This window comes from Numenius arquata, chromosome W, assembly GCF_964106895.1.
Source record: "Numenius arquata chromosome W, bNumArq3.hap1.1, whole genome shotgun sequence".
Lineage (NCBI taxonomy): Eukaryota > Metazoa > Chordata > Aves > Charadriiformes > Scolopacidae > Numenius > Numenius arquata.
Window position 1 is genome coordinate 18,507,342 of NC_133615.1, and position 288,358 is coordinate 18,795,699.

A 288,358-nucleotide genomic window follows, 5' to 3' on the forward strand; every position below is an offset into this window, starting at 1 on the left:
TTATGTCATTCTGTTTCTATATATTTCATGAGTAAACATCCTTAATGAACTTGTCTAAAGGTACAACACAGAGCAAATGTACAAAAAATGGATCCTAGTCTAGAATATCCATGTTGTCAGTTATGTGAAAGAGAGGTTTGAGAGTTTCTGTTGAATGTTATCTATTTAAATCAAGGTGGATGATGAAATGCATCAGTAACCTGGGAACTAGTTATGGGTACGAGAGAACTGTTGCAGAATACTGTATGTGAGAAGGATTCATGTGTTCCAGATGAAGAAAGAACTGTTTTAAATGTGATCAACTTGAATCACTGAAGAATATTGAGCAGAAAGTAGAGAAGGCACAATCAGAGGAAGATAACATTGCTCAACTTCAATAGTAGGAATTGCATTACCAACAATGGTTTGTTGGTAATTTATATAGTTAAAATAAAGTTAGTTAATATTTTTGATAGAGTGAGTAGAAAGAAGTAACAGAATTTAGTGAGTGCTTACATAGAGAGGTGGTAAAAACAGAAGTTGAAGTGGTATCAAAATTGTGTGACAGGAAGATACAAAGAGATGTCATGAAAGTGGTGGAGTCTTGTTAGTAAGACTGTAAGACTTTTTGAAGAAACAAGGGAGATGAGTAATTAAAGGAGCAGATCATATTGTATTTCAGAAGATTAGAAATTAATGTGTTTTACATGGGAAGTTGAAAGGTGATGATGAGTTTCCTTACTCGTCTGTTACTTAACTGTTTTTTCTGTGTTTTGGTTTGTTTGGGGGTTTTTTCTTCTTGTTTTTTTCTTTTTTTTTTTTTTTTTCCCTGAGAGATGACTTGCAAAAATTTACATAGCTTTATCCTTTTTTCCTGAATCTTGTACTTGCTTATATGAAATATTCTTTTGTTGCAGGTTTGTGAAGTAAAGAAAAACAGTCTTGAAAATGTTGTCCAGACTCTTTCGAATGCATGGCCTTTTGGTAGCCTCTCATCCATGGGAAGTCATTGTGGGAACAGTGACTCTCACCATCTGTATGATGTCCATGAAGATGTTCACTGGGAATGATAAGATATGTGGCTGGAATTATGAGTGCCCCAAACTTGAAGATGTAAGGATTTAAATTCATGTTGTAGTACTTACTGTTAATCTTTATATGCAGGGTTTTCTGTAGAATAAGATCAGGTTGTGATGTATTAGGAGGAAAGTAGCTATACAGAAAGTTCTTTAATATACAGCATGGGAAAAGAAGGCAATAAAGCTGAATGCAAGCAGTGATGCACCTACAGAAGGTTTTTATTAAACCTATCTTTCAGTGGCATGCTAGCTAGTGAGCAAGCATTTGATATTCATATTGTTTACAATATTTTAATCTTTTTAAGACAGACTAGCAGTGATACTTATTTTATTCCAAAGCTTCATTTTTAGTGCTGCTTCACAATGGATTATTTTTTTTTTGTTACTGAAACTTCGCAAAAGATTACTGCTTAACGTAAAAGCTAACTAAATCACTTTGTATTTCAAATAGGATGTTCTGAGCAGTGACATCATCATCCTGACAATCACGCGCTGTATAGCAATCCTTTACATATATTTCCAGTTCCAGAACCTAAGGCAGCTTGGGTCAAAATACATTTTAGGTACTGTATCTGATGCTTTTATTTATTTATTTGCTGTATGCATTTCAATTGTTTTTTTTTTTAATATAAACTAGTAATAAATATGAGAGTTTTAATACTTATGTACAGAACAGAATTATTTTAATTTTTTGCTAGACAGCAGAATAAATAAATGTTCTGCATAAATCAAAGTGCAATTCTTTGAGAGATTGTGTAGGATTATATAAACACTGGAAATGTGATTATTGAAATAACTGTGAAACTAAAAATATAGAGCTGTTTAAGCCAGTTTTCAGTTTTGCTGATAAAAAGAAGATTTGTGGCTTTTACTTCTCACAGTCTTACTTTGCAGTACAAATTGTAGATTTAAATATCTGTATAAAAATAGCACCCTCATCAGTTTGTATCTCATCTGCTGTTTATGCAGTCTTAGATTAGAATTGCCAAATTGCCATTTGTTGGCTTCAGAATTGATCTAAAGGCATAGTGTTTCTTTCTTCCTTTTTTTTTTCTTCTCTCCCACTATATAAAAAAGAATTTTCCTTGTGTGTTTGTTTGGTTTTGGGGTTTTTTTGTGGTTTGTTTTTTTTTTTTTTTTTAAGGTATTGCTGGCCTCTTCACAATCTTCTCAAGTTTTGTTTTTAGTACAGTGGTAATTCACTTCTTGGATAAAGAATTGACAGGTTTAAAGTAAGTAATGAATTGTTATTCTGGATTTCTTGCTTGAATTTTTTTTCCTGTACAATAAACCTTGAATTTTACGCTTAATATATGCCTCTCTCTTTCAGTGAAGCTTTACCATTTTTCCTGCTTCTGATTGATCTTTCAAGAGCAAGTGCATTAGCCAAATTTGCACTCAGTTCCAACTCGCAGGTGAGGGCTTTTTTTGTTGTTTGTTTTTTTTTTTTGGTTGGTTAGGTTTTTTGTGTTTGCTTTTTGCAATGGAGCTTTTGAATTTAATATTCAAAGATTAATAATCCAGGTGGAGAGACATACAGGTGAATACTGTATTGGCGATACATAAAAAGGATCAGATTTAATCCATATTCCGTTCTGTATTGTTTTTTATTCAGATCAGTGTTCAATTGAATAATAACACTGTACAACTAGTGTACATAATCTTGTGAGCCAAGTTAATTGTATGTATGAGTACTTTATAGGTTCAGAACTTTAAGCAGCAATGCTTATAGCTCTATTAAGGAGCCTAGAGTTCCTAGATTGAAGCCTTCCATGTATTGATGAAAAAAGTTAATTTGTAGGGCTCAGGAGCAGTATATCACGGAACTGTCAGAGTTGGAAGGGACCTCTAGAGATCATCTAGTCCAACTCCCCCGCTAAAGCAGGATTGCCTAGAGCACATGACTCAGGACTGCGTCCAGGCGGGTCTTGAAAATCTCCAGAGAAGGGGACTCTACAACCTCCCTGGGCAGCCTGTTCCAGTGCTCTGTCACCCTCACTGTAAAGTTCTTCCTCATATTTGAATGGAACTTCCTATGTTGCAGCTTGTGCCCGTTGCCCCTCGTCCTGTCACTGGGAACCACTGAAAAGAGTCTGGCTCCATCCTCCTTGAACCCACCCTTTAGGTACTTGTAAACATAGATAAGGTCTCCCCTCAGCCTTCTCTTCTCCAGGCTAAAGAGTCCCAGCTCTCTCAGCCTTTTCTCATAAGGGAGATGCTCCAATCCCTTAAACATCTTTGATGCCCTATGCTGGACTCTCTCCAGTAGTTCCCTGTCTCTCTTGAACTGGGGAGCTCAGAACCGGACGCGGTATTCCAGTTGTGGCCTCACCAGTGCAGAGTAGAGGGGGAGGATGACCTCCCTCGACCTACTGGCCACACTCTTCCCTATGCAGCCCAGGATTCCATTGGCCCTCTTGGCAACAAGGGCACGTTGCTGGCTCATGGATAGTTTACTATCCACCAGGGCTCCCAGATCCTTCTCCTCAGAAGTGCTTTCCAGCAGGTCCACCCCTAACCTATATTGGTGCCTGGGGTTCTTCCTCCCCAGGTGCAGGACCCTACACTTGCCCTTGTTGGACCTCGTTAGGTTCTTCTCTGCCCAGCTCTCCAGCCTGTCCAGGTCATGCTGGATGGCAGCACGGCCCTCCGGGGTGTCAGCCACCCCTCTCAGTTTGGTATCATCAGCGAACTTGCTGAGGATACACTCGGTCCCCTCGTCCAGGTCATTGATGAATATGTTGAACAAGACTGGACCCAGTACTGACCCCTGGGGGACACCACTGGTTACAGGCCTGCAACTCGACCCTGCTCCATTAATCACAACCCTCCGAGTTCTGTCACACAGCCAGCTCTCAATCCACCTCACTGCCCTCTCGTCTAGCCCACACTTCCTCAGTTTCCTAATGAGGATGTTATGGGAGACAGTGTCAAAAGCCTTGCTGAAGTCAAGGTAGATGACATCTGCTGCTCTCCCCTCATCCAGCCATCCAGTTATAACATCATAGAAGGCTATCAGATTGGTCAAGCATGATTTACCCTTGGTAAATCCATGTTGACCACTTCCAATAACTTCCTGTTCTTCAACATGTTTGGAGATGACATCCAGAATGAATCGTTCCATTACCTTCCCAGGGACAGAGGTGAGACTAACTGGCCTGTAGTTTCCCAGGTCCTCCTCCTTGCCCTTTTTGAAGACTGGAGTGATATTTGCCTTCCTCCAGTCCTCAGGTACCTCTCCTGTTCTCCATGACCTTTCAAAGATGATGGAGAGTGGCCCAGCAATAACATCTGTTAGTTCTCTCAGCACTCGTGGGTGTATCCCATCAGGGCCCATGGACTTATGGATGTCCAGTTTGGCCAAGTGGTCTCTAACCCAGTCCTCCTCTACTGAGGGAAAATCTTCTTCTCTCCAGACCTTCCCCCTTGTCTCCAGGGTCTGAGATTCATATAAATAGACATTTAATGTTATAATGCCAATACAGAAAAAAACATATTTTCTAGACAAAAATTTTAGCAGAACAAACATGGCATATGTGTAGATAAATACATATTCACGCTCTAATGCAATTAACACAGCACAACATGAAGGTTCGACAATATATCTTGCCCATTGTACATTGGAATGGTCATTTCCTAATATTCTAAGTTCTGAAATAAAAGTATTTTTAATGAAATTCATTTATACCTACAAAATACTGTACATGGTAATTGAGCATAATAATTGGGACAAAAATACAGTATAACATACAGTAATATACTATAACATACTGTATATATGAGTATATTGTACATTCTTTATATATGCAATATTATAGTGTGTTGTATATTATCATATAATAATTACGAGTATAGAATTTTTTATTCATTTTCAAAAAAGTATTTCGCAAATAGGTTTTCACCACAGCTTCTCTCCCTCTCCCCTCATACCACCACCACCACTAACAACAAAACAGCAGCAGACCTCTAGAGTTTTCCATGCCTGGCTTCTGGAGGAAATCCCTTTCTCCCCAGGGCAGTCTTAGTGTCTTTTATGTCCTCTTTTTTTGACAACTGAGTCTAGAGAGTTAAATAATTTTTTTTAAAAAAGGATACGGATATGTGGTTGCAAGAACTTTTGAGATGCCATGACATAAGTGGCTTCTATTTTATGTCTTGAAGTGTAGAAGTCCTGTTCTTCTGCATGTACTTTAATTAAAGTCTGTGCCCATCAGTGTTGTAGGAGCTTAGAATACTGATGAGCCAAAGGTGGAGACTTTTAAAATTAAATAATCTTGTTGTGTAAATAAAGACTGTCAAAGTACAATAGTTTATGGGAAATGAAGCAATTAAAGAATGTATTCTCTCATAATAATTCATTTTCAATGTCTGTTTTATAAGGCCTTATCACCATAATACTACTCAATTTACTAATCATGTTATGTGCACTCCCTTACTTTGGTGGTTTTGGTTTTTTTTTGTCTTTATGCTAATGTAATTTTTAGGATGAAGTAAGAGAAAATATTTCACATGGAATGGCAATTTTAGGCCCTACGTTTACACTGGATGCACTTGTGGAGTGCCTTGTGATTGGTGTTGGTACTATGTCAGGTGAGACCTTGTATTGTTCCCATCATTCCTGTTAACACCTTGAAGCTGCTAAAACTTTATCTTGGGCATTCTTAAAAATGAATAACACTTTCAGTACATGCACACCTATTTCATATTCTTGCAAAAACTAATGCTCCAAAAAATGACTCCAGGTGAAAAAAAGTTATTCTAGTTCAATAAAAATTAACCAATTCACTTTGTTGTTTCCCCCCTCAATCTTTTGATCTTCATCAGTTCTGTGTGCAGCAGCAGTTGTCTTTCCTTAAAAAGAAAACATTGAATGTAATAAGCAAAGGATTTTTGTGTGCAAATGACCAATTTCTTTGTAAAATAAATTGCAGTTCCATAGTAAGTACTAAAGTGGGGGTTTTTTTGTTTGTCTGTTTTGTGAGTGTTTGGGGTTTTTGTTTGTGTTTTTTTTTTTTAAACTATCTTGCATGCCTTAAAGGCATCTTTCAAAGCACGCACTTTTGAAATTCTTTTGGACCTTGGGGGGGGGGGTGGGGGGGTGGGGAGGGAAATATGTGTTAATAAGCTGTTTCCCTGTTTACATCTAGGGGAAAACCACTTCGTTTTGGTATAGCATGTAATTGATTTTTTTTTTTTTTTTTAAATTATTTATACTGTTAGCTCTGTCTAACACAGGGGGTTCTGTAATGCATGTGTGACATGGCATATTGACTTTTTATAGATACCAGACTTGTGAAAGAGTAGGTGGGGTATATACTGTTTTAGTCCCTGAACACTTAATTGGCCGTCTTTTGCAAGGGATTTCAATACATAATGTTGGCTAATTGTTCTTTGCTTGGATGAGGGAGGAGTTTCATGCTTTCATTGTCAATCTGTAATATCTCAGTAAACTGTAATTATTTTTATATTTATTTAGATTTACACTTTAAAAATTTTCTGTATACCATACCATAAATACATATTATGCTGGAATAAGCTAATACAAAATGACTAGGGCGTAACATGCTTGTTTTTCATTAATCTAGACAGTTTCCTCTCTAGTCTGCAGTGTCAGTTTAATGGTTTCTTTCTTGCTTCTGTAACACTTCAAGTATATAGAAAGCCTGATGCGTACTCAGATGTTAAAAACTTTTTTTTTTTTTATGTAGGTGTACGACAACTTGAAATTATGTGCTGCTTTGGCTGTATGTCTGTTCTTGCCAACTACTTTGTCTTTATGACCTTCTTTCCAGCTTGTGTGTCCTTGGTATTAGAGGTAAGACCAACTTCGGCACAACATCAAGCTTAGTATTCAGACCCTGTGCTTCTTGTAGGCTATGCATTTCATCACTGAGGTATACACCAGCACATTTGTCTTCCTTTAGAGGTGAACAGGAAATGCATGGAAAAAGTTATGGTGGTTCAGCTGATGGATGTAACTTGTTAATGCCATTGTAAATGAGTCACACTTAATAGCATGAGTACTGATCTAAAGCAGAGTAAACAAATTCTATTTTAAATTAATGGCTGTCCAGGTTTTTTCACTAGTTAAAAGCTAACATAGCCTACAGTCTACTGTTTAGCCTAACTCTTTTGTTGGTAACTTATTAATGATCAAATAAAAATATAGTGGTGAAACTCATTTGTTGGTTCTTCTAATACATACTAAATAGGACCTGTTTTTTAAATTTTGTTATTTTTGCAGCTTTCGAGAGAGTCTCGTGAAGGGCGTCCCATATGGCAACTTAGCCATTTTACTCGTGTTCTGGAAGAAGAAGAAAATAAACCAAATCCTGTAACACAGAGGGTCAAAATGATTATGGTTTGTGGCTTTTCACCTGTAGTTATACAATCAGTAAGATGTCCTGGTGCAATGAATAAAACTTTTGTTTTCTATAGACGTGTTCTCTATCCCATTAGTCTGGTTTACCATGGTAAATTTTAATAACGTCCCCTGTATCTACACCTAAAGTCTTCCTGCATATGCCACTTCTGTGCAAAACACTCATGGCTTTTTCATGTGTTATTGAGCCAAGACGAAGGATGTGGTAGAACAGCTTCAAAGCTATGAGTGTTATGATAGGCCAAAAATGTTGATGAGAGGTGTGGAAAATCAGCCTTTAGCTTTAGACTTTGGAGGCATGGGAAACAAAACAAACAAACAAAAAAATCCCCAAAAGTTTAATCTTAGTAGGTTAGATACCTCATTACAGTTGAAAAATTAATGTTTGTTTTGTGTTTTTAATACAGTCGCTGGGTTTGGTTCTTGTTCATGCCCACAGTCGCTGGATAGTGGAACCAGTTGCTCAAAACAGTACTGTAGAAAATGCAGTGGGATTGGATGAGAATGCACCGAAGAGAATTGAACCTAATGTTTCACTATGGCAGTTCTACCTTTCTCGGTAGGTGACTTCACAGAAGAGAAGTGTATTTCCTCGATTAGGGTCTATTCTCCAGTGCTGCCAAGCTATGGTCCTAGGGTACAACACTTGTAAACTTTCAGATCTGACCACTGTAGGATTTCTTGGAATTGGAGATGTCATTTCATAAGAAATATTTCAATATTATGCTGTTTGTTCAATCATCTCCTTGAAGTAATAAGGACATGATCAGGAACCAGCTGTCCTGTATGCATCATAACGCTATCTTTTCCCACTAGCACTGACACCTTTCAGAGCACACTGGAAAATAAATTTTCTGACTGCACTAGAGTAATTATTTATGCAGAGCTTCTGACCATTCACATACAAGTGCAAAAGCATGCTTGAATGACCTGATAGAAATGTTTTTTGACAGGAATTTCAGTAACTGTATAAATGATGATCAAACTACTACCCTTTCTAAAGCAAAGGGATGTTAGAATGTTGTTATAAACAAACAAATTGTATATACCATGTATTTAGTTCTTGATTTGTCGTTTTTAGAATGGCCAGTATGGATATTGAACAAGTAATCACCCTTGGATTAGCCCTTCTCCTTGCTGTGAAATATATTTTCTTTGAGCAAGCAGAGACTGAATCCACACTCTCACTGAAGAATCCCATAACATCTCCAATGATGGTCCGGAAAAAGGTCCCTGAGAACTGTTACAGGAAGGAATCTGGATTTCTGAAAAACAATTGGATATATAACACAGTAGAAGAAATTTTAGCTCCCAAAGATGGAAATGGTAATTTTGGGCATTTTAAAGTCTGAACCTATTCCTGACTATTTGGAACAAATAGTGAAACCATAGAATTGTCTAGATTGGAAGGGACCTTTCAGGTCATCGAGTCCAACCATAAAATGGAGCCTGTGAGCTGTGGTACTGCCAGGCAAAATCTGTGTTAGCATGTTGTATTTGGGATCAAAATTTAAGATTTTTGTAAACCAAAGTTTGTTTTAATTGTCTTTATGCAGCTGAAGTCATAAAACCTGTATTAGCAGAGTCATCAGCCAAGGATACGTTTGTAGTTCGCAGTTGCAACCCTGTGGAAACTTCATTTCTTAATAGAAAAGAAGAAGAAGTTGAGTTACCTAAAGAAACACGTTCTATTGCAGAATGTGTTTGTATACTTGGAAATGCAGAGGTATGGAAAAATAATGTATTTTTTTAACCTCTACTGTAACATCTGATTTAAAAATTCTTACAGTTCATTTTCCAGCTTTAAAATCACAGAATGGTAGGGATTGGAAGGGACCTTTGGAGATCATTTAGTCCAACGCCCCTGCCAAAGCAGGTTCACCTAGAGCAGGTTCGACAGGAAAGCATCCAGGTGGGTTTTGAAGGTCTCCAGAGAAGGAGACTCTACAACCTCTCTGGGCAGCCTGTTCCAGTGCTGTTACCCTCAAAGTAAAGAAGTTTTTCTTCATGTTCAGATGGAATTTCCTGTGTTCCAGCTTGTGCCCATTGCCCCTTGTCCTGTCACCAGGCACCACTGAAAAGAGCCTGACCCCATCCTCTTAACACCTGCCCTTTAGATATTTATAAGCATAAGGTCCCCTCTCAGTCTTCTCTTCTCCAGGTCAAACAGACCCAGGCCTCTCAGCTTTTCCTCATAAGAGAGGTGCTCCAGTCCCTTGATCATCTTTGTAGCCCTCTGCTGGACTCTTTCCAGTAGTTCCCTGTCTTTCTTGAAGTGAGGAGCCCAGAACTGGACACAGTACTCCAGATGTGGCCTCCCCAGGGCAGAGTAGAGGGGGAGGATGACCTCCCTCGACCTGCTGGTCACACTCTTTTTAATGCACCCCAGGAGACCATTGGTCTTCTTGGCCACAAGGGCACATGCTGCCTCGTGGTCAACTTCTTGTCTGCCAGGATTCCCAGGTCCCTCTCTGCAGAGCTGCTTTCCAGCAGGTCAGCCCCACCTGTACTGGTGTATGGGGTTATTCCTCCCTAGATGCAGCACCCTACACTTGCCCTTGTTGAATTTCATCAGGTTTTCTTCCGCCCAGCTCTCTAGCCTGTCACGGTCTCGCTGTATGGTGGCACAGCCTTCTAGTGTGTCAGCCACCCCTCCCAGTTTTGTGTCATCAGCAAACTTGCTGAGGGTACACTCTATCCCCTCATCCAGGTCATTGACGAATATGTTGAACAAGACTGGACCCAGTACTGACCCCTGGGGAACACCTATCGACCATAATGTCGTTCTTCAGAGAATTATATTGCTTTAGTAACTTCGGAGGGGAACACCAAAAACAAGGGGGAGAAACAAAACAACACCCTTTCATTAGTCACTTCTTCTCCAGACAGTTTCTTTTGTGTTTTTTTTTTTTCTTCGATACAGATAAGAAAAACAAGTGTATGTTTTTGAAGTTGTAAAGAAGTAATCTTTTATTATGAGTCTCCCTCTATCCCTAAAATTTGGAGGGGAGCAGCTTCATCATTCATGCCATACCAAGTAACTGAAGCTTCATCATGTATGCATATAAGTTGGTGTCTGAGAAAATATTTTCTATTATATCCTATTACAGAGTAGTAGGGGTTGGAAGGGACCTTTGGAGATCATCTTGTCCAACTCCCCTGTCAAAGCAAGTTCATCTAGAGCAACTTGGACAGGAACACATCCAGGCGGGTTTTGAAACGCTCCAGAGAAGGAGATTCCACTATACTTGTCCTACTATAAAACCTGACATTGGTAGTTGGTTCCTTTAGATGTTCTCTGATATTGTCAAAGTAAAGTTGTTACCCTTTTTCATTTGGAAACATTTAAAAGGATTTTCACCAAGAGAATCTATACTTTACCTCCCCACCTTTTACTTTTCCAGAAGGGAGCAAAATTCCTTACTGATGCTGAGGTCATCAGCTTAGTTAATGCTAAGCATATTCCTGCATACAAATTGGAAACCGTAATGGAAACTCAAGAGCGAGGTGTGTCCATTCGCAGACAGATGTTATCGAAGAAACTTCCTGAACCTTCATCTTTGCAATATCTTCCTTATAGGAATTACAATTATTCTTTGGTACGTAAAAGGCATACAAGCAAAACCATTTTCCAAATCTATGAAATATCTGCTCCATGTGATGTATATGAATTAACAATGAGCTTGGTCAAAACTGATGGGGGGGGCGCAAACATAAGGCACTACCCTTTAATGTTTTTGATGTTTTTAAACCTAGGGAGCTGTGGTAAGTTTTGTAGCTTACCAAAAAAATATTTCCTACCTAGGTACACAGTTGCCTTATCTCCTAAATGCAGAATTCTACTCATACTGAGCCTGAGTTCAGCTGAATGAAAATAGTACCTTAAACTTCCATTTTAACTTGAGCTCATATAAAATTAATTTAACAGTATTAAATTAACTTTTTTAATAGTATTTAAGACTTAATAAGATTCAATAGATCTGCCAAATACTAGACTCTAACAGTATTAGCTGTTGATAGCTGTAACTTTCTGAGGTAGTAGTTGGTTGCTTTATTGGTAGGGTTGTGGGCTTTTTGCTAAGATGCCTTGTAGTCACATGCATAGTATGTAGCATGCTGTACTGTATCAGTGTATGTGTAACCTTAATGATACCTTTCTATTATTTTTGTAAGGTTATGGGAGCTTGCTGTGAAAATGTGATTGGATATATGCCTATTCCTGTAGGCGTAGCAGGACCACTATTTTTGGATAACAAAGAGTTTCACGTTCCAATGGCAACAACGGAAGGATGTCTTGTAGCAAGCACAAACAGAGGATGTAGAGCAATATGTGTAAATATTGTTTGACTAGCTTGAAAAATTTTCTATATTATAAAACATATTTGGGGGTGATACAAAGTGTTGGGGTTTTTTTGACTTCCTAAAAACTAAAATTTACTTTCAGTAATCTTATTTTGTGTCATGGTTTAACCCCAGTCAGCAACTAGGACCACACAGCCGCTCACTCACTTCTCACACCCCCCCAGTGGGATGGGGAGAAGAATTGGAAAAACAAGGAAAACTTGTGGGTTGAGATACAGACAGTTTAATAGGTAAAGCAAAAGCCCTGCATGCAAGCAAAGCAAAACAAGGAATTAATTCACTACTTCCCATCGGCAGGCAGATGTTCAGCCATCTCCAGGAAAGCAGGGCTCCATCGCACGTAACAGTTACTTGGGAAGACAAAATGCCATAACTCTGAACATCCCCCCTTCCATCTTCCCCTAGCTTTTTATATACTGAGCATGACGTCATATGGTATGGAATATCCCTTTGGTCAGTTGGGGTCAGCTGTCCTGGCTGTGTCTCCTCCCAACTTTTTGTGTACTCCCAGCCTACTTGCTAGTGGGGTGGTACAAGGAGTAGAAAAGGCCTTGACTGCTTAGTGAAAACCAAAACTATCAGTGCGTTATCGACATCATTCCCATCCCAAATCCAAAACACAGCACCACACCAGCTGCCATCAAGAAAGTCAACTCCATCCCAGCCGAAACCATGACACTTTGTTTCCCTTCTGCTTTGATTTTTTTAGCTTGGTGGAGGAGCAAGTAGCTGCATTCTGGCAGATGGGATGACTCGAGGACCTGTTGTAAGGCTGCCTACTGCTTGCCAGGCTGCAGAAGTGAAAGTTTGGCTTGAAAGCCCTGAAGGCTTTAAAATAATGAAGGAAGCTTTTGACAGCACAAGTAGGTTAGTACAATGGCTATTCCAGCCTTATTTCCTGATATAAGACCCGTGTGGGTGGTAGAAAGCTCCTAATTGTGTTTCTGTGTAATGCAGTATGGGAAATTACTTATTTGAGCTATCCCATGTAGTGTCAATATAAGAAAACAAAAGTCACTCTGGCTATATACCAAGGCTAGTAATAAACATTTTCTGATAATAAGTGGTAAAGAACTAGATCATAGCAACAAATACATTTGCATTGTGTAATACTCAATACATAATTTTGTCTAAGCATTTAAAAATTGATTATTTGAAGTTTTAGTAGTTATTATGCAAAAAGTAATTATTAACACTAGTAATATCATCTGAAAGGCTAGATTCCAAACTTTGAATTAATTTGTGAAGTTCCAGAGACTACAGGATAAACTAATGCTAGAACTGAAATGCTTAAAAAATGTAAAATGGTATTAAGAGTAAGTTTATTTCAAGCCCTAGAGTTTATTCTAAGACTTAAGATTACCTGCTTTCTTGAGGAAGATTTGGAAAGATTTCCTTATCAGTTCTGTTTCTTACTAATCTTAAAAGTGTTGCCCAAGGACATATGTATATTTTGGTGAGAATAACTCATGCTGCTGTTTAAATGCAGTGTTTCCTGGGTTTTGTTTGACTCTTACTCTGTATGAATAAAGCTTTGACTTGTGGAGCTTGCACTGTTGTTGATGATAGTTTTACAGCAAGGCAAAACCCATGCTGACTTAAGAATTTCCAAAGGCCTCATTTTTAGTTTATACCTGGTAGTCAGATGTTTTAGGGAATACAAAGGAGTTAGTTAAATTTATGTTAGCACATGTTTTATTTCATGAAGTCTAGGGATAGAAAGCATAAAAAGGCAGTGAACACTTTAAAAGTGAACATTTTAAAGTATTTACTTGAGAGAACTACATGCATGGTAGCCGTGATGGTTTTTTCCTGCACTGAGGGAGGAGTACAGATAGCACAGTGTAGTTAAATGCTATCTGCAAAGATTTACTGTCATTTTGCCAGTTAAAACTAATTTAATCTTTTTCCTTGAGGATTGTAAGTAATTAAATTTTCTTGCAGGTTTGCCCGCCTACAAAAACTCATCATCAGTTTGGCTGGTCGTAACCTTTATATCCGTTTTCAGTCTGGAACAGGGGATGCAATGGGAATGAATATGATTTCAAAAGTAAGGTCCAGTCCCCTTAAGTCTCTCATAAACATGTATTTCTTTTAAAAATAAATAAATGTATCCTACCAGTCTGTGACTACCTGGCATGTAAAGACAGAAAGATAAGACATACCATTGTTTGCAGTACTGTAAAATAATAAGTGTTTGACCTTGTCAAGCGTAAACAAAATAGGATGAGAACGATGAAAGAAAAAGGTTTAAAGTAACTTTGTATTATAGTTTATTATTTTTTAAACAAAGTATTCTTGATAATATGGAAGTTTAAGCTGTTTGCTCTATTGCTTTGAGCCAAAGGTTTTTATACAGCAGTAATTTAATCTGTTACTGTGTTATCACCCCTTGTGAATAAGGGATTAGAAATCTGGTGAGTGGCAGCGGGGGTTGTTCTCTTTGTTTGATTGGTTTTGGGTTTTATGCAAACAGGTGGAAGAACCTGAGACGTGACCCATAGATTGGGAGGGGGCTTGTACTGTTTGAGACTATATAGATTAGGCAATCAGTATTACAATTTAAATTTATCAGAACCATTACATAAATGGATCTGGCCATAGACAGGTACTAAATATAGCAGACCTTTTGTCTGACTTCCTAGTGTAGAGAAGCTCTTTCCGCTATGTCCAAAGTGAATTCATTTCATGCTTGTACTGTCTGCCTTGGTTCATGTTGCATCTTCAGTATGGTAAACATATGCCCGTTCACCTAGAATGCATCCAGAGAGTCCATATGTACTGGGAAGAACCAATTATTCCCCATATAATTCCCAAAGTAGTTAGAAAAAGGATAGTGATAGTTTTTTTTTTTAATCTTTTTTTTTCTCTCTCTCTCCTGTTTCAGGTTCCTTCCTGAAATCATGTTCTTTTCTTCAGCTGTAACTGATGATCTGATTAGACTTAATCTAATCTTGCTGTTCCGCTGTCCTTGAGTAGCTTGTTTTGCAACCGTAATGATATACTAGCCCTATATCTGTTTCGCTTTTAACAGGGTACTGAAAAAGCACTGGCAAGGTTGAATGAAGAGTTTCCTGATCTCCAGGTTATAGCTATTAGTGGTAACTATTGTACAGACAAAAAACCTGCTGCTATAAATTGGATAGAAGGAAGAGGGAAGTCTGTTGTCTGCGAAGCAGTCATTCCAGCCAAGGTTGTTAGAGAAGTAAGTGTCTGCTTTATTTCATTTGTTTATAAAAATGAATATCTTTTACAAAACTGATACATATTTTACAGTACAGATATAACTGTAAGTTGTGTTCCATGTAAGGATGATCCATATGTGTATTTTTAGATGACTGCTGTAGGTCATTTTTCCTGAGAACCTCTTACAATAAATATAAGAGAGTGAAAGGAAAAAAATAAGATAATGTGCTACATATTTAATGATGGTTATCTAGTTGAAGGCATTAGGATTTTCACTTTTTACCTTTGAAAAAAATTATGCCACAGTTTGATAGTGGTGTGTTGTTTTTTGGGTTTGGTTTTTTTGGTTGTTTTGGGGTTGGTGTGTTTTTTTGTTTTTTTTTTTATACACATGGAATTTTGCCTGACATTGTACCCAGTCATTTTGATCAGTTCACTCACTTATTGTCTCTTGCACAAACCTGGCATTCTCTTCAAAGTTTATATGCCCCCCCACTACAATGAAAACAGATAATCAGGTGCTTCACTTGATTCTAAAGCTGCCTTAGCTTCTTGCATGTTAAAGGTTACCCTTCATAACCAGTGCCAGTCCTAGCCCCTGGGAAACTTGTCCTACATCATAAGAGCTATCTTAGATTCTCTTCCACCTGAGCTCAGAAGATTGGCTATATGTGTCAGACCAAATCCATTGCCTATTACCTGGTTGCCAGCACTGGCCATGACAGACGGTATCTAGGGAGGAGTTTACTACACCATACTCAGAATAGACTTCCACCAACATGTTCAAGATTGTATGAATTGGTGCTTTAGTATTTGATAGATTTATTTTTATCCCCCCCCCCCATTTGTCCAGTCCCTTCTGTGAAAATAAGTAAACTTTTAGTACTAATATACAGCGCAGAATTCCACAGTGCAGCAACACCTTGCGTGAAGAACTATCTCCTTTTTGTTGTTGATATCATTTGACAATGCTCCAGTTTGTACTGGAAGAAATACTTAAGACTTTTGTCTTCTTTCTACTGCTCAAGACTTTATAGCTCTAACAAAGCTCTTCTACCTTCCCAGCTATTCTAATTTTCAGACTGAAAAGTACTAGTTTCTCTATGAGGAATGAATAAAAAGACTGTCCTAGTGTGTCTTTGAACATCCTTATCTCTGGATCTTTTTCAATTCTAAAACTTCTAAAATTCTGGGTATGGAGTTGGACACAGTATTCAAAGTGTGTGTGTGCAAGCTGGATTTATACATTGGCATAAGTATGTGTTTTGGTTTTGCTTCCTAGTAGTTTCCTAACTTTCAAATTGTTTGCATGTTTGCATTTTTACTGTCAATTCAGTGGCAATATCTACTATAACCACAAGATTTCATTCCAGAGTAATAATGGGGAGCCCATCCTTTGGTAATTGGTATCGATAGTTTTTAAGTAATTTTGGGATGGTTTTTCCCACCCCTCAACTATGTACATCACTAAACTTACTTACATTGAACTCTAATATATTAAACATCATATTTTTGTCAGTATTGTAGACTTAGCACAGATCTCTGTCATCAGTCGCTATTCCTACTACACTGGAATATATTAAATTTTATTCACAATGCTATCTATCTTGTTTGTTCTCTTTTGATCATTTTTATACTAAATTCTGTGTAAATATCTGAAGGTTTCAAAATGCAGTCAATATAGTACAAATATGTCACTTAATTTGATATTACTGTGCACAATGTTTATTTAGCAGTGTAGCACGGTGTTGTGTTTAAACTCTTCAGTTTAGCTCTGTATTCTTATGTGGAGCAACTTGGGAGGAAAATCGCTATCACGTCAAGGTGAATTAATAGGATATTTCTGCCAAGTTGATTTTGTTTGTTTTATACTGAAGAATGAGAATTTGAAATGGAGAAGGTAGCTGATGAATTTTTCTTAAAGGCATGTGCAAGTCCAAACCCTTTACACTGACTTTTCATTGTTACTTGGACAATGCAGTCTGCATTTGAAAGGGTTCCTTTTGAACAAAAATAAAAGTAGATATCTAGGACAATGATTGAGTCAAGGGGTGGGGGCTTATTAAATATGAAATGAGGTATTTCTACTCCTGCCTAAGGAATGGTGTAGTAAAAGTGTATCTGCCTAGGTACTGAAGACAACTACAGAAGACGTAGTTGAAGTCAATATAAACAAAAATTTGGTGGGTTCTGCGATGGCTGGTAGCATAGGTGGCTACAATGCACATGCAGCAAACATTGTGACAGCTATCTACATTGCCTGTGGTCAGGTAGGTTTGTTTTATACCAACTCAGCTTTTCTTTAATTCAGTAATTCTTAACCAAACACTTAATTGAGTTTTTTGTTTTGTTTCTTCTTCCTGATCTAAAGGATGCTGCACAGAATGTGGGCAGCTCTAATTGTATCACTTTGATGGAGCGAACTGGTTTCACCAATGAAGACCTGTACATCAGCTGCACAATGCCTTCTATAGAAATAGGAACTGTTGGTGGAGGCACCAATTTGCTTCCACAGCAGGCCTGTTTGCAGGTATAAAGCAGAAAGTTTAAAGTAATTTAGCTTCCTAAATCAAAGATCGCTTTCATGTTGTGTCCGAGTAACGTGGGAATGGGGCTTCTTGAAACTTGGTGGATTTTACATTAAAATTTTAGAATTATCTAATTGTTTTCATATATCTTATTCTTAAAGCTCAAGATCTTTAATATTTAATATTAAAGAAACTTAAAGCTAGTTGATTGGATATTGTTTGGAATGGCTTAAAATTTAGCATACATTTACTTAGATTTCATATTTTTTCTCTTCAGATGTTAGGGGTTCAAGGTGCAAGCCAAGATAACCCTGGTGAAAATGCCCGTCAGCTTGCTAAAATTGTATGTGCTACAGTGATGGCAGGGGAATTATCACTAATGGCAGCTCTTGCAGCTGGGCATCTAGTCAAAAGCCACATGATTCACAACAGGTAAGAAATGGAAAAAATTTTTATCTTTCTCTACGGTTCTGCCCTTCTTCCAAGTACACAAGATTCAATAATAATTACATGAATAATAGTTAAAATGATACGCTGCTATTATATGTTACAATCTAATCTTGCTGTTTTTCTTAGGTCAAAAATAAATCTACAAGATCTTCAAGGAACCTGCACTAAGGCAGCAGCTTTGAAATGAAGAATCATTCTATTAACTGACCAGGTACATGGGGGGAGGGGAGAGAATCTGTGAAGTTTAGAATGAAAATCACCTTCAATTCAATGATTTCTGTGGAAGATAAACTGAGAGATCAACGGACTTGTGTGAGACTACTTATGCTTTTGACCTTCTTCAGTGGTTAGAGATGACTTCGCGAAAGAAGTCCTGTCAGGTGTCTTGAATGTGGCTTTGGAATTCTTGCTCTTGCGCATTGTTTTCTGAAGGGTCTGTCTTATGTTTTTACAGGTTGAGATTATTTTGACTAGTAAGCTCCTGGTAACTACCAAGGTGAAAAGTGATATAATGTACTTTCTGTGTTTTAATAAATAAATAAAAAGTTGGTCTAAACTTGGTTTGAATGCATTGGTCCTTGTCATCTTTATTTTCTGGTTAGCCGAGTATGGTTTGGTTTTTTTGGTGTTTTTTTTTTTTTTTTTAAAGTGATGGCAGGCCTAATCACTTTCCATGAACTCCAAATTTTAATTTTGTTTGCATGTAAAACAAGCTTTGAGACAATTTTATTGAATCGTATTAATTTTATAGCAGCCTCTCTATATATATAGTACTTAAATTGCTGCTGCTGCTTCAGCTAAGTAGCATTCAGTGTTTTACCTCCACAATTTAGGTTATTCCTTCATGGAAAATTTGTGACCTATGAAGTGCTGAACTGTTAAATATAATATGTACTGAAGTAGGGAAAAACAGTATCTTCAACTGGGTTGTCATTTTCTTCAGGTAGAAATAATAGATTTTGAAACTAGTACTCCAAAACCAATTACAGGTCAGACAGCTTAGTAACTTCAGCAAATGAAGTTTCTCAAAACTCCTATATTAAAAATAAAAAAATAAAAAAAACCACACAGGAATCAAGGACAGATGTTTACACTTCTATTAAAAGAAGTCTCTTAAGCTACAGTGTGTTTGTATATTCCTAATTAATTAATTTTTTTAACTGTTTGATGCTTATTCCCCAGGAATAGGTGTGTATCCACTGCTTAAGCTGAGATAAAATGAAGCCAGAAAATCACACTGTCCTTTAAAAGGAATTAAAACAAAAAAAAAAACCCTAGTGTTAAACTTTCTTGTTTTGGGGGGGGGGGGCATGTATTTACGTTAAGAAGAAATCTTATCCTTTTTTCAATGATAAGTACTAATTAAGGGAGTTCAGTGAAATGACATGTTACTGCAACAAGCATTTTTTGTATTAAAATACTGTACTTGGACCAGTGAAGCAATCTCAAGTATTCTTAATGTAATACAGAAAACCCAGGTTTATTCTGGTTTGATTCATCTTTGGGAAGATTGCTTAAATGCATCACTCTGCCTAGTTAATCACAGGAGGAAAATTGTTAATATGCTTGATGTTTTTTGGTTTGGTTGGGGGGGAGGGAATCAGTGGATTGGACGGGGTTTCTTACAGGAACACAGCAGCATTCCTAAAGGAGTGACTAGCAGAGGTGTTTTTTCTAATGTGCAAATTTGATATAAACCATGATGGGTTGTTTTGCAGTAGTCGTGAAATGTTAATTTTAGGATCCTGCACAACTTTGAGGTAGCAGCAATTTAAGATTTATTAACACTGGATTAGGTTGTATGATTTTTAACAATGCTTAATCAGCAGCCAATAATGATCAGTGATTTAACAAAATTTGTTATAATCAACACAGCGACTTAAAGATTTGAAAATGGCAAGGTTCACCTGAGACATAGGACAGTTTCCTAAATCAAAGCACACACAAACAGATATAGAGGTTAACCTATATAATTGTTTCCTTTATCTGCAAATTATAGTAAATTTTGGTACCCAATGATTGAAATTGAACTATACTTGCTCTCTTTCCTTCGTCAGTTTCTGTCAGCAGATGGTCTGAAACATATAACTCTTATCCCTGTGTCAGCTTTTATCAGTGGCCAGTCTGAATCATGTTGTGAAATACAGGGTAGCAGGCTGCTGCAATCCCAGAAAGCTCCAAAGAGTCTCATTTTAGGATCGATATTTATAGGGTTGTAAGACGATTGCGTTTGGTCAGTACTTTTCCTTTGTGGTCACAATTCTTGTCAGGTGATCTTGGCAACTTTCAGAATGGGCTTGTGATCTGGGCAGGAGGGGTCTTGGGTACATTTCTCAGGTAATAGGAGTTCTAGGTGCAGTTAGGGAGTAACTAATTGCCCCAATTTTCTGTACTTGCACTGGGCCAAGAAGGTACCAGATTGTCTCAACTCACTGGGCTTGCAATTGAAACGAGAACAATGTTGGCCCCACTGCCCTTGTAACTAAAGCAAGAATAATGTTGGCTGGTATTGATGCTGCAATGCGGGCTGGGGGGCTGCACCACCACAAGTACATCAACACACTAATATCACTGTAATGAGCTCATAAAGCTAATGTGGAAGCATGAAGAAGTACTACATATTGGATATGTTACAATAGCATGTAAATAACACTAACGTTTATCTTCCTGCATTATTGTTGCTAATAGCTACCATTTTATTTAAGGAAAGTTGGAACTACTTTGTTTTTATAGTCATTCAGTGATCTTATTTAAAGTAACACTGTATTAGCAATAAATGGTGGTTTGGTGTTCATTATGGTGGATTTAACTGACATTCTATCTTGCAGAATTAATATTTTGTATTGTTACTAAATTGTGCACATTTTGGTACAGAACTACCTTTTCAGTTTCAGTAAAACAATGGAAAGTATATTGGCTTAATTGTGATACTTTCAGCTTGCTTCATGGCTTAGTGAAATATCTTAACATAAAATAAGAGAGCTAAGGAAAATATAACTAGCATACAGTACTAAATGCAGTGGGGATATGATAACAGAACCTTTCACCTTGTTTGCAGAAGCCTATACACATTTTCCTTGAAGCTGAATTATGCAGTTGGCCCAAATGGGAGAACTAATTCACCTTGCTTCATAAGCAATACCTTCTCTTGAAGCCTATCTGGGTGTTTCGCCTATCTTCCAGAAAATTGTTGAATTATACTTTTGGTAGTTTCTCACACATCCACCAAAAACAAAGTTTCAAAGGTGCTTTTTAATCTGTGAACTTGCTACCTGAATTTTAAACACTGCTTTCACTAGGAAAATGTAATTTTATCAAAATACACAGTACTGTGTATTCTTGCAAGACAGGTTAAGCTGGAAGAGTAAAAGAATCTGTTAATACTGCCCAGGGAAGCTGTGGATGCCCCATCCCTGGAAGTGTTCAAGGCTAGGCTGGATGGGGCTCTGAGCAACCTGGTCTAGTGGAAGGTGTCCCTGCCCATGGCAGGGGGGTTGGAACTCGAAGATCTTTAAGGTCCCTTCCAACCTGAACCATTCTATGATAAAGAACTGTTTGAAATTCTTATCAGAACTTTTAATATCATAGTGTATGTTAGCAGTGAAGTGGTTAAGCTTTTAGTCAGTACCCCACTACAAATTCTGGAAACTCAAAAATTTGTAGCTGTAATCCAGGATAGAGAATTACCAGCCCATGACTGTGCATTTCCTGTAAGACGTTAAAAGAACAGATCTGATTTCTGCCCCACCACCACCCCCCACTTCCTCTTTTTTCCTTTTCTCCTTAACTGTAGTTCAACTCCCATATTTGAGCTTGGTAATGTCCATCAGTCTGTAATTTGACATACAATGCAGTCTGCATTCTTTTTCAGTCTCCTCGGAATCAGAGGTTACTGTTTCATATGTGTTAGAAAGTTTAGGGAACTGAAGGGTTCTTGTCAGAGTGGGAGACGGACCCGGAGTAACGATGAGTCTCAATATGAGTATGATCGTTCTCCCTTTATTCAAGTTCTCACAGAGTATATAAAGACAGACAAGCAGAGCACGCACTAACAACAGTTATATGATTGGCTTACAGTCTCTGTTCACGCGCCTAGAGCGCTCACACAATTAGTGCAGACCTCTTGTCCACGCGCAGCAGATGTTTCTCTATCTCCCGGAGGCAGTACCGCTTATCTCTTGCTTATCATGTAGCTACTTCTTCATACTTCTGTTTTTCAAGGAGCGTTCACAGCCTCCTCCGGGCTTTCATCCCTATCAAAGACTGGGTTGCTCATTGCAATCAAGTCGTGCCCCTTTTCACTCATCCATTCCTCCACAATTCCCCCTTCTTGTTTTTGAGCAATCCAGGCTTGGTTTACTACTTTTAACATAGCTCTCTTAATACAACTAAGCACTAAACATAAGCATAGACCTATGATCATAAGGGTTTTTATAACGTGCAAGCCTTCAACAAGCAAGCCTACTAACCATTGTGGCATATTGCCAAACAAGTCAGCCACCCATCTAAAAAACCATGGTTTGGACGAATTTTGTTTGCATGCTCTTTTAACCACTGCAACTGTTTATGAATTGATTCGCTGTGATCGGACAAATTCATACAGCACATGCCTTCAAAATCCTCGCAACCATGACCTTGAGCTAATAGCAAAAAGTCAATTGCAGCTCTATTCTGCAAAATTGCGTGGCGTAAGCTATTTTGATCTCCTAACAGAGTTTCTATTACCTCAGTGGTGACTTTAGCTTGTTTTTCAGCCCAACAAGCTAACCGTCCTATCTCCTTCAAAGCTCTGCCTGCTGCTGCCCCAGGCACAAACAAGGATAAAAAACACTCTCTCAGTGGGACTGAGTAAGGTAACGTCATCATTGCAATTTGGTGGGAGACCCGTGACCGCCCGTTTTGTACGTGCGGCGTTTTCTCCCTTGGTCACATTTTTCCACCAGTTTTGATTTGGGGCCAACAACGTTAATTTGCCAAGATAACATGGAGCACCTATCACATTTTTCGGAATTCCCTGCCATGCCCTGTCACCACATATCAAAAACACGTCTGGCTGCAAGGCTTTTGGGGTGCCATTGTTCCAAATTTGCTGTTCCCCTTTCGTTCCAACCCCAAGGGCTCCCAGTCCTTGTTTTGATGTGTCATTTGTGCCACAAAATGCGCCTTTATATCTATAGTCATAGTAGTTTGCTTTCGGAGTGACGTTTGTCCACCCCGTCCAATTAAATGATCGATAATAATTTACGCCAGTAAAGGCAGATCCTCCAAAAAATATGCTCTGGGAATTAGTGCAGTTCTGCTCACTATACTTGCTAAAGTCTTCTACCTTAAAACCAGGTACTCCTATCAAACATGTCCGAAAAGGCTCTGTAGCAGAGGCAAGCAATAGACAAAAGGCTTGTTGTCCTGTCTTATTCGCCCAGGTGACCCACATGTTTTCCCTAGGTTCAATCTTGCGGAGGGTCATTACCGCCGGGATCAATATCCCCAGGGTCAGGATCTTGAACATCTTGGTTGTCAGGCGGATCATGTCGAGTCAGAGCAGGTTTTACAGCTCGACTGGGCACCCACACTGGACCGCAATCAGTGGAGACACACATATAACCTCGACCATTAAATATAACAGGAACAGGCCCCATCCAAATTCCAGAGACTGGATCTTTATACATCACTTTGAGTTGCGGGAGTATTGTTGTACTATTGAACTTAAGGTTTTGATGGTGAATCATCACTGGCGGTTCCTCTCGATCACCCATGAGACAGAGAAAGTTCAACGTAAAGAGCACACGATGTAGCCTTTGCTGAGCATCTGTCTCTACTCCCTTTTGTTTACCTAGATAGTCCTTCAGTACTTGATGAGTGCGTTCCACTAATCCTTGTCCCGTAGGCGAATGTGGGATCCCTGTCGTGTGATCGACCCCCCATCTTAGCAAGAACTTTCTAACCTTTTGACTAACATAAGCAGGCCCATTATCAGTTTTAATGCATTCAGGCACTCCTAATACAGCAAAGCAAGCAAGCGTTTACAGACGTGATGTGCCTTTTCTCCGGGCAATGCGGTTGCCCAGATCATTTTTGAAAATGTATCAATGGTCACATGTACATACTTCAAGCGACCAAACTCTGGGATATGTGTGACATCCATCTGCCATAACTCTAACGCCTTTAATCCTTTTGGGTTCACTCCTAACCCTATTCCTGGGCCATGGCTCCCACATTTCGGGCAGGCTTGGATAATCCCTCGAGCCTCATTTTCTGTTAAATTAAATTGTCTTTTTAGCCCTTTTGCATTTTGGTGAAAATTCTCATGACTCTGCCTAGCTTGTTGAAATTTATCCATAGGGGGCACATGACACACTGGACTAACCAGGCTGTCAGCAAGTTGATTGCCCTGGCCTAATCCAAGGTCTAGCTGATGACTACGAATACGGATAACACAACAGGCGGCTGTTCTTTGGTCAAGTATAGATCGCAACCGAATAAATAAACTCCCCAGCCTAGGATTAGCTGTCTCTCTAAGTAGAGCGTCTTCCAGGCGTGGCACTATTCCAGCCACATATAATGAGTCTGTTACTACATTCAAGGGAGTGCTTAGCCAATTGTTCAAGGCCCAAACTACTGCGGTTAGTTCCAATGTTTGAAGGGAATCTCGAGGTTGTCCCTCTATGATATGCTGACACCATTGACCCTTTTCCTGCCAAACACAGGCTGCACGCCGCAAGCGTTTGCCCGCATCTGTATACACAGTGATACCATCTGACAATGGGTCTTTCTGTACCTTGGGTCTTTCTAGCCACTGATTTCTTTTTAGAACTTGCCACAATTTCCCTTGTGGCTGTTGTGAATGCACTCTCCCACTGTAGCCTAACAAGGCCTTTTGCATGGCAGCGTCATTGTGCAGCCACCATTCTAAATCTACAGCGTTAACAGGTATGCTAATATCCTCTGGTTCTTTACCACTGATTTCTATGATTCGTGATCTCCCTTTTCGTATCAATTCACCTACTGCTTCAGTTCGCGTTTGAATGCTCATTTTTGGTTGTACACTTAAGAACACCCATTCTAAGACATTGAACACATCCTCCTTTGTTACCTTCCCTTCGCATTTGTCAGTGGCATCACCAAAGAAGGAGAAGGGAGTAGCAAGTTCCCCCTTTTTGTTTTGCCACTGGCAAATGACTGCATATGGTGAATCTTTCCCATTGCATATTATCAAAGACACTGGCAACATTAAAATGCGTCGAGATGACCACGTCGATTGCAGTTTTTGTGCAATTTGTTGTAGTGCTGCTTGCTGCATCGCCGTCAGAGTAACGCTGTCGGCTGGATGATTGCTTCTCAATAATTCTGTTAAGGGTGCAATGTTGGTATTGGAGATGCCAACACAGTTCCGCACCCATTGAATGTCTCCAAGCAGGGTTTGGACATCAGTCAGTATGTGCAATTGAGTTGCGAGCTCGGTTTTTTGTGGTCGAATTTTGGAGTCTATGATGGACCGTGGTGTTTTGTTTTTGAGCTTCAGTCCTTTCTACTCTCAATAACATTTCTTCAATGCCTGCTCCTTTTGGTAGACTGGCTAGAATTTGCTTGGTGGTCTTATTGGCATTGTCAAAAGCCAGTACTTTGAACATCTGTTGTTTGCTGCTGTCATCTAAATCAGGGTGATTCATGATTGCTTCCCACAGTCGGTCAACAAAGTTACTATATTTTTCTGTAGTTCCTTGCATCATGGTACCAAATGACGGAATAGTAGATCCTGGGAGGCAGAGAAACGCCTCTAGGGCAAGTTGCGCTGATCGCTGTAATAGGTTTGCTGGAAACGTCAACTGTACTTGCAAGTCACTAAATTTTCCGTGCCCTGCGAACATCTCTGCCATGACTCCACGGAGGGGGTCTCCCTCCCCTTGTCTTCGAGCTGCTTCATTCATAGCTCGTTGTTGCCAGGAGGACTCCCACAACAAATATTGTGTTGGATTAAGCAACAGTCTCATTAGGTTACGACAATCATATGGACACATCAGATCAGCAGAAAAAATCCAGCTGACAATTTGTCGGGTAGCCTCAGATTTTACTCCATAAGTTGAGATGGTGGTGCGAGCTTGTTGTAAAATTTTCCAATCATGTGGTTCCCATTTCCCAGTATTGTTTACATGTATGATGGGACACGCGAGAGGTGGAGTTCCGCCCAGACTAGCGGCTGCTCCCCACTGTCCTTCTAATATAGCGTCTCTAATAATGCCACTCCAGCGTGCAGTCCTCGGAGGTGTTGAGGGATTCACTAGCCATGGAGGCATGTTATCATTCTTCCTCGCCACACGTAAATCTAACTCGTCGAGGCGCCTTAAAACTGTCTGTAACATTTTGTCTGTGGACAGTTTATGACTCTTGTCGGGAGGTGGAGTTGGCGGACCAGATGAATCACTGGAGGGGGGTAGCGGTGGATACAAGAGAGGCGGAGTTGCTGGAGGCGGTGCTGTGGGCGGAGGGCGACACGCTGCTCCTCCCAAATCGATGAGATCAGTAGACGTTTCAGGCCCCTCCTCTGCTGGAGTTTTCTGAGGAGGCGCTTCCGCATTTGCATTACTTTTCTGTTTTGGTTTCGCATCACTCATTTCCGCTTTTCCCGAGTTTTGCAAGGGGTTCAGCGGCAAGTCTTTACTTTTCTCAGGAGGGTCAGAGTCCTCATTAGCTCGAATTTCAGCAACAGTTTTACACACAGTCCCGGTCATTCCCTTTACCGCGGGCAGCCCAAAGAACCGCGCAATAGGTCCAGGCTTACTTTGAGGTTTTAAGGCGGCCGCTCCTGGACCTAACATTTGAGCAGCTGCACAGGCTACTTCCCGCTCCGCTTTCATCGCTTCTAAAGTCTCTAGCACAGTATGCCACAACCCACAGACGGTCTTTATATCCTTCTCCTCTTTTTCGTCCCCCTCGATTGTTTTTTGCCACATCGTCCCTCCAAAATCCCACCATTCTGAAACAGAAAACAGCATAGGTGTGTCAGAAAAATGACCCCATCGCTGTCCTAATTTAATTAACTTTATCAACAGTTTCGCCGGTACTTCATTCTCTCTCTTAGAGAGGATTCCAGCGAGTAGCATGGAACTTATCAACAGTTTCGCTGGTACTTCATTCCCTCTCTTAGAGAGGATTCCAGCGAGTAGCGTGGCCGCAGCTTCTACTTGCATCACTGCGCCTGGGGGGCGAGAGGCCACCTCGCACCGTTGTCTGCTCCCGCCTTTGCGCCCGAGCAGCACTTCTCCCAGCCATGGTTTCCCACTCCCCTCCTCTAGCTGCTTACCACAGACTCGGAGAACTCAGTCCCGCTGAGCTACCGATCTCTGTGCATCCTCTGCTACCAGATGTCGGAGTGGGAGACGGACCCGGAGTAACGATGAGTCTCAATATGAGTATGATCGTTCTCCCTTTATTCAAGTTCTCACAGAGTATATAAAGACAGACAAGCAGAGCACGCGCTAGCAACAGCTATACGATGGGCTTACAGTCTCTGTTCACGCATCTAGAGCACTCACACAATTAGTGCAGACCTCTTGTCCACGCGCAGCAGATGTTTCTCTATCTCCCGGAGGCAGTACCGCTTATCTCTTGCTTATCATGTAGCTACTTCTTCATACTTCTGTTTTTCAAGGAGCGTTCACAGCCTCCTCCGGGCTTTCATCCCTATCAAAGACTGGGTTGCTCATTGCAATCAAGTTGTGCCCCTTTTCACTCAGCCATTCCTCCACAGGTTCTTATTTCCTTGCATGTAGAGTATTTCAACATCACTGCAAAATTTGTGTAGCAAGACTTTTTCAGTACAAGAAGTCTTGTTTGTTTGGAGTCCATGGCAAAACCCAACCAGCTGTCTGGAATTAAGTTTCTAGAGCTGCAGCAACCTAAATGCTGTACTATTAAAATTGATATAATTTTTCAAATATTTTAAAACAGTAAAAAAATGGTATATTTGACTCTATTAACTAATTTGCTTCTTTCTTTACCTAGATTATCTCTTTTCTTTGGTGTCCTGAATCTACTTTTCCCCCCCACTACACACTAGTCCTAATATTTATTGCTGTCCGATGTGAAAGTTTCAGAGCTGTGAGGCTTGGAAGCTATGCAGCTCCAGGTGTATCTAATTACACAATTTTTGTCCGCTTTGATTTCTTTTAGCCAGCTTTCTTTATAGCAGAGTTCAAGTATATCCAAGCTCTGGGTGTGTCTGTACACAGCACTGTTTGGACAATTTTCATTCTTGGCATAAACCCTGCTCATAAAGCAAATGCAGCTATCAGAAAATCTGTGGTAGACAGCCCATCCCCCCACTCCTTTCAGCTGCTTTTTGGGGTGGAGTGAGAGCTCATACTATTCATGGTGCTTTTAAGATACATAATCATCTTATCTCTTCTGGGCCATGGCTTACCGTCTTTGAGGTTCTGTCCTTTTCCCTTGCTCTCTTTGATTTTGGTTAGGGAAGGCTTATACTGCACAATGACACCTGCTGAAACAAGGAGATGATGGTTTGGGCTTCAGGTGGTGTCCTTGCTATAGCAACAGTTTCTCTGCTCCATAGATCCTCTATATTGCCTTGGAGGAAGCTTGTATTACTGGCAGATGCATCTTGCCTTACTTACACTGCAAATCCAGTGCTGTGCATCTAGTGAAACTCGTAGTGCTGACAGTTCTGTACCTTGTCTTCCTGCTGGCCCCAGAGTCACCTTGTACCATCCACAGGGAGGAGGCCTGCCTCTGAAGCTAACCTTATCTCTACAGCGCTCTAGGGATTTTGCAGTCTATTATACAATGCAAAATTACCCGCTGTCCCATTTTCACCATTGGTTTATGTTTAGTCAGCTGCTTAATCTACTCAGGGGGACAATAGGGGCTATTTAATCCCAGCTTTTATAGGTTCTTCCCCAATTACAGAACCCAACAGCATTCCCATTAGGACTCTTAGACTATCTAGAAAAATGTGGTGGGTTGATCCAGCTGCTTGCTCACCTCTACCCCAGCAGGATGGGGTAGAGAATTGGAAGGGTAAAAGCAAGAAAACTCATAGATCAAGATAAAGACAGTTAAATAGGTAAAGCAAAGCTGTGCACACAAAGCAAAATAAGGAATTTATTCATGACTTCCCATCAGCAGGCAGGGCCTCAGCACACCAACAATTACTGGGAAAGATAAATGCCATAACCAAAAACGTGCCGTCCCCCCCCCATTCTTTCCCTGAACTTTTAGTGCTGAGCACAACGTCATATGGTGTGGTGGGTTAACCTTGGCTGGATGCCAGGTGCCTATCATGCTGCTATATCACTCCTCCTCAGTTGGACAGGGGAGATAAAATTATGATGAAAGGCTCGTGGGTCGAGATAAGGACAGGGAGAGATTGCTCAGCAATTACTGTCACAGGCAAAACAGACTTGACTCAGGGAAATTAATTTAATTACCAGTCAAATCAGAGTAGGGTAATGAGAAATAAAACAAAATCATAGAATCATAGAACCATTCAGGTTGGAAAAGACCCTTGGGATCATCGAGTCCAACCATCAACCCTACTCTACAAAGTTCTCCCCTACACCATATCCCCCAACACCACATCTAAATGACTCTTAAATACATTCAGGGATGGTGACTCAACCACCTCCCTGGGCAGCCTATTCCAGTGTCTGACCACTCTTTCTGTGAAAAATTTTTTCCTAATGTCCAGTCTAAACCTACCCTGTTGCAGCTTAAAGCCATTCCCTCTTGCTCTAATTACCTGTGCGAAGAGACCAGCACCAACCTCTCTACAATGTCCTTTCAAGTAGTTATAGAGAGTGATGAGGTCTCCCCTCAGCCTCCTCTTCCTCATACTAAACAGTTCCAGCTCCTTCAATCGCTCTTCATAAGATTTATTCTCCAGGCCCTTCACCAGCTTCGTTGCCCTCCTCTGCACTCGCTCCAGCACCTCGATATCTCTCTTGTATTGAGGTGCCCAAAACTGGACACAATACTCAAGGTGTGGCCTCACCAGTGCTGAGTACAGGGGCACAATCACCTCCCTACTTCTGCTGGTCACACTACTTCTAATACAAGCCAGGATGCCATTGGCTTTCTTGGCCACCTGGGCACACTGCTGGCTCATATTCAGCCGCTTGTCAATTAGAACCTCCAGGTCCTTTTCCGCCAGGCAGCTTTCCAGCCACACTTCCCCAAGCCTGTAGCGATGCATGGGGTTGTTGTGGCCCAAGTGCAGGACCTGGCACTTGGCCTTGTTGAAGCTCATACCGTTAACGTTGACCCATTGATCCAATCTATCCAAGTCTCTCTGCAGAGCCTCCCTATCCTCATGCAGATCAACACTCCCGCCCAACTTGGTATTATCTGCGAACTTACTGATGATACCCTCTATGTCCTTATCAAGATCATCAATAAAGGCGTTAAACAGAAATGGTCCCAACACTGAGCCCTGAGGAACACCACTTGTGACCAGCCACCAGCTGGATTTAACTCCGTTGACCACCACTCTTTGGGACTGTCCATCCAGCCAGTGCTTGATCCAGCAGATTGTATGCTCATCCAGGCCATGAGCAGCCAGTTTTTCCATGAGGATTCTATGGGGAACAGTGTCAAATGCTTTTCGAAGGTCTAGGTAGACAATATCCACAGCCTTTCTCTCATCCAAATCTTAAAACATCTTCCCCCCGACCCCTCCCTTCTTCCCAGATTCAACTTCACTCCCTATTTCTCTACCTCCTCCCCCCCAAGTGGTGCAGGGGAGCGGGGAATGGGGGTTGCAGTCAGTTCATCACACATTGTCTCTGCTGCTCCTTCCTCCTCACTCTCTTCCCCTGCTCCAGTGTGAAGTCCCTACCACAGGCTGAAGTTCTTCATGAACTGCTTCAGCATGGGTCTTTTCCACAGGGTGCAGTCCTTCAGGAACAGACTGCTCCAGAGTGCCCATGGGGTCACAGGGCCTGCCAGCAAATGTGCTCCAGTGTGGGCTCTTCTCTCCACAGGTCCACAGCTCCTGCCAGGAGCCTGCTCCAGTGCAGGCTCTCCACGGGGTCACAGCCTTCTTCGGGCACATACACCTGCTCTGGTGTGGGGTTGTCCATGGGCTGCAGAGGAATATCTGCTCCACCATGGACCTTGATGGGCTGCAGGGGGACAACCTGCTTCACCATTGTCTTCACCATGGGCTGCAGGGTCTGCTCCGGCACCTGGAGCACCTCCTCCCCATCCTTCTTCACTGACCTTGGTGTCTGCAGGGTTGTTTCTCCCACATATTCTCACTCCTCTCTCTTCTGGCTGCTGCTGTCCAGCAGTTTTCCCCCCTTCTTAAATATGTTATCACAGAGATTCTACCACTGTCACTGATTGGCTCAGCCTTGGTCAGTGGCAGGTCCATCTTGTTGCTGGCTGGCACTGGCTCTATCAGACATAGGGAAAGCTTCTAGCAGCTTCTCACAGAAGCCACCCCTGTAGACCCACCCAGCACTGATTGCTTGATCAGTGTTTCGCCCATAACCAGTCAAGCCTGTTTATACGTTGTGTACTGGTATAATTATACTGCCAAGGATAAAACTTTTTTTTTTAAAAAGGTACTCAGAACAAGCATCGTAGTGACATGCGGAAAATAGACTCCACAAATTATAAAGTTATAAAGTTGTAAAGTAGGTATGTTTATTCAGCGCCGGGCAGCACAGGGGGGTGATCCCACCAAACTGTGCGCGCCCTCAAAACCCAAAAGCCCCATCTTTATGCTACTAACTTATACATATTCAATATATGTTGCAAGATGCCTATACATATGTATGTCCTGTCCCGCTTCGTATTAAAATCAGTCTCTCAAGTCCATTTCCATACTCTCCGCCCCTTTGCGTCTGTGCAGTGCCTCCTGGTGGTGGTCGCTGGGGGTCCCAATGATGAAGTAAGGAGACTCCTCTTCGTCACCGCTAGTAACCTTTCTTGTTCGCGCAGGCTTAGATCTTCATTGGGATTCAGCCAAACTGCAAACTAGTTTTAGTCGGTTTGGCTGTTCTTGACTTGCAGCACTTACCTCTTGTTTCTTCTCTTGCCCAACATCCTCTTTGTTTCCCTTCTGATATATTGCCATAAGCATTAACCTATTGACCTAATATCCTATTAATATATAACTGCTATTGCTGACCTACTAGCCTGTTTCCTTGGCTCAGTAGTAGTGTAAAAATACTTCTAGCAGTCCAGCTCATTGTCCTTCTTTTATATGTGAAAGCCACCTTGCTCTGAGTGAGCTGGTCCAGTTCAACAGTAGGAAAATAGTTAAAATTAGTGCAATTTTGGGGAATATCAGCTCTAAAAGAGTGCTCCATTAGTGAAAAAAATGGGCAGGCCTATCAGGCACACTGAGAGACATCAATGCTAGCAGAATTTCTGGCTAAACAGAACTTCACATTTTCAGGAATAATCTTGGCTTTCACATATGAGAATTGTTTCTGGGTAAGTCAATAGAATAGAATAGAATAGAATAGAATAGAATAGAATAGAATAGAATAGAATTTCAGTTGGAAGGGACATACAATGATCATCTAGTCCAACTGCTTGAGCAATTCAGGGATGACCAAAAGTTAAAGCATGTTGTTAAGTGAATTGTCCAAATGCCACTTAAATACTGATGAGCTTGGAGTATTGACCACCTCTCTAGGAAGCCTGTTCCAGTGTTTGACCATCCTCTTGGTAAAGAAATGCTTCCTAATGTCCAGTCTAAACCTCCCTGGCACAGCTTTGAACCATTCCCATGTGTCTTGTCACTGGATACCAGGGAGAAGAAGAGATCAGCACCTCCTTCTCCACTTCCCCTCCTCAGAAAGCTGTAGAGGGCAATGAGGTTGCCCCTCAGCCTCTTTTTCTCTACAAACAACCCCAGAGTCCTTAGCTGCTCCTCATAGGACATTCCTTCCAGCCCTTTCACCAGCTTTGTTGCCCTTCTCTGGATGCATTCAAGTACCTGAACATCCTTCTTAAATTGTGGGGCCCAGAACTGCACACAGTACTCAAGGTGAAGCTGCACCAATGCTGAATACAGCAGGATAATCACCTCTTTTCACTGACTGATTATACTGTGTTTGATGCACCCCAGGATGCGTTTTGCCCTCTTGGCTGCCAGGGCACACTGCTGACTCATATTGAGCCTGCTGTCAACCAGCAACCCCAGATTTTTTTCTGCAGGGCTGCTCTCCAGCCACTCCTCTCCCAATTTATACTTGTGCTCAGCATTACTTGCCGAGGCAAGCAGCTCCGATGCCAGCATGATCTGCAGCAGAGCACTCAAGGATGGTGCATGGGGGAGTTTTCTTAACCGGAGAAACCTATGGGGAGTTGAGAGCCACCAGGAACCTGCAGCTTGCACAACAGCAGCTGACAAGACCTGGGCAGGCCAGGAGCAACAGTGGCCAAGCCCTCCCCCAATACATATAAAAGAAGCCCCTAGGGAGCACTGTGAACAGAATGGCCAAACAGGGCATGGCATGGAAGTTTGTGCAGGAAAGGCATGCAGGAAGGGCACTGAAGCGCTGCCAGCTCAACAAAGTATCCACCCGGCAGAAGGCCATGGCCTCTGTAAACTCTGCACTCTGATGCAGCTTCCCAGACAGAGCTCTGGTGGGAACGTGCTGCCACCCAGGTGTCAGGCTGAGGAGTGTGCCCTACTCTTATGGCAGTACCGGATGGGAGTAGTGAGTGCACCTGTGGGAGGTGCGCCCAGGTAAAGGAACTCCTACGCTTAGTGACAGAGCTCCGGGAGAAGGGGAGCATGTTGAGGAGTATTAGGGAGTCTGAGAGAGATAGACTACTGGAATCACACCCTACCTTCCCTGGGACAGACCTGTCAGGCAGACAGGACACATGATATGGATCATTCCCTATCCTTTCTCCACCTGGCTGAACGCAGTGACTTAAGGGATAGGGTAGAATGGCAACAAGTTCCTGCCTGGCACAGCAGGCGCATCTCCTCCGTGACTACCCTACCTTCCCAGGTGCCCTTGCATAATAGGTACAAGGCTCTGCAAGTGGAACTGAACAGTAATGAGGATGATGGTTCATCAAGGTTGGAGAGGTCGCCGAGGTTAAGTCAGCCTATGCCCTGCATCAAAACCGCATCCATAAAGAAAAATAGACAGGTCATTGTCATAGGAGACTCTCTCCTGAGGGGAACAGAAGGCCCAATATGTAGACTGGAACCAATTCTTAGGGAAGTCTGCTGCCTCTCTGGGGCCTGGGTTAAAGATGTGAAGAATATTCCTACCTTGGTACGGCCCTCAGATTATTATCCATTATTGATTTTTCATGTAGGCAGCAATGAAGTTGCAATAAGAAGTCCGAGGGCAATCAAGAGAGACTTCAGGGCCTTGGGATGACTGGTTAAGGGATCAAGAGCACAAGCAGTGTTCTCCTTTGTCCTTCCAGTTGCAGGGAATGATGTTGGAAAAAACAGGAAGAGCCAGCAGATCAATACCTGGCTCTGAGCCTGGTGTCACCAGCAGAATTTTGGGGGTTTTGATCATGGGTCGGTTGTGGGAAAGTAACGGAAGATTGGTGAGGAAGACTGTAAATACGCTCAAGTGACTCGCATGTGGGGTGCTGGAAAACACATCTATCACACTAATTGTTGCTTAGTTTTGTGTGCTCAACAAGTAGAACAGCTGCACTTAGATAACACAGACCTGGGATGGACTCAGGGGCACCTTATCGAACATGCCTGAGATTCCTGCCCTGCTGTTGAGGAGATCAAAGCACAGCGGAAAACTCTGCCTGCCAGAATCCTTGAAATAGAGGCCCAAACAGCAAGTGGGAGCTCTCTCTTGCTCTCTCACTCCCTTGCTAACAAGGACTCTCTTGCTAATAAGGACTCTTGCTCCGCCATGCCTGCGTCCCCTGCTTGCCTGCTTCTGCCCAGGTGCTGCTTCAGAGGTTCCCTGATCCATGAGGTATTGAGATTAAATTTGTTCTTTGCCCTTAATCCATGGTTTTGTGGTTGTTCCTGCGTCCTGCCTGCATCGGCTCACACATCGGTCTACATGACAGCAGGCCTGCTGGTGACAGATGGGGTACACCTGTCTCAAAGGGGGAAAAGGACCTTTGTGCAGGAGTTAGCAGGGCTCATTGAAAGAGCTTTAAACTAGATTTGAAGGGGATAAAACCAGGCTTGCTAGAGAAAAGCCTGGAGGCAGCACGCCAATGTTTGAGGGACGGTGTTCTAGTGAGGTCCTTCGGTCTGCCATCTCAGTGGAGGTAGGGGATGGAGATCCGTGAGGCATGGAAGTGCCTGCAAACAGTCAGGTAGGAATTAGAGCTTCTCCCCCAGAAAAGGTGTCAGAATCAATAACCCAACTGAAGTGTATCTACACCAATGCACATAGCATGGGGAACAAACAGGAGGAGCTGGAAGCCATTGTGCAGGTGGAAAACCATGATAAAGTTGCCATCACAGAAACATGGTGGGATGACTCGCACAACTGGAGTGCTGCAATGGATGGCTACAAACTCTTCAGAAAGGATAGGAAAGGAAGGAGAGGCGGTAAAGGAGCCCTGTATGTTAGGGACTGTTTTGACTGTCTAGAGTTTGAGAATGGTGATGAAAGGGTTGAGTGTTTATGAGTAAGAATCAGGGGGAAGGCCAACAAGGCAGATAGCATGGTGGAAGTCTGTTATAGACCACCCAACCAGGATGAAGGGGCAGATGAAATATTCTATAAGCAGCTGGGAGAAGTCTCACGATTGCTAGCCCTTGTTCTCGTGGGGGACTTCAACTTACCAGATCTCTGCTGGAAATACAATACAGCGGAGAGGAAACAGGTTCCTGGAGTGTGTGGAAGATGATAACTTCCTGACACAGATGGTGAGTGAGCCAACTAGGGAAAGCGTCCCGCTGGACTTGTTGTTTGTGAACAGAGAAGGACTTGTGGGTGATGTGATGGTCAGAGGCCATCTTGGGCATAGTGATCATGAAATGATAAAGTTTTTGATTCTCAGAGAAACAAGGAGGGAGCTTAGCAGAACTGCCACCCTGGACTTCCAGAGGGTGGACTTTGCCCTGTGTAGGAGCCTAGTTGACAGACTCCCTTGGGAGGCAGTCCTGAAGAGCAAAGGAGTCCAGGAAGGCTGGTCATACTTCAAGAAGGAACTCTTAAAAGCACAGGAGAAGGCCATCCCCAGGTCCCAAAAAACAAACCGACGGGGAAGACGACCAGCCTGGTTAAATAGAGAGTTTGGCTGGACCTCAGGAATAAAAGGAAAGTTTACGATCTCTGGAAAAGGGGGTTGGTAACTTATGAGCAATACCAAGATGTAGTGAAGCTATGCTGGGGGAAAATTAGAAGGGCCAAAGCTCAAGCAGAACTTCACTTGGCCACCATAGTTAAAGATAACAAGAAGAGGTTCTTTCAGTATATCAATAGAAAAAGGAAGACTAGGGAAAATGTAGGCCCACTGATGAATGAGGTGGGTGCCTTAGTGGTGGAAGACACAGAGAAGGCAGAGTTACTGAATGGCTTCTTTGCTTTGGTCTTCACTGCTAAAACTGAAAAAAAAGGAGGACGACCCAGGGAACTACAGGCCGATTAGTTCTATATACTTGAAGTGTTACAGAAGCAAGAAAGAAACCATTAAACTGACACTGCAGACTAGAGAGGAAACTGTCTAGATTAATGAAAAACAAGCATGTTACGCCCTAGTCATTTTGTATTAGCTTATTCCAGCATAATATGTATTTATGGTATGGTATACAGAAAATTTTTAAAGTGTAAATCTAAATAAATATAAAAATAATTACAGTTTACTGAGATATTACAGATTGACAATGAAAGCATGAAACTCCTCCCTCATCCAAGCAAAGAACAATTAGCCAACATTATGTATTGAAATCCCTTGCAAAAGACGGCCAATTAAGTGTTCAGGGACTAAAACAGTATATACCCCACCTACTCTTTCACAAGTCTGGTATCTATAAAAAGTCAATATGCCATGTCACACATGCATTACAGAACCCCCTGTGTTAGACAGAGCTAACAGTATAAATAATTTAAAAAAAAAAAAAAAAATCAATTACATGCTATACCAAAACGAAGTGGTTTTCCCCTAGATGTAAACAGGGAAACAGCTTATTAACACATATTTCCCTCCCCACCCCCCCACCCCCCCCCCAAGGTCCAAAAGAATTTCAAAAGTGCGTGCTTTGAAAGATGCCTTTAAGGCATGCAAGATAGTTTAAAAAAAAAAAACACAAACAAAAACCCCAAACACTCACAAAACAGACAAACAAAAAAACCCCCACTTTAGTACTTACTATGGAACTGCAATTTATTTTACAAAGAAATTGGTCATTTGCACACAAAAATCCTTTGCTTATTACATTCAATGTTTTCTTTTTAAGGAAAGACAACTGCTGCTGCACACAGAACTGATGAAGATCAAAAGATTGAGGGGGGAAACAACAAAGTGAATTGGTTAATTTTTATTGAACTAGAATAACTTTTTTTCACCTGGAGTCATTTTTTGGAGCATTAGTTTTTGCAAGAATATGAAATAGGTGTGCATGTACTGAAAGTGTTATTCATTTTTAAGAATGCCCAAGATAAAGTTTTAGCAGCTTCAAGGTGTTAACAGGAATGATGGGAACAATACAAGGTCTCACCTGACATAGTACCAACACCAATCACAAGGCACTCCACAAGTGCATCCAGTGTAAACGTAGGGCCTAAAATTGCCATTCCATGTGAAATATTTTCTCTTACTTCATCCTAAAAATTACATTAGCATAAAGACAAAAAAAAACCAAAACCACCAAAGTAAGGGAGTGCACATAACATGATTAGTAAATTGAGTAGTATTATGGTGATAAGGCCTTATAAAACAGACATTGAAAATGAATTATTATGAGAGAATACATTCTTTAATTGCTTCATTTCCCATAAACTATTGTACTTTGACAGTCTTTATTTACACAACAAGATTATTTAATTTTAAAAGTCTCCACCTTTGGCTCATCAGTATTCTAAGCTCCTACAACACTGATGGGCACAGACTTTAATTAAAGTACATGCAGAAGAACAGGACTTCTACACTTCAAGACATAAAATAGAAGCCACTTATGTCATGGCATCTCAAAAGTTCTTGCAACCACATATCCGTATCCTTTTTTAAAAAAAATTATTTAACTCTCTAGACTCAGTTGTCAAAAAAAGAGGACATAAAAGACACTAAGACTGCCCTGGGGAGAAAGGGATTTCCTCCAGAAGCCAGGCATGGAAAACTCTAGAGGTCTGCTGCTGTTTTGTTGTTAGTGGTGGTGGTGGTATGAGGGGAGAGGGAGAGAAGCTGTGGTGAAAACCTATTTGCGAAATACTTTTTTGAAAATGAATAAAAAATTCTATACTCGTAATTATTATATGATAATATACAACACACTATAATATTGCATATATAAAGAATGTACAATATACTCATATATACAGTATGTTATAGTATATTACTGTATGTTATACTGTATTTTTGTCCCAATTATTATGCTCAATTACCATGTACAGTATTTTGTAGGTATAAATGAATTTCATTAAAAATACTTTTATTTCAGAACTTAGAATATTAGGAAATGACCATTCCAATGTACAATGGGCAAGATATATTGTCGAACCTTCATGTTGTGCTGTGTTAATTGCATTAGAGCGTGAATATGTATTTATCTACACATATGCCATGTTTGTTCTGCTAAAATTTTTGTCTAGAAAATATGTTTTTTTCTGTATTGGCATTATAACATTAAATGTCTATTTATATGAATCTCAGACCCTGGAGACAAGGGGGAAGGTCTGGAGAGAAGATTTTCCCTCAGTAGAGGAGGACTGGGTTAGAGACCACTTGGCCAAACTGGACATCCATAAGTCCATGGGCCCTGATGGGATACACCCACGAGTGCTGAGAGAACTAACAGATGTTATTGCTGGGCCACTCTCCATCATCTTTGAAAGGTCATGGAGAACAGGAGAGGTACCTGAGGACTGGAGGAAGGCAAATATCACTCCAGTCTTCAAAAAGGGCAAGGAGGAGGACCTGGGAAACTACAGGCCAGTTAGTCTCACCTCTGTCCCTGGGAAGGTAATGGAACGATTCATTCTGGATGTCATCTCCAAACATGTTGAAGAACAGGAAGTTATTGGAAGTGGTCAACATGGATTTACCAAGGGTAAATCATGCTTGACCAATCTGATAGCCTTCTATGATGTTATAACTGGATGGCTGGATGAGGGGAGAGCAGCAGATGTCATCTACCTTGACTTCAGCAAGGCTTTTGACACTGTCTCCCATAACATCCTCATTAGGAAACTGAGGAAGTGTGGGCTAGACGAGAGGGCAGTGAGGTGGATTGAGAGCTGGCTGTGTGACAGAACTCGGAGGGTTGTGATTAATGGAGCAGGGTCGAGTTGCAGGCCTGTAACCAGTGGTGTCCCCCAGGGGTCAGTACTGGGTCCAGTCTTGTTCAACATATTCATCAATGACCTGGACGAGGGGACCGAGTGTATCCTCAGCAAGTTCGCTGATGATACCAAACTGAGAGGGGTGGCTGACACCCCGGAGGGCCGTGCTGCCATCCAGCATGACCTGGACAGGCTGGAGAGCTGGGCAGAGAAGAACCTAACGAGGTCCAACAAGGGCAAGTGTAGGGTCCTGCACCTGGGGAGGAAGAACCCCAGGCACCAATATAGGTTAGGGGTGGACCTGCTGGAAAGCACTTCTGAGGAGAAGGATCTGGGAGCCCTGGTGGATAGTAAACTATCCATGAGCCAGCAACGTGCCCTTGTTGCCAAGAGGGCCAATGGAATCCTGGGCTGCATAGGGAAGAGTGTGGCCAGTAGGTCGAGGGAGGTCATCCTCCCCCTCTACTCTGCACTGGTGAGGCCACAACTGGAATACCGCGTCCGGTTCTGAGCTCCCCAGTTCAAGAGAGACAGGGAACTACTGGAGAGAGTCCAGCATAGGGCATCAAAGATGTTTAAGGGATTGGAGCATCTCCCTTATGAGAAAAGGCTGAGAGAGCTGGGACTCTTTAGCCTGGAGAAGAGAAGGCTGAGGGGAGACCTTATCTATGTTTACAAGTACCTAAAGGGTGGGTTCAAGGAGGATGGAGCCAGACTCTTTTCAGTGGTTCCCAGTGACAGGACGAGGGGCAACGGGCACAAGCTGCAACATAGGAAGTTCCACTCAAATATGAGGAAGAACTTTACAGTGAGGGTGACAGAGCACTGGAACAGGCTGCCCAGGGAGGTTGTAGAGTCCCCTTCTCTGGAGATTTTCAAGACCCGCCTGGACGCAGTCCTGAGTCATGTGCTCTAGGCAATCCTGCTTTAGCGGGGGAGTTGGACTAGATGATCTCTAGAGGTCCCTTCCAACTCTGACAGTTCCGTGATTCCGTGGCTATCGATGGCTACAGGCTGTTCAGAAGGGACAGGTGAGGAAGGAAGGGTGGAGGGCTTGCCCTCTACATCAAGAAATGGATAGATTGTGGAGAGCTGTCTCTGAAGAATAGCCACGAGCAGGTTGAAAGCTTATGGGTATGAATAAGAGACAGAGACAACAAAGGGAACCTTGTGGTCAGTGTCTACTACAAGCTGCACAATCAAGGGGAGCCTATTGATGAAGCCTTCTTACTCCAGCTATAGGAGGCATCGCACTTGCAGGCTGTTGCCCTGCTGAGTGACTTCAACCACCCCGACACCTGCTGGAAAAGTAGCATGGTGGGCTGTAGGCAATGCAGGAGACTCCTGGAATGTATCAAAGATGTGGGGGACTACGGTGGGTCCGTGGAACCCTTGATTGAGGGAATGGAGTCAGGAGTTGACCTTGCAGAGATTAAAGTATATCCTTGAGAAAGAAGGGAGTAGAAAACATCCTGAGAAGTAAACAACTTTTAGGTACCAGCTGGAGACTGACAAGATAAGGAGTAGCTTTGATGTTTTGCAAATGACAACCAATGATATATTGTTATGACAATATGTAACCAATAGTAAAAGAACACGTGTTAAGAAAGAATATATAAGAAAGTATGTGTGGCAATAAGGGGTAGACTGTTACTGTTTGAACTTCTGAAGATTGCTGTCCGTGTCGTTTGTCTGTCTCAACAACGACACAAAGATAGCTTCTTAAGCCAGATAATTGACAGCCCTACCAGAGGGGATGCGACACTGGACCTGATGATCACCAACTCAAGTGAGCTAATTGGTGACATCAAGACTGGAGGCAGCCTGGGCTGCAGTGATCATGCACTGGTGGAGTTCACAGGCCTGAGGGATATGGGTCAGGGGAAGAGTAAAGGCAAGACCTTGAATTTTAGGAAAGCAAACTTCCAGCTCTTCAAGGAGTTAGTCAATAGGACCCCCTGAGAACAACTGCCCTCAGGGACAAGGGAGCAGAACAGACCTGGCAGATTTTTAAGGATGCTTTCCATAGAGGGCAAGAGCTCTCAATCCCCAGGTGTAAGAAATCAGGAAAGGAGGGAAAGAGACCAGCATGGATGAGTCGAGACCTGCTGGTCAAACTAATGGGCAAGAAGGAAATGCACAGGCAGTGGATGCAGGGACAGGTATCCTGGAAAGAGTATAGGGACGCTGCCTGGTTGTGCAGGGATGGGGTCAGGAAGGCCAAGGCGCAGCTGGAGCTGAACTTGGCAAGAGATGCAAAGAATAATAAAAAAGGCTTCTACAGGTATGTTAGCCAGAAAAGGAAGGTCAAAGAAAGTGTACCCCTGCTGATGAGCAAGAATGGCAAACTGGTAACAACAGACAAGGAGAAGGCTGAGGTACTCAACAACTTTTTTGCCTCAGTCTTCACTGGCAGCCTCTCTCCCCATGCTTCTCGAGTGGATGGACTGCAAGGCAGGGACTGGGGAAGCAAAGTCCCTCCGACTGTAACAGTATCACAGAATCACAGAATCGTCATGGTGAGAAAAGGCCTCTTAGATCACCAAGTCCAACCATACACACACAAAAAAACCCCCCACAATCTCGGGCACTAGACCATGCCCTGAAGTGCACATCTACACGTTTCTTAAATACCTCCAGGGATGGTGACTCAACCACCTCCCTGGGCAGGCTGTTCCGGTGCCTGACCACCCTCTCAGTAAAGTAATTCTTCCTAATATCTAATCTAAACCCCCCCTGCCACAACTTCAGACCATTTCCTCTGGTCCCATCATTATTCCCTTGGGAGAAAAGGCCAACACCCACCTCTCTACAACCTCCTTTCAGGTAGTTGTAGAGGGCAATGAGGTCTCCCCTCAGCCTCCTCTTCTCCAAACTAAATATGCCCAGTTCCCTCAGCCTCTCTTCTGTAAGGCCTTTGACATTGTCTCCCACAGCATCCTGAGGCATGGAAACAGACTCTACAACTCCCAAAGAGTTATAAAGCAGGCATGTTTATTGTGGCGCCAGGTGCAAGGGGGATCGCTCCTCCAAACTTGCACACCAGGTCGTAAAAAAACCATCTATTTATGATTAAAAGCATACATATTCATTAATGTGGGCTGGGTTATTATAATTAATTCTAAGAAAAGGCATTACTATTCTAATTATTTCTAGGGACTCATTATCATAAGTCTCCTCCCCTTGCCGCATGCGTACTGTCGTCCGGTGGTCATGGGCCGAGGTCTTCTGGAGGAAGGCTCATAGTCTTCTTCACCGTGTACTTTTACCTTTGGCTTAGAATGCTGAGCTGGCTGGACCCCAAACCACGCAACTGGTCCCGACCAGATGGATACTTCACTCAGACAATTGGGTTCCTCCTTAGCGTGCAGGCTGTTCCTACTATCTTATACATTGTGCTTACAACACAAGGCCAGTTCCTTATCTTGGAATGCTGGGCTCCGAGCTCTGTTCTTTGCCAAGCTGTACTAAATCTACACTAACGACGTTTAACCATTCATTCTCTGAATCAAGTCCCCCCTTTTCTTTCACCTTTGCAAATTCTTTTGCTATATCATGCCATTTCCTTTGAGGGTTTTGGCAAAGTATTGGCCACTTTCAACGTTCTCTCTTAGCTTATGCTTTTTCCACTCTTCATATGAGCTCCCAGTTTGTTTGCACATCCACATAAAACATCGTAACATACAACACACTAATAATCCTAATACAATAAACATAATTACTGTGACGAAGAGCTGCTTAAACCATATAAGTATTGTGCTCACTTCTGTTCTTCTCCTGGAGAAGCTTTTGTATAGTTTATTGGCTTGTCAACACTAGTTATGTTCCCTTTGACCAAAGCTATTGTGGTCCAGTTGCCTAAGTCCATACGGCTAAATTGCCTTAATGATGCTCCCGAAGTGTTGTAATTTATGTATGGCACGGAGTGGTTTACTAATGCTAATGTATAGGTTACTTGCTCTAATGTAGAGCTTTTCGTCCAACAGGAATATGGGGTTTTAAGCATTTCATATGGATTTATGTCTGTCCAGTTGCTTACAGGGAATCCAGAAAGTGGAGAATCAAAGTCATCAGCTTGCCTACATATCTAACAGTCACTAACATTGGTATATTTTACAACACTCTTTACAAGGGTTACGTAAGCATTTGTGTTAATGGATGCACCTACTAAGCCACAGCACAGTAAGGCTACAAGAGTCCAAATTACTGTCTTCAGAGACGAAGTTTTAAAGGTCCGGTAGGCGTCGATTCCTATCGTGGTTTAGGTTTAGGGGCTTTCTTCACTCTGGTATGATATATCCACGAGGCTTGTTCTTTAATCAACTGCTGTGTGAGAAGTCAGCAGCACCTGGAATGGACCTTCCCATTTCAGCTTTAAAGGTGAATCTGAAAGAGATCTAACATACACATAATCTCCCAGTTCGATATTGTGCACAGGCCCATTGAGACCTCGGGCTCTAGTTCCTAAGACCAGCTTCTCTATTTCCCGAAGCTGTTTTTGCAGGCTTATTATATAATCAGTTAATACTTCGTTCCCAATTTCAGTTGATGTTCCCACCTGCACAATATAGGATCTCCCATACAATGTTTCAAAAGGACTTAGCCCTTCCTTTGTTCTGGGCTTAGTTCTAACTCTCGGGAGTGCCAGAGGTAATGACTGAGGCCAAGGCAAACTGGCCTCTTGGCCTAGTTTTACAATTTGCAGCTTAATTAGGTGGTTCATCTTTTCCACTTGACCACTTGATTGTGGATTATATGGGGTATGTAGCTGCCAGTCTATTCCTAAAAGCTTACTAACTTATTGAACAACCTTTGCAATGAAGTGTGAACCCCAATCTGATGAGATTACCATGGGAACCCCAAATCTTGGTATTATTTCTTGCAACAGTACCTTGGTTACTTCCCTAGCTTTATTAATTCGGCAAGGGAATGCTTCTGGCCACCCCGAAAAGGTATCCATCAAGACTAACAGGTATCGAAACCCCCCTTTTCTTGTGAGTTCTGAAAAATCAATTTGCCACTGTTGCCCTGGATAATTTCTTTTCCCTGTTTGTCCAGGCTGGGCTTTAGGGCCTGTTTTGGGATTATTCTGCAAACATACCTCACACTGCTGTGTTACTTGCCTAATAGTGGTTTCGGGCGAATATTAGCCGGCTCAAGTATTTATACAGAGCCTCTGTTCCCCAATGGGATTTTCTATGTTCTGCCATGACTACGGCCCACAACAATGCAAATGGTATTATTATTTTTCCCTGTGGAGTTTTAGCCCATTTACCTTTTTCGATTTTCCCACCTAAGTTTCACAATCAATTTGTATTTTACTGTCTGGGACCAGAGACTGCACCTCCAAATCACCTTTCTTTGCCATTCTTCTGGCCTCACAGTCCGCCATGGCGTTGCCCAATTCCTGAGCAGTGCTCCCTTTCTGATGAGCTTTACAATGCATAATAGCCACCTTCTTGGGTAACTGCACTGCTTCCAGAAGCTTAAGAATTTCTTCAGCATGTTTTATATGTTTCCCTTGGGTAGAGGGGAGTCCCCTTTCCCTCCATACAGCTCCATGAGCATGGACTACCCCGAAAGCATATTTGGAGTCCGTCCAAATGTTGATTTTCTTGTCTTTGGCTAGTTCCAATGCCCGAATTAGGGCTATTATTTCCGCTTTCTGTGCTGAGGTGTTTGGGTCAAGGGCTTTGGATTCTATTACCTGGTCTGCAGTGGTTACCACGTATCCTGCCTTGCGGACGCCTTGTCGAACAAAGCTGCTTCCATCAGTATACCAGGAATCTTCAGCGTCTTTCAGCAGCTCCTCTTTTAGATCGGGTCGGCTGGAATAGACTGCTTCGATGTTTCCAGACAGTCAGGCGATACTGGTTCTCCCATAGCCCCGCTAAGAAAAGATGCTGGATTGACAATGTTAGTAACCACTATTTCCACATCATCTTGTTCCATTAAGACAGCTTGGTATTTAAGGAACCTTTGTGGTGAGAGCCAGTGTCCTCCCTTTACCTCTAATACCGCTGATACAGTATGAGACTAATCTTTTGGCCCAGTGTAAACTTACATGCTTCTTGAATATTTAGCACCACTGCTGCTACTGCCCTCAAGCAGCTAGGCCAGCCCCTGCTTGCCTCATAGAATCATAGAATCATAGAATCATCCAGGTTGGAAGAGACCCTTGGGATCATCGAGTCCAACCATCTACCCTACTCTACAAAGTTCTCCCCTACACCATATCCCCCAACACCACATCTAAACATCTCTTAAACACATCCAGGGATGGTGACTCAACCACCTCCCTGGGCAGCCTATTCCAATGCCCGACCACTCTTTCTGTGAAAAATTCTTTCCTAATGTTCAGTCTAAACCTACCCTGCTGGAGCTTGAAGCCATTCCCTCTTGTTCTGTCATTAATTACCTGTGCGAAGAGACCAGCACCAACCTCTCTACAGTGTCCTTTCAAGTAGTTGTAGAGAGTGATGAGGTCTCCCCTCAGCCTCCTCTTCCTCATACTAAACAGTCCCAGCTCCTTCAATCGCTCTTCATATGATTTGTCTTCCAGGCCCTTCACCAGCTTCGTTGCCCTCCTCTGCACTCGCTCCAGCACCTTGATATCTCTCTTGTATTGAGGTGCCCAAAACTGGACACAATACTCAAGGTGTGGCCTCACCAGTGCTGAGTACAGGGGCACAATCACCTCCCTACTTCTGCTGGTCACACTATTTCTAATACAAGCCAGGATGCCGTTGGCTTTCTTGGCCACCTGGGCACACTGCTGGCTCATATTCAGCCGCTTGTCAATTAGAACCCCCAGGTCTCTTTCTTCCAGGCAGCTTTCCAGCCACACTTCCCCAAGCCTGTAGCACTGCTTGGGGTTATTGTGGCCCAAGTGCAGAACCTGGCACTTGCCCTTGTTGAAACTCATACCATTGATTTTGGCCCAATGCTCCAATCTATCTAGGTCTCTCTGTAGAGCTTCCCTATCCTTCTGGGAATCAACACTCCTGCTTAGCTTGGTGTCATCTGCGAACTTGCTGATGATACACCCTATGTCCTTGTCAAGATCATCAATGAAGACATTAAACAGAAATGGTCCTAACACTGAGCCCTGAGGCACACCACTTGTGACCGGCTGCCAGCTGGATTTAAATCCATTGAGCACCACTCTTTGGGACCTTCCAGTCAGCCATTGCTTGACCCAGCGGATCGTATGCTCATCCAGGCTGTGTGAAGCCAGTTTTTCCACAAGAATTGTATGGGGGACAGTATCGAATGCTTTTCTAAAGTCCAGGTATACAATATCAACAGCCTTTCCCTCGTCCAATAATCTGGTTATCTTGTCATAGAAGGAGATCAGGTTCGTCTGGCAGGACCTGCCTTCTATAAACCCATGCTGACTAGGCCTGATCCCCTGGTTGCCCATTATGTGGGTTTTGATGGCACTCAAGATGACCTGCTCCATGACCTTCCCTGGTATCGAGGTTAGACTGACAGGTCTATAGTTTCCTGGATCCTCCTTTTTGCCTTTCTTGTAGATGGGTGTTGCATTTGCCACCCTCCAGTCCATTGGGACCTCCCCAGTTAGCCATGACTTCCTGTAAATGATGGAAAGCGGTTTGGTGAGCACGTCTGCCAACTCTTTCAGCACTCTTGGGTGTAACCCATCCGGTCCCATAGACTTGTGTGCATCCAAACGGCGTAGCAGGTCACTGATCTCTTTCTCTTTAATTGTGATGCCCTCGTTCTGCTTCCCCTCCCTGTCTCCTAGCTCATGAGGCTGGGTGTCCAGGGAACAGCTAGTTCCACTGCTAAAGACTGAGGCAAAGTAGGTGTTGAGCACCTCAGCCTTTTCCTCGTCCTTTGTGACTATGTTTCCCTCTGCATCCAATAAAGGAGGGAGATTTTCCCTAATCCTCCTTTTGTTGTTAATGAAGTTATAGAAACATTTTTTATTATCCTTAACAGCTGCAGCTAGGTTGAGCTCTAGCTGCGCTTTGGCTCTCCTAATTTTCTCCCTGCATAGCTTCACTACCTCTTTATAGTTTTTGTGAGAGGCCTGCCCCCTCTTCCAAAGGTTGTAGATTCTCCTTTTGTTTTTGAGATCCAGCAAGAGATCCCTATTTAGCCAGGCTGGCCTTCTACCCCGCCTACTTGTTTTTCGGCACACGGGGACAGCCTGATCCTGTGCTTTTAAGACTTCTTTCTTGAAGTACATCCATCCTTCCTGGACTCCCGTATCCTTAAGGGCATCCTCCCAAGGGATTTTGTCTAGCAGTCTTCTGAACAGGTCAAAGTTTGCCCTCCGGAAGTCTAAGGTGGCAGTTTTGGTAACCCTTCTCCTTGTTTCTCCAAGGATAGAGAACTCAATCATCTCATGATCACTGTGCCCTAGACGGCCTCCAACCTTTACTTCCCCCACAAGTTCTTCCCTGTTCACAAGGAGCAGGTCTAGGAGGGCACCTTCCCTGGTCGGCTCACTTACCAGCTGCATGAGGAAGTTATCCTCCACACATTCCAGGAACCTCCTGGATTGTTCCCTGTCTGCCGTGTTGTATTCCCAGCAGATATCAGGGAGGTTAAAGTCCCCCACAAGAACAGTGGCAAATGACTGAGATATTTCTCCCAGTTGCTTATAGAAGGCTTCATCCACCACACTGCTTTGGTTGGGAGGTCTATAGCAGACTCCCACAGCGATATCACCTTTATTTGCCCTTATCCTAATCCAAACACTCTCGACCCTGTTATCACTACACTTAATTTCTGAGCTCTCATAGCATTCACTAACATACACAGCCACTCCGCCACCTCTCCTTTCCTGTCTATCCCTCCTGAAGAGCTTGTAGCCTTCGATTGTGGCGCTCCAGTCATGTGAGGCATCCCACCACGTTTCTGTGATAGCCACTATGTCATAGTTTTCCTGGTGCATCATGGATTCAAGCTCCCCCTGTTTGTTGTTCATACTGCGTGCATTGGTATAGATGCACTTCAGACGATCTAATGGTTTCAACATCTTTTTGTGAGTGTGGGCCCCATTTCCTACCAGGCCCCTCTCAGGTGTTTCCATAATTTCTAGGTGTCTATCACTTCTCTGAAATGAATTGGTAGAGTAAGAGTCCTCGCTAGTCCACCATCCCTCAAGCCCTGGCCTGTTTCCCTTGAGTTTAGTCCTAACAGGCCCAGTTATCCCCCCTCCCCCCTCATATCTAGTTTAAAGCCCTGTTAACGAATCCTGCTAATTCCTGTCCCAAAATTCTTTTCCCCCTCTGGGACAGGCACATCCCACCTGCCACCAGCATGCCAGGTGTCTCATATGGCAACCTATGATTAAAAAACCCAAAGCCCTGTCGATAACACCAGTCCCGAAGCCACGAATTGACCTGCTGTCTCTTCCTATTAATTTCCTCACTCATAATAGCCACTGATGGGATAGAGGAGAACACTGCTTGTGTTCCCGATCCCTTAAGCACCCTTCCCAAGGCTTTAAAGTCTCTTTTAATTGATTTTGGGCTCCTTCTTCCCACATCATCACTGCCCACCTGAAATACTAACAGGGGGTAATAATCAGAAGGGTTGACTAGAGTAGGAACTTTGTCCAACTGTCAACTTTGTCCAACAGCTTTGTCAAGCTGTTTAGGGAAGTATGCCACTGCCCTTCGGTATAGTCCCAGGTTTTGGGCTAGGACTCCTAGATCTATTCCCTGCTTCTCATGAGAGAACAGCCAGAAGGGTTTAGCAGTGTCTGGTAACCCCAAAGCAGGGGCGTCCATTAACTTTTTCTTTAGCTGACTGAATGCTCTTTCTGCTTCCCCATTCCAGGTGAGGTCTTTTGGGTTAGATTTTAGCAGTTCATAGAGTGGTTTTACCATGAGTCCGTAGTTATATATCCATAGGCGACACCATCCCATCATTCTTAGGAACGTGCGGAGCTCTTTAGCTGTCTGCGGTCGAGGGGTCTGACAGATAGCCTCCTTTCTCACTGTCCCTAGGGTCCGTTGGCCTGCAGTTATCTCATATCCGAGGTAAGTCACTTGCTGTTGAGCTACTTGGGCTTTCTGTGGAGAGACTCGATAACCATTAAGTCTGAGGAAATTTAGCAGACTAATTGTCCATACTATACACAGTTCTTTTGTCTCGGTGGCTATCAATAGATCATCTACATACTGTAATATTACTCCAGCTCCATGTGGCCGCTCCCATTGTTCCAGGTCTTTGGCTAATTGATTTCCAAAAAGATTGGGGCTATTCTTAAACCCCTGTGGTAACACAGTCCATGTTAGTTGTGTCTTCCTCCCAGAATCTGGGTTTTCCCACTCAAATGCAAACAGCAGCTGGCTTTCTGGGCTCAAAGGTAGGCAAAAGAAGGCATCTCTCAGGTCCAATATGGTAAACCAAGCCAATTCAGGTACTAATTTAGTTAATAATGTGTATGGGTTTGCCACGACAGGGTGCAGATCTTCAACAATTTTATTAATAGCTCTGAGATCCTGTACTATTCAATAACTGCCATCCGGCTTCTTGACCGGTAGGAGTGTTGTATTCCGATTCACACTCCTTTAACAGCCCATACTTAATGAACCGGTCGATTACTGGTCAGATTCCTTCCCTATCCTCCATTCTAAGGGGATATTGTCTAATCCTTACAGGCCGCGCTCCCTGTCTGAGTTTGACTATTATTGGAGAGGCATTTTTCGCCTTTCCAGGCATCTCTGAGGCCCATACTCCCAGATACACTTGGTTCAGAACTTCCTCAGGCACTCCCGAGCCAACAGGAGTATTTATGAGGGCCAAACTCAAAATTTCGATTAGCTGGTCATTTCCCACTCGAAGTTCCACTTTCCCTTTTTCAAATTTTATCTCCACCTTTAACTGTTCTAATAAGTCTTGCCCTAGTAAAGGTCTCAGTGAATTGGGCATATATAAAAAATTTGTGTATCCCCAATTGTTTCCCTAATTTAAATTTAAGAGGTTTTAGAAAGTACGCCTTTTCACTCTGGCCAGTAGCTCCCCTTACCGTTACAAAGTCACCATCTACAGGTGTCAAAGCTTGATTTAAGACTGAAAACGTTGCCCCGGTGTCAACTAGAAACTCTATGCTCCCTTATTATTTTTTTTCTAGCTTTAATGTAACCAGTGGATCCACTAGGGTATGTTCCCCAGGTCCCCATCAGTCTCCCTTTGCCTGGGCCTGTATCCTTCCCTCTCCGTCTCTCTGGACACTCATTTTTCCAATGTCCCTTCTGTCCACACCACGCACATTGGTCCCTTCTCAGAGGCCTCTTAGGTCCCATACCTCCAAATCCTTTACTCTCTTGTAGCACTGCTACCAACTCCCGCTTATCTTTCCTTCCATCTTAACACTCTCCATGCTTCTCTGCTTTCTGCCAGCCTCAACTCTCTCCGGATATCACTTGCTGCAACATCTCTTCAACTTTCCTTTTCCTTCTTTCTTATTACACCATTGGGTCTTGTGGAGCCACTAGTCCACAGTCCTTCTGATATTCGAGGTGGTTTCGAAGGGTGAAAAACATGTCCGCATACGAGACTTCGTCCCATTTCCTCTCTCTCCTTAGGAACAACATTAGTTGTAATAAAGTGTTGTGACTTAAGGTTCCATTAAAGGACCACTTCTCCCCCTCATCCAACTTATACAGGGGCCACCACTGATTACAATATTTTATTAGGGTTTTCTTATCCACACTCCCACCTGGTGGTCCTCCTATGTCCTTCCAATGAGCCAAAATACAGCCTAAAGGGCTCCTCTTCAATACTCTACCACTTTGTCTGTTTCCTATGATGTCTGCCTATCTTTCAGCCAAGAAATATGACCTGATTATCTCGACAATAACAAAACCTAACCCAGGGTCAACCGTATAAGGGTGTGCTTATCCCACAACGGATACACCTAAACCCTAATCAATCACTAAGATTCCTCCAAAAGAAATAATATACTTGCGACAACTTAAACACTTAACGTGAACAAACAGACAATAATGCTTACAGAGCGGACAGACACTAGTCCATGCGCCGTCCGAAGGGCTTTTTTATAACTCCCCTTTCTACACTCCCCTCCCTACAATATTTGGACAACTCTATGGCTACACCCTTGCTGCACAAATTCTACTGATTCTTAACACTCCCTAAATTCCCACAGATTAACCGTTTTAGTTCACTTGAACGCTCAATTTTATCCCAGTCAGACCAGTTCCCTTGGCACTGAGTACACCAAAAATCGTCTCCAAATTGTACCCGAATGTCCTGTTCACAACCAAAGCACTTGAAAACAAAGATTGGATTGCATGAAAAATCCCTATCCCATGTATGGGACACCAGGGGTAAACATAGGGTTTTAGCATTGTCATATGCTTCGTTCGTCTCCGGCTGCTCTCCTCGCGGAGAATACGGAACCACGGATCGGAACTCCACATTCGCTTCACAGCTGCACTGCGTCTCACGTCATACAGTGCAGACACTCACTCACACAGAGGGGCCCGTTACATTCCTCATTCATACCACAGAATGTTTAGATTAGAACACTAATCAACCGTAAGATGTAAATCGTAAACCATTAACTGTTTGCCACAGGTCCACACCAAACAGCATAAATTAGATCATAACACACAGTACTGGATTTTACAACAGATACAACAGATGACAATGATTATGGCAATGCCGCATGCAACTCCTGTCACCAAGACTAGGAGACCCAGGTTACCATTCCACAGGGTGCAGCACTCACCCTGCTACTACTTTATGGGGACTCAAACCCCACCATTCCAGGGGCGAGCACCAATGCTCTTTACCTCACATAGGACGTCTCCTCACGACTTACAGGTATCCCCTTACCCAATTATAACATACCTGGTCCGCTGATGATGGTCCTTGTCTGTCCCCGCGGTGATCTGGGTGAGTGGGGGAGTCCTCCTGAGAAATGTCCTCAGCAGGTCCCTCAGCCAGACAGAGAGTGTCCCATCTGGGGTGCCAAATTGAGGCGTGGAAACAGACCCTACAACTCCCAAAGAGTTATAAAGCAGGCATGTTTATTGTGGTGCCGGGTGCAAAGGGGATCGCTCCTCCAAACTTGCACACCAGGTCGTAAAAAAAAAAAATCTATTTATGATTAAAAGCATACATATTCATTAATATGGGCTGGGTTATTATAATTAATTCTAAGAAAAGGCATTACTATTCTAATTATTTCTAGGGACTCATTATCATAAGTCTCCTCCCCTTGCCGCATGCGTACTGTCATCCAGTGGTCGTGGGCCAGGGTCTTCTGGAGGAAGGCTCATAGTCTTCTTCACCGTGTACTTTTACCTTTGGCTTAGAATGCTGAGCTGGCTGGACCCCAAACCACGCAACTGGTCCCGACCAGATGGATACTTCACTCAGACAATTGGGTTCCTCCTTAGCGTGCAGGCTGTTCCTACTATCTTATACATTGTGCTTACAACACAAGGCCAGTTCCTTATCTTGGAATGCTGGGCTCCGAGCTCTGTTCTTTGTCAAGCTGTACTAAATCTACACTAACGACGTTTAACCATTCATTCTCCAAATCAATCCTTCTCTCTGAATTGGAGAGATATTGATTTGATGGGTGGACTGTTCGGTGGATGAGGTATTCGCTGGATGGTTACATCCAGAGGGTAGTGGTCAATGGCTCAATGTCTGGATGGAGATCAGTGACAAGTGGTGTCCCTCAGGGGTCCGTATTGGGACCAGTACTGTTCAATATCTTCATCAATGACATAGTGGGATTGAGTGCACCCTCAGCAAGTTTACAGACGACACCAAGCTGAGTAGTGTGCTTTACACACCAGAGGGATGGGATGCCATTCAGAGGGACCTGGACAGGCTCAAGAAGTGGGCCCGTATGAACCTCATGAGGGTCAACAAAGCCAAGTGTGCAGGGTCCTGCATCTGTGTCAGGGCAACCCCCAGTATCAATATAGGCTAGGGAAAGAAGGGATTGAGAGCAGCCCTGCTGAGAAGGACTTGGGGGTGCTGGTGGATGAAAAGCTGGACATGTGCACTTGCAGCCCAGAAGGGGCTGCACCAATAGAAGCGTGGCCAGCAGGATGATGGAGGTGATTCTGCTGCTCTACTTGGCTCTGGTGAGACCCCACCTGGAGTACTGCATCCAGCTCTGGAGTCCTCAGCACAGGAAAGACATGGACCTGTTAGAGTAGGTCCAGAGGAGGGCCACAAAAATGATCAGAGGGCTGGAACACCTCCTATAAGGACAGGCTGAGAGAGTTGGGGTTGTTCATCCTGGAGAAGAGAAGGCTCTGGGGAGACCTTACTGTGGCCTTTCAGTACTTAAAAGGGTCTTAAAAGAAAGATGGGGACAAACTTTTTAGCAGGGCCTGTTGTGATTGGACAAGGGGTAATGAATCACAGAATCACAGAACGGTAGGGGTTGGAAGGGACCTTCAGATATCATCTAGTCCAACCCCATCGCCAAAGCAGGTTCACCTAGAGCAGGTTGGTCAGGAAAGCATCCAGGCGGGTTTTTAAATATCTCCTGAGAAGGAGACTCTACACCCTCTCTGGGCAGCCTGTTCCAGTGCTCTGTTACCCTTAAAGTGAGGAAGTTTTTCCTCATGTTGAGATGGAATTTCCTGTGTTTCAGTTTGTGCCCGTTGCCCCTTGTCCTGTCACCAGGCACCACTGAAAAGAGTATGGCCCCATGAAGAGAGTCTGGCCTCAATGGTTTAATGGTTTTAAACTAAAAGAGGGTAGATTCAGACTAGATATAAGGAAGAAATTTTTTACTATGAGGGTGGTGAAACACAGGAACATGTTGCCCATTGAGGTGGTAGATGCCCCATCCCTGGAAACATTTAAGGTCAGGCTGGACGGGGCTCTGAGCAACCGGATTTCATTGAAGATGTCCCTGCTCATTGCAGGGGGTTTGGACTAGATGACCTTTAATGGTCCCTTCCAACCAAAGCTATTCTATGATCAAGTGCACCCTCAGTAAATTTGCAGATGACACCAAGTTGTTTGGGAGTGTCGCTCTGCTTGAGGCTAGAAAGGCTCTGCAGAGGGATCTGGACAGGCTGGATCAATGGGCCAAGGCCAATGGGATGAGGTTCAACAAGGCGAAGTGCCGAGTCCTGCACTTGAGTCACAACAATCCCATGCAGCATTACAGGCTTGTGGAAGAGTGGCTGGAAAGCTGCCTGGGGGAAAAGGACTTGGGAGTGATGGTCAACAGTCAGCTGAATATGAGCCACTGGTGTGCCCAAGCGGCCAAGAAGGCCAATAGCGTTCTGGCTTGTATCAGGAATAGTGTGGCCAGCAGGACTAGGGAAGTGATCGTCCCCCTGTACTCAGCACTGGTGAGGCCCCACCTCAAATACTGGGTTCAGTTCTGGGCCCCTCACTACAAGAAAGACATTGAGGTGCTGGAGCTTGTTCTGAAAAGGGCAACGAAGCTGGTGAGGGGTCTAGAGAACAAGTCATATGAGGAGAGGCTGAGGGAACTGGGCATATTTAGTTTGGAGAAGAGGAGGCTGAGGGGAGACCTCATTGCCCTCTACAACCACCTGAAAGGAGGTTGTAGAGAGGTGGGGGGGTCAGTCTCTTTTCCCAAGTAACAAGCGATAGGATGAGAGGAAACAGCCTCAAGTTGTGCCAGAGAAGGTTTAGATTGGCTATTAGGAAAAAATTTCTTCACTGAAAGGATTATCAAGCATTGGAACCAGCTGCCCAGGGAAGTGGTTAAGTCACCATCCCTGGAGGTATTTAAAAGACACGTAGACTGGCGCTTTAGGGCCATGGCTTAGTGGTGGACTTGGCAGTGTTAGGTTAACAGTTGGACTCGATGATCTTAAAAAAATTCTATGACTCTGTGATTACTCCATCCCAGGTGCAGAATCTGGCATTTGTTCTTGTTAAATTTCATCCCATTAATCATTGCCCATTGCTGCAATCTGTCTAGATCTGTCTGCAAGGCCTCTTGTCCCTCAAGACTCAGGGGACCAGACAGCTCAAGGTCTTTCAGTATTATTAAAGACCGAGGCAAAAAAATTAATTGAATGCCTCCGCTTTTTCTTCATCCCTATTGGTCACATGACCATCATCAACAAGTCCAATATTTTTTTTAGACCTCCTCTTACTATTAACATACTTAAAACAAGCCCCTCTTGTTGTTTGACACAACACTGGTCAGTTTCAACTCTAGTTCAGCTTTGGCCTTTTGTGTCTTCTCCCTCCATATGTGAACCACAGCTCTGTAATCTTCCTGCAAAGCCTGACCTCCCTTCCAGAGATCATTTCCTCTTGAGCTCCACAAGGAGTTCCCTGTTCAGCAGAGCTGCTCTTCTGTCCTGCTTGCTTGACTTTTGACACAGTGGAATCGCCTGCTCCGGCACTTTTAAAAGGTTGTTCTTAAAAGCTGACCAGCACTCGTGAACTCCTAAGCCCTCAAAAGCAGATTCCCAGGGTACTCTGCTAAGTAGCTCCCTGAATAGCTTAAAGTTTGCTCTCCTGAAGTCCAGGGTAGCAACTCTGCTGTCCATTTTTCTCATTATACTGAAAATTTTTAACTCAATCATTTCCTGATCACTGTGACCAAGACAGCCACCTACCATCACATCTCCCACAAGTCCTTCTCTATTCACAAATAAGAAGTCTAGGAGGGCATCTTTCCTAGTTGGCTCCCTGAGTACTTGTGTCAAGAAGTTGTCTCCTACAAACTTCAAAAACTTCCACGACTTGCTCATCACAGCAGTATGATATTCCCAGTTGATGTCTGGGAAGTTGAAATCTCCCATAAAGGACAAGGGCTACCAATCCAGAGATTTCTCCTAATTGTCTATAAAATAACTCATCAATGCTTATATCCTGGCTGGGTGACACCCACTATGACATCTCCTTTGTTTTCCATCCCCCTAATCCTCACTCAGAGGCTCTCAACCACATCATCACTAGCTGTACAATCAAATCTCTCCCTTACATATGGTGGAATTCCTCCACCTCGCCTGCCCTGCCTATCCCTCCTGAACAGCCTGCAGCCCTCCATCCCAGCATTCCAGTCGTGGGAGTCATTCCACCAAGTCTGGGAACTGATCAATGCTTCCAGTTAATCCTGCTTGTTTATCATACTGTGTATGTTGGTGTACAAGCATTTCAGATGTGTTCCTGAGTGTCCAAAGAGTTGGACACTCACTAAAGAAATGTTCTCACAGCAGCTTCTTCTGATATTTAACAAAGCACACAAAAATGATCATGTAAAATTCAGAGGGGACAGTCACACAGTGTAGAAAACTACATGCAACTTTAGTTTTTGCTTTGGTAATACAAGTTTAAGAACAGGGCCAAGTCTGGAAGTCACCAGAAGTGAGGCCGGCCAGCTCATTAAACTATCTCACCTGAAAAATTTTCCTGCTTTACAAGGCAGAGAAGAATAAATCATAATTTGTATTACACTGAGGCTGATAAGTCATCAGTTACCTGATGTTTGCTGTCTTCTCTCTTTATCTTTATGCTGTAAGCTTATGTAGTCCCTTTATTTAAGACAGTCTCTTAGCTACTGACACATCAGCTTGTGGTGAAATAGCTAAGAACAATCCAATGTCCTTGAGTTACCTACTAAGACAGAAAAATCACTTAATGAGTAATCCTAGCATTGAAATTCTGTCAGCAACTTTTAAAAATGTATATTTATGCAATGAACTAATTATATAAATTGCCTGTTATATAACTGGAGCGATTCATTTCAACAAGCTCGCATGGAGATTTGTGGGGTGGAAAGCTTTTTGCTATTAATTCACCACCAATGAATAGAGAGTGCTGTACATTTAGTCTGAAAGCAATTTTTGATAAATAAAGGTGACGAAATGGAATTTGGACCCAAAGCCTGTGAGATGAGTAGAAAAAAAAAATCCAAGCTTCAATAACAAGGAAGAAAAAAATTTACACTGTTTATATCTAACTGACCCTCCCTACTATTCGTGTTATTTCAATATGTAAACATGGCCAGATCGCACATTTCACCAGACATTTCCAATGCAGAAGCTCTGCAGGGAGGGCTCTGCTCTGTGCTCTTGAAATGTTATGATACAGAGCTGAGTTAAAAGGCCTAACCTCACACATGTATCCAGTTTCTCTGACACAGGCAGATGTATAAGAAGGGTTTTAAATGAAGTTGAACAGAACTTAGGTGGCTGGGAAGAATGCGTTTACCTTCCATTTCTATCTCTATTTCTCTCCATCTCCTCCATCTGTCTGATCAAATGTCTTTTGTGTCTGCTGCATCTTATCTCCAACAAGTGCAGAATAAGGTTCTATTTAAGATACCTTTAAGTTATCACAGAATCACAGAATCTTCATGGTTGGAAGGGACCTTTGAGATCATCGAGTCCAACCATACACACAAAAAAACCCCAAACCAAAACACCCAACCCAACAATCTCGGGCACTAGAGCATGCCCTGAAGTGCCATGTCTACACATTTTGTAAATACCTCCAGGGATGGTGACTCAACCACCTCCCTGGGCAGGCTGTTCCAGTGCCTGACCACTCTCTCAGTAAAGTAATTCTTCCTAATATCTAATCTAAACCCCGCCTGCCACAACTTCAGACCATTTCCTCTGGTCCTGTCATTATTCCCTTGGGAGAAGAGGCCAACACCCACCTCTCTACAACCTCCTTTCAGGGAGTTATAGAGGGCAATGAGGTCCCCCCTCAGCCTCCTCTTCTCCAAACTAAACATGCCCAGTTACCTCAGCCTCTCCTCATATGACTTGTTCTCTAGACCCCTCACCAGCTTGGTGGCTCTCCTCTGGACACGCTCCAGCACTTCAATGTCCTTCTTGTAGTGAGGGGCCCAGAAATGAACACAGTACTCAAGGTGAGGCCTCACCAGGGCCGAGTACAGAGGCACGATCATTTCCCAATGCCTGCTGGCCACGTTATTCCTGATACAAGCCAGGATGCTGTTGGCCTTCTTGGCCACCTGGGCACACTGCTGGCTCATGTTAAGCTGGCTGTCCACCAACACCCCCAGGTCCTTTTCTGTTGGGCAGCTTTCCAGCCACTCTTCCCTGAGCCTGTAGCATTGCCTGGGGGTGTTGTGACCAAAATGCAGGACCCGGCACTTGGCCTTATTAAACCTCATCCCATTGGCCTTGGCCCATTGATCCAACCTGTCCAGGTCCCTCTCTAGAGCCTTCCTACCCTCAAGCAGATCAACACTCCCACCTAGTTTGGTGTCATCTGCAAACTTACTGAGGGTGCACTCAATCCCCTTATCCAGATCATCAATAAAGATATTAAACAAGACTGGCCCCAAAACTGAGCCCTGAGGGACACCACTGGTGACCGGCCACCAACTGGATTTCACCCCATTAATCACAACTCTCTGGGCACGGCCATCCAGCCAGTTTTTTACCCAGTGAAGAGTACACTTGTCTATGCCATGATTCGCCAGCTTCTCCAGGAGAACGCTGTGAGGGACGGTGTCAAAGGCCTTACCAAAGTCCAGGTAGACAACGTCCACAGCCTTCTCCACATCGAGAAGGCGGGTCACATGGTCATAGAAAGAGATCAATTGGTTAAACAGGACCTCCCTTTCATAAACCCATGCTGGCTGGCCCTGATCCCTTGACTGCCCTGCACTTGCTGTGAGAGCTCACTCAAGATTATCCTCTCCATGATCTTTCCCGGTACTGAGGTCAGACTGACAGGCCTGTAGTTCCCCGGATCCTCCTTCTGGCCCTTCTTGTAGCTAGGTGTCATGTTGGCCACCCTCCAGTCATCTGGTACCTCCCCTGTTGACCAGGATTGTTGACAGATGATGGAGAGGGGCTTGGTGAGCTCTCCCACCAGAGAGAAGGTGCACTCACTATAGAGCCTCCAAGCCTAAGGTGTCAAGCAGCTCAGTAGCTTCAGGACTGTGTTTTTGCTGCCTTTTACATAACTGGTGAGGGGATTTGGGGATGATCTGTTGGGGGGCGGGGGAGGAAGCCACTTTTGCTCACCTATTTTGTCCAGTCCTACAGGGAGTTTGCCCAGCTTAGGGTAATGTTTGTTTTCTGCCTTGCACTACTGTGTAGCACCTCAGAATACAGGGCAGAACTACTTGAGGTAGCTGCAACTGGGGAATTTCAAATAATTTGCATTTCAAAACAGAAAGGTAGACACCCTCTTCTATCTTTTTTTAAGCACCTGTAGTAATGCTACCATGCACCTCAGCTAAGCAGAAGAGATAATCTGTATCAATACAGAAAGTAGTGAAGCCTTAGAAACTACCCCTTGTGAAATGCTAAAGTGCATTTTTGACTTGTTTTTACTTTTCCTAGCTATCTTTCTCAATATTCTTTCATTCTAACTGCGTTATGATCATGTTAACTAAAGCTGATCTGTATACAAGAGAAAACCTAATTTTTGCTCTTAGAAGCATAAGGAAGCTTTTAAACCATGATCCAAACCTTTTATTGACCATTTTCTTCCTTTATTTCAACATGAGACTCTTCTCTACAATTGGGGAAGCACGTACAATGTGTACATACTATGGCAGCTACCTGGGGTGTGGGTCCAGCTTTAGCAACAGTCAGGTCCCTGCTGGATTGTACTGTGCCCCTTAAGTCATCCCAGCTCAACTGCATGGCTGTACTCCAAGTTAGTTCTGATATATCAGGGCTTTTAAACAAACTATTACTACACTGGGAGAGTACGCTTATGCCATTTCTCATTTGCAGGTGTTTGGCTTATGCTAATATTTATATAATTTATTTGGGGGAGGCAGGGGATACCACCACTGTGTGGGGATACTGATAAAGGAAAGAGAGACATACTGTTTACTTTCTGAGCAGCATGAAGGCTTGTTACAAAAATAGCTAAGGAAAAAAATCAAAATAACTCCGGGTTTGGGAACTGCAATACCGAATTTAACTGGTACATACTGGACATTTCTGCCTCTTTTTCAAAACAGAGGCTTTTCCATCTAGAAACAAGGGTACAAAACCTGCACCATTAAGATGAGAAACCCAACAGGCTGGATTTCTGCCTTTCCTAACTGGTGTAGGATTCCCATTTCACCTCTGCTAACTACTTGTTACCCTACATATAAGGAATAAACCGGGATAAGACAAAAGACTTACACAAAATTTTACACAAGAGGTTGAGAGGGGACACAGCTGGGACAGCTGACCCCAACTGACCAAAGGGATATTCCATACCATATGATGTCATGTTCAGCATATAAAGCTGGGGGAAGAAGAAGGAAGGGGGGGATAGATGTTCAGAGTTATGGTGTTTTGTCTTCCCAGGTAACCATTACGCGTGATGGAGCCCTGCTTTCCTGGAGAGGGCTGAACACCTGCCTTCCAACAGGAAGCAGTGAACAAATTCCTTGTTTTGCTTTGCTTGCATGCATGGCTTTTGCCTTACCTATTAAATTGTCTTTATCTCAACCCGTAAGTTTTCTCACTTTTACCCTTCTGATTCTTTCCCCCATACCACTGGGGAGGAGTGAACAAATAGCTATGTGATGCTTAGTTGCCAGCTGGGGTTAAACCACAATAGGCTTAAAGTTTGCTCTCTTGAAATGCAGGCTAGCAACTCTACTGCCCTTTTTTCTATTTTTTTTTCCTTTTTTTTTTTTTTGTAGTTATACATACAGCTCCAGAAATGCTCAACCTCTTCTTACTGGAAAGTATATATTTTAAAAACACAAGCATAAGAATGTGACTGTATTCTGCTTTTTTTTATTATTATTTTTATTTTTTTATTGTGGGAGAATTTCTTTTTGCCAGCTAAAATATCTAAATTCTTCAAGGGCAGGGCTTGCCTAAGGACTCTGCATTTGTTGCATTTTATTACCTGAGGCCTGATGCAGCTGAGCTCAAGATAAGTTTTCTTTTTGTGCAAGTAATACCTTCTATCATTTCAAGCTGTTCCTCCAGTCTTGCATACTTGTAAGGTTTCTATAACTTTATTCATTACTATATAAAAAGTAGAAATCCCTGCATAACAAATAAAGGTAGAATTGTTATTGATCCATTAGGCACCAGCTATTCCTGCTATTAAGAAAGCCTGCTTTACAGAAACTCATCTCAGTTCTCAGAAATTCTTCATACTTTAGAAAAAACAAGTTTATCCTCTGGCACTCTTCAGTCCTGGATCTCCATTCTTCCCATCAAAATTTCCATCATGTTGTTAATTCTGTACAAACAGACAAAAGCTTAAATACAACTTTGGCAGTGCTCTATATTAAGACTATACTGTACAGGAACATGCTAGCACAAAATGAGCTTTTTGATATATAAACTAATGTGGCATTCAAGTTTTCATCTCTATAACCTCAGTAATACAAGCAAACTGCTTTCCTGTTAGATGTTTTCCATGTATTATAGTATTCTATATAACTTTATACATGATCTAAAAGTTGGTTAAAAGGTAAAATGTTTTAAATAAGTTTCTCCAAAGCACTGAAAGTTAAAAATAACTACAAACCAGGATTTTTCTTCATAATTTTTTAATACTTTTAAATACCGTCTTAAAATTTGTGATTGTAACATGTAAGAGCCAACTTTTAAAAATTTTTTATAACTTATCATTAGGATCATAAAGCTATTATAGAACAAACAGTTACAACTGTATACACTCAAAGTACTCAAAAATATGATTCATGTTTTGAGTCTGTAGATGAACAGTGACAATTCAAATACAGCATTAATTCAAATACAGCGTTATCTGTACAACTTGGCAAAAATACAGGTGGACAACCTGATTAAAGAGAATCTACACAACTTCAGATAAGCCAGCTCAGCCCAATTAAGTAAAAGGTAATTTATTTTTTTTCCCCGAAGCGCATCACATTTTTTCAGATAAATTTGTCAAAATAAGATGTTCAGGTTCTCAGATAGGATAACAATGACCATCTCTGATCCTCATTCCCAATACAAGTTCTACCAAGTCATTTCCTTCAGATCTGGTTCAGCAACATCCAAGTTCTCCAGACAGACACAAATATTCAGAGAACAATATCTGATGGAGAAGATAGCTGTGTTCTCAGCCCTTCACATTGGTCCAGCTTATAAAAATAGCCATTGTAGAGTCATGGGCTGTTTCTGCAAAGACCACAGCTGTATAAATACTACAGATCCATTAACAGGAAGAAGAGAACTCAGAGTACACAGATATGTGGCAGGGACTGTAAAGAGGGGAGATGGGAAATTTTATAAAACCATAAAAGAAAGATCCCTTTTGGAAGAAAAGACCTAATGGTTACTTGCACATGGACAATCTGAGAGGCGATAGAGAGCTGCCTTTTTTTTCCATTTGTTTTAAAGAGGTCAATTAATACCTATTTCTCAATCTTGCTACTCCTTCCGTATTCTTTAAGAAGCCTCTTACAACTCTGATTGGGCAGGGCTAGCTGTAGTGAAGTACCAGTGCCTTTATCTAAAAGTAAAAATATTCTTTACAAATAGTATCTGTAGTCTAATTTTATTTACAGAATAAATTGCAAAAGTACATCACATTTAGTGCAAATGCAACTAATGATATAATATTTATATACTACTTTGTAAACTTTCCATACCTTTGTAAAATAAAGCCATCCAATTAAATTAATAGTTACTTGCCTGTGTTCAACAATTACAAGAAATAATGGCAAACAAGGAGTTAAACTTTTTTTTTTTTCCTTTTTTTTTTTTTTTTTTAAATTCCCATCAGTGGCTATGGTGGAATGAACCATTTCTTGGTTGACTGTAAAATGAAGAAGTACATTTGAGATAAGATTTTTTTAAATTTTAATATCACTATATAAAATGTTCACTAGTGATATAGTAAACGTACAAATTTTCATCTTATTTGCCTTACTAGCATTAACATATAGGCACTTTTCTACATATTCAAATTAACACAATAAATCTATAATAAGGCATATTCCATGCACACCATTAGAAAAAGGCAAATAAAAAGGGAAGAGTTATGGAGCATGAAATCTGTGTGCACGTGTAATCATGTGTTATGTATGATTTCATCTCTATAGAGATGATGAACAGTTAAAGTAGTTTTTTCAACACTGTGCAGATCACATTTAATCATTCACCAAATCTTCATTAAGTTACTATGTTTTATTTATTTTCAGGCACCTACCATACTATAGCAAATAAGACTTTCAGTTTTCTTTTGGAAAAAAAAAACATATATCTGAAACTTTTTTCTTGAGATACACCAGTCTGTAAAACACTCAGCAGTCTTTGAAGAGTTTTGAACTACAGGACACGGATAAAAGACCTCAAAGTCAGTACCAGTCTGCCAGAGTCCTCTCTTAATGAGCATCTCCAGAATCAAAGGCAGGCAAATATCTGACATTTAAATTCTCACAGCAACTAGAGAGAACTTTCCAAAAAGAACTACACATCCTTATAGCTCTGATGGGTTTTTGATCAAGAGGCAAGTATCAGAGCAATTAATTTTCTACATGAGCCTCATAGCATGGCTTTATTAAGATAGGGAAAACACATGCAGGATCTGAAAATAATGTACTCGTCCTCATTCTAGGCTGAGAATGTTGTCCTACGTAGTCCAAATTACTTCAATAAATAATTCAATAATTCAATAAATAACTTCAATAACACTATAATGTGTACCTTCTCACAGCTTTGGGAAAGCCCCAGATACGCAAGAAAGCAGTCCACACATACTTCTAGCTTTCAAGCACTCTATTGCCCTCTCATACAGAATCTTCCTAGAAATTTCTGGATCATGTTTAATAACAAAAATTTTGTAGCACATATTACATAACTAAAAAATACAATAGAAATAAAAAGATATCTGGAAAAAAAAATAAAGCTTTTCACATTCTTACTCCTTCAGAGCCAAAGATCTTCATAAGAGTAAGACAATAGAAAAAGCAAAGTCATAAGGATATTGACAGCCCTCAATTATTAACTGACATTTTATGTAACAAGATGATTCATTAGAAAAACAAGCTGCAATGAACTATGATTATACAAAGCAAAACAAAACCTGCCAATAAGTCACCTAGTCTTTACTGAACTCCCTTCCCTCCCCCCTAAAATACCACATAGATTTTTGTGCATATAAAGCACATATACTGGATGCTATATGTGCATTTGTCTTTTGTGCTTTTTAGACATGCACAAAAACTGCATGAGTATATTAGGAATGTTGATAGTGAAATTCTGCAAGTTGTTTAAAATTAAAACAGCAACTCATGTTGGTGATTCAAAGTTGTACACATTCTTCCTCTTCTAAAGCAAGCAAATAAAATAGCCATATCATGTTATCAATACATCTATTTATAATTACACACTGATTCCACAAGAAAATTTAGGAGAGAGCTAGTGTTAAATATTCAGCCTCATGGTGTCACAACACTTCTTTACTTCAATATACAAAGCCTAGAACTTCAGCCATAAAAAGACTGTAGATCCTTCGTTCCAGCATGGAGTGCTCTATGCATGGTCACTTCTCCAACGTGGAATGCTCACCCAGTCTTGTTCTGATCACTGCAGGTAAGCAAAGACAAAATACAGTACTGAAAATTTTGAACACTAATAGGAAAACAATAACTTCTTAAACCCCTTAAATAGTATCAGCACTGCTATTATCATGTTTGGCTCATGACAGCCATGTTTTATATGGTTCACCTACACTAGTTCTCTAACAATATATAATTAAAAATGTGAATCATTACAGGGCTACCTGTTACAAAAGGATCAAATTACTAAGACTTTTGGAGTCTGATATAATAAATAGAACCTAAAAACAGAGATAGCCTGTCATGCATAGAAGTGATAAAAACTCATTTTCAGATCATGCTCTGTGGGAGAATGGCTAGCTGAGAAGGGTTACGTAGACATGATCCAGCTGGCCGAGCAAAAGCTTGAGAAACATCGGATTCAGCCCCTGTAACTGCTGGGCTGGCAAGGACACCTTGTCCTTGACTATAATTGTTGTAAGATAACAGGGAGGTTGCAGCTGCTCAGGCATGGGAAAAGAGGATGAAAGTAACTGTAAAGAAGGAACCAAGGGCGGAGTTGATCTTTCTAAGAACTAACCAATCATGAGCTTAACTTTTGTAATATGTATGAGCTAATTATGTTAGGACATAAAAGGCAACTGTGTGAATCAATAAACGAAGCTTGCTGATCACTCATATTGAGTGGCCCTGTCTTACCTCCGTCGCGACAAATGGCGCCCGAACAGGGACCCTACAGAGGGCTGAACCTGCGAGCCACGGTCAACGGAGTCTCAGTGCTGGTCCTGTAAGCAGCGCAGGAGGCGAAAGGGATTAAAGGAAAAGGTCCCCGCACCCAAGAGCGAAAGGGATTAAAGGAAAAGGTCCCCGCGCCCAGGAGCACCTATAGAGAGTGTCCTGCCGGCTACGCGCCGCCAAAATCTGGAAGGCTGCAACAGCGCGCTGACGAAGGTATGAATAGACAAGCGGCGTACGATTTGCTCAAATGCTTTTTAGAAAAGCGGAGCGTTCAGGGTATAGATTGTAAAAGGGAGTTGCCTGGGTTATCAGCGTATGGAGTAGCAAGAGGTTGCTTTGATAATCCAGATACGGTTTTTGAACACGAGGAATGGCGTAAATATGAGGATAAATTGTTTGACGAAGTTATATGCGATAATAAATCAGCCAAAAAGTTGATAAAGCCGTGGCAGGCAGTCGCTAACGCCCCGTTGCAACACCGAGCTGGAAGAAAAAAAAAAAAAAAAAAAAAAAAAAAAAAAGAGTCCCTTCATATATGGGTATTAAGCAAGGAAGAGAGGAACCATTTGGCCTATTTATAGATCGAGTAGCAGACGCCATACAGGCGGCCAGGGTGCCCGATTATCTCAGAGGCACTATACTAAAGCAGTGTGCTATACAAAATAGTAATCCGGCCACACGCAACATCTTGGCTACATTGCCAGGGACATGGACTATCGAGGAAGGACTAGAAAGGATGGCTCAGGTACCCGTAGGGCCACAGGCAATGTTAGTTGAGGCAGTAAAGGAACTAGGGAATAGTTTAAAGGAACACGCGCAGGCTACGCAGAGTCAAGTTCTTGCAGCCCTTGCTCCTTTGCAAGCCTCCGTTCAACGATTAAATGCTAGTGAATCATCTCGCCCACGATGCTACCGTTGCGGCGCTGCTGGACACATCAGACGGAACTGCAACGCCGGCTCAGTATGGTGCAGAAACTGCCGGTCGGACAACCACAATGAGACTGCATGTCGCGCTTCTAAACCGGGAAACGGACGATTCAGCGGGAAAAGCTGCCCCGCGCCGACACAAAAAGCGGCTGCATATCCGGCAGCACTCAATCCCTTCAGCTCAGACCAGCCACAAGCGGAAGCCTCGGCTTGGACCTGGCAACAGCAGTAGATTGTACCCTGTTGGACTCAAAGCCTGTCAGCATTGCTACCGGCACACAGGGACCAATCTGTATCAATGGACAAGCTGTCGGAGCACTACTTATAGGCCGTTCATCGGCCACCATGCTGGGACTTAATGTGTTGGTGGGACTGATTGATAAAGATTACCACGGTGAGATCCAGATCATGGCCCACACGTTATTCCCACCGCTCTTCATCGCTAAAGGCACCAAGGTGGCGCAATTAATTCCCCTACCACATCTTGCGGGGGCCCTTCAACCGCTGCAAGAGCGGCCACGAGGGCAAGGAGCCTTTGGATCTACGGGACAAATGGCCTTGCTAACTATCGGCCTGCGCCAACGGCCATGACGATCGGTTACGGTGCAGTACGGTGACCAAACCATCTCACTTGTCGCACTTTTGGATACTGGTGCCAATGTTTCTATAATCAGTACACGGAAATGGCCGGCTCAATGGCCAACATACCCAACCAATGCCACGGTCGCGGGAGTAGGAGGATTGACCCTTGCTCGCAAATCACCCCTTCTACGATGGACCATAGGGGACAAGGTACCATCTGGGTTCCCAGCCGTTGGGTAAGGCCTGCCATCGACCACCCTGAAGTCGCCGCTGAAGGTGACCCGACTAATCACCGTAAACCAACGGACTGAGACCGCTGCGCCTGAGTGTGAACCACGAGGTCGCAAAGACAGAAATTAATTGTACAGTCTGTGGGGTCTGTAACCCCTAGGTATTATGTGCATGCTATTTGCTTAGAAGTTGAAACAGAGAAAATGGTTAATTTAGGTATAGAAAGCTTTATAGTAGTTGCCTTAGTTGTAAGCATAAGAGCCATCCCATATAGCGAGATGTTTGACCCATGAGAAAATGCGTGGATAACTTTAGCTCGATCACTCAACACGACCAGCTTTTGTGCAAGCCTAGCAACACCCCGCTCCCCATTTACTACGTGCCTTATAGGGGTGCTCTTGGAGACTGGTTGGGTCTGTCCGGATGGCTGAGAAACCTTTTACAGACAGGATTGCTAGTCTTAATCATTGTACTAATAGCGTTGCTTTGTGTGAGTTGTATGTTGTCTTGTATGAAAACCCTTGTGTTACGGATGTTTAACCAAGTCTGTGTCATTCAAAATAAAAACGGGGGAATTGTGGGAGAATGGCTAGCTGAGAAGGGTTACGTAGACATGATCCAGCTGGCCGAGCAAAAGCTTGAGAAACATCGGATTCAGCCCCCGTAACTACTGGGCTGGTAAAGACACCTTGTCCTTGACTATAATTGTTGTAAGATAACAGAGAGGTTGCAGCTGCTCAGGCATGGGAAAAGAGGATGAAAGTAACTGTAAAGAAGGAACCAAGGGCGGAGTTGATCTTTCTAAGAACTAACCAATCATGAGCTTAACTTTTGTAATATGTATGAGCTAATTATGTTAGGACATAAAAGGCAACTGTGTGAATCAATAAACGAAGCTTGCTGATCACTCATATTGAGTGGCCCTGTCTTACCTCCGTCGCGACAATGCTCTAATAGTCAAGCTACCAAATGCTACTTTGTAGCTAGAATTCGGTAATTTGAAACTACAGTTATACATAATGAAGCATACAGCAAGTGTCCACACTAACAAAATTTAAATAACTAACAAAAATTAAGCAAAGCCTTACTTAGCGCAAAGGCTTATGTCTGACACATTCAGACATCCCCAAAAGTGATTGAGAAGGTATTTTCTAATGTCACATCATCATTTAAACATTAAAATAATTTTAGATTTGCCCAATGATCTATACCATTAAAATACATCCATTAACTTCAGAAAGCATCTGTAAATCCCTTTTCTTTCTTAGTGTCATCAATAAGACTAAAACTTTAGAATCATAGAATGGTTAGAGTTGGAAGGGACCTTAAAGATCATCGAGTTCCAACCCCCCTGCCATGGGCAGGGACACCTCCACTAGAGCAGGTTGCCCAAAGCCCCATCCAGCCTGGCCTTGAACACTTCCAGGGATGGGGCATCCACAACTTCTCTGGGCAACCTGTTCCAGTGCCTCACCACCCTCACAGTAAAGAATTTCTTCCTAATATCTAATCTAAATCTCCCCTCTTCCAATTTAAAACCATTACCCCTTGTCCTGTCACTACACTTCCTGACAAAGTGTCACAGTCTTTTAAATACTCCAGTAACTGACACTGGTTTGTCAGAAAAGTTCCATTAATAAAAATCCTAGATCTAAACTATTCTATCAATATAAAAGAATACTTTGACCTTCATAATATCCTATCAGATATGCAATTATAACTAGAATTTAAAATATCAGAATCTCATGAGGCTCTAGAGAAACTTCAGTATGTATCCTTTTCAGAACAAGTGTAAAATGCCTGTGATAGCTGAGATAAAAAAACTTTATCCCTTTATGCTTCTACATAAATTAAACGTGCATGCAAAAAATTGCAAGTCAAACTAGAAGTCTACAAAAACTAATGCTTGATAACTTGTGCAGCTCTTATTTTTAATGCTAATAATACACACGAATTACACAAATGTTTTTAAAAGTATATTGCATACATATATTAAAACTAAGCACTGAATGAATGCTAATTATAAGACATTTCTAGATTGCATACTTCTTGCATACTTAAATATTTACAACAGTGAATCAAGAATAAAAAAATGAATGTATACCTGCTAATACTAGAATAAAATAGGCTTTCCTGCCGTTTTCTCTTGCACGTATGATGTAAAACGCTTTAAGAATTTTGGATATTCTCGTTTTGCGACTGCCCGTAACACTGATGCTGGTGCCCATCCTCCTGGGTTCACTAGAAATAGACAGGAAGACAGACATTGAAATACAGCAAATCTGCTAAAAGCTAGAAAAGAAAATTTAAATATGTATTCCTGCAACTCTTTCTGAAGTAACGGGAAAGAATAATCAGCAGAATTTACACCCTTATAGCTTGCATTGCAGCACTTTCTATTCTTAATTCAGTCCAGTTCTATGATGTCACTATTTATAAAACATTAAATATGATGTGTTGTCTTTGGGGAATGCCCAAATGAAAGACAATATTCTTTAAGTACAACAGAAAAAGAGACTCAAGTTACTTCTTATTTCAAGAAAATAGAAGTCAGTCTTAACTTTTCAATAACTGCTGCATTTGCCTGCACAATTGCTACATAGAAATTACAAATTATTTTTAAAGCACTTTAAACAAAATTTGAACTGATTCTAAAATATGCTTAAATTCCCAGGTCAAGTACTTTGCTGAAAAAGCTGCCATATATTTGTCAATGAAAATATATTTTTTAAATAATTGGGAAACTTCTAAACAGGAAAGAAAGCAGTTTACCCCAGAGTTTAACATCATATAGTATTATTTGTACAGGATTTAATACAAGTTTCACCACTCCTATATGGCAAAGATTTACTAAACCCATTTTTCAGACTTTGATTCTTTAGTAAGCTGTGTAATTAGGGGTCAAAAATAATAAGCAAGTGAGATATTCAATGCTTTATAGCTGCAGGAGAGGATCTAATAGGTATGTGGTTCCAATACTATAATACACTGCTAAATACTGAGTACAGTAACAATACAGTTTGGCTTTGCTAACTTTACAGTCAATACCAAAGATTCTATCAGTTAAAAAAAATTAAAAATATGTAGACTAGATTATACAGCTTGCAAACATCCTCATACAAAATTTATTTGTCCTTTCTTAATACTGAGGGTAAGAACTGTATCTTTACTATCAGCAGCTTTTCAGCCTAACAAGATGAATTGGGGAAAAAACCTGACAGCAATACATAAATAAAAAAAACAGACTATTACTGAAACTAAAAGTTTATGCCAAGTCATCCCAGTTGCAGACATTACTTCTGCCCACCTCCCTCCACCCCAAGGTTCTGTACTTATGACTGAGCTACACATTGCTTTCATTTATTCCTCCCAGAATGTCACACAATGAAAGATCCCATTCACTGATTGATATAATACATTAATTTGAGTCTTTTTGACCATGAAGACCACAAGTGTGATCCTATATATAAATTTAACAGAAAACTGTATCAACCTTTTTTTTGCCAGTATTGAGCTCCCCAGAATTAGCATATATTATGAATGTCATACTGAAACATTTTAGACTTACCATTAGCTACATATGTAATCTTGCATAGGATATTGTCCCTGCTTATTTCCTTGTTCCCCTCTGGTGGGCTTACTAATGTCTGACAAATCATAGCAATATTTATTTTGGCACGGACACAGCGATTGTTCAGCTGCCAAAAAAAAAAAAAAAAAAGAAACATTTGTAAGCTTCAAGCTAAGTTTATTTCAGCATACTTGACTGCTAACATTTTAATTTAGTATGAAGTCTAAGACACTCCAAAAGTTCCGTTTCAGGGAGTTTGTGTTCTAGCACTACATGGATGTAACATGAATGTGAATGAAATGAAAGGTACATGGTGAATAAGGAAAGGGTTAAACTGAAATGCCTGAATCTGAGGTTTATGTTTGCTTAATACAGTGAATTATTTCATTATTGTGACAAGTAAGGAAACATCTAAAGAATAACGCATCATCATTTACAAATATCAGTTAGTAACTTTTCCATTGTAAGCAGGCAATGGAATAGCCATCAGCACAGAAACACTCCAAAGAAAGCAATCATTGCTACTATCTGACAGAACCAAGGCAGAACTGCATAAGCCGGAGGTTTAACAGATTCCATATCTACAGTTATACAAGCCTATTCCCATGTCTGACAATACTGAAGAGTCATTGATTTGATTCCATACGAAGTAACCTCAATTCTTTAGAATATTTTATATCTCCAGAAATTTTGCTTTCGTTTTTCTGCAACACCTTAGATCTGCCAACTGTTGAGATAAGGTAAGAAAGCTTTTGGCTCAGAATGCCTTCATCAGGTTATTGTATCATCTGGTTTAAAGAAACTGTATTTCTGCATACCCCCCCTTACACTAGTATTGCAAGACCATCATCACATAATAGAAAAATGGTATCTTAAAAGCAGAACTTGACAGAATGAAAATAACACTTACAGGAGCACTGTCATGTTCCACAGAGAAATTGCACACAATCCATGTTTCAGGATCATTTTCACTGAATGCTGGTATCTTTCTGATGGCAGACAAATACAGCACATCCCTTTGAGAAGCTGGCCACACCCTCTGCAGAGAAACATCTGAATATAAGCTTTTCCAGTTTTGCAAATTAAGTACTTACTATCCTCAGATAAAGGAAAACAAACAAGGCAAAACAGGTCAGTCACGTTATTTAAGTAAAAAAGTTTCTTCAAGTTAGTAATTTCAGGCAATTTTCAAAACTGAAGCAGAACATAGGCGTTGTACAGATGTGTAACAGGTTATATGGCTACACTTAATTTAAAAAAAAAATTAAGGCAAAACTTTAAGGCCTTTGAAAGGCAGGGAGCCAAGCTGCAATGACTTTTTCAGTACACAACAAGGAAGAGGTTCTCTCAACCTCATGTATACATTTTAGTTAATACTTGTAAGCTACAAACTGAACTAGTGGTTAAGTATAAATAGATGCATCTACAGTTATTTATGTCTCCATAAATATGGAGACAGAGAGAGAGTGCGCAAAAAATATTTATAACATATTATTTCAAGAAGTTACTGCTTTAGTGAGATAGATATGGTAAACCTTATCTAAGAGAAAGTTTCAGAAGCAAAGGGTCTGATAAAGTAAAGTAAAACTATACAGAAGCCATTTTTTCCTGACAATAGGGAAAGAGAGTCTAGTTTTTACCACAAAACTATACAGTTCACATAATTCAAAAATCAGAGTGTGCTGTTATAGCAACTTTAAGGTAATCACATTACTAGTAAAATTGAAAAAAATATTGTTTTAATATTTGAGTATACTAATACTTGTAATTATGCAAGATTAAAGATGAATTCATACACTTCATTCCCAATTTTTTTGAACCTGTTAGGTTACAGTTATTTGGTTATAAGTCAAATTAACACTTTTGTAAATCTACATCAGAACTGGTCGGGGTGAAAAACCATAATGAAGTTAAAGAACAAATGTTGTACCAGCAATTATACCACCTCATAATGCAAATGCGTATGTCAACTAATCGTGGTCAACAATAGCTTGCACTATTACAACAAAACATATGATAATAGTGGTATGCGTCTCTTCCTTGTAGTCAGTGTCAATTTATTGCTTTGGTTTGCTTTAGATGACCCTTGCCTTGCTGGCAGTTATCTACTTAAGAGTTTAAAAACAGTTCTCATTTGTTATTACAAGCTCTATCAGACACATACACAACCAATTACGCTATCAATCCAAGTTTGAAAAATTGACAAAGTTGCAGTTTAATAGAGAACTTGTTCTGAACTGTTGTTTTGAATAGTATTTTAAGTTGTTAAGACGTTAAAGTACTTCAGAATAGATTACAACACATATGCCCCAGACTGTCTCACTAAGGTGTGTATATAGATGAAGTGTTATTACCTTATGCATCTGGTAAACGATGATTGCATTATCAGCTAAATTTTCCACAACATGGAAATTTTCAATTGTTGCTAAAAAGGGGGAGGAGGAGGAAAATATATCCATCAGTAAACCAGCACAGATATTAGGTCAATGTTACAGACAATATGCTTTGCTGATAAACATGCAAAGCTTAAGAACCGATTCCTTACTTTCCCAGTCATTACGAACATCAATATTCCAGAAGTAGTGGCAAACTTCATGCCCTGTTACCCCTTTAACAGCATGCGTTGCTTTCAAAGGATCTAAAACTATTCCATTCTCTTCCACCTCTCTTCTGTACACCTATGGCCAAATACCAAAAAAAAGCAGAACAGAAATTGTCAAAACTGTTCATGTTTTAATTGTTTAGCTTCATCAGCTTTGATAAAAACTTACCTAGAAGACTAACACAGTTCTTACATGGCACTTCACATTAAAATACCAGTATTTTGAGAGTCGCTACTCCAAAAATGATTAAGCTACCTTATTTATCACTATGCACAAGAATGCATACAAGCACAGTAGAGTAGCTAACAATAAATTGCTACCATATAACATTTTCATACATTGAATTTACACACCATTTTGATACCAAGTTTTAAGTAGGAGAAAATGGGAAAGGAATCTGCAAAGACAAAGCTATTGCAAAAGTTGCATAAGATTTTATATAAATAAATATATTAGAAGCTGCAGCTCTCGTAGATTCGAGTCCCAAATTAAACAACATTACTCTCAGAGAGAAGTTTTAACAGCATAACTTGCTGAATTATAGTATTCAAAGAGAATAAAAATATCTGTCTTCACAACATATAATCTTATATCAATTAAGCAAAAACCCAAATGTTTACCTTCATTTCTCCTTCTTCTACCACTAGCTGCCAATTAGCATCTCCTCCTACGTCTTGCAAGGAATATGTCATATGGTTTTGTACCATCTCTTCCACCTTTAAAAGAAAAAAAATACACATTTTTAAATCATTCCTTCCATCTTCTTGGGCAGGGGACTGTACAGTACTGGAAGCCACAAGTCAATACTTCAAATCCTGTGCAGGAGCTGAACTTGGACAACAGAGCCTTCTATCACAAGTTAAGAACAAGCAGATACTTCTGGCCTTCAGAAACAAAAGCCAAAATCTTGATTCATCTTCCAACTTCATTCTTTCTGGGGACTTCCCTATCCTTCCTTCGCACCTCCCCTAAACTGTCAAAACTCACTGTTTCTACCTACGACAGTTTTATTTTAGCATGTAGGAAATTACTTCGGGTATCTCCAAATAGAATTACAATGCATTTTAAGACTTGAAAGCCAATATTCACTAAAGACCATTTTAAAAGCTGAACAAAGGAGGGGGGAAGAGACAGACAAGTTCTAAAAAAAGTGAATACATATCAAAAGTCATACTGAAACAGCAGTGAAGGAAACTATCACAGAATCACAGAATAATATGGGGTTGGAAGGGACCTCTGGAGATCATCTAGTCCAACCCCCCTGCCAAAGCAGGTACACCTAGAGCAGGTTGCACAGGAACGGGTCCAGGCGGGTTTTGAATGTCTCCAGAGAAGGAGACTCCACCACCTCCCTGGGCAGCCTGTTCCAGGGCTCTGCCACCCTCAAAGTAAAGAAGTTTCTCCTCATGTTTAGATGGAACTTCCTATGTTCAAGTTTGTGCCCGTTACCTCTTGTCCTGTCACTGGGCACCACTGAAAAAAGACTGGCCCCATCCTCTTGACACCCTCCCTTTAAGTATTTATAAGCATTGATCAGATCCCCCCTCAGTCTTCTCTTCTCCAGACTAAACAGATCCAAGTCCCTCAGCCTCTCCTCGTAAGGAGAATGCTCCAGGCCCCTAATCATCTTTGTGGTCCTCTGCTGTACCCTCTCCAGCAGTTCCCTGTCCTTCTTGAACTGGGGAGCCCAGAACTGGACACAGTACTCCAGATGGGGCCTCACCAGGGCAGAGTAGAGGGGGAGGATGACCTCCCTCAACCTGCTTGCCGCACTCTTCCTGATGCATCCCAGGATGCCATTGGCCTTCTTGGCCACAAGGACACATTGCTGGCTCATGGTCATCCTATTTTCCACCAGGACTCCCAGGTCCTTTTCCTCAGAGCTGCTCTCCAGCAGGTCAGCCCCCAACCTGTACTGGTGCATGGGGTTATTCCTCCCCAGGTGCAGCACCCTACACTTGCCCTTGTTGAAGTACATCAGGTTCCTCTCTGCCCAACTCTCCAGCCTGTCCAGGTCATGAGCAAAGCATGCCCATTTTGTTTCATTGGCATCTTTGCACAGTAGCCAGCTAGAAAATCATAACAGAAATCCTTACATTCAAAAAACTTACAATGATGCAGAAACTCCATTATTATAAAATACTCATTTAAAAATTACTTAGCTAGACAGTTGTGTGCTTTTATTAAAGGCCAAATATTTGATACATTTTTATCAAGCTATGTGAATACCTAATTTTTTTTGTTGTTCCAAATGGGCGGAGGGACAGGAAATGGATTTTTATTTTAAATCTACAGTCTTGTTCTATGTTTCTTTTGTGCCTGTCCACCCCATTTCCAAATCCCCCTCTCCCCACAATAAAAATAGAGACAAAAATATGAAGTATCCATTGCTGTGTAATGTTTACAAGCGCTGGAAACAATTTAATAACTTTTTCCACCTAAAAGGTAGGTGACTACTGAAACTCATCACAGCAAATAATTCCATGTCATTGACACTATTTTCCTGAATTACTAGAAATACCTTTTTTAAAAGAAAAAGCACTGCAAGCAAAGGTTAGTCAACTGACCAACACACAGATTAGTCTAAGAAGCATACAATCACAAGATTATTAGTCTGAACCTATAAGTGGGTTTTGCACAACTTAAAAAAATATTTTATATGCACACTAGGCTTCATAACCTATAAAACATAACCGAGCAAGTAGTACAAGTATAAAGCAAAATTAAAGAATACATAATGATCTTTTTCTGATATGACATGGAACTGAAAGATGTTATTTACTTTTAATTTAAAGCAGTAATTTTGTTTGTACAACATACTCTTTGGGCAATACACTTAAGACCAGGAAGAAAAAAAGTAATTGAATCAAGTAAAAATCCTCAAAGTACAACATAAAAGTAAAATCCTTTCAATAGAAATTCTACTTTATTTTATTTTAACCATAGAATTCTCTACAGAAACACAAGTTATCAGTCCAGTTTTGGAGGTTTTCTTTGATTTTATATATTTTTTTTTAATTATGATGAGCTATAAACACCGACAAGATTTGTGTTTCTGCTTTTAGACAGGCCATCTTTTCCTGCCATTTACTAACAGGTTTCCTACAATATTATTCTAATTATTTTTTTCCAGTGACACAATGACAGTACAATCCAAGCCAGATAAGAATGTGGGGTATTTAAACCTTCAATTTACTAGCTCTAGGTCACACTTTCAGAAAGGAATCCTTGTCATGCTCCCAACCTTTACCTTCAACACCTTCAGGTCCCTATTTCAGGTCCCCCTCTCATTTCCCCTAGCTCCTAATCTATTATGGACAAAGCTGGCTTTAATACGTTTGTTTTGTATTTTGCTGCTTTTTGCTTTATGCTAAATGCAGAGGGAGGAGGGGAATAGCAAAGAAAGAGGAGAATGAGGCATCCATGAGCGTAATCTAAACAGTTTAAGGCCTTTGGAATTGTTCGGCATTTAGGTCACTGACTTCCTCTGAAAACTTGAAAGGCATTTCTAGTTTGGTTCTCTCCCTATAAAGTTTCATTTCTGCTAACACAAGATCTTTCAAACAGCTTCCCCTTAGGGGTTTGGGGAAGGAGAGGTATCATCATTGCAGCTTTCAGAGGAGAGTGAATGCTGTTGTTTGCTAACAAGCAATTACTTCTACTTGACCAAGTAATTGCAGTGCCTACAACTGCCTTGTGCATACTACCTGTCCAAACTGCAATCTACCTGCTGTGCTCACTGTCTGTCAGCCTGAACCTTTTTCAGGTACCACATTAGGCAGAGTCAAGAATCACAGCTTCTTTCCCACTGGGTAGGCCACACTATTACCACTGTGTTCCTGGCAAACCGCAGGAATGGTCTGCAAAAATACTTGCAACCCATGCAGCCATGGCCTGAACATTAAGTGGGCAGTTCTTCACTTAAAAGGCCCTCAGAACAGCTCAATCTATTTTAAAATCTGATAGTCCTTTAAAAGGGGAGAAAGTGATCTGCAGAACATCTGCAGCATTTTAAGCCCACAATCTCCCACTCAACCGGCACACTGAAGAACCAGCTCCCATCAGAATACACTTCTCAATCTTAAAAACAAAGCTGCAAGTTTCTACTTGACCTTTCACTAATACTAAAATTCCCTTGAGTATGAATAAAGTCTAGAAACAAGTCCCATTTATTCAGAATCAAGCTATTAACTTGCCTTTCCAAAAGCCAAATCCTCAGCCTGGGGACAGAGGCCAATTTCCTATTAATAAGGTCCACAGCAGGTTGTTACCAAAAGGTGTACTGCTTTTCTCTTCATGCTCTCAGCTGTCTTTCACCTGCTTGTTCACTAGCAATGAAGCTCCAGAGCAGGTGGACCGATTTACTAATCTGGCAAAAGTTTGTTTTAGGGAAAATATGGGAGGAGAGGGCAGATGGGAATAGGTTTCTTGTAAGTTAGCAAGATCATCCTTTCTGCAGTGAATCAGTTAACTTGAAACCACATCCTAAAACACTGGGTAGTAGCTTCTACATGTTATAATCCCTGTAGCTGCTGAAAAGAGCAACACCTTGATCCCATAATCCAGTCTATTTGACCCTGATCTTTAACTTCAATTTGCATTATTGTGATAAGGACCTGGTAAACCTCAGATTTGTTTTTAAATGGTTAGGTTTTCAGCCACACTAGTACTCTGATACTCAGGTTTACCATATGGATCCACAAATCTTATCACAGGCATAAGAGATGAAAATGAGAAGGTTTGCATATTTTAGTGACTATGGGTTTCCCTTACATTGAACTGGCCACGTACCCATAGCCTGATAGACAACTAATTCTGTCTTTGGAATCAAAGTTGCTTACTATTACTTGATTTCCCCCCTCCTCTCAAACAAAACCAAGCTTGAATTACTAATGTGACTATTGGAGTACCAGTAGATGAGCCTACCAGTGTTGTGCAATATGATCTGCATGCTTTCCCCTTGTGATAAGTTCAAATTCCAGAAATTAACTGACTGCAATAGGTCAAGACAAGTGTTGGGATTTCAGTTCAATAATCAAGTCCTTAAGTGTTAGGGCTCTGCTCACAAAGCTGGTGGCAAGGTCTGCAAGTAGTATGATTCCAGGCTCTGTTAATCAAAAGAAAATCCATGCCTTCCATTTGAAAAAGCAGACTGCTTGCAGTGTTAGTTAATTTAAAAACAAGCAAACAAAACCCAAAACAACAGATCCTAGAAGGAAGCCCCATATTCAAAATCATATATGGACCACAGCAGAAGGAAACTAATGGCATGAATGATATGTCTGAATGAGGTTTTTTGAGAATAAAGACCAAACACATGAACTTACTTATCTAATCCAACTCTAAACTATGATATTCAAAGCAAGCACCTAGAGTAATTTTGTACATTATTGGAATATATCACTATGACTACATTCACATATTCAGGATGTCAGACATTTTTTGAAGGATAATTGAATATATTGGAACTCTTCAGTAAAAATTCTCATACCCACAATCTTGTTTGTTAACATACTTTATGATCTTTCCATAATAAAACTAGTTGTAGAGGTAAAAAATGATAATAGAGAACCTTAACATTTAGAATCTTAATGTCCTGTTATTACAAGTGACAAATTTTAAAGACAAAATTAAACCTTTGATTTAAAAGCAAGAAAAACTATTCAATTTGAAGCAAAGACCATCTCCAGCCCACACAAAACAGGTGTTACTTTATTACTTTTACTATAATCAGAAATGAAAAATTTTCAAGTTGTAGGCATTTTTATTAAAGCTACTGAAATCAATCCAACAGTTTCACAAGATTTGAGCCTTTGCACAAGTGATATGCATGCAAGCAGAATGTAAAAAGATAACCATTTAGTATAGGAATAGAGAACTCCTTTTTTTGTCTCAACATACTAGTTTAAAGCAAGCAGTGATTTATGTAACAAAAACCCCAGGTTCTAGAGAAGAGGATGACATACAGCAAAGATGCAATCCCCACTCTACACATTAATACAGTACCTGAGCGCTGAATCTGTGAACATCAGAGGCACTGACTAGATCAATGGAAGACATGGAGGAAGAGCGACTATAAGGCTACCAGAGACAAAGAAAAAACCAAGTAATCAGAACAAAGGCAGAACAGAGCATTCGGTACCAACTTGCAAGCAAAAGATAATGAAGAAAAGGAAAACAAAAGCACCATAAGCAGCAAGCGCAGCAGTGAATGCTAATTTCATGCACCTATTATGTATTATGCTCCCAGTGTAGCCCTAAGAAAAGCATAGTGTTTCCAGTAACACTAAAAAAAATCAACTGATCCTAATTCAAGAGACTGGAATTTTTAATTATTTTTTTTTTAAATAAATTAAATTAATTTTGGTGAAGGTATCTTAAAAACACTGAGGTTAGCAAGTTGGGATTTTTTTTCCTTTAATATAATCTCTAACTGACAAGCTTGATACAAGCCAAGAGTATCCTAAATAGATACTGAAATCAGTATTTTTTTGAGCCGAGATAGAAAACAGTCCTTCTCCAATTCCAGCTACTACAATTGAAAATGAAAAAAAACATTGAAAGTTATACTAGAAACACCTAAAAAATTAATAAAATAATCAATCTTACCTATCCATATAACATATAATATAGAAATATGTCAGCTCATTATTCAGAGGAAATAATGAGAAATATCTTACCTTTTGGACAAATCTATGAGTCCCCACAGCAGAATATGCATCTCCAGAAGGTAAGGATGCTGGCCAGTGTAATCTGACCTTTTCACTTTGGGACTGTAACAAAATAGATTTAATTATTGGTAGTCAGTTGCTACTGGGTGGACTATGAAACAGTGAGGTATCCTCAATCTATATAGTGGCTACAACAACTAATGCTGTCCACGACAGACATGAAGTTGTCATCCTGCTGGATTTCTCAGGAAGTGAATGGGCCTGGAAACTGAATTACCCATTCATCTACACTTCAAGGTGCATTTCCAGGTTAAGCAAAATAGATTGGCAGCATTAAGGATGTTGCATCCATGTAGTAATACAACAGTCACTCAAAACTTTTACTTTCCGCTAAGAGACCCCAACATAGATAAACTCTGTTGGGTACTATACGTCCACTAGAAAGCCTTATAATTCTTAACCAAGTCATTGTATTCACTATATTCATAAGCCTAAAACCTTTTAAGACAAAGGAGGCACCACTTTGTTATTCCCTCTCATTTTATACACTACTATATGTTCTCATATTCTATATATTTCATTACATGCATCTTATCCCTTTTTGATCCTTGTCACTGAAGTGCATTCAAGAAATAAGTTAGAGAAACAGCCAGAGTCTACACAATTTTTTAATAAAAACAAACATCAACAGAACTATGTCTTGCCTATTTCACATACTGCTATAGTCAAAAGAAACTTCAGAGAAATAATTAGGTTTTGAAAAATAGCTGCAGTATCTGATATTCTTATTTGCACAGGGCATCAGTTACAAATAAAGATAAGTTTTATACAGGACTAATACACTTATTTAGGAATTAGAAACCAGAGACATTCAATTAGCTTAACACTTATACTATCCTTTTCTATGCAAGCTGTGAAGTCACTTTCTCAAAATTAGTGTTAAGCAATGATATTTAACTGTAAAAATATTAAGCAGTGAATTCCACTTATAAGTGTCAGTATAAAATATCTAGTTTCAGGAGATGTGCCCCAGGACTGAGTAAGTCACAGAAGTCTTCCACAAAGTGCCCATCATTAACATATTTTTCAAGTATCAATACCTGTTCTTCCATTTTATCCTGTCTATCAAGAGCAGCTTCAACAGCATCAAAGAATTCTTCTTCATTAATCAGACTATTAGGACCCTCCTAGAGCATAAGAAACAAAACTAGTTCAAAATTTTGGAGACACGAGAGATCTGCTTAAGTTTAATATTAGAAACGGATGTTTATATTATGCATATAACTGACAGAAGGAAATTTCTTCCATAGACCTCAAATATTTTCACCAATATTCTTAGATTACAATTAATCTGAAAACCCTACTTGTCAAAGGAAGTTATTTCCATTAACTACAATTTAGGGGTACTTCTCTAAACAAACAAAAAACCAGGAAACTAAAGACTGAGCAACAGTGTCAATATGCTTTGACATCAGATTTAGGTTTTAATTAACATATATCTTCTCTTAAAAATGTTTACAGTGTGTCAGTAAAGTAAACATAATAATATAATTGTGTATATACTCCTTCCAAGTATTCCAGTGCCTTAGAGTGGATTTCAGATACGTGCTCAAAGCACAACAAGACAAGACAAAATCCTGGGGATCACTATTGAAAATTCTTGGAAAGAACAGTTTAACAATAAACAGCAGGTAGAGTTGAGTCAACTATTAAAAACTTGTGTCCACTAATTAAAGTAAAATGATAATTTAAGAAAACTAGGTTTACTGCTTTTATTGCACTGTAAAACAAACTGGTCCAGCAAATTTCAAAAACCTACTTTACAACAGGGATATCTGGGAAAAGCAGCTGGGTTCGTAACCAGGTAGACAAAGTCCACCTTCTTATCCATCTTTTTCTTTTACAGTGCCTCAGTCACAACGGAAAATCTAAGCTCAAGTATCTTTTAAATATCCCAACATATCACGCTATGATTTGCAAGTAGAAACCTGCTTGATTAATGTAAATGAAAGGGTCAAGGTTCTTAAAAATTATGCAAACTGCATTATAGGTGCATTAGCTTACATTATTATTCAGAAGGCAGTTTAAAAGCCTTAGAATTTGACTAAATAGCCAAACTGAGAAGGAAGCTGCTAAAACATGCAATTTAACAGATGAAGCAGAACCGAAAAATCATTGAATTTATCAACACATTTCAAGTGGCGGTGACAAGCTAAAAATCAATTCAAGTTAAACTTCAGATTCTAGGACTGCCTCTGCAGTCAGTTTTTCATATTTGCATTACTTATCTATACAGCTGACTCATTAAAAAGAGTACAAAACTTGCATATGAGCAGTATCAAATGTACAAGAAAAATAATTAAAAAGTCAGCAGAAATATCTGTAAGCAAAATGCTTAGACAAAAGCAGAATAAGGAAACCTGGGGTGAAGACAGACTTCTATTCTCAAAAAATTAAGGACTTAGATTCTTCGTTCAGTTTCAGAAAAAGAAAAGTGGCATGAACACATTTGCACAGCTAAAGACCTTGATTTACACACACACAATACTTTGTGAAACAAACCAATCTTTAAAAGCCTTAGCATTTTTAAAGATTTCAAAAGCAGAATTTGTACCTCGTAGTCTGGCCCTCCAAAGTGGGATTTTTTCTTCAGTTCTGTCACAGCATTTTTGTACGCTTCTTCTATTCTTCTTCTTTTCTCTATCTCCTGTAAAATTACATGATCATTTGATGCAGCAAGAATGAATCAGCTGATAACAGTCAACATGCCAATAAATGGAAGGACCAGTATAGGGGTTTCTCCCAAGTAACAACTGCAAATCTGCTGATTTTCTGATTTAATATGAATGCATGCATTATATGTGCCCATATACATGCATATATAATACAAAGCTTGGGGAGCTAGCTACCTTGAGCATACCTTCTTTAAGTCATGTGGAAGAAACTAGATCAGCAAGCAAAATCTGGTATCTAGTTTAAGCATAGCTATTCATAGTTTGTTGAGGGTCAGACTTAGTATCTGACAGTTTATATAAACTCCTTGACACAGATGCTTGGGCAGTGATAACAAAGGGTGAAAAGTAAGACTAGTAGAAAGCTAACTTGTTGAATGGGGTGAGATACTAGTGAATCACAGCATGTAAGCTTGTATCTATAATTAGCCGGCATAGGATCCATGTGAATCATTTTGTGAACTCCATGCAGAGACTAACAACTCAACATCATTCTCCCATAATAGGTGTGTGATTGTATTAGAGCCACTAATAATGTCTATGTCATTGCATATTTTGAATAAAGAAGCAGTAATACTGGAATCAGATTAAACCTAGTATTTCCTCTGCAAATTCTACATACTGACAGATATTCCCAGAGAAAAAGCTATAAACACTTCTGAAATTCTTGCAGAATTCAGCTTTAGTACATAGGATGTTTCTCTGTTCCCTTTCGACAACTGGACACTACACACTACTTCTTGCAGATATAATTATTCAGCAACCCAATCTCAACTTTAATGATTCAGTGGAAAACCCTTAACAACACTGAAAGGCTGAGTTTACCAACTGGGAATTTGGTGGTAATGTTCATTCTGGAACACACACTTTCCAGTTTCCAAAGAAAAGTTTGAAAAATAAAGCAACAGTTTTGATGCAAAACAAAGAAGTACAGTTTTCCACAGGAAAATTCTTAGGAAAAAAGCAACACTTAGATGAAGACAGTATTGCCTTTATCTGTGAATGTAGGCTTTTCCCTTCCTGAAACTATCACAAACAGGCAATAACCGCTAACACTTCTGTTTCACAAAACATTGCAAGTTTACCTAGTTTGAAAATAACTGGAGAGTCCTGAAAATGCATAAAGCATGACTTGAGTGTAAGTCATTGTGAGAAAGCATAGAAGATTTACCAGAACACTTGTAATGAAAACCAAAACACAACCCCCCCAAAAAAAACAATCCCCCCCCCACCCCCGCACTTTGTGTACTTCAATCTGCAAATTAGTGATAATTCACACATCTCAAAAGACAACTCTCCAAATTTGCCATCTTCTCTTGGCAAAAACATTAAATAAGGCAGAATGATTGCACAGCAGAAAAAATACTGGTGTATTAAAACTCTGTAAAATTTAATGAGACATTTAAGTTACAATTGTGAAAGGTGAACAAAATAAACTACCCAAACATGTTAATCTTAAAGTAAAATTTAACATTCAGAAGATAAGTTTGCACATTAATACTAATTATTAAGACTAAAGGAAACAAGAACAGAAAAATGTTGCTGTAGTCAAGACAAGAAAAGCATCATCACAAGGATTTTGTTGCAAATAAAACAATGGACAAAATACTAGAGAGTAAATAATTTCCCTGTTTATCCATTTTCTTTTAAAAAGTCTATTTTAAAAATACATTCAAGAGGCTTATACTGAAAAATATACTGCACTGGAAAAATAAAAAGTCAAGCTCAAGATCTTAACAGATAAGAATAAAAGGTCAAAAGCAAAGCTGTAACTACAATTACCTTTAGATAACATTACATGCTTCTGCATTAATTTTATTCTGGCCATTTTACTGTTTTGGTAACAGAATGAAAACTAAATATAGAATTCTAAAATTACAATCACTATGTGCACTATTTTAGCAGTCTCCTTTAAAATTAAAAGATGTTTTTATAATGATTTCTTGCTTTCAAAGGTTTAAAAATAAAGTTTCCAACCTTCAGAATGTAACTTAAAAGTCTTTCATTTATTTAAAAAACAGGGTTTCTAGAGAAAGATACTTACTTCATAACACTGTACTCATCTCAAATCAAATTGTACTCAGCTTCAACAAGTTCTGATGAACTTCAGCTTTTTAATATTAGAAATATTTGAGGACAGCTATAATTTTGAAATATATTTTATTCAAGTTCAGCAGACATAAATCTCTCTCACGTCTTTAGGCTAAACTGGCCCTCTACAAGATGAAGACTGTATAGTTTTGTGAAGTAGCAGGACCTTCACTAATCACATTTGTGTTTTGCTGTCAAGTAAAACATGGTTCTGAAGTTAGTGGAGTGAGGAGGCTGGAGAGGGAAGGAGAGCAAGTTGGATTACAACAGCACTTACACTATTTGTAAAACACTCATTGCTTTTAGCCACTGACAGAGATCCTGTTCTTCCTGTGACAAACCTGCACAGCACAAAGCCTGAGGAGTGAATCTGATATACAAAGGACAAACTTGACGCTGCACCTTTCATTTCTTCTAGCTAGTCTTTTACAGGCACTGGACAGACTTACAAGAGCTTTAAAACCCTCCCAGCTAGAACAAACACAAATGGCTGCCCAATTTCATATATTTTTCCCCTCTAATCTCTCAGAGAAGATATTCCGAACTTTATCATCTCCCAATATTTACTTCCTTTTCAGAACAATATAAGCATCTATCCAAGAAAAAACAAGAGTACAGAGATCAATATCATTCTCCTCCTACATTTACTTATCAGATGACAGAGCAACATTTTTTTTGTGCTCAGGCCCATAGTTATAGAAGAGACTTTTACAGAGCCATGTTTAGCCACTAAAACAACAAGGTAAAAAAACCAAAAGATGCGCTACAACTGAAGTGTAATAAACAGTGTTAGCAAAGGTCTGAATACAGTCAACCGCTGTCTTTAAATTCTTGTGCTGGGTGTAGGTGTCAAGGTGTTGGTTGGGGGGGGCTGCAGGAGTGGCTTGTGGGAAGAGTGAACTGTGTTTGCTCAGCCCAGAGAAGGCTTTTGTAGGACTTAACAGTAGCCTTCCAATACCTCCGAGGAGGTAATCAAGAAACTGAGACAAGCTCTTCACAGCAGTCTATAATAGGAAGATGAAAAACAATATGCAGATACTGGAATAAGAGCTATTCCAACTGGATATAATGAAAGACTTTTTCACTATAAACAGGCAGCCCAGAAAGGCTGTGTGGTCTCCAGCCTTGGAGACTTGAAACTAGACTCCATAAAGCCCTGAGCAACCTGCTCTGATCTCAAACTATACTTCCTTTAAGCAGGAGGTTGGACTAGAGACCTCTTGAGGTCTCTTCCAATCTGAGTTACCTATGATCCTATTAACAAGCTTCAAGTCTTAGGTCTGCTATAATTTCTCCAACTACCTAGATGAAGCAATAATAAATTAAGTGTTGACAGAAGTCACAATACAGTTAGATAGAACCAGGCCTTTGACATACAGACAAAAAAGAGCCAGGAGACAGGATTCAAACGTGGTTGTATTTTGTCTGAATGACTTCATTCTTTGAATTGTGTACCACTAACACATATGGAGTCAGATTCTAAGTGTAATATACACCATATGGAAACATGTTAAATTAAAAATGAGACAACAATGGATAAAGGACTATACAGGACACCAGACAGCGATGGCAGGATTCTAGAAATCAAAGCCTGAAGTACAACCTAGCCATGCTTCTAGCACATCTCATCTGAAGAGAGAAGACACTGCTCCTTTTGAGTTGCTATAGTGGTTGAGTAGGCTTACCATGAACTATCACTGCCATAAGAATAACAAATATTATAATACCACACACTCCCCTAAAAAAATTAGCCAATTGATATAAAACATGACTTAAATTAATCTCTTCAATCTCCTAAAGGTAAGTAAAATAATCTTATCTTAGACCTTTAAGGTTAGAACTGGTTCTTCTCCTCAGTACTGTCACCATCTCTTATCACAAATAAAACATTTCAGAGATTTGCACATCATTTTGCAAGCATGGATAATTAGGTCTCTTTTAGAGGGCTGCAAGCAATACACTTATTACTGTAGAATACTATCAGGTTCTTTATAGATATAAAAAAATATAGCAATACTATCTGAACAAGGGCTGGGAAAAGAAAGAATATGATGAATAATGTTACTGTATCACCAACAGTCAGGATGAGGTTTTAACATTTTATAGGAGTAATAAATAATGAAAGTACCTAAAATTAATAAATGCTGTACATAAAACTAAAAGCAATATCTGGAATAAAAAAAATTAAAACCAGCTAATTTGAAATTTCAATTTCAAGCTAAAAACCACATTTTTCAATAAAAGTAAAAAGGAAATGATCTTACCTTATCTAGTCTTTTTTGCCAGCTTTCTTCACGTTTTACCATGAGTTCAATACAATGAGAGAGTGTAGCAAGGATTCCAGCAGTAGTTGCCTTGAAAGTTATAGCTTCTCCTTTAAAGTCTATGCCGTTAATTCCTTTGGGTGTCACATGTGGAAACACTAAAAACAAACATGAATCATTCACCAATAGCTGTCTTTAACTCAAACAAGCATTTTACCTGTATACTTCATATTACAACTGTTTGAAGAATTAGACTGGCTATAAAGTTAATTTAAAAATAAAAATCAAAAGTGCTAATAACTTTCAGCTATCCACAGGGTAAGGAAAGAGATTCAAAAGGAGGAATGCATCCCTTCAGCTTCATCTTGCTATACTGTATTTCAAGTCTGCTTGTAATGCTGTATTACTCTGCACTCTGCAAATCATGTGGGTGGAGGGAGTGGGAATACTTTGTAACAATAGCAGTTTGACAGCTTGAAGTGGGGCCTAATTAACAGAGAACAGCCTTAAAACATATCTGATACAGCACTAAGAAAGGAACAATTTTAAAATTCAATCAAACCCAGAAGGTAACATTTCAAGGTTGCTTTAAGCAGGTAACTATAGATTTAAAAACCTCAACATAAAAAAGGTATGATAAAAAAGTATCAAATGTGTTGAATTATCCAAGTACTGTGGGGTTTTGCAGTTCCAACAACTACTTCAGGCTCTCAACTAGGCCATCTGTTGCTAAGGCTATTTAAACAAGTCACTTAAAATGTGTGACAAAAAAAGTATCTATTCTATGTCAAACTTGTATGTAGGTTGACAGAATAACAAATCAAACACTACACATTAATGACAGTAAATATTAGAAAGCAGAAGTAACACCCATGTTGAAGCTGACTGAGCTCAACAAGTTAAAGTAACTCCTGCTACGCCACGGGGCAAGCTAATGACTTATCACCTAGTTGGATATTGCTTTCTTTGCCCCTGTGTCAGTTTGTCAATGTGCCACTGTTATGGTTTAAAGAGTACAAATACATATTTGTGTAAGTTTATTCAATATCTGTCTGCAAGGGTAAAGCAGAGCTTTCAAGCAGCTCAGTTCTTGTAGGGAAGAGAAAAGCAATTGCTGTTCTCTAATGGTAGAGCACAATATCTACACTTAAGGAGGAGAAAGCAAGCATCATGTGGTCTTCAGCAATGGTTTAAGTCTCCAAAGGTTTTATACACTCTCCTTTCAGAAGGAATCAAACTTTTTCAAACATATGTTTATACACCACACACTACTTCAAATACCTCAATAAGCATACATACTATTATAGAACACAGATTATTTTTGTTTCATGTTAATCAAGAATACTCCCTAAAAGGTAAAGATGATGGGAGTGAAAGATTGATCTGTTTCAGAGGCAATAATGAGCTCTCCCTCCCCCTAACAGCTGCAGAGGGAACATAGAAGAGGCTAAGACTGAAACTGGTATAATCTGGCAAGGAGGTGATGCAGTGGATTCACTGAATAATGAAAATTAGACAAGAGCTTCACCAATAACACACTTCACTAATGAAAAAAATGCAGTTTATACTAATAATATGTCCTGCTGGTGTAGACCATGTTCACGTGAAGGCACAGCTATGCTGCTTATAGATGTGATTTTTCTCCTAAGTATGCAACATGCTAGACACACTGAAGAAATTACCACTGGCTGCAACAGTATAAAATAATTTCAGAAATCTATGGTAGACTGTAAGGGAGATGCAGCAATGTAGCCTCATTTCCTGGAGGAGAGCCACCAAGCTGGTGAGGGGTCTAGAGAACAAGTCACATGAGGAGAGGCTGAGGCAACTGGGCATGTTTAGTTTGGAGAAGAGGAGGCTGAGGGGGGACCTCATTGCTCTCTACAACTACCTGAAAGGAGGTTGTAGAGAGGTGGGTGTTGGCCTCTTCTCCCAAGTGAATAATGACAGGACCAGAGGAAATGGTATGAAGTTGTGGCAGGGGAGGTTTAGATTAGATATTAGGAAGAATTACTTTACTGAGAGAGTGGTCAGGCACTGGCACAGCCTGCCCAGGGAGGTGGTGGAGTCGCCATCCCTGGAGGTATTTAAGAAACATGTAGACATGGCACTTCAGGGCATGCTCTAGTGCCCAAGATTGTTGGTTTGTGTCTGTTTGTGGGTGGGTGTGGTGTGTGCTTATGGGTGTTTGTTTTGTGTGGTTTTTGTTTTTGGTGTTTGGTTTTTTGTTTGGTTTTGTTGTTGTTGTTTTGGGGTTTTTTTGTGGGTTTTTTTTTGTTTGTTTTGTTTTGTTGTTGTGGGGTTTTTTTGGGTTTTTTGGGGGTTTTTTGTGTGGTTGGACTCGATGATCTCAAATGTCCCTTCCAACCAAGAAGATTCTGTGAAAAAAGCCAGCTTTTGTTCCTGGATATCTTTAGGTCTCAACTACAACTCATTAATACTTCCATAGAGTTTCAGTCATCATATATTCTAAGTCATTCTTTAATGACTAGTCTCAAAGTAGCAGTGATACATACAGAGCTTGCAATTTCAAAGTCAGTGTCCATAATTCCTTTCAGCCATTATAATTCTGGACAAAACCAAACTAGTTTCCGAAAGGCACAAGGCCTATTTCTTTAAAGAGAAGATCACTCAAGATATTCCTTACTGTGGATAGGAGTATTTTAGAATCATAGAATGGTTAGAGTTGGAAGGGACCTTAAAGATCATCGAGTTCCAACCCCCCTGCCATGGGCAGGGACACCTCCACTAGAGCAGGTTGCCCAAAGCCCCATCCAGCCTGGCCTTGAACACTTCCAGGGATGGGGCATCCACAACTTCTCTGGGCAACCTGTTCCCAGTGTCTTGCCACCCTCACAGTAAAGAATTTCTTTCTGGTATGTAATCTAAATCTCCCCTCTTTCAATTTAAAACCATTACCCCTAGTCCTAATGCTACACTCCCTCATAAAGAGTCCCTCCCCATCTCTCCTGTAGGCCCCCTTCAGGTACTGGAAGGCTGCTATAAGGTCTCCCTGGAGCCTTCTCTTCTCCAGGCTGAACAACCCCAGCTCTCTCAGCCTGTCCTCATAGGAGAGGTGCTCCATCCCTCTGATCATCTTCGAGGCCCTCCGCTGAACCTGTTCCAACAGGTCCATGTCTTTCCTGTGTTGAGGACTCCAGAGCTGAACACAGTACTCCAGGTGGGGTCTCACCAGAGCGGAGTAGACGGGTAAAATCACCTCCCTCAACCTGCTGGCCATGCTTCTTTTGATGCAGCCCAGGATGCGGTTGGCTTTCTGGGCTGCCAGTGCACACTGCCTGTGGAGGAATGGCTGAGTGAAAAAGGGCATGACTTGATTACAATGAGCAACCCAGTCTTTGACAGGGATGAAAGCCTGGAGGAGGCTGTGAACTGTCCTTGAGAAACAGAAGTATGAAGAAGTAGCTACATGATAAGTAAGTGATAAGCGGTACTGCCTCCAGGAGATAGAGAAACATCTGCTGCGCATGGACAAGAGGTCTGCACTAATTGTGTGAGCGCTCTAGGCGCGTGAACAGAGACTGTAAGCCAATCGTATAATTGTTGCTAGCGCGTGCTCTGCTTGTCTGTCTTTATATACTCTGTGAGAACTTGAATAAAGGGAGAACGACCATACTCATATTGAGACTCATCGTTACTCCGGGTCCATCTCCCACTCCGACATCTGGTAGCAGAGGATGCACAGAGATCCATAGCTCAGCGGGACTGAGTTCTCCGAGTCTGCGGTAAGCAGCTAGAGGAGGGGAGTGGGAAACCACGGCTGGGAGAAGTGCTGCTCGGGCGCAAAGGTGGGAGCAGACAACGGTGCGAGGTGGCCTCTCGCCTCCCAGGCGCAGTGATGCAAGTAGAAGCTGCGGCCACGCTACTCGCTGGAATCCTCTCTAAGAGAGATAATGAAGTACCGGCGAAACTGTTGATAAAGTTAATTAAATTAGGACAGTGATGGGGTCATTTTTCTGACACACCTATGCTGTTTTCTGTTTCGGAATGGCGAGATTTTGGAGGGACGATGTGGCAAAAAACAATCGAGGGGGATGAAAAAGAGGAGAAAGAGATAAAAGCCGTCCGTGGGTTGTGGCATACTGTGCTAGAGACTTTAAAAGCGATGAAAGCAGAGCGGGAAGTAGCCTGTGCAGCTGCTCAAATGTTAGGTCCAGGAGCGGCCGCCTTAAAACCTGAAAGTAAGCCTGGACCTATTGCGCGGTTCTTTGGGCTGCCCGCGGTAAAGGGAATGACCGGGACTGTGTGTAAAACTGTTGCTGAAATTCGAGCTAATGAGGACTCTGACCCTCCTGAGAAAAGTAAAGACTTGCCGCTGAACCCCTTGCAAAACTCGGGAAAAGCGGAAGCGACCGATGTGAAACCAGAACAGAAAAGTAATGCAAATGCGGAAGCGTCTCCTCAGAAAACTCCGATAGGGGAGGGGCCTGAAACGTCTACTGATCTCATCGATTTGGGAGGAGCAGCGTGTCGCCCTCCGCCCACAGCACCGCCTCCAGCAACTCCGCCTCTCTTGTATCCACCGCTACCCCCCTCCAGTGATTCATCTGGTCCGCCAACTCCACCTCCCGACAAGAGTCGTAAACTGTCCACAGACAAACTGCTACAGACAGTTTTAAGGCGGCTCGACAAGTTAGATTTACGTGTGGCGAGGAAGGATGATAACATGCCTCCATGGCTAGTGAATCCCTCAACACCTCCGAGGACTGCACGCTGGAGTGGCATTATTAGAGACGCTATATTAGAAGGACAGTGGGGAGCAGCCGCTGGTCTGGGCGGAACTCCACCTCTCGCGTGTCCCGTCATACATGTAAACAATACTGGGAAATGGGAACCACATGATTGGAAAATTTTACAACAAGCTCGCACCACCATCTCAACTTATGGAGTAAAATCTGAGGCTACCCGACAAATTGTCAGCTGGATTTTTTCTGCTGATCTGATGTGTCCATATGATTGTCGTAACCTAATGAGACTGTTGCTTACTCCAACACAATATTTGTTGTGGGAATCCTCCTGGCAACAACGAGCTATGAATGAAGCAGCTCGAAGACAAGGGGAGGGAGACCCCCTCCGTGGAGTCACGGCAGAGATGTTCGCAGGGCACGGAAAATTTAGTGACTTGGAAGTACAATTGACGTTTCCAGCAAACCTATTACAGCGATCGGCGCAACTTGCCCTAGAGGTGTTTCTCTGCCTCCCAGGATCTACTATTCCGTCATTTGGTACCATGATGCAAGGAACTACAGAAAAATATAGTAACTTTGTTGACCGACTGTGGGAAGCAATCATGAATCACCCTGATTTAGATGACAGCGGCAAACAACAGATGTTCAAAGTATTGGCTTTTGACAATGCCAATAAGACCACCAAGCAAATTCTAGCCAGTCTACCAAAAGGAGCAGGCGTTGAAGAAATGTTATTGAGAGTAGAAAGGACTGAAGCTCAAAAACAAAGCACCACGGTCTATCATAGACTCCAAGATTCAACCACAAAAAAACGAGCTTGCAACTCAATTGCGCACACTGACTGATGTCCAAACCCTGCTTGGAGACATTCAATGGGTGCGTAACTGTGTTGGCATTTCCAATACTGACATTGCACCCTTAACAGAATTATTGAGAAGCAATCATCCAGCCAACGGCGTTACTCTGACAACGATGCAGCAAGCAGCACTACAACAAATTGCACAAAAACTGCAATCGACGTGGTCATCTCGACGCATTTTAATGTTGCCAGTGTCTTTGATAATATGTAATGGGAAAGATTCACCATATGCAGTCATTTGTCAATGGCAAAACAAAAAGGGGGAACTTGCTACTCTCTTCTCCTTCTTTGGTGATGCCACTGACAAATGCGAAGGGAAGGTAACAAAAGAGAATGTGTTCAATGTCTTAGAATGGGTATTCTTAAGTGTACAACCAAAAACGAGCATTCAAACGCGAACTGAAGCAGTAGGTGAATTGATACGAAAAGGAAGATCACGAATCATAGAAATCAGTGGTAAAGAACCAGAGGATATTAGCATACCTGTTAACGCTGTAGATTTAGAATGGTGGCTGCGTAATGACGCTGCCATGCAAGAAGCCTTGTTAGGCTACAGTGGGAGAGTGCATTCACAACAGCCACAAGGGAAATTATGGCAAGTTCTGAAAAGAAATCAGTGGCTAGAAAGACCCAAGGTACGGAAAGACCCATTGTCAGATGGTATCACTGTGTATACAGATGCAGGCAAACGCTTGCGGCGTGCAGCCTGTGTTTGGCAGGAAAAAGGTCAATGGTGTCAGCATATCATAGAGGGACAACCTCGAGATTCCCTTCAAACATTGGAACTAACTGCAGTAGTTTGGGCCTTGAACAATTGGCTAAGCACTCCCTTGAATGTAGTAACAGACTCATTATATGTGGCTGGAATAGTGCCACGCCTGGAAGACGCTCTACTTAGAGAGACAGCTAATCCTAGGCTGGGGAGTTTATTTATTCGGTTGCGATCTATACTTGACCAAAGAACAGCTGCCTGTTGTGTTATCCATATTCGTAGTCATCAGCTAGACCTTGGATTAGGCCAGGGCAATCAACTTGCTGACAGCCTGGTTAGTTCAGTGTGTCATGTGCCTCCTATGGATAAATTTCAACAAGCTAGGCAGAGTCATGAGAATTTTCACCAAAATGCAAAAGGGCTAAAAAGACAATTTAATTTAACAGAAAATGAAGCTCGAGGCATTATCCAAGCCTGCCCGAAATGTGGGAGCCATGGCCCAGGAATAGGGTTAGGAGTGAACCCAAACGGATTAAAAGCGTTAGAGTTGTGGCAGATGGATGTCACACATATCCCAGAGTTTGGTCGCTTGAAGTATGTACATGTGACCATTGATACATTTTCAAAAATGATCTGGGCAACCGCATTGCCCGGAGAAAAGGCACATCATGTATGTAAACGCTTGCTTGCTTTGCTGTATTAGGAGTGCCTGAATGCATTAAAACTGATAATGGGCCTGCTTATGTTAGTCAAAAGGTTAGAAAGTTCTTGCTAAGATGGGGGGTCGATCACACGACAGGGATCCCACATTCGCCTACGGGACAAGGATTAGTGGAACGCACTCATCAAGTATTGAAGGACTATCTAGGTAAACAAAAGGGAGTAGAGACAGATGCTCAGCAAAGGCTACATCGTGTGCTCTTTACGTTGAACTTTCTCTGTCTCATGGGTGATCGAGAGGAACAGCCAGTGATGATTCACCATCAAAACCTTAAGTTCAATAGTACAACAATACTCCCGCAACTCAAAGTGATGTATAAAGATCCAGTCTCTGGAATTTGGATGGGGCCTGTTCCTGTTATATTTAATGGTCGAGGTTATATGTGTGTCTCCACAGATTGCGGTCCAGTGTGGGTGCCTAGTCGAGCTGTAAAACCTGCTCTGACTCGACATGATCCGCCTGACAACCAAGATGTTCAAGATCCTGACCCTGGGGATATTGATCCCGGCGGTAATGACCCTCCACAAGATTGAACCTAGGGAAAACATGTGGGTCACCTGGGCGAATAAGAAAGGACAACAAGCCTTTTGTCTATCGCTTGCCTCTGCTACAGAGCCTTTTCGGACATGCTTGATAGGAGTGCCTGGTTTTAAGGTAGAAGACTTTAGCAAGTATAGTAAGCAGAACTGTATTAATTCTCAGAGTGTTAGTAATTGTAGTGCCACGCTCCTTAATAGCCTGAATGTTACGCTGCCTTGGGACCCTCAAGAATTAGAACTGTTAGGATCAATGAGAATTGGAAATGCCTCCCAGAACTGGACTCAAACCTGCATATTTTTTGGAGGACCTGCCTTTACTGGCGTAAATTATTATCGATCATTTAATTGGATGGGGTGGACAAACGTCACTCCGAAAGCAAACTACTATGACTATAGATATAAAGGTGCATTTTGTGGCACAAATGACACATCAAAACAAGGACTGGGAGCCCTTGGGGTTGGAACGAAAGGGGAACAGCAAATTTGGAACAATGGCACCCCAAAAGCCTTGCCGCCAGACGTGTTTTTGATATGTGGTGACAGGGCATGGCAGGGAATTCCGAAAAATGCAATAGGTGGTCCATGTTATCTTGGCAAATTAACGTTGTTGGCCCCAAATCAAAACTGGTGGAAAAATGTAACCAAGGGAGAAAATGCCGCACATACAAAACGGGCGGTCACGGGTCTCCCACCAAATTGCAATGATGAAGTTACCTTACTCAATCCCACTGAGAGAGTGTTTTTATCCCTGTTTGTACCTGGGGCAGCAGCAGGCAGAGCTTTGAAGGAGCTAGGACGGTTAGCTTGTTGGGCTGAAAAACAAGCTAAAGTCACCACTGAGGTAATAGAAACTCTGTTAGGAGATCAAAATAGCTTACGCCACGCAATTTTGCAGAATAGAGCCGCAATTGACTTTTTGCTGTTAGCTCAAGGTCATGGTTGCAAGGATTTTGAAGGCATGTGCTATATGAATTTGTCCGATCACAGCGAATCAATTCATAAACAGTTGCAGTGGTTAAAAGAGCATGCAAACAAAATTCGTCAAAACCATGGGTTTTTAGATGGGTGGCTGACTAACTTGTTTGGGAATATGCCACAAGTAGGCTTGCTTGTTGAAGGCTTGCGCATTATAATAACTCTTGTGATTATAGGTCTATGCTTATGTTTAGTGCTTAGTTGTATTAAGAGAGCTATGTTAAAAGTAGTAAACCAAGCCTGGATTGCTCAAAAACAAGAAGGGGGAATTGTGGAGGAATGGCTGAGTGAAAAAGGGCATGACTTGATTACAATGAGCAACCCAGTCTTTGATAGGGATGAAAGCCTGGAGGAGGCTGTGAACTGTCCTTGAGAAACAGAAGTATGAAGAAGTAGCTACATGATAAGTAAGTGATAAGCGGTACTGCCTCCAGGAGATAGAGAAACATCTGCTGCGCGTGGACAAGAGGTCTGCACTAATTGTGTGAGCGCTCTAGGCGCGTGAACAGAGACTGTAAGCCAATCGTATAATTGTTGCTAGCGCGTGCTCTGCTTGTCTGTCTTTATATACTCTGTGAGAACTTGAATAAAGTGAGAACGACCATACTCATATTGAGACTCATCGTTACTCCGGGTCCGTCTCCCACTCCGACAACTGCCGGCTCATGTCGAGCTTCTCATCCATGAGCACTCCCAAGTCGTTCTCCTCGGGGCTGCTCTCCAGCCATTCTCCGCCCAACCTGTATTTGTGCCTAGGATTGCCACGTCCCAGGTGCAGGACCCTGCACTTGGCTTGGCTGAACTTCATGAGGTTTGCACGGGCACACCTCTCAAGCCTGTCCAGGTCCCTCTGGATGGCATCCCTTCCCTCCAGCATGTCGACTGTGCCTCACAGCTCGGTGTCATCAGCAAACTTGCTGAGGGTGCACTCCATCCCCCTGTCCATGTCGCCAACAAAGATGTTAAACAGCACTGGTCCCAGTACCGACCCCTAAGGAACACCACTCATCACTGGCTTCCACTTGGACATTGAGCCATCGACTGCAATCCTTGTGAGTGTGGCCAGCCAGCCAGTTCCTTATCCATCGAGCGGTCCATCCATCAAATCCATGACTTTCCAGTTTAGAGACCAGGATGTCATGTGGGACAGCGTCAAACGCTTTGCATAAGTCCAGGTAGATGATGTCTGTTGCTCTGCCCTTGTCTACCAATGCTGTGGCAATATCATAAAAGGCCACCAAAATTGTCAGGCATGACTTGTCCTTGGTGAAGCCATCTTGGCTGTCACAATCACCTCCTTATTTTCCACGTGCCTTAGCAGAGATTCCAGAAGGATCTGCTCCATGATCTTGTCGGGCACAGAGGTGAGACTGACTGGCCTGTAGTTCCCCGGGTCTTCCTTTTTTCCCTTTTTGAAGATGGGGGTTATGTTTCCCCTTTTCCAGTCATTTTGATTCACTCCTAATCATAGGAGACATTTGTCTTCCTAGAACATGTCAGAAGACAGCCTCAAGCCCTGTCTCAGCAACAGCTGAACTTCAGCACATTAGAAGTATTTGTCAGAAGATTTTTTTCTGTTTGAAGAGCCTGAACATCTGTCCTGGTTTCAGCTAGGACAGAGTTAATTTTCTTTCTAGTAGCTGCTGTGTTTTGGATTTGGCATAAGAACAATGTTGAGGAATGTTGACAACACATATTGTTTAGTTGTTACTAGGTAATGTTTATATTATTTAAGGACTTTTTCAGCTTCCCATAGAAGGTGAGAGGGAGCATAGACAGGACAAGCTGACCAGGGGATATTCCATACCATAGACGTCATGCTCAGTATAAAAATGGGGGTTTGATGGGGGGCAGGAATCTGCGATCACTGCTATGGATCGGCTGGGCAATCAATCATCAGGTGGTGAGTGTGACTTGTATCGTTTTATTTTGTATATCATTTTCCCATTATTATTATCATCATTATTTTCTTTTTCTGTTCTATTAAACTCTCTTTATCTCAACCCACGAGTGTTTTTTTTATTTCCCGTCCTTTTCTCCCTCTTCTCCCTACCCTACAGGGGAGGGGAGGGAGTGAGCGAGCAGCTGCATGGTCCTAGTTGCTGGCTGGGGTTAAACCACAACATCTTTCCTATTTCTTTATTACACCTTTTTTTTTTTTCATGTCAGCTACAAAATTAACACGTGATTAAAAGAAATATGAAGTTACTTTGCATTTAAATGTTGTAAAATGACCAGATGTACTAAAGATACAGATTTTCCTAATGACATTCCACATAACTAATGTGTATACATAGTGGATACACCAGAAGAATGTAGATATGAAGAAATATTCTAAAGGTAAATTAAGCTGAAACTCCTACACCATTCTACAAAATGACTGGAGGGTGGCCAATGTGACGCCCATCTACAAGAAGGGCCGGAAGGAGGATCCCGGAAACTACAGGCCTGTCAGCCTGACCTCGGTACCGGGAAAGATCATGGAGAGGATCATCCTGAGTGAGCTCTCACGGCAAGTGCAGGGCAGCCAAGGGATCAGGGCCAGCCAGCATGGGTTTATGAAAGGGAGGTCCTGCCTGACCAACTTGATCTCTTTCTATGACCATGTGACCCGCTTTCTCGATGTGGAGAAGGCTGTGGACGTTGTCTACCTGGACTTTGGTAAAGCCTTCGACACCGTCCCTCACGGCATTCTCCTGGAGAAACTGGAGAATCATGGCATAGACAAGTGTACCCTCCGCTGGATAAAAAACTGGCTGGATGGCCGTGCCCAGAGAGTTGTGATTAATGGGGTGAAATCCAGTTGGCGGCCGGTCATCAGTGGTGTCCCTCAGGGCTCAGTTTTGGGGCCAGTCTTGTTTAATATCTTTACTGATGATCTAGACAAGGGGATTGAATGCACCCTCAGTAAGTTTGCAGATGACATCAAGCTAGGTGGGAGTGTTGATCTGCTTGAGGGTCGGAAGGCTTTATAGAGGGATCTCGACAGGTTGGATCAATGGGCCAAGGCCAATGGGATGAGGTTTAATAAGGCCAAGTGCCGGGTCCTGCATTTTGGTCACAACAACCCCAAGCAACGCTACAGGCTTGGGGAAGAGTGGCTGGAAAGCTGCCCAACAGAAAAGGACCTGGGAGTGTTAGTGGACAGCCAGCTTAACATGAGCCAGCAGTGTGCCCAGGTGGCCAAGAAGGCCAATAGCATCCTGGCTTGTATCAGGAATAGCGTGGCCAGCAGGAGCAGGGAAGTCATCATGCCTCTGTACTCGTCACTGGTGAGGCCTCACCTCGAGTACTGTGTTCAGTTTTGGGCCCCTCACTACAGGAAAGACATTGAAGTGCTGGAGCGTGTCCAGAGGAGAGCCACCAAGCTGGTGAGGGGTCTGGAGAACAAGTCCTATGAGGAGAGGCTGAGGGAACTGGGCATGTTTAGTTTGGAGAAGAGGAGGCTGAGGGGAGACCTCATTGCCCTCTACAACTACCTGAAAGGAAACTGTAGAGAGGTGGGTGTTGGCCTCTTCTCCCAAGGGAATAACGACAGGACCAGAGGAAATGGTATGAAGCTGCGGCAAGGGAGGTTTAGATTAGATATTAGGAAGAATTCCTTTACTGAGAGAGTGGTCAAGCACTGGAACAGCCTGCCCAGGGAGGTGGTGGAGTCACCATCCCTGGAGGTATTTAAGAAACGTGTAGACATGGCTCTTCAGGGCATGCTCTAGTGCCTGGGATTGTTGGTTTGTGGTGGGGTGTTGTGTGTGAGGTTGTGGGTGTGGGGTTTAGTTGGTGGGTGCTTTTTTTTTTTTTGTGTGTGTGTGTTTTTTTTTTGTTGTTGGTTTTTTTTTTGTTTGCTTGTTTGTTTGTTTTTGTGTGTTGTGGTTTTGTGTTTTTGTTTTTTATTTTTATGTGGTTGGACTCGATGATCTCAAAGGTCCCTTCCAACCACTAAGATTCTGTGATTCTGTGAAAAGTTTGACAAAGACATCTTTTTCAAAATGAATCATGCAGTGAAATTAAATTCTCACTTAACATTTTTTAAAGAAGGCTTTTTCAGTTTTCTGAAGTTTTTTCTGACTTAACAGTCCTCAAAAACGTAGACTTTTATATATAAAATAGGGTTAGTGGAACTGTGGACTTGCTTACTACAGGTGAGTGTTGCAAGCTTGCTTATCTTTGCTGATAAGAGGTAAGAAAGATTTATTCAAAACTTCAGTTATACACTACTTAACCTCTGAAATCAGCACTACAATTAATCCTTAGCAGAGCAAGCACTTTATATCACTGAAAAAAAATCTATTCATATGATTAATTCTCTGGAATTATACTGAAAGCTCCTTCCTTTCCTCATAACAGTTTTGGCAATAATCTAGAAAGAGCACTTAAATACAGCAAGGAAACATGCAACACATGGGGAACTAGGGCCAGTTAAAAAGAAAACAGAAGACAGAAAAGGCTTATTTTGCCCATATATTTTCCAGGTTCTTGAAGTATCTACATTTTTAAAAACGCTTTTGTAAGTACTTCTTTTGGAGATTCTATCAGATTTGAAACTGTATCATTTCAAAGTTTTGTGAACCAAAGTCTAGCAAATACCAAATTGTCAACAACTAGAGAATGCAAATACTGAAATAATTTCAGTCAGGAAACAAGAGAAAGTATATAAGAAGAATGCAAATAGATTTTTAAATGCATACACAACTTCTGGCAGGCCAGAAGTATCAGATTTGTAAAACAACAAGGCTTGCGTGAGTTCTTTATATTTACTGTATGGATACAGTGAGTACAATAACTATAACTAGATCATTTAAGATAAGAATAAAAATTAGAATTCTGTTCATCATAACATTGGAAAATACATTTAAAAGAAGTGCTAAAATTATGATGAGTGAGAATCGGTAACAATGTTGACTTAACCATTACATAGCCATAGAACTTAGAAAAACCATAATGGGGCACACCTAACTGGAAAAGCATTGTGTTCTGCCACACTGCTAAAGCAGATAACACTTGCAAGAAAAACTACAATTGCCTGTTACAAATCTCAGTTCCCAATATCCAAATGATGCAGCTGTTTCAACAGAATTTTGTAGTGGAAATGGCTTTGGACACAAAATAGGAAATTCCAGTTTGACAGGCTTGCATTAATATTTGTGTGAATTAAGAACAATTCAGATTATTATTCCTTAGCTGCTTTTCATTATTATCTTAACACGAATAAGAACTTCCTGTCACATACGTTGAAATAACTATTCTTGTCATTTTCTGCTTAGAAAAGTGCATAAATACCCGTCTTGTATCGGTGAAAAAGTTGACATGCTTACATTTTTCCTTACTGCTGTTACTGTTATGTAAAATATCCCCATCAGAACGCATTGTAGGGAAATCATCTTCATCATCTTCTACCACTAAATGTGTGAGAGAGAGAGAGAGTGAGTGTGTTATGGGAGTGAGAAAGCTTTCCCAATTCTTTACTGTGCAAAAGAAAGAATTAAGAGCACCTTCATGGCTACACAGCATTTAAGAAAACCTCCCCCCCCTTTTTTTTTGACCCGAGACCACTGTCAACATTACTGTCAGAAACCATGAGGAGATTAACATTTGCTCATTGTTGAAATTTAGCACTTGTTTCGATGGTAAGAAGAACATTATCTTGGTGTTACAACTGGATAAGCAGGGAGCCACAATTGAGCAACTACCTACACTAGAAAGTTCTCAAAGAAGTACAATGGTACTTATCTACTGTTTTCTCACCACCAAAAGTTTCAGGCTGCCAGAACAAACACGAGGATGAATATAAACACCTCAGGAGAGTGCATGAATATGACAACAAGCTGTGCTCTGGGAGTAACAATTCAGAGATATGTAGACATCCACACCCAAGTCTACTAGGACCTCAAGTGTGCACTCAGTGCTCTAGCTGTAGCAAATACATCTCAGGAGCATTCATTATGGCAGAACCTTTGCCTTTTTAAAAGAATGTATTGTTCCTATCAAAACTAATATCCAATTGTTTTTTCAAAATAAATGTAAGAAACACAGCAGTAAACTAACAAGGCAGTAAACTAACTCGAATTCATCTTATGGGGGTTCTATAACATCAAATGCTTAAAACAACATTTCTTTTATACAGTTGATAGCTACAGGTTAATATTTAAGTTAAGCAAATTTTTATGGGAATCCAACTTCTGAAGTAATAATAGTTAACAATTTACACAGAAATATCTACGGTTGATCCCATTACTAAAGAATAAATTTAAGATACATATTTTATTTATATGGTATCAAATGCTATAGTAACTATTTCAAGGGCTATTACTGTGTAAAAAGTTAAATTCTATGGAGATAAGAGTTTTCAATTACAGTTTTACCTTTATCCCTCTGGAGTTCATCTTTGGAAACTGCATCTGCACAGGCATCAAAGTATTTCTGTAAAGTATCAACTTGTCTACACAAGATGTCTCTAAAGGTTTCCATTTCTGCAAGCTTCTCACATAAGCTATGGCCCTTCTGAAAATACAAGAGAAAAAAGGCTCAAATGCTTCTACATACTCAGTAATAGTTCAATGCCAAAAAATAAAAACAAAAAAAAAGGATTTCTGCAATTATGAAGAACAAATTTTTCAAGTACACTAAAGACATTTCAGATATCAGTGGCTATGAAATATAGAAGCTGAATATAGATAATAATAATAATAGATAATAATTTCTAAATATAGAAACATAAGAAACTGTATAAAAGTGTTTCTTACTCATTTTGTCCACTGTTTTCAATTTTTCCTCTTGACTGCATCTGCTACTTTAGAGCATTCAATTAAAGCTTATTAAAAACACAATCTTGCATGCTACCAGGTTTACACCTATTTGCCTGAAAACAGTCAGTTCTAGTTTAAGATCTTTGTTCTAATCTTTACTTCCCCCTTTCTTGTGCTGCTCCTCTTCTGCTCTTCCAAAAGTACAGCCCACCCAAGTTCAAATGTTAAATATTAATACACATGAAACAAGGAAAGCTGTCATTTGTCAATCAGTATTAATCAAATTTGTTCAGTCACAGAATCAGCATTTCCTTTCATTTAGAAGCCCTGATAGTCTCAGAAGTATACATATATATATATAAAAAAAGGTTAATAAATCCTCCCACAGATTTGATTTTCTTGCCATTCGAAAATGACACCATAGTTTAAGAGGGACAACTGCACAGAGGCATGAAAAAGCTTCCTATACAATCTGTTCATCATCACATGCAGAATTTATTAACACTTATAATAAACCAAAGATTTGGTGTTTTTTTTCCCTATAATTGTGTGAATAAGTCTTCACATAGCTTATTTCCTTTCCAGTTATGTGTGTTATTTACACATCAATACTAAGAAAATGTTAATTCACTAACCTTGAATGAAGAGGTGGATGTTGCAGAGTATCCACTTGCTCCAGAAACAAGAGACACCATGGAGCCATGGCGTCGTAAACTTGACTCTGATCCATAGCCAGATTCAGTCTAAAAACCAAACCATACACAAAACTAGAGTGTTGAGGCTTTTAATAAAAAAGAAATCATGAAAGCAAGTTTAATGCCATCTCCTCTAAAACCAGCCCATTTGTTTCTTGTCAGGAAGCAGCAGGGGCTTAATAACTCAGATTGTGCCTGCAAGTTTCAGATGTTGATGTAGCATCTGTAAAGTTACTATGAATCTATTTTTTGTTATCATAATGACCTGGGAAAAAGTATTTGCAACTTATTATGTGCCCCCAAAAGAGCAAGACAACATATATTTAAGGGTTCAAAACAGGGATAATGTTTCCATTATTTTGGTATATGTAATCTCTACCGAGCAATTTTCACATAGCATTTGAAAAACCTACAGTACTCTACAATTAATCAAGGGATTAACGTGGTTCAGTTTGAAGACGATCAACAGCCTTAGTTAATCCTTCCAATCATTCAAATAGTGCCATTTTAGTTTTAAAAACATCAAAATAAGTAGAGATCATAGAAAAATCAGATAATTACTGCTATAATTTTTTTGCTTGTTCCACACTTCTTTAGCAATATTCTTTATACTAGACTGAAATTATTTTTGACAAAGAACAGAAGTCTACATAAAACAAGGTGAGATACTGAAAGCAAGAAGACAATAATAGTAACTAATTAAATAATGCAAAAAATGAAAAACATCTCTTGATTAAAATCGCATGAAAAAGATCTAAAAATATTAAGTCTGACAAATGCCCTCACAAGTGAAACAGAAGAAGATACTGAGGAACTGGAAGAAAAATATTTCCCTAAAGGTTAATGTAAAATGGCCCATGCATGGCAAAGAAGATTAACCCTAAAAGAGACCACGCGGACAGCGACAGCGGTGAGTGCTGCAGCTTTAAACTCGAGCTAGAGGGGGCTTCCCGGAGACGGAGAGGCCGAGGGAAGGCAGAGAGGCCCGAAAGGACTCGGGAATCGCGAGAGGGAGCGAGAGGCTGACGTGCCTGGGGGCGGGCCGGGCAAGCCGCGGCAAATTTAAAAGCGGCCATAGCGCGAGCTTCGCCCAGACCACGCGGACAGCGGCAGCGGCAGCCGGCTGCAACAGGGTCAGAGCGCGTGCCGGGTGCGCGTGAGAGCAAGGGCGGGTATATTAGCGCACGAGCGCACAGCGGGTGGGAGCAGCCATCAGTTGTCGATCCCCTCCTGGCTCTAGACAAGAACATGGCCCCGACACGTGCAAAATGCCCCATAAGGAAGAATGTGGAAACTCAGATGGAGCTCCCACAAAAACATGTGTCTGTGCAGGTCTCCGGCTGCAGTGAATGCCTCAGCCTGGCATGTGTTCCTAATGGAGCCAGAGACACCGCATGTGTGCGGTGTGATCAAATAAACCACCTGCTCAGGCAGGTGGTTGAACTGAAGGAAGAGGGGGAGAGGCTTAGAAGTATTAGAGACAGTGAAAGTGAAATAGATTGGTGGAGCCATACACTGAGGCACAGGAGTGGGGCAGAGGCTCTGCAGGATGTGGATGATCTCCCTTCTGCTTGTCACCAGGCAGAAGAAAGGAACCTAAGGGACAATGAGGAATGGAGGCAGGTCCCTCCTCGGAGGGGCAAGCAAAACTCCTGCCAGCCCCCCTCACCTTCCCAGTTGCACTTACAAAATAGGTACGGTGCTTTGGAAATCGAGGGCCAGGCATATGAGGATAAAGACAAAGATCTAGACAGTGAGCTACCCAGAGCCAGCCAGCCACCCCCACCCCTTAGGACTTCAGCAATAAAAAAAAAGAGGAAGGTAATTGTGGTGGGTGACTCCCTTCTGAGGGGAACAGAAGGCCCCATTTGCAGACCAGATCCTTCCCACAGAGAAGTCTGCTGCCTCCCTGGGGCCAGGATTAAGGATATAAAGAAAAATCTCCCTACCCTGGTCCGCCCCTCGGATTACTATCCATTACTGGTATTTCAAGTAGGCAGCGATCAGGTAGCTAACAGTAGTCCAAGGGCCCTGAAGAAAGACTTTAGGGCCCTTGGACAGCTGGTTAAGGGATCAGGAGCACAAATTGTGTTCTCCTCCATCCCACTACTTGCAGGAATTGATGAGGGTATAAACAGGAAGAGCCAGCAGATTAACTCCTGGCTCCAAGGCTGGTGTCACCGTCAGAACTTTGGTTTCTTTCATCATGGGATGATCTATAGGACATCAGACCTGGTGGCAACTGGTAGGGCAAGCCTTACCCAAAGGGGAAGAGGAATACTGGGACAAGAATTAGCAGGGCTCATTGAAAGGGCTTTAAACTAGGGTTGAAGGGGGATGGGGATGAAAGCAGGATTACTAAAGAGGAGCCTGGGAGCAGATTACCAGTGCCGGTGGGTAAAAGTGCTAGCAAGGTCTTGTGGCCTGTTGCCTCAATAGAGGTGGAGGATCGTAACCCATGTGGTGATGACATGAGGGACAGTGATAGGCTGGCAACCACAGAAGGGTCTGAGCATGGTCAGGGAGGTGTTGGGCCTCACCCCCCCATAAAAGTGGCAAGAAAACTAGCCCAGCTAAAGTGCATTTACACAAATGCACGTAGTATGGGCAACAAACAGGAGGAGCTGGAAGCCATTGTGCGGCATGAAAGCTATGATGTAGTTGCCATCACGGAAACGTGGTGGGATGAATCAAATGACTGGAGTGCTGCAATGGATGGCTACAAGCTCTTCAGAAGGGACAGGCAAGGAAGGAGAGGAGAAGGAGTGGCCCTGTATATTAAGGAGGAATATGAATGTGTGGAGATTAATGAGGGTAATAATAGAGTTGAGTGCCTGTGGGTACGAATCAAGGGGAGGACCAGCAAGGCTGATATTGTGGTGGGAGTCTATTACAGACCACCCAACCAGGATGCGGAGGTTGATGAAATGTTCTATAAGCAGCTAGCAGGGGTCTCGAGATCACTTGCACTTGTCCTGGTGGGTGACTTCAACCTACCAGATATCAGCTGGGCACTCCATACAGCTGAGAGGGAACAGTCTAGGAGATTCCTGGAGTGTGTCAGGGATAACTTCCTGACACAGCTGGTTAGTGAGCCAACTAGGGAAGGAGCACTACTAAATCTGCTGTTTGTAAACAGAGAGGAACTTGTGGGGGATGTAACGGTTGGAGGCCGTCTGGGGTACAGTGATCATGAAATGATAGAGTTTCTGATTCTCAGGGAAGCGAGAAGGGGAGCCAGCAGGACTGCCATCATGGACTTCCGGAGGGCAGACTTTGGTCTTTTCAAAAGTCTGCTTGACAGAGTCCCTTGGGAGGCAGCCCTGAAGGGCAAAGGAGTCCAGGAAGGCTGGACATTTTTCAAGGAGGAAGTCTTAAAAGCGCAGGAGCAGGCCATCCCTGTGCGCAGGAAAGCGAGCTGTCGTGGGAAGAGACCGGCCTGGCTGAACAAAGAGATAAGGTCACAGCTCAGGGAAAAAAGGAAAGTTTATGTCCTTTGGAAAAAAGGACAGGCTACTTGGGAAGATTACAAAGGTGTAGTAAAGTTATGCAGGGAAAAGATTAGAAAGGCCAAAGCTCAGCTAGAACTTAACCTGGCCCTGGATGTTAAAAACAATAAAAAGAATTTCTATAAATATATTAATAGCAAGAGGAGGACTCGGGAGAACCTCCACTCTCTCCTGGATATGGGAGGTAACATAGTGACAAAGGATGAAGAGAAGGCTGAGGTACTGAATGCCTTCTTTGCCTCAGTCTTTAGCAGTGGAGTAGGGTGTCCCCCGAGTACCCAGACCCCTGAGCTAGCAGTTAGGGGCGGGGAGCAGGATGAAGCCCCCGTAATTCTAAAGGAGATGGTGAGGGACTTGTTCCATAACCTCGACATAAACAAGTCTATGGGCCCAGATGGGATTCACCCGAGGGTTCTGAGGGAGCTGGCAGAAGTGCTTGCAGAGCCACTTTCCATCATCTACCAACAGTCGTGGCAAACTGGGGAGGTCCCAGCTGACTGGCGCCTAGCAAATGTGACGCCCATCCACAAGAAGGGTCGGAAGGATGATCCAGGGAACTACAGGCCTGTCAGCCTGACCTCGGTGCCTGGGAAGGTGATGGAACAGGTCATCCTGAGTGCCATTATGCAACACATGAAGGATGCCCAGCCAGCACGGGTTCATGAGGGGCAGGTCCTGCTTGACAAACCTGATCTCCTTCTATGACAAAGTGACTCGCTTGGTGGATGAAGGAAAGGCTGTGGATGTTGCTTACCTAGACTTTAGCAAGGCCTTTGATACAGTGTCCCACAGTATTCTCCTGGAGAAACTGGATGCTCATGGCTTAGATGGATATACTCTCTGCTGGGTTAAAAACTGGCTGGAGGGCCGGGCCCAGAGAGTGGTGGTGAATGGAGTGAAGTCCAATTGGCGGCCGGTCACGAGTGGTGTCCCACAGGGCTCGGTACTGGGGCCGGTTCTCTTCAACATCTTTATCAATGACCTGGACGAGGGGATCGAATGCACCCTCAGCAAATTTGCAGATGACACCAAGTTGGGTGGGAGTGTTGATCTGCTTGAGGGTAGAGAGGCTTTGCAGAGGGATCTAGACAGGCTGGCTGGATGGGCTGAGACCAACGGAATGAGGTTCAATAAGGCCAAGTGCCGGGTCCTGCACTTGGGTCACAACAACCCCAGGCAGCGCTACAGGCTTGGGGCAGAGTGGCTGGAGAGCTGCCTGGCAGAAAAGGACCTGGGGGTGTTGGTCGACTGTCGGCTGAACATGAGCCAGCAGTGTGCCCAGGTGGCCAAAAAGGCCAACAGCATCCTGGCCTGTAGCAAGAACAGTGTGGTGAGTAGGACCCGAGAGGTGATCGTCCCCCTGTACTTGGCACTGGTGAGACCCCACCTCGAGTACTGCGTCCAGTTTTGGGCCCCCTACCACAGGAAAGACATTGAGGTGCTGGAGCAGGTCCAGAGAAGGGCAATGAAGCTGGTGAGGGGTCTGGAGCACAAGTCTTACGAAGAGAGGCTGAGGGAGCTGGGGTTGTTCAGTCTGGGGAAGAGGAGACTGAGGGGAGACCTTATCGCTCTCTACAACTACCTGAAAGGAGGCTGTAGAGAGGCGGGGGTCGGTCTCTTCTCCCAAGTTACAGATGATAGGACAAGGGGTAATGGCCTCAAGTTACGCCAGGGGAAGTTCAGGTTAGATATTAGGAAATATTTCTTTGCTGAAAGGGTTATCAGGCATTGGAATGGGCTGCCCAGGGAGGTGGTTGAGGCACCATCCCTGGAGGTATTCAAGAGAGGAGTTGACATGGTGCTCGGGGATATGGATTAGTGTTGGGTGGTGTGGTGGTGTGTGTGTGGGTTGTGTGTGGTGTTTTGTGTGTGTGTGGTGGTTTTTTTTTTTTTTCATTGGTTGGACTAGATGATCTTAAAGGGTCCCTTCCAACCTAGGTGATTCTGTGATTCTGTGATTCTGTAAGAGAGTGTTGGAAAATCTCATTCCCTAACTATAGAACCAATTAGTCTTTATAGTATGAAATTGTATGAACTTTCTTAGGATATATAGTTTACATTGTATACTGTATAGTCATGGTTAAGTAAGCATGACTAAAGGACCCCAGCTTATTGCAAGGAGGACAGCCCTCACCTTGAAGAATAAAGGATAACCCCAGACTAATGAGATAACACCAGCATCCTAGCCCCTCTAACACCTCTGTAAAATCCTCCCATTATCTGGCATCATAGACAAGTCACTGTAGCAACCAGGAACATCTAGATAAAGAAAAAAAAGCAGATGGATGATGATGCCATAGAATTATAGTTGCTTTGCAAAACAGTATTATGTGTGTGTTAAGTAGTGATTGGTCAAATCACATTGTACCTGAACACTTGAAAGGTACAAGAACCATGTGTAAAATCACATTCATTGTGCCCCAACTTGAATGGGACACCTCATGAGCATTAATAAAGAATTACTCTCGCAATTCTATACTTTGTGTCCTAGCCTCTCCTCTCTGTCGGCATGGGCCAGTTGTGAAATTTTTGTGACAAAAGAAACAGATGGTTCAGAGTAATATCTGAAATACTGTTAACAGATGAATTTGATCAAGTAGACAGAATATTGTGAAGGATGTTTGACAGGAATAAGAAATTCTGTAGTGGCAGAGAAATTCAGATGGGGCAGGGAGAAGGGGAGACAGAACAAATAATATGGAACAAGCAAGAAGCAACAATGAAATTCTAGCTGTTGTACTTCTGTGGAAAAATTGAAAACGCATAGGCTTTGGGAAGGCAGGAAAGTGCTGATAAATTAAGATGCAAATGAACTTAAAGAATATTAAAAGCAAGGAGAAAGGACAAGAAGTTGAAGTTGGTTGAAACAGGAGAATTTGGACAATACTGCAAGCGTGCAGGACAAAGTACGTAGTATGTTTGGATTACAAAGGAGCAGTGGCAAAGAAACACAGTTCTGGAGATACTAAGGTATGACTGAAAAGAAAAATGTGAGTTCCAGTGCTGTTAACATAATTCCTGAATGAACAGGACTGAATGAGATTACCCAGCAAAAACAAGTAAGAAGGAGCCAAGAGTCAGCTTCTATCTGTCCCATTTAAAGAACAAGGCAGAAGACAGAAGAAGGTAGAAGAACAGCATATCTGGTTGATATTCAAATACCGCATGGTTGAGCAGGGAGCTTCTGAAAAAGCTCAAGTGGAAGAAGGAAGTTTACAGTGCATGGAAGAAGGGACTGACCACTTGGGAAGATTACAAGAATGCCGTTAGAGTATGCAGGGATGAAACAAGGAAAGCCAAGGCCTCCTTGGAATTAAACCTGGCAAGGGATGTCAAGGTCAACAAGAAGGGTTTCTTCAAGTATATTGGAGGCAAAAGGACAACTAGAGAAAATGTGGGCCCACTGTTGAATGAGATGGGTGCCATGGTGACAGAGGATGCAGAGAAGGCGGAGTTGCTGAATGCTGCCTTTGCTTCAGTCTTTACTGCTCAGGCCAGCCCTCAGGAATCCCAGGCTTTGGAGGAAACAGAGAAAGTCTGGACAAAGGAAGACTTCCCCTTAGTTGAGGAAGATCAAGTTAGAGAATGGTTAAGTAAACTGGATATCCACAAGTCCATGGGTCCTGATGGGATGCACCCCCACAAGTGCTGAGGGAGCTGGCAGAAGTCATTGCTGGGCCACTCTCCATCATCTTCGAAAGGTCCTGGAGAACAGGCGAGGTGCCTGAGGACTGGAAGAAAGCCAATGTCACTCCAGTCTTCAAAAAGGACAAGAAGGAGGACCCGGGAAACTACAGGCCAGCCAGCCTCACCTCCATCCCTGGAAAGATGATGGAACAGCTCATTCTGGGTGTCATCTCAAAGCATATGGAGGAAAAGAAAGCTATCAGAAGTAGTCAACACGGATTCACCAAAGGGAAGTCATGTCTGACTAACCTGATAGCCTTCTACGATGGCATGACTGGATGGATAGATGAGGGGAAGGCAGTAGGTGTTGTCTACCTTGACTTCAGGAAGGCTTTCAACACCATCTCCCGCAGCATCCTCATAGGTAAGCTTAGGAAGTGTGGGTTAGATGAATGGACAGTGAGATGGATTGAAAACTGGCTGAAAAACAGAACTCGGAGGGTTGTGATTAGGGGCACAGAATCTAGTTGGAGGTCCGTAACAAGTGGTGTTCCCCAGGGGTCAGTACATCAAGTTTGCTGATGACACAAAACTGGGAGGGGTGGCTGACACATCAGAGGGCTGTGCTGCCATACAGCAAGACCTGCACAGGCTGGAGAGTTGGGCAAAGAGGAACCAGATGAACTTCAATAAAGGGAAGGGTAGGGTGCTGCACCTGGGGAGGAATAACCCCATGCACCAGTACAGGTTGGGGGCTGACCTGCTGGAGAGCAGCTCTGAGGAAAAAGGCCTAGGAGTCCTGGTGGACAACAGGATGCCATGAGCCAGCAATGTGCCCTTGTGGCCAAGAAGGCCAATGGCATCCTGGGGTGCATCAGGAAGAGTGCGGCAAGCAGGTTGAGGGAGGTCATCCTCCATCAGGAAGAGTGTGGCAAGCAGGTTAAGGGAGGTCATCCTCCCCCTCTACTCTGCCCTGGGGAGGCCCCATCTGGAGTACTGTGTCCAGTTCTGGGCTCCCCAGTTCCAGAAGGACAGGGAACTGCTGGAGAGGGTACAGCAGAGGACCACAAAGATGATTAGGGGCCTGGAGCATCTCCCTTACGAGGAAAGGCTGAGGGACTTGGGTCTGTTTAGTCTGGAGAATGCTTATAAATACTTAAAGGGAGGGTGTCAAGAGGATGGGGCCAGTCTTTTTCAGTGGTGCCCAGTGACAAGAGGTAACGGGCACAAACTTGAACATAGGAAGTTCCATCTAAACATGAGGAGGAACTTCTTTACTTTGAGGGTGGCAGAGCCCTGGAACAGGCTGCCCAGGGAGGTGGTGGAGTCTCCTTCTCTGGAGACATTCAAAACCCGCCTGGACATGTTCCTGTGCAACCTGCTCTAGGTGGACCTGCTCTGGCGGGGGGGTGTGACTAGATAATCTCTGGAGGTCCCTTCCAACCCCATATCATTCTGTGATTCTGTGACAACAAAGCATTGAGGAAACAGGAGAAAGATAAAGGATGAGTATCAAAAGTAGAAGTAAAATAGAAAAATAAATATGACCAAGAATTGCAAGTGAAGTTAGAAAAAGGTACTCCAAGTCTTGGTGGAAGATCACTAAGTGATCATCAACTTAAAATTTAAAAAAAAAAAAGGGCACTTGTAAGTTCAAAAGATTTAATAAGGCACATCTTAAGTTCATTGCTTAATTTAGCAAGAAAATAGAAATATTGTAACTTATCTGAAATAGCAGGGTTTACTGATAGCTTAGAGTGAAATGCTAGAAGGCAAGACGCATATAGAAATTTCTGCTATAAATCATGCGTTAAAGCTATTTTATACAGAGCAAGAGTCCTAGAAAAATAGCTACAGAAGTGTAGCAACAGAAGTGCTAAAAGCTCATTTTTTTAAGAAATAGTCCTACTATTTGTTTGAAAGCATAGCTGTAAAATATTTATTGGAATAGGCTTTTTATTAAAAACATTCACATTGGATACACAGGGCTCTTTTAGAATATCAGTTCAAGTGTTAAGCAGTATACCTTGTTTTGCTAACGTATTTGGTATACTGGATCACATTTTGAATTGCAGTGCACTTGTGTTACAGCACAAAGATTATACCTTAATTCACTGGATTTTAATTTTAAATGTAAAAAAATCAAATAATGAAGCTTTGATTAGGTTTTTTGCAAATAAGTAAGAGCTTTTGGCTTTTTAGACTAAGTCCTCCAAAGGCTTAACAAGTGAAAACATGGGGGAAGGGAAATAAAAGGATTTTAAAAAGAACAATTAAGAGTTTTAGGCATACAATACTATAATTTAATTTCAGAAGTGTTTAATAAGCATAAACCTCAAGAGAGCATTTTATAAGAGTCATACAACACCTCGAAGCATCATAAAACATTTCTGTTTAGATTTCCTCTAAATGCAATTCTAAACCAAACTGCACTGTTTTCCTGGTAACTTCAATGTTTACTTAATCATACGCTACAAATATTAAGATGACTTTGAATGTGCTTTTACTACAGTCAATTTGACAGTGGGCACTCATTCTATTTTAAGTTGTACACACTAGAAAGAAGGTAACATTTCATTTCAACAGGATATGACTTAATGAACAGATCAATTTTAAAATGTAGCCAAAATATCCATTGCATTGAGGTCAGAGCGTTTTAACTAAGGACAGCAAACGTTTTCAGATTGAGTAAGACATATCTATGCAAAACCTGGATTTAATCTTAGGAAGTGAAATTTCTGAATGTCCCTATTTGAAGATTTAATCAAAGTCACATTTTAACAGTACAACTCTAGTACTTACAAGAATAGATGTAATCTTAGTAGTAGAAAAATCTCGTTACTTATTTTCTGCATTTGAATTAAATCCTTTTCTTCTGACATTACCCTTATATAGGCAATGCTCAGTTAATTTAGTGCACAAAAGCTGAGGGGTGAAAGAAAAAAAGCCTTCTTTCCATATCAATATGTAAATTGGATTATTTTTTTTAAAGGTACCTTTTCAGCAGTATGTTTATTTGACTGTCATTTATGTTTGAGATTAATAGTTCCACTAAACAGTTTATGCATACTTCTGAACTGTATACAAGACAGCTGTACACAGCTATCAGCTTGCAAACTCTACCAATAAAAAGGTGCTATGTAAAAAGCATTTAGGCAGTTTTAGCTGTTTGAAACCAAGGAGCAAATACAGCAGATTAAACAGCAGACCAAACAGCATACAACATGAATTTGAAAAGCATGTGCATTTACAGATCATATTCACAAAACTGTCTCAGACAATTACGATTTAGTAGCCAAAGGGAAAAAAATGAAAATTACATCAAGAATACTTATTTGTCAGAACAATCAGAAAACAAATATTGCTTTATAACTGATGCAGACACAAGTCATCCAGCTCTCAGCAGGCACATGCAAGCAGCTTAACACAAACAATGAAAGCATGCATCATGCAAAGTCCCACCATTCTACTACCACAGAGAGCAGGCCGCTGCCACATTTGTCATGCAAAGCAGATTATCATTAATTATTCACTGCAAAAATACTCAATTACATTGAGAAGAGGAATGCTGACACAAGCTTCTTCTGTTTACTCAATTTTTCATTTCCCAAGATAAAAATTGGAAAAGCAGGTAGAGTCCACATGATAGAAGCCAACAGTCTCTGCTTGAAAACAAAATAACTTGCAGAGGTTGTATCAATTCACTAATGCTAAATTACCATGCTCAGTATATAGATGCAGTTCTTTGAAATTTCATGCATTCATCATAGCTTCAAAACTACACTCAAAACTGGCATTTGTTAGTACATTGCAACACCTTCAGCTTTGTAAGGTGGTGCATGAAATCCATTAATCCTTACAAAATGCAGATATTTCAGTTAGCATTATAAATTATTATTTTACATAACACAGGCAGCAGGCAGCTCCTCCAAGACACACAGCTCACCCTAAGAGGTGATGAAAGAGACATTAGGATAGTGGCTCTACTCATGTTCTCTGCAGTATTTGTGAAAAACCCTATTAAAACATCTATGAGATCAAACCACAATATCTTATAAAAAACAATAACGTAGAAGAAAGTAGAAACACAAAATGAAAGAGCTGGAAGGTACTATGAAAGACTTGGTAGAGACTAAGCAGAAAGGCTCTATTGAACACCTATGTTTCAAGGGCAATTTTTAGACTTGCTGCAAAAGTTTCAACATATACTTGAAGAAAGAAGGGGTACTGCTAGGATGAGCCAAGGAAGGGCTACCTAGGGATTGCTGCAGACAGAAGAACACAGACGCTACAGGTAGGGCAGTCCGGGATGAATTTCTGTGGATTGAAGCTAAACATACAATTAACATGTGTCTGTGGTTTGATTTATCAATTGTTCTACAGGCTCTGACAATGGAAAATTAAGGTTTCAAAAGCGAGGCAATTATCAGGAAGGCAGTGACAGAAATTTCACAATCCAAGTCACAGTAGTTGGATAATGATTCCCCTGCCTACAGCCATCCCAAGCACAGTGCAGGAGACTACTTAGAAAGCAAAAAAGCTTCCAGCTTGACTCCACAGTAAATAAGCATACTACATGCACAGGAGGAAAAAACCCAGGAATTCTGAGTTGAAAAATAAGCATAAGACAACTGAAAAATAAAGACTATAGCAATACAGCACAAAGATTATCATAACTGCTATACTCACTCATCCAATCTAAGTAACATCATCTTTTGGGGCTTTACTTCTCAAACATCATACACTTTTCTTAAGACACCATGTGTTGCCTGCAGACAATAAGAGTCTTTAATAGCTGCATGAGCTATAGTGGTGCACAGGTTGATAAGCCCTGGAACCACATACTGCTTTCTAAAGAAAGGGAAAGGGCCAAGAAGTAGTACCAATAAGACAAAATATTGCAGAGAGAAGAGAATGCAGGTGGACAAAGAGGCAACCAAAGGCCTTTGATAATCTTTATCCACATAGTTCACATCCATGTTTAATTACATGGATGTATACTGTTTTTTCCATAAACTCTCTTAACTGTTAACATCCACATGAAAACTATTCATCAAATATTATTCAGCATCTTTAAATGCTAAGATTCCACACAAGCTGAACAAAAAGGGCCAAGCACTCCTGTCCTGGTTTGAGGTAAAACAGAACCAATTTTCTGTTCGGTAATTTTACTTTGCAGCTAAGTCTCTTCTAACTCTCTGAAATTAACAGCATATTGTGCAGAAAACTGTTCATTCTCAAAGTGATAAGACCTGATTATGCCAAGGAATGTTATGCAGAAAGGTTCTTGCTTATACTTATTGCTATAACAACCAAGGTCAGCTAAATTTGTTATTTGCCCCATTGGAGGGTCAGAAATGGAAAATCGTAGAGGGGTTGCACCTGCGGGGAGGAGCAGACAGGAGAGGTGATGCAAACCTGACCAACAGGGTATTCCATCCCATCTGCATCATGCTCAGTATAAAAGCTGAGGGATCAAAGGGTCAGCCTGTCGCGACGGAGGGAAGACAGGGACACTCAATATGAGTGATCAGCAAGCTTCGTTTATTGAATAGTACAGCCGTCTTTTATGCTTCGTTATAATTAGCTAATACATATTCTGCAATACATCTTTCTGATTGGCCTGTCCTCCAAACTTCAACCCCGCCCTTAGTTCCTTCTTTACAGTTACTTTCATCCTCTTTTCCCATGCCTGAGCAGCTGCAATCTCCCTGTTATCATACAATTACAGTCAAGGACAGGGTGTCCTTGCCAGCTCAGCAGTTGCGGGGGCTGAATCCGATGTTTCTCAAGTTCTTGCTCGGCCAGCTGGATCATGTCTACGCGACCCTTCTCAGCTAGCCAGTCTCCCACAATTCCCCCGTTTTTATTTTGGGCAAGTAATACCTTTTCGGTGACTTGTTCAACTTTCTTAACTACACATCCCAGTATTGCACGTACTGCTATCAAAATCAGTATAATGATACCAACCCAACGAAGACCTTCCTTAATTCCATAATTATTTGCGTGGTTACATTAGATTGCTTAACTGCCCAACAAGCAAGCTTCTTTATGTTAGCTAAAGCATGTGCGGTCCCAACAGCGGGGATGATAGAGGCGACTACGTTAGTTGCTGTCCCCCACAACTCCACATTGTCATTACAATCAGAACCTAGGGTAGAAAGAGATCGTCTACTTCTAGTATGATATCTGAGGGTATGTATATCTGGAGCAAACAGTGTTAGTTGGCCCAGATAGCAGGGGCCTAGCGTAACATTAAGGCTATTAATTATGCATGATGCAGTTTCAGACACCTTGTCTTGGTTATTACAGTTGCCTGTAAAGAACCCTTTCATTACAGTGGCTAGATGCTCAGGGTCTCCTATAGGCGCGCCAAACAAACAGGTTCGAAAGGGATCAGTAGCCGAGGCGAGGGACAGACAAAAGGAGGTCTGCCCTGTTTGGTTGGCCCACGTGACCCACATGTTTTTAGTTGGTTGAACTTCGTGGAGGCTGACGGCAGCGACGCCGCCCGCATTGCTGTGGGGTCCGTTGGCGAGGAGGCGTAGTAGCAAAACGACAACACAACTCCCCCCAATCCAGGGGACCGACCATCCACAGGTGGGGGACCTTAATGCCATCCCCGCACACTCTGGTCAAGATTTGTGATTGTTGTTGCCCAAGGATTCTGTTAACCTCCCTGGTGATCTTCCAGCACACCCTTGCCATGGTCTTTTGCTCCTCGCTTTCATACACTCGTGCTCCTTGGAATTCTGCAAGTACCATTCCAGGTCAATTTGCTTTATTGGCACCCATATTGTGCTTGGCGGGGTTCCATCTACCTGTAGGATACGGCACCGACCCTTCCTGATCAGATCTGCTAGCGTGGCAATTTTTTCCTGTATTATCCGCCGTGGTTGTAGCGGAGGGGCTATCCATTCCAATACGATAGTGGTGGACCCCTGCTTCTCCCCCGTTTTTATTTTTTTTGCTGAGTTAAGGCTGCCATAAGATACTGCTCACCACATAAAACAGTCAAGTCAATGGGCAGACCTTCAACACGCCGATGCGTGGAACGCATAGTTACCATAGAAGCTATTTGTTGCAGCGTTTGTCTTTGTTGCTCAGTAAGCTGCACTGGCGTTGCAGGATCCGTTCCGAGGCTTCCGCTTGTGGCTGGCCAGAGAGGAAGGGGTTGTGCGCTGCTGGGTAGGCAGCCGCTTTTTGTGTCGGCGCGGGGCAGCTTTTCCCGCTGGGTCGTCCGTTTCCCGATCCAGCTCGACGACAGGCAGCTTCGTTGTGAGTGTCTGATCGACAGTTCTTGCACCACACGGAGTTGGCATTGCAGTCCCGCCTCATGTGTCCGGCGGCGCCACAACGGAAGCACCACAAACGAGGTGGGCCGCGGGCATTTGACCGCCCAGCAGAGGTTTGCAAAGGAGCAAGGGCTGCTAAAACCTGACTCTGCGTAGCCTGCGCGTGTTCCTTTAAACTATTCCCTAGCTCCTTTACTGCCTCAACTAACATTGCCTGTGGCCCCACCGGTACCTGTGACATTCTTTCTAGTCCTTCCTCGATGGTCCATGTCCCTGGCAATGTAGCCAAGATGTTACGCGTGGCCGGATTACTATTTTGTATAACGCAGCTTTAGTATAGTGCCTTTGAGATAATCGGGCACCCCAGCCGCCTGTATGGCGTTTGCTACTCGATCGATAAACAAACCAAATGGCTCCTCTCTTCCTTGCTTAATACCCATATATGAAGGGATTTCCTTTTTTTTTTTTTTTTGAGTGAACGGCTTTTTTTTTTTCCTTTTTTTTTCCCTCTTTTTTTTTTTTGAGTGAACGGCTTTTTTTTTTTTTTCCTTTTTTTTCCCTCTTTTTTTTTTTTTTTTTTTTTCTCAGCTCGGTGTTGCAACAGGGCGTTAGCGACTGCCTGCCACGGCTTTATCAATTTTTTGGCTGATTTATTATCGCATATAACTTCGTCAAGCAATTTATCCCCATATTTACGCCATTCCTCGTGTTCAAAAACCGTATCTGGATTATCAAAGCAACCTCTCGCTACTCCATACGCTAATAACCCAGGCAACTCCCTTTTACAATCTATACCCTGAACACTCCGCTTTTCTAAAAAGCATTTGAGCAAATCGTACGCCGCTTGTCTATTCATACCTTCGTTATCTATACCCTGAATGCTCCGCTTTTCTAAAAAGCATTTGAGCAAATCATACGCCGCTTGTCTATTCATACCTTCGTCAGTGCTGTTGCAGCCTTTGCAAGACCTCGGCGGTGCGTGGCCGGCGGGACCCTCTATAGGTGCTCCTGGGCGCGGGGATCAATCCCTTAATCCCTTTCGCCTCCTGCGCTGCTTTCAGGACCGGTACCCAGGCTCCGTCGACTCGTGGCTCGCAGGTTCAGCCCTCTCTAGGGTCCCTGTTCGGGCGCCATTTGTCGCGACGGAGGGAAGACAGGGACACTCAATATGAGTGATCAGCAAGCTTCGTTTATTGAATAGTACAGCCGTCTTTTATGCTTCGTTATAATTAGCTAATACATATTCTGCAATACATCTTTCTGATTGGCCTGTCCTCCAAACTTCAACCCCGCCCTTAGTTCCTTCTTTACAGTTACTTTCATCCTCTTTCCCATGCCTGAGCAGCTGCAATCTCCCTGTTATCATACAATTACAGTCAAGGACAGGGTGTCCTTGCCAGCTCAGCAGTTGCGGGGGCTGAATCCGATGTTTCTCAAGTTCTTGCTCGGCCAGCTGGATCATGTCTACGCGACCCTTCTCAGCTAGCCAGTCTCCCACATCAGCCCTCTTTCTTAAATGGCCAGCATCCAAGGAAGAATCTGTTTGTCTGCCTTTGATCCCAATCCGTGCATTCTTGACTCCAGTTCCTGAATCCAGTTCCCATCTGTTGCTGAGTCCAGTCTGGGACTTCCCCAGTGCCTGCTGGTGACATGATCTCATCCTGGGATGAGACCATCCACAGCTTGATACTGTGATTCTGTGATATGGTTTTGTATATATTGTATATATTTCCTTATTTATTTTTTATTATTTTATTAATATTTTCATTAAAGTAGCTTATTTCTGTCTAAACTCATAAGTCTCTTTATCTCTCTCCCTCCTCTCCTTGGAGAGAGAGGTGGGGGAGAGCATCTGTCATTCATTTCAGTGGCCAGTCCGGCCCAAACCATCACAACTCCATAAGGAGAATGAAGAACAGTCAGGACACTGAGCAGGAGGACACTGAAGAGCCCACAGAGAAAGTCCTGCTTCTCAGGCTCGGGAAACACTGTGGAAAAGCGTGATTTACAGAATAAAACTCCTTCCTGAGCAAAGGTGCCAAAATCCAATCTGACAACAACTGCTTCCTTCTGTATAGTGACTTAATAATAAATGTAAAGCAGCTTGTACCACTGGGCCACCAGGCTATAGCAAGACTGGGATAGGGCTACGTTTGTCCCTCCTGATAATCTGGACTGTCACAGGAGGGGGACAAGTAAGATCTGCAAGAGCTACACAAGAATCAGAAATCTCCATTCTGACACTATTAGGAAAAACACTGATGTTCTGGCCTCAGCTACCAATGAGCTAAAGTTCACCTACTGCAGTTAATCATTATCTTGTCACTGCAACATACAGGAACAGATTATTTTTTTTCTCTCCACTCAATCCTCAGACGTTCACCTAGCCATCAGAATAGAAATCTATTAAATGCTTGGCATATCCCTGAGTATGCAATAGCAAGCACTGGAGCATAAAATTGGAATTATTAAAGATTGAAAAGTCCATATTATATCTGACAGGATTTAAGAAAAATTTATCTTCTATCCAAAGGAAAATTATGAAAAGACATCATTCAGTTTAAACTGCAATTTTACAACAGTAATTTGGTGAAAAACAAGGGGGAGGGGGGAAGAGAAGAGAGTTTTGCTTTTTTGCTTTCAACCGTGCTTGTTTTGCATCTCACACGTCATCAAATCTAACACATTTCTTGTCTTTCAAAACTTATTCCCTATTCTTCCTACTTCCTTCTTGCTGTAGCCCTTGTTTTTATCAGGTCTCAACACCCACTTCCCTCAAAACTCGCGAAATATCAAGGAAGGCTCACTGCACCAATTACAGAGTTGAACAAAAAAGGTTATATGAAATAAGGGACTCGCCAGGACATGCATCTTTTTGTCATGTTCCTGATGTAACTTCAGATTCCTTAAGTTGGCCAGGGTTGAAGTTTCATAAAAACAGTCATTCTATTTGTGTCAAAATTATGTTTATTTAGAAACAAAGCCCAGTCTGGTCAAACACCTGATACACAATGGATGTACCAACATTTAAAAAAAGTTAAATGAAAACATGAATTGGTTTACAAAGACTAGCCCTACCTGATTCTATAATTCTCATATTAGTTTGTGGGTCAAGAACAAGTCTAACGTGATAAAAACAAAATGCTGAAGTGATAAATTATCTTAACAGTCCTAGATACAAAAAGGAAAAAGATATGCATATAGTGCAGCTCTCACCTCAAAAGGCTCAAAGCACTTTAAAAGTAAATTTAGATTATGCTAAGAGCTTTGTGCAATTGAGTTTCAAGGAAAGGGTACATTTGGATATCCAAAAGGATAAAAATTCAGATGATCTCCAAAAACTTGTTGAACCACCAACCTGAAGCATGAGAGTATGCCCTCCCATCATGAGATATCAGGTCAGGACTGGAAAAATTAAGTTTCCATACACCCCATATTACTTCTTTGTTAGTTTATTTACGTACAAATATTTGAAAAGATACTAGTTCATGTATTTAACCTCCCCAAGTCAATATCCTGTGTGACCACTAGAGGGAAATAGCAAAAAGAAAACAGACCTGTCTAAAGGTTACTATTGGTCAAAGCCCAACAGTAACCCTTATCCTGTTTCTGCTTCAGTCCCTGGGCATATAAACCTCCTTTTCTTGGCAGACAATTAAAAATAGAGCAGTTTTACCTTTAGCCTTTATAATTACATTTGAGACACATTGCTAAGTGAGGATAAAGTTTTCCACACAGTATACAAGAAGTACCAATAGCATCTATTGCTGAAAGAATGACAGCAAATTACAAGTTTTAATAGAGATTAATGAAATTATTCTGAAGTCATACCTCTCAGCCAGTTCAAAACGGTGAACCAACTAACAACATGCTAATTTCCAGTTAAGATCGTCCAAAGTCATTAGCACTTCAACAAATCTTTAGGCACAGATTTCTTAAAACTTCATCTAACATTAAGTAGTTAGGCTCAACATAATTTAGCTTTAAAAAAGAACGCTTAATATGTGACACAGAAGACTGGACACCTCTGTCGCAAGTACCATGTCCAAGTAAAAGACTTTTTTTCATATTCAACTGCTTTGCCATTAGTCTGCAGCTGTAAAACATAGAGCTCATTGTGAAAATCAGTTTTATATACCAGGCAGATGAATAGGCACAGGATTTCTTCATGTACAGAGTATGCATTAAGTAGGTTCTCACCAAACTAGTTTTCCCTGTACGCATATGCACTTTGAGAAGCATCAGAAGAAACAAAGTTCTGGTTAAACCCTTCCAAACCCATAAAAAGTCATGCAATAGTGATACAGAGATGTTTTATTTGAAATAAGTTATTTACTCCATTCATAACACTCAAGTTTAGGCAGGCTTACTTAGGTGCTTGTAGGACTGTTTTATGCAATGCAACTTTCAGAAATCTAATCTTTGTTATCTGACATTACACACAGCATCAGTAAACTTATTAGTAAAAATATCAAATTCAACTTAATCTACCAATACAAAAACACCCCCCACACCATCATTACTCATTCATGTGAAAAGAAACAGACTGCTTTTATTTGCAGAAAGCCAACACTCTCTGTACAAGACAACAGCAAAAACAACTTCAAGCACAGCACAGGTCTCTACAGTAATCTGACCTATCCTGCTCTTAAAGGAAAGTCTAGGAACTGGTAGAAAAAAAAACAGCTCACAAAAGGCTGTTTTCTAGTGCACCAGGAGCAAGCAAACCAAAGCATTTAGGTTGTAAAATGTTCCAGACTTTGAAGATAAGCATTTTCACCCATTTTATACAGGATTGTAAATACTGTTGGCCATCATTAGGTTGCACATTAAGCTGTGGGTCACCTTTTTTGTTCTTTTTGCTTTCCAGAGAGGTAAAAGGTTTGAACAAGACAAAGGATGCCAGTGCAGCAATACCCCAAATACCCCACAATAAGCATGAGCTAGAGAACAGTGTACTACTGATAAAAGAAACAGTTTAGTAGCCTAACTCAGTCTTCTAGTAACTAAACTGTCTTGTTTCATTCCAGCACCACTGTGTTTTGTACAAACCATAGGAACGCTTTCTGCAAGAACTTGCGCCTTAACTGCACACTGTACTATTAAAAGTCCAGGCAACTGCAGAAACATACTATATGTATGTCCTCAGAATAAATTATTTTGTAGACCCATACATTCTCTACATACTGCTAAAGTCCAATCCCATTGCTGGTTCCCTTACAGTGGTATATCCCTGCAGAATTCATCATGAGAAAACTACCTGTGTGTTAAGAGCTCAGGAACTGCTCAAAACACTGATGCCGTTGCCTGCAGACACTGGAGTGTGTGTATGGGGGGTGTGGCGTAAGACTTAAGGAGAATGGCTATATCCATGCTGTTATCTACTTTGAATTGCAACACATTAAAAGCTGACTTCCCTCCACTGCTAAAGCAAGGGGAGGGAGACTCCAAATTGATGGTAGGCAAGCTGTTCCCTGTCCATTCTGCACAAGTGACAAAATGCATATGCTGCCACCAGATCTTCACATTCGGACAGACCTGCATATAGTCCAGTTCAGGCATGATAAAGGAACAGTCATAAAAATGGCAGAAAGGTATTTTCTGTGGTATTTTCATCCAAAAGCACTCAAGACTCAAACCTCCTCCACAGTCTAGGATAGTAAAGGAAAACTTTGCAGATTGCCTGTGTATCACAGGGATCTAAAAAGATCCTTTCTTGAAGCATTTTATAGTGAGACACTATAAATCAATGAGGCTGGCAGAAAACCTTTCCAGCCAGATGAGACAAGTTTTGCTTCCAATTGCAGCCTCAGGTCACATATTGCAGACTTTCTTTTCATGTGACCAAGCCCAAACACATAATGGAGCATGGGTTTACTCCATGCGCATCACCTGTCTACTCACATGGATACTCCAAAAAGAGTATGTATGACTGGTATTGCTGGCTTAACACACTTAATCTATTAAAGAAATTAGTCTAGCAGCCATGATGGCCTCTTTTAAAGAATTAAACACAAGCCAGCCCAATAAGTGTCTGAAGATCAATTAGATACACCTGTACAAACATTAAGTCCTATGTGTTGTTTGATTAGATTATGGGAAGTGTAATCTAATTAGCTGTTGTTGCTTATTTTTGCACTTTCTTTTTACATTTCAAAATGGTAGGTTTACCTAACAGATTTCCTCAAACCTACTAATATCACTAAACAACACACAAAACTGATATTTTATTTCCTGCTTTGCCTTGTTTAGCATATTTGGGGGCAGGTATAAACAAGAATGGAAATAAGTAGAATCTGTACCTTCAAACAGTGCAAGAATAAAGCAAAACCTCAAGGAGACAGTTAAACCAGATCTTTTATTTACGAAGTCTGAAAACTAGCAAATTTGAGGCAATAAAACTTCACTGTTAAAAAAAGGATCATTTCAAGACAGGAATAAGGAGTCCTTTTGCTGCGAAGTAGAAAATATTATGACATGAGCAAGGAAGAATTTAACTGCTATAAGCAATGTGGTTTTAACATAGAATCAGAATGACTTAGGTTGCAAGGGATCTCTAGTACCACCCTCCTGCTCAAAGCATATCCAATTAGATATCCAGGCCTCCACTCCATAAGGAGAATTATAATATCTACTTCCAAAGTCAAAGTGATTGCTATGAAACATAACTGGAACACACATGCAAAGAAAGATTGGGTTGGTCAAAGTGAAACAATCTGCATTGTTTATAATTAATCAAGTGTGTTGGACTGGAATTGACCAAAAGCTTTAGTCCAGCTTTAAACAGTCTCAACTATAACTACTTATTAATAAAGCTACAACTTACTGCTGTGGTTGGAAGATAGACCCAGGAGTGGCAAAAGGGTGCCAAGAGAAACAAAGAACTATTTCTTTTCTTTCCTGAAAGGGAAGTTTCAACAGTTTGGAAGTGACAGCATTAAGGTTTGCTGCAGCATACGCTTATGTAGTCAACTGAAACTGTTGATCAAGTGTAGTATGTATGATTCACTGGCTTTCTCCTAAACTCTTCTTTCAAGAAATATACAATGTCCAGAAATAAGTGCACTTAGCAAATTTAGTAATGTTAAATGACAAGCAATACCATATGTATTAAGAGTTCCTGATGATATCAGTGCTAAAATAATGGAATGTGTAAGACATATCTAACCTTAGTTTTCCTCCTTGAAAGAACATATTTGATTCAATTTTAAAGAAACTTTTGTTATTTTCAGTAAAGAACTAATAACTTGAGGAATCCATCTAATCTTCCCCTGAAAGCATGGCTTCTCTACATGTGGCGGTGTGCTTTCTCCCTTGTCACTACGCCCGCGACACCACAACATCTACAAGTTTCATTATCAGCATCATAATCGGGGCAATTAGTACATAACAGCTGAGCAATCCCAGCTATATTTGCTTACTCAAACCAGCAATTTTAAGGTAATACACAAATCCCCACACGTGCCTACAAGAAAGCCGAAGTGGGACTTTTTACAAGGGCATGTAGTGACAGGAAGAGGGGCAATGGCTTCACACTGGAAGAGGGTAGATTTAGATTAGATATTAGGAAGAAATATTTCATTACGAGAGTGGTGAGGCACTGGAACAGGTTGCCCAGAGAAGTTGTGGAGGCCCCATCCCTGGAAGTGTTCAAGACCAGGTTGGATGGGGCTTTGAGCAACAAGGTCTAGTGGGAGATGTCCCTGCCCATGGCAGGGGGTTGGAACTAGATGATTTTAAGGTCCCTTCCAACTCTAACTATTCTATGATTCTATGATTACCAGGGGTAAGAAAGATGGACACCTCTCTCTCCGTTCCCCTCCCCCCAAACCCCAACATATTCTAACGCCCATGTTCATACCAATCAATATATCTGACTATATCTGAAAAGAAAGCTATCAGAAGTAGTCAACACATTCACCAAGGGGAAGTCATGTCTGACTAACCTGATAGCCTTCTATGATGGCATGACTGGATGGATAGATGAGGGGAAGGTGGTGGATGTTGTCTACCTTGACTTCAGGAAGGCTTTTGACACAGTCTCCCACAGCATCCTCATAGGTAAGCTTAAGAAGTGTGGATTAGATGAATGGACAGTGAGGTGGATTGAAAACTGGCTGAAAAACAGAACTCGGAGGGTTGTGATTAGGGGCACAGAATCTAGTTGGAAGTCCGTAACAAATTGTGTTCCCCAGGGGTCAGTACTGGGTCCAGTCCTCTTCAATATATTCATCAATGACCTGGATGAAGGGATGGAGTGTACCCCCAGCAAGTTTGCTGACGATACAAAACTGGGAGGGGTCGTTGACACGTCGGAGGGCTGTGCTGCCATACAGCAAGACCTGCACAGGCTGGAGAGTTGGACAGAGAGGAACCTGATGAAATCCAACAAGGGCAAGTGTAGGGTGCTGCACCTGGGGAGGAATAACCCCATGCACCAGTACAGGTTGGGGGCTGACCTGCTGGAGAGCAGCTCTGAGGAAAAAGACCTGGGAGTCCTGGTGGACAACAGGATGACCATGAGCCAGCAATGTGCCCTTGTGGCCAAGAAGGCCAATGGCATCCTGGGGTGCATCAGGAAGAGTGTGGCAAGCAGGTTGAGGGAGGTTATCCTCCCCCTCTACTCTGCCCTGGTGAGGCCCCATCTGGAGTACTGTGTCCAGTTCTGGGCTCCCAGTTCAAGAAGGACAGGGAACTGCTGGAGAGGGTACAGCAGAGGGCTACAAAGATGATTAGGGGCCTGGAGCATCTCCCTTACGAGGAGAGGCTGAGGGACTTGGGTCTTTTTAGTCTGGAGAAGAGAAGACTGAGGGGGGATCTGATCAATGCTTATAAATACTTAAAGGGAGGGTGTCAAGAGGATGGGGCCAGTCTTTTTTCAGTGGTGCCCAGTGACAGGACAAGAGGAAATGGGCACAGACTTGAATATAAGAAGTTCCACTGTCGTGGTTTCGGCCGAATTTACCAAAACCAGACCGACAGATGGCCCTTCCCTCCCCCTCCCCAAAAGAGGAGAGAGGAAGAAAGAGATAAGGAGATTCAGAAGTTTAGAATGAACTAAACTACTTTAATGAAGAATTAATATTAAAATAAAACAAAACAAAGAAAAAGAAAAATAATGAAATAGATACAATATATACAAAACCATGTCAAGCTCCCAGGATGACAGTCACGTCACCGGCAGGCACTGGGGAAGTCCCAGACTGGACTCAGTGACGGATGGGAATTGGATTCCAGCTCTGGAGTCAGGAACACACGGATCGGGATCAAAGGCAGATGAACAGACAGAGTCCTCTCTGGACGTCGGCCATCGCAGGAAGGGGGTTGACCCTTTGATCCCTCAGCCTTTATACTGAGCATGGGGCAGATGGGATGGAATACCCCTGTTGGTCAGGTTTGGGTCACCTGTCCTGTCCGCTCCTCCCCACCGATGTGACCCCTCTACACTTTTCCATTTCCAACCCTCTAAGGGGGCAAATAACGAAATGAGCTGACCTTGGTTGTTATAGCAATAAGTATAAGCAAGGGCCTCTCTGCATACCATTCCTTGGCATGGAGCACAAACATTGGTCTTATCATTCTGAGAACAAGCAGTTTTCTCCACAATATGCCGTTAATTTCAGAGAGTTAGAGGAGGCCTAGCTAGGATGTAAAATTACAGAACAGAAAATTGGTTCGGTTTTACTTCAAACCGGGACATCCACCTAAACATGAGGAGGAACTTCTTTACTTGGAGGGTGGCAGAGCAATGGAACAGGCTGCCCAGGGAGGTGGTGGAATCTCCTTCTCTGGAGACATTCAAAACCCGCCTGGACATGTTCCTGTGCAACCTGCTCTAGGTGGACCTTCTTTGGAAGGGGGGTTGGACTTGATGATCTCCAGAGGTCCCTTCCAACCCAATGTGATTCTGTGATTCTGTGAAATTTAAATAATAGGAGTTAAATATTAAACCTTTCTTCCTCCCCTCCCATTTAAAACAGATATGTTCAAGACACCAGAATTTTGAGTCCTCTGAAGTCCATTAACCTAGATGACACTAAAGAGACAGCAAATGCTTTTTTTCAAGCTTTATTTGTTTTCAGAGAGAAAAAAAATCATTTTATTCTTCTACAATAGAAATTGTATTAGGAGAATTACCTTCAAAGCTTCTAATAAAGGCAAGTGGACATTGAATTAAACAAGCAGGAGATGTCCCAAGTCTTATTGTTCTGTTTTTAAAAGAATTCCCCTTTTCAAAGTCTCCCTCAGCTCTTTAGAGTCATGTTAGTTCCTGCAGCTATTCTCTTTTTTTGGGAAGGGCATGGGGGGTGTATGTCAAAAGAACCAAAAAGCCACAAAGGACTTTGAACATTACCTCTGTTGATGTCCTGGGTCTGGCGGGGATAGGGTTAATTCTCCCCAGGACCTAGCAGGGACACAGGTATTCCATCCCATGTGAGCCATGCTCAGGGGGTAACAGGAGCTAGCCGGGGAAGGGGAGGGGCAGGAAGTCATCCCCCAGGGGAGCGGAGCGGTCGGGGGGCGTCCCGGGTGCGATCGGCAAGCGGTGGTATCGTACTCGTGGCTGTGTATTCCTCTGTCGGTGTTATTATTGTTGTTGTTTCTTGCTCTCCTTGCTGTTCTGTTAAATTGCCTTTGTCTCAACCCACGAGTTTTTGCCTTTTTCTTCCGATTCTCCCCTCCCGGCCGCGCTGGCGGGGGGAGGGCCCCATCTGAGCGAGCGGCTGCCACGTGGTCCTTTGTTGCCGTCTGAGGCTAAACCACGACAGTCCTTTTTGGCGCCCAACGTGGGGCAACTCGGAGGGTTGAGATAAAAACAGATCTGACCAGAGTGTGCTAAAAGGAATTTGTTATCGGTATTTATTGTATTATTTACTGGGGACAATGTTGCTTCGTTTGTTTTCATGGCTGTGTTATGTAAACTCTTACATGCTCTATGTACTCCCCGTGATGATGTTTATCACTTCTGGGAGAGGGATCAGGATTATAATTTTGCTGTCCTGTGCGATATCAACTTATGATATGATAGCATCACTGTTCAGATGGTTATGTTGGGTTGTTTATTTGGCACTGCTTTCCTGCCCATATCTCGGGGAATTTATTAATAAACACACTGAGTCTATAGGGGAAGCAGGGGGGGATGCTTTTCCCAGCTCTTTCACCTCCCTTTTCTCTTTCGTGCTGGATATGCCAGTTTTTGAGAATTTTGAATACTCTTGGGACATGCAGACCAGCTTGGTCCTATTGCTCGGTCTCCTGAATGTTTTTCAGTTTTTGTTTAGGGTTAAGCAACTATTTAAGACTACCACCCCGAGATCTGCCCCAAGGCTGGAGAGTCATGGATGGCATGGCATGTGGGAGAACATGGGCAGGTATCTAGAGAGTTTTTCACCTCCAATGGTCTGGGATTTCACCACCGAACAATTACAGAACCCCGATAAAGTGATAGAATATTTGAAAGGAAAATGCTGTGGCTATTCCAGAGAGGCACAACTCACCGCATTGTGCTGGGCCCTGGCCAGTATCTACCAAGCATTGCTCAATGGTGCGCAGCATCCTCAGGAGGAAGAGATGGAAACCAGGCTGACAGGCAGTGTGGCTGCTCCGGCCCCTGCGGCAGGCGCGGTGGCTGCCCCAGCCCCTGTGGCAGGCACGGTGTCTGCTCCGGCCCCTGTGGCAGGCACGGTGGCTGCTCCGGCCCCTGTGGCAGGCACAGTGGCTGCTCCGGCCCCTGCGGCAGGCACGGTGTCTGCTCCGGCCCCTGCAGCAGGCACGGTGGTTGCTCTGGCCCCTGCGGCAGGCACGGTGTCTGCTCCGGCCCCTGCGGCAGGCGCGGTGGTTGCTCCGGCCCCTGTGGCAGGCACGGTGGTTGCTCCGGCCCCTGCGGCAGGCACGGTGTCTGCTCCGGCCCCTGCAGCAGGCGCGGTGGCTGCTCCGGCCCCAGTGGCAGGCACTGCAACTGAACCAGAAAACCAACCTGTGCCCATATCAGTTGCCCCTATCCAGAAGAAGAAATACACCAAGAAATCAGTTCGCTCAGCGAAGGATGACGATGATCCAGGGTTGTCACGAGAACAAGAGGAAGAGGCAGAACCAGAGATAATCACTCGATCCCTGTCCCTGAGTGAGCTGCGGGACATGCGAAAAGATTTCAGCCGACTTCCAGGTGAGCACATTGTCACCTGGCTGCTCCGGTGCTGGGACAACGGAGCTGGTAGCTTGGAATTGGAGAGTAGGGAAGCCAGGCAGCTGGGATCTCTGTCTAGAGAGGGGGGCATTGACAAGGCAATTGGGAAAAGGACACAAGCTCTCAGCCTCTGGAGGCGACTCCTGTCAGGCGTGAGGGAAAGGTATCCCTTCAGTGAAGATGTTGTATGTCATCCGAGCAAGTGGACCACCATGGAAAGAGGTATTCAGTACCTGAGAGAATTAGCCGTGCGGGAGATGATTTATTATGACCTGGACAATGCCCAGTTTCCCACAGATCCTGATGAGATCCAATGCACAAGGTCCATGTGGCGGAAGTTTGTACGGAGCGCACCATCATCATATGCCAACTCATTAGCAGTGATGGAATGGAAAGGCGAAGAGGGACCAACAGTGGATGAGGTGGCTGCCCGACTTCGGCAATATGAAGAAAATCTGTCTTCTCCCCTCGTCTCAGCTGTGGAGAAACTGTCCCGGAAGGTCCAGCAACTTGAAGAGAATATGTCCTCCCCGCCTGTACGAGCCAGTATCTCAGCTGTTAGGAACAGACGTTTTTCCACTCAAGATAGAGAATACAGGGAGTACACCCCACGAAGCACCCTGTGGTTCTGCTTGCGTGACCACGGAGAGGACATGAGGAAGTGGGATGGACAACCTACTTCAATCCTACGGGCACGGGTACAGGAATTGCAAGGAAGAACAACCACAAAAGCAGATCTCCCCAGGAAAAGTGCTGCCCCGGTTTCCAATGTGCAGTTCCCCAAACAGAATAGAAGGCCTGAGCCTACTTCTGATCCCCTTGAAGGAACCTCCAGAGCATTTCTGCACGAGGTGAGTGACGGATACTATGACCAGTATTAGGGGGGCCCTGCCTCCAGCCAGGTGGGGGAAAGGGACAACCGAGTTTATTGGACAGTGTGGATTCGATGGCCTGGCACATCAGAGCCACAGGAGTATAGAGCTTTAGTAGACACAGGTGCACAGTGTACCCTAATACCATCAAGCTATAGAGGGACAGAACCCATTTGTATTTCTGGAGTGACAGGGGGATCCCAAGAATTGACTGTACTGGAGGCTGAAGTGAGCCTAACAGGGAATGAGTGGCAAAAGCATCCCATTGTGACTGGTCCAGATGCTCCATGCATCCTTGGTATAGATTATCTCAGGAGAGGGTATTTTAAGGACCCAAAAGGGTACCGGTGGGCTTTTGGCATAGCTGCCTTGGAGGCGGAAGAAGTTAAACAGTTGTCTACCTTGCCTGCTCTCTCAGAGGACCCTTCTGTTGTGGGGTTGTTGAGGGTCGAAGAACAACAGGTGCCAATTGCTACCACAACAGTTCATCGGCGGCAGTATCGAACTAACCGAGATTCTCTGATCCCCATCCACAAGCTGATTCGTCAACTAGAGATTCAAGGAGTGATCAGCAAGACTCGCTCGCCCTTTAACAGTCCCATATGGCCAGTGCAGAAATCTAATGGAGAGTGGAGGCTAACTGTGGACTATCGTGGCCTTAATGAAGTTACTCCACCGCTGAGTGCTGCCGTGCCGGACATGTTAGAACTCCAATACGAACTGGAGTCCAAGGCGGCCAAATGGTATGCTACAATTGATATCGCTAATGCATTTTTCTCAATCCCTCTGGCAGCAGAGTGCAGATCACAGTTCGCTTTCACTTGGAGAGGTGTCCAGTACACCTGGAACCGACTGCCCCAGGGGTGGAAACATAGCCCCACCATTTGCCATGGACTGATCCAGACTGCACTGGAACAGGGTGAAGCTCCGGAACATCTGCAGTACATTGACGACATCATTGTATGGGGCAACACAGCAGAAGAAGTTTTTGAGAAGGGGAATAAAATAATTCAAATCCTTCTGAAAGCCGGTTTTGCCATAAGACGAAGTAAGGTCAAGGGACCTGCACAGGAGATCCAGTTTTTAGGAGTAAAATGGCAAGATGGACGCCGTCAGATCCCAATGGATGTGATCAATAAAATCGCAGCTATGTCTCCACCAACTAGTAAAAAGGAAGCACAAGCTTTCCTGGGCATTGTGGGTTTTTGGAGGATGCATATCCCAGATTACAGTCTGATTGTGAGCCCTCTGTATCAAGTAACCCGGAAGAAGAACGATTTTAAATGGGGTCCTGAGCAGCGACAAGCTTTTGAACAAATTAAACAGGAAATAGTCCACGCAGTAGCTCTGGGGCCAGTCCGGGCAGGACAAGATGTTAAAAACGTGCTCTACACCGCAGCTGGGGAGAACGGCCCTACCTGGAGCCTCTGGCAGAAAGCACCAGGGGAGACACGCGGTCGACCCCTAGGGTTTTGGAGTCGGGCATACAGAGGATCTGAAGCCCGCTATACTCCAACAGAAAAGGAGATACTGGCAGCATACGAAGGGGTTCGAGCTGCTTCAGAAGTGGTTGGTACGGAAGCACAGCTCCTCTTGGCACCTCGGCTGCCGGTGCTGGGTTGGATGTTCAAAGAAAGGGTCCCTGCTACACATCATGCAACGGATGCTACATGGAGTAAGTGGATTGCATTGATCACGCAGCGAACTCGAATGGGAAACCCCAGTCGCCCAGGAATTCTAGAGGTGATTATGGACTGGCCAGAAGGCAAGGATTTTGGAATGTCACCGGAGGAGGAGGTGATGCGTGCAGAAGAGGCTCCACCGTATAATGAACTACCAGAAAATGAGAAGAGATATGCCCTGTTCACTGATGGGTCCTGCCGGATTGTGGGAAAGCATAGAAAGTGGAAGGCTGCCGTGTGGAGTCCTACAAGACGAGTTGCAGAAGCCACTGAAGGGCAAGGTGAATCAAGCCAGTTTGCAGAGGTGAAAGCAATTCAGCTGGCTCTGGACATTGCTGAGCGGGAAAAATGGCCAGTACTTTATCTCTACACCGATTCATGGATGGTGGCAAATGCCTTGTGGGGGTGGTTACGGCAGTGGAAGCAGAGCAATTGGCAGCGCAGAGGCAAACCCATCTGGGCTGCTGAATTGTGGCAGGATATTGCTGCTCGGGTAGAGAATCTGGTTGTGAAAGTACGTCATGTAGATGCCCATGTACCCAAGAGCCGGGCCACTGAGGAACATCAGAACAACCAGCAAGTGGATCAGGCTGCTAAGATTGAAGTGGCCGAGGTGGATCTGGACTGGCAACATAAGGGTGAATTATTCATAGCTCGATGGGCCCATGACTCCTCAGGCCATCAAGGAAGAGACGCTACATATAGATGGGCTCGTGACCGAGGGGTGGATTTGACCATGGACACTATTGCACAGGTCATCCACGAATGTGAGACATGTGCTGCAATCAAGCAAGCCAAGCGATTAAAGCCTCTTTGGTATGGAGGACGATGGCTGAAATACAAATATGGGGAGGCCTGGCAGATCGATTATATTACACTCCCACAAACCCGTCAAGGCAAGCGCTATGTGCTCACAATGGTGGAAGCAACCACTGGATGGTTGGAAACATATCCTGTGCCCCATGCCACCGCCCGGAACACCATCCTGGGCCTTGAAAAACAAATCCTGTGGCGACATGGCACCCCAGAGAGAATTGAGTCGGACAACGGGACTCATTTCCGAAACAGCCTCATTGACACCTGGGCCAAAGAGCATGGTATTGAATGGGTCTATCACATCCCTTATCATGCACCAGCCTCTGGGAAGATAGAACGGTACAATGGACTGTTAAAAACTGCACTGAGAGCAATGGGTGGTGGAACTTTAAAAAATTGGGATACACACTTAGCAAAGGCTACCTGGCTAGTTAACACCAGGGGGTCTACCAACCGAGCTGGCCCTGCCCAATCAAAACCTCCACGTACTGTGGAGGGAGATAAAGTCCCCGTAGTGCACATGAAGAATATGTTAGGGAAGACAGTCTGGGTTAGTCCTGCCTCAGGCAAAGGCAAACCTGTCCGTGGGATTGCCTTTGCTCAAGGACCCGGGTGCACTTGGTGGGTGATGCGGAAGGATGGGGAAGTTCGATGTGTACCACACGGGGACCTGATTTTGGGCGAGAATAGCCAGTGAATGAAACTGTATGATGTTAATTGCTAAATAACCCTGCCACTGTACATCTCATTTCTGTAACTGCTATTGGTTGTACTATAATAAGAATCACCCAAACTAATGACAAATGGACTCTGATGAAAAACCAAGTAAAGTGCAGCAGCGAAGGGACCAGAACTGACCTCAGCAGCTGGCGTCCAGCAACTTCACTGAGATCGACATCTTCAACCCATGGACCATGGACATGAGCCGCACCGGATACATCAGCCACAAGCCCCAAGAATACAGCATGCGACAGTCCAGCTCCACACACGCTATCTTGCATGCCCTGAGGGACTGTTCCAACAGATGGAGCTCGAAGTCATGGACTATATGAACTCAACGGACATTTTAGAGTGATGGCGCACAGACTAAGGACATTACGCCTGTATGGAGATATACATATGTATATATATATATATGTATGTCAGGGGAAACTGATAGTATTTAATTGGAAACTGTAAGATCTGGGCATGGCATGAAATGGTATGGAATAAGGGGTGGATGATGTCCTGGGTCTGGCGGGGATAGGGTTAATTCTCCCCAGGACCTAGCAGGGACACAGGTATTCCATCCCATGTGAGCCATGCTCAGGGGGTAACAGGAGCTAGCCGGGGAAGGGGAGGGGCAGGAAGTCATCCCCCAGGGGAGCGGAGCGGTCGGGGGGCGTCCCGGGTGCGATCGGCAAGCGGTGGTATCGTACTCGTGGCTGTGTATTCCTCTGTCGGTGTTATTATTGTTGTTGTTTCTTGCTCTCCTTGCTGTTCTGTTAAATTGCCTTTGTCTCAACCCACGAGTTTTTGCCTTTTTCTTCCGATTCTCCCCTCCCGGCCGCGCTGGCGGGGGGAGGGCCCCATCTGAGCGAGCGGCTGCCACGTGGTCCTTTGTTGCCGTCTGAGGCTAAACCACGACAGTTGAATATAACTGAATATATATCATTGCTACTTGTGCACCCCACCCATGTGGCTGAGCAGCATCTACTCCCTATGGCTAGGATGTAACTGGTCTGTTAATATCAACTTAGTGAGTTTCACTCTAATGAAAGCTCACTGAAGAAAATCCACCCGTTACAGAGTCTTTATAGAAAAAAAAAAGGGACTGCATTTGGTAGATAAGGCAGAGTATCCAAGATTTTTCTATTAAACTGTTAATACACAGTACTGTTTGAGCTGATGAGTAATACTTTTGAGTAAACAGCACACAGATCTATTTGCAAGTGTCAACTTTTAACTGTTTAATCACTCACTACTTCCACATTGCAGCTCTGCACTTTCTGTTCTTGATCCAAAGAACAGTGCTTACCCTGATTTGAAGAGGCATTTACCACTAAAGTCAAGCTTGACACAGGTGTCAATGAATGACATTGTTTTCAGGGAGACCGTGCAAAAACATGCTGCCACACTGCCACAGAGAGCTTGACTCCTAGAGCTAACCATGTATCATTCTGCCAGTTACAAGCACGTTACAAGCACTAACATTCCCCTTATTTCTATGAAAAGTATACACTATCAAAATGATCTACCACAATTGTTTTCACAAAGTGAATTAATAACTTTGAGTTTACTACTAGAATCCCACTTGTTTATAGAAATGAGACTGGTTATTTACTGCATGGCCAGCTGCATGTTGAGTCTGGTAGCTTAGTTCTGGTCACCTGAAGACTCAGCATTAGACTTGGCACCAAGTTTACTTCAGCCATGTACATCACCTTTCATTAAATAGCATTACAAAAATATTGATATACTCTTAACAGCTTAGCAGTAGTGTCACAAGCCTTTCATGCTATCTGATATTTAGTTAGCACTTTTCAAAGTGTGTTGTGTTTTGTGTTCCCCCTCCCCCCCCATGGTATTGCACCCACAAGGCAATGCTCTGCTTATTTGCATTTTGTCCTGTAATTTTTAGGCATTCCAGAAGACCCTGGGTCATCAATCTTGCTATACAGTGATCAAAAAGTTACTTTAACCTTTAAATACATTTGAATCTTCAGTCAATTCATATATTTAGCTAATTCAAGGTAAAGTATCTTAAGTTCACTACTGTTTAGGGTTTGAAAGGAGAGTTCAAGACTTCTACTGAGATTATGAAGACTACCTGTTAATGCTCTGACTAGATGGAGGAGAAAATTTTTTAATTAGGAACACATCAGACAATGATCACAGCTTTCATGGATACAAAGATTTAAGATTATCTTAAGTCCACATATGTATACCACTTCAGACTCAGATAAGCAGCTCCCAACAGAATAACAAGCAAGCTCAGCTATCAACCAAGTTACCGCTAAATGATCTAGCCTTTCCTCAGCCAGCCAGTCTTCATTCTGACCATTCTTTAGAAAGTACTAGATCAACGAGCACAATCACTAAAGGAACTGAACCCAACCCAGGCAGCACAAAGAATTATTTCTGGAAAGAAACCAAAATCCAAGAGAGCAGAGCTGGAAAGACAGAAGTTAATGGAAGAGCATAAAAAACTTAACACTTCTGTACACTGGAGAAAAATGAAGTTCAAGGTTTATTCGGTTATAGGAAATACTGTACAGCACAAGTACAAGACAGGTAACAATCTGCAGATAGATCTAGACATGAATCAGATTTTGTTGTTCTCAAGCTGAATAAATAAAAAAATCATGGTGTTGCAATACAGGGTTGTTGTCCTGGTTTGAGCGACACAGGACTAATTTCTCATCTAATGCTTGGGAAAACTGCACTTTTAGAAGACTCTAGTGTCTGAATTTGTGAAAATATTTACTTTATAGCCAGCTATGGTATGTGGGATTCAAGGTCTCAGTGTTTATCAGCCTAGCCAGGTGCAGGGATGAGGAGGAGCGAGGCCTGGGCACTTGACCCAAGCTGGCCAACAGGATTATTTCATACCATGAATGTCACATTCAATATAAATTAGAAAGTTTGCTGCGAAGTTCTCTCTCTTCCTTGATGCCTGCGATCCTGAGAACTTCTTGCCCCAGTGCCGGACCCCTGAGGCCTTCCATTCCTCCCAAAGCCGTGGCGCTCACAGTGTCTGACATTTTCTGTCCACTGCTGGGCGTGCACAGCTTCCTACTGATATAATTGGCTGAGTTATAATCCTTGAATATTTTATATTGTTGTCGGGATCAATATTGGTTCTTTAGTATTATTAATGTTAATTATTTAGTCTTATCCTATTAAATCTGTTTATATTTCAACCCTTGGGTTTCCTTGTTTTTTCCCTGATTCCCCTTTCTGGGTGGGGAGGGGTGATCGGGTGATAGAATAATTGTCTAAACGACAATAAATTGTTGTGGGTTCCTCAAACCATAACAGTAGTCTACAAGATCCACAAAATAATACTGCATTCTATTCAACATCTGTAAGATCCTCTGTAGGAATAGAGAGTCCAACTTTGGTGCTGTACCTCAAAGAAAGATGAGGACTGAGTTTGGAGGAGAGCCATACAAGGTATCAGAGTTGTAAAATACATCCACATGAACAACATTTAAGGAATGGGGAGTTGTTCAGTCTAACAGAAAAGACAAGAAATCTTAAGTGGTGCAAAGATGAAGGGAATAATCTCCTCTCCAGACTGACTGTGAATAAGACTACTCTATAAAGGAAAACTCAGATTAGATGAGGACAGCAAGAAATACCTGTAACAGCAGAAACAGGCTAAAACGATTCCACAACCCCTCACTGTTACAACACTTACCGGTCTAACTTATAATAAAACATGGCATCTAATAAGGATGACTTGAGCTCACATAATATTATGGGAAGAATTAGGATGAGCTTTATGACCCTTCAGGAGGGCCCTTCAATTTATTTATCCTCTGATACCTATACTAGTCAGAGCAAAAAGGAAAAGCCAGTATTCAAAGTTAAAGGACCAATGAACTTCAGAAGCTAGACAAGGTGCTTGGATTTGAGGCAGCTACATCCTTCTCCTGTGTATTTCCTACTTTAGTCTGAGATTCAGGCCAAAATCCAATAAATAAGCTTATTACTGCAGCATTCAGAAGACTACGCTTAGACTTAACTTTTTGCTTAGTTATCAGGAATTGGTTTTGTAAATTCAGCTTTAATGGGAGATGTCAAACATGAATACACAAGAACATATTTTACATATTTTATGTTGATACACAACAGTGACAGAACAGCAAGAGCAGATCTAAGTTCCTGCATAAGCTTGAGCAACAATTCAGTTTTCTAGTTTCAAACTAGTACACACTGGTTTTGCAACACCTTTCAGCCTGGAGAAGAGAAGGCTCCGGGGAGACCTTATAACAGCCTATCAATACCTGAAGGGAGCCTACAGAAGAGCTGAAGAGGGACTCTTTGTCAGGAAGAGTGGTGACAGGACAAGGGGCAATGGTTTTAAATTGGAAGAGAAGAGATTTAGATTAGATATAAGGAAGAAATTCTTTACAGTGAGGGTGGTGAGGCACTGGAACAGGTTGCCCAGGGAAGTTGTGGATGCCCCATCCCTGGAAGTGTTCAAGGCCAGGCTGGATGGGGCTTTAAGCAACCTGCTCTAGTGAGAGGTGTCCCTGCCCATGGCAGGGGGGTTGGAACTAGATGATCTTTAAGGTCCTTTCCAACTCTAGCCATTCTATGATTCTATGATTCTATGATTCTATGATATATCCCTACCACTCATCAGTGACTTGCCTACACATTTAAGTCTGTTAAACGGGTAACCAAACTTTTTACAGCTTAACAAAGATATCTGAATGCTGTTCTCCAGTCTCCTCTCAGGCAAGTTGCACTGCTGCTGCAAGTCAGTGCCTCGCGACATAACTCTAAGAGTGAGGCACTAGCTTCTGGAGTAGTATGCTAACCCTCATGTTTTTACTGTTTCTGAAAACTCCCACCAAGCTTAGCTAGATTTAACAAACTACATATGCTTCAAGTGACCAGCAAGAGATTACATACAGATCACTAATATACAAGTACTTTTGGAATATTTCACTCTTATCACCAGATTGTTATTCTTCTTTTTGTAATTTAGACTTTTCCCCTTTTATCATCACAAATGCTCAAACAGCAAAACACCTGTTACATAAGCTGAAAAACACAAGTAACCACACCAAGAATTAGTCTGTAAACCTGGATATTTTAACATGCAAAGCAAACTGCATTCTAGCAGCACTGAAAAACACCATAATCTACATAATTTAGATGGCTTTTCCTTCTATACCAACACTTACCTTCTCTTTCACAAAGTCTTTTAGTTATTTTAAAGCCTCTTTAAAATACCAACATATTGTACTTGCATGCAAGACAGTTCACTCCAGTATCTTGCAACCTGTATGAATATAAGCTATATTAGTACTAGCTGTTAAAGTCATCACAGAAACCAATAGGGTATTCAATACAATCCAAACTGTCAGCATTAAAAAAAAAAAAAAAGTGGACTTTGTTGATGTGCTGCAGAGCATCAGGCAACAGAACATGACAATCCAGATCAATCTGATAGGAAACAGTCGCTGACACCAAAACTACTCAAGAAACTTGTTCCAACACTTAAGCCACCAATGTCAGAGAAAAAGGAGGCCTCATCATCGCCCTCCTAAAATCCTCACTATGAACCTGAGAAATAAAACCAAGGTTAAACAATATTTACCTACTCCCATAACTACTTTGCTTTCCTCTGTCTGCACTGTTGCTTCTGCTCAGACCAGTCTTATTTGTGAACTGTTATGGGGGGGGGGGGAGGGGGAGTAGGGACAGAGGAACTGGTGTTAGCATGAAATGCCAAAAACAAACAAAAAAACCCCCAAAACAACAACAAAAAAACAGATTAGGGGACCACATTTTTTCCCCTCTTCAGACCTCAGCAACCACTGCTGAGGAAGCAAATCATTTTAAAAAAAAGATTAAAAAAATCACACATTACTGAAACGCCTGAACTCCAGGAGAGGAAGTAGAATAGAATAGAATAGAATAGAATAGAATAGAATAGAATAGAATAGAATAGAATAGCTCAGTTGGAAGGGACCTATGCTCTGCTATGTTTGATGCAGCCCAGGATGCGGTTTGCCCTCTTGGCTGCTAGGGCACACTGCTGACTTTTATTGAGCTTGCTGTTAACCAGCACCCCCAGATCCCTTTCTGCAGGGCTGCTCTTCAGCTACTCCTCTCCCAATTTATATGTGGGAGACTGCGGCGGGTCCGTGGAACCCTTGATTGTGGGAAAGGAGTCAGGAATTGACCTTGCAGAGATTAAAGTATATCCTTGAGAAGGAAGGGAGTAGAAAACATCCTGAGAAGTAAAACAACTTTTAGGTACCAGCTGGAGACTGACAAGATAAGGAGTAGCTTTGATGTTTTGCAAAAGACAACCAATGATATATTGTTATGACAATATGTAACCAATAGTAAAAGAACACATGTTAAGAAAGAATATATAAGAATATACGTGTGCTAATAAAGGTAGACTGTTACTGCTTGAACTTCTGAAGATTGCTGTCCGTGTCGTTTGTCCGTCTCAACAACAACGACATCTGGTGACCCCGACGTGATTCTGCATAGGAAAAAAGACGGCTGGAGATAGCCGTGGAGACGGAGCCCAGTATAGCTGAGAGCGGCGGGGAGAGCTGCTGATTGATCCGGATCGTGAATAAGACACCTGGAGAGGTGAGCTACTGGGAACATGGGAGGGAACCAGTCCAAAGAAGAGGGTATCATACTCTCTATGTGGCAGTTGCTTTTGAAACGGCGAGGTGTGGACCTCCCCGAGTTGACTTTACGGAAAATGTTGCTCTGGGGCAAAAGACAAGGCATTGAAGTTACCACTGTTACAGTGTTTAGTGTATCACAATGGAAGGACTTGGGTGATAAATTGTTCGATGGTGCTACGAGAGGCTCCAAAGAAGCGACTGAACTACTAACAACGTGGCGTTTGCTACTAGAGACTTTGAAAGGGTTTAAAGAGCAGAGGGAACAGGCGGAGACGGTGGGAAAAAATGAGCCGCCTGATCCGGCAAGAGACACGCATAAACAAGCGGCAGATTCGGGATATGTGTGGCCGCAGGAGGGACTCCCTGTATTTAACTCAGGAGAGTGTGTGCAGCCCTCTGCTCCACCAGTGCCGACTGCGGAAGAGCAAAAGGCGCGGCCGTCGCTTAACCCCTTTTTGCATCCACCTCTGCCAGAGGATTCGGACGTTAATGTTGATCAGGATGATCCTATGACAGGGCAAAATGAGCTTGAGGAGGTAGTCCCTGAGAATCCGGGTCCCCCTTTGCACACCCCTGCGCCAGTAAAACGTTCCGAGCAAGGGGGGGCAGAGTGTAGACCAAAATACCCTCGTACTTGGGATTTACCTCCAGCCTCGATTACGGTTAGACCGCGAAATCCTGTGCGATTCTGGAAAAAGGTCAAAGCTAAAGCTATGGAGTTGGGCGACTGGGATTTATCAGAGAATATATCCGTTCCCCTCACCACTGATGAACCTTTGAATGTTGAGACTGCTGGGCCTGCAGCATTTCCCGTGGTGTATCATGACCCAGCTGCAGGGGAGCCTCATGAGCATGCTACTTATTCCTGGAAGGTGATTCAGGATTTACAAAAGGCCACCGCCCAGTATGGCCCCAACTCCCCTGCAGTAATGCAACTGATACGATTATTGTCAATGGAAGCTATGACCCCTTATGATATTACTCATATTGCTCAGATAATTTTTCAACCTGTGCAGCTTGCAGTGTTTCGAAATATTTGGCAGCAAAGGGCTGAGGCGCAGGCCGTAGCGAATCTGCAGTTTCCACAGGGTGATCCTCGCTATGGCAATGGTGCTGATGTTTTAATGGGTGCTGGGCAATTCAATAACCCACAGCATCAAGCGCAGTGGCCCCCCTTGGTGCTTGAACAAGTAAAATATATAGGCATCGAGGCAATAATTCACACTGCAGAATTGGCAGAGCCAAAACAAAAATATACCACCATTAAACAAGGCACTCGAGAACCATTTCTCTCCTTTGTTGAAAAGTTACAAGCTGCTGTTGAACGTCAAGTGTTTGATGCGCGCCTCCGTGAAATGTTAGTGAAACAATTGGCTCGCGACAATGCTAATGCGGACTGTCAAAAAATAATTGAGGCATTACCAGGAGACCCAACCTTAGAGGCAATGATTACTGCTTGTGCCAAGGTTGGATCTGTGGAGCATAAAATGACTGCACTCGCTGCCGCAATGGCAGCCATGCGAGTACAGGGCCAAAAATGCTATGGCTGTGGTCAAACAGGTCATGTAAAAGCTGAATGCCCCAAGAAAAAAACGGGAGGAACTGGCTCGGGAAAAGTCAATATGGCGGGAGACACAGCAGAAATGAATTGCTATAGGTGTGGAAGGGTTGGACATGTTGCTAAGCAATGTCACTCTAAATATCACCTTAATGGCCAACCATTACAGCCGGGAAACGGCAAGAAGAGCGCGAAGGGGCGCGTGCAGACACAAATGCCCCGTACGCAAATGCCCTACAATCCTGGCAACCCATTTCTAGGGTCGGTGCAGACGCAACCCTCTGTGACAAGCTATCAGGGAAAACCAGTGGATCAGCCGGGATGGATGTATCCACCGCCCACACAGTGACTATAACGACTCAAGGGGTGCACAAAGTGCCCTTAGATGCCTGGGGACCAATTGGTAGGGGACTGAGTGCTTTACTAATAGGAAGATCAAGTACCACCCTACAAGGACTCATGGTGCATGTGGGAGTTATTGACGCCGATTTTACAGGACAAATTTGTGCTATGGTATCAACAGCAACCCCACCGGTAACAACAGAAAAAGGAACACGCTTAGCTCAACTTGTGCCATTTATGAGTTGTGTCCCCAGGACTGAACGGGTTGTTCGCGGTGATGGCAGATTTGGATCAACAGGAAAACCACTTGTTTTCTGGACTCAGACAGTGTCGGAGAAACGGCCGCAAATGATCTGTACACTCATGATGGACAGCGTTACCCCCGATCAGGTGAAACTGACTGGGTTACTCGATACAGGGGCAGATGTGACTATCATCTCACTGCGCGAATGGCCAAATACTTGGCCTTTGGCCTCAAACACCTTGGGGGTGGCAGGACTTGGAGGAGTTGCAAATAGATTAATATCAGCCAAACTGATTACGATTGTTAATTCTGAAGGTCAAAGGGCTAAGGTGAGACCTTATGTGACCTCGGCCCCATTAAATTTGTGGGGAAGGGATTGTTTAGGACAATGGGGAGTACGGATAACAATGGATTTTCAGTAGGGGTCACTGTATTGCAGGGCATTTCTCGACCCACTCTGGCATTAAGATGGTTAACTGAAAGACCGGTGTGGGTCGATCAGTGGCCCCTCAGTCAAGAAAAACTCACTGCCCTGCAGTCTCTCGTAGCAGAACAACTAGCTGCAGGACACATAGAGGTCTCACACAGCCCTTGGAATACCCCTGTGTTTGTTATAAAGAAAAAATCTGGAAAATGGAGATTGTTACATGATCTGAGGAAGATTAATGAGGTTATGGCAACCATGGGAGCTTTACAACCTGGATTACCCTCTCCCACCATGATTCCGATGTGATGGGAAATTGTTGTAATGGACTTGAAAGATTGTTTCTTTACGATTCCTTTAGCAGATCAAGATATGGAGAAATTTGCCTTTACTGTACCATCCATAAACAATATGGAACCTGCAAAAAGATATCATTGGAAGGTGTTACCGCAAGGTATGAAAAACTCACCCACAATTTGCCAGTGGTTCGTGGCAAAGGCATTGAGTCCAGTACGTGCTTTGTTCCCATCAGGTTATTGCTATCATTATATGGATGACATTCTGTTAGCTGCAGCAACTCCACAGGAGTTAATTGAGATGGAGAACAAAACACGGGAATCTCTGTGCCAATATGGACTAATTGTTGCGCCTGAAAAGGTGCAACGGCAGCAACCATGGCTCTATTTAGGTATGAAAGTCTTAACTCAAATGGTGATGCCACAACCCATACAATTGCAAGTGGAAGTGAAAACATTAAATGACGTGCAAAAATTAGCAGGGATGATTAATTGGATTTGACCCTACGTGGGGATTCCTTCTTCTAAATTGCAACCGTTATTTGAACTACTGCAAGGAGACACAGATATTTCTGCCCCACGCACCTTGACGGTAGATGCACAAAAAGCAATTGCAGACATTGAGCGAGCAATTAGTAGCAAACATGTATGGAGAATTGAACTGACAGTGCCTGTCCAGGCAATCATTTTGATTGATCAGTTGGTACCCTTTGCCATGATTGCACAATGGCATGAGAAGTGGGATGATTCTCTACATGTTTTGGAGTGGGTTTTCTTGCCAAATAAAACAAAAAAAGACAGCCCCTGGCCTTTTTGAGCTGGTGGCTCAAGTAATTATAAAAATCAGGACATGCTGTATGGAATTAATGGCGAGAGACCCGGAAAAAATTGTACTCCCAGTGCAGAGTGATTATTTTGAATGGTGCATGGCCAACAGCTCTGCCTTAACAAGCAGCCATGATGAACTATACAGGGCAAATAAGTTATTATTCGCCCTCACATCCATTGGTCAAACTAGGAAGTCAGGTGAGATTTGGTCAGAAACAATTGAGTCAATTGGATCCAGTAGAGGGACCCACGGTGTTTACGGATGGATCAGGGAAAACCGGAAAAGCAGCCATCGTTTGGAAAGACGGACCACAATGGCAGCATAAAATCGAACATCAACAAGGCTCACCACAAGTGGTTGAACTTAGGGCGATGGCCATGGTGTTTCAAAACTTCCCTGGCCCAGTAAACATCATAACAGATTCTGCTTATGTGGCTGGACTGGTACAACGATTGGATAAAGCTGTGTTAGGGCATGTGTCTAATGAAATGCTGTTTGGGGTTCTGAAGCTATTATGGTTGGAAATTTAGAAACGTCACTATGAATATTATGTCATGCATATTAAAAGTCACACTACGTTACCAGGTTTTATAGTGGAAGGAAATGCAAAAGCAGATGCTTTGGTGTCCGCAGTGGCATTAGGACCTGTTCCCGATATTAAACAACAGGCAATAGCTTCATATCGCTTTTACCATCAGGGCTATCGGGCCCTGAAACGCCAATTTCATATTTCCAATTCTGAGGCACGTGCCATTGTTGCTGCATGCCCTGATTGTCAGGGCCATCATGTCCCTATTTACTATGGCACCAACCCTCGTGGCCTCCGTGCCTTGCAGATCTGGCAGACCGATGTTACGCACGTACCCGAATTTGGGCATTTGAAATACGTGCATGTCTCTATAGATACTTTTTCATCAGCTCTTGTTGCCACTGCTCATACTGGGGAATCTGCACATGATGTCATCCGCCATTGGCAATGTGCATTTTCCATTTTAGGTGTTCCCCAACAAGTTAAGACAGACAATGGCCCGGCTTACGTGTCTCAGAAAGTCGAATTATTTTTGCAGCTTTGGGGGATATCCCATGTTACTGGAATTCCCCATTCTCCCACAGGACAAAGCATTGTAGAACGAGCCCACGGTACACTCAAGCGCTTCCTCCAAAAACAAAAAGGGGGAATTCTGGGTGAACCACCTGATGCACGATTGGCTAAAGCTACGTACGTTTTAAATTTTTTACAGGTTTCTGATGATTCTCTGACCCCAACACCGCCCATCCTTCTCCATTTCAATTCCCTGGTAACTCAGGAGGGGGTGGGTCCAGGGGCAAAGGTGTTAGTGCGGGATCTACGTACGGGTCAATGGATGGGTCCGTATGATCTATTAACCTGGGGAAGAGGTTATGCTTGTGTTTCCACAGATCACGGGCCGCAATGGATGCCTGCACAGAACGTGAAGCCTGTGTTATCTTCCTCATGATGTGTGCCGTAGTCAATGCATTTTGGATGCCAACGCAGACAAGGACCAACGTATGGATCACTCTAGCCAACATGACTGGCCAAGATTCCATATGTCTGGCCACTGCATCACCAGAGAATCCGTTTACTACATGCCTCGTTGGTGTTCCAGTGGACAAGTGGCCAGTACCACATGAAGCACGGGCAACTTTTCAGAACGAGTCGTTGGTTAATACATGGGATGCATGGGTGCCTTATTTGCCTAAAGTGCCTTTGGAACCTCAAGAGCTTGAACTTTTGGGATCTATAAAAATGGACTATTGTCTGTATTTCAGTTATACAGGAAAGAATCAATCCCTGGCATGGGTGGTAAATTCAAGTATGTCAATTTACAGAAATTCAAGTGTATGGTGTAACTTTACCTCCCCAAATATTTCTCGATCCTCAAATGTCCCTTTGGCTCTACCCCCGGGGATATTCCTGATATGTGGAGATCGAGCCTGGGGAGCCATACCTTCTCACATGAAAGGAGGACCATGCAGTTTGGGACGCTTAACATTGTTAACTCCTAATACGTCCATGATTTACCAACATCGCTATTATAAAAAAGCTAAGAGGAGCATCCATGCTTACAATGAAGACTGTGATGACCAAGTCACTTTTTGGAATAAGGGTGAAATATGGGCAGCCTCCATGTTTGTATCAGGAGCAGCTGCTGCCAAAGCATTAAGTACCTTGAATAAGTTAGGATGCTGGCTAGCAAAGCAAACAAATGCAACCTCTGCGGCATTAAGCAATTTACTATTAGATGTAGACTCAGTTAGGCATGCTACGCTACAAAATAGAGCGGCGATAGATTTTTTGTTATTAGCTCAAGGACGTGGATGCGAGGATATTGATGGAATGTGTTGCATGAACTTGTCAGATCACTCTGAATCAATTCATAAAAGCATACAGTTGTTAAAGGAAGGAGTACAAAAGCTGCAAGTCGACAATGGATGGGATTGGTTGAACAGATTGTTTAGTGGATGGGGACTGTCGGGATGGTTGTTGTCAGTAGTAAGAACGGGATTAGTTATTTTACTGATTGTTGTGGTTGTGCTATTAATGTTGCCATGTGTCATCTCCTTGCTGCAAAGGGCCCTGCAGCGGACGATGAGGGCGATATTTTTGGCACAAATACAAAAAGGGGGAATTGTGGGGGACTGCGGCGGGTCCGTGGAACCCTTGATTGTGGGAAAGGAGTCAGGAGTTGACCTTGCAGAGATTAAAGTATATCCTTGAGAAAGAAGGGAGTAGAAAACATCCTGAGAAGTAAAACAACTTTTAGGTACCAGCTGGAGACTGACAAGATAAGGAGTAGCTTTGATGTTTTGCAAAAGACAACCAATGATATATTGTTATGACAATATGTAACCAATAGTAAAAGAACACATGTTAAGAAAGAATATATAAGAAAATACGTGTGCTAATAAAGGTAGACTGTTACTGCTTGAACTTCTGAAGATTGCTGTTCGTGCCGTTTGTCCGTCTCAACAACAACGACATTTATACTTGTGCCTGGCATTACTCCATCCCAGATGCAGTTCCTGTTAAATTTCATGCCATTGACAATTGCCCGATGCTCCAGTCTATCTAGATCCCTCTGCAAGGCCTCTCGCCCCTCGAGATAGTCAATAGCACTTCCCAGTTTAGTATCCTCAGCAAACTTGCTAATGGGGCATTCAACTCCTGCATGCAGATAAATATATTGAACAGAACTGGCCTTAGAACTGAGCCATGAGGAACATCGCTGGTGATCAGTCACCAGCCAGATGTAGCCCCATTCACTACAACCCTTTGAGTCCTGCTGTTCAGCCAGTTCTTCAGACAGCACACTGCATATCTGCTCATGTCATGGTCTAACCCCAGCCAGCAACCAAGCACCAGACAACCGCTCGCTCTTCCCACCCCCCCCACCGTAGGATGGGGGAGAAAATAAGAAAAACCACATCCACCACCTTGCGGTCATCAACTAGGCAGGTGACCTTATCATAGAAGGGCATCAAATTAGTTAAACAGGACTTTCCCTTTGTGAACCCATGTTGACTGTGCCTGATGATTGAATTGTTCTTTAAATGCCTTTCAGTAGCACCCAGTATGATCTTCTCCATAATTTTTCCAGGAACTGAAGTTAGACTAACAGTTCTGTAGTTTTCTGGGTCTTCCCTCACACCCTTCTTGTAAATTGAAATAACATCGGCTAGCTTCCAGTCAGCAGGGAAGTAGTAGAAGATAACTTCTTGTCACACTACTACATCATACTACTCCACAGGTAGCATTTTACCTCATGTCCTTCATACTGTTTACCTAGAAGCTGATTTGTATTACCAATTGATTTAAGCAATCTAACATTAGCTCAACCTCTTAGAATTAGAAGAATTAAAAAGGTTTGAGGGGGCTCCTTTAAGAGTACTCTGTGGTGTTTGGGGGTTTTTGTTTGGGTTTTTTTGTGTTTGTTTGGTTTTTTATGTTTGTTGAGTGCTTGAGCCACAGGGTGGTGTAAGGCAGAACTCATAATTTATCCTCAACAAAGCAGCCTGAAGAGACTTTTAATGTCTCAAAGAACCAGGCCTTCTGCTCAAGGAACTGATAAGGCTAACACCTGCTTATCTCTGATGAGAAAGAAAAGTGGCGCCTGAATGACATTGTTAAAGAACCAGAACACCCTTTCTCCTGTGAAGGCCAAGCTGTTTCTCCAAAAAAGACGCTATGCCTAGTGATGACCCTTGCCTCATTATCCGTGAAATGCATATTAAAGTTCACACCCCTGCATATGCTAATGAAGATTATCAAGATCATGCTAAATATATATGACTATAGATCTCCTCACCCAAAATCATGCTACACCTCACCTGGGGGTGGGGAAGAAACCTGAGACGAAACTGCCCCTTAGGAGTGGGCGAACATAAAAAGGGGGAAGACTTTCCCTGAAGAAGAAGATTTATGACCCTCGTTGACTGGAGTAACACTGGAACCAGGAACAGTGATCTCTATCTCTCTCTCGATCTCTCTCATTCTCTATCCCTTTGCTTTCTTCCTTTCCTTTTTTTCTTTCTTTTCTCTTTCCTTTCAAAGAAGTAATGCAAGGCATACCGTACTGCTTGCCATAATTCATTGTATATCTGTTATTAAGTACTGCTTGCCATAGTTTGTTGTATACCTGTTGCTAATTAACACAATGCATACCTTACCGCTTGCCATAATTTGTTATGTCATCTTGAGTGAGCTCTCACGGCAAGTGCAGGGCAGCCAAGGGATCAGGGCCAGCCAGCATGGGTTTATGAAAGGGAGGTCCTGCTTAACCAACTTGATCTCTTTTTATGACCATGTGACCCGCCTTCTCGATGTGGAGAAGGCTGTGGACGTTGTCTACCTGGACTTTGGTAAGGCTTTTGACACCATCCCCCACAGCGTTCTCCTGGAGAAGCTGGCGAATCATGGCATAGACAAGTGTACTCTTCACTGGGTAAAAAACTGGCTGGATGGCTGTGCCCAGAGAGTTGTGATTAATGGGGTGAAATCCAGTTGGCGGCCGGTCACCAGTGGTGTCCCTCAGGGCTCAGTTTTGGGGCCAGTCTTGTTTAATATCTTTATTGCTGATCTGGATAAGGAGATTGAGTGCACCCTCAGTAAGGTTGCAGATGACACCAAACTAGGTGGGAATGTTGATCTGCTTGAGGGTAGGAAGGCTCTACAGAGGGACCTGGACAGGTTGGATCAATGGGCCAAGGCCAATGGGATGAGGTTTAATAAGGCCAAGTGCCGGGTCCTGCATTTCGGTCACAACAACCCCAGGCAACGCTACAGGCTTGGGGAAGAGTGGCTGGAAAGCTGCCCAACAGAAAAGGACCTGGGGGTGTTGGTGGACAGCTGGCTTAACATGAGCCAGCTGTGTGCCCAGGTGGCCAAGAAGGCCAACAGCATCCTGGCTTGTATCAGGAATAGCGTGGCCAGCAGGAGTAGGGAAATGATCGTGCCTCTGTACTTAGCATTGGTGAGGCCCCACCTCGAGTACTGTGTTCATTTCTGGGCCCCTCACTACAGGAAGGACATTGAAGTGCTGGAGCGTGTCCAGAGGAGAGCCACCAAGCTGGTGAGGGGTCTAGAGAACAAGTCACATGAGGAGAGGCTGAGGGAACGGGGCATGTTTAATTTGGAGAAGAGGAGGCTGAGGGGAGACCTCATTGCCCTCTACAACTACCTGAAAGGAGGTTGTAGAGAGGTGGGTGTTGGCCTCTTCTCCCAAGGGAATAATGACAGGACCAGAGGAAATGGTCTAAAGTTGCAGCAGGGGAGGTTTAGATTAGATATTAGGAAGAATTACTTTACTGAGAGAGTGGTCAGGCACTGGAACAGCCTGCCCAGGGAGGCGGAGTCGTCGCCATCCCTGGAGGTATTTAAGGAATGTGTAGACATGGCACTTCAGGGCATGCTCTAGTGGCTGAGATTGTTGGTTTGTGTCTGTTTGTGGGTGTTTTTGTTTTGTTTTTTGTTGTTGTTGGACTCGATCTCAAAGGTCCCTTCCAACCATGAAGATTCTGTGATTCTGTGATATACCTAAATAATTACTGTGGGCCTAATTAAGACCTGGTTACTAACCTAATAAATGTTTGTATACGGATCTTGGGATTTGTCTCACCTTAGTCCGTGCCGCCGGGGATTTACAAATCTGAATCACTTACCCCCTCCCTCTTTTCTGAGTGGGATGTGACAGGTAGAACCACACACACACATTTTACATGGTTAACAAGCATTTTGTGAAAATCTCAAGTTGATAATCTTTTTTTCACAACAATATTCTAAAGCACCCTTATTAACTGCAATCAAAATTGGGCTGTTTCAAGTTTGCTCTGCAGTTTTTTAAATGAATCTATGAGCTAGGATCCACATTCAGAAAAGAATATTTTCAAAACTCATGTCCCAATTCTAGTTTACTTGTTTGGAAACGTATCAGTGTTTAACACTTATGCCTAAATCTGACATTATTAGCCTGCCAAATCCAGCTTTTTTGGTTCTTCACCATCTTAACTAGATAAATATTTAAAGCAATATGAAAAATTGGGATGTAAAGGGTCAACTGATAATTTTCTAAAAAACCCAAGGTATACTATATTAAGAATCTCACAAAATTAGAATTACTTACAAGCTAAACTATCTTTGACCTGCTGAGGCTACCATGCCCGCTTCCCTCCCAAGCTATTTGGGGAAAAAGTGTTGCTAGAAAATAGACACTATTTACTCTTCCCGATTTTTCTGTATAACCCTTATTCTGAGTAGCTGACTCCTCTCACTCCAAGCTGACTTTGAAATTCATGTCTCCGGCTATAAACGCCTTGTATATCATCACTTCAAAATGAAAAAGGGAACCTATCAACTCCTCACATGCCAAAATTATTTCATATATAGGTATCCCCCGGAGAATGATCTTTTCCAGTTTTACACACCTAAGACAGGAACTGTAAGTAGTTCAACAAGACTTAAAACAGTATTTCAGTTTGATAAACACAACATTTTGAAAATCCAAGACTTAAAACACTGCCAATTTATTTTGAAGAGTCACTGTCGTGGTTTGGGCCAGACTGGCCACTGAAACGAATGACAGATGCTCTCCCCCACTTCTCTCTCCAAGGAGAGGAGGGAGAGAGATAAAGAGATTTATAAGTTTAGAAGGAACTAAACTACTTTAATGAAATATTAATAATAAACCAAAAAGAAAATAACGAACTAGATACAAAATCATATCAAGCTCCCAGGATGATGATCATGTCACCAGCAGGCACTGGGAAAGTCCCAGACTGGACTCAGTGACGGATGGGAATTGGATTCCAAATCTGGATTCAGGAATACATGGACTGGGATCAAAGGCTGACAAACATACAGAGTGTTCCTCAGATGCCACCCACTGAAGAAAGAGGGCTGACCCTTTGATCCCTCATCTTTAATACTGAGCATGATGCAGATGGGATGGAATACCCCTGTTGGTCAGGTTTGGGTCACCTGTCCTGTCCACTCCTCCCTGCAGGTGCAACCCCTCTATGCTTTTCTACTTCCGACCCTCCAACGGGACACATAACAAAATTAGCTGACCTTGGTTGTTATAGCAATAAGTATAAGCAAGAGCCTCTCTGCATACCATTCCTTGGCATAAACTATAAACATAGGTCTTATCACTCTGAGAAGGAACAGTGTCTCCACAATATGCTGTTAATTTCAGAGAGTTCAGTTAGTTAGAAGAGGCTTAGCTAAAAAGTAAAATTACTGAACAGAACATTGGTTCTGTTTTACCTCAAACCAGGACAGTCACAAAGACAATAATGAATACATGCAGAAACTGCATGGAAAAATTTGAACTAAGATGGAACAAAATAGGGCAAACATTAAGTTGATGAAGAGCTTCTCATGAAACATTCGTTTCTAAACATTCTCAGCAAGTTTTCAACTCTGGTGTTAGAGCAACATTACAAAAAATCATTACCTGGATTTCAAGAGTTCAAAAAAAACATTTAAGTTAATTTGCTCAAAATAAGTTTATTTATCCAGATAGTTCTCACAACAAACAGCAATTCACCACCTCATCTACACCTTTGGGAAGTAATGCAAGTTTGTAAGTTAATGCATCAGCTCTACCAGAGTGGATGGCAAAGAATGAAAACTTTGGGTAAGTTTAATACCTGTAAAGAAACACTTTCCACTTCAATGAAAATGTAAATCTAACTTGTTTATTCATACTACATAAAACACATTTATTTTTTTTGTTAGAAGTTACATGCTGTAGGAGTCTGTGTCCTCTAAATGTAAACCCAGACATTTTCCTCAGTTTCTCACTGCACAGAACTAACATTTACATTGGTTTCCCTAATCTTAGGTTAAAAATTCCATACTTCATTTTCAAACCACAGTAGAGACCAGGAGGCAGTCCCTGAATTTATTATTTAAGAGAGCAACTTTTTAAAAGCATCAATACCTTGATGCTCATGCACCATCAATATTTTTACACATGAGAAATAAGGAAATCAAGTCTGGTCTTGAGTTCCTCAGATATATACACTGCCATTAGATCCAAGATAAAGGTCATCAGACATCCTAGACCTGACTATCTGTTAGGGTAGAAGAACAGAGAAGCTTCCTAACGAAATACACCCTTACAACCAGATATTTTAAAGATAAATATCTGCTCAGTATATTTAATGAAACATCTGAGTAGAAGAAAGGACTCCTGGTTGCACACAAACTATTTCCTCATTTGCCTCACTGATGGTCTTATGATTGTCTTAGACTTTTCCCTCTGTATTTGGTTTGTGTGGCAAGGTTTTGGTAGCAGAGGGGTGCAGGGGTGGCTTCTGTGAGAAGATGTCAGAAGCTTCCCCCATGTCTGACAGAGCCACTGCCAGCCGGCTCCAAGATGGACCCTGCCACTGGCCACGGCTGAGCCAATCAATGACGGTGGTAGCACCTCTGTGATAACATATTGTCCTGGGTTGAGAGACACAGGACTAACTTTTCTTCTAATGCTGGGGAAAATTGCACTTTTAGAAGACTCTAGTGTCTGAATTTGTGAAAATATTTACTTTATAGCCAGCCAGGCTCTGTGGGATTCAAGGTTAGTGTTTTCGAGCCTTGCCAGGGGCAGGGACAAGGAGGAGCAAGGCCTGGGCATTTGACCCAGGCTGGCCAACAGGAGTATTTCATACCATGAACGTCACATCCAATATAAATTAGAAAAGTTTGCTGCATAGCGGGCTCTCTCCCTGATGGCGGCGGTCCAGACAACTCCTTGCCCCGGTGCCGGAGCCCTGAGGCCTCCCCTTCCTCCTGAAGCCATTGCGCTCGCAGTGTCCGATACTTGCCATCCACTGCTGGGAGTGCACAGCTTCCTACTGATATAGATGGCTGAGAATAATTCCTGTACATCTTATATCAGTATTGGGATTAATACTGGTTCTTTAGTATTATTGTTAATTATTTAGTCTTAGTCTATTAAATCTATTTATATTTCAACCCTTGTGTTTCTTTGTGTTCCCCAATTTCCCCTTTCCGGGTGGGGAGGGGTCATCGGGTGATAGAATAATTGTCTAACAACAACAGATTGTTATGGTTTCTCTCAAACCATAACATATATTTAAGAAGGGGGAAAAACCTGCGCAACAGCAGCCAGGAGAGAGGAGTGAGAATATGTGAGAAAGAACTCTGCAGACACCAAGGTCAGTGAAGGAGGGGGAGGAGGTGCTCCAGGCACTGGAGCAGATTTCCCTGCAGCCCATGGTGAGGCAGGTTATCCCACTGCAGCCCGTGGATGTTAAAGGTGGAGCAGATATCCCCCTGTAGCCCATAGAGGCCCCACGCTGGAGCAGGCGGATACGCCCAAGAGGCTGTAATCCCATGGAAAGACCATGATGGAGCAGGCTCCTGGCAGGACCTGTGGCCCCATGGAGAGGATCCCACGCTGAAGCAGGTTTTCTGGCAGGACCTGTGACCCTGTGGGGGACCCACGCTGGAGCAGTCTGTTCCTGAAGGACTGCACTCTGTGGAAAGGGCCCATGCTGGAGCACTTCATAGAGGACTGTCTCCCATGGGTTGGACTCCACACTGGAGCAGAGGAAGAGTGAGAAGGAAGGACAGAGACAGAGACAACATGTGATGAACTGATCACAACCCCCATTCCCCATCCCCCTGCGTCACTCAGGGGGGAAAAGGAGGTAGAGAAAATCAGGAGCGAAGTTGAGCCTGGGAAGAAGGGAGGGGTGAGAGGAAGGTGCTTTAAGATTAGTTTTTATTTCTCGTTATCCTACCCTGACTTTTGAATGGCAATAAATTAATTTCTCTGAGTCAAGTCTGTTTTGCCCGTGATGGTAACTGCTGAGTGATCCTCCCTGTCCTTATCTCGACCCACCCGCCTTTCGTCTCCCCTGTCCAGTTGAAGAGGGGGAGTGATAGAGCAACTTGGTGGCACCTGGCACACCATCAAGGTCAACCCACCACACCCTCCTTTAGTTCAGGGAGATTAATAAGCATTTTCAAAGCTGCAATTGAGACACATTTAATCTGGTCAGCACTCAGGAACCTCAATACAAAAAAAGGCTAATGCAATGATAATAACAGAGCAGCAAATTTTAACAGCTTTTACGCTTGAACATTAGATGTTTTACATTTCTCAGCTACCAGCTACTCATTGGTGCTGCTAAGCAGCAAGTTTTTCTAAGTCTGCTCATACTCAAATTTAATATAAAGTTCATTTTAAACCAGTGTTTTCTCTGTTCAGAGCACAATGAAACAGTCAAAGTTTTAGTCTGTATTTTATACTCTAAGGATTAACCACCTTGTGACGTGCTACAGTAAATCTGTCCCGGTTTGAAGTAAAACCGAACCAATTTTCTGTTCTGTAATTTTACATCCTAGCTAGGCCTCCTCTAACTCTCTGAAATTAATGGCATATTGTGGAGAAAACTGCTTGTTCTCAGAATGATAAGACCAATGTTTGTGCTCCATGCCAAGGAATGGTATGCAGGGAGGCCCTTGCTTATACTTATTGCTATAACAACCAAGGTCAGCTCATTTCGTTATTTGCCCCCTTAGGGGGTTGGAAACGGAAAATCGTAGAGGGGTCACATCGGTGGGGAGGAGCGGACAGGACAGGTGACCCAAAACTGACCAACAGGGGTATTCCATCCCATCTGCCCCATGCTCAGTATAAAAGCTGAGGGATCAAAGGGTCAGCCCTTTTTCCTTCGATGGCCGACGTGCGGAGAGGACTCTGTCTGTTCATCTGCCTTTGATCCCGATCCATGTATTCCTGACTCCAGAGCTGGAATCCAATTCCCATCCGTCACTGAGTCCAGTCTGGGACTTCCCCAGTGCCTGCCGGTGACGTGACTGTCATCCTGGGAGCTTGACATGGTTTTGTATATATTGTATCTATTTCATTATTTTCTTCTTTCTTTTTTTTTATTTTAATATTAATTCTTCATTAAAGTAGTTTAGTTCATTCTAAACTTCTAAATCTCCTTGTCTCTCTCCTCTCTTTTGGGGGGGGAAGGGGGGGAGGGCCATCTGTTAGTCTCATTTTGGTAAATTTGGCCGAAACCACTACAAAATCTCAAACATAGTTTTGTTAGCAAACAGCTTAAGCAGCCTATCAGAACTATCTACCCACTCAGTAAGCAAAGATCTTAAAAAACAAAATAAACCCAGTACTTTATATTGCAATAGACTTGAATTAATCAAAATGACTTCTTAGTACAGGAGTATATTTGGATTTTATTCAAATTATTATGTATCAGTTCAAGAACCTAATTCTGAAACAAACCCAATTTTTATCTGATAAAATAGCTTGCCAAGGAACTTTTGCTTGAGTTATGGTAATCTGACCAGCAAAGTTCTTTCATAAAATTTCAGAGTAAGCAGATAAAAATCTGAACTTCAATGAAACAGGGTATTTTGCCTCACAGAAGTCCAACTTCTACTCTCAATCAAGTGTTTAGATATAGAGCTTCCATAAGAGCCGAAGAAAAATTGTGTGAAAATTTACTTAAATCTAAGGATTGTTGAAGTGTTCTTCATACAAATTCAATGAAAAATGGGATGAACTTCCAGCCCCCGAGAAAATATATTTTTCAGATCCTATCAATGCCATTAAGAAGCAGTACATTTTTTCCTACAAAGATGTATATAAATTATAGGAAAACATAGCACTAACCACCCAATTTGGAAAATATCTTATTGAAACAAGACATTTGGAGACGCTTTCCCTAAGAAACATTTATGATAATCAGACTGAAAACTGGATTTAGACACTTCTGGTTTAATTACATCAAACACCTATTTATGTGCATACAGCACTTTTACAAGGCTTCTGGTGTTCAGATTCCTATGTATTTTAGCAGGAATAGTTAGTAGGAACAGATGTATCTTCAGTGCAAATTATTATTATTTTTTAAGAACCACCAAATTCTTGCAAAGTATGAAAGTTTAAACTGTCCAAACCAAAATTAATATTAAAAGAAGCCTTTTTTTTTAAAGTGGAAAAACTGCATAATTAATCAGGCTTCTCTGCAAAAGGAGGTAATTTTTGGAATGCTAGAACTTGTGCTCCTCAACACTCATTAATGATCTGAAAAGGAGTTTGGATAAGATGACTTAAGTTTACCAATAATACCAGACAGAAAAACAAAAGCAAACAGATACCTCATGATAGTGGGCAGTTAAGCAGAAGAAAATTCAGTGATGATGCATGCAAGATTTATTTTATTTTTTTTTGTAAGTGACACAGAAAGCCAATTCCAAATTTACATATACAATGGCAAACTCTAAACTATTACCACTCAATACTTCCATAATATAAATAGGTGGTTCCATAAAATTGCCAGCTCAGAACTCAACAACAGTTAAGGACAGCCTTATAAGAGGGAAAAGAACAGCATTAGAAAGACTCCCCTTTGAGGTCATGCAGAGTTGAAGAACATGATACAGGTATTTTCCTCATTCATTCCTTCATAGTAGCATGCAATGACCCAGCCTGCATTTGTGCTTAACCAAACTTCCAGTTAAGTTCTGCAGTTCACTAGCTAAATCATTCACCAAACCTAGTCTGAACTTCAGCCCACGGTTATCTAGTTCCATATCCCCATCACCCCATGCCTGAAGATCCCCATGCGTGTAAAACAGTTTTTGAAATGCCAGCTCTATGGATGTGTAATCCTGCAACTTGTTCGGTGCATCCTCTTGAGACATTTCTGAGGTACTGCAAGAGTAACAAATTGCAGTATTTTTGTCTCAAAAACACTTCATGATTAACTTTGTATTTTTTCACTAGACTACAGAAAAGAATCCTGGTTTTGAAACTTAATTTTGTATGTTTTAATGTTACCGCTATATAAAAGTTAATGCAAAATGCCAAGCTATAATTGGACTAATATTCTAATTGAGATGATTTTTTTTTAGAGGACCATTGTCAAAAGTCAGCACTTCAAGAGCACCTACTGCTTATTGTAAGGATTGTCCAATAAAAGGTGAAAATTCCTAATTACATCAAGTACTTATATAAGCAATACTTCAAGAAGCTCAAGGTAAAAATATGTACCTTCTTAGATATCCACTTTACTTTGTTTTCCTGTAACACTGATTTATTATTCTACAAGGAATTAAGGGATATCTCTAGATGAGCTGCCCTTGTCCTTATGGGTGATTTTAACTTCCCAGACGTCAACTGAGAATATCATACAGCAGACACAAACAGGTCCAGGAAATTCCTGAAGCATGTTGAAGATAACTTCTTGGTGCAGGTATTAAGGGAGCCAACAAGGGAAAGGTGCCCTCCTAGATCCGTTGTTTGTAAACAGAGAGGGACTCATGGGCAAAGTGGTGACTGGTGGCTGTCTTGGTCACAGTGACCACGACATAGTTGAGTTTCAAATCATTAGAGATAGGAGAAAAACTGCCAGCAAAACTTCGACCCTGGATATGGGGAGAGCAGACTTCAGGATGCTGAAGAAGCTAGTTAGTAAAGGTCCCCATGGAATGTGCTTTTGAAAGTATTGGGGTCCATGAACGCTGGTCACATTTTAAGAGCCATCTCTTAAGAGAGCAGGAGCAGGCAATTCCAAAGTGTTGGAAGTCAAGTAAGCAGGGCAGAAGGCCAGCTTGGCTAAGCAGGGATCTTCTTCTACAACTTGGGCAGAAAAGGAAAGAATATGGACATTGGAAGTAATGACAGGCGACATGGGAGGACTACAGAGATGCTGTTCACCACTTCAGGGAGAAAATTTGTGTGGCCAAAGCTCGATTAGAGTTCAAGCTGGACAGCACTGTGAAGGACACAAAAAGGGCTTTTAAAAATATGTTAATAGCAAAAGGAGAATCAGAGATAACATTGGTCCCTTGGACCTTGATGAGGTCAGTCACCTCACAAATAGGGACGGAGACAAAGCAGAGACATTTAATGCCTTCTTCGCCTCTGTCTTTAACACTGATGATGGGCCCTGGGACTCCCGGAGCCCTGTGTTGGAAGACCGTGACTTGGGGGATGATAAACTCCCAGCTGACCCTGAACTTGTTTGAGACTTGTTGCTCCAGCTGGATGTGCTGGGAATCTGGAGAGGTCCCAGTTGACTGGAAGCTGGCAAATTTTGTCCCAGTTTTCAAGAAGGGTAGGGAAGACCCTGGTAATGATAGGCCTGTCAGTCTCGCTTCGGTGCCCGGTAAAATTATGGAGATTATTCTGGGAGTTATTGAAAAACACTTGAGAGACAATGCAGCCATTGGTCATAGCCAGCATGGCTTCATGTTGGAAAAGTCCTGCTTAACTAAATTTCCTTTTATGACAAGGTCACCCATCTAGTCAATGAAGGGAAGCCAGTAGATGTGGTGGTTTGGGATTTTAGCAAAGCTTTTGATACTGTCACTCACAGTATCCTTCTGGACAAAATGTCCAGCACACAGCTAGTCAAGTCTATAATACATTGGGTGAACAATTGGCTGACGGGTCAGGCTCGAAGAGTTATAGTAAATGGGGTTACATCAGGCTGGTGGCCAGTCACCAGCGGGGTTCCCCAGGGCTCAATTTTAGGGTGAGTGTTCTTTAATGTTTTTATAAGCGATCTGGATGCAGGAGTCGAATATACATTAAGTAAGTTTGCCAGTGATACTAAACTAGGAGGACCTTGAGGGTAGAGAGGCCTTACAGAGAGATCTTGGATAGACTAGAGATCTGGGCAATCACCAACCATATGAAAATTAACAAGAGCAAGTGCTAGATTCTCCACCTGGGATGGGGTAATCCTGGTTATACATACAAATTGGGAAATGAGAGGCTGAAGAGTAGCCCTGTGGAAAGAGATCCAGGGGTTTGGGTTGATGGCAAGTTGAACACGAATCAACAGTGGCAGCCAAAAGGGCCAACGGGGTCCTGGGGTGCATCAAGCACAGCATAGCTGTGACTGTCCCACTCTACACTGCACTGATGCAGCCCCACCTCAAGTACTGTGTGCAGTTTTGGGTGCCTCAATATAAGAAGGACATCAAACTATTAGAGTGTGTCCAGAGGAGGGTGACCAAGATGGTGAAAGGTCTCGAGGGCAAGACTTAGGAGAAGCGGCTGAGGTCCCTTGGATTGTTCAGCTTGTAGAAGAGAAGGGTGACCTCATCGCAGTCTACAATGTCCTCAAGGGGGGGAGCGGAGGCAGAGGTGCTGATCTCCTTTCTCTGGTGACCAGGGATAGGACACATGGAAATGGAATGAAACTGCATCAGGGGAAGTTCAGATTGGACATTAGGAAAAGGTTATTCACTGAGAGGGTGGTCGGTCACTGGAACAGCCTCCCCGGGGAAGTGGTCACGGCACCAAGCCTGTCAGAGTTCAAGGACCGTCTGGACGACACTCTTAGTCGTATGGTTTAGCATTAGGTAGTCCTGTGAGGAGCAGGGAGTTGGACTCGATGATCCTTATGGGTCCCTTCCAACTTGAGATATTCTATGATCCTACCTGTATAAACTAGATGCAGAAGATGCATTGTGCTAGGTACTGTAGTTAAATTCAACACCTTGGAGCAGTGCCTATCTTGTATCTGAAAATATAACAGATGGTTTGTGTGCTACATACTTTAAAAATACCTGACCTTCAAGCCCTTTAGGTAAAATGAAAGTAACAGAGCTCATTGGAAAAGATAAGGCATAGATCAGGAAAGCTGAATCAAAATGCTGATGAACAGCTGGGCCTTAAAAGACAAGGAGACAAAAGCCAGTAATCAGATACAGTAAAAGCAGCTAAGTGATTAAAGGGATGAGCCTAAAAACCAGAACAATAACCTAGGAGAATAGACTCTTAAGACTAACAAGTCTAACATCTAAGACATCTAGATAAGAACCAATTCAATAATCAGTGAGAGAAGATGGACAAATCCATTAAAAAGTCACTCAAACATAATGCAAGCTTTTTTCTTTATCAAGCTAGAGAGGCTCAAGAGAAGTTCACAGTTGTTAGCTCCCAGTTCTCTAAACTCTTATATATGAAGGATAAGCAAATCAATTCCTTTGGAACATATTTAACACACTGCTTCAATCTTGCAGTTTTTATCTGTCATAAATACCTTGAGTACTTTAATGACTGTACAGTGAAGCTTACAACTCTCCACAAGCACCACCAGATCTAATGAGGGAGTGAGAAAGGAAATCAGAAAAAACCCATACCTTGTGTTGTTCTATTGCATCTACCCACTGTTGTCTGTGGTCTGGGTCCTGAGCTCGGAGGTACCAAACACTATCGTTTACACTAATATCAAATCTGCATTCGTCAAAATCATGGGGCTGTGAAAGAAAAGAGTGTAAGAATAGCTAAAATTATCAACATGATCAACAATATCCCACACCCTAAAATACTGCAATTAGAAAAACTGATTGATATTGTCTTGAACTCATCCTAGTTTCTAAACTCTGTTTTATGTAGCTGTCTCAAATAATGAACATACACTTCCATAATGAAAAATGCCAGTCTTCTGAAACTGAAAATTCTGTTTAGTACATTCTCATTAAACAAAATTCACAGAATCACGGAATTGTCAGAGTTGGAAGGGACCTCTAGAGATCATCTAGTCCAACTCCCCTGCTAAAGCAGGATTGCCTAGAGCACATTACTCAGGACTGCATCCAGGTGGGTCTTGAAAATCTCCAGAGAAGGGGACTCCACAACCTCCCTGGGCAGCCTGTTCCAGTGCTCTGTCACCCTCACTGTAAAGAAGTTCTTCCTCATATTTGAATGGAACTTCCTATGTTCCAGCTTGTGCCCGTTGCCCCTCGTCCTGTCACTGGCAACCACTGAAAAGAGTCCGGCTCCATCCTCCTTCAACCCACCCTTTAGGTACTTGTAAACATAGATAAGGTCTCCCCTCAGCCTTCTCTTCTCCAGGCTAAAGAGCCCCAGCTCTTTGAGCCTTTCCTCATAAGGGAGGTGCTCTAATCCCTTAATCATCTTAGTTGCCCTATGTTGGACTTCTGGACTAAATTGTCACAAAAAAGTTCCACACAAACATTGACCAAACCTTCATACTTCCAAAGGAGTCCTTTAGCAAAATAACTAGTGGACACAGCCAGGAAAATACATCTTTTAAAAAAAAATTCAAAGCAGGAAAGAGATATTAAGGTTATTGCTATCAATATTTATTTTACATGGAAGGAATACATACATCATAGCAAAAAAAGCACCAGGACAGAACCATAAAAGAAGACTACAGCAAAATGACAAGGAAGGCAGGCAACTAAAGGAAGATGTGAGCACCCTCTGCCTCAACTATCTTCACTAAGACAGGATTGTCAGATAATTGGGAACAACATGCAATCCCTTCCCATATCACCACTCAAATGCATCTAACTTTTGGTTCACATGCCTCAATTACTAAAAAGCTTTTACTAGCATTACAGTGAAGCTGGTAAGGAAAGTACAAGGGAACAAAACAATGATCTAATCTGCCCTGTGCCCTGACACTGTCAGTTCAAAGTTATTTCCTAGCAACCCAGAGCACAACTTTTTTTTTCCCCTTCATTGAAAACTATTCTTAACAAAACATAACACAGGTATAGTTGAATACATTTTTGAATTTGAATACAAAGAAAAGTTACACATACAAGCAACCACAGGAAGATAACAGGCTCTAAGGTTAAGGCAAATTATGTGATCTGAAAGACCATAAATATTGATTCTTGATGCCAAAGACAAGACTACAAATGTTAAAATCCTTTACAACTTAAGACCTGCTCTGTGAATACATTCAACTTGCAGATAACTAAAGCACTGCAGATCACTTGTGAAACGCTCCACAAAAAACCTAAAAGCAAGTCTCATTAGTTGTGTCATGCACAACAGTTCAGTGTCACTGAGATTTTCCAAAGATCTGGAAATCAGAAGCTACTTACACATAATACACAAACTTTCTTGTTTAAATATACTAAGGAGGAAGAGAAGTACAACAGAAGCCAACTAGCAAATAAAAAATGAGCTAAGAAGAGTTTAACAAAAATACTTGAAGCTTCACTTCTCTTTTTTTTAATAGCTTTACATATTTGGTCAAGCATCTTAACCTAAGTTCAATTTAAAGAAATTTAAACTTCCCACAGAAAAAAAATAAGCTGACAATCAAGTGAATCAACTGCAGCTATCAATTCCCTTAATACCTGACCATCTCAACTTAATTCAATTCAAACAACTTTCAAAACCGGTTATACATGCTGCTTTGCCTTCACTGAACCACAGAACACTAGGATGTAAGGGACATCAAGTCTTCTAGTCTAGGCCCCTCTCTTTCAAACTGCTTTTGCTACATTATTATTACTATAAATGAGAAAGATGTTTATCTGCTTTTAGGGTAGCAAGCCTGCCACATCAATGTGTCAGGCTTGTAAGTCTGTTCTCAGCCATCCCTCTGCCAGGACCTCCCCTTCAGCCATGTGGTGGGGTATATGCGCCTACAACAATGGAAGATTCTCCCAAAAATCAAGTGTACAAGACATGGCTATCAAAGTTTTTCCCGCCATGACAGTATTCCTCTGCTTGATCTCTCTCTCCAAGGTCCTTTGGGAGAAGTTAAAAGAAATTACATGCTATGCTGTTAGAAAGACTTGCCAAAACTTATCTTAAAAGCCTGCAGTACTACTGATTCCACCCTTCCATACACAACTTATTCCAGTGCACAACCATCCTTGCTGTCAGTTTTTTTCCTCCATCTCTAACCTGAACATCTTTTATTGTGATTTAAGACCATTACTTCTCTGCCCTTTTCAAAGGCAGGTTTATGTATTCCCTTTCTTTGTATAGCAACTTTTAATATATTTGAAGAACTATGCCCTGTTGCTATGACAAGGAAGGGAAATGTTTTCCTTGAGGTGTTGCTAAAACTTTTAAACACCTTTCTGGGCCATTCACTGCATGCACACTTCTGCGTTACCTTTATTAAGAGACTAGGCCACATAAAAATCAGGTCTAGGGTTATCCTCAGCTCACTCTACAAAAAGTCCAATCAGCTGGACTTGTGCAAAGCATTTGACACTGTCACCCGCAACATCCTGGTCTCTAATTTGGAGAGACATGGATTTGACAGATGGACCACTCGGCAGATAAGGAACTGGCTGGATGGTTGCACTCAAAGAGGTGTGGTACACGGCTCGATGACCAAGTGGCGAGCCATGACAAGTCGTGTTCCTCAGGGGTCAGTACCGGGACTGGTACTATTTAACATCTTTGTTGGTGACACGGAAGTTGGAACAGAGTGCACCCTCGGCAAGTTTGCCGATGACACCAAGCTGTGTGGCTCGGTCAACACGCTGGATGGAAGGGATGCCATCCAGAGGGACCTGGACAGGTTTGAGAGGTGGGTCCATGCAAACCTCATGAAGTTCAACAAGGCCAAGTGCAGAGTCCTGCACCTGGGTCGGGGCAATCCCATGTACAAATACAGGTTGGGCGGAGAATGGCTAGAGAGCAGCCCTGAGGAGAAGGACTTAGGGGTGTTGGCGGATGAGAAGCTCAACGTGAGCCGACAATGTGCGCTCACAACCCAGAAAGCCAACCACATTCTGGGCTGCATCAAAAGAAGTGTGGCCAGCAGGTCAAGGGAGGTGATTCTGCCCCTCTACTCTGCTCTTGTGAGAGCCCACCTGCAGTACTGTGTCCAGCTCTGGGGCCCCCAACATAAGAAGGACATGGACCTGTTGGAATGGGTCCAGAAGAGGGCCTCAAAGATGATCAGAAGGCTGGAGCTCCTCTCCTATGAGGACAGGCTGAGAGAGTTGGGGTTGTTCAGCCTGGAAAAGAGAAGGATCCGAGGAGACCTTACAGCAGCTTTCTAGTATCTGATGGGGGCCTACAGGAAAGCTGGAGAGGGACTTTTTACAAGGGCATGTAGTGACAGGAAGAGGGGTAATGGCTTCACACTGGAAGAGGGTAGATTTAGATTAGATATTAGGAAGAAATTTTTCACTATGAGGGTGGTGAGGCACTGGAACAGGTCGCCCAGAGAAGTTGTGGAGGCCCCATCCCAGGAGATGTTCAAGACCAGGCTAGTTGGGGCTTTGAGCAACCAGGTCTAGTGGGAGGCGTCCCTGCCCATGGCATGGAGTTGGAACTAGATGATCTTTAAGATCCCTTCCAACCTAAACCATTCTATGATTCTAGGAATTTCATATTAGAAAAAAGCCAGCTGAACAGGCGGTCCTGTTAGACAAGTTGCTTAAAGATAAGAAAACTCCACTAGCAATGCTAAATACGGCTTGAAAAGGAAGGTAGGAGATACATGATTTGCTTTTGACAAATGCATGATACCTATTTATCATCTTATAGTACTTACTAATTGCCTATTTTCCATATTTTTCTGGCAACTGAAGTGAGACCCATTATTTCCCTCCTTTTCCTCTGCGTTTTTTAAAGACAGGATTCATCATAAGAACCCTGAATTCACTGAACATGAAAGTCAAGTTCTCTAATATGCATTTTACCAAGAGCAAATAAAACATCTGAATCGCATGACATGTTCTTTTCTTAACCCAAAACAAGTCAAGTTGTTGCCAATTAACCCTTTTCTCAACCAAGAATGAGTTCATATCTTCATTTTCATTGATAACTTGGCAGACATATGTAATTTTTTGGTATCGTATCTGTTTTTTGGTATCATATCTGTTCCATTCTCCTCTCCACTCTCCACAAACTTCCTTGGTTTCCCTCTTGCTATAAATGCTTTTATTGTCGTCTATAGCTGCATCTAGCAGAGACCACAAAGCATTATTCACCACTTCTCAGGTCTGTCCTTTATTCTTCTAACATCCTCCTCAAACTAGTTTGAGCCTCTCCTTACATTTGCTTTAAGTTTTTCCATTTCTTTTCCCTTTACTGTCTTCCTGTAGATCTCACCTGATTTCATTTAGATCTCCTTTTATCTGAAGTTCACTGTTTCTAGTCTAGCGTTCGCTTTCCTCCATATGCTCAGAAGGGATTATAAAATGGTATAATTCTTATCCAGTCACCTGACAAGACATTGCAGGAAAAACAGCTGTTTTCAAGTGTAACAAGCTAAGGACCTGTGTTAAGGTCAGGATATGTCCTACTGCCCTTTCACAAGCAAGACAAGGCAAGAAAGAGAGGAATGTTTCAGTCACACAGGGAAGCAGAAAGCAAGTAGGAGTCACTATCTACCCTCAGGACCTAAAGCAAGTTGGAGAACTTCAGCTACTTTTTCCTAACACTCCCACCCCTCAGCAGCCTCAAGCAGCTTACACAAATTGAGAGGGCACTGGTGAACAAAACCCAAACTGACAGGACATTGTGAATGGGAGCACCCGAAAACCTTTATAAAGTTTTCAAAGGTGAGTCCATGGCTATGGACTTCCTCATCATCAGTCCATAGCCAGGCTCAGGTCTCATGAGTCATAGCTGACTGCATTGCACAAAATCCTTCCTGCTATACAGCTCTCAAGCCTGAGGTATTCATGAATACCTCAGGACATAGGGTGTATCATCAGCAAGTTCGCAGATGACACCAAGCTAAGCAGGAGTGTTGATTCCCAGAAGGATAGGGAAGCTCTACAGAGAGACCTAGATAGATTGGAGCATTGGGCCAAAATCAATGGCATGAGTTTCAACAAGGGCAAGTGCCAGGTTCTGCACTTGGGCCACAATAACCCCAAGCAGTGCTACAGGCTTGGGGAAGTGTGGCTGGAAAGCTGCCTGGAAGAAAGAGACCTGGGGGTTCTAATTGACAAGCGGCTGAATATGAGCCAGCAGTGTGCCCAGGTGGCCAAGAAAGCCAACGGCATCCTGGCTTGTATTAGAAATAGCATGACCAGCAGAAGTAGGGAGGTGATTGTGCCCCTGTACTCAGCACTGGTGAGGCCACACCTTGAGTATTGTGTCCAGTTTTGGGCACCTCAATACAAGAGAGATATCGAGGTGCTGGAGCGAGTGCAGAGGAGGGCAACGAAGCTGGTGAAGGGCCTGGAAGACAAATCATATGAAGAGCGATTGAAGGAGCTGGGACTGTTTAGTATGAGGAAGAGGAGGCTGAGGGGAGACCTCATCACTCTCTACAACTACTTGAAAGGACACTGTAGAGAGGTTGGTGCTGGTCTCTTCGCACAGGTAATTAATGACAGAACGAGAGGGAATGGCTTCAAGCTCCAGCAGGGTAGGTTTAGACTGAACATTAGGAAAGAATTTTTCACAGAAAGAGTGGTCGGGCATTGGAATAGGCTGCCCAGGGAGGTGGTTGAGTCACCATCCCTGGATGTGTTTAAGAGACGTTTAGATGTGGTGTTGGGGGATATGATATAGGGAAGAACTTTGTAGAGTAGGGTAGATGGTTGGACTCGATGATCCCAAGGGTCTCTTCCAACCTGGATGATTCTATGATTCTATGAAACAAGCTTCAGAGCAGCATCTGCTTGAAAAAATACTAGTTCCAGTGCTTAAGGCAAATCACGCAGGGAGGTTTAAGTGGTTTTATATGCTTCATAACCTTCAAGAGTGCTCCATGGAGGGAAAAAAAAAATACTTGAATAAACTTTTGCTTGCTAAACCAGTCTCTCACTACTCTAAATGGCATTTCTTCTTTTTTCTACAGAAGAAAGGCAGGGCAGTTCATAGCAGATCTGAAGTCTGTACATCGCAACTATTAAGTGTACTTGTGCTGCTATTCCCATTGCAGAACTAAAACTTATCTACAGTGAAGTTATTTTAAAATTTTGAAGTTTTTGTTTTATATTAAGAAAATACTAAGCAGAGCACTAAGACATGACAAACAATACAGGCCTACAGAAAACAAGAATCACCAATCTCTAGTTCTCTCTCAGGCAAGAACAGCACTAGCATAAATGTGACAGAGGCTGTTATCTATCCTAGGTCCACTGGTTCACAGTTATTAACAAAATAATACCATATACTGCTATGAAGATAACTGCAGCTTACAATACACCAGTGTTATACACTGTAGTAACACATACAAACCAAGTGAGGACAAACATTGTGCTCACCTAATTCAGCAGTAAAAAACTATTTATCCTTGAAGCTTTGACATACCAGTTTTTATTGTTTGTTTTTTTTTTGTGATGCCAAGAATTAATTTTTGTTAATACAAGATTAAGAAAAATTTAGTATAGCTGCACACTTGCCTACAGCTAAACATGCAAACCTGTTCAGCTGCTGAATATAATTCTTGATATTTCACTATATTCTTGAATTTCTAAATTTCAGTGTCCTGGTTTGACAAGCGTTAAATCAAGTTAGTGTATTTCTTTCTGGAGTCACCGCTTATTTTCAGAATACAGCCTAAACACTGCTCATCCAAATGGTCTACTCCTTGTTGTATCCTCCCTTAACATTATTTCCTCTGAACAAGCATCATCACTCTATTTTCCTTTTGAGATTTCTTCCTTCACCAAAGTTGAAGTACATGCAGCAAAATCTGGCCTCTGCTTAGGAACAATCCTTGTCCCTTCTTATTCTTTCAAACAAGTACATTAATCACAAACTATACCTATGATGACTCTAGATTATTGCGGTGGGTATACCCTAGCTGGCTGCCAGACCCCCACCCAGCCACTCTCTCACTCACCCTCCTCAACTATATAGGGGAAGAAAATAAGATGAAAAGCTGTGGGTCAAGGTAAAGACAGGGAGACCACTTAGCAATTGCCATCACGGGCAGACCAGACTAATCAATTTAATTTATTGCCAATTAAAAATAAGAGTTGGATGACGAGAGACAAAGACAAAACTAAAAACACAGGTGCAGGGGAATGGGGGGTTGCAGTCAGTACATAACACTTTTTCTCTGCCACTCCTTCCTCACGTTTTTCCCCTGCTCCAGCATGGTTCCTCTCTATGGCTACAGCCCTTCAGAATGAGCCTGCTCCAGCATCGGCTCTCCAAAGGATGCAGCCTTCTTCAGTGCATATCCAGCTGCTGCGGTGTGGGGTCCTCCACAGCCCACAGTGTGTATATCCACTCCCGCGTGGTCCTCTCCACAGGCTGCAGGGAAATGCCTGCTGCGCAGCAGTCTCCTCCAGGGGCTGCAGGGGATCTCTGCTGGGCGCATAGAACACCTCCTCCTGCTCTCACCACAGGGCTTTCTCACACTTTTTTCCTCACTCCTTTCTCTCACACTGCTGCACAGCGTTTATGCCCTTTCTTAACTGTTTACCCCGAGGCACCACCACAGTGGCTGAGGGGCTCAGCTGTGCCCTGCAGTAGGTCCACTGGAGCTGGCTGTGCCCAGTGCACGGCAGCCCCAGCCTCAGCCCCTACCCTTGCCACAAATGCCAAATGCAATTATAAAAGTGCATAAAGATCCTTTTTTCTCTCGAGTTATTTTTGAAGACACTTGGCTTTGGAAGTATACGCAGTAAAGTTATTAAATAAAGTCATTAATTTTGCAAAGGTTGGGGGTTTTTTTGTTTGGGTTTTGGCTTTTTTTAAAATATCATTAACTGTCCTAGATATAACTGTCAGGGTGGAACAACTCAGAGAAAGCATTATACTTCATTGTTTATCATACATTTTATTCAAAATGTACTGAAAACCCAATAGCTGTGGCAAGTTCTAATTCACTTAATTTGCAATTATTTTTTTTTTTATTTTTTCCTGAAACAAAATCCAAGTAGATCCACAAATCTGGTGAACTAGGGTAAGCCAAAAATCACAATACAAAATTCTGTTTTCCCTTTATGAATTCCAAAATTCAGGCAAAGCCTTGTAGAAACATTAGACTAGGATGTCTTGTCTTTCCTTGCTGTTATTCTTAAGCAATAAGAATCTACTTTTTAGTTACATCAGCTAGCTGTATTTTTTTACAAAATAGAGGAAAACATTGCAAACAAGTAAACAAAACCACTTTATGTCTACCAAAACAGTGCTGATCCTTTTAGGTGGCAAACATGGGACATCTAATCATTCTATGAATTCTTCATTATTATATTGAAAAGAAAAACTTGCTCATAAAGGCACGTTTACATGTATAGAAAAATCAAGAAAATAGGCTTAAAAATATAAAAGCCTATTAAGTGTTTTTACATTCTTTGCTACTACCCAAATATTTCACTTCAGATCTTACATTATGATATTTGCCTTTCCAAATGTAATGAATGTGGAGGAATGGCTGAGTGAAAAAGGGCATGACTTGATTACAATGAGCAACCCAGTCTTTGATAGGGATGAAAGCCTGGAGGAGGCTGTGAACTGTCCTTGAGAAACAGAAGTATGAAGAAGTAGCTACATGATAAGTAAGTGATAAGCGGTACTGCCTCCAGGAGATAGAGAAACATCTGCTGCGCGTGGACAAGAGGTCCGCACTAATTGTGTGAGCGCTCTAGGCGCATGAACAGAGACTGTAAGCCAATCGTATAATTGTTGCTAGCGCGTGCTCTGCTTGTCTGTCTTTATATACTCTGTGTGAACTTGAATAAAGGGAGAACGACCATACTCATATTGAGACTCATCGTTACTCCGGGTCCGTCTCCCACTCTGACATCTGGTAGCAGAGGATGCACAGAGATCCATAGCTCAGCGGGACTGAGTTCTCCGAGTCTGCGGTAAGCAGCTAGAGGAGGGGAGTGGGAAACCACGGCTGGGAGAAGTGCTGCTCGGGCGCAAAGGCGGGAGCAGACAACGGTGCGAGGTGGCCTCTCGCCTCCCAGGCGCAGTGATGCAAGCAGAAGCTGCGGCCACGCTACTCGCTGGAATCCTCTCTAAGAGAGGGAGTGAAATACCAGCGAAACTGTTGATAAGTTCCATGCTACTCGCTGGAATCCTCTCTAAGAGAGGGAATGAAGTACCGGCGAAACTGTTGATAAAGTTAATTAAATTAGGACAGCGATGGGGTCATTTTTCTGACACACCTATGCTGTTTTCTGTCTCGGAATGGCGAGATTTTGGAGGGACGATGTGGCAAAAAACAATCGAGGGGGATGAAAAAGAGGAGAAAGAGATAAAAGCCGTCCGTGGGTTGTGGCATACTGTGCTAGAGACTTTAAAAGCGATGAAAGCGGAGCGGGAAGTAGCCTGTGCAGCTGCTCAAATGTTAGGTCCAGGAGCGGCCGCCTTAAAACCTGAAAGTAAGCCTGGACCTATTGCGCGGTTCTTTGGGCTGCCCGCGGTAAAGGGAATGACCGGGACTGTGTGTAAAACTGTTGCTGAAATTCGAGCTAATGAGGACTCTGACCCTCCTGAGAAAAGTAAAGACTTACCGCTGAACCCCTTGCAAAACTCGGGAAAAGCGGAAGTGAGCAATGCGAAACCAAAACAGAAAAGTAATGCAAATGCGGAAGCGTCTCCTCAGAAAACTCCAGCAGGGGAGGGGCCTGAAACGTCCACTGATCTCATCGATTTGGGAGGAGCAGCGTGTCGCCCTCCGCCCACAGCACCGCCTCCAGCAACTCCGCCTCTCTTGTATCCACCGCTACCCCCCTGCTACCCCCCTCCAGTGACTCGTCTGGTCCGCCAACTCCACCTCCTGACAAGAGTCGTAAACTGTCCACAGACAAAATGCTACAGACAGTTTTAAGGCGGCTCGACAAGTTAGATTTACGTGTGGCGAGGAAGAATGATAACATGCCTCCATGGCTAGTGAATCCCTCAACACCTCCGAGAACTGCACGCTGGAGTGGCATTATTAGAGACGCTATACTAGAAGGACAATGGGGAACAGCCGCTAGTTTGGGCGGAACTCCACCTCTCGCGTGTCCCGTCATACATGTAAACAATACTGGGAAATGGGAGCCACATGATTGGAAAATTTTACAACAAGCTCGCACCACCATCTCAACTTATGGAGTAAAATCTGAGGCTACCCGACAAATTGTCAGCTGGATTTTTTCTGCTGATCTGATGTGTCCATATGGTTGTCGTAACCTAATGAGACTGTTGCTTAATCCAACACAATATTTGTTGTGGGAGTCCTCCTGGCAACAACGAGCTATGAATGAAGCATCTCAAAGACAAGGGGAGGGAGACCCCCTCCGTGGAGTCACGGCAGAGATGTTCACAGGGCACGGAAAATTTAGTGACTTGGAAGTACAATTGACGTTTCCAGCAAACCTATTACAGCGATCGGCGCAACTTGCCCTAGAGGCGTTTCTCGGCCTCCCAGGATCTACTATTCCATCATTTGGTACCATGATGCAAGGAACTACAGAAAAATATAGTAATTTTGTTGACCGACTGTGGGAAGCAATCATGAATCACCCTGATTTAGATGACAGCGGCAAACAACAGATGTTCAAAGTATTGGCTTTTGATAATGCCAATAAGACCACCAAGCAAATTCTAGCCAGTCTACCAAAAGGAGCAGGCATTGAAGAAATGTTATTGAGAGTAGAAAGGGCTGAAGCTCAAAAACAAAGCACCACGGTCTATCATAGACTCCAAGATTCGACCACAAAAAACCGAGCTTGCAACTCAATTGCGCACACTGACTGATGTCCAAACCCTGCTTGGAGACATTCAATGGGTGCGGAACTGTGTTGGCATTTCCAATACCGACATTGCACCCTTAACAGAATTATTGAGAAGCAATCATCCAGCCGACAGCATTACTCTGACGGCGATGCAGCAAGCAGCACTACAACAAATTGCACAAAAACTGCAATCGACGTGGTCATCTCGACGCATTTTAATGTTGCCAGTGTCTCTGATAATATGTAATGGGAAAGATTCACCATATGCAGTCATTTGTCAATGGCAAAACAAAAAGGGGGAACTTGCTATTCTCTTTTCCTTCTTTGGTGATGCCACTGACAAATGCGAAGGGAAGGTAACAAAAGAGAATGTGTTCAATGTCTTAGAATGGGTATTCTTAAGTGTACAACCAAAAACGAGCATTCAAACGCGAACTGAAGCAGTAGGTGAATTGATACGAAAAGGAAGATCACGAATCATAGAAATCAGTGGTAAAGAACCAGAGGATATTAGCATACCTGTTAACGCTGTAGATTTAGAATGGTGGCTGCGCAATGACGCTGCCATGCAAGAAGCCTTGTTAGGCTACAGTGGGAGAGTGCATTCACAACAGCCACAAGGGAAATTGTGGCAAGTTCTAAAAAGAAATCAGTGGCTAGAAAGACCCAAGGTACAGAAAGACCCATTGTCAGATGGTACCACTGTGTATACAGATGCAGGCAAACGCTTGCAGCGTGCAGCCTGTGTTTGGCAGGAAAAAGGTCAATGGTGTCAGCATATCATAGAGGGACAACCTCGAGATTCCCTTCAAGCATTGGAACTAACTGCAGTAGTATGGGCCTTGAACAATTGGCTAAGCACTCCCTTGAATGTAGTAACAGACTCATTATATGTGGCTGGAATAGTCCACGCCTGGAAGATGCTCTACTTAGAGAGACAGCTAATCCTAGGCTGGGGAGTTTATTTATTCGGTTGCGATTTGTACTTGACCAAAGAACAGCTGCCTGTTGTGTTATCCATATTCGTAGTCATCAGCTAGACCTTGGATTAGGCCAGGGCAATCAACTTGCTGACAGCCTGGTTAGTCCAGTGTGTCATGTGCCTCCTATGGATAAATTTCAACAAGCTAGGCAGAGTCATGAGAATTTTCACCAAAATGCAAAAGGGCTAAAAAGACAATTTAATTTAACAGAAAATGAAGCTCGAGGCATTATCCAAGCCTGCCCGAAATGTGGGAGCCATGGCCCAGGAATAGGGTTAGGAGTGAACCCAAAAGGATTAAAGGCGTTAGAGTTGTGGCAGATGGATGTCACACATATCCCAGAGTTTGGTCGCTTGAAGTATGTACATGTGACCATTGATACATTTTCAAAAATGATCTGGGCAACCGCATTGCCCGGAGAAAAGGCACATCACGTCTGTAAACGCTTCCTTGCTTTGCTGTATTAGGAGTGCCTGAATGCATTAAAACTGATAATGGGCCTGCTTATGTTAGTCAAAAGGTTAGAAAGTTCTTGTTAAGATGGGGAGTTGATCACACAACAGGGATCCCACATTCGCCTACGGGACAAGGATTAGTGGAACGCACTCATCAAGTATTGAAGGACTATCTAGGTAAACAGAAGGGAGTAGAGACAGATGCTCAGCAAAGGCTACATCGTGTGCTCTTTACGTTGAACTTTCTCTGTCTCATGGGTGATCGAGAGGAACCGCCAGTGATGATTCACCATCAAAACCTTAAGTTCAATAGTACAACAATACTCCCGCAACTCACATGTATAAAGATCCAGTCTCTGGAATTTGGATGGGGCCTGTTCCTGTTATATTTAATGGTCGAGGTTATATGTGTGTCTCCACAGATTGCGGTCCAGTGTGGGTGCCTAGTCGAGCTGTAAAACCTGCTCTGACTCGACATGATCCGCCTGACAACCAAGATGTTCAAGATCCTGGCCCTGGGGATATTGATTCCGGCGGTAATGACCCTCCACAAGATTGAACCTAGGGAAAACATGTGGGTTACTGGGCGAATAAGAAAGGACAACAAGCCTTTTGTCTATCGCTTGCCTCTGCTACAGAGCCTTTTCGGACATGTTTGATAGGAGTGCCTGGTTTTAAGGTAGAAGACTTTAGCAAGTATAGTAAGCAGAACTGTATTAATTCTCAGAGTGTTAGTAATTGTAGTGCCACGCTCCTTAATAGCCTGAATGTTACGCTGCCTTGGGACCCTCAAGAATTAGAACTGTTAGGATCAATGAGAATTGGAAATGCCTCCCAGAACTGGACTCAAACCTGCATATTTTTTGGAGGACCTGCCTTTACTGGCGTAAATTATTATCGAACATTTAATTGGATGGGATGGACAAACGTCACTCCGAAAGCAAACTACTATGACTATAGACATAAAGGTGCATTTTGTGGCACAAATGACACATCAAAACAAGGACTGGGAGCCCTTGGGGTTGGAACAAAAGGGGAACAGCAAATTTGGAACAATGGCACCCCAAAAGCCTTGCCGCCAGACGTGTTTTTGATATGTGGTGACAGGGCATGGCAGGGAATTCCGAAAAATGCGATAGGTGGTCCATGTTATCTTGGCAAATTAACGTTGTTAGCCCCAAATCAAAACTGGTGGAAAAATGTGACCAAGGGAGAAAATGCCGCACGTACGAAACGGGCGGTCACGGGTCTCCCACCAAATTGCAATGATGAAGTTACCTTACTCAATCCCACTGAGAGAGTGTTTTTATCCTTGTTTGTACCTGGGGCAGCAGCAGGCAGAGCTTTGAAGGAGCTAGGACGGTTAGCTTGTTGGGCTGAAAAACAAGCTAAAGTCACCACTGAGGTAATAGAAACTCTGTTAGGAGATCAAAATAGCTTACGCCACGCAATTTTGCAGAATAGAGCGGCAATTGACTTTTTGCTATTAGCTCAAGGTCATGGTTGCGAGGATTTTGAAGGCATGTGCTGTATGAATTTGTCCGATCACAGCGAATCAATTCATAAACAGTTGCAGTGGTTAAAAGAGCATGCAAACAAAATTCATCAAAACCATGGATTTTTAGATGGGTGGCTGACTAACTTGTTTGGGAATATGCCACAATGGTTAGTAGGCTTGCTTGTTGAAGGCTTGCGCATTATAATAACTCTTGTGATTATAGGTCTATGCTTATGTTTAGTGCTTAGTTGTATTAAGAGAGCTATGTTAAAAGTAGTAAACCAAGCCTGGATTGCTGAAAAACAAAAAGGGGGAATTGTGGAGGAATGGCTGAGTGAAAAAGGGCATGACTTGATTACAATGAGCAACCCAGTCTTTGATAGGGATGAAAGCCTGGAGGAGGCTGTGAACTGTCCTTGAGAAACAGAAGTATGAAGAAGTAGCTACATGATAAGTAAGTGATAAGCGGTACTGCCTCCAGGAGATAGAGAAACATCTGCTGCGCGTGGACAAGAGGTCCGCACTAATTGTGTGAGCGCTCTAGGCGCGTGAACAGAGACTGTAAGCCAATCGTATAATTGTTGCTAGCGCGTGCTCTGCTTGTCTGTCTTTATATACTCTGTGTGAACTTGAATAAAGGGAGAACGACCATACTCATATTGAGACTCATCGTTACTCTGGGTCCATCTCCCACTCCGACAAATGAATACTGCTTTTTCTTTTAAACAATAATTGTTATCTTGTCTTTTCAAACCTTGGCTAAAGTAGAGGCCCACTGCACCCATGAAAGCAGAAGCACACTAATCAGAATTTAATATTAGCTTGCTAGCACACAATGCAAACTTAAAAATAAGCTTGGTTTAACCCATTGCAAAGAAGCCCTCTCATCTGAGAATCTCCTTTTTAAGTCTGGAACAAGCATATATTATATGTGTTACTTCTGCAGTTAAACCACATTTTAAACTTAAAACCCAAGATTCTCAAGAATAAACCTGGTAAAATCTGCACACCTGGCAGAGATGTTCAGATGCAGGAGTGATCATATAAAAATTTTTAGTAATTTTTGTGTGGAATCAACTATCCTGTAGTCCTACAGTACCAAATTTGTTAATGAACATTTTATCCAGTTATTTTCCTGTTAATAATGTGGAATTACTGTGTAGTATCAAGTCGTGCTGCACTGGTTTATATGCAAACACACCTCTGATGCATGCTATTCCCAACTGCCCACTGAAAAACCAAAAACTTGGAATAGCAAAATCTAGAATATAACAAACATGCACTTGAAATATCAGCTGAACTTTGATCAAAGACATGGAAAGGCACTACGTTATTAGAAGAAATAAGGGCAAGACTGTGGTAAAACAGCATGTGCGCACAGCCACTGCCTGAAGTGATCTACCATTGACTGTGGATACCCTATGTAAAAGATCCATGGATTAATGAAGGTGTGTTAACAGATTTAGATATACAGTGAGAAATAAGGATATAACCAATGGGCCTGTCCTGTTGGAACACAGTCTGAAGAACCCTAAGCTTTATTAAAGTCATAACTTGTGTTTAGTGCTAACTATCAGTTAATGATTCCAGGATATGAGATATGGTATAGGAAAGTAATGGAAGATGGGCGAGGAGGACTGTAAATACACTCAAGTGACTCGCATGTGGGGTGCTGGAAAACACATCTATCACACTAATTGTTGCGTAGTCTTATGTACTCAACAAGTAGAACAGCTGCACTTAGATAACATAGGCCTGGGATGGACTCAGGGGCACCTTATTGAACACGCCTGAGATTCCTGCCCTGCTGTTGAAGAAGATCAAAGCACAGTGAAAAACTATAACCACTTGAACGATTGAAATACAGGTGAGAACAGCAAGTCTGAGCTCTCGCTCTCTCGCTAATAAGGACTGTCTCACTCCTCAGTGCCTGTGTCCCCTGCTTGCATGCCTCTGCCCGGGTGTTGCTTCGGAGATTCCCCAATTCGCAAGGTATTGAGATTAAATTTGTTCTTTGCATTTCATCCGTGGTTTTGTGGTTGTTCCTGCATCAGCTCACACATATGGATACTGGAAATGGAAGCATGTATGTTGTCACCTTGGTAGGAATTAAACCAGAGAACTGAGCCGCCTGCAGAAAAATGCAAATAATGTTTTTCAGGTATCCATCAGGAGCAAAATATTTGCAACATCATACATTAGCCATGGAAAAAAAAAAAATCAGAATTATATCACCTGGAAAAACATCAGCTTAGAATTGATATGAAATCAATGAGTTAAACTCATTAGGAATCCCATCACATAAAGGAAGAAGATAGAGTTATTAATCAGACAAGAAGCAAGGCAACTTCATGTCAACTTGAGAGAATGCAGAAACCCCATGTATCACTTCTTTTAGTTTTAATGGGACAGTCAAATACAGGAACAGGAATCACATACACTGCTGCACCCCTAAAACCACTATTTGTGTACTGTTTAGCTGTCTTTTTGTTATATCGCATACTGTGTACTGCAGCATGCCATGGAAGATCCAGAAGCTATACATACACCAACAGTCCAATGTGGATTTCACCAGAAAACCATTAGGCAACACTCAGACAGGATACTCTATAACCTAAGAGCAAAACCATGCTTTGCAGCAGTACTGTTGAGCTGACAGAGAGAATACAGCACCCTGGACTCAGACTTACAGTGATGGGAATGGAGAGTTCCCATCCTATGAAAGCAGGGGAGCTGCAGCTAGAGCAGAGGCCTGACGTACCCATGAAAGCAGCACACTAAGCAGACTTTAAGATGTCAGCAGACTGAACAAGAAATAGACTGGTGGAGCCAGGCTCTGCCCTCCTTGAAAAAAAAACAGGAGCACCTATCAGAAAGCAGCCAGGGTCAAGGAGTCCATGTATCCTGCCTTGGTCAGGCAGAAGCCTAAATGAAAAGAGAGAATGGAGGCAGGTTCACGGTCAGAGCAGCAGACAAACTCCCTCCTTGCCCACCTCACCCCGCCCGGTACCTCTGAAGAACAGATATGAGGTTCTGGTTGAGGAAGGCCAGTCGAGTGAGGATGTAGATGATGGGAAATCTACATCAGAGATGCCTCCTCAATCAAAAAAAGCATACCTGCCCCAGATCACCACCACACCCACAAGAAGAAAAAGAAGGGTTATAGTTCTTGGTGACTCCTTCCTGAGGGGCACAGAGGGCCCAATATGCTGGGTGGACCCTCCTGCTGTCTTCCTGCAGCCTGTGTTAAGGACGTCACCAGGAAACTTCCTGGATTAGTGAGGTCCTCAGACTATTACCCGTATTTGATTTTCCATGTAGGTGGGGAGGAAGCTGCAAGTTGCAGTTCATGAGCAATAAAAAGAGACTTCAGGGAGTTGGGAGAATTGGTAAGGGATTCTGGAGCACAGGTTATTTTTTCCTTACTCCTTCCAGTTGCAGGCAATGACGCTGGGAGGAACAGACAGATGCAGTCGATTAACACATGGCTCCGTGGATGGTGTCACCACCATAACTTTGGTTTCTTTGACAATGGAATGGCCTATACAGCACCGGGCTTGTTGACATCAAATGGGAGACATCTCTCTCAAAGGGGGAAGAGAGGGTCTTTGCCCAAGAGATTGCAGGGCTGATTGACAGGACTTTAAACTAGATGTGAAGGGGGAGGGGGGGAATAATATCAGGCTTGTCTGGGACAAGCTGTGGAGTATCTCACCAGGGTTAGAGGGATGGGATGCTAGTAAGGGCCTTCAGCCTGTAGCCCTGAGGCAGGCTGGTGACACTGCACTGCAGTCAAAGTCTTATGGAGATGAGCCAGAAGCTCCTGAGGTAGTTGAAGTCAACAGAGAAACACCTGTGAGACACCTCAAGGGGTGTTCCCCTAAGGAGGTGGCACAGCCAACAGCCCAGCTGAAGTGCCTCTACACAAATGCACACAGCATGGGCAACAAACAGGAGGAGTTGGAAACTACTGTGCTCCTGGAAAGATATGATGTAGTGGCCATCACTGAAACCTGGTGGGACGAATCCTATGACTGGAGTGTGGCTATTGAGGGCTACAAGCTGTTCAGAAGGGACAGGTGAGGAAGGAGGGGTGGAGGTGTTGCCCTCTATGTTAAGGAACGGATAGAGAGTGAGGAGATGTCCCTAAAGCCCTCCCTGGGGTCAGATGAAGAGAGAATTGAGAGCCTGTAGGTGAGGATTAAGGGGCAGGCCAATATGAGGGACACTGTTGTGGGTGTTTATTACAGGCCACCTGATCAGGATGGGGAAGTTGATGAGGCCTTTTACAGTCAGCTCAAAGTAGCCTTGCAGTCGCAGGCCTTGGTTCTCATGGGGGACTTCAATCACCCTGATATCTGCTGGGAAGGCTACTCAGCGAGGCATGTACAGTCCAGGAGGTTCCTCCAGTGTATGGATGATAACTTCTTGACTCAGGTGGTGGAGGAGCCAACAAGGAGAGAAGCACTACTGGACCTAGTTCTGACAAACAAAGAGGGACTGGTGGAGGACATTAAGGTTGGGGGCAGCCTTGGCTGCAGTGATCATGAAAAGATAGAGTTCAGGATCGTGGATAGTATGTGCAAAACAACAAATAGGACTGAAACCTTGGATTTCAGGAGGGCTAACTTCAGCCTCTTCAAGAAACTGCTTGGAGAAATCCCATGGGTTAGGGCTCTGGAAGGTGTGGGGGCTCAAGAGAGCTGGTCAATATTCAAATATCTCTTTCTCCAAGCTCAGGATTGGTGCATCCCTAAGAGCAAAAAATAAGGCAAGGGAAGCAGGAGAGCTGCATGGTTGATCAGGGAGCTTCTGAAAAAGCTCAAGGGGAAGAAGGAAGTTTACAGTGCATGGAAGAAGGGACTGACCACTTGGGAAGATTACAAGAATGCCGTTAGAGTATGCAGGGATGAAACAAGGAAAGAAAAGGCCTCCTTGGAATTAAACCTGGCAAGGGATGTCAAAGTCAACAAGAAGGGTTTCTTCAAGTATACTGGAGGCAAAAGGACAACTAGAGAAAATGTGGGCCCACTGTTGAATGAGATGGGTGCCATGGTGACAGAGGATGCAGAGAAGGCGGAGTTGCTGAATGCCGCCTTTGCTTCAGTCTTTACTGCTCAGGCCAGCCCTCAGGAGTTCCAGAATTTGGAGGTAACAGAAAGTCTGGACGAAAGAAGACTTCCCCTTAGTTGAGGAAGATCAAGTTAGAGAATGGTTAAGTAAACTGGATATCCACAAGTCCATGGGTCCTGATGGGATGCACCCCCACAAGTGCTGAGGGAGCTGGCAGAAGTCATTGCTGGGCCACTCTCCATCATCTTTGAAAGGTCCTGGAGAACAGGCGAGGTGCCCAAGGACTGGAGGAAAGCCAGCGTCATCCCAGTCTTCAAAAAGGGCAAGAAGGAGGACCCGGGAAACTACAGGCCAGCCAGCCTCACCTCCATCCCTGGAAAGATGATGGAACAGCTCATTCTGGGTGTCATCTCAAAGCATATGGAGGAAAAGAAAACTATCAGAAGTAGTCAACAGGGATTCACCAAGGGGAAATCGTGTCTGACTAACCTGATAGCCTTCTACGATGGCATGACTGGATGGATAGATGAGGGGAAGGCAGTGGGTGTTGTCTACTTCTACTTCAGGAAGGCTTTCAACACCATCTCCCACAGCATCCTCATAGGTAAGCTTAGGAAGTGTGGATTAGATGAATGGACAGTGAGGTGGATTGAAAACTGGCTGAAAGACAGAGCTCAGAGGGTTGTGATTAGTGGCACAGAATCTAGTTGGAGGTCCGTAATAAGTGGTGTTCCCCAGGTTATCCTCCCCCTCTACTCTGCCCTGGCGAGGCCCCATCTGGAGTACTGTTTCCAGTTCTGGGCTCCCCAGTTCAAGAAGGACAGGGAACTGCTGGAGAGGGTACAGCAGAGGACCACAAAGATGATTAGGGGTCTGGAGCATCTCTGTTATGAGGAAAGGCTGAGGGACTTGGGTCTTTTTAGTCTGGAGAAGAGGAGACTGAGGGGGATCTGATCAACACCTATAAATACTTAAAGGGAGGGTGTCAAGAGGATGGGGCCAGTCTTTTTTCAGTGGTGCCCAGTGACAGGACAAGAGGAAACGGGCACAAACTTGAACATAGGAAGTTCCATCTAAACATGAGGAAGAACTTCTTTGAGGGTGGCAGAACACTGGAACAGGCTGCCCAGGGAGGTGGTGGAGTCTCCTTCTCTGGAGATATTCAAAACCCACCTGGACATGTTCCTGTGCAATCTGCTCTAGGTGTACCTGCTCTGGCAGGGGGGTGTGACTAGATCTCCAGAGGTCCCTTCCAAGGGACCAATACAGTACAACTGCATAAGCATTTCTATAAATGCAGTACTAGCATTACTAACAACATGCCACAAGCCTTATGCTAACTATGCAAGGCCCCAGTCCTGATCTGTAAGGCTCATTATCAACTTGTTATGAAAACTGGCTCAGGGAACTAGAGCCTGGTACCAGTTATGTCGTTATTATATACAATTTAAGCATGAGATAACAAAAGCCCTGAAAATATGGACACAGGCTAAAAGCAGAGGCCCCAGAACCATAAACAACTCATTAATGGTCAATTACTGGTTAGTGAAGCAGTGCAGCCTCCAAAGCTGGGAAGACTGCTTTTGCTCTAAGCAGCAGCAGCTACACAAGGGGCAGGGGGGGAGAACCAAACAAAACAAAAAAAAACAAACCTAAATCACACAATCAGAAAACAATAACAAAAGCACCTGAGCAACAGAGCAATGCACCTGCTGCAGTCTGGGAAAGTAACACTTCCTTCCCTCCCCCCCTCCTCACACTCATGATCCTGTCCAGGATCAGAAGCCAAGGATTAAAAATCACCTAGAAACTCAATCATTTATAAAAGATGGTTATAAAAGAACCCAAATTGGGGCAGGGTTGGCAGAAGATGCCTACTTCAATTCTGTCCCTATCATGCCATCTGTGTCCCATCCTCCCCATTAAGGAGCTCTCCAGTCAGGTCACCTTGATCTCAGCAACTAGGACCACCAAGAAACAAAGATATCAAGCTAGCTATATGGCATTGGCTCCATGATACTGCATACTTGCAGCTAATTTAGGATATAAATGTTGAAGATTGACTGCTTCAAATACGTAATGATAATGGCTAGTGTGTAAAAACTAATGTATAGTGATAATTAACAACATTTAAGAGCTAATTATAAGCACAAGGAATGTTGCTAACAAATTTCAGCCTAAAAGCTTTGATTCTAAAGTTTAAAATTGACCTGATGTCAGTCTAAACTCTCCCATCACAACTATTTCTAATTCCTTGATATAGATATATAAATTCTATTTGTATACAGATACTATATATGCGCACACATATTTGTGAAACAACTTTTCTCCTGCAACTAAAAGTTTTAAGAATATATTAGACACTAGCCACAATGCAATCTGGGTTCTTAAGTATCTGGAGACATAGGGTAGCAAACTGTTCAATTGGTCCTCTTAACTGGGAAATGGTAGACTTCAACTGAGTGAAAAGACATGCCAAATGGACTAAAAAATGGCTGAAGCCTGCGAGATGATTTGATCTAAACCACATTTATTAGAATTCATGAGGAACATGGCAAAAACAGCAACTGAAGTTTATGTCTAAAGGAGGAGGCATCTGAGAAGCAGAAACAATACTAAAGTCATTTGTGAAAAACTACTGCATGTATAAACAGAAGAAACCAACCCTGTATGAACTCAAAAAACCCACCCTTTCAGAAGTCCATTCTGAAAGGGAATGGCTTGCAACTTGTATATTAATATAAAACATCATTACTACCTTCATTAAGCATCAGTTCTTTCCAATTACTATTTCTGGAAACAAACTAGTTGACTAAAAATATCTCCATTATACAAACTCAATCCTAGTCCAGGCATTTCCACAGAACTGTCTAAACAACTCTTTACAACACAAAATGTTCTAAAAAAAAACCAAAGTCTAATAAATGATAGCATATTTCCATTAAGATTTTTACATGAGTATGTATCGTCTCAGTATAACCAAAACCAAGGAAAATCACTGTATCGCAGTTATTGTATCTTATTTAAACTACCAAATTAGAAATCAAAAAGTTTTTCAACATCAGTAATACAGAAAGTAAAATGAAGATCAACCACTGGATTAAAACAACATGGCAGGTATGAATCCCACCTGAAGAAAAGCTCAAATTTTAGTTGGAACATAAGCTTTTTGAACTCTTCCTGTATAGGTAAATCACCTCAAGTGACAAAATAACACAAAGTTATCGTGGTTTGGCCTCAGACAGCAGCAAAGAACCACGCAGCTGCTCTCTCAGCACCCCCACCACCACCATGAGGGGAGAATCGGAAGAAAAAGGCAAAACTTGTGGGTTGAGACAAAGGCAGTTTAACAGAACAGCAAAAGGGAACAAGAAAACAACAACAGTAACACTGATAGAAGAATATACAAACACGATTATGGTACCACCGCTCACCAACCAGACCCGGGATGCTCCAGCCCGCTCCCAAGCTGCAACTTCTTGCCTCCTCCCACCAGCTCCCTACAGCCTGGGCATGGCTCACATGGTATGGAATACCTGTGTCCCTACTAGATCCTAGGGAGAATTAACCCTATCCCCCCCAAGAACCAGGACATCATCCACCCCTTATTCCATACCATCTACACCATGCCCAGATGTCGCGACGGAGGGAAGACAGGGCCACTCAATATGAGTGATCAGCAAGCTTCGTTTATTGATTCACACAGTTGCCTTTTATGTCCTAACATAATTAGCTCATACATATTACAAAAGTTAAGCTCATGATTGGTTAGTTCTTAGAAAGATCAACTCCGCCCTTGGTTCCTTCTTTACAGTTACTTTCATCCTCTTTTCCCATGCCTGAGCAGCTGCAACCTCCCTGTTATCATACAACAATTATAGTCAAGGACAAGGTGTCCTTGCCAGCCCAGCAGTTACAGGGGCTGAATCCGATGTTTCTCAAGCTTTTGCTCGGCCAGCTGGATCATGTCTACGTAACCCTTCTCAGCTAGCCATTCTCCCACAATTCCCCCGTTTTTATTTTGAATGACACAGGCTTGGTTAAACATCCGTAACACAAGGGTTTTCATACAAGACAACACACAACTCACACAAAGCAACGCTATTAGTACAATGATTAAGACTAGCAATCCTGGCTGTAAAAGGTTTCTCAGCCATCCGGACAGACCCAACCAGTCTCCAAGAGCACCCAGGCCAAAGAATCCCAAATCTTGTTGTATCTTTTGAGTATGTGTCATTAGGTATTGAATTTCTTTATGGATAGATCTTGAGTGATCCTCCAGATCCATACAACACATTCCATCGAAATCCTCACAGCCATGTCCGTGGGCTAGCAAAAGGAAATCTATCGCGGCTCTATTCTGTAATACTGCGTGTTGCACTGTGGATAGATCGTCTGCAAGTTCGGACAGGACTCTGCTTGTTGCGTTGGCTTGCTTTGCCACCCAACATGCTATACTATTCAAATTTCTATGTGCTCGTGCTGCGGCAATACCTGGCGTAAAAAGGGATGCAAAGATAACTTCCCATTTGTTCCAGAGGCTAATTTGGTCGGAACAATCGCTAGTCAGGCTGTGGGAAGTGTCTCTTGTAAATCGATATCGGTGAGTGCTGTTAGGGTGCATTAGTGGTGCAGCTAGACTAAGTTGGCCTATAGTACATGGTCCTCCCTGAGGGTTTGAAGGGATTCCTGACCATGCTCGGTTGCCGCAAATTAAAAAGAATCCTTTTGGAAGGCACCTGGGCAGTACGGTGCCAGGAGCTGGAGAACTCTCACTACGGGCCATTCTTTGACACCAGGTTTTCCTCCAACTAGTATGGTTTTCTATTGGAGAGAGGATTGTAGGGGCCGTCTCATTGACCATGCGTCCCTCCTTTTGCTCCCCGGTCCAACTCTCAGTGCCAATATATATGCAATAACTGGCGTTGAGGGAGTTCGCTAGATCAATCTCCTGTGGTTCGGGACCTACAGGGAGCTTATCATCCCAAATGTCATACTTTTCAAACATTTCCGCAATGTCATTCCACATGAATTGGCCTTTGCTTGTCACCTTATACTGTTGTCTTAATACTGAGAGGGATTCATAAAATACCTTAAAGGTGACACTGGTCAAGGGCACCCCTATAAGGCACGTAGTAAATGGGGAGCGGGGTGTTGCTAGGCTTGCACAAAAGCTGGTCGTGTTGAGTGACCGAGCTAAAGTTATCCACACATTTTCTCGTGGGTCAAACATCTTGCTATATGGGATGGCTCTTATGCTTACAACTAAGGCAACTACTATAAAGCTTTCTATACCTAAATTAACCATTTTCTCTGTTTCAACTTCTAAGCAAATAGCATGCACATAATACCTAGGGGTTACAGACCCCACAGACTGTACAATTAATTTCTGTCTTTGCAACCTCGTGGTTCACACTCAGGCGCAGCGGTCTCAGTCCGTTGGTTTACGGTGATTAGTCGGGTCACCTTCAGCGGCGACTTCAGGGTGGTCGATGGCAGGCCTTACCCAACAGCTGGGAACCTAGATGGTACCTGTATCGGTAGAAACACAGATATAGCCGCGTCCCACATAAACCACTTTTGCGGGACCTGTCCATTGACCTGTTTTAGCATCTTTATATAGCACTCTCATGTGCGGTGGCTGGGGGGCTTCTGACTTCACATAATGCCTCGCGATTGGCGGATCATTGCTATCTCCAAACACACATAAATGGTTGAGCACAAAGAGAACCTTTTGTACTCTTTCCCTTACGTCTACAATGTCTTTAAATTTCTCCAGGTAACGCTTTACTGTCCTGTTGGCTCTTTCTACTATGGCCTGCCCAGTCGGGGAATGGGGAATGCCAGTAACGTGAGTGATGTTCCATAGCTGCATAAATTGCTTCAACGACCCACTGCTGTACGCTGGGCCATTATCAGTTTTGATCGTGCCTGGAACTCCCAGGACGGCAAAACAACTCGTTAGATGTCGCCTTACATCACGAACTTTTTCCCCCGGCTGTGGGGTAGCCCATATCATATGGCTGTATGTGTCTACAGTTACGTGCAAGTACTTCAATCGGCCAAGCGCAGAGACATGGGTAACATCCATTTGCCAAACCTCATTAGATTTCAATCCCCTAGGGTTAACTCCGCATCCGAGTCCTAATCCCGAATTGTGATGACTGCATATGGGGCAAGCTTTGACAATGGCTCGGGCTTCCTCTATGGAGAGTTTGTAAGTCCGAGCTAGCCCCTTCGCATTTTGGTGGAAGACAGAGTGAGCCTCTCGGGCTCGGCAGTGCGGTGCCAACGGAGGCTCTGTGGTGACCGTAACTAGGCGGTCGGCTCGAGCGTTGCCCTCTCCGAGGCCTTCTCCCCACTGGTGACTCCGGATGTGAATCACCGCGTACGGGTCATTTCTTTGCGTGATTGTGAGCTGCAAGCTGACTAGTAATTCTGTTAAGCGTCGATTCTTCAAGTCTCGCAGGCTCGCATCTTCAATGCGATTAACTATGCCTGCAACGTAGAGAGAGTCCGTGACTATATTTAGTGGGCTATCTTTCCATCTGATGAATGCCCAGACCACTGCAAAAAGTTCCAGCGTTTGTAGAGAGTCCTGTGGCTGTGCCTGTAGGATTTGATGCTGCCATCCTTGCTCATCCTTCCAGGTTATGGCGGCAGTTCTGGAACGTCGGCCTGCATCGGTAAAGGCCGTGAAAGCCTGTGAGATAGGCTGGCTGGATCGCTTTGGCTTAACTATCCAGCTCATGTTCTCCATCCACGATAGGATGGGCGATGGTAGCGGCTTAATTATTAACGCCGCTCCATCATAGAGTAGTGCTGCTTGCAATTCTTCAGAATTCTGCAAGTACCACTCTAAATCAGTCTGCTTCATTGGCACCCATATCGTGTTTGGAGGGGTACCATCTATCTGTAGAATACGGCACCGGCCCTTCTTGACCAAGTCTGCCAGCGTGGCAATTTTTTCCTGTATTGTCCGCCTTGGTTGTAGTGGAGGGGCTATCCATTCCAATACGATAGTGGTGGACCCCTGCTTCTCCCCCGTTTTTATTTTTTGCTGAGTTAAGGCTGCCATAAGGTACTGCTCACCACATAAAACAGTCAAGTCAATGGGCAGACCTTCAACACGCCGATGCGTGGAACGCGTAGTTACCATGGAAGCTATTTGTTGCAGTGTTTGTCTTTGTTGCTCAGTAAGCTGCACTGGCGTTGCAGGATCCGTTCCTCGCAGTAGGGGGCGCAGTTGATTCAGTAGTTCATTGGGGATGCCTGTAATAGGTCGAAGCCATTGTAGATCACCTAGCAGTCGCTGAGCATCATGAAGAGTCCGAATGTCCAGGTGCAGTGATAATTTTTGAGGCTGAATTGTCGTATCAGTGATGCGCCACCCGAGATACTTCCAGGGGCTTGATTCTTGCACCTTTTCGGGTGCTATTACCAGGCCTCTCTGCTTGAGCTGCTCTGCTAGCTCCTGCTTTTGTTGTGGAGAAAAGGGTGTCGGTTGAGCCAGCAAAATATCGTCCATATAATGATAGATTAGAGTACGGGCCCAGTTTTGTCGCAGTGGCTGCAGGGCGGCATCAATGTAGATTTGGCACAATGTGGGCGAATTTTGCATTCCTTGCGGAAGGACTGTCCATTCAAAGCGTTGGTCCGGCCCCTCCCGATTAATCGCGGGAAGGGTAAAAGCAAATCTTTGTCTATCATCTTCATGCAAAGCAATAGTGAAAAAACAGTCTTTTAGATCCACAATAAGCAGGTGCCAGCCTTCCGGTATCATAGCTGGGTTGGGCAAACCAGGCTGTAATGCTCCCATGTCATACATTTGTTTATTTACAGCTCTCAAATCATGGAGCAGTCGATATTTCCCTGATTTCTTCTTAATAACAAAAATGGGAGTATTCCAAGGGCTTGTCGATAGCCTTAGGTGCCCTTGTTCGAATTGTTCTCGGACGAGTGTGTGCGCCTGTTCTAGACTTTCCCGTTTTAGTGGCCATTGCTCTACCCACACTGGTTCTGTTGTTCTCCAGCAAAGCGGGATCGGGAAAGTCCAAGCAATGGCCGCTCCTAAAAAGGGGGGTCCGAAGTAAGGACCATTCCCATTTGTGCAAGGATGTCACGCCCTATCAATGCATGTACCCCCTCAGGCAATGGGACAATAGAAACAGTACAATTCACTACCTTGTCCCCTATGGTCCATCGTAGAAGGGGTGATTTGCGAGCAAGGGTCAATCCTCCTACTCCCGCGACCGTGGCGCTGCTCGCGTAGGTCGGCCATTGAGCCGGCCACTTATGCGTGCTGATTATGGAAATGTCAGCGCCAGTGTCTAGAAGAGCAACAAGTGATATAGTTAGGTTGACGTATTGCACAGCAACCGGGCGTTGTGGCCTTTGGCGCAAGCCGACAGTTAGTAGGGCCATTTGTCCTGTAGATCCAAAGGCTCCTTGCCCTCGTGGCTGCTCTTGCAGCGGTGGAAGGGCTCCCGCAAGATGTGGTAGGGGAATTAATTGCGCCACCTTGGTGCCTTTAGCGATGAAGAGCGGTGGGAATAACGTGTGGGCCATGATCTGGATCTCACCGTGGTAATCTTTATCAATCAGTCCCACCAACACATTAAGTCCCAGCATGGTGGCCGATGAACGGCCTATAAGTAGTGCTCCGACAGCTTGTCCATTGATACAGATTGGTCCTTGAGTGCTAGTAGCAATCCGGACAGGCTTTGAGTCCAACAGGGTACAATCTACTGCTGTTGCCAGGTCCAAGCCGAGGCTTCCGCTTGTGGCTGGTCTGAGCTGAAGGGATTGAGTGCTGCCGGATATGCAGCCGCTTTTTGTGTCGGCGCGGGGCGGCTTTTCCCGCTGAATCGTCCGTTTCCCGGTTTAGAAGCGCAACATGCAGTCTCATTGTGGTTGTCCGACCGGCAGTTTCTGCACCATACTGAGCCGGCGTTGCAGTTCCGTCTGATGTGTCCAGCAGCGCCGCAACGGTAGCATCGTGGGCGAGATGATTCACTAGCATTTAATCGTTGAACGGAGGCTTGCAAAGGAGCAAGGGCTGCAAGAACTTGACTCTGTGTAGCCTGCGCGTGTTCCTTTAAACTATTCCCTAGTTCCTTTACTGCCTCAACTAACATTGCCTGTGGCCCTACCGGTACCTGAGCCATCCTTTCTAGTCCTTCCTCGATAGTCCATGTCCCTGGCAATGTAGCCAAGATGTTGCGTGTGGCCGGATTACTATTTTGTATAGCACACTGCTTTAGTATAGTGCCTCTGAGATAATCGGGCACCCCGGCCGCCTGTATGGCGTCTGCTACTCGATCTATAAATAGGCCAAATGGTTCCTCTCTTCCTTGCTTAATACCCATATATGAAGGCACACCTCCAGGTTCCTTAAGACGATCAAAAGCCTGTCTTGCCAATGTCATTGATTCTTTTACTTTATCCGGTCCCATAAGTGCCTGTGCTTCTGGCCGCAGATACGGTCCCACCCCCAATAGCTCATCAAGGGTGACTCCGTGTAACGGATCTCCCGGTTGCCTTACTGTGGCAACTGATTGCTGACAAGCAGCCTGCCAATGCGCATTAAACAACAGCTGCTGGTGTTGTGTCAAAATCAGCTTCATAATACTACGTACATCCCCCGGGAGTAATATATTGGTGCCCCAGATAAAGTCTAGCATTTGCCTTGTGGGCTCTCCTTTGATCCCTGAGTCACTCACTGTGGATCGCAACTGAGTTAATAACTTCCAATCTAGGTTCTGAATTGTGGCAGTTATTCACCCTTGGTCATCTGGCTGGTAAGTTACCGGGAATGCCTCGTGTACAATGCTCGAGGCAAATTCTCTATCTCCGGAGGCCATCGCCTCCTCTGCAATTTGCTGCCACATCCTCTGTCTTTCTGTGGTAATGCTCTGCCCCTCCGTGGAGGGATTATGACTCATTCTTTTCCCTGCATAACTTTCTTCTGACTTCTCTCCCTTTTCTGTTTCCATTGGGGGGGCCGATGGGTCCTCACTATCTCCAGGTGGCTCGGGAGGAGATGGAACAAAGACCGAGTACTCCCACGCTCCCGCTACCCCTTGAGGGACGACTATAGTGCAAACCGAGGGAGGCAACGGGCAACCCGAGGGAAGGGTAGCTGGCTTTTGTTGCGAGGCAGTTGCACCCGTCCCAGTTGATCCCCCTAACCTTTCAGACGCAGCAGCAGCAGCTCTCTGCTCTGCTTTATGCATCACCAGAGCGTTCGTAACCGCACGCCAAGGCTTCATCAGTTTCTTGGCTAACTTCTCATCGCTTATTACTTCATCAAATAATTTATCCCCATATCTCCGCCACTCCTCTTCCTCAAAAACTGTATCGGGATTGGCAAAGAATCCTCTAGCTACCCCATAAGCTAATAACTCTGGTAATTTCTTTTTACAATGTAAACCTTCTATGCTCCGCTTTTCTAAAAAGCATTTGAGCAAATCATACGCCGCTTGTCTATTCATACCTTCGTCAGCGCGCTGTTGCAGCCTTTCAGACTTCGGCGGCGCGTAGCCGGCAGGACACTCTCTATAGGTGCTCCTGGGCGCGGGGACCTTTTCCTTTAATCCCTTTCGCCTCCTGCGCTGCTTACAGGACCAGCACTGAGACTCTGTTGACCGTGGCTCGCAGGTTCAGCCCTCTGTAGGGTCCCTGTTCGGGCGCCATTTGTCGCGACGGAGGGAAGACAGGGCCACTCAATATGAGTGATCAGCAAGCTTCGTTTATTGATTCACACAGTTGCCTTTTATGTCCTAACATAATTAGCTCATACATATTACAAAAGTTAAGCTCATGATTGGTTAGTTCTTAGAAAGATCAACTCCGCCCTTGGTTCCTTCTTTACAGTTACTTTCATCCTCTTTTCCCATGCCTGAGCAGCTGCAACCTCCCTGTTATCATACAACAATTATAGTCAAGGACAAGGTGTCCTTGCCAGCCCAGCAGTTACAGGGGCTGAATCCGATGTTTCTCAAGCTTTTGCTCGGCCAGCTGGATCATGTCTACGTGACCCTTCTCAGCTAGCCATTCTCCCACACCCAGATATTACAGTTCCCAATTAATTGCCACCACTTTCCCTTGTCATATATATATGTGTACATATATATTCATACAGATATAACGACCTTAGCCTATGGGCCATCACTCTAAAACGTCCACCGAGTTCATTTAACCCATGACTTTGGGCTCCACCTGTTAGACCAGTCTCTCAGGGCAGGCAAGGTGGTGTGTGTGGTGCTAGACTGTTGCATGCTGTACTTTTGGGGCTTGCGGCTGATGTATACAATGCGGCTCATGCCCACGGTCCATGGGCTGAAGACGTAGATCTCAAAGTTGCAAGGTGCCAGCTACAGAGGTCAGTTCTGATCCCATCACCGGTGCGCTTTACTTGTTTGGTTTTTTTTCATCAAGGTCCATCTGTCATTAGTCTGGGTGAGTCTTACTGTAGTATGACCAATAGCAATTATAGAAATGAGGACATACAGGGTTATTTAGAAATTAACATACAGTTTGATTCACTGGCTATTCTCGCCCAAAATCAGATCCCCATGAGGTACACATCAAACTTCCCCATCCTTCCGCATCACCCACCAAGTGCACCCAGGCCCTTGAGCAAAAGCAATCCCACGGATGGATTTGCCTCTGCCTGAGGCAGGACTAACCCAGACTGTCTTCCCTAACATATTCTTCATGTGCACTATGGGGACTTTATCCCCTTCTACAGTATGTAGAAGTTTTGATTGGGCAGGGCCAGCTCGATTGGTAGATCTCCTGGTGTTAACTAGCCAGGTAGCCTTTGCCAAATGTGTATCCCAATGTTTTAAAGTCCCACCACCCATTGCTCTCAGTGCAGTTTTTAACAGTCCATTGTACCGTTCTATCTTCCCAGAGGCTGGTGATATACCCACTCAATGCCATGCTCTTTGGCCCAGGTGTCAACGAGGCTGTTTCGGAAATGAGTCCCGTTGTCCGACTCGATTCTCTCTGGGGTGCCATGTCGCCACAGGACTTGCTTTTCAAGGCCCAGGATGCTGTTCCGGGCGGTGGCGTGGGGCACAGGGTATGTTTCCAGCCATCCAGTGGTTGCTTCCACCATTGTGAGCATATGGCTCTTGCCTTGACAGGTTTGTGGGAGCGTGATATAGTCAATCTGTCAGGCCTCCCCATATTTATATTTAAGCCATCGTCCTCCATACCAAAGAGACTTTAACCGCTTGACTTGATTGCAGCGCATGTCTCACATTCATGGATAACCTGTGCAATAGTGTCCATGGTCAAGTCCATCCCTTGGTCACAAGCTCATCTATATGTGGCATTTCTTCCTTGATGGCCTGAGGAGTCATGGGCCCACCAAGCTATGATTAATTCACCCTTATGTTGCCAGTCCAGATCCACCTGAGACACTTCAATCTTAGAAGCTCGATCCACCTGCTGGTTGTTCTGATGTTCCTCAGTGGCCTGGCTCTTGGGTACATGGGCATCTACGTGATGCACTTTCACAACCAGATTCTCTATCTGGGCAGCAATATCTTGCCACAGTTCAGCAGCCCAGATGGGTTTGCCTCTGCGCTGCCAATTGCTCTGTTTCCACTGCTGTAGCCACCCCTACAAAGCATTTGCCATCATCCATGAATCTGTGTAGAGGTGAAGTACCGGCCATTTTCCTTGCTCAGCAATGCCAGTTGGATGGCTTTCACCTCCACAAACTGGCTCGATTCACCTTGTCCTTCAGTGGCTTCTGCAACTTGTCTTGTAGGACTCCACACGGGCAGCCTTCCACTTTCTATGCTTTCCCACAATCTGGCAGGACCCATCAGTGAACAGGGCATATTTCTTCTCATTGTCTGGTAGTTTATTATATGGTGGGGCCTCATCCGCACACATCACCTCCTCCTCCATTGACATTCCAAAATCCTTGCCTTCTGGCCAGTCCGTGATCGCTTCCAGAATTCCTGGGCGACTGGGGTTTCCCATTCGAGTTCACTGTGTGATCAATGCAATCCACTTACTGCATGTAGCATCCGTTGCATGATGTGTGGCAGGGACCCTTTCTTTGAACATCCCGCCCAGCACCGGCAGTCGAGGTGCTAAGAGGAGCTGTGCTTCCGTACCAACCACTTCCGAAGCAGCTCGAACCCCTTCACACGCTGCCAATATCTCCTTTTGTTTTGGAGTATAGTGGGCTTCAGATCCTCTGTATGCCCAACTCCAAAACCCTAGGGGTCAACCGCGTGTCTCCCCTGGTGCTTTCTGCCAGAGGCTCCAGGTAGGGCTGTTCTCCCTGGCTGCAGTGTAGAACACATTTTTAACATCTTGTCCTGCCCGAACTGGCCCCAGAGCTACTGCATGGACTATTTCCTGTTTAATTTGTTCAAAAGCTTGTCGTTGCTCAGGACCCCATTTAAAATCATTCTTCTTCCAGGTCACTTGAAATGGAGGGCTTACAATCAGACTGTAATCTGGGATATGCATCCTCCAAAACCCCACAACGCCTAAGAAAGCTTGTGTTTCTTTTTTGTTACTTGGTGGAGACATAGCTGCTACTTTATTGATCGCATCCATTGGGATCTGACGGCATCCATCTTGCCATTTTATTCCTAAAAACTGGATCTCCTGTGCAGGTCCCTTAACCTTACTTCATCTTATGGCAAAACCAGCTTCCAAAAGGATTTGAACTATTTTCTTCCCTTCCTCAAAAACTTCTGCTGTGTTGCCCCATACAATGATGCCATCAACGTACTGCAGATGTTCTGGAGCTTCACCCAGTTCCAGTGCAGTCTGGATCAGTCCATGGCAAATGGTGGGGCTGTGTTTCCACCCCTGGGGCAGTCCATTCCAGGTGTACTGGACACCCCTCCAGGTGAAAGCAAACTGGGGCCTGCACTCTGCTGCTAAAGGAATAGAGAAAAAGGCATTAGCAATGTCAATTGTAGCATACCACTTGGCTACCTTGGATTCCAGTTCGTATTGAAGTTCTAACATGTCCGGCACAGCAGCACGCAGCAGTGGTGTGACTTCATTCAGACCATCATAGTACACAGCCTCCACTCTCCATTAGATTTCTGCACAGGCCATATGGGACTGTTAAAGGGCGAGCGAGTCTTGCTGATCACTCCTTGAATCTCTAGTTGACGAATCAGCTTATGGATGGGAATCAGAGAGTCTCACTGCGATATTGCCTCCGATGCATCGCTGTAGTAGCAGCTGTAATAGCAATCAGCACCTGTTGTTTTTTAACCCTCAACAACCCCACAACAGAAGGATGTTCTGAGAGACCAGGCAAGGTAGACAACTTTTTAACTTCCCCCGTCTCCAAGGCAGCTATGCCAGAAGCCCACCGGTACCCTTTTGGGTCCTTAAAATACCCTCTCCTGAGGTAATCTATACCAAGGATGCATGGAGCCTCTGGGCCAGTCACAATGGGATGCTTTTGCCACTCATTCCCAGTTAGGCTCACTTCAGCTTCCAGTACAGTCAACTCTTGGGATCCCCCTGTCACTCCAGAAATACAAATGGGTTCTGTCCCTCTATAGCTTGATGGTATTAGGGTACACTGTGCACCTGTGTCCACTAGAGCCTTATACTCCTGTGGGTCTGATGTACCAGGCCATCAAATCCACACTGTCCAATAAACCCGGCTGTCCCTTTCCCCCATCTGGCTGGAGGCAGGGCCCCTCTAATCCTGGTCATAGTATCCGTTACTCACTTCTTGCAGAAATGACTTGGAAGTTCCTTCAAGAGGATCAGAAGTAAGATCGGGCCTTCTACTCTGCCTGGGGAACTGCCTGCTGGAAACTGGGGCAGCACCTTTCCTGGAGGGATCCCCTTTTGTGGTTGTTCTTCCTTGCAACTCCTGTACCCGTGCCCGTAGGATTGAAGTAGGTTGTCCATCCCACTTCCTCATGTCCTCTCCGTGGTCACACAGGTAAACCACAGGGTGCCTCATGGTGTGTACCCTCTGTATTCTCTGTCTTGAGTGGAGAAACGCCTGCTCCCAATAGCTGAGACACTGGCCCGTACAGGTGGGGAGTAGGACATATTCTCTTCAAGTTGCTGGACCTTCCGGGACAGTTTCTCCACAGCTGAGACGAGGGGATAAGAGAGACTTTCTTCATATCACCAGAACTGGCCAGCCACCTCATCCACCACTGCCCCCTCTTCGCCTTTCTGTTCCATTACAGCCAGTGAGTTGGCATATGACGATGGGGCGCTCCGTACAAACTTCCGCCACATGGACCTTGTGCATTGGATCTCATCAGGATCTGTGGGTAACTGGGCATTGTCCAGGTCATAATAAATCATCTCCTGCATGGCTAATTCTCTCAAGTACTGGATACCTCTTTCCATGGTGGTCCACTTGCTCAGATGACATACAACATCTTCACTGAAGGGATACCTTTCCCTCATGCCTGACAGGAGTCGCCTCCAGAGGCTGAGGGCTTGTGTCTTTTTCCCAATCGCCTTGTCAATGCCCCCTTCCCTAGACAGAGATTCCAGCTGCCTGGCTTCCCTACCCTCTAATTCCAAGCCACTGGCCCCATTATCCCAGCACCGGAGCAGCCAGGTGACAATGTGCTCGCCTGGAAGTCGGCTGAAATCTTTTTGCATATCTCGCAGCTCGCTCAGGGATAGAGATCGGGTGACTATCTCTGGTTCTGCCTCTTCCTCCTGTTCTTGTGATGACCCTGGATCATCATCATCATCCCTCACTAAGCAAACTGATTTCTTGGTTTATTTCTTGTTCTGGATAGGAGCAACTGATACGAGCATGGGTTGGTTTTCTGGTTCAGCCACAGCACCTGCTACAAGGGTTGGAGTAGCTGCAGCACCTGTCAGCCTGGTTTCCCTCTTTTTCCCCTGAGGGTGCTGCGTAGTATTGAGCAGTGCTTGGTAGATACTGGCCAGGGCCCAGCACAGTGCGGTGAGTTGTGCCTCTCTGGAATAGCCACAGCATTTTCCTTTCAAATATTCTACCACTTTATGAGGGTCCTGTAGTTGTTCAGGAGTGAAGTCCCAGACCACTGGAGGTAAGAAGCTCTCTAGATACCTGCCCATGTTCTCCCACATGCCATGCCACACATGACTCTCCAGCCTTGAGGCAGATCTCTGGGTGGCAGTCTTAAATAGTTGCTTAACCCTAAACAACAACTGAAACACATTCAGGAGACCCAGCAATAGGACCAGGCTGGTTTGCACGTCCCAAGAGTATTCAAAATTCATAAAAAGCTGTCATACCTGGCCTGAAGGAGAAAAGGGAGGCAAAAGAGCTGGGGAAAGTATCCTCCCCTGTTTCCCCCATAGATTAAGTGTGATTATTAATAAATTCTAAGAGATGGTGCCCGAGGTATGGGCAGGAGAGCAATGCCGCATAAACACCCCAACATAACTGTCTGAACAGTGATGTTATGTCATAAATTGATATCACACAAGACAGCAAAATTATGATCCTGATCCCTCTCCCAGAGGTGATAAACATCATCACGGGGAGTACATAGAACACATAAGAATTTACTTAACAGAGCCATGAGAACAAATGAAGCAACATGGTGACCAGCAACTATTTAGCTAGTATAATAAATGCATAGAACAAATTGATTTTAACATGCTCTGGTCAGATCTGTTGTTATCTCAACCCTTCAAGCCCCATGTTGGGCGCCAAAAAGGACTGTCATGGTTTGGCCTCAGACAGCAAGAAAGAACCACACAGCTGCTCTCTCAGCACACCCCCCAACCGCCATGAGGGGAGAATCGGAAGAAAAAGGCAAAACTCATGGGTTGAGACAAAGGCAGTTTAACAGAACAGCAAAGGGAACAAGAAAACAATAACACTGAAAGAGGAACGTACAAACGCAATTGTGTTTGTTTTGGTTTGGTCTTGGTGTTGTGTTTTTTTTGGTTTTGTGTTGTTTTTGTTTGGGGTGGTTTGGGTTTTTTTGTTTTGTTTGGTTTTTTGTTTTGTTTTTTTTTTTTTGGTTGTTGTTTTTTTTTGTTGTTGTTGTTGTTGTTGTTGGTTGGACTCGATGATCTCAAAGGTCCCTTCCAACCAAGAAGATTCTGTGATTCTGTGATTATGGTACCACTGTTTACTGACCAGACCCGGACACCCCAGCCCACTCCCAAGCAGCGACTTCCTGCCCCCTCCCCCGGCCAGCTCGGCTATAGCCTGGGTATGGCATCACATGGTATGGAATACCTGTGTCCCTGCTAGATCCTGGGGAGAATGAACCCTATCCCCACCAGAACCAGGACAAAAGTGCACACTTGGCTGAGTTTAAGCATTCTTAAAAGTTATCACACATGACATTTCTCTAAGCATTTTTCAAGATCCATGCAGAAGAGCTGTCCTGACCAGCCAAGTCCTTTCTGGAAAAACCCTAGAGCTCATGAGATAAACACTTCATTGTCAAGAATTTTTAAACAGGTTTGAAAAAATCTATTAATATAAATTACCACTGGGATTAAAGTAGTGCTGGCCTTTCCGTGAGACTGAAGCCAGGGATGGGGGGGCGGGGGCAGCAGATACCAGCAGATAAGAGTTATTCTATGCATACCATTTTACTTCTTGATATATCACACTGTCACTGCATGAGATAGTACAAGTCCCTCTGTACAAAAGCAGCAATGACACTATCAGAACAGACAGCAATCAAGGCAAAGATAATACAAGCCTAAAGGCGAGTTTCCCTGGAAGTTGGGCTTCAAACACTATGAAATGTTTCTGTGTGTTCTTTTAATGACAGACCCTAGACTTTCTAACTCCAAAGCTGAATCCCATGGATCTACCACTACAGGACTGCCATCAACATCCACTCCTAACCATATACATAGAAGACAACATTGAAAGCTTGACTTTAGGAATTAAACTAGAGTTTTACAGTAATGAAGGATATCTTTAATAAACATTATCTGCTTCTGACAATCAACTGCAGCAGTAATTTAGAATGTCCAAGCTAGAGTAACAGAACAAAGCTTAAATCTATGCATATATTAACTTTTTATAATACACATAATTTCTTCTCATCCCTTGACCACATAGCAGAACTTCTAACTTGAGTTCAAGCCTCCACTGTTATAAACTGGTGTAACACCTTTGATGTGTTTTTCATTATCTGGCTAAAAGCAACTCAGTATCACGTATTGACTTTCATTGTCCTCCTTCATAACTTAATTCACATGGCCAATTCTTGACAGTTAATTACTTGATGTAGTCCAGTGAGTATACAATAAATATTCATCCTTTAGTCCTCTATACCAGAGAAATCAGCTTTTCTCAGTCCCAGTGGTTAATATAGCAAGTAGCCCAACCAGATCCCACGTTTTCCATTCAATTAAAGACTACTGTCACAGGAACCTACCTGTTTTGGAGATATTACATTATCATTCTACACTTAAAATACCTGAAGAAGCTACTTTAATGAGCTAATTTAACAAGCCTTCCTCTCATTAATTGAAGAGGGGAGAGACAAGTGTCATTTTATAAGATATCCCTGTTAGAATTATCAATCTCTGTCCAATGTGATAGGAATGATAAAAGAAGATCATAAAGGACTGTGGCTTTCAAAATGCAGCATTCATGTCTCTTAATTCATACTATGACATATCATTAGGCTTATCTTCATTGCTTGAAGTACAGTAAGACTACTCAGCGAGAGCAGCTTTCCAAATTTATGCTTATACATCAGTGAAACAAGGACATTCTATATTACTAGAAGCATTAATTACACACAGAAAATTGTTACGTCCCCCATCGAAGACAAACATGCATACCTAATCTGAGCACATAAAAGAAAGCTTCATGAGAATCCAATCCCCCCTTTCCTACAAGCAAACATTACAGCCATCAACACCATCTCATACCACTCATGCCCTGCTTTGTACTTAAGGAAAACTTCCTGCAATACACCAGGTTTGGAAATAGGTGACTGAATAGGTGTCTGACTCTGAATTAGCAAAATCAGGGAAAACTAAACTTACAGTATAGTGAAAAACTGTTGAAAGATATTAAAGATGAAGATCCCAACTACATCAGAGCAGTGACTGAACATTAAGTCAGTAAGAAACACAGCTTCCCTTCTCTACCAAAGTAATCACAAGACATACAGTAACAAATAAGTTCCATTGATAGTAAAAGTAGCTTTCCATTATAATCTCAACATTTATCAACTACTAGTATTCTTCTATGCCTTTAAATACATGCTAGTAAGCTTATAGTTAGTAAGACATTACAAGGACACGAAAATAAAGATTAACTATGTACCTTAGGAAGAATAGTTTAAACAATTATCATCTTTGAGCATAATTCATTTTCTTCTATTGAAAACATAGGTGTTTAAAAAACCTATTCCATTTGCTACCAAGCTATCAAATCAGAAGCATTCCTTCTAATAACTTCTGAAAAATAAGAGGTAAAATATTTACATGGCAGTTTCAGAAGTAAATTTCTATATACTAGAGACACATGAAATGATCTAATAATATTCCTGAACCTCTAATACTTACACAGCAATCACTAACTGCAGCTAAAAATAATTAACCAGGAGTTTACCAGGTTTCAGAGATGCCATTTCAAACTACAATCAAGCAATTAAACTGTCAAATACCACTCACAATGCATGATCCTGAATGAAAATGGAACAACTAAAATATCAGATTTTTAGAACTATGCCCACTTTTTATTCTTTCTCAATGTACTCAAGAACTAAGAAAAAAAAAAGCAACAATTCAACTCCAAGTTACTAAATGTAACAAGTGCCAGATAGAAGAGAGAAAAAAAAAAAAAAGCTATCTGCAAGAGGTTTCAGTGTTACACACCTCCTAGCCAAAAGATAAGCAGCTCACCAACTTCCCTTCACAAAGTGCAATATACCAAAACATTCCAGAAGCTATATCAGCATCACTATAATTTCTCTGCCATCACAACTGGAATTCAAGCTGCTGAGATGTGCTCTACAGCACACTTCCAGACATACCTTGGCCTACCTCCTTGCCACCACCTTCCTGTCTCTGCCTGGTTGGCATGTTAAGCCTCTTACTAGTGAATAAGGCACCTTTTTGGAAGTCCTGATCAGAGGCTAGTACCTCTACGGACCGCCAGAAGCACACTTAAATGAGCACTTCTAGATGATGCTGCTGTGCACCATATATTCCCAAATAAGTCAAATCTTGAGCAAGTTTTAAAAGTTTAAGCAGTTTTAAAAAGATCTTTAAAAGAAATGAGGTAATCTGGTTTAATTTTTAGATGACTGCAATACCTGGCACACATCTAAATATAAAAATCTGCTTTTTCTTTGCAATCTTTTTTCCAAAATACATACAGTTGATGTAATCAATCCCATCTTCTTTTTGTTTTCCAAGCCAAAATGTGTTTAAAAAAATAATATCTATTTGTAAGCTGAATATTAGTAAGAAAAGGAAACTTCTTATTGGCCATTCTCAATTCAGTTTGAAAGCAAAACATTTGGTGGAATAAGAACATAAATAGTAAGATTTAACACTACTGCTCTAGGAAGTTATGTGCTACACAGAAATCCAGCTTCCTCCCCCCCCCTTAAGTCAAATAACTGGAGTGACTATTTAACAGTAACACAGAAAAGCTACAGCATGTTTTTTGGCAAGCATTATTCATAATTAATACATATCATAAAGAAAAAAAAAATCTTTTTGTAGCTTTCAGTATTATTTTCTAAGGCAAATTCATCTTTACGAGATTTCACTTATATGTAGGCTCTTTATTCTTACCAGCATAATAATACTGGATCTTTTAGCATTAGGCAAAACCAGCACCACACTTCAGAGGGAGTAACACATAGTAGAACATTTTCTTTTGGAAACGTTGTATAGATTCATGCTCAGAAAGTACAGTCAAAGAAATACTATCATCTCTTTCTAGTGCAAAGCGTAAGTACTGTGATGGATGCTGCCTCCTTTGGGAAGTTGGTCCAGGGTCTTATGCCGACCCCTGGGAAAACTCTGCCTCCTCCAGGAAGCAAACTCTATCCCTACCCACAGAAACCTCTAAGATAACAGAGATTAAAAACTACTTACTGCAGTCTCAAATGAGAACAGCTTGTTTTCTTATTAGTAACTCCTTGCCCTACTCCACAGTGTTGCACTAATATCACTTTAATATTAAATGACCTAACAGAATTTATTTGCCATAACCATATTTGCTTTCACCAGACATTAGCCTACAAATATGTAACACCCCAAAACATGAAAAGATGGTAATACTGAAATAGCACTTACCGTAATCACAGCCTTGCTCAGACAGATAGAGCCTCTGCAGCCATACTCCGTTTCATCTTCAGACTTGTAATAACTGAGTGTGCTGCTTTTCAGAACTACCCATCGATCCTGCCACCCATGAATGTAGTTGGTCCACTGTAAAAAATATTCAAAGATCAGCTGATAGAAAAATAACAATAAAAAAAGTTTGACTGATATTTCTCACGCTTTCAAGCACCAGGAGAGAAAAAAAAAAGGCAACTTCTATAACTTCCATAAAAGTTCTTCCCAACTGAGAACTTTTATTCCTCTTCTGCCCAGAGCTCCCTAAAATCATTTTACAAACTCCCAAAGGTACTAAAAACCAGTTGTTTCAAATGAACAATAAGATAACATGTCTTAACTGCAACTACATTGCCAAGGCCAGTTAAAATAAAGGTAATAAACATACTGATGACATATTGGGGAGGGAAATAAAACATTAATCGCTAAGGTGAGTTTAGTCATTTGATTTAAAATCTGGAGTTAGATCAAAAGCCAAGTTTAAGCAAAGATGAAATAACTTATTTTATATAAAAGTTTATTTCTACAAAAATGATTTTACTGAAGTAACTAGTTCTCTTCATCTAAATAGAAACATGCCGTTATCCCATCAGTACAGTATATAACTACTATAGAGCAATCAGTTCTTTATCAATTTAATATTACCCACAGATATTGCTTTAGGTTTTAATGCCTAACCACTTTCTCATTAAGATGATACTTGCTTATCAGCAGATATCCAATTATCCTTTTGTTATTCAGATTTTTCTAGGGACTCCACATCCACACATGGAATGAAAGTGATAATCCAGGAACAAGTCCTGGATTCATCCTACAAAGATCTAGTTAGAAGTGACTAAAGTTCTGATTATTAATGTTATTATTTGCAACATCTTCTCAACAATACTGAACTGTACTCTGTAGAATCATATAGAATCATAGAATGGTTTGGGTTGGAAGGGACCTTAAAGATCATCAAGTTCCAAACCCCTGCCATAGGCAGGGACACCTCCCACTAGACCAGGTTGCTCAAAGCCCCATCCAGCCTGGTCTTGAACACTTCCAAAGAAGAGGCATCCACAACTTCTCTGGGCAATGACACTGATCAGGGCTGTTCTATAATTCTGGCTACACACTGGTGCTTGGTCTTCAATCACAGTGCAAAAATTATAAATTAGATAAAAATGGAAACAAAAGCACTGAAAGTTTTATCATGCAAGCACTTCTTTGATCACGACAACTGTTCTTTGACAAAAAACTCCAAGAGATAAGTTTAAAATGTCTCTTTTTAGCATTTAATTCCAACCATCATGCACCATTTTTATAAAATATAAATAGGGGAAAGAAAGTGAACTAACAGGCTTGTTTTTACATTATATTACACATATTAGTTAATACATGTCCCATAACAGCATGTTAACTCTATTATTAACAAGAAGAGGTCTACAGAAAACAAATTCTATAGCTGAGAAATTTTTAACAATTTTCAAGCATAGGTAAGACCTAGATCTGCTCTCCAAAGATAAAGCCCTTTATGATCTCTTAATACATTGAATTGCTAAGTTTAGTATTTCTTAAAGAAAGCCTCAGCTGTGCTTAGTACATGAACTGCTAGCACAAGCTGTCATGGAGGTATATAATTCCTGCCTTCCTCCTTTTCCTGTCTCATATTCTCAACTCCCCCCAGATACAAAAGGCAGAGTTCAAAGTTATCTTGGTCAAAAGAGCAAGGGACAGGGAGGAAAGCACCTTTCCTTCTTTGATACAGTTAAGCGAGGTAAATATAGCAGTCAATCTTGCATTTGCTCTTGCAATCAAAGTGTGCCATGAATTAAAAGCCCCCTTAATGTATACAGGGTAGAAACAAGGTTTTGGAAAAAAAAAAAAAAAAAAAGACCACTGGTTCAAACATCTAGATTCTTTTGCTTCTTGTGCAAGAAAGCCACTTCCATATCAAAGTTCTTTCTTCGTATCCACCTTAAAATGGTAAGCAGGAAATACAATGCAAAAAAAATATCTAGAGTTCTGAAACATTTAAAGAAACCAGCAGGACACACTTCTAATAAGATTCTCTTACAAATTACTTAGTTTCCTTCAAAGCTTCTCTCTTTACCAAAGGGCAGAACAACTGAAACACTACTAAGCACACAGAGAACTACAGTTTACTTTTATTGATTTAAAATATAATTATACACAATAAGTTATTAAAATATTTCTTCAGTAGAAAGTTTGGTATGCTACCATTTTATTTTAATTAGTTTGTTTCAAGTACTGCTGAGACATCAACTAGCAAAATGTAAACTTAACCCTCAGGCATATTCACTGCAATAGCATTCACCATACTTGACTATTTGGATGTTGTGGTTTGGGGCTAGATTGGCCACAGAGACAAACAACAGATGCTCTCCACCACCTCTCTCTCCAAGGAGAGGAGGGAGAGAGTGAGAAAGAGATTTATGAGTTTAGAAAAAACTAAACTACTTTAATGATATATTAATAATAAAATAATAATAAGGAAATAATGAAATATATACAATAGATATGAAACCGTATCAAGCTCCCAGGATGATGATCACATCACCAGCAGGCACTGGGGAAGTCCCAGACTGGACTCGGTGCCAGATGAGAACCGGATTCTGGATCCGGATTCAGGAATGCACAGATTGGGTTCAAAGGCAGATGAACAGAGTCCTCCTTGGATGCCAGCCATTGAAGAAAGAGGGCTGACCCTTTGATTCCTCAGCTTTTATACTGAGTGTGAGGCAGATGGGATGGAATACCCCTGTTGGTTAGGTTTGGGTCACCTGTCCTGTCCACTCCTCCCTGCAGGTGGGACCCCTCTATGCTTTTCCATTTCTGACCCTCCAACAGGGAATATAATAAAGTTAGCTGACCTTGGTTGTTAGCAAGAGCCTCTCTGCATACCAATCCTTGGCATAAACCATAAACATAGGTCTTATCTCTCTGAGAGTGAACAGTTTCTACACAGTATGCTGTTAATTTCAGAATTTCAGAGAGCTAGAAGAGGTTTAGCTGCAAAATAAAATTACTGAAAGGAAAATTGATTATGTTTTACCTCAAACCAGGACATTGGATTATGTCCCATGTTCTCACAGGAAAGGCAGCGCCAGCTACACTCAGCACTATCATCCAGAAAAGTTTGCACATACCTAAGCTACAGAACGTCAGAAGCAGCCATGGCTTCACCTGCTACATCAGTAAAAAAAAAAAAGCATTGGGACTTATTAGATGATACGATCTTACAGATGAGAGCCAAGGCCCTTCTTTTCTCCTAACTGTTCCTCTCACCTCTGGGCTTAGAAACATTTTCAAGACTGGAAGGAGTTCAGAATCCCTCACAAAAAACTGAGTACTGGCCTCATTATGGCTGTTTTCTCAGCATCCAGGACCTGTTTATGATCGCAGTATTCTATGACCTGTGCCTTCTACACTGGCCTGTGCCTGGCCTTATTGTGTAGGAAAGGAAAGGAATTCAAAACATAGTGCTTTAATTCTAAAAGATATTCCAACATCGTTCTGAATGTACTTTCTGTTAAAAAAAAAAAAAATCTGCTTTCAAATTTAGTAATTCAACTGTAAAGCACTCCTAAAGTTTCCCAGTATCATCCAACACATATGTGCAAGTCACTGTATTTTCAGTGAGCAAAAAGTTATGTTTATTTTTAAAAAGGGAAAACAAGCTTTTGTGCCATTTTCATTCCACTCTTCCTCACCTCCCATATCTCTTGCTGCAGGGGTATTTTATTGCCCTGTTTTGATACTTGGACCAAAGGTAGTGCCGCTCCTGTGCTGGAGCCTACTCCTGGGAAGTGACTACGAGCTGCGCCTGCCTTCAGGAGCTCCCAAGCAGGGGAACGGGATGCCACGGCTCCAGCCTGTACCCAGGCCCGCCGCCAGCTTCGGCCAGGAGCCTGAGAAGTAGGCGGGAGACACCCTCCCCGCGCGCACCCGGCCGCCCCCTCGCGGACCTCGCTCTCCGGAAGTTCCCGCCAGGCAGGTAGCGGGCTCGGTACAGGGGCAGGGGGTAGTGACTCCTGGGCCGGACGCCCAACCAGGGCTAAAGCCGCACCCGCGGCTCTTCCCCGAGAAAGTACTTCCTCGCGCCGCCTCTCGCGGGTAGGGAGGGGCGGGCGGGCGCTGCACAGATGCGTAAGTACGCAAGTCCCCCAGCCAGCCCGATGGGGATGTGCTGGCGCTACCAGCTGAGGGAAGGGGTGTGGGCGGTTTGCGCTGACGCCGGAGCGGCTGCCTAGCAGGCTCCCCACCACCAGGCCTCAGACGTGCCAGTGCCTCCCGCGCCCCCACGAGGCACCTCCACCAGCTCTAGGGGAGGCGGGAGCCTCGGCCTGATCATCCGGAGCGGCAGGGGAGGGGGACTGGGCCGTAGTGCAGCGCGGAGAGGGAAAGCGAGAGGCCACCAGGCACAGGCTGCGAGGAAGAGGAGAGGTAGCTTACCTTGCTGAGCACTCCACAGAGCTCAACAGGCAGACCGAGCTCGGTCTCGGGGTCCTCTTCAGAGCCGGAGGAATTCCAACTCTGATTGTCCGACATAGCCGAGCAGGGATAAGCCGAGTGACCCCCACCCACAGCAACCTCAGCCTCCTCCTGTTGAAGGGACGGGAGCAGTGAGCTCTACCTGAATAGCACTGCTCCGCGCCTGCAGTAATACCAGTGCCGCCGGCCCCTACCGGCTACTGGCCAGTGCCGAGGCACGCAAGCTCGGCCTTCCACTTCACTGTACCTCCACAGCCCCTAGCTGTAACAAAAGCCACAACGCAGAGGTGGCGAGGAAGAACGAGTACACGTTTGGCTGCTGCGTACTCCACTTAAAGGGCAGCCGCCACCACCATCTTACGCGAGGCGGGTGCTCTGTGCCACAATTTATCAGCTCTGCCCCTCGTCTTCCCTCCTAGCTCCACTAGCCGGGCCGCGCGGTGCCTGCCGGGAGTTGTAGTCTTCCGTGCAACAGTAAGCCTGGCTACAGTTAGCTCTCGGAGACACAGTCTGCTGCGGCGGCTGTCTCCCTCCCGTCAGCAGGTAGCCGCCATCTTGGTTTCGACGTTTCTATGGCACTAGTGTTGGGTTTCGCCTCCGTAACCTAATGAGGTGGGGAACTCCGTTCCCTCTGCCGCCGGGCAAGGAGGGCAGCGGCGCTCCTTAGGGCAGTGTTTGCTTTTTTCTTTTTTTTGTGGGGTGGGTACAAGGGAGGACTCTTTCTTTAGTAAGGTGAAACGTTTCTCTGGCCCTGCTTGCTTTCTAGCATGAGAGAAGTAGTATTGCCTTCCCTACCCCAAGCCGGCAGGACTTGGGGGTTGAGCGGCAAACCTTTCTCTTAACAAAAACGTTGGTCACGGAGACTGCAGAAAGGGTTAGGAGGTGCTGCTGGTTGAGACTCAAGGTAATGGGTCTGCTGGCTACACAGTGCTGGCAAGCACCTGCGCTGCTCCCTGGAGCCCCAGGACGATTGAGGCCTTCACCCTGTGGGTGGGCTCAACAGCCCTCTTCTTCCTGACTGCTGGGGTGCCTCTGTGCCACCTTCTTTCTGCTTCACCAGCTCACCCCAGAGGCATGTTATGAGTAGAGCAGAAAGTGGCGGTCAGCAGTCTGCCTCAGCCGTGAGCTAGTGGTGTCCTTTTATTTGCCTAATATTTTCACAGTTTAGGGAATGAGAAGATAAATACCTTTTTCTTCAGAACTCTGAGATAACAGAACTCCTTGCCAATATTTATGGGTGTAGAAATATTAGCAGAAAGGAAAAAAAAAAAAAAAAGAGAGGCAAGTGAACATATCACTTCACAATTTATGAACAGATGTAGCGGGTTGGGAAGGACTGGCCCATCTCCTTTCATGTCATTTCTTGAAAAAAATAAAAAAAGTACGTTGAATAGTGTTAGTTGAGGAAACTTCAGTTTTGGAACACACACCTGCTTATATCGTAAGAGCAATGTTGTAAAACTGTATTTTCTCTAATTTCCTCCTTGTGACAAATCATTGTGTAATTTTTCCATGTTATGCTGCTTGAAAGTTTCCATTAAAGGAATTATTTTTTTAAGAGCTCTTAGCATTGATAGAACTATTTATATATATTCTCCATTTATGTGGCAGCTAAAAGTTAAATAATATTAGTACCAGCTCAAAGTCTCTGGTATAAAGATATTTAGAATTAATGCAGCACTGAGAGTGGTAAAGCAGCATCATTGTCCTAAACAATTAGAAATAAAGGAGAGTCACAGACATCTTAATATTTGTATAATCACTGGAATGCACAGAAACATTTTTATGGAAGTCTACTGTGGATGTTGTTTTTGATAATTTTCTAACATATAAAAAGTTGTTGAGAAACTATGTTCTTTGATTCACCAGCTGTTTGGAAAGAAACAGATATTTTTTTCTTGGCGTCGGTTGCAATGTACTGCATCTGTTAAGCAGGGTATGGGAAAGTAACGGAAGATTGGCGAGGAGGACTGTAAACACGCTCAAGTGACTCGCATGTGGGGTGCTGGAAAACACATATATCACACCAATTGTTGCTTAGTTTTGTGTGCTCAAGAAGTAGAACATCTGCACTTAGATAACATAGGCCTGGGATGGATTCAGGGGCACCTTATCGAACACGCCTAAGATTCCTGCCCTGCTGTTGAAGAGATCAAAGCACAGCGGAAAACTCTGCCTGCCAGAATCCTTGAAATACAGGCCCAAACAGCAAGTGGGAGCTCTCTCTCTCTTGCTCTCTCACTCCCTTGCTAACAAGGACTCTCTTGCTAATGAGGACTCTCTCTCACTCTGTGGTGCCTGCATCCCCTGCTTGCCTGCCTCTGCCCAGGTGCTGCTTCAGAGGTTCCCTGATCCATGAGGTATTGAGATTAAATTTGTTCTTTGCCCTTAATCCATGGTTTTGTGGTTGTTCCTGCGTCCTGCCTGCATCGGCTCACACACAGGGAGACTGAGTTTTATGTATATATATCTCTCTCACTCAAACTTACAATATGTATAAGAACAATTTATAGTTCTTGTCGTGGTTTTGGCTGAATTTACCAAAACCGGACCGGCAGATGGCCCTTCCCCCCCCTTCCCCCCCCTAAAAGAGGAGAGAGGAGGAGAAAGAGATAAGGAGATTCAGAAGTTTAGAATGAACTAAACTACTTTAATGAAAAATTAATATTAAAATAAAAATAAAGAAGAAAATAATGAAATAGATACAATATATACAAAACCGTATCAAGCTCCCAGGATGACAGTTACATCACCGGCAGGCACTGGGGAAGTCCCAGACTGGACTCAGTGACGAATGGGAACTGGATTCCAGCTCTGGAGTCAGGAACACACGGATCAGGATCAAAGGCAGATGAACAGACAGAGTCCTCTCTGGACGTCGGCCATCGCAGGAAGGGGCTGACCCTTTGATCCCTCAGCTTTTATACTGAGCATGGGGCAGATGGGATGGAATACCCTAGTTGGTCAGGTTTGGGTCACCTGTCCTGTCCACTCCTCCCCACTGATGTGACCCCTCTACGTTTTTTCCGTTTCCGACCCTCTAAGGGGGCAAATAACGAAATTGGCTGACCTTGGTTGTTATAGCAATAAGTATAAGCAAGGGCCTCCCTGCATACCATCCCTTGGCACGGAGCACAAACATTGGTCTTATCACTCTGAGAACGAGCAGTTTTCTCCACAATATGCTGTTAATTTCAGAGAGTTAGAGGAGGCCTAGCTAGGATGTAAAGTTACAGAACAGAAAATTGGTTCGGTTTCACTTCAAACCGGGACATTCCACCCCTTATTCCATACCATTTGCATCATGCTTAGATTACAACTACTATCATCTATAAAATCTATACATACATATATAGATAGATATATGTAAATCACTCAGTTATAATTTATCTCTATATACAAAAGCTTAAGTCCATTTCACAGCAGATCAGGTTCTCAGGGTAGGAAAGACAGTGTGAAATTCATTGTGGTTCGTGCCCATGGGTAACATGTCCATCTCAGAGAAGTTTTACTAGACGCCACTTGATCAATCCGGCTAGGTTTCATCCTGAAAAACACTTACAAAACACTGTTAGTATTGTAAACAACTAACATCATACTCGGAATTAAGTATTCTCACCCAGGGTCAAATTCCCTTGAGGTACACATTGAACTTCTCCATTCTTCAGCATCACCCACCAAGTACATCCAGGTCCTTGAGCAAAAACAGTCCCACGAATGGGTTTGCCTTTGCCCGAGGCAGGAAAAACCCATACAGTTTTCCCTAGTATATTCCTTTCATGCACCACAGGGACTTTATCCCCTTCTACAATATGTAAAAGGCCTGATTGAGCAGGACCACCTCGATTGATGGATCCCCTGGTATTAACTAACCAAGTAGCTTGAGCTAAGTGCTTGTCCCAATTTTTAAAGGATCCACCACCCATCGCTTTTAGGGTAGTTTTTAACAATCCATTGTATCGTTCAATTTTTCCAGAAGCTGGTGCATGATAGGGAATATGATATATCCACTCAATACCATGTTCTTTTGCCCAGCTACTTATAAGATTCTTTTTGAAATGAGTTCCATTGTCAGACTCAATTCTTTCTGGAGTACCATGTCGCCACAAGACTTGCTTTTCAAGGCCCAGGATGGTATTCCGGGCAGTGGCATGGGGCACGGCATAGGTTTCCAACCATCCGGTGCTTCCTTCCACCATTGTAAGCACGTAACGCTTACCCTGGCGGGTTTGAGGGAGTGTGATATAGTCGATTTGCCAAGCCTCCCCATACTTGTATTTCAACCACCGACCTCCATGCCACAAAGGTTTTAACCTTTTAGCTTGCTTGATTTAGGTGCATGTTTCACAGTCGTGGATAACCTGCGCAATAGCGTCCATGGTTAAATCCACCCCTCGGTCACGAGCCCATTTGTACGTTGCATCTCTTCCTTGATGACCTGAAGTGTCATGGGCCCATCGAGCTAAGAACAATTCACCTTTATGTTCCCAGTCTAAATCTGTCTGGAAAATCTTAGCTGCTCGGTCCACTTGCTGATTGTTTCGATGTTCCTCAGTGGCTCGACTCATAGGTACGTGGGCATCTACATGGCGTACTTTCACGACTAGTTTCTCTAGCCGGTCAGCAATATCTTGCCATAATTCAGCAGCCCAAATGGGTTTACCCTTGCGCTGCCAGTTGCTCTGCTTCCATTCTTTTAACCATCCCCACAAAGCATTTGCTACCATCCATGAGTCAGTATAAAGATAGAGTATTGGCCACTTTTCTTGCTCAGCAATGTCTAGGGCCAGCTGGATAGCTTTTACCTCTGCAAATTGACTTGATTCACCTTCTCCTTCAGTAGCTTCTGCAACTCGTCGTGTAGGACTCCATACAGCAGCTTTCCATCTTCGATGCTTTCCTACAATACGACAAGATCCATCAGTGAACAAAACATACTGTTTCTCATTATCTGAGAGTTCATTATATGGCGGGGCTTCCTCAGCACGTGTTACCACCTCCTCTGGTGGCATTGTGAAATCTCCGCCTTCGGGCCAGTTTGTGATCACTTCTACAATTCCTGGACGATTTGGATTTCCTATTCGAGCTCGCTGTGTGATTAAGGCAATCCACTTACTCCAGGTAGCATCGGTGGCATGATGAGTAGAAGGAACTTTACCTTTGAACATCCAACCTAACACTGGCAATCGGGGCGCCAGGAGGAGCTGTACTTCAGTACCAATTACTTCTGAAGCAGCTCTAACTCCTTCATACGCTGCCAAGATTTCTTTCTCAGTTGGAGTATAGTTGGCCTCGGAGCCTTTATAGCCTCGACTCCAAAATCCCAGGGGTCGACCTCGAGTCTCCCCTGGTCCTTTCTGCCATAGGCTCCAGGTAGGGCCATTATCTCCAGCTGCAGTATACAGCACATTTTTAATGTCCTGTCCTCTTCGGACTGGTCCAAGTGCTACTGCACGCACAATCTCTTGTTTAATTTGTTCAAAGGCTTGTCGTTGCTCAAGACCCCACACAAACTCATTTTTCTTTCGAGTCACTTCATAGAGAGGTTTCACAATCTGACTATAACCTGGAATATGCATTCTCCAGAATCCCACAACGCCTAAGAAGGCTTGTGTTTCCTTTTTGTTAGTAGGTGGGGACATAGCTGTTATTTTGTTAATCACCTCCATTGGGATCTGGCGACGACCATCTTGCCATTTAATTCCCAAGAATTGGATGTTTCGTGCAGGTCCCTTGACCTTACCTCTTTTCACAGCAAAACCTGCTTTCAGAAGAATCTCAATTACCTTCTTACCTTTCTTGAAAACTTCTTTTGCTGTATTACCCCATACAATGATGTCATCAATGTATTGCAGGTGTTCTGGAGCTCCACCCTTCTCCAGTACAGTCTGGATCAGTCCATGGCAAATAGTAGGGCTGTGTTTCCACCCCTGGGGCAGTCGATTCCAGGTATACTGGACGCCCCTCCAGGTGAAAGCAAACTGTGGCCTGCACTCTGCTGCTAAAGGAATAGAGAAAAAGGCATTAGCAATGTCAATTGTAGCATACCACTTGGCTGCCTTCGACTCTAGTTCATATTGCAGTTCTAGCATGTCTGGCACAGCAGCACTCAGTGGTGGTGTGACTTCATTCAGGCCACGATAGTCTACTGTTAGACGCCAGTCACCATCAGACTTGCGCACTGGCCATAGCGGGCTGTTAAAGGGTGAGCGAGTCTTGCTGATCACTCCTTGAGTCTCCAGCCGACGAATCAGGTTCTGAATGGGAATCAAAGAATCTCGGTTAGTGCGATACTGTCGTCGATGCACCGTGGAAGTAGCAAGTGGTACCTGCTGTTCTTCAACCTTCAGCAATCCTACCACAGAAGGGTCATCTGAAAGGCCAGGTAAGGTAGACAGCTGTGTAACACCCTCAGTCTCTACAGCTGCTATACCAAAAGCCCACCGATACCCTTTCGGGTCTTTGAAATACCCTCTCTTGAGGTAGTCTATGCCAAGGATGCACGGAGCATCTGGGCCAGTCACAATAGGATGCTTTTCCCATTTATTCTTATTCAAGCTCACTTCGGCCTCTAGTACAGTCAGTTCTTGAGATCCTCCTGTCACTCCTGCAATAGTAACTGATTCTGTCCCTCTATGATTCGATGGCATTAGGGTACACTGTGCACCAGTGTCCACCAGGGCTCTATACTTTCGTGGCTCTAATGTGCCAGGCCATCGAATCCACACAGTCCAATAAACTCGGTTATCCCTCTCCTCCTCCTGGCTGGAGGCAGGGCAACCCTAATGCTGAGGACAGCATCTCCAATTGCAAGGTGAGTTCCTGTCTGGACAGGGGCAGTGCATATTCTGAACTGGAGCAGCCATATTCATGTAACCATCCTTTCTTCTGTTTGCTTTACCTTGCAACTCAAGCACTCGTGACTGTAGGGCTGAAGTAGGTTTTTTATCCCATCTCCTCATGTCCTCTCCATTATTGCAGAGGCAAAGCCACAGGAAACCTCGGAACGAGTCCTGTTTCCCTTTGGTTGGTCTCATAGGAGGGCGTTTTTTCTTAATGGCTGCAACTCTGGTCTTAACTGCAGCTTGGGTCTGAGCAGGCACCTCAGTCTGAGCTGCAACTTGGATCTGAGCAGGAGCTTGAGCCTGAGCTGCAACTTGAGCCTGAGCTGGAGAAGAGTAAGATTCTCTCCCAATCTCAGCAAATTTTTCAAGCAGTTTGTGAAAAATTGTCTCGTTTTGCTCAACTATTGCCTTGGTCATTTTCTCTATTGTCTCATTCTGTGCCTTATTCTGTTCAGCCATCTTCTTAGTCAGGTTTTCTATTGCTGCAACACCGATGGGACGAGAGAGACTATCTTCATACTGTCGCACCCTATCAGCGACCTCATTTACAGTTGGTGTATCAGTATCAGATGCTCCCCAGACCATTGTTGACAAAGTGTGGGAATACACTGATGGTGCACTCTGCACAAACTTTTTCAACAAAGGTCGTTGACATGGCATTTCATCAGGATTTATAGTCACTTGCCAATCACCATAAATCACTTCTCGAATAGCCAGTTCTCTCAGGTATTTAATACCTTTCTCCATGCTGGTCCATTGCCTTGGACGGCATTGGATATCATCCTTAAAGGGATATCTGCTCTTTACAGCTGATAACAGTCGCCTCCAGAGACTGAGAACCTCTGCCTTATTCCCAATCGCTTTATCAATACCTCCCTCTTTGGCCAGATTTCCCAGCTGGCTGGCTTCTCTACCATCTAAGTCTATGGAATTAGCTCCACTGTCCCAGCATCGGAGCAACCAAGAGAGAAGTGGCTCCCCATCATGACGAGTAAAATCCTTCCTTAGATTTCGCAAATCCTTTAAGGACAAAGAGTTAATAATTACATCTACATCTGAGGCATCATCCTGTATCGAGGCTGGTTGAGAAGGACCCTCTCCCCTATCTACCTGAGAAGGGGCTGTTGACTGTGTTGTAAGAGGGTGCTTTCCTTTATCTACACCAGACGGACCCTGTCCTGCATCTTCATCAGAGGAACCCTCTCCCGAGCTCTCTAGCTTGGGCATGTCCTTGTCGTAAGGAGCAGGGGACCGAGCCGACCTCTTTTTCTGCTTCCTGGTCACCGGAGCAACTTGTGCCGGTTCTGCTGGCGCTGGGGGAGCGGCAGTGCTCGGGTTGGGAGCTGGAGCAGTGGCAGCGCTGACTGTCGGGGCCGGAGCGGCCGGTGCAGCTGCGGGCGGAGGAGGGGCTGGCGATGAAGATGCGGGGGGTGCGGGCGGCGGAGCCACTTTTACCGCCGGCTGCGGAGTGACCGGGGCCGGGACGGGCTGGGGCGTGGCTTTCGCCGGGGCCGGAGCCTTGGCTTGTGCCGGTGGCTGTGGGGGAGCAGCCGATGCCGTTGGCACCGGTGTCGGCGTGGCCTTGGCCGGTGCCGCTGGCTTGGCTTGGGCCGGGGCCGGGGCTTGGGCTGGTTCTGTTTGTGTCTGCACTGAGACTCTCGCTGGGGCAGCAACTGTCTGCGTCCCTGCTGTGACTGTCGCTGGGGCTGGAGGAGCAACTGTTTGTGTCCCTGCTGTGACTGTCACTGGGGCTGGGGCAGGAACTGTTTGTGTCCCTGCTGTGACTGTCACTGGGGCTGGAGGGACAACGGTTTGTGTTCCTGCTACGATTGTCGCTGGGGCTGGGGGAGCAACTGTTTGTGTCTCTGTTGTTTGAGTAGCGAGGTTGCCTATCACACGATGCTCATTCTGATATTCCTCAAGTCTAATAAGATCTAACGCCTGCACCACATTCAGTGTCATAAGTATCAAAATCAGGCCCACATGACAGAGACAATCATAACAATCTTTCTCTGTCCAGCCCGAAGGTTTTCCACCCCTTAGTTCAATTGGTAACATTTTTAAATAATCATGAACAGGCAAAGTAAACTTTCCCCAGGCAAAGTCAAAAGTGTAATTAGCGGCAGAATCTATTATGCGATGCCCGAAACATGAAGATACCCTACCAAATGCAAATCTCAGATTATACACCTGAGCACCAGCCCACACCAACATAGCACGCCTATACCACCGCATCCAAACACAGAACAAATATAAACCTACCTCAATACAACAAGTCAATATGTCCACCCAGTTAAGCACCACTAAATCAATCAACTTCATAAAAAAGTCTCTAAAAATATCATATACCATATCCTGTAGGTACAACATGGTGAAAACTATCGGTTCTCCCTGAGCAAACTGGAATTCAAACTATTCAGGCAATCTTATCAAACCACAGTCGTCGTGCCCCACGTTGGGCACCAATAAATCTGTCGTGGTTTTGGCTGAATTTACCAAAACCGGACCGGCAGATGGCCCTTCCCCCCCCTAAAAGAGGAGAGAGGAGGAGAAAGAGATAAGGAGATTCAGAAGTTTAGAATGAACTAAACTACTTTAATGAAAAATTAATATTAAAATAAAAATAAAGAAGAAAATAATGAAATAGATACAATATATACAAAACCGTATCAAGCTCCCAGGATGACAGTCACATCACCGGCAGGCACTGGGGAAGTCCCAGACTGGACTCAGTGACGAATGGGAACTGGATTCCAGCTCTGGAGTCAGGAACACACGGATCGGGATCAAAGGCAGATGAACAGACAGAGTCCTCTCTGGACGTCGGCCATCGCAGGAAGGGGCTGACCCTTTGATCCCTCAGCTTTTATACTGAGCATGGGGCAGATGGGATGGAATACCCCTGTTGGTCAGGTTTGGGTCACCTGTCCTGTCCACTCCTCCCCACAGGTGTGACCCCTCTACGTTTTTTCCGTTTCCGACCCTCTAAGGGGGCAAATAACGAAATTGGCTGACCTTGGTTGTTATAGCAATAAGTATAAGCAAGGGCCTCCCTGCATACCATCCCTTGGCATGGAGCACAAACATTGGTCTTATCACTCTGAGAACGAGCAGTTTTCTCCACAATATGCCGTTAATTTCAGAGAGTTAGAGGAGGCCTAGCTAGGATGTAAAGTTACAGAACAGAAAATTGGTTCGGTTTCACTTCAAACCGGGACAGTTCTCCACAGTATGTTGATAAAGTAGTATCACCTGTAAAGGCAGTCATGTTTTCCCCTTTAAACTCTGAATGAACTTTCTCTATCCCGAACAAGAACAGGAGGTGAAGAGACATGTCTGAGCAAAGCCTTTTGGCAATGGTAGTGATGTGTACTTACATAGCCATGTACTCTCATACTTTTGGTCTAGGACTGTCCACTTAGTTCCAGAAGTAGCTTTTTTTTTTTTCCTCTTTAGAATATAGATTGACTCAAACAGATGTTAAAAAATGCTAAGGATAGATATTTTTTCAGGTTGTTTAGCAAACAGATTCATCCTTGTTAGAGAGAATATTTGTTTAATGATTAAGTCTAGCTAGTATTTTGTAACCAGAACATTAAATGAATAAATACTGGATGCTAAAAGGTTTACCTCTTCAACTTTTCATATAATGCTTCATCTGTTTTTTTTATATCATCTGCCTCATCCTCTTAATTTCTCATTTTTTCCATAATGGCACCAGCTTATGGTCTTCCAATGAGTGTATCAAGATTATGAATACCTAAGATAAATGAGCTCTTCTTTCTAATGTTCTGTCTTTTTCGTGTATAACTTGCTGTCTGTTACCCTTAATGAGATCAAGCCATGTCTGCATTAGCAAGAATGTGGTGCAGTGGAAGTAGATTTGTAAAAGAAAGATTTAGTGCTGAGGATCTACAGTTTATCCTATATATGCTTTAAGAGGTGTTTCTTCAGACTAGCACTAGTCTGGTCCCATGGAGGGAACCTCTGTTAGCAGTTGGAATGTGTCAGGTGTACTCTGGAAGCATAGTCTTCCAGTATAGTTTAGTTTGAAAGGAATCCGTTTTGCTTGCTCCAAGACTAATCTGGGATGCAAACTAAAACTGTGAGAAATAGAGGTGATCAAACTGATACACTTATGTAGACCCCTCACTCCTCTCTACCTCCTATGCCTTTTCCACTGGACCTTTATTTTGTGCTTCATTGCTGTGTTCATTCTTTCATCACAAACCTCAGTACTCAATCTGTACCCCTTCTAGTGTCTTGGAGATTGTGAGGAGTTTACAAATAATTGTTATAACTGAAAAAACTATCACCTTTCTTAGAACAGATACTGTTGATCTGTATTGCTGATAGACTATTTGTAATACAAAAAATTTTTTTGAGTTTTACTTTTAAAGATGTTAATCATAAGCATCATAAAGCAAGGGACTTGATTTTTTTTCCCTTTTAATATCTCTCATTTTCACTATTATTGTACCTTCAGTTTTAGTGTGTTCATTGTATATTATTAAAACACATTCATCACTAGTGTATAAACATTTTCTAGTATGTTCACACTCATGGTTATGTTTGTTCTTAAATTTAAAACTTTAAGAGGATTCTTGAAGGAGCTTTGTTTATACAACAGCATATTGCCTAGTAGCTCTGAGATATAAAAAATTCAGACGATTTTTTTTCTAAAACAATTGTGGTCTCTGTGAATCACTGCATTAGGGGTTTTCTTCTAAATAAAAATAAACAGAAGATTACCAATATTTATGAATATATTGGCAATAAACACATCTCTGTAGAAACAAGTTTGCAGATAACTATACCACTTCTGGTGTAGTTTTTACTGATTAATGTTGTTCATAATAGTTCAATTCCTTCATTATTTTCTTTCTGGATCAAAATGGTAAAACATTTGTTTTCAGTAATCTAGAAGTACTAGGAAATCTTGTTGAGAAACTTGAGATACGTCTTTCAGTTTAAAAGGTCTTGTAAAATGCTGAATAGAGACAGGAGAAGATACCATGGTTCTTTCGCCCTGGAATAAACTTTGAAGTTTTGAAGTCATGAGTTTTTTCTAGACAGAGCTACAGAGGAGCTGAAAGCTGGATTTACAACAGAATTGTACCACATCTTGCCTGCAGAAGATTAATAGGGGATGGGTACTCCGCTTGTTTCAATTACTTTGCTCTTAACATAAGCAAAGAATTATTTAAATGGTTTGATGAGTGGCTTAAAAATATATATTTTGATGTTTCATTTTGGGCATTGTCAGAAGCAGCCTCTATTTTCTGTTCACTTTGCAGTGTGAATTATTTACTTTTTAAAAGGCTCAAATTGTCTAATTTGTTATATGTTAAAGCCAATTATTTCAGAAAAGACATAGTTCTATGGCTTTGCTTTTTGAAGCCTAATTCTAGGTACTTGGTTGGGGTCTAAATTTTTGTAAAATGCTGGGTCAGCTGCTACTTGAAAAATAGTCCCATTCAGCTGTGTCAGCTTGGGCACTTGGAATTTTCACTTCTGTGAATCCTGGCCCCGTTTTCTGTTCAGTATTAATTTATCATGTACCTTGACTTAGTACATTTATAAAAACACTTAAATCTTTCTTAGGAGAGTGTATCCTAGGGAACTAGGTTTTATTATGTAGTGAGAGAGAGAGAATAGTGAAACAGTAGTAGTTTTGAATACACTAGTAGGGAACCTAGGTGGCTAACACTGTGTATATTTACACGCTAATAACACTGTTGTACAGTTCCTCCTGCCAGCTCTGTTCCTGTAAGTTACTACAGGATTAAAACTGACAAGAGTCCTCTTCCCAGGGCTATTTGGAAACCAGGGTTTAGTAAATATCACCAACTCTGTGGCTGAGAAGAATTGAGCAGATAGCTCAGAAGGACAGTCTGATGTACTTGCTTGCAGACGTCTTTGTTGGTAGTTTATCCTGCTGAGAAGCAGAGACTTTAGAGCAGCTGATACTTAAATCATTATCAGGGGAACATATTTTTTTTACAAGGAAATGGGAGTTAAGGAGTTTGTTAAATTTGATCCCATCAGCCAGAATGTTTCCTTGCCAAATGAATGAAAGAAAAAGACAGGTGCACTTGTCAGGAAATATGCAACGTTACTGTTTTGGGATAAAATCCTTAAGTTATCCAAGTAATTGGATAGTATGAAATCATAAAAGTAGGAAGTTTATTTTGGGCTCATACTATAATAAATGAGGTGTCAGATTTTGATGCAATGGTATTGAAGGCTTTTATGAGTTTCACAGAAATTGCAGAAACTATTTAGTTTAGATCCTTATTTTAGCCATCCTAAAATAATAACAAGAATATATAGAAAGGAGTCTTTAATAATTGCGTTGCTATTTGCAACAGGAGTTTTTTTTTTTTTTTTTTTTTTTTTTTTTACACATGCTATGGAGACTCACTTAGGGCTATTGAGATGTAAAAGATGGTCACTTATGTCTGTAATATATGTCAACTCCCACATTCAGCTTTTGAGGTATGGGGGAAGCAAGCAGTTGTGTAACTTTGTCCTGGTTTGAGCAACAAAGGATTAATTTCTTTCAGTAATTTTACTTTTTGGTAAGGTCTCTGCTAATATTAGGGAAAGCTGCATTTTTTAGAAGACTCTAGTGTCCAAATTTGTGAAAATATTTACTTTATAGCCAGCTATGGTATGCAAGTTTCAAGGTCTCGGTGTTTTTTAGTTGACCGGGTGCAGGGATGAGGAAGAGTGAGACCTGGGCACTTGACCCAAGCTGGCCAACACCACATTTGATATAAATTAGAAAATTTGCTGAGGAGCTTTTTCTCTTCTGTGATGGCTGTGATCCTGAGAACTTCTTGCCCTGGTGCCAGACCCCTGAAGCCTTTCCTTCCTCCCGAAGCTGTAGCACTCAGTGTTTCATGCTTTCTGTTCACTGCTGGGTGTGCACAGCTTCCTACTGATATAATTGGCTGAGTATAATCCTTGTATATTTTATATTAGTATCAGGATCAATATTGGTTCTTTAGTATTATTAATGTTAATTATCTAGTCTTATCCTATTAAATCTGTTTATATTTTAGCCCTTGGGTTTCCTTGTTTTTTCCCCAATTCCCCTTATCCAGTGGGGAGGGGTCATCTGGTGATAGAATAAATTGTCTAAGCAACAATAAATTGTTGTGGGTTCTTCATAACAGGCTTATTTGCATCTCACTATTTCTTTTATTGGCATGAGCATCTGTGATAATAAAGATGTCAGAATTTGTTTTTCTTTATGAGACTGGTACACACTTTACATGTATCAAACCATAATTCAGTAGGTAAAAAAAACTGTTTCAAGCTTTTCCATACAGGTGTTTTCCAGTTCTAATATTTCTTTGCAACAGGTTATGCTATCAATAAAGGCAAACTGTTAACATATTTTGCGAGTTTATTACCTTGCATAAGTGTCCACTGAATTGAATATTCTTAGAAATATTTTATTACATAAAAATAATAACATGAAAGCATTTAAGTTTTCATACAACACAGGGATTCTGTTGCTGGAATTTCAGGTTTTTTTGCTGAAGACAGGCTGGGGGAGTAGCACTGGATCAAATACAAGCTATTTTATTCATGCTAGTTCAGTCAACTGTCCAAAAAGATGCTAAATTTGAATAAGGGTAGAGGCACTTGAAATTAGATCGTTGCCCTGATTTATTTTTTTTTTACTGCTGTTTAAGTCTCTTGATACTTTCATATACTATATAACCCTGTCTGCCTGCTCCTAGAAGAGCTTGATTGGGGTTTTGTTAGCAGTCTTTTTGCACTTGTAAGCATTCCAGGTTACTAACAAAGCTTCCTACACAGTAATGCTATTCTGTGGTTCCTCTTCACTTTTTTTTGGTTTGCTGTTGTTTAACTGTTGGCATCCACTAATGAAGTCTTCCTCTTTACTTTAGAATTCCTTTCAGTAGCAATTGGAAAGTTACCATCTCCACTTGCAGATGATTGTTCTGCTCCCTTCCACCATTCCCAAATCACAGGTATAATAGGATAGTATTTAATTGTAGACTGTCTTCATAGACTTCTCTGATTTCACACCCTACTTAATCAGTATGACTCTAAGAGAGACTTAACATGTCCTGTTTAGAGGAAACAGGTCAATCTTGCAGCAGCTTCTTGAGGTGACAGCATGCCAAAAATATATCACTCTGCCTAGACTGCTATGAGTTAGTGTTTCATTAGACTCTAAACTTTTACCCACTTTTTTCAAGTTGTTTTAGCCAAAATTTTTATAAGATTGTTTCACCACAAGCTAAAGTTTTTCTTTAGGTCAACTTTCCATTAAAGCCATTATTACTTATCCTTACCACTTTCTACACTGACATTTTGTTCACATTTTGCACAGTGTTTCAAACCATGCTTCTCCTGTTTCCTTTAAGTATTTCCATTTTGTCTATGGCAGATGATCCACTGGTTTTATCTGACAATGCTATATCTGTTGTCTTATTGTAGCTTCTGTGATTCATTTCAATATGCTAAATATTTTACATATATTTTTTCTAGGCTGGTTACTCTGAAAACAAGATAATCTTCTAATTCTGTTCATGTTACACAGCTGAAAATTGTATCAGTTGTTATTCATCTTTTCCCTTCTGTACACCTTTAAGCTTTGGTGGAGAACTAATGTAACATCCTCAAGTAAATATTTTCTTAATTCCAAATAAGTTATTATTTTATATCTATACACTTCATCTGGTACTAGCAATATATTTTATTCCACACAAGAAGCTGAAAAGATAAAACACATTAGGGGACCAGCATTTATGCAACATTTTAAAGATTATTATTTTTTCATCATGGTAATTTTTCTCACTGGGAGACTGATGGAGAAGGCTTTTGACTGACATGAGTTAGTGTTTAAAGCCCTTGCTATAAAATTAAGCCTTTAAGAGTGATCTGAATGCAGAGGAGGAAAAAATTGTATATGCTAGGGATAAAGATACTTTTTCAGGAATGTAGAACAGCTAAAAATGTTGCAAAAATTGGAATAGGAAAGAGAAGCCATCTTGCGTTCATTTCAGCTTCTTGAAGGGAAAGCATGATAAAAGAACTAGGGGGAATCATGCTCTTGCATTTACCTGAGGAAATTATTTATTGGCAATTGTCTGTTACTTACCAGATATTGTCAATAATAATGGAATTATTGTGGAGCTAATTGACACAAGAGCAATTATGAGCTTAAGACTAAACTAAGTGACGTGTGGGATGCAGTACTTTTTCCTTTAGTTAGAGTCTAGCAAAGCTGTCCTGGTAAATGTGTATGTTAACTGTAAGAGCTTGTCCTGCTATAAGTAGAAAGTGTATGAAAGTGGTCATCGTTATGGTCTTTTATTTGATAGATACACACAAGAGCTATGAAACCACTCCCATTCCCAGTTGCCATTGTAGTAGCTCAAGTACTACTAAATAGTCAAGAGAAGAGTTCTGGTCGCTGCATCACAAGCATCTTCTACTTTTTGAAATATAAGAAGTTAGAGATAAATCCAGTATTACTTACCTGATCTTTCATCTTCAGAAGTGTCCTGGCTTGGGGTGGAGCAGAGCCAACTTTTTGTTAGATGTTTTTGCTTCTTGGCTAATCTTCTAACTCTTTGAAATTGACAGCATATCCTACAGAAAACTCTTTGTTCTTAGAGCAATGAGACTTATGTTTATAGTTAATGCTAGGAAGTGGTATGGAGAGAGGCTCTTGCTTATATTTGTTGCTGTGGCAATCAGGGTCAGCTGACTTTGTTGTTTGCCCTGTGGAGGGGTTGCACCTGTGGGGAGGAGCAGACAGGTCAGGTGTCCCAAAACTGACCAAGAGGGTAGTCCATCCTATCTGCCACGCTCAGTATAAAAGCTGAGGGATCAAAGGGTCAGTTCTGGTTTGTCAATGGCTGATGTCTAAGGAGAACTCTGTCTGGTTTTCTGTCTTTGATCTTAATCTGTGTGTTTCTGACTCCAAAGCTGGAATCCAGTTTCCATCCATTGCTGAGCCCAGTTTGGGACTTCCCCAGTACCTGCTAGTGACATCTTTCTGGGAGCTTGATACAGCTTTGTATATATTATATTTCTATTTAATTATTTCCTTTTTATTTTATTATTAGTATTTCATTAAAGTAGTTTAATTCCTTCTAAACTCATAAATCTCTTTATCTTTCTCCTTCCTCTTCTTGGAGTGAGAGCATTTATTGTCTTGTCATTGGCCAATCTGGCCCAAACCACAAGAAGATGACATCATAAGTAATCATTCTATTAATTCAGATTATTAAAATTGGGATATCTTTGTCAGAACCTTTTTTTAATGATTGCTTTCTTTACTTGCTAGCTGAAGTCAGATACTATGTTTCAGGAGGAGATTTTCAGGAAAATAAGAACATTGACGCTTAATTTTAAAATATCACCCATGTGGTTCTTTAATAGCAAAAAATTCAGCTCTAAATGCAGAAATATGTAATGACCTTCAGTTTTGTTGCTAATGGGTCCCATTTAAGTCCTGGAGTGGGATCTTTTAGATGTGTGTAGTTTGTGCTTGTGTATAATAGAGCTGCTGTATGTGCCTGAAAGGGTGTGGCTCCTCCAAATAGGAAGTGCTCCTGTCATGGGGAGCAGCTCGAAGGGGAAATTTAGGAGTGAATGTGCTTCCTGCATGAGAGTAAAACTGAAGTTGTTTATGAGTCAGCAGCTTGGAGTAAGAAAAAAGTACTTCTGTATGCTTTTCCAGTAATAAATACATAGAAAATAATTTGTGCTTGGTTTCTGCTTGCTTTAATCTGGCAAAAATATGACCACAGGATCATGCTACAGAGGGTAAAATTTGCTTTGTTTAATTTTTTAAGATCAATTTAATATCTAGGAAGTTTACCATATAATTAGAATCTATTGAAGGGTTCAGCTATTTACTTTCATAAGCAACAAGGGAAGATGTTAGAAGTTCACATATCAGAAATTATTGATGGCAGTAATTGAGTAGTAAAAGCTTAGTAAATTCTGTTAGTTGGATGCCATAGCTCTACAAATTAGCTGCGGGAGGGGAAGGGTGCATTAATTTTACCCTGAATTAAACAACAGGGTTTTATTCCAAGCTTTTAATTGAAGCCATCTGTTTCTAAAAGATGAGCTTTAACTCAAACAGAAGCTTTGAATTTGAGCTATAAATTACTGTGAAAGATTCTATGGCTTGTCTCAAGCAGGAATGAGGACTAAATTAACAACAGTTTTCCACAATTTAAAAATCATAATGTCTGGTGAGCAGTATTTTGTGTTTAAGGCAGTATTGTTTCATCTGACAGGATAACATACAGGCATAAATCTCATGTGCATGTGTAAGGAAGGTACTGGCCTTTACCTGAAGCTGGTGGTGTTCAATTATTTCTGTAAGGGAGCTTTTAAAAGAGTATGTTCAGTTAATAAAAAAGTAAAATCTTACTGTCTCCAAACACTGATGGAGTTACAGGTGGCTTTATTTTGTGAGTGTGGAAGGTCAGCCACTTTACAGAAATGCAAATCTTCACATTTGTGTTAAGTATGTTGTTTTCTGAATAAGTACAAAATACTTATTAAATAAATACAGCAAATGATTTCCACAAATTATTTTTATATTGTTCAGCTGGAACAGCTCTTGTAATGATGGAGTTCTACTTAGAGTGGGCATCAATGATAACAAAGCTGGAATGGAAGGTTTGGATAAAGAGAAAGTCAATAAAATCATCATGGAAGCTCCCAAGGTTGGTTTGATTACTTTTTTCCTGGTGCTTTAGATGTTGCCCAGTATCATAAGGCTCCCATTCTCCCTTCCACAAATTTTATTCCTTGTGTGCGTAAATGGAGAGCAGCTTTTAAGAAGAAATGCACGTGTGGATGTTGCGTTAAGGGGTAAAGGAATTTGGCAGAAAATAAACCCCCTTGCATTCCAGCTTGTCCTCAGATATCAGAGGGGCTGGAGGCAGCTGAGCTTAGATTCTGAGTGATGCCCAATTCAACACTACAGGTCTGGTCACGTTCAGTGTATTGAACTATCATGATTATGGATGCACCTTCGGTCTAGTTGCGTTCAATAAACTAGCATGGCCAGATTTAAGGAGTTCAGTTGTGTTCAATGAGAACTCTCACAGCCGGATTAATGAATAGTGCAGTTTATTGGAGCAACAGAATTGCAGGTTTTTTTGGATTGCCGGTGATAATACACTGTCTGCAAAGCATGTGCAAGTAATATAGCAGCATATAAGAACTCTATATAGAGATTTCTAAGTTTCCTGGGAAAGCACTCAGTATAGCCGAGTGTATGAATCTCACCCAATAGGCATCCCTATGGAGGGGAAGAGAGGCTCAGCCCGTCGACTGGTCCCAGAAGTCAGTGATAGTCCACGATGGTGTTGTCCTGACTTGTCTACAATGGTATCTTCCCTAACATCCCTTCATTCTTTAGCCATCTTTATACTATTATTTTTACCTTTCAGGTGGAGCTTGAGTGACTCTAGTCATACATACCTTCATTATGATTAGTGTAAAATTTCCTCACTTCACATTTAAAGGTATAGACTAACAAAAATTCAGAGTGCAGACTTGGTGAGGGGCAGTTGTGCCTTGGAGGCGGGTAGCTTTTAGGTTGGAGGTGTGTTTTGGTATTATAATGACATTATAATGAGCGAAGTTCAACCCAAGGACAGGATTTTTACAAAAAATAAGAAACTGTTGGCTCAGGGTAACAACCATGCAGCTTATCAGTATTTGTAGTACCAGAAGTTCCCATTCCCTGTGCTGATGCACTGAGTTTGGCTACAGTATCTTCACACCACCCCACTCTCCATGCTGTGTTTTTCCACCTTAGAATCTGCTGACTCAGATTGCAGGTTGTGCAGCCTAGGGAACTATGGTGAAATACATTCCTTGCATATCAGCTGTACTCCACCCTGGAAGTTTCTTTGATGCTGTACCTCTTTTTGTTTTAAAAGTGTGATGTTTTAAAATGTGAATATAACTCTTTTCTACGCCCCCTCCAGCAATTATCCCACAGTGGGGAGGAAAGGGAGGGACTATATGTTTGGGAACCATAGGGTACTGTTGGATTCATCCACAGGGACATGGAGGAACACAACTGAATAGGTCCTTAGGTGCACCTTTTTTGCCCGAAGCAGTGCATAAATAGCACTGCATTGTTCAGAGGTAACTGTGAAGGTTTCAGTTTTTCCCCTTTGCATTCCTTTTGCCTGCCCGTCTTTAATCAGCCAAGCAGAGCTACCTTTATTGGTCACCTTTGAATAACTGCTGAAGTTGATGCAATCACATTTTTCTAATACTTTCAGTAGAATTCCTTTGTGCTTACTGCTTGTTGTCTTGTCTCTCTTCTCAAATGGTATTCAGGAGAGGTGGCTGGTAGTGTGCAACTTTCTACCAAAGATCCACAGAGGACCCCATAAATCTACAAAGCATTAAAATACACCAGGTATAGCTTGAGAAATCTGAAAAGCAGCTTTGACTCTTTTTCTTAAACCTTTCTTCTTTTTTTTTTTGTCCTTTCAAAGTTACCTACAAACACTACCTGCAACTGTATTACAAGATCTTAAAAGTATGTCTGATACTGAAAGAAAACATACCCTAGTTTCTTCCAATTAGATATTTCTTCTAAGCAATGAGACATGACATGTTATAGTTTTTACATTCATCCTTTTTATCATTATTCTAAAAGTGGATATTTTTGGTTTTATATAAACGCCTGATTCTTATTTGACTATGGCTGAATTGTTGGCATCAGTGCCAATTTGGTAGTCAGAGGCTTTGAACTAAAAATTTGTCTACTTTTGCTGATTTTTTTAATTCTTTTTATCAGCTGGTTCAATAAAAGACATTACCTCTTTCTACAAATGTTATTTCTCTTTTAAGCTAAGCAGGTGTTGCAAGAAATATATTTCCTGGTTTTGAATTTTCCTCATTTCCATTTCATTGTATGCCCTCTCAAGGATCTCAAGAACTGACTGTACTGGAGGCCGAAGTGAGCTTGAATAAAAATAAATGGGAAAAGCATCCTATTGTGACTGGCCCAGATGCTCCGTGCATCCTTGGCATAGACTACCTCAAGAGAGGGTATTTCAAAGACCCGAAAGGGTATTGATGGGCTTTTGGTATAGCAGCTGTAGAGACTGAGGGTATTACACAGCTGTCTACCTTACCTGGCCTTTCAGATGACCCTTCTGTGGTGGGACTGCTGAAAGTTAAACAACAGCAGGTGCCAATTGCTACTGCCACGGTGCATTGATGACAGTATCGCAATAACTGAGATTCTTTGATTCCCATTCAGAACCTGATTCGTCGGCTGGAGACCCAGGGAGTGATCAGCAAGACTCGTTCACCCTTTAACAGCCCGATATAGCCAGTGAGAAAGTCTGATGGTGACTGGCGTCTAACAGTAGACTATCGTGGCCTGAATGAAGTCACACCACCACTGAGTGCTGCTGTGCCAGACATGCTAGAACTGCAATATGAACTAGAGTCAAAGGCAGCCAAGTGGTATGCTACAATTAACATTGCTAATGCCTTTTTCTCTATTCCTTTAGCAGCAGAGTGCAGGCCACAGTTTGCTTTCACCTGGAGGGGTGTCCAGTACGCCTGGAATCGACTGCCCCAGGGGTGGAAACACAGCCCTACTATTTGCCATGGACTGATCCAGACTGCACTGGGGAAGGGTGGAGCTCCAGAACACCTGCAGTACATTGATGACATCATTGTGTGGGGTAATACAGCAAAAGAAGTTTTCAAGAAGGGTAAGAAAGTAATGGAGATTCTTCTGAAAGCAGGTTTTGCTTTAAAAAGAGGTAAGGTCAAGGGACCTGCACGAAACATCCAATTCTTGGGAATTAAATGGCAAGATGGTCGTCGACAGATCCCAATGGAGGTGATTAACAAAATAACAGCTATGTCCCCACCTACTAACAAAAAGGAAACACAAGCCTTCTTAGGCGTTGTGGGTTTCTGGAGAATGCGTATTCCAGGTTATAGTCAGATTGTGAGACCTCTCTATGAAGTGACTCGAAAGAAAAATGAGTTTGTGTGGGGTCCTGAGCAACGACAAGCCTTTGAACAAATTAAACAAGAGATTGTGCGTGCAGTAGCACTTGGACCAGTCCGAAGAGGACAGGACATTAAAAATGTGCTGTACACTGCAGCTGGAGATAATGGCCCTACCTGGAGCCTATGGCAGAAAGCACCAGGGGAGACTCAAGGTCGACCCCTGGGATTTTGGAGTCGAGGCTATAAAGGCTCCGAGGCCAACTATACCCCAACTGAGAAAGTATTCTTGGCAGCATATGAAGGAGTTAGAGCTGCTTCAGAGGTAATTGGTACTGAAGCACAGCTCCTCCTGGCGCCCCGATTACCAGTGTTGGGCTGGATGTTCAAAGGTAAAGTTCCTTCTACTCATCATGCCACCGATGCTACCTGGAGTAAGTGGGTTGCCTTAATCACACAGCGAGCTCGAATAGGAAATCCAAATTGTCCAGGAATTGTAGAAGTGATCACAAACTGGCCCGAAGGCAGAGACTTTACAGTGCCACTAGACAAGGTGGTGACATGTGCTGAGGAAGCCCCACCATATAATGAACTCTCAGATAATGAGAAGCGGTATGTTTTGTTCACTGATGGATCTTGTCGTATTGTAGGAAAGCATCGAAGATGGAAAGCTGCTCTGTGGAGTCCTACACGACAAATCGCAGAAGCTACTGAAGGCGAAGGTGAATCAAGTCAATTTGCAGAGGTAAAAGCTATCCAGCTGGCCCTAGACATTGCTGAACGAGAAAAGTGGCCAATACTCTATCTTTATACTGACTCGTGGATGGTGGCAAATGCTCTGTGTGGATGGTTAAAACAATGGAAGCAGAGCAACTGGCAGCGCAAGGGTAAACCCATCTGGGCTGCTGAATTATGGCAAGATATTGCTGACCGGCTAGAGAAACTAGTCGTGAAAGTATACCATGTAGATGCCCACGTACCTATGAGTCAGGCCACTGAGGAACATCGAAACAATCAGCAAGTGGACTGAGCAGCTAAGATTTTCCAGATAGATTTAGACTGGGAACATAAAGGTGAATTGTTCTTAGCTCGATGGGCCCATGACACTTTGTTATGAGTCAGGAAGGGAAGTCACAGTATGTGTTCTCTACATCATTGTCATCTTTGTTTTCATTACATCTCCTTTTATTCATTTGTTTTCTTGAAGGAGTAATTACATGCTTGAGAGCAAGAGGGCTTTTTTTGTGCCCATTTGTTTTTCATCAACCTCTTCCAAATAGCTTTTAATTCTGCAATATCCTTCAAAATTAAATGGTCAATGAAGAAATACTCAACATTACAAGTGGATTTGACTTTTATAATGCCATTGTTTATTTATATGTAGATTAAACTATATGGAAGTCTGGCAAAATGCTTAAGGCATTTTTTTTTAAAGAGTTTTATACTCCTTATCAAGATAAGGTAGTACAAAGAATAGTTTGACTTGTCTACTATTTTAGAATTTTTATTGTCAAATGTTAGAATGAGTTGTTTTCTACAAACATAGCAAGTTCTCTAAATATAGTCCTCTATACTCGTCTGAGTATAGGGGATCTGAGAAGGACTTTTATATTTGTGTCAGTTGAGGGGAGAGAGAGATATGTAAAGCTCCACTGGTCTCTTGATAATCAGTTATATGACAATCCGAAGTATGTATTAGAAACTGTTACTTTGTTTTACATTTTCTGTATTTAAATGTGGTTGTTTATAGGAAAAGCCAAATAAAAACTTTAGTGTTTTTTCAGTTTTCTTCCAGGGTTCTAGATTTTATGAAAATGAACTTTAAAAAGATCAGCAAGTTAACCTGTCGTGCTTTTGGCTAGATTGGCCAATCAGAATGACAGATGCCTCCCCCCACCTCTCTCTCCAAAGAGAGGAGAGGAAGAGATAAAGAGATTTATGAGTTTAGAAAAAAAACCTAAGCTACTTTAATGAAAATATTAATAAATAATAAAATAATATTTTTTTAAAAAAGTATACAATGTATACAAAATTGTATCAAGCTCCCAGGATGATGAATTGCATCACCAACAGGCACAGGGAAAAGTCCCAGACTGGACTCAGTGATGGACAGGAGTTGGATTCCGGATCTGGAGTCAGGAATGCTCAGATCGGGATCAAAGGCAGACAGACAGACAGGGTCCTCCTTGGACGTCGGCCATTGAAGAAAGAGAGCTGACCCTTTGATCCCTCATCTTTAATACTGAGCATGATGCAGATGGGATGGAATACCCTGTTGGTCAGGTTTGGGTCACCTGTCTTGTCCGCTCCTCCCTACAGGTGTGACCCCTCTAGGCTTTTCCGCTTCCGACCCTCCAACAGGGCAAGTAATGAAGTTAGGTGACCTTAGTTGTTATAGCAATAAGTATAAGCAAGAACCTCTTTGCATACCATTCCTTGGTATAATCAGGTCTTACCGCTCTGAGAGCAAACAGTTTTCTGAACAATATGCTGTTCATTTCAGAGTTTAGTTAGTTAGAAGAGGCCCAGCTAAAAAGTAAAATTACTGAACAAAAAATTGGTTCTGTTTTACCTCAAAACAGGACACCAACAAACTGAAAAAAATATGCAGCTAAAAGAGAAAATTACAAGACAACAGCTCTTAAAAGCACAGCTGCAGGTTCTAATCTTGGAAAGACTTTTTGTAGTAAATGGCAAATAATAAACATTTTGGTGCATTCTGGTTTATTGTATTAAATTCTGGTAAGCATAATGTTAACTGCTGTTTTGATATTAGTCATGCAAGTAAAAGTGCACAATGTTTTCATGATGTAAGCTTAATAAAAAATTGCTAGATTTTACAGCTGCTAATTGTAAAACCATTCTGAAATGTTCCCTATATGAGTAAAATGAAGCAAAGTAATTCCTGTTCTTTTATGTCTGATCGGTTTAAAGGGATGTCATTATGGTTTATGTAAAAGTTACATTAAATGCCTTGTTAATAAGTATCATAGTACTCTTGAGTTTACTTTTTGTTTTTATAATATATGTATATTTGTGTTAAATGGCCTGCAATGGGATGAGGAGGATCAGAGTTGTCAATGCTAATTAATGAAAAAATATTCACAGCAAGCAGTCGCAAGAAATACAAGTGTCCTGAACTAGGAAGATGAAGAGACTATTTCTCTTCTCAAATGCAAATGATAGATAACAGTATCCAAAATATTACTGTGTATGAAAGGTTGTTAAAAGAAAACTAAAACACCAAGGTTTCACACTAAGCATTCTTAGGCACAACAGAATTAAAGTTGCTTATAGAGGCTTAATTAGTTTCCTTTTTCATTTGTACTGTGATTCAGTCTTTAATTACATGATTGCTTTCTATTTTTTCATAACAGGATTCCTGCTTCATTCAGTGCACAGTTCAGACAGTGGTCACTGAGTGGGCAATTATTCAATATTTACTGTTGTCCTCATTGTTCAATGGGTGGCCTCAAGTCTTATTTGTTATACACTAGTCTAACCTAGCTTTGAATGCAGAATTACTGACTTCCTCAAAGGCTTTTTTTTTTTAGTAGTAGGACCAGTTCCCTGAGTACTCAGCCCCCTGACCTAGTAGATTAGGGGCGGGGAGCAGAATGAAGCCTCCATAATCCAAGGGGAAAAGGTGAGGGACCTGCTACAGCACTTAGACATATACACGTCTATGGGACCAGATGGGATCCACCCAAGGGTACTGAGGGAGCTGGTGGAAGTGCTCACCAAGCTACTTTCCATCATTTAACAGCAGTCCAACCTAGATGATTCTATGATTTTTCTATGTCATAAACCACATAGTGTGAATTCTTTAAATTATTCAATTATTCTTGCAATACTCCAGCAAAGTAGTGTGATATTTTTGTTTTGTAGATGAGGAGCTGAGGCATATAAAGATTAAAGACATCCATTAATTTTGAATGCCATTGTGAGGATTATAGGTCCTGAGCTTTGGTGTACAATTTTTTTGGTTTATTGCAGATTTGCAAAACACTTCTGTAAATTAGATGCCAGTGTCTCAAATTTGGGCCCAGAAAAGCATGCCATGCTCAGTATATAGCTAGGGGAGCTGACCAGGAGGAGGAATCAGTTGTCTTGGATTGGGAGCAGGTTGGGCTTTGGCTTCCAGTTTGTGAGCAACTGTACATTAATCGTGTTTTGTATATTCCTCTATCAGTATTATTTTTGTTGTTTTCCTCTTTCCCTTGCTGTTCTGTTAAACTCCCTTTATCTCAACTCACAAATTTTGCCTTCCAATTCTCCCCCTATCCCGCCACTAGGGAGGGAGTGAGGGAAAGACTCTGTGGTTCTTTGTTGCCAGCTGGGGCTAAACCACAACACTGCCTTTGCCTTCTGCTACTTGGGCGCTGTGGCTAGAGCACTTGCCGGTGAAGACAGGCAAAAGTCATTGAGTACCTCAGCCTTCTCCATATCTTGGGTAACCAGGTTTCCTGTTTCCTTCCAGAGAAGGGCCCACATTCCCCTAGTCTTCCTTTTATCACTGATGTACCTGTAGAAGCTTTTCTTGTTGCTCTTGATGCCCCTGGCCAGATTTAATTCTATCTGGGCTTTAGCTTTTCTAACCTGATCCCTGGCTGCTCAGACAATTTCTCTCTATTCCTCCCAGGCTACCTGTCCTTGCTTCCATCCTCTGTAGGCTTCCTTTTTCTGTTTGAGATTGTCCAAGAGCTCCTTGTTCATCCATGCAGGCCTCCTAGTGTTTTTGCCTGATTTCCTCTTTGCTGGGATGCTCCTGAGCTTGGAGGAGATAACCTTTGACTATTAGCCAGCTTTCTTGGGCCCCTCTTCCCTCCAGGGCTTTATCCCATGGTACCCTACCAAGCAGGTCCCTGAAGAGGCCAAAGTCTGCTCTCCTGAAGTCCAGGCTAGTGAGTTGCTTGTACACCCTCCTCCCTGCCTTTAGGATCTTGAACTTCACCATCTCATGGTCACTGCAGCCAAGGCTGCCCTTGAGCTTCACATTCCCCACCAGCCTCTCCTTGTTGGTGAGAACAAGGTCCGGCATAGCACCTCTTCTCGTTGGCTCCTCTATCACTTGGAGAAGGAAGTTATCAATGCATTCCAGGAACCTCCTGGATTGCTTATGCCCTGCTGTGTTGTCCCTCCAGCAGTTCCCCCTGGGAAACTGCCCTAAGGGACAAGGGAGCAGAACAAAGCTGGCATATCTTTAAGGATATACTTTCAGACGACAACAGACGAGGAGAAGGCTGAGGTACTCAACAACTTTTTTGCCTCAGTCTTCACTGGCAGCCTCTCTCTCCACACCTCTCGAGTGGATGGACTGCAAGGCAGGGATTGGGCGAGCAAAGTCCCTCCCACTGTGAGAGACCGATGACCACCTGAGGAACCTGAACATACAGAAGTCTATGGGACTTGACGAGATGCATCCCAGAGTCCTGAGGGAATTGGCTAATATAGGTGCCAAGCCACTCTCCATGATATTTGAAAAGTCATGGCAACCAGGTGAAGACCCCGGTGACTGGAAAAAGGGAAACATTGCACCCATTTTTAAAAAAGGTAGAAAGGAGGACCCTGGGAACTACTGACCTGTCAGGCTCACCTCTGTGCCTGGGAAGATCATGAAACAGATCGTCCTAGAAGCTCTGCTAAGGCACATGGAGGACAGGGAGGTGATTCAAGACAGCCAGCATGGCTTCACCAAGGGCAAGTCCTGCCTGACCAACCTAGTAGCTTTCTATGATTGAGTGACTACATCAGTGGACAAGGGAAGAGCTATGGATGTCACCTCTCTGGACTTCTGTAAGGCCTTTGACACAGTCCCCTCCACAGCATCCTTCTCTCTAAATTGGAGAGGTATGGATTTGATGGATGAACTATTTGGTGGATGAGGAATTGGTTGGATGGTCGCATCCAGAGAATAGTGGTCAATGGCTCAATGTCTGGATGGAGATTGGTGACAAGTGGTGTCCCTCAGGGGTCCGTATTGGGACCAGTACTGTTCAATATTTTCATCAATGACATAGTGGGACTGAGTGCACCCTCAGCAAGTTTGCAGATGACATGCCTGAGGGATGGGATGGCATCCAGAGGGACCTGGACAAGCTTGAGAAGTGGGCCCGTGTGAACCTCATGAGGTTCAACAAGGCCAAGTGTGCAGGGTCCTGCATCTGGGTCCAGACAACTCCCAGTATCAATACAGGCTGGGAGATGAAGGGATTGAGAGCAGTCCTGCTGAGAAGGACTTGGGGGTGCTGGTGGATGAAAAGCTGGACATCAGTCAGCAATGTGCACTCACAGCCCAGAAAGCCAACCGCATCCTGGGCCGCATCAAAGGAGCGTGGCCAGCAGGTAAAGGGAGGTGATTCTACCCCTCTACTCTGCTCTGGTGAGACCCCACCTGGAGTACTGTATCCAGCTCTGGAGTCCTCAGCACAGGAAAGACAACCTGTTGGAGCAAACCAGAGTAGGGCCACAAAAATGATCAGAGGGCTGGATCGCCTCTCCTATGAGGACAGGCTGAGAGAGTTGGGTTTATTCATCCTGGAGAAGAGAAAGCTCTGAGGGAGACCTTATTGCGGCCTTTCAGTACTTAAAGGGGTCTTATAAGAAAGATGGGGACAAACTTTTTAGCACAGCCTGTTGTGATAGGACAAGGGGTAATGGTTTTAAACTTAAAGAGGGTAGATTTAGACTAGATATAAGGAAGACATTTTTTACAATGAGGGTGGTGAATCACTGGAACATGTTGCCCATTGAGGTGGTAGATGCCCCATCCCTGGAGACATTCAAGGACAGGTTGGAAGGGGCTCTGAGCAACCTGATCTAGTTGAAGGTGTGTGAGAACCCGACAGAAAACCAGGATGTCTCAAAGCTCACTTGCTGCAAGATATCTGGTACCTGTGTACATGATATGACAACAAAGGAGGTACGTCCTTGGATCTCAAAACAACTATATCTTGTTTACCCCAAGAAACTCATCTGCCGTGCAGGGCCCAGCACTGCCCAGGAGGCAGAGGCAAGGGGGGCTCACACAGCGACCATGTCGGACAATAATTGGATGAGCACGGGTAACTGTCATGTTGATTGGTCAAACTACGAGTTGACAGGGACTATAAATTACTGTTGCACCCCACTGCAAATGGGACCCTCACCACCGTCGACCCTCGCCATTGTTACGACTTGAGAGACTTGAGAATCACAGATCAACGGGACGCTGTTGACTCCAGAGGACCGTCAAGACGTCGTGCTGACCTAACATCTTGTTGGTGGTGACTATTCTTGCTGCGCTCCGTAATACTGCTTCCCTTTTCTTTCTTTCCTATACCTCTGCCTTTGTTCTATCGCCATCTAGCGTTATTTTAAGGTAATAATAGTAAAGTTATAGTAAACGGCATTTGACCTCGTTTGTGTCTTAATTGCACTCCTCATATCCAGGAGCAAGCTCACCCTATTATAGCAACTATTGATGTCAAGGATATGTTTTTCATGGTCCCTCTGCAACCTGAGGACCAGGATCGTTTTGCTTTCACCTGGGAAGGGCAGCAATTTACTTTCACACAGCTTCCTCAAGGGTACAAGCATTCTCCCATATTAGCCCACCATGCTTTAGCAAACAAATTAGAACTAGTCCCACCAGAAGAAGGAGTCAGAATTTACCAATACATAGATGATGTGCTAATAGGAGGAAATCAGATAGAAAAGGTCCAAAAACCACAAAATAACATTATCGTCCATCTGGAGAGTTTAGGATTAAAGATTCCACCTGAAAAGGTCCAGACTCCCTCTAATGAGGTTAAATTCTTAGGAATCTGGTGGAAAGGAGGAATGACGTGCATTCCGAAAGACGCCCTTACCACACTAGACCAGGTAAAAATGCCCAAATCAAAGAAAGAGTTACAGCATGTGTTAGGATTGCTTGTGTTTTGGAGAAAACATATCCCAGACTTTTCTGTCATTGCCAGACCTTTGTATGATTTCCTGAGAAAAGGCGTGTCTTGGGACTGGACTCCTGTTCACGGAGAAGCTTTGTAGCTTTTAGTATTTGAAGCAGCTAATCATCAGGCTCTTGGCCCTATACACCCTACGGACCCTGTGCAAATTCAGTGGGGGGTTGCTCAGTCAGGATGGCTGATGGCACTTTTGGCAAAAAGGCCCTGAAGGCCCCCCTCATCCTATTGGGTTTTACTCCCACAGCTTCAAGGACACTGAGAAACGTTACACAGCATGGGAAAAAGGACTGTTTGTAGTTAGCTTGGCCTTGTGAGAAGCAGAGTGCACCATCCGTCAACAGCAGATAGTACTTAGAGGCCCTTTCAAGGTAATCAATGTTGTTTTAGCTGTAACACACACACACACACCCCCCATGGGGTGGCACAAAGAGCTTTGGTACGGAAATGGTATGCACAAATAAAACATTATTGTGACATTTTTAAGGTGTCTGAAGGTGCTACCAAGAATTTAGTTATTCAAGAGGAAGTAATCCCAGATTGGGAGGACAATACACCCCCTCCTGTTCTGCAGGTAGCCCCCCCATTCTCAGAACAGTTGCAAAATGTCTGGTTTACAGATGCCTCTGCTAAGCGAGAAGGCAAGACCTGGAAATACCGTGCAGTTGCATTACAGATAAAAACCGACCAGAAAATAGTCACTGAAGGAGAAGGCAGCGCTCAAGTGGGAGAATTAGTGGCTGTGTGGAGTGTTTTTCAGCACGAGGCTCAATCTATCTCTCCTGTCTATATCTACACTGATTCTTTTGCTGTCTTTAAAGGGTGCACTGAGTGGCTCCCATTTGGGGAACAGAATGGGTGGGAAGTTAATAGAATACCTGTGTGGCAAAAGGAAAAGTGGCAGGATATTCTAGCTATTGCTAAACAAGGGAACTTTGCAGTGGCATGGGTTGCCTCCCACCAGACCGACAAAACTCCGGCTAGCTGATGGAACAATAAAGCCGACGAGCTGGCCCGACTTGCCCCCTTAAAAAACCAACTAGTGGAGGAGAATTGGGAACGACTTTTAGAGTGGTTACATGTAAAAAGGGAACACACGGGGGCTAAAGATCTGTATCAAGAAGCTCAAACAAGAGGTTGGCCAGTCACCTAAGAAAATTGCCAAACTTGTATTTCAGCTTGTGGCCAATGCCGCATGTGATTAGAAAAACATCCTCTTAAGGATGACCCGCTACATATTCAAACGGGTAAAGGATTGTGGGATGCCTGGCAAATAGATTACATCGGTCCATTCCGAAGATCTAACGGGAAATGTTATGTACTAGTAGGGGTAGAAATAATATCAGGCCTAGTGCAAGCCAAGGCTTTTCCCCGCACCACAGGAGAGAACACTATTAAAGCTTTAGAATTATGGTTCAGTACCCTCCCTAAGCCACAGTCAATTCAGTCAGAAAATGGCTCTCATTTTACTGCTAAAGTTGTCCAGGACTGGGCCAAAGAGAAAGGAATTCAATGAGTATTTCACACTCTGTACTATCCTCAGGCCAATGGAATAGTGGAACGTACTAATGGCCTTCTCAAACAATTCCTTAAACCCCATGAATCAGAGTGGGACAAATGCCTTTCAGAAGCTGTTGCACACGTTAACAGTTGGTGGGGGATGAATGGGTGCCCGAAAATTACATCCTTTAGCCCACAAGCCCCTACCGTAGTCACGGCGACCTCAGGCCCAGATCATCCCAGTAAACCTTCACATTACCCTGGACAACCAGTCCTGGTGGAACTACCCACTATAGGAGCAGTTCCTTTAGTATTGAGTACGCCTCTTAACAAATATGCCTGGATTGTAAAGGATGCCCTAGGCAAAGAACACAAAATTAATACTAGATGGATTGTCCCATCTTTTTAATAATTGTAAACCCGGTTCTTGTTTTGAACCGAGGACAGTCTTTTCTTCTTTTTGTCTTTCCAGGAACAGTCCACCGAAGACTCCACTGCAAGCTGCACTGAAGATACATGTAGGCCTCGAGGCTTCAATCCTTTGCATCGTATTGGTAACAATTGCTTTGCTTTGTTTATGTTTTTAGGATGTATTGTATATCACCACATAAACTCGTTTGTGTCTTAATCGCACCCTCGGAATCATTACGAGCCCCTCCCAGACCAACAATCGGACCGGGAACTAAGAACGTGTCCCTGCTCATTGCAGGGGAGGTTGGACTAGATGACCTTTAAAGATCCTTTCCAACCCAAACTATTCTATGATTCTATATCTGGGTGGTTGAAATCCCCATGAGGACCAGGGCTTGTGAACATGAGGCTGCTCCTATCTGTCTATAGAAGGCCTCATCCACTTGGTCTTCCGGGTCAGGGGACCTGTAGCAGACCCCCACTGTAACATCACCTGTCCCTGCCCTCCCTTTAATCCTGACCCATAAATTCTCGGTTGGCTCCTCATCCATCCCTAGGTGGAGCTCCATGCACTCCAGCTGGTCACTGACATAGAGGGTGACAACTCCTCCTGGTCTCCATAGTTCCTACCAGAAAACCTGCTCCAGCATGGGCTCCTCTCCATTTGGCCAGAGGTCCTCCCAGAAGCCTGCTCCAGCATGGGCTCTCCATGGGGTCACAGCCTCCTTCGGGTACATCCACCTGCTCCGGCGTGGGGTCCTCCAAGGGCTGCAGGGCGATATCTGCTTCACCATGGACCTCCATGGGCTGTGTGAGGGACCACTTGTAATTTCTCCTAAACAAAGCAGCCTGAAGAGACTTTTAATGTTTCAAACGCTCAAAGAACCAGGCCTTCTGCTCAAGGAACTGATAAGGCTAACATCTGCTTATCTCTGGTGAGAAAGAAAAGTGGCGCCTGGTTTAAAGAAACAAACAGCCCTGTTTTTTCTCCCGTGAAGGACAAGCTGTTTCTCTGAAAAAGATGCTATGCCTAGTGTTGACCCTTGCCTCATTATCCGTGAAATGCATATTAAAGTTCACACCCCTGCATATGCTAATGAAGATTATCAAGATCATGCTAAATGATCTCGCCGAGGAGACCAGCTCCAGTGTAGGTAAGTCCGCACTGGGGAAGGGAATTGCAGCAAAAAGGATCGGCAATGTGCTCTTTTTGAGGGTTTTTTGAAGCCGGGCAAAGCGGCTAGTCTGTACCAGAAGCTGGCAGCTTGTGGGTGGGCTGCTGAGGTGGTGTGGGCGGAGCCACTCCCCCCTCCTCCATAAAAGAGGCCATTCGGGATCACTGAGTAAGCAAGCAGTGAGTGGGTGTTACTTGGAGTGTTACCTGGGAGTACCACCACAAGGTGTGGGGAAAAGGCACACAGGAAGGAACTGAAGTTCTGCCAGCTTGACAGGTGAGTCCTGTTGGTGGTCATCACCCTCTTGGAAGGAGATTGGCTATGGTCTCCACATGGAAGAAGGTTGTGCTCTCAACCTTAGCCAGAATGGATGTGGGAACCCAGACAGAGCTCCCACAGAAATATATGGCTGTCCAGATCACAGGCTGCAGGGAGTGCCAGAGCCTTTCGCTGGTAATGGGTGGCAGCTATGAGAACTGTGTGCGTTGTGAACAGGTGAATGATCTGCTCAGCCTGGTGGCAGAGCTGTGAGAGGAAGTCAAAAGGTTGAGGTGCATTAGGGAGGCTGAACAAGAAATAGACTGGTGGAGCCAGGCTCTGCCCTCCTTGAAACAGGAACACCTATTGGTAAGCAGCCAGAGTCTAGGAGTCCATGTATCCTGCCTTGGTCAGGCAGAAGCCTAAATGAATCATAGAATCATCCAGGTTGGAAGAGACCCTTGGGATCATCGAGTCCAACCATCTACCCTACTCTACAAAGTTCTTCCCTATATCATATCCCCCAACACCACATCTAAACATCTCTTAAACACATCCAGGGATGGTGACTCAACCACCTCCCTGGGCAGCCTATTCCAATGCCCGACCACTCTTTCTGTGAAAAATTCTTTCCTAATGTTCAGTCTAAACCTACCCTGCTGGAGCTTGAAGCCATTCCCTCTTGTTCTGTCATTAATTACCTGTGCGAAGAGACCAGCACCAACCTCTCTACAGTGTCCTTTCAAGTAGTTGTAGAGAGTGATGAGGTCTCCCCTCAGCCTCCTCTTCCTCATACTAAACAGTCCCAGCTCCTTCAACCGCTCTTCATAAGATTTGTTTTCCAGGCCCTTCACCAGCTTCATTGCCCTCCTCTGCACTCGCTCCAGCACCTCGATATCTCTCTTGTATTGAGGTGCCCAAAACTGGACACAATACTCGAGGTGTGGCCTCACCAGTGCTGAGTACAGGGGCACAATCACCTCCCTACTTCTGCTGGTCATGCTATTTCTAATACAAGCCAGGATGCCGTTGGCTTTCTTGGCCACCTGGGCACACTGCCGGCTCATATTCAGCCGCTTGTCAATTAGAACCCCCAGGTCTCTTTCTTCCAGGCAGCTTTCCAGCCACACTTCCCCAAGCCTGTAGCACTGCTTGGGGTTATTGTGGCCCAAGTGCAGAACCTGGCACTTGCCCTTGTTGAAACTCATGCCATTGATTTTGGCCCAATGATCCAATCTATCTAGGTCTCTCTGTAAAGCTTCCCTATCCTTCTGGGAATCAACACTCCTGCTTAGCTTGGTGTCATCTGCGAACTTGCTGATGATACACCCTATGTCCTTGTCAAGATCATTGTCGTGGTTTTGGCTGAATTTACCAAAACCGGACCGGCAGATGGCCCTTCCCCCCCCTTTCCCCCCCTAAAAGAGGAGAGAGGAGGAGAAAGAGATAAGGAGATTCAGAAGTTTAGAATGAACTAAACTACTTTAATGAAAAATTAATATTAAAATAAAAATAAAGAAGAAAATAATGAAATAGATACAATATATACAAAACCGTATCAAGCTCCCAGGATGACAGTTACATCACCGGCAGGCACTGGGGAAGTCCCAGACTGGACTCAGTGACGAATGGGAACTGGATTCCAGCTCTGGAGTCAGGAACACACGGATCGGGATCAAAGGCAGATGAACAGACAGAGTCCTCTCCGCACGTCGGCCATCGCAGGAAAGGGGCTGACCCTTTGATCCCTCAGCCTTTATACTGAGCATGGGGCAGATGGGATGGAATACCCCTGTTGGTCAGGTTTGGGTCACCTGTCCTGTCCACTCCTCCCCACCGATGTGACCCCTCTACGTTTTTTCCGTTTCCGACCCTCTAAGGGGGCAAATAAAATTGGCTGACCTTGGTTGTTATAGCAATAAGTATAAGCAAGGGCCTCCCTGCATACCATTCCTTGGCATGGAGCACAAACATTGGTCTTATCACTCTGAGAACGAGCAGTTTTCTCCACAATATGCCGTTAATTTCAGAGAGTTAGAGGAGGCCTAGCTAGGATGTAAAGTTACAGAACAGAAAATTGGTTCGGTTTTACTTCAAACCGGGACAATCATCAATGAAGATATTAAACAGAAGTGGTCCTAACACTGAGCCCTGAGGCACACCACTTGTGACCAGCCGCCAGCTGGATTTAAATCCATTGAGCACCACTCTTTGGGACCTTCCAGTCAGCCATTGCTTGACCCAGCGGATCGTATGCTCATCCAGGCTGTGTGAAGCCAGTTTTTCCACAAGAATTGTATGGGGGACAGTATCGAATGCTTTTCTAAAGTCCAGGTATACAATATCAACAGCCTTTCCCTCGTCCAATAATCTGGTTATCTTGTCATAGAAGGAGATCAGGTTCGTCTGGCAGGACCTGCCTTCTATAAACCCGTGCTGACTAGGCCTGATCCCCTGGTTGCCCATTATGTGGGTTTTGATGGCACTCAAGATGACCTGCTCCATTGTCGGAGTGGGAGACGGACCCGGAGTAACGATGAGTCTCAATATGAGTATGGTCGTTCTCCCTTTATTCAAGTTCACACAGAGTATATAAAGACAGACAAGCAGAGCACGCGCTAGCAACAATTATACGATTGGCTTACAGTCTCTGTTCACGCGCCTAGAGCGCTCACACAATTAGTGCGGACCTCTTGTCCACGCGCAGCAGATGTTTCTCTATCTCCCGGAGGCAGTACCGCTTATCACTTACTTATCATGTAGCTACTTCTTCATACTTCTGTTTCTCAAGGAGAGTTCACAGCCTCCTCCAGGCTTTCATCCCTATCAAAGACTGGGTTGCTCATTGTAATCAAGTCGTGCCCTTTTTCACTCAGCCATTCCTCCACACTCCATGACCTTCCCTGGTATCGAGGTTAGACTGACAGGTCTATAGTTTCCTGGATCCTCCTTTTTGCCTTTCTTGTAGATGGGTGTTGCATTTGCCACCCTCCAGTCCATTGGGACCTCCCCAGTTAGCCATGACTTCCTGTAAATGATGGAAAGCGGTTTGGTGAGCACGTCTGCCAACTCTTTCAGCACTCTTGGGTGTAACCCATCCGGTCCCATAGACTTGTGTGCATCCAAACGGCGTAGCAGGTCACTGATCTCTTTCTCTTTAATTGTGATGCCCTCGTTCTGCTTCCCCTCCCTGTCTCCTAGCTCATGAGGCTGGGTGTCCAGGGAACAGCTAGTTCCACTGCTAAAGACTGAGGCAAAGTAGGTGTTGAGCACCTCAGCCTTTTCCTCGTCCTTTGTGACTATGTTTCCCTCTGCATCCAATAAAGGAGGGAGATTTTCCCTAATCCTCCTTTTGTTGTTAATGAAGTTATAGAAACATTTTTTATTATCCTTAACAGCTGCAGCTAGGTTGAGCTCTAGCTGCGCTTTGGCTCTCCTAATTTTCTCCCTGCATAGCTTCACTACCTCTTTATAGTTTTTGTGAGAGGCCTGCCCCCTCTTCCAAAGGTTGTAGATTCTCCTTTTGTTTTTGAGATCCAGCAAGAGATCCCTATTTAGCCAGGCTGGCCTTCTACCCCGCCTACTTGTTTTTCGGCACACGGGGACAGCCTGATCCTGTGCTTTTAAGACTTCTTTCTTGAAGTACATCCATCCTTCCTGGACTCCCGTATCCTTAAGGGCATCCTCCCAAGGGATTTTGTCTAGCAGTCTTCTGAACAGGTCAAAGTTTGCCCTCCGGAAGTCTAAGGTGGCAGTTTTGGTAACCCTTCTCCTTGTTTCTCCAAGGATAGAGAACTCAATCATCTCATGATCACTGTGCCCTAGACGGCCTCCAACCTTTACTTCCCCCACAAGTTCTTCCCTGTTCACAAGGAGCAGGTCTAGGAGGGCACCTTCCCTGGTCGGCTCACTTACCAGCTGCATGAGGAAGTTATCCTCCACACATTCCAGGAACCTCCTGGATTGTTCCCTGTCTGCCGTGTTGTATTCCCAGCAGATATCAGGGAGGTTAAAGTCCCCCACAAGAACAGTGGCAAATGACTGAGATATTTCTCCCAGTTGCTTATAGAAGGCTTCATCCACCACACTGCTTTGGTTGGGAGGTCTATAGCAGACTCCCACAGCGATATCACCTTTATTTGCCCTTATCCTAATCCAAACACTCTCGACCCTGTTATCACTACACTTAATTTCTGAGCTCTCATAGCATTCACTAACATACACAGCCACTCCGCCACCTCTCCTTTCCTGTCTATCCCTCCTGAAGAGCTTGTAGCCTTCGATTGTGGCGCTCCAGTCATGTGAGGCATCCCACCACGTTTCTGTGATAGCCACTATGTCATAGTTTTCCTGGTGCATCATGGATTCAAGCTCCCCCTGTTTGTTGTTCATACTGCGTGCATTGGTATAGATGCACTTCAGACGATCTAATGGTTTCAACATCTTTTTGTGAGTGTGGGCCCCATTTCCTACCAGGCCCCTCTCAGGTGTTTCCATAATTTCTAGGTGTCTATCACTTCTCTGAAATGAATTGGTAGAGTAAGAGTCCTCGCTAGTCCACCATCCCTCAAGCCCTGGCCTGTTTCCCTTGAGTTTAGTCCTAACAGGCCCAGTTATCCCCCCCTCCCCCCTCATATCTAGTTTAAAGCCCTGTTAACGAATCCTGCTAATTCCTGTCCCAAAATTCTTTTCCCCCTCTGGGACAGGCACATCCCACCTGCCACCAGCATGCCAGGTGTCTCATATGGCAACCTATGATTAAAAAACCCAAAGCCCTGTCGATAACACCAGTCCCGAAGCCACGAATTGACCTGCTGTCTCTTCCTATTAATTTCCTCACTCATAATAGCCACTGATGGGATAGAGGAGAACACTGCTTGTGTTCCCGATCCCTTAAGCACCCTTCCCAAGGCTTTAAAGTCTCTTTTAATTGATTTTGGGCTCCTTCTTCCCACATCATCACTGCCCACCTGAAATACTAACAGGGGGTAATAATCAGAAGGGTTGACTAGAGTAGGAACTTTGTCCAACACATCCCTGACCCGTGCCCCAGGGAGGCAGCAGACTTCCCTGTGAAGCGGGTCAGGACGGCATATTGGTCCCTCCGCCCCCTTCAATAGAGAGTCACCCACAACGATGACCCTTCTGCTTTTCCTTTTGGAACTAGTTGTGATGCCAGGTCTACGGCGACTTGGTCTTTCTGGCACTTCCTGCCTAGATGTACCATCCTCCTCTCCAACAGCCAGTTCCTCCTGCAAGATTCCGTACCGGTTCTGCAGGGGTAACTGGGGAGGTGGAAGGGGGAGGGAGGGGATTTGCCTGCTTCGCCTAGCAGGGACCTGTTTCCATTCCCCCTCTTCTCTGAGATTCCCTTCTACTGCCAGGTGAGAAGTGGAGAGGGGGTCCTCTGGTGTGTGTGAGGCCTCAACATGTTCCCTTACTCTCAGGGAGTGGGCCCACCAGTCGATCTCCCTCTCGCACTCCCTGATAGTCCTCAACCTTTCCACTTCCTCCTTCAGCTCAACCACCAGGCTGAGGAGATCATTCACCTGTTCACATCTGACACAGGTGTTGTCCCCACTCCCCTCCATGGCAAGGGCCAGGCCCCGGCACTCCCTGCAGCCAGAGGCCTGGACACCCACGTGTTTGTGTGGGGCCTCTGTCTGGGTGCCCACAGCTTTCTTAACAATAGCCTTTGACCTAGTTCTAACCATAGCTGGATGTCTGCAAGCAAGAGACAGTGGAAGGGTCAGTTGGAATGAACGCGCTGGTCGTCTGACTACTAAAAGGAATTGAACTTACCTTGTACAATGGCAGAGGCTCAGGACCCGGCCGTACAAGTTACCGCCACGTGAGGCGCCGACCAGGACACACACCCAAGCACTGGTTTCTGCTCGGTGGGCAGAGGCTAGCCTCTGCTCTCCCTGGGGCTCCTTATAAGCTGACGGTGTGATGAACCACGGGAGGCGCTGGCTCCGCCCAGTCTTAGTCAGCAGCCCGCCCGCCGGCTGTCAGCCCCCAGCACGAGGAGGAGGCTTTGCCTGGCGTCAAAAAAGCCCCAAAAAGAGCTTTCCGTCGGCCTTTTTAGCTACAGATCCCCTCTCCCAGCGCAGTCTTACCTGCCCTGGAGCCGGTCTCCGTCGCAGTTATGGTTATACATACAAATGCAGGGCTATGATCTTATTGGCATCACAGAGACATGGTGGGATAGCTACTATGACTGTAGTGTTGGAATGGAAGGATACAGGCTTTTTAGGAAAGACAGGAAGGAGACATGAGGAGGGGGTGTTGCCCTCTGTCCTGGGTCTGGTGGGGATAGGGTTAATTGTCCCCAGGATCTAGCAGGGACACAGGTATTCCATCCCATGTGAGCCATGCCCAGGGGGTAGCCAGAGCTAGCTGGGGAAGGGGAGGGACAGGAAGTCACCACAGGGGAGCAGAGTGGGCTGGGGCATCCCGGGTCAGGTTGGCAAGTGGCGGTATCGTAATCGTGGTTGTATATTTCTCTCTCAGTGTTATTGTTGTTTTCTTGCTCCCTTTCCTGTTCTGTTAAATTGTCTTTGTCTCAACCCACAAGTTTTGCCTTTTTCTTTCGATTCTCCCCTCATGGCCGTGGTGGTTGTGGGGAGTCCAGTCTGAGAGAGCAGCTGCCACATGATTCTTTGTTGCCATCTGAGGCCAAACCACAACACCTCTATGTCAAGGACCATCTGCCAGCTGGAGTGCATGGAACCCTGCATGGGGATGGATGAGGAGCTGATCAAGAGGGAGGGCAGGGACAGGGGTTGTTACAGTGGGGGGTCTGCTACAGGCCACCTGACCAGGAAGACCGAGTGGATGAGGCCCTCTATAGACAGATAGGAGCAGCCTCATGTTCACAAGCCCTGGTCCTCATGGGGGACTTTGACCACCCCGATATCTGTTGGAGGGACAACACAGCAGGGCATGTGAAATCCAGGAGGTTCCTGGAATAACTTCCTTCTCCAAGTCATAGAGGAGCCAACGAGAAGAGGTGCTATGCTGGACCTTGTTCTCACCAACATGGAGAGGCTGGTGGGGAATGTGAAGCTCAGGGGCAGCCTTGGCTGCAGTGACCATGAGATGGTGGAGTTCAAGATCCTTAGGGTGGCAAGAAGGGTGCACAGCAAACTTGCTACCCTGAACTTCAGGAGAGCAGACTCTGGCCTCTTTGGGGATCTGCTTGGCAGAGTACTCTGAGATAAAGCCCTGGAGGGAAGAGGGGCCCAAGAAAGCTGGCTAATATTCAAGGACCATCTCCTCCAAGCTCAGGAGCGATGCATCCCAACAAAGAGGAAGTCAGGCAAACACACCAGGAGGCCTGCATAGATGAACTAGGAGCTCCTGGACAATCTCAAACAGAAAAAGGAATCTGTCCTGGTTTGAGGTAAAACGCAACTAATTTTCTGTTCAGTAATTTTACTTTTTAGCTGGGCCTCTTCTAACTAAACTCTGAAATTCACAGTATATCTTGCAGAAACTGTTCACTCTCAGATTGATAAAACCTGGTTATGCCAAGGAATGGTATGCAGAGAGGTTCTTGCTTATACTTATTGCTATAACAATCAAGGTCAGCTAACTTCATTATTTGCCCCATTAGAGGATCAGAAACAGAAAAGCGTAGAAGGGTCACACCTGTAGGGAGGAGCAAACAGGACAGGTGACCCAAAACTGAGCAACAGGGTATTCCATTCCATCTGCATCACACTCAGAATAAAAACTGAGGGATCAAGGGTCAACTCTCTTTCTTCAATGGCCAACGTCCAAGGAGGACACTGTCTGTCTGCCTTTGATCCTGATCTGAGCATTCCTGACTCCAGACCCAGAATCCAGCTCCTGTCCGTTGCCGAGTCCAGCCTGGGACTTTCCCCTGTGCCTGCTGCTGACATGATGGTCATCCTTGGAGCTTGATACGATTTTGTATATACTGTATACTTTTTTTATTATTTTATTATTATGTTTTATTTCATTATTTATTAATATTTTCATTAAAGTAGTTCAGGTTTTCTTCTAAACTCATAAATCTCTTTATTTCTTCCTCTCCTCTCTTTGGAGAGAGAGGCGGGGAGGGGCCATCTGTCATTCGGATTGGCCAATCCAGCCAAAACCACACAGATTTATTGGTGCCCAACGTGGGGCACGAACGGAGCTTGACCAGAGCTCTGATAGATTGCCGGAATAGTTTGAATTCCAGCTTGCTCAGGGAGAACAGAGCTCACATCATGTTGTTCCTATGCAATATGTTATATGGTATTTTTAGAGCTTTGTATCTCTGTTGATGCAGATATCTCTGTATCTAGTTGATGCAGTGGTGTTTGGCCGAAAATATTGCATGGTTTATTTATTCTTTGTGTTTGGATGCAGTAGGTCAAGCATGCTTTTTTGGCGTGGATTTGCCTTCAGATGTATAATGTGATTACCTGGATAACGGTTTTACCTGCATATCTTGGGCATCATGTGATGGATTCTGTTGCTAATTACACTTTCGGTTTTACCTGGGGAAAATTTACTTCACCCTTTAATGAGTATGCCAAAGTGACACCATCAGAACTAGGGGATGGAAAACCTTTGGGCTGTTTAGAGAAAGAATGTTACTTTCATTTGATTGTGATTTTGTTGTTGGTTTTCCTGAATATGCTGCAGGGGTAGTTTATTGTTAAATATCAGTGCAGGAGTGAGTATTATGTCACACGTGATATAGCTAGTCAGACCCCAAGGGTGAAATCAAAGACAGCAGAAACACAAACAACTGCCCAAGCCACACTGGCCCTGGCCCCGGCAAAAGCCACAGCACAGACACAAATGGTTGCCCCACAACCAGCACCGGCAAAAGCCACAGCACAGACACAAACAGCACCAGCCCTGCCCCTGGCACAAGCCAAGCCACCGGCTCTGGCACCAGCAAAAGTCATGCCCCAGCGGCATCGGCTGCTCTCCCACCGGCTCCGGCACCGGCCAGGCCCACACCCCTGCCCATACCAGCAAAAGCTACAGCACCAACACCAGTATAAGCCATGCCCCGGCCAATCCCGGCACCAGTCACTCAGCAGCCTGTGGTAAAAGTTGCTCTGCCACCTGCACTCCCCACACCTGTATTGCCAGCCCCTCCCCTGTCTGCAGCGGCACCAGCTGCTCCTGCCCCGACAACGAGCACTAGCACTACTCCCGCTGCTCCGACAACAAGCGCTGCTGCTACTCAAACTCCAGCAGAACTGGCACAAGTTGCCCCGGTGACCAGGAAGCAGAAAAGGAGATCACTTTGTTCCCCTCCCCCTTATGACAAAGACCAGCTCAAACCAAAAGGCATGACAGAGGGTTCCTCTGATGAAGATCTAGGAGAGGGTCCTTCTAGAGTAAATAAAGGAAAGCATCCTCTTAAAGCAGATTCAGGAGACAGTCCTTCTCAGGCAGCATCAACATAGGATGAGGGCTAAGATGTAGAGATAATCGTTAAAACTTTCTCTATGAAGGTTTTATGAAATATGAGGAAGGACTTTAGTCGTCATGATGGGGAGCCACTCATCTCCTGGTTGCTCCGATGCTGGAGCTAATTCCATAGACTTAGATGGTAGAGAGGCCAAGCAGCTGGGAAACCTGGCCAAAGAGGGAGGCATTGATAAAGCAATTGGGAACAAGGCAGACACACTCAATCTCTGGAGGCGACTGCTATCAGCTATAAAGGGCAGGTATCCCTTTAAGGATGATATCCAATGCCATCCAAGCAAATGGACCAGCATGGAGAAAGGTATTAAGTCCCTGATTTAATTCTGGAAGAAAGAATTGTTGCAGGAGGGTGGCTGCTCCAGTCCAGATAGGAACTCATCTTGTAATTGGAGATGAAAGTACGCCATGTAGATGCCCGTGTACCCATGAGTTGAGCCACTGAGGAACATGGAAACAATCAGCAAGTGGACCAAGCCACTAAGATTTTTCAGACAGATTTGGACTGGGAACATAAAGGTGAATTATTTCTAGCTCGGTGGGCCCATGACACTTCAGGTCATCAGGTAAGAGATGCAACATATAAATGGGCTCGTGACTGAGGGGTGGATTTAACCATGGACGCTATTGTGCATGTTATCCACAATTGTGCTGAAAACATGTTCATCTGCCTTTGATCCCGATCTGTGTGTTCTTGACTCCAGAGCTGGAATCCAGTTCCCATCCGTCGCTGAGTCCAGTCTGGGACTTCCCCAGTGCCTGACGGTGACGTCATCCTGGGAGCTTGATATGGTTTTGTATATATTTTATCTATTTAATTATTTCTTTTTCTGATTTTAATATTAATACTTAAAGTAGTTTAGTTCATTCTAAACTTATAAAACTCCTTATCTCTCTTCCTCTCCTCTCTTCGGGGGGGGGAAGGGCCATCTGTCATTTGGATTGGCCAATTTGGCCCAAACCACGACAAGGTGGTATGCAAGGCCATTCCATGGTGTTCCCTGGATACAATCACTTGTGAAACAGCACAGGGGGTGGAACAGAGTGAAGACTCTGTGGCCAACCTCTGTGATATCACTGCAGAAGATGGGAGCTGGAGGGTACCATGGAGCTGATAAGCTGCACAATCACCACCCTGGGCCAAGAGTCTGTCAGATTTTGACAAAATGCTGTCCTTTGTGTGAACTTTGCTCATTATAATGTCATTATAATACCAAAACACACCTCCATCCCAAAGGCTACCAGCCTCCAAGGTGCGACCACTCCTCCCTGAGTCTGCACCCTGAATTTTTCGTAAACTATACCTTTAAATGCGAGGTGAGAGAATTTTACACCAATCATAATAAAGGTATTTATGACTAGAGTCACTCAAGCTCCACCTTGAAGCTAAAAAACAATATAAAAATGGCTCTAAAAAGGGGGAATGTTAGTGAAGATACCATCAGGGAAGACACCATTGTAAATTTCCTCCGACTTATGGGATTAGCCGGGATGAGCCTCTCTTACCTCCCATCGGGACGCCTTTGGGTAAGAATTCGGACTTTTTCCCTGGGAAACTCAGAAACCTTTATAGAATTGCTTTTGATTTAATGCATGTTATAGCCAGGCTGTATTCTTTGTAATCTTACTATTTGCACGTGCTTTTGTAGGCAGTATATTTATCACTGGCAAACCAAAAGAACCTGTACTTCTGTTGCTTTAATAAACTGGACTATTCATTAAGCTAGTTGTAAAAGTTTCTCATTGGATGTTGCTATACTCTCTAAATTATGGCCATGTGAGTGCATGGAGCATGACTAAGCTGAAAGTGTGGTACACTATTTAGTACATCGAAATCATGATAGTTCAATAAATTAAACGCGACCAGACTAACAGTGCCAAACTATTCCCCCCGCCTTTAACGCAACAACCTCCTCTGGTGGCATTCTGGAATCTTTGCCTTTGGGCCAGTTTGTGATCACTTCTACCATTCCTGAACAATTTGGGTTTCCTACTCAAGTTTGCTGTGTGATTAAGGCAACCCACTTACTCCAGGTAGCATCAGTGGCATGATGAGTAGAAGGAACTTTACCCTTGAACATCCAGCCCAGTGCTGGTAATCGGGGCGCCAGGAGGAGCTGTGCTTCAGTACCAATTACCTCTGAAGCAGCTCTAACTCCTTCATATGCTGCCAAGATTCCTTCCTCACTTGGGGTATAGTTGGCCTCGGAGCCTTTATAGCCTCGACTCCAGAATCCTAGGGGTCGACCTCGAGTCTCCCCTGGTGCTTTCTGCCAGAGGCTCCAGGTGGGGCCATTGTCCCCAGCTGCGCTGTAGAGCACATTTTTAATGTCCTGTCCTCTTCGGACTGGTCCAAGGGCTACTGCATGCACAATCTCTTCTCTAATTTGATCAAAGGCCTGTCATTGCTCAGGACCCCATGCAAACTCATTTTTCTTTCGAGTCACTTCATAGAGAGGTCTCACAATCTGACTATAACCTGGAATACGCATTCTCCAGAAACCCACAACGCCTAAGAAGGCTTGTGTTTCCTTTTTGTTAGTAGGTGGGGACATAGCTGTTATTTTGTTAATCACTTCCATTGGGATCTGTCGACGACCATCTTGCCATTTAATTCCCAAGAATTGGATGTTTCGTGCAGGTCCCTTGACCTTACCTCTTTTTAAAGCAAAACCTGCTTTCAGAAGAATCTCCATTACTTTCTTACCTTTCTTGAAAACAACTTCTGCTGTATTACCCCACACAATGATGTCATCAATGTACTGCAGGTGTTCTGGAGCTCCACCCTTCCCCAGTGCAGTCTGGATCAGTCCATGGCAAATAGTAGGGCTGTGTTTCCACCCCTGGGGCAGTCGATTCCAGGCGTACTGGACACCCCTCCAGGTGAAAGCAAACTGTGGCCTGCACTCTGCTGCTAAAGGAATAGAGAAAAAGGCATTAGCAATGTCAATTGTAGCATACCACTTGGCTGCCTTTGACTCCAGTTCATATTGCAGTTCTAGCATATGTGGCACAGCAGCACTCAGTGGGGGCGTGACTTCATTCAGGCCACGATAGTCTACTGTTAGCTGCCAGTCTCCAGCAGACTTTCTCACTGGCTATATTGGGCTGTTAAAGGGTGAGCGAGTCTTGCTGATCACTCCTTGGGTCTCCAGATGACGAATCGGGTTCTGAATGGGAATCAGAGAGTCTTGGTTAGTGTAATACTGTTGTCGATGCACCGTGGAAGTAGCAAGTGGCTTCTGTTGTTCTTTAACTCTCAGCAATCCCACAACAGAAGGGTCATCTGCAAGGCCAGGTAAGGTAGACAACTGTGTAATGGCCCCAGTCTCCACAGCTGCTATACCAAAAGCCCACCAATACCCTTTCAGGTCTTTGAAATACCCTCTCTTGAGGTAGTCTATGCCGAGGATGCACGGAGCATCTGGGCCAGTCACAATGGGGTGCTTCTCCCATTTATTCCCATTCAGGCTCACCTCGGCCTCCAGTACAGTCAGTTGTTGAGACCCACCTGTTATTCCAGAAATAGTAACAGATTCTGTCCCTTTATGATTCCATGGCCATAGGGTATGCTGTGCACCTGTGTCCACCAGGACTTTATACTTTTTTGGCTCTAACGTGTCTGGCCATCGAATCCACAGAGTCCAATGAACTCGGTTATCCCTCTCCTCCTCCTGGCTGGAGGCAGGGCAACCCTAATGTTGAGGACAGCATCTCCAATTACAAGTTGAGTTCCTATCTGGACTGGAGCATTGCTTACTGTGGTCTGGAGCAGCCACCCTCCTGCAACAATTCTTTCTTCCATTTGCTTTACCTTGCAACTCAAGCACTCGGGCCTTTAGGGCTGGAGTAGGTTTTTTATCCCATCTCCTCATGTCCTCTCCGTAGTTGCAGAGGCAAAGCCAGAGGAAACCTCAGAGTGAGTCCTGTTTCCCTTTGGTTGGTCTCATAGGAGGGCGTTTTTTCTTAATGGCTGTGACTTGGGGCTGTTCAGGGGAAGAGTGGGATTCTTTCCCTATCTCAGACAGTTTTTCAAGCAGTTTCGGAAAAATTGTCTCATTTTTCTCATTTTGCCCGGTTATTGTCTTGGTCATTTTCTCTGTTGTCTCAGTCATTTTCCTGGTTTGTTCATCCATTTTATCAGTTTTCTCAGTCAGTTTTTCCACAGCTGCCACACTGAGGGGACAAGAGAGACTGTCTTCATACTGTCATACCTTGTTAGCAACCTCATTTACAGTTGGTGTATCAGCATCAGATCCTCCCCAGACCATTGTTGACAAAGCGTGGGAATACATCGATGGTGCACTCTGCACAAACTTTCTCAACAAAGATTGTTTGCATGGCATTTCATCAGGGTCTATAATCACTTGCCAGTTGCTATAAATCACCTCTCCCACAGCCAGTTCTCTCAGGTATTTAATACCTTTCTCCATGCTGGTCCATTTGCTTGGATGGCATTGGATATCATCCTTAAAGGGATACCTGCCCTTTATAGCTGATAGCAGTCGCCTCCAGAGATTGAGAGTGTCTGCCTTGTTCCCAATTGCCTTATCAATACCTCCCTCTTTGGCCAGGTTTCCCAGCTGCTTGGCCTCTCTACCATATAAGTCTATGGAATTAGCTCCATTGTCCCAGCATCGGAGCAACCAGGAGAAATGGCTCCCCATCATGAGGAGTAAAGTCCTTCCTCATATTTTGCAAATCCTTTATAGAGAAAGATTTAATAATTATATCTATATCTGAGCCCTCATCCCGTGTTGACACTGGCTGAGAAGGACCCTCTCCTTTATCTACCCAAAAAGGACCTGCTGAATCTGCTTTAAGAGGATGCTTTCCTTTATCTACACTAGGACCCTCTCCTAGATCTTCCTCAGAGGAATCCTCTCCCATGCTGTCTGGCTTGGGCAGGTCTTTGTCTAAGGGGCAGGGGAAAGAGCTGACTTTCTTTTCTGCTTCCTGGTCACTGGGGCAACTTGTGCCAGTTCTGCTGGCGTTTGAGTAGCAGCAGTGCTCGTTGTGGGAGCTGGAGCAGCTGGTGCCGCTACAGGCGGGGGAGGGCCTGGTGACAGAGGTGGGGGGGGTGTAGGTGGCAGAGTAACTTTTACCTCAGGCTGCTGGTGCCGGGATGGGCCGGGGTGCGGCTTGTGCCGGAGCCGGGGCCGGAGTCAGTGTTGTGGCTTTCGCCGGTGCCGGAGCCGGTGGGGGAGCAGCCGATGCCGCTGGGGCCGGTGTGGGCGTGGCCCCAGCCATGGCCAGGGGCGTGGCTTTCACCGGGGCCGGAGCCGGTGGCTTGGCTTGGGCCGGAGCCTTGGCTTGTGCCGGGACCCGAGCCGGCATGGCTTTTGCCAGTGCCGGAACCGGAGCCGGGGCTTTGGTTTGTGCCAGTGGCTGTGGAGGGGCAGCTGATACCGCTGGGACCGGTGTCGGCGTGACTCTCGCCGGTGCCGGTGCTGGGCTGGGGGCGGGACTTGGGCTGGAGCCGGGGCCTTGGCTTGGGCCGGAGTCAGAGCCGGAGACGGGGCTGGTTCCGTTTGTGTCTGTGCTGTGGATCTCGCTGGGGCTGGGGGGGGCAACCATTTGTGTCTCTGCTGTGACTTTCGCTGGGGCTGTTGTCTGAGTTTCTGCTATCTTTGATTTCACCCGTGTCTGAGTAGCAATACTGCATGTCACGTAATACTCACTCCTGTATAGATATTTAATGATAAATAACCCCTGCAGCACATTCAGTAACATCCGCAACAAAATCATGATCACATGACAGTATCAGTCATCACAATCATTCTCTAAACAGCCCAAAGGTTTTTCATCCCTTAGTTCCATTAGTGTCACTTTGGGATAATCATTAAAGGGCAAAGTAAACTTTCCCCAGGTAAAACTGAAAGTGTAATTAGCAACAGAATTCATCACATGATGCCCGAGACATGCAGGTATCATAGTAATCCAATTGATCACATTATCCATCTGAAGGCAAATTCACACCAACATAGCACGCTTGACCCACCGCATCCAAACACAAAAAACAAATAAACCATTCAATATACTCAACCAGTTAAACCCCACTGCATCAATTAACTTCATAAAAAGCTCTCTAAAAACACCATATAACATATCGCGTAAGAACGACATGATGTGAGCTGTCTGTTCTCCCTGAGCAAGCTGGAATTCAAACTATTCCGGCAATCTATCAGAGCTCTTGTCAAGATCCGTTCGAGCCAAAGTTGTGCCCCATGTTGGGCGCCAATAAATCTGTCGTGGTTTCGGCCGAATTGGCCAATCTGAATGACAGATGGCCCTTCCCCCCCAAAAAGGAGAGGAGAGGAGAGGAGAGAAGAGGAGAGGAGAGGAGAGGAGAGGAGAGGAGTTTTACAAGTTTAGAATGAACTAAGATACTGTAATGAAGTATTAATATTAAAATCAAAAAAAGAAATAATGACATAGATACAATATATGCAAAACCATATCAAGCTCCCAGGATGACATCACTGGCAGGCACTGAGGAAGTCCCAGACTGGACTCAGCAATGGATGGGAACTGGGTTCCAGCTCTGGGGTCAGGAACACATGGATTGGGATCAAAGGCAGATGAAGAGACAGGGTCCTCCTAGGATTTTGGCCACTGAAGAAAGAGAGCTGACCCTTTGATCCCTCAGCTTTTATACTGAGCATGGGGCAGATGGGATGGAATACTCCTGTTGGTTAGGTTTGGGTCACCTGTCCTGTCCACTCCTCCCTGCAGGTGGGACCCCTCTATGCTTTTCCATTTCTGACCCTCCAATGGGGCAAATAACATATTAGCGGACCTTGGTTGTTATAGCAATAAGTATAAGCAAGAGCCTCTCTGCATACTGTTCCTTGGCATGAAGTACAAACATTGGTCTTATCACTCTGAGAACAAGCAGTTTTCTGCACAATATGCTATTAATTTCAGAGAGTTAGAAGAGGCCTAGCTAAGATGTAAAATGACTGAACGGAAAGTTGGTTCTGTTTTCACTGAATTTCACTGAATTTCACTGAATTTTTTTTAGAGTTGGAAGGGACCATATAGATCATCTAGTCCAACTCCCCTGCCGAAGCAGGACTGCTTAGAGAATGCTACTCAGGACTGCATCCAGGCGGGTCTTGAAAATCTCCAAAGAAGGGGACTCCACAACCTCCCTGGGCAGCCTGTTCCAGGGCTCTGTCACCCTCACCGTGAAGAAATTCTCTCTCATATTCGAGTGGAACCTCCTATGTTCCAACTTGTGCCCGTTGCCCCTTGTCCTGTCACTGGGAACCACTGAAAAGAGTCTGGCTCCCTCCTCCTTCAACCCACCCTTGAGATACTTATAAGCATTGATAAGGTCTCCCCTCAGCCTTCTCTTCTCCAGGCTAAAGAGTCCCAGCTCTCTTAGCCTTTCTTGATAAGGGAGATGCTCCAATCCCTTAATCATCTTTGTTGCCCTTCGCTGGACTCTTTCCAGTAGTTCCCTATCCCTCTTGAATTGGGGAGCCCAGAACTGGATGCAGTATTCCAGTTGTGGCCTCACCAGTGCAGAGTAGAGGGGGAGAATGACCTCCCTCGACCTACTAGCCACACTCTTCCCTATGCAGCCCAGGATTCCGTTGGCCTTCCTGGCCACAAGAGCACATTGCTTGCTCATTGTCATTTTGCTGTCTACCAGGACCCCCAGATCTTTCTCTTCGGAGCTTGGCTCCAGCAGGTCCACGCCTAACCTGTATTGGTGCCTGACATTCTTCTTGCCCAGGTGTAGCACCTTACACTTTTCCCTGTTGAACCTCATGAGGTTCTTCCTTGCCCAGCTCTCCAGCCTGTCCAGGTCTCTCTGGATGGCAGCACGGCCCTCCAGGGTGTCAGCCACCCCACCCAACTTGGTATCATCAGCAAACTTGCTGAGGAAACACTCTGTCCCCTCGTCCAGGTCACTGATGAATATGTTGAACAGGACTGGACCAAGTATTGACCCCTGGGGGACACCACTGGTTACAGGCCTCCAGCTTGAACCTGTTCCATTAACCATTACCCTTTGGGTCCTGTCACACAGCCAGTTCTCAATCCACCTCACTGTCCCCTCATCCAGCCCACACTTCCTTAGTTTTCCAATGAGGATGTTATGGGAGACAGTGTCAAAAGCCTTGCTGAAGTCAAGGTAGATGACATCTGCTGCCCTCCCCTCATCCAGCCAACCAGTTATGGCATCGTAGAAAGCTATCAGATTGGTCAAGCATGATTTACCCTTGGTAAACCCATGTTGCCCACTTCCAATAACCCCCCGCTCTTCAACTTGTTTGGAGATGACATCTAGAATGAGTCTCTCCATTACCTTCCCAGGGATGGAGGTGAGACTAACTGGTCTGTAGTTCCCAGGGTCCTCCTTCTTGCCCTTTTTGAAGACTGGAGTGATGTTGGCCTTCCTCCAGTCTTCAGGCACCTCTCCTGTTCTCCATGACCTTTCAAAGATGATAGAGAGTGGCCCAGCGATAACTTCTGCTAGCTCTCTCAGCACTCACGGGTGTATCCCATCTGGGCCCATGGACTTATGAATGTCCAGTTTGGCCAAGTGGTCCCGAACCCGGTCCTCTTCTACTGAAGAAAAAACTTCCTCTCTCCATACCCTCCCCCTGGCCTCCAAGGCCAGAGATTCATGAGGGGCAGCCTTAGCAGTGAAGACTGAAGAAAAGAAGGCATTCAGCAACTCTGCCTTCTCCGTGTCTTCCACCACTAGGGTGCCCATCTCATTCATCAGCGGGCCCACATTATCCCTAATCTTCCTTTTTCTGTTTACATACCGAAAAAAACCCTTTTTGTTGTTCTTAACTGTAGTGGCCAAGATGAGCTCAGCTTGAGCCTTGGCCCTTCTAATTTTCCCCCTGCATATCTTCACTGCTTCCTGGTATTTCTCCTTGCCTACCAGGCCCTTTTTCCAAAGATCATAAACCTTCTTTTTGTTCCTGAGCTCCAGCCAAAGCTCTCTATTTAGCCAGGCTGGTCTTCTTCCCCTCCTGCTTGATTTTTGGGACTTGGGTATGGCTCTTTCCTGCGCTTTTAAGAGTGCCTCCTTGAAGTGCGACCAGCCTTCCTGGGCACCTTTGCCCTTCAGGACTGTCTCCCAAGGGACACTTTCAACCATACTCCTGAAGAGGCCAAAGTCTGCCCTTCAGAAGTCCAACGTGGCAGTTTTGCTGGCCCCTCGCCTTGCTTCAGCAAGAATTGAAAATGTTATCATTTCATGATCACTCTGTCCAAGACGACCTCCAACGTTTACATCCCCCACAAGACCTTCTGAGTTAACTATCAGCAGGTCCAGTATGGCACTTTCCCTAGTCGGTTCCCTCACCAGCTGCGTTAGGAAGTTGTCTTCCATGCACTCCAAGAATCTCCAGGACTGTTGCCTCTCTGCTGTGTTATATTTCCAGCAGATATCTGGGAAGTTGAAGTCCCCCATGAGTACAAGGGAGAGTGATCGTGAGGTCTCTGCCAGCTGCTTATAGAATATTTCATCAGTCTTTATATCCTGGTTTGGGGGTCTATAACAAACTCCCACCACAAGGTCTGCCTTATTGGTCTTCCCCTTGATTCTTATCCATAGGCACTCAACGCTGTCTTCATGTGTATTGCCAAGTTCTAGGCATACAATACTGCTCTTAACGTAAAGGGCCACCCCACCACCTCTCTTTCCTTTCCTGTCCCTTCTGAAGAGTTGATAGCCGCCAATCACAGCATTCCAGTTATGCGAGTCCTCCCACCATGTTTCTGTGATGGCAACTAGATCATAGTTTTCCTGCTGTACAATGGCCTCCAGCTCCTCCTGTTTGTTGCCCATGCTGCATGCATTCATGTAGATGCACTTCAGCTGGGCTAATCGTCCCACTATTTTTCTGGGAGGGCAGGCACTAATTCCCACCTGTCCATGTGCAGACATTTCTGCAGTTACCAACTTATCACTACTCCTTATGTCTTCACAGCTGCATGTATCTTTCTCTCCCACATCAACTGCTGCAACAGGCTGCAAGGCCTTACTGGCACCTTTACCCACTAGCACACTACTCCTGGGCACCACTTTAGTAACCCTGGTTCCAACCCCGTCCCCCTTCAAATCTAGTTTAAAGCTCTCTCAATGAGCCCTGCTAATTCTTGTCCCAGTATCCTTTTTCCCCTTTGGGTTAGGCTTCCCCCACCTGCTGCCAGCATGCCTGGTGAGCTGTAGATCAGCCCATGATCAAAGAATCCAAAGTCCTGCCGTTTACACCAGTCTTTTAGCCACGAATTGATCTGTTGAATCTTGCTTTTTATCCCTTCATCTATCCCTGTGACTGGTGGGATAGAAGAGAACACCACTTGTGCTCCTGATCCCTTGACCAATCGTCCCAGCACTCTGAAGTCCTTTTTCATTGCCTTTTGGCTTCTGGTAGCTACCTCATCATTGCCTACTTGAAATATCAGTAGTGGGTAACAATCTGAGGGCTGAACCAGGGAGTGAATTTCCCTCTGTATATCCTTAATCCTGGCCCCAGGGAGGCAGGTGACTTCCCTGTGGGACGGGTCTGGTCTACAGATTGGGCCCTCTGTTCCACTCAGAAGGGAGTCACCTATTACAATCACCTTTCTTTTTTTCTTGGTTGGTGAGGTCCTGAGGCAAGGGGGTGGGTGACTATTCCTGGGTGCCTCACTGGGTAGATCATCCTCTCCATTCTCATTTGCCTCGTCCCCAAAATCCAGAACTCTGAACCTATTATACAAATGCAGCTGGGAAGGTGAGGGAGGCTGTTGGGGGTTCCGCCTGCCTCTCCGAGGAAGGACCAGCTTCCATTCCCCCCTTTCTATTAAGTCCCCTCTCTCTGCCTGGTGACAGGGCGGGAGGGGATCATCTACTTTTATTAGAGCCTCTTCTTGCTGCCTTTGCCTCAGGGTACGGCTCCACCAGTCTATTTCACTTTCGCATTCTCTAATGCTTCTTAACCTTTCCACCTCTTCTTCTCAGTTCCACCACCTGCCTGAGCAGGTCGTTTATCTGCTCACATCGCACACAGTGGGTGTCTCTGGGTCCCTGTGGTACCACAGCCAGGCTCAGGCATTCGGTGCAGCCAGGGCCCTGCAGGGACGCATCTTTGTGCGGGAGCTCGGTCTGAGTTCCCACATTCTTCTTCACAGGGGCTTTGGGGCAATTCGTTGCCATTTCCTCTCTTGAGCCTAAACGGACCATTCACCCTCAGCCTCGCGTTCCCGTGTGAGGTTCCTGCCTCCTTTCTTACACTCCGCTCTCCTTTGGCTTCACCGTCTCCAAGAAGCCCCCTCTCCGCCCTAGTCTAGCTCTCCGCGTGCTCTGATTGCTGCTTCCCACAAGCTCTGCGCACGTGCACCTGCGCGCTAATATACTCACCCTTGCATTCGCGCGCGCCCGCCTCGCGCTCTGAACCCGCTGCGGCTAGCCGCTTTTAAATTTGCCACGGCTCGCCCGGCCTGCCCCCTGCCACGTCAGCCTCTCAGCTCCCTCGCGAGATTCCCGACTCGTTTCGGGCCTCTCCGCTCTCCCTCGGCTTCTCCGTCTCCAGGAAGCCCCCTCTCCATCTCGATCTAAATCAAATTTAAAGCCACAGCACTCACCACTGCCGCTGTCGCTCTCCGCGTTTTACCTCAAACCAGGGCACAGCTGCAACTGTACGCCATCCTGGAAGCTCCTTCGATGTTATATCGGTCCTTAATGTGTGAACAACGCTCAAGTTTAAATTTAAAGTTACCCCCGGTCATTATTCCACAGATGTGGTGACTCATGCTGAGGAAGCCCCACCATATAATGAACTCTCAGATAATGAGAAACAGTATGCTCTGTTCACCGATGGATCTTGTTGTATTGTAGGGAAATATCGAAGATGGAAATCTGCTGTGTGGGGTCCTACACGACGAGTCACAGAAGCTGCTGAAGGAGAAAGTGAATCAAGTCAATTTGCAGAGGTAAAAGCCATTCAGCTGGCCTTGGACATTGCTGAAGAAGAATCATAGAATCATAGAATCATAGAATCATAGAATCATAGAATGGTTAGAGTTGGAAGGGACCTTAAAGATCATCGAGTTTCAACCCTCCTGCCATGGGCAGGGACACCTCCACTAGAGCAGGTTGCTCAAAGCCCCATCCAGCCTGGCCTTAAGCACTTCCAGGGATGGGGCATCCACAACTTCCCTGGGCAACCTGTTCCAGTGTCTCACCACCCTCACAGTAAAGAATTTCCTCCTAATATCTAATCTAAATCTCCCCTCTTCCAATTTAAAACCATTACCCCTTGTCCTGTCACTACATTTCCTGACAAAGAGTCCCTCTCCGGCTCTCCTGTAGGCTCCCTTGAGATATTGGAAGAAAAGTGGCCACTACTCTCTCTCTGTACTGGCTCATGGATGGTGGCAAATGCTCTGTGGGGATGGTTAAAGCAGTGGAAGCAGAGCAACTCGCAGCGCAAAGGTAAACCCATCTGGGCTGCTGAATTCTGGTAAGATATTGCTCACCGGCTAGGGAAACTAGTCGTGAAATTACGCCATGTAGATGCCCACGTACCCATGAGTCAGGTCCCTGAGGAACATGGAAACAATCAGCAAGTGGACCAAGCTGCTAAGATTTTTCAGACAGATTTGGACTGGGAACATAAAGGTGATCTGTTTTTAGCTCGATGGGCCCATGACACTTCAGGTCATCAGGTAAGAGATGCAACATATAAATGGGCTCGTGACTGAGGGGTGGATTTAACCATGGACACTGTTGCGCATGTTATCCATAATTGTGAAACATGCTCTAAAATCAAACAAGCTAAAAGGTTAAAACCTTTGTGGTAAGGGGATGATGGTTAAAATATAAGTATGAGGAGGCTTGGCAAAGTGACTATATCACACTCCCTCAAACCTGCCAGGGTAAGCATTATATCCTTACAGTGGTGGAAGAAAGCACTGGATGGTTGGAAACCTATGCCGTACCCCATGCCGCTGCCCGAAATACCATCCTGAGCCTTGAGAAGCAAGTCTTGTGGTGATATGGTAATCCAGAAGGAACTGAGTCTGACAATGGAACTCATTTCAAAAAGAATCTTATAAGTAACTGGGCAAAAGAACATGGCATTGAGTGGGTATATCATATCCCCTATCATGCACCAGCTTCTGGCAAAATTGAATGATATAATGGATTGCTGAAAACCACCCTGAAAGCAATGGGTGGTGGATCCCTTAAAAATTGGGACAAGCATTTAGCACAAGCTACCTGGATAGCTAACACCAGGGGATCCATCTATCGAGCTGGTCCCGCTCAATCAGACCTTTTACATATTGTAGAAGGGGATAAAGTCCCTGTGGTGCATTAAAGAAATATGCTAGGGAAAACTGTTTGGGTTTTTCCTGCCTTGGGCAAAGGCAAACCCATTCGTGGGACTGTTTTTGCCCAAGGACCTGGATGTACTTGGTGGGTGATGCTGAAGAATGGAGAAGTTCAATGTGTACCTCAAGGAAATTTGACCCTGGGTGAGAATACTTAATTCTGAGTATGATGTTAATTGTTATATAATACTAACATTATCCAATAAGTGTTTTTCAGGATAAATAGTGGTGGTGAAACCTGAGCTAGCTTCTTCAACTGATGTCCAGCAAACTCTTCAAGAGGAACATGCTACCCATGGGCACAAACCAGAATGAATTTCACACCATCTTTCCTACCTTGAGAATCTGCTATGAAATGGACTTAAAGTTCTGTATATAAAGATAAATCATAACTGAGTGACCTGCATGTATCTATCTATATATGTTTGTGTGTGTATACATTTCATAGATAAAAGTATTAGAGAGATGAGCATGATGCAAATGGTATGGAATAAGGGGTGGAATTTCCCATTTTGAGGTAAAATAGAATCATCTCTCTGTTCAGTCATTTTACATCTTAGCTAGGCCTCTTCTAACTCTCTGAAATTAATAGCATATTGTGCAGAAAACTGCTTGTTCTCAGAGTGATAAGACCAATGTTTGTACTTCATGCCAAGGAACAGTATGCAGAGAGGCTCTTGCTTATACTTATTGCTATAACAACCAAGGTCCGCTAATGTTATTTGCCCCATTGGAGGGTCAGAAACGGAAAAGCATAGAGGGGTCCCACCTGCAGGGAGTAGTGGACAGGACAGGTGACCCAAACCTGACCAACAGGAGTATTCCATCCCATCTGCCCCATGCTCAGTATAAAAGCTGAAGGATCAAAGGGTCAGCTCTCCTTCTTCAGTGGCCAAAATCCTAGGAGGACCCTGTCTGTTCATCTGCCTTTGATCCTGATCCGTGTGTTCCTGACTCCAGAGCTGGAATCCAGTTCCCATCCGTCGCTGAGTCCAGTCTGGGACTTCCCCAGTGCCTGCCGGTGACGTGACTGTCATCCTGGGAGCTTGATATGGTTTTGTATATATTGTATCTATTTCATTATTTTCTTCTTTATTTTTATTTTAATATTAATTCTTCATTAAAGTAGTTTTATTTCATTCTAAACTTCTGAATCTCCTTATCTCTTTCTCCTCCTCTCTCCTCTTTTTGGGGGGGGAGAAGCGGGGGGAAGGGCCATCTGTCGGTCTGGTTTTGGTAAATTCGGCCGAAACCACGACATTGTGATATTTTCACACTATTAATAACCTATGTTATAAAGTATATTATATGTATGATTTTGTATATATATGTATATTAAATGTACATTATAATAACCTAAGAATAACAAATATGTGAAGGGACCAAATTATACTTTGATTTCCAATGACAGTAGGTGGCACTGCAGTGTTTGTATAAATGCATAATCACTGACTGACTCCGGCACGTGGAAATTTTAATGTCCACAGATTACAAGACTAGAATAAAACACAATAATCGTCTAATCTGAAGTTTTAACTCCTCTGATGTGTCATGGTTTAGGCCGAATCAGCCAATGACTGGCGATAGATGCTCTCCCCCCACCTCTCGCTTCAAGGAGAGGAGGAGGAAGGATAAAGAGATTTATGAGTTTAGAAGGAACTGAACTACTTTAATGAAATATTAATACTAAAATTTAAAAGGAAATAATGAAATAGATACAATATATACAAAACCGTATCAAACTCCTAGGATGACATCACCGGCAGGCACTGGGGAAGTTCCAGACTGGACATATTAGCTGACCTTGGTTGTTATAGCAATAAGTATAAGCAAGAGCCTCTCTGCATACCATTCCTTGGCATTGACTATAAACACAGGTCTTATCACTCTAAAAGCAAACAGTTTTCTGCACAGTATGCTGTTAATTTCAGAGAGTTAGAAGAGGCCTAGCTAAGAAGTAAAATTACTGAACAGAAAATTGATTCTGTTTTACCTCAAACCAGGACATGATGTCATGATCGCTGTTCTGTTATACCTGAGTAGGAATGCAAATAAGTGATTGTACAACCGTATTCAATAATTCCATAACTAACTTCATTAAAAGCACCATCTGGCTCTAGCATGAAAGAGCATGCCTGGGGCAGGGGAGAAGGTGGTACAGGAGGCAGTGGAAGAAGATGGCAAACGTGGGACCAAGGACAACAGAGACTATGAGATATTATGAAGCCTCATGAGGACTATAGTGACCACAGGAAATTAAAAAGCATGATGCTGGACACCCAAAAAGTTGGGTACAGGCACCCCAGCAGTGTCCAGCACAGCAAAAACTCTAGGTACTGCATCTATGTAGTTTCAACTCCTGCTTCATAGGAAACTCAAGAAAAATGTTTGGTCCACGAACCCCAGAGGTTGGTCATGGCAGCTCTAGAGCTCAGTTTTCTTAATTTCCTTCCTCCTTACCCTCTTCTTTACAGGTTTACAGAAACAACACTTTCCTATTTCACACCCCCCACTTACCCATCATTATTTGGGAGACACTTTCTGTTGCATGTTTTTGGAAAACAACAAACAAACAAATATAAAATAAGGCTTCAAGAAAGAGTAGTTCTTCAGTTATAATACAGTGAAAAATAAAGTAGTTTGGCAATATCCTACAACTTTATTCCCACTTTCAGTATCTTCAAGAAATCATTCATTCTTGACCTTCCCCAAATACTGATCCTATGTTTGTACTAGCAAACAGCCACTGCACTTAGCCAATGTTATATTCTAATTCCCTGAACTGAACAAAGACCACGTGTTTAACAGGATCAGACAGCTACTCAAGTAAGTACCCTCTTATGCCTTCTTCAGGTTTTTATTTTTTCTTAAAATCTGCATTTAGGCCGTAACATTTTTGTGGAGGAATTTCCCTGAAGTAGTTCAACAATCTTATACCAGAAGTTTCTAAGTTTAGCAACTGAAGTTACTTGTCTAAGGCTATTAACAACTGCTGCCAGTATAGGTGGTTGCTGAACCACGTGTACAGCTGTGACACTTCTGCTGGCACATCTATTTTCTCTTTAATGTAAATTGCTGCACCAGCACAATCATGCTCTGCTATAGATTGTCTCGCTCTGAGAGGGTGATTCCTTTACATCATTAAGGGTGTGCAGCTCCTTCCCACAGAGCTGCGCAAATTTTACAAATCTGCTGCTGATGTAATTACACTGGTGTTTCCTGTTCTGGTACAGCACTCCAACTAAAGGGGGCCATGATCTCATTGCAATTACAGAGACATGGTGGGATAGCTCACATGACTGGAATGCTGTCATGGATGGCTACATTCTTTTTAGGAAAGGCAGGCCAACGGGTCATGGTGGTAGAGTTGCTCTCTGTGAGAGAGCAACTGGAATGTAGCGAGCTCTGCCTAGGGGTGGAAGAAGAATGTGTTGAGAGCTTATGGGTAAGAATTAAGGGGAAGGCTAATATGGGTGACACTGTTGTGGGTGTTTATTACAGACCACTGGGTCAGGAAGAGGAAGTCGATGAGGCCTTCTACAGACAGCTGGAAAAAGCCTCACAATCACAGGCCCTGGTTCTCATGGGGGACTTCAATCACCCTGACATTTTCTGGAAAGGCAACACAGCCAGGCACACACAGTCCTGGAGGTTTCTGCAGAGCACTGATGATAACTTCTTGACATAGGTGGTAGATGAACCAATGAGGAGAGGTGCTCTGCTGGATCTTGTACTAACAAACAAAGAAGGTCTGGTTGGGGATGTGAAGGTCAGGGGTAGCCTTGGCTGCAGTGACCATGAGATGGTGGAGTTCAGGATCCTGCAGAGAAGAAGTAGGCCCAAAAGCAGAATTGCAACGCTGGACTTCAGGAGAGCTGACTTTGGCCTCTTCAAAGACTTACCATGGGCTAAGGCTCTAGAAGGAAGAGGTGTGCAAGAGAGCTGGTTAATATTTAAGCACCACTTCCTCCAAGCTCAAGATCACTGCATCCCTAAGAGCAAGAAGTCGGGTAAAGGAAGCAGAAGACCTGCATGGAGGAGCTTCTAGAAAAACTCAGATGGAAGAAGGTAGTTTATAGAATGCGGAAAAAAGGACTGGCCACTTGGGAGAAGTACAGAAGTGCTGTCAGAGTATGCAGGGATCATAGAATCATACATAGAATCATAGAATGGTTAGAGTTGGAAGGGACCTTTGAGTCCCTTGGTTGGACTCATTGAGTTCCAACCCCCCTGCCATGGGCAGGGACACCTCCCACTAAAACAGGTTGCTCTAAGAGTCATCCAGCCTGGTCTTGAACACTTCCAGGGATGGGGCATCCACAACTTCCCTGGGCAACCTGTTCCAGTGTCTCACCACCCTCACAGTAAAGAATTTCTTTCTAGTATCTAATCTAAATCTCCCCTCTTTCAATTTAAAACAATTACCCCTCATCCTATCACAACATTCCCTGATAAAGAGTCCCTTCCCAGCTTTACTGTAGGCCCCCTTCAGGTACTGGAAGGCTGCTATAAGGTCTCCCCGGAGCCTCCTCTTCTCCAGGCTGAACAACCCCAACTCTCTCAGCCTGTCCTCATAGGAGAGGTGCTCCAGCCCTCTGATCATCTTCGAGGCCCTCCTCTGGACCCATTCCAACAGGTCCATGTCCTTCCTGTGTTGAGGACTCCAAAGCTGGACACAGTACTCCAGGTGGGGTCTCACCAGAGCAGAGTAGAGGGGTAGAATCACTTCCCTAGACCTGCTGGCCGTGCTTCTCTTGATGCAACCCAGGATGCAGTTGGCTTTCTTGGACTGCCAGTGCACATTGTCGGCTCATGTTGAGCTTCTCATCCGCCAACACCCCCAAGTCCTTCTCGGCAGGCTCACTCTCAATCCGTTCTCTGCCCAACCTGTATTTGTGCCTGGGATTGCCATGTCCCAGGTGCAGGAACCCTGCACTTGGCTTGGTTGAACTTCATGAGGTTTGCACGGGCCCACCTCTCAAGCCTGTCCAGGTCCCTCTGGATGGCATTCCTTCACTCCAGCGTGTCGACTGCGCCACAGAGCTTGGTGTTGTTGGCAAACTTGCTGAGGGTGCACTCCATCCCACTGTCCATGTCTCCGACAGATGTTGAACAGCACTGAGATGTGCAATGAGGAAGGCTAAGGCCCGCTTGGAATTAAACCTGGCAAGGGATGACAAGAACAATAAGAAGGGCTTCTTCAAGTACATCAGTAGTAAAAGAAAGACTAGGGAACATGTTGGCCCACTGCTGAATGAAGCGGGTGCCCTGGTGACAAAGGATGCAGAGAAGGCGGAGCTACTGACTGCCTTCTTTGCATCAGTCTTTACTGCTAAGCCCAGCACTCAAGAGCCCCAGACCCTGGAGGTAGGAGAGAATGTCTCGAGTAAGGAAGACTCTCCCTCGATCATGGAGGATTGGGTTAGAGATCATTTAGGCAAACTCGACACCCACAAATCTATGGACCCTGATGGGATGCACCCACGAGTGCTGAGGGAACTGGCAGATGTTATTGCTATGCCACTCTCCATCATCTATGAAAGGTCATGGAGAACAGGAGCGGTGCCTGAGGATTGGAGGAAAGCTAATGTCACTCCAGTCTTCAAAAAGGGCAAGAAAGAGGACCTGGGAAACTACCAGCCAGTCAGCCTCATCTCCGTTCCTGGAAAGGTGATGGAACAGCTCATCCTGGATGTCATCTCTAAGCATGTAGAGGAAAAAATGGTTATCGGGAGTGGTCAACATGGATTCACCAAGGGGAAATCATGCTTGACCAATCTGATAGCCTTCTATGATGGCATGACTGGCTGGGTGGATGAGGGGAGAGCAGTGGACATTGCCTACCTTGACTTCAGCAAGGCTTTTGACACTGTCTCCCATAACATCCTCATAGGTAAGCTTAGGAAGTGCAGGTTAGATGAGACAACAGTGAGGTGGACTGAGAACTGGCTGAGTGGCAGTGCAGCGATTGAGAGCCTGTCATGACTTCCTTCAGTTTCCCATGGTTTATGGCCTACGTTTCCCATGGTTTATGGCCTACAAGTTCCAGCACGTCCCTGCTAATTAATTGAGCAGTACTCGGGGTTCTGCTCTTCAGGCCTCGTCCCACATCTCCCCCTTCCTGTTGCACAAAAAGAACCTTCTTCATCGAGCGTGCTATTATCCTTTGCAAGCATTGCAACAGACAGGGCAAAAAAAGCAATAAAAGAATAAAAACGGCTAAAGCATATACGATCGTCTTTACAAAACTTCTTAACCATCTCGATAGACCCCATCCTCCAAAAAGTTTATCTAACCAATCCCAACTATCGTCTTGTCGGAGTTTAGAGACCCCATCTTTAAGCTGTTGAATGCTGGCATGGATCGATTCCGAGTGGTCGGAGAGATTCATACAACACATGCCTTCAAAATCTTCACAGCCATGGCCTTGCACTAAAAGCAAAAGAATCTATAGCAGCTCTATTTTGCAATGTAGCATGGCGAACACTATCAACATCTAATAAAAGGCCAGACAATGCATTACTAGTAGCATTAGTCTGTTTAGCAAGCCAGCAGCCAAGCTTATCTAAAGTCGCTAATGTTTTCCCAGCAGCAGCTCCAGGTAACAAAAGAGAGGCAGCAAAGCGTTGACTAAAAGACCGAAACTCCACGTTATCATTACAATCGGGGGTATATGCATGTATGCCACGCCTCACCCTATGAGAAAGACGGTGTTGTAAAATCATAGATGTATTAGGAGTCAGGACAGAAAGGCGTCCCAGGCTACATGGACCTCCTTTTATATGAGAAGGGATAACGGGCCACACCCTATCCCCACAAATAAAAAATATCCCCGACAGTAATAGAATGGGAACATTGCTAGACTCAGACAAGTACGTTGCTGTGTAATTACACCAAACACTAGCATTTTTAAAAACGGGATGGGTAGGAGAGACATCCCATGCCCTAGACTGATTTCTTCCTGTATAGTTAAACTTAACAAAAAATCCATTTTTACTGATCCGAGGAGCTCGATCTCTTGTGGTTCTAGGGTAGTGGATGGGAGGTGGGGGGCCCACCCGTCCCAATAGTCTGTCACATTTCGGGACACGTTTCTGGATGGAAAGATGAATCGGAGTCGTCACCGGATGATTGTGGTAGGGACTCACGGAAGGGTCGTATGTTCTTCGCCGGAATCCACCTGGGGCCTTTTTCTGTGGAGACACAAGCATAACCTCTTCCCCATGTAACGAGAGGATACGGTCCCATGATCTTCCCTGTTTCTGGATCACGAACCAACACCGGGGCTTTAATTCGTGCCTCAAGTGAAGCATTTGCATTAAAATGTCGAACTATCGGAGGATTGTTATCTATTAAAGAACAATTCAAAAAATTAAAAACATACAAAGCTTTCTGTAGTCGTTCCTCAGGGGTGGCAGTCCCCGTTGTCCCCATTCCCCCTTTCTGTTGTTGCAGCAAGCGTTTCAAAGACTGGTGGGAGTGTTCAATCAGAGATTGACCTGTAGGGGAATGAGGAATGCCGGTAATGTGGGTCACACCCCAGGAGTCAAGAAATGCTTTCGTTGCGGTTGAGACATATGCAGGGCCATTGTCCGTTTTTATTTGAGAGGGTATGCCCAAGGTGGCAAAAGCACGCATCAAATGTTTGCGGACGTCACGTGCCTTTTCCCCTGTGTGGCAAGAAGCAAACAAAGCACCTGAAAAGGTGTCAATAGAGGAATGGACATATTTCAATTTACCAAACTCCGGATAATGCGTAACGTCTGTTTGCCATAGCTGTAAGCTCTGCAGCCCTCTGGGATTAACCCCTCCCGCTATCGACGGGAAAGAATGCCTTTGGCAGTCAGGACATACGGCGATAATGTTAGACGCTTGTTGGGAGGTAAGCCCAAACTGCCGTTTGAGACCTCCAGCATTCTGGTGAAAAAAAGAATGGCCGAGTTTAGCCTGTGCTACGCGATCCGGCAATACTTGTACTGGTAATGTCAGCAAATCAGCTCGTCGGTTCCCTTCCACAATAAAGCCAGGTAGAGAAGTGTGTGACCTGACATGCATAACAAAGTAGGGGTGAGGGCAAGAGTCCAAGAGAAAGATAAGTTCCTGTAATAAAGCAAATAGTTCGGAATGTGAGACATTACGTAATACAGATGCCTCAGCTCGCTCAACAATCCCTGCAACATAGGCTGAATCAGTGATGAGGTTAAGCGGTGTGGACCACCTTCGAAAAACTCGAACAACCGCAGTCAGCTCCACTATCTGGGGAGAACCAGGAACGGTCTCTATGTCCGAGTCCCATCGTCCATGCTGGTCGTCCCACCATAAGATGACCGATTTGTGCGATTTTCCAGACCTGTCCGTAAATACAGTAAGGGCTTGTAATGGCTGATCGCTCCTTTTCGGCCTGGGCATCAAGCGGAAGTCAACATTAAGCAGCTTATGCGAAGGTGGGTGGGATGTGAGTTGACCCGTATAGTCTGCCAATGCCATAATAAAGGCGTCTGACTGCTGATAAAGCCATTGTAAATACATGTTCGTCACAGGTAAGCAAATACAAGCAAAGTCTACTCCTGATAATGTTAACAAGCGTTGCCTGGCTTTAATTATCAAAGAAGCAAACATCTCATGCTGCGTCAAAATGGTTTTTGTAGATTGATTCGACAAGAAAACCCATTCGATAATCAGCAGTGGGTCTGATTTCTGAGGGTCCCATTGAAATATTAGTGCATGAGGCTGTCGAGCGGGGTTTAAAATAATTAGATAAAAAGGTAATTCGGGAGCCCACCGGTGTATTTGTCTGAGAGTGAGTGCTGTAGCAACCTTTTGCAAAGAGTCAATGGCCTCAGGGCCAAGACTGCGGTGGGAACGCAAGTCAGTATCTCCTTTAAGCAGTTCGAATAAAGGACCTAAGTCCGCATTAGAAATTCCCAACAGCGGTCGGACCCAATTGATTGTTCCCAACAATTTCTGTACATCATGCAAGTTTTTTATGTCTACCTGTATCTGTAAAGGTTGAGGAACTATAGTCTGGGCCCTGATGCACCAACCTAAGTATTTCCATGGGGGTATCTTTTGAACCTTCTCTGGCGCAATACAGAGGCCTGCTGAGTTGACAGCAGTTGTGACAAGGGCTACAGCTTCCTCCATGACCTCGTGATGTTGTGCGGCCACTAGGATGTCATCCATGTAATGGTACAATAAGACACCGGACATTGCGGTCCTAACAGGACTAAGTACTTTAGCTACATACCACTGACAGATCCTAGGGCTGTTCTTCATTCCTTGTGGCAGCACAACCCACTGGTATCTCTGCAACGGGGCTTGCATGTTGACGCTTGGGACTGAAAAAGCAAATTTAGGAGCATCGTTTGAGTGCAGTGGGATATTAAAAAAGCAGTCCTTGAGGTCAGTAACAGTCAAATGCCAATGTCGAGGAATCATAGTGGGGGACGGGAGTCCTGGTTGGAGGGCTCCCATGTCTTCCATAGCATCATTAATTTTCCTGAGGTCGTGGAGCAAGCGCCACTTGCCAGTTTGTTTCTTAATAACAAAAACAGGTGAATTCCAGGGACTAGTGGAAGGCACAATATGCCCCTTCGTTAACTGTTCCATAACTAACTCTTGGAGGGCGCGAAGCTTTTCCAGTGGTAGGGGCCATTGATCTACCCAAATAGGGGTATCGGTTTTCCATGTCAATTTTAGGGTGTCGCGCACTTCAATGGCCCCGTCTAAAAATGGGTCCGAATGGACATTCCCCACTGTGATAGCACATCACGCCCCCACAGAATCATAGGAACGGGTAACACAAAGGGTTTAACAGAGGCTATATGCCCCTCCGGACCTTGGATTTGGATTAACTCCAAACTTTGGTGGCTGCTACCAGTTCCCCCAATTCCAGCCAATGCTTGGGAAACGTTAGCCAGAGGCCATTGCGGGGGCCACTTAGCCTGAGAGATTACCGTAACATCAGCTCCAGTATCAATAATTCCATTTAGCACTACTTGCTGTCCTCCGCAGATAAGGGTACATTGACATACGGGTCGCTTTTGAGAAATAGATTGCACCCATAGAATTTGCGGGTTGCCCGTAGATCCAAACCCTCCCCTCCTTTGGTGAGGTTGACTAGGAACGGGGGAGTTCGTCCCCGCTGGAATCAATATTAATTGTGCTATATGGCTACCTTTAGGTATTGTGCAGGGAGGAAATGGGGTCCATGCCATAATCTTAATTTCATCAGTACTGTCAGAGTCAACGACCCCGGTAATACAAAAAACCCTGACAATGTTGTAGATGATCTTCCTAACAATAGCGCTTGTGTTCCAGGGGGTAAGGGCCCCGAGATATTTGTTGACAATAGGTGAACCGAGGGATCGAGTAACGTTACTGTGTGGGAGGTTGCCAGGTCCAATACGGCGCTACCGGCTGTTGCTGGACAAAGACTTGAGGCACTGCTGCTTCCCTCCGGGGGGTTTGGAACGTCGGCTGTGATACTTGTGTCTGCACGCGTCACTGCCCCGCGCTCCGTGATTGGTTTCCCTGTATCAGTTGACCCTGGAAATCATACTTAGACCGGCATTGATTAGCATAATGATGTCCTTTTCGGCATCTAGGGCAAATCCCAGGGGCTTGAGACTTAGCCCCCCCCATTCGTGACCAGACAATTCTTTTTCAAATGGCCTGGCTTACCACAACCATAACAATTCCCCATGCCTGATGGACCTTCCATGGCCGCAAAGGCGGCAGCCATAGCCTTGAATTTATGATCTACAGTGCCAATCCTATTACAAGCTTCCACCATTTCAATCAATGTGGGATTCGGATTAGGAAGAGATTTCAATAGCTTTTTACAATCAGCCAGCTTCAACAACAGTATTTCCCGAGCCTCCGTGTTGTCTATTTGACGTTCCAAAGCCTGTTTCAGTCTATCAATAAACTGCATGTAAGGCTCCCGGGGTCCCTGAGTGATAGTGGTAAAGACTTTCTACAGTTTCTGTGAGTCGGGGATCTTAAGAAAAGCCTTTTTCGCTTCTTCGCGGACCGCCTCGAGAGCCTCTCGGGGGCAGTCTCGAGCTTGAGCTGCTGGATCTGAGTGCTGACCTGTACCGGTAAGGTGCTCCATGGTCAGCGCAGCCAATGCAGCGTTATTATGACCCGCATATGTAAGGAGGAGCGCCTGAAGTCCCCTTCTCCAGTGTGACTCCCATAGCGAGTATTGAGTCGGAGTCAATAACAACTGCGCTAGAGACTTTAGATCATGAGGAGTCATAACATATGTGTCGAACACGGAAAACAACAGACTCGCAAAATAGGGGGAAGAAAGCCCGTGCTCGGTGACGGTGCGGCGCAGTTCCTTAATAACCGGAAAAGATAGGGCTTCCCATTGCACCCCCCGGCCCTGATAAATCACCGGAGCCACTATTGTTCTAGCAACCTCCAGCTCCCCCTCTTTCAGGGCTTGTCGTCTTATGTTAGCCCACACATCGTGTGGGTCGGAGGGGTATAAGTCCGGTTCCTTGTCCAGATCGACCGAACCCGGATCGAAAGGGTCTTCTTCCGGGGGGTGACCGGCGGCGTGTGCGCCTAAAGGTCCGGGACGCGGTGGCCCAGAAGGTGGCGCCGTAGGGGTTTCTGCCTCTCCCCCTTCTTTGGCTTCTATTCCCCCTTCCTGGGCTTTTAGAGTCTCAAAAATGCTCCTCCACCACGGGAGCATACACTGAGCCTCAACATCTCCCGTCCCATAATTTCACCCCCACGTCATCCCAGAGTTCCCGTGTAAAAATACTCGATGCAGTTACAGTGGGTATTTTCACTTGCACCCATTTAAGCATTGCCTTGAGGTCATGCCTGGAAATATTTTTCCCATGCTTTTTAAGAAGACCTTTCATAAGTTCATATACGTCTCTTTCCGGGGAAGACGCTTGATTCCCCATGTTTCCCACAGCTCACCTCTCTACTCCGGAGGGATTTCAGGCCAGCCGGCTCCCGCTTCCTTTCAGCGGCACATTCAACGTTCTGTGGGACTCGCAGCAAGCCGCTCAGCTAGGCGGTTCATAAACCCATCACGTCGGGGTCACCAATTTGCGGCGATTGAGAGATGGGACACAGCTTGATGCAAGCAGAATGTCAATTTATTGTATACAATCATTCCTTTATATATGCTTACATTGACTGTGTGTTTTAAACAGATTGGTCCTTTTGCACATACGCTGCTCGCGCGGCTGCATCGGATTGGTCAGCGATATACTGCCATGCTAGCAAACATATCTTATCTTGAGGAGATAGTCCTTAAGGCCTTCTTTGGCAGGGCGCCAGGGTGTCTGGAACTTGCTTATCTCAGTGTTGTAACATTTGTCAAGTTTCTGTTTTCCGGCCCTTTTTTAGTCTTTTTATGGTCATGACTTCCTTCAGTTTCCCATGGTTTATGGCCTATGTTTCCCATGGTTTATGGCCTACAAGTTCCAGCACGTCCCCGCTAATTAATTGAGCAGTACTCGGGGTTCTGCTCTTCAGGCCTCGTCCCACATGGCAGAGCTCAGAGGATTGTGATCCAGTGGCGCAGAGTCCAGTTGGAGGCCTATAACTAGCGGTGTTCCCCAGGGGTCAGTACTGGGTCCAGTCTTGTTCAATATATTCATCAACGACCTGGATGAGGGAACAGAGTGTACCCTCAGCAAGTTCCTTGATGATACAAAACTGGGAGGAGTGGATGACACACCAGAAGGCTGTGCTGCCATTCAATGAGACCTAGACAGGCCAGAGAGTTGGGTGATGAGGAACCTGATGAAATTCAACAAGGGCCTGCACCTGGGGAGGAATAACCCCATACACCAGTACAGGTCAGGGGCTGACCTGCTAAAAAGCTGCTCTTCAGAGAGGCACCTGGGAGTCCTGGTGGACAACAGGATGACCATGAGACAGCAATGTGCCCTTGTGGCCAAGAAGGCCAATGGCATTCTGGGGTGCATTAAAAAGAGCGTGGCCAGCAGGTCGAGGGAGGTCATCCTGCCCCTCTACTCTGCCCTGGTGAGGCCGTATCTGGAGTACTGTGTCCAGTTCTGGGCTCCCCAGTTCAAGAAGGACAGGGAACTACTGGAAAGAGTCCAGCAGAGGGCTACAAAGATGATCAAGGGAATAGAACATCTCTCTTATGAGGAAAGGCTGAGAGACCTGGGTCTGTTTAGCCTGGAGAAGAGAAGACTGAGGGGGGATCTGATCAATGCCTATAAATATCTAAAGGGAGGGTGTCAAGAGGATGGGGTCAGGTCTTAGTGGTGCCTGGTGACAGGACAAGGGGCAACGGACACAAGCTGGAACACTGGAAGTTCTGTCTGAACATGTGGAAAAACTTCTTTACTTTGAGGGTGACAGAGCACTGGAACAGGCTGCCCAGAGGGATTGTGGAGTCTCCTTCTCTGGAGATATTCAAAACCCACCTGGATGCATTCCTGTTGAACCTGCTCTAGGTGAACCTGCTTTGGCAGGGGGGTTGGACTGGATGATCTCTGAAGGTTCCTTCCAACCCCTACAATTCCGTAATTCTGTGATTCTGTAAATACAGAACCTAGGAGATTTACTTGCCCTTTTTGCATTAACAGGCAAGGTTAAGAGAGAAGAGAGAACTGTCTGGGAAAAGCAGATTCATTACACACTAAGATTCCAGAGAATAGAGGAGGGTTTTCCAGGATTTTCCCTGCCCCCACCCATTAACCTGGGTGCTGACAGAATTCTAGGTAATCTTCCATAGTATTTTAACAGGTTTGCCATCCCTGGCTTGTTCTGCCTTCAGTTGCAGGTTACCACCCTCACAGCAAGGCTGGATGAATGGAACACATTCCACCTTTCAACTGCAGCAATACAAAGTTCAGCATCAGAATATTTCTCAACATATTCACTGGATCTTTTTAAAGCAATAAGAGTTTGATAAATTCTGTATTGCTATAAGTCCTCATATTAAGAAAAAAAAAAAGGAAAAGAAAAAAGGGAGCAACCTTTAAAAAAAACAAACCAAAACCCCCAAACAACCTCCAACACACACAATCTGATTAGAGCTGGTTTTTATACTGACCAGGATCTGTCTTTGAGGGGTTGGAAATTAAAACAGACAGCTCCCATCATGTCGTTCTTGATCAAAACATTATATCGTGCCTTTATAGGGCTTTGTTTAAAGTTAGTTGATAAAACACTGCTTAACCTGCCATATGTGTTGTATAATTTATTTGCTCTTTGTGTTTGTATGTGGTGGGTGAAATGTACTATTCTGCTGTGGTGTTTAATTCTGATCCATACCGAGATTGACTGGATAACTACTTTACCTGCATACCTTGGGTGTCACATAGTTGATTCTGTTAGGAATTACACTTTGTCTTACCTTGGGAAAATATACTTCGCCCTTTTATGCTAAATTGACACCACCAGAGCTAGGGGACTTTGGAAATGATTTTTACTTTCCCAACATAGTGATTTTATTGTCAATTCTCCTGTATGTGTTGCAGGAGTGGTTTCTTATTAAACTTTGGTGCAGGAGTAGGTGCTGTATGACATGCACTGCTGCTACTCAAATCACAGAAGCCACTCTGCTACCTGTACCGGCACGAGCTACTCCAGCTTCGACAATGAGCACTGCCACTACTCCAGCTGCTCTAACAACAAGTACCGCTGCTAATCCAACTCCGTCAGAACCAGTACAAGTTGCCCTGGTGACCAGGAAGCAAAAAAAGAGGTCAGCTCATTTCCCTGCCCCTTAAGATAAAGACCAGATAAAGCCAGATACCATGGGGGAGAATTCTTCTGGAGAAGATCCAGGAGGGGGTCCTTCTAAAGCAGATAAGGGAAAGGGTCCTTCTAAAGTAGATTCGGGAAAGGGTCCTTCTCAAGCATATCAGGGAGAGAGTCCTTCTTGTGCAGGAAGAGGAATCAGACACAGGTAATTGTTAAATCCTTATCTATGAAGGACTTGCGAAATATGAGGAAGGACTTTAGCCATTGTGAAGGTGAGACACATCATCTGGTTGTTCCCATGCTGGGACAATGGGGCTGACACCATAAACTTAGACAGTAGAAAAACTAGGTAGTTGAGAAACTTGGCCAGAGATGGAGGTATTGATAAAGTGATTGGGAGAAAGGCAGACACTCTCAGTCTCTGGAGGTGACTGCTATCAGCTATAAAGGGCAGGTATCCCTTTAAGGATGATATTGAATGCCATCCAAGCAAATGGACCACCATAGAGAAAGGTATTACGTACCTGAGAGAACTGGCTGTGCGAGAGGTGATTTATGGTGACTAGTGAGTGAATGTAGACCCTGATGAAATGCCATGCAAACATTCTTTGTTGAGGAAGTTTGTGCAGAGTACACCACCAATGTATTCCCGCACATTGTCAACAGTAGCCTGGGGAGGAACTGATGCTGAGACACCAACTGTAAATGAAGTGGCTAACAAAGTACGACAGTATGAAGACAGTCTCTCTCATCCCCTCACTGTGGCATCTGGGGAAAAACTGGCTGAGAAAACTGAGAGAATGATGGCTGAGAACACCGAGAAAATGATGGAGAAAACTGAGAAATTATTTGATAAACTGTTTGATAAACTGTCCAGGATGGAGGAAAGATCCCACTCTTCCCCTGCATGGATCCACGTCGCAGCTGTTAGAAGACATCTTCCTACGAGACCAGCTCAAGAGAGACGGAACATGCCACAAGATATCCTGTGGCTTTGCTTCCATGACCACAGAGAGGACATGAGGAAGTGGGATAAAAAAACCTACCCAGGTCCTACAGGCACAAGTACATGAGTTGCAAGGTAGAACAGATGGAAGAAAGAATTCTTCCAGGAGGGTGACTGCTCCAGTCCACAGGGGGCGGTTCTCCGGTCCAGGTAGGAATTCATTTGCTAATTGTAGATGTTGTTCTCAACATTAGGGGGGCCCTGCCTCCAGCCAGGAGGAGGAGAGGGACAAGAAAGTTTATTGGATGATGTGGATTCAATGGCCTGGCACGTTAGAGTCACAAAAGTATAAAACCCTGGTGGACACTGGTGCACAGTGTACCCTATTGCCATCGAATCATAAAGGGGCAGAATCTGTCACTATTTTTGGAATGACGGGGGGTCTCAAGAACTGACTGTATTGGAGGGTGAAGTGAGCCTAACTGGGAACAAATGGGAGAAGCACCCCATTGTGACTGGCTGTAGGAAAGACTTGTAACTCCATGAAACAAAGACTGAGAGAAGCAGCCTGAGGGAAGCATAAACAATGGTGAGATATGAAACTTGGTAGAGGTAAGGGTAGGGGGAGGAGGCCCTCCGAGCCTTTTTTTGAGCCTGTTTGAGCCGAGATGTCTCAAACACTGGCAAGTACCCTGAAATGAAACTATAGCCCCAGGGTAGATAATGTGTAGTCTGGATAATGCAGTCCTTGTGCTCAATGAACTGATAAGGCTAACACTTGCTTATCTCGTGTGACTCATGCGGAGGAAACACCTGATCTGCAGAAGAGAGCTCCTAGGAACTAGAGACACACGCATACACACACACCCCCCTCACCCCCACCTTGTTGGCTGGACCAACGCTGGAATCAGGACCGGTGAGCTCTTTATCATAGAATCATAGAATGTTTTGGGTTGGAAGGGGCCTTAAAGATCATCAAGTTCCAACCACCCTGCCATGGGCAGGGACACCTCCCACTAGACCAGGTTGCTCAAAGCCCCATCCAGCCTGGCCTTGAACACTTCCAGGGATGGGGCATCCACAACTTCCCTGGGCAACCTGTTCCAGTGCCTCACCACACTCACAGTAAAGAATTTCTTCCTAATATATAATCTAAATCTCCCCTCTTTCAGTTTAAAACCATTACCCCTCATCCTATCGCTACACTCCCTCATAAAGAGTCCCTTCCCATCTTTCCTGTAGGCTCCCTTCAGGTACTGGAAGGCTGCTATAAGGTCTCCCTGGAGCCTTCTCTTCTCCAGGCTGAACAACCCCAACTCTCTCAGCCTGTCTTCATAGGAGAGGTGCTCCAGCCCTCTGATCATCTTCATGGCCCTCCGCTGGACCCATTCCAACAGGTCCATGTCCTTCTTGTGCTGAGGACTCCAGACCTGGATGCAGTACTCCAGGTGGGGTCTCATGAGAGAGTAACCCTTTGAGAGTAACCCATCTAGCCAGTTCCTTATGTGGTCCATCCATCAAATCCATGCCTTTCCGATTTAGAGACCAGGATGTCATGTGGGACAGTGTCAAATCTATCTCTCTCTCTCCTTCTCTATCCTTTTGTTTCTCTTTTCTCTTCGAGCTGTTAAGTAACCCAAGACATACCTTACCTTTTGCTATAATTCATTGTATATCTGTTGTTAAGTAACGCAAGGTGTGCCGTACTGCTTGCCATAATTTGTTACATACTTAACCAATTATCATGGACCTAGTTAAGACATATATTAATCACTGTGGGAATCTAATAAATGTTTGTATACAGACCTTGGGAGTTGTCTCACCTTAGTCCATGCTGCTGGGGATTTGCACATCTGAGTCACTCACCCTCCCTTCTTCTGAGTGGGTCGTGACACTGGCCCAGATACTCCATGCATCCTTGGCATAGACTAACTCAAGAGAGGGCATTTTAAGAACCCAAAGGGGTATCATTCGACTTTTAGTATAGCAGCTGTAGAGACTGAGGACATTACACAGTTGTCTACCTTGTCCCGTCTTTCAGATGACCCTTCTGTGGTGGGAATGCTGAGGGTTAAAGAACAGCAGGTGCCAATTGCTACTGCCACAGTGCATCAACGACAGTATTGCACCAACTGAGACTCCCTGATTCCCATCCAGAACCTGATTCATCGGTTAGAGACCCAAGGTGTGATCAGCAAGACTCGATCACCCTTTAACAGCCCGATATGACCAGTGAGAAAGTTTGATGGAGACTGGCAGCTAACAGTAGACTATCGTGGCCTGAATGAAGTCACACCACCACTGAGCGCTGCTGTGCCACACATGCTAGAACTGCAATATGAACTGGAGTCAAAGGCAGCCAAGTGGTATGCTACAATTGACATTGCTAATGCCTTTTTCTCCATTCCTTTAGCAGCAGAGTGCAGGCCACAGTTTGCTTTCACCTGGAGAGGCATCCAGTACACCTGGAATCGACTGCCCCAGGGGTAGAAACACAGCCCTAGAATTTGCCATGGACTGATCCAGACTGCACTGGAGAAGGGTGGAGCTCCAGAACATCTATAATACATTGATGACAGCACAACAATAACCATCAGGAAAATTTCAAAAGAATACTCGCCTCCTTCGATAAATGGAGAGAGCAGTAGTTTCAGTGGACACTGAACTTTAAACTATGTGACTTTAACCCACATAGTCCTTCCGGTGATTGGGAATGCCCAGTTTCACGATGGTGAGTATACAGAGACTTGTAACAATGATCACGTTTGTACTGTGATCTAACTGTATATTACAATTATTCTATCGTGCTGTGACTGTTCACTCAACTCCTGCTCAGATTTTGGCTAACATGCAGCTCATGCAAAGGCCTGATGTATGTTGGGAGCAGCACCATTAGGTCAAAGCAAGAGTAACATGTAGCTAGGACACAATGGATGGGAAGGGCTAAAGGTCATTATTCAGCTGTTATCACCTGAAGCTTGCTGTCTCCTGCAGTCATAATCCTTGCATATTGATTGTCTGTCAGTTCCTTCAGAATCCACTAACTTATGGAAATGATATAGACCGAACTTCCAAGCTGGAAGGTATAAATACGTCAGCTTATCCAAAAAGCTTTTGAAGCATATCCAACAGCAGCCAGACTGCTGAGGCTTTCATGCTTCCCGTTGTGATACAGGGGATGCCTGCACTGTGACAGAGGAGGAAGGATGAGCACTCTCTCTGTCAGTTAGGTAGCTATTTTGCTCATAGGCATGTGAGCTATGCATTGCAAGTTATGAATTAGAGAACTTGTGAGCTAGAAACCTCATGAATTAAGTGATGAATTAGTGAATTCGCACATTAGACTAGTCTGTACAAAGGGGATTGAGCCCTTGTTTGATGTGGTTGGTTTTTTTCCTAATGAGCTCAGAAAATAAAGTTTAATTTACAGAGTACGTTGTCCTGTAAATTTGAGAGAGCCAAACAGGCCATGACATGTGCTTGCATTGTGATTTCAGTATATTGCTGTATCACTCTGCTAAATCAAGATCCCACGTAACAGCAAATATCTTCAGATGAGTAAACTAGTATTAGAACGCTAAACCCTCCTCATGTGCAATATCTAAGAGAATCTGGTCAGAGAGCATTGGACTCGACAGTAGCCACAGAATGTCCTTTGTCTGTGGAAATCATAGATAGTTTAAACATTATCTTTAGTTGAAACTATCAGATTGCAATTTTTGGTATCTCAACCTGATATAATGGATGAAGACACTTTATTCCCTCAATCAAAACATTTAGTATCTCAAATTTTTAAACCCCAAACCAACTGCTCTCATTCTAGGAGTTGCAGGAATACCTTTTCCCATAGTGGACTTTTTCCTACAAGTTTGACTGTTCAAGAATAATTGTCATAGTAAAAAATATCAGCAGTATGATGATATGATCTAATATGATATGATATAATTTCTTATGCGACTTGGCACAATTTCCGCACAGAACATAACTAAACTGGATCAAGTTAATACACTTCAATATGTAAAATTCATAATGCAAAGGCATAGATTACACTTGAAGCTTTTCTGTTGGCAGAAGTTTTTATAAAATTATTCATATTCTAATTCTAGATCTGCTTCCGTAACAGAATATTCTCTCTCTCTCTCTAAATCACAATTCTCATGCTTTCAATGTATTCAGAATCATGCCGTCTACATTTCCCATGGCAGTCTGATATTCAGAGGAACAACCACACTAATTTTGCACTGGAAGAAATTATGGATATGATGTCCTTAAGGACTAAGATTCTCCACTGGTTTATAAAAGGGATAAAACATTTCTCCTTATGGCATACTGGAGGGAGAGGGATTGGCTTGGGGGCCTGAATGTACCTAAATTCCACTGCACAGATACACTCTGGAAGGGAAAGGATACAGAGCATAACCAGTACTGCCATCCTCACTTTAATCACATTCCTCATTTTAAGAACCTGTTTCTAGATCAGAAATTAAAGTAAGTTCTTCCTGATCCTTTAAGTTAAACTCCTTAGTAAAGAAATAATGCAGGTACGATTGTTTACTATTTCTTCTGAAGCAAAATTAGCATAACTTCCTCAAGCTAAATGCTAATGATGAAAGCAAACAATATATAACCACAAATACCATTATTACTAATGCATCACAAGACACTAAGTTTATACAGTCCTAAATGCCAAGTAATAAAGTAAAATTAGAATAGAGTGTTTGAACTAAAAAAGCAAGAACGACATTCATATAGTGACATGATTAGCCATTACACAAAGTCCTTTTAAGGTAACTCTTACTTCAAAATAATCGTCTTTTAAATGCTCATTTATCTATCATGGCAGCACAAGTATAAGTAAAAACAGTTGTGACCTGTCAAACTTCTGCGAAGCATGCTTTATAGCATAAGGGGCATATACGTAAGGATATGCATATAGCGTAAGGGACCCCTTTCTGCATTATTACACCAACCACCTTAAACATTTCTTTTACACTTTACATCACAGAAGACAGAACTGTCAGCACATCAATACTCTCACCTGAAAGCTATGTCAGAGAGAGAACCCTTCAGTGAATACACCACCTTCCTAAATTCCTTGTTGTGCAAAATGTAAATGTATTATACATGAGCTATGTATATCATTCAAACAGAAGCTATTAGAAAACCTAAGTCAAACAAGTTCTATCGTAAACTCAACCCATAGCTTCGCGCATACTACCTGGAGCATTATGGTGAGTGGCATCATCCATTACACTTGAAAATCTGCCACCTGTTCTTGGTTCTGAGGCAGTGACCACTTTGGGACACACTGTTCAAACTTTGGAGTCACTACAGTGTAACAAAGCAGCTCTTCATATTCATCTTGTCATGAAGTGATGACAAATAATTATAAAACTACAATTACCTTTCTAAAAACTAGGTATATGTAGGAAGGCGTGGAAATGGTTTTAGATAATTTTTGAGAGTATTTTTTTTATTTTGGTGGAAACAGAGGATTTCCCTTAAAGCTGCAACAGTGAGCTGTTTTCTTACCACTTAGAAGCCAGTTATACCAGCTATAATAATTTATCTTTCTCTTGTTTCATGTTCATTCCGATTACAACTAAATGCAGTGTAACAGTTACATAGGAAGACTTTGCTAGATGCCAGAATTGAATACTATAATAGGCACCTTAAACAAAAACATGAACTAAAAAAAATTGTTCTAGATCACGTAAGCTATTAATCACCCGATACTGTTTTTGAACATTGCTATTACTGCAAAGGAAAAAAAAAAGTGTGTATTTTTACAGCCATGACAAGGATGCTACTGAGCAGAGTCACATTTCACATTCTGTAACATTACAGTTTCTTTGGTAGGAGTTCTAATTCCGATCATCAAAAGACATTTGATTATCCAGTATTTGCTTTAGATTAGATATAATTATTCTCACCTTATATTATGCATTTTTTTAAATTAGGTATATGGTATGTATATATATAACTAATATAAAAGCTTTCCTGTTAAAAAGTTATAAACTAGTCTAACTGGTATGTGGCATTATACTATGTACCAAAGTAAGCCAATTAACATTTTTTTGAAATCTACTAATTAAACAGATTTTCAGAATGAAAGTATTTAAAGTTCAATGTGAAACTGTGAACAGTCTGTATTATATCTTAAACATACAATCCATTCCAACAGTAATTAATTAAAAAACTTCCAGTACCAGTTAAATGCTGAAGCTGATCAAAGCCACTAATTAACGATTTGGAAAAAAACGCCAGTTGAAAAATATTAAACCAGGCCACTAGCAGTAGTTTTTTCTTCACTTAATTCTATTGTACTAATTCTGTCTAGTATCCTAATGAGGTCAAATCTCAGAAACCAATTGTGAATTGAAAAATTATTTATTTTCCTCTTCAAGCTGGGGAAAGTTAGAGTGGAAACAACCACTTTAAGGTACCAATTACATGTAATATGTTGTTGAATCTAACAGTTGAAAAGGATAATGTTTCAATATCACTTTCAATATAACCCTTACATTTATGTGAGTCTCAATGAGAAAAAATTTTAATTTCCATTTCCCATCTTCATGTTAAAATTAAAAGTCTAAAGAAATGTATACAAAGCTATAAAATTACAAACAAATACATTGCATATGTTTTTGATGAGCAAAAGGAAGTACCACATTCCACATAAATGGTATAGTTAGTTGCAAATCAACAAGCTATCAATTTTTTTTAGATTTAACCCATAAAGGTAAATTGAATACAAAAGTGACAAATTATAGCATAAATAAATAAATCCAGATCAAAACCAAAACTTAAACGGATTTACTTTACAAGGAACTTTTTTTCAATATATGTTGAATAGTGTGTAGGAATTGGATAATAATCCTGTAAAACATATGGAAATCCTAAGGTAATGTTACATTCTACATTAAGAAAGCTGACACGTTAGCAGTTAGACTGTGCATCTTTACTAGGTACTTACTTAAACTCCTTGATACGAGCACAATTCTTTTATACTGCATGTTATGTGAAGAGCAAAAGATGATGAGCAATTTGCTGTCTATTCTACTCTGGTGCTCTTGAACCCCTAATATAAGACAACCTGTGGTATGTGAGCTGATATTCAGAAAACAAGTCCCTCTCTTTAACAGGTCAACACAGAGACAGATAGGTATGTCAGCAAGGAAACCTTGCTATTAAACCTTGATGTTAAAACTTATAGAACTGCTTAGTCCAATTAAAGTTGTGTTTTATTGCCTCCACAAGTTCAGCCCATGCAAATATTTTAAGATCAAATTTATAAAGAATATCTTACAATATTCCAACCACACACATTACTGTATTCTACCACTTCCAATGCACATCCATAGTGCAAAATAAATACAAAATAAATACATTTTAGATTCTATCAGATGTCAGAATAAGAAAACAGATACCTTCAGATGAGTTATTCAACCAGGAGCAATATGGAACTGTACAAAATTCCCTTCAGCAAAATTTCAGCAAAGTAAAAAACCTAATATATTAGTCTTTACCTTAACTCATCTACATGAAACAATTGTGCAGAAGACATTAGATCACTTTTCTGTTTTCTTCAAAGAGATCACATGACCAAATAGCAACTTAAAACTAATTCTCCCCCCCAAACAAGTTAGTTTTCAGAGCTGATCCAGCTGCTTCCATGTTTACCTTATTCAATTCAAGGGACATAGCATATAAGATGTCAGGTGCAAGGTCACTCATTTTGAGTCCAAATTTTACCACTAGCCCACAGTCTGTCTTACTATAGACAACCTGAGCACTCAAATTATATATATCAAGTTATGGCAGAAGATTCATCTAGTCTTTCAAGTTCTGACACTCTTATTAAAACCCAAAGAATCCATTATGTGCAAGAATACACACTCTTACACACCAACAGAAAGTTTCAATAGACAACACCCGTTGAAAAAATCTAGAAATAAATGCTTATGAATTACAATATTACTATACGTATGGAATGAAGTTGAAAGCAAATATCAAAGATAACACAATATCCCAATTGTACCCAGAAGCTTTGACAAAAAAAAAAAACCATCCTGGAAACTGCAATAAGAATATGTAAGACACAGAGAACATTAAGTGATTAAGTGTACTATCTCAATCTTAAATATTCCATAAAAAGGACACTGCAATTGGAATGCAGTATTGATCTCAAATAAAACCATAATAAAACAAAATTTACAATATATCTTTGTTTTACTAGCTTTGTTCTGCTTTAAACAAAACTTTCAAGCTGTTATGTCAACTACAAAAATGCTGTTAGAGTACAAAATTACAGGAATCTAATTGTAAGTTTTGATGAGTTTTGATCATTTAACGCATACTACCTTGGTTTTGTGGAAGTAAATAAATTAGTGTTGAACGGGCAAAGGGCACAAGATCATTTAGAGGGTTGGTGGATTTTTTTCCCTTCTTAAAGCATTATAAAAATCTACAATGCTGCATAAAATTTGTCTTTAGGATGACAGTCAAAGTTACTAAACAACAGGAAAAAAATGGATTGAATGGACAAAGTCTTGCAGAATTCAATTATAAGTAAATGGAAATTCTCTAAGAGCCAGTGGATTCTTTTTTAAGGAAAAGGTAATAATCTGGCCTCTATTTAAAAGCGTCAAATTATCAAAAAAGCCCAAACAAACCAAACCAAACCAAAAAAGCCCTTTCAAAATTATCTAAAAGGAGTTGTAAAGTGCCTGTCCATATTCCTATCGCTCAGCTATAACCCCTCTGTTCTTATTTTTCAACAGTAAATCCTTTCCCTCAGAATGTATTCTACCGTTGCATAAGGTCTACCTTGCACAATTACTTTTATAAGTAGCTCTTCCTCATACTGCATTTGTGTTGAGTTACAGGAGCCAAGTTATAGTCTACATTATGTATTTATCTGCTTTGCATTCAAGTAAAGCCAGATTTGCAAAGATATTTGGGCATCTGAAGATAAAAATGGAATTTAAGATTCATAGAAGCATCTAAAAACAAGTTTTTCAACTTAAGTTAGGCAGGTGCTGAGATTTACAGCCCTAATCACATCTTCAACAAGCTAAAATCCTTTTCAAATCCAGTTCACTGCAATAAGAATCTTGCATGTCAAAATACTGCTAAACCAGACATGTTCTTAGATGCAAAGTGGCTGTTCAGCAATATTAGTTTACTTTATCATTCTCTACGAGGTGGCCTTAGGACCTCCTTGATAATTAACCAGATCATAAAAGAAAATTCTGGTCTTTCAAAATTTGTCACACAATGCCTTCATCCAGTTTTCCAATTACAAAAGGCATTGGAAACACAGATGAATTACTATTAATGAATGCAGATTAAGAAAATTTATCCATGAGATATGACCACAAATAGAGAAGCATATGAACTGCAGAAATGAATTGCGCATAAAGTGGTAGTTTAAAAAGTACAAATTACACCATTATAGTTCCAGCATATCTTGGCATATTTGATGCAGAAAATAATAATTAGCATTTACTTTCTGAGATTAACTTGATCACAATCCTAGTCCAAGGGAAATAAAATCCGTAAAAAAAATAAATCCAGTTCTTACAACATCATGTAAGAAGCCTTAACACATACCTATACTTCATCCCTCAGAAATAATGGGCTTCTATCCTACTGTGTCAAATTCATGCTTTTTGATAAGACTTAACATACATAAAGAATAACACCAGAATAAAAAGGTAAGAAAACTGTACTATTCTATTTACAGCTGTCATTGATCAACCTCTTAAGGTTAGATGAGAATTTTCACATAAATTGAAATTTATTATTAAATACACAATAGTGAATCCAAGTGAAGATATTTTAATCTCAGATTTTTGTCTAATTTGCTTCTTTTCACTAACGTTTATACTATTTTCCTGTACACCTAAAACATAAAAAAGCAAGTTTTTGTTAGATTTCCTCATAATTATCCTTTGCCAAATAAAATGCCATAATAGTGAACCAAATGAGGTTGCCTCTTTCCTACCTGAAGATCTGAAGAAACAGAACTGTCCTAAACAGAGCTTTTGGCAAAACTGGACTTGGGCTTTTCTCCTCTGATGACATTCTGCACAAAGTTAGTCTATAAAACAGTAGAAGCTGAACTTAATTTTTCAGTTCCAACATGTTTACTGTATGTTCACCAACATTTTTCCCAGAAGATTCTGCTATAGTAACTACATCAATGCCCATTTGGTGGGCTAAGCTGAGCATGTAGTCTCATTATATACTGCTCGGTAGGTAATTGCCTGATACAAAACATACTTAAAACCGTGAAAAAAACTTCAAAAGAAAATAATGGAAGACTCAAAAGCAGCCATATAAAGGTTTTCTCTCATTTTATATTGACTGAATAAGTTTAATACCTAATGCTTCATGTTATACAATATAAAATTTTACATTAAATACAATGTTAACTAAAATACACTGCAGATATTTCAAGAATAACAGAAGTCTTAATTTACAGATACATTCCTATGTCAATCCTTCCTTCTTATTCACACTGTATTGTTTTGGAGTTTATCAGCTTGTCGGCGAGGCGGCGGCAGCAGCACCGGCAGCACCGGCGACAAGGACTGAGGTGAGCACGCGGGGAGGGTTGGATCGCGCTGTACGGAGGGGTTTCCGAGCTCAGGGACCCCCCACTCACAGCCCGAGCCCCAGCCGGAACCCGGAAGTCCGCGTCAGCCAATCAGGCGCGGAGGGGGC

General features: G+C 43.3%; 2 protein-coding genes across 4 annotated transcripts; one reads left to right on the forward strand and one right to left on the reverse strand.

Moving 5' to 3' along the window:
• The first annotated feature begins 927 nt into the window (after positions 1-927).
• On the forward strand, positions 928-18,536 carry LOC141476628 (3-hydroxy-3-methylglutaryl-coenzyme A reductase-like). 2 transcript variants are annotated; one of them, XM_074165406.1, is made up of 19 exons: positions 928-1,092; positions 1,510-1,621; positions 2,203-2,290; positions 2,389-2,473; positions 5,543-5,648; positions 6,767-6,873; positions 7,303-7,419; positions 7,848-7,999; positions 8,522-8,766; positions 8,997-9,166; positions 10,845-11,039; positions 11,614-11,772; positions 12,512-12,669; positions 13,747-13,852; positions 14,837-15,007; positions 17,118-17,258; positions 17,360-17,518; positions 17,794-17,948; positions 18,093-18,536. In XM_074165406.1, exons 1-19 carry the CDS (start codon positions 928-930, stop codon positions 18,151-18,153), a joined length of 2,652 nt encoding a protein of 883 aa, XP_074021507.1. In that variant the 3' UTR covers positions 18,154-18,536. The 2 variants fall into 2 exon arrangements, with proteins under 2 accessions (XP_074021507.1, XP_074021508.1); XM_074165407.1 differs by lacking the exon at positions 11,614-11,772.
• A 50,902-nt stretch (positions 18,537-69,438) lies between these two features.
• Positions 69,439-206,436, reverse strand: LOC141476569 (ceramide transfer protein-like). 2 transcript variants are annotated; one of them, XM_074165274.1, is made up of 17 exons: positions 205,972-206,436; positions 201,475-201,609; positions 160,955-161,071; positions 103,163-103,270; positions 102,144-102,282; positions 101,097-101,180; positions 87,267-87,424; positions 82,794-82,886; positions 81,280-81,366; positions 80,189-80,281; positions 79,515-79,589; positions 74,129-74,224; positions 73,451-73,583; positions 73,260-73,330; positions 71,816-71,944; positions 70,903-71,032; positions 69,448-69,575 (listed from the first exon to the last, which is right to left on the reverse strand). In XM_074165274.1, the coding sequence occupies exons 1-17, from the start codon at positions 206,065-206,067 to the stop codon at positions 69,448-69,450; spliced, it is 1,872 nt and encodes a 623-aa protein (XP_074021375.1). In that variant the 5' UTR covers positions 206,068-206,436. The 2 variants fall into 2 exon arrangements, with proteins under 2 accessions (XP_074021376.1, XP_074021375.1); XM_074165275.1 differs by lacking the exon at positions 79,515-79,589 and having other exon boundaries at positions 69,439-69,575.
• Positions 206,437-288,358: the final 81,922 nt, after the last annotated feature.

Excerpts from the sequence above, each read along its gene's own strand:
- LOC141476628 (XM_074165406.1), top strand. The coding sequence starts at position 928 with ATGTTGTCCAGACTCTTTCGAATGCATGGCCTTTTGGTAGCCTCTCAT. Across the intron at positions 2,474-5,542 it reads CACTCAGTTCCAACTCGCAG|GATGAAGTAAGAGAAAATAT; the intron begins GTGAGGGCTTTT and ends TGTAATTTTTAG. Across the intron at positions 12,670-13,746 it reads GCTTTTGACAGCACAAGTAG|GTTTGCCCGCCTACAAAAAC; the intron begins GTTAGTACAATG and ends ATTTTCTTGCAG.
- LOC141476569 (XM_074165274.1), bottom strand. The coding sequence starts at position 206,067 with ATGTCGGACAATCAGAGTTGGAATTCCTCCGGCTCTGAAGAGGACCCC. Across the intron at positions 161,072-201,474 it reads TGAGCAAGGCTGTGATTACG|CCCCATGATTTTGACGAATG; the intron begins GTAAGTGCTATT and ends TTTCTTTCACAG. Across the intron at positions 102,283-103,162 it reads CATCCACCTCTTCATTCAAG|AAGGGCCATAGCTTATGTGA; the intron begins GTTAGTGAATTA and ends TTGTATTTTCAG.